At 35.3% G+C, this 236,527-nt stretch overlaps 1 protein-coding gene across 9 annotated transcripts; it reads left to right on the forward strand.

The window, feature by feature from the left end:
* The first annotated feature begins 4,750 nt into the window (after positions 1-4,750).
* FBXO25 (F-box protein 25) lies at positions 4,751-232,732 on the forward strand. 9 transcript variants are annotated; one of them, XR_008915523.1, is made up of 12 exons: positions 4,751-5,004; positions 73,781-73,921; positions 124,961-125,064; positions 126,558-126,607; positions 133,873-133,965; positions 152,340-152,433; positions 153,233-153,417; positions 185,256-185,438; positions 192,662-192,805; positions 208,666-208,751; positions 211,493-216,183; positions 232,569-232,732. XR_008915523.1 is itself a non-coding variant. In XM_007476212.3 (11 exons), exons 1-11 carry the CDS (start codon positions 4,985-4,987, stop codon positions 204,407-204,409), a joined length of 1,131 nt encoding a protein of 376 aa, XP_007476274.1. In that variant the 5' UTR covers positions 4,751-4,984; the 3' UTR covers positions 204,410-205,339. The 9 variants fall into 9 exon arrangements, 8 of the variants coding, with proteins under 8 accessions (XP_007476274.1, XP_056669365.1, XP_056669366.1 ...); XM_007476212.3 differs by lacking the exons at positions 208,666-208,751; positions 211,493-216,183; positions 232,569-232,732 and adding exons at positions 202,926-202,952; positions 204,320-205,339; XM_056813387.1 differs by lacking the exons at positions 208,666-208,751; positions 211,493-216,183.
* Positions 232,733-236,527: the final 3,795 nt, after the last annotated feature.

Consider the following 236,527-nt stretch of genomic DNA (forward strand, 5'->3'; position numbering starts at 1 on the left):
ATTTGATTGCTTCTTGCTCTAGTTTATCTAATCTGTTCCACTGATAGAATTTCTTAAACCAGTACCAAATGTTTTGGTGCTTGATACCTTGGAACATAGTTTGTGCTCTGATATTGCTATGTTCCCTTCGTTGCTACTTTTTGTTTTCATCATTTTTCTTGAAATTCTGAACTTTAGTGTATATGATAAAAGAACAATGGGAGTAGTACAAATAATAAATATCATTTGGGTTCAGTGAAGAGACAATTCAATAAGCACTTGAGTAATCAGGGAAGACTTTGTGATGAAGGTAGGACTTGAACATGAATCTTGAAAGATGGATAGGGCCTAACAGGAAGGTGAAGGGCAAGTACATTCCATGTATATTTTTAAGGAAAGTAAAGAAGTAAATCTGGTTAAATAAATGACCCAGAGAGGATCAATGACCTAAATACAGTCACAGCTTGTTAATTAATAAACCATTAGAACCTTTGAAAAATGGAATGGACTTCCTCTGGACAGAGGGAGTTCATGCTCAACAAAGATATTTAAGGAAAGGCTTTCTAACTTGTAAGGAAAGCCTGGTATCATTGAGAAACAATAGGTTCTATAGTGTAAAGGAAAGAACAACAGATTTAATACTGAGAACTTAAATTTTGAATCTAAATTCTGCTACATATTTATTATGATCTTGGACAAGGAACTTCCTCCATATGGCACATCTTTAAGCAAAGGCTATATGACCACTTATCATGTGTGTTATAAGCAAGCAAAGATGTGCTGGTAAATGTTTAACAACCATCACTCTTTATATATGTGTCTATACATGTATTTATACATACACACATATATAATATGCTTTAAGTTTAATCTACATTATTAACATTTTCTTCATTATTTTCTTAACTCTAAAAATTGAACAAAGCAATAAATTAAGTACTGCTTTGTAGCATTTGCCAATTTCCCAGATGTACATGCTTATCCTGAAAAATTTAACAATTGCCCCTCCCAAGCCAGTATGAGCAGCCTCTAGTACACCCTTGGTTTTAAATCTAATCATTTTAATTAAATACCTTCTGTGCTCCAGGTACCATGCTAAGTGTGGAGGATACAAAGAAAGACAAAATAGTTTCTTCTCTCAGGAATCTCACAATCTAATGGAGGATGTGACTTAGAAACAATTATGTACAAACAAAACATAAAAGACCCTTTGCCATTCTCTCTTAATGCTAGTATTTTCCTTCTAAGACTATCTCCAATTTATTAGGTAGGCATCTTATTGTACCTGGTTGTTTTCGTGTAATATCCCTCACTGGATTGTGAGTTCCTTGAGAACAGGAGCTCTTTTTTTTAACTTTCTTTGTTATCTGGAACTTTTAGCATCATGTCTAGTACATAATAGGTGCTGAATAAATTCTCATTAAATTCATTCAACTTCCTTCCTTCATATATTTCCCCAATATCTTCTTAAATGGAATCTCATAACCACTCCCTACATTTTCTCAGTTATCATTCCTTACTCCTGGTGATGACCTTAACTCAAATGTAACTCCAATCTTAAAACCCATTGCTATAGGGAGATCAATGCCCCACCTTACCATTAAGCTGCAGCAGTAAGCACATTAAGTGACACTAAGTAAAAGTTTGTTGTAGATGATCACAGAGTGAAGATACTAGTGCTAAAAGGGACTAAGAAAAAATTCTCATTCAAGGACAGGTTAAACTAAAATATTAAGGTCTTTTCAAACTTTAGCTTTCTGTGATTTTTTTTACATCACATTTTATTTTAATTCACTTTGTTAAATATTTCCCAATTGTATTCTTAAAATATTTTATAAATTTTATTGTTTAATGATTGCATGTCAATATAATTTCTTAATATTCATTTTATGATATTTTGCAATCTATGTTCTCTCTCTCCTACCCTCTACCTCAAGAACACAGGTAATATGATATGGGTTGTATATGTATTAATATGAAATACATATTTCCATGTTTGTAATGTTGTGAAGGAAGACACATTGCTTACACTAGAGAAAAATTCAGAGGAAATAAAGAATAGTATGGTTCAATTTGCAGTCAAACTGTCTGTTCCTTCTATTCTAGTGAACATCCTTTTTCTGTTATGTGTCTCTTGGAGTTGTCCTGGATCCTTCTCTTATTGACAACAGTTGTCATTCACAGTTGATCATCATAATACACTCTTGTTGTTATAACACAGGTGTCACTTGGGATTGCATGGTTGAGTTATGATGTATATGAATCAATTGGGAAGAGAAATTTAAAAAAATTAAAAAATCCAAATAAAAGAGAAAATAATTTGTGGATAAAATATAGATTATCAAAGTCTTATGTGTAAAAATTCTAATAAAAGGAAAAATAAACCTATAACAGGTCCTTGAATCAGAACTCAGTTAAAGTGATTTAAGCAATTATGCATTTACCGAATCAGCAACCAAGATTACAGAAAGTTTTGCCACACAATGAAAGACAGAAAAGGGACTAGATTATAAGAGCCAGGTAGGAACCAAATTTGAGATACTTTGTAGAATGTGGAACAAGGAAGACCTGCCTTTAACATGTTAAACAGCCATAACCTCTAACCCCAAACAAGTTCAAGTCCTCTTGTCTTGACTAAAAATTACATCAAATTGATTGGTTGGTGTCTTTGACCTTGTGCTCAATTGGCACTATGCAGTTTAGCTTTGTGCTTCTTTGGCACTGTGAAATGGCTCTTTTTGTATTCCCTTCTCCTGGAATCAGACAAAATCATTAAGCAAAGTCCCATTAAATGCTAGTTTCCCCAGCCTTGTTGCCTAAGGAAAAGATACCCAAATTTTTACCAGTTGCCCAGAGATCTGCTCCAAGTTTGTTAGTTCCAAAGACCCATCAGCAGCTACCAGCAGTCCAGCAGTCTGGTTGGAGCCAGAGATCAGGAGGAGGATTCAGGAGTAGGAGCAGGAGCAGGAACAGCAGCAACACCAGAGTTAGCAGCAAGGAACTGAGGCTCAAGCAGATGGGCAAGAGAAGCAGCTTATCTCCTCTTTGCCAAGAGTCCCTTGGTTAAAAATAGCCCTGCCAGTAGGGAGAGCAACTGGGCAAAAAGTAGGGAAAGAAAAAGAAGCAGCTCCAAAGAGAGTTCTGAGTTTGAGAGAATAGGTAGGGTGGGTAAAAAGCCTTGACAGGAGAAACATGACTTTAAAATTTTTTATCTAGGCTATCTTAAAAAATTGAGAGGTTCATCTCCAACTAGTGGTTGCCATCAATGTAAAAATTAAAATTTAATCTCAAATATTAAAATGCTATATTTTAAGGGATTTATTAATGACCATTAGAAATCAATGAATAAAGAGGATACAAAATAAAGGCCACATGCCCATGGCTGATCAACCAGTTCAAACACCTACCTTACCACCACCAAACTCAGAACAGGAAGTAAAGAGGCAGGACCCTCCAAGTCCCTGCCTAATATCCCCTGTCTACAGGAAGTACATAATGACAGGAAGTTGGTAGGCTCCCCAGAAATGTAGTTCTTTTTTACAGTAACAGATTTTCAATTATACATTGTACAATGTTCTCCTGGTTCTGCTCACTTCACTTTAAAACACTTCAAATAAGTCTTTCCAGGTTTTTTGTGTGATCATCTTGTTTGTCATTTCTTAAGGCATGATAATATTCCATTATAAGCATATACCATTACTTGTTCAGCCATTCCCCAATCAGTGGGCATTCCTTCTGTTTCCAGTTCTTTACTACCACGAAAAAAAAACTGTTATAAACATCTTTGTATAGGGAGATTATTTTCTCCTATCTTTAATCTCTTTGGAATACAGACCTAGTAATGGTATTGCTGGGTCAAAGGATATACATAGTTTTATGTTTCTTTGGGTATGATTCAAAATTTCTCTCCAGAATCGTTCTATTGGCTTGCAACTCCACCAGTGGTATATGAGTGTTCTGATTTTTTCCACATCCCCTCCAACATTTATCATTTTCCTTTTATTGTCATGTGAGCCAGTCTGATGTGTGTGAAGTGGTACCTCAGGATTGTGCTTTCTGTAATTCTTGAAAGTTTTTTTCTGTCACAGTAGCAACAATAGTGTATGACAACTGTGAATGATTTAACTGTTATCAGCAATGCGAGGATCCAGGACAAGTGCAGCGATCTCATGATGAAAAAGGCTCTTCACTGCTATAGAGGAAGTGACAGAGTCAGAAAGCAAATTGAAGTATATCATTTTTTATTCAATTTTTTCAATGAATTTTTCTCTAGTTTAAGCAACATGTGACTTCTATCGCATTATGATGAACATGAATTGAATGATAACATTTATAACCTATATCATAATACCTGCTATATTGAAGAGGGGGCAGGAACAAAAGGAAGTGAAATGAATCACAAAATGTCAAGAAAAAGTTTTTTGAAGCTATTCTATCAGAAATATAGGGGTAGATTAGTAGTCTAAAGCCAGTTTACCAAGTGCCTTAAATGCCAGGGAAAATATGCAGTAGGTAATGGGAAACCTCTGGAGGCTTTTGAACCTGGAAATGATGTGGGATAACATAGTATGGCCCTGAAGTGGGACTCAAGAGCCCTGGGTTCTATTTCTTTCTCTGACACTAACTGTGTAACTTTGGAAAGTCAACTAATTTTTCTAAGGCTCCGTTTCTTTACCCACAAAAACTAGAGGCTTGCATTCATTCAGCTTTAAGGTCCCTCCAGTTCTGACATTCTATGGTTCTATTATTGCCTCCCTGGTTACAGCTGTGTTTAGGAATGGTTTTGAGGGTGATGAGATTGAACATGAGGGCTAAGAAGGTGTACAAATCTCTTAGAGAACTAGAGAGCTCTTAGTGTACTATAAAGCTGAGCGTTCTTTCATGGCCTATGTCACCATGACATAGTGTTAGAAATCAATGGCACATTTCTTGGCTTGCCCGAAAAACTGATCAAAACAAGAAGTTCTCTTTACAAAGAAGCTCTGTGGGATTTCCAGAGCAGTTTATGTTCAGAGACTGCCTGTGGTGAGTGGCCTTCTTTTGGTAAACATGGTTGTTAAAATGTTTCCTAGTTTACATAGCACCAAGAAACAGAGCTTTACCTCAATGTTTGATAACGACTTGTTATTATTGTTTTTAAAGACATTTGTGTTTTTCTCCTTAGGTAGATAAGCAAGTCTAAACAGCTTTCCCAAATTAAGAGTCTTAAATAGCCAGTTTGGGGAAATGTTATTACAGCAAGCAGTAGAAGTGGGGGAAAGTGTTGGATTCACTTGAAATTCATAGCTAATGTGAGTAGCAGGAAGGTGAAGAAAAAACTTTCTATACAGGCTTGGCACTTGACAGGAAATAGATTTCTAAATCATGTTAGACTAGCCATGAAAGATAGTTCTGATACAATGGTCAATGAAGTAGGATAATAAATCTAGATCTGGACAGACCTTCAGAGGTCATCTAGTTTGATCCTCTCATTTTACAAGTAAGGAAACTGAGGTACAAGGAAATCAAATGACTTGCTCCATACAACATAAGTAGCAAGTGTGAGAGATGGAATTTGAACCCAGATTGTTATAAAATCAAGGCTCCTTCTATGCTACCCATAAATAAACAATGACCTAGAGCTACAAACATCTTCTCAAGAGGCCAATACAAAAAAATTCAAAAAATTAACCACTTTGAGTTATTGTTTACTCATCTGCAAATAATAGCATCACCACCACCAATAATAATAATAGCTGTCATTTATATAGCACTTTAAATCTATAAAACACTCTATATAGATTATTTTGTTTGATCTCCATAACACATGAATATGGAAGTTGGGATTGCTATTCATTTTACAGATGAGAAAACTGAGGGTAAGAGATTAAGTGATTCCCCTGGGTCACTAGCTACAAAATGTGTGAATAGATTCAAACACAGGTTTTTCTGATACCAAATCAAATGGTTAGACTAGATGAACTCTGGATTCACATAAATGAAAAGTGCAAGCTTATAGAAAATATAGGGGGTGGGGGGAAATTAAGTAGCTTAAACAAAAGATAAACATTAGTAGAAACCTGCAAGACACAAACTGAAAGTATGTAGGGCTTTTATCTTATCTGAATCAGATGTATCTTTCAGACAATGAATCACTTTTTTTTCCTGAAATTCTTTAAGTATATGTTAGAATTGTCCCCAAGAAACTTTTGGCATCAATTCAATTCAATTCAATGAACATTTAACTATCTGCTGTATGGGTGTCACTGGTGAAACAATTTTTGGCTTTCAAGATGTTATATTCCAGTGGAGTGATACAATATGCACATAAATAATTAATCTATCATGGTAATTCATGTAAAGTAATACAATGTAATTTCATGATGGAGAGACTTCTAAAAACTGGGAGAATCAAGAACGGTCTCATGTAGGAGGAGGTGGCACCTAGAGATCTTGGGAGGCAGATGTAAAGAGGAAGTGAATTCTAGATATGGGGACTGTTTGTACAAAGGCAGGAAGGTGTCAGTTTAGATTAAAATAAAGAACAAAAAGGGGAACATGACATCCTAGAAAAGTAGATGAGCGTTAAATAATGGGTGGTTTTAAATGCCAGACTGAAGGTTTTTGGATTTTATCCTAAAAGTTAGCTATTGAGGCATTTTGAGGAGGCAGAGAGAGAAAGGAGGACAAAGGAAGAGTTGGTGAAATGGTAAGAGCTCTGTTTTAGAAATATGAAGAAAAATCAATATAGTGTACTGGAAAGTGCACTGAGGAGTCAGAATATATATTTGAATTCTAGTTTTGCTTCTTTAAATGTTTATAAACTGAATCAAATCTGTAAGCATAAATTTCCTCCATAGTAAGATAAAAGAATTGGACTAGAAGATGTCTAAGTTATTTTCTGACTCCAAATCCCATGATTTATATAATTTCAAATGCATAAATCAAAAATAAATGATAACATAAAAGTTTCTCAGATTTAAGAAATCATTAAATAGAAGTTTATTGGACAATAATAGTTTGATGGTACTAGCCTTCACTCATGGTTTAGAAAGGAAAATCTATCTTGGCTTGAGAAAGTAAGACTGGCCGGACAAAGAACTTTTGTTCTACCTCCATGACACCTCAGAATGCTGCTCAGGAAGCAAGTAGATGGTGCAGGGAATAGAGTGTTGGTCTTGGAGTCAGAAAGTACTAAGTACAAATCCAGACACTTAGTAGCTGTGTTACTAGTTTCCTCCCCTGTAAAATGGAGATAATTATAACATTTACTTCTTTGGGTGTTGTGAGGATACTGTAAACCTTGAAGCACTACATAAATAAATGCTAGCTACTACTACCATTATTATTAATATCTCTTGCAAATGTTTCCTTCCATTTACTCACAGAGCCAATCCTTGGGATTATTTTACATTCATTACAAAATTTTGGACTTAAAGAACCAGCCTATGGAACAGTGCTGTAATCAAAGAATCAATCATGAATTTTAATGCCTATTTGAGAAGTTAGCAATGGGACTATGAAAATGAATAAAAACAATCAATTCACATGAATTTATTAAATACCTAGTACAGTCCCAAGAATTATGCTAGGGGTTGGGAATATGAAGACATAAGTGAAACATTCTTTGCCTTCTAATGGGGAAGACAATATGTATGCTTATAAGAACGTACAAAATATATATGAACTGTATGCAAGATAATTTTCTGAGGTTTAGAAGGGAAAGTGGATCTAAAACAATAATAATATTTATATAATATTAAGTTCCAGGCAATACTCTAAGCTATTTACAATTATCATTTCATTTAATCTCTACAATAACCTTGGGAGGTTTTTACACATGAGAAAACTGAGGCAAAAAGAGATTAAGTAACTTGCTCAGGGTCACCCAGATAGATTGGTACTCAGTTCTTGATTCTGGACTTGGAATTATATCCACTATTCAATTTAACTCCTCACATTGCTAGCACTTGGGAGGACCAAGAAAAGACTTAAGCTTAAGATACCATTTGTGCTAAACTTCAAAGAAAGCCAAGTATTCTGACAGGCTAGCATTAGATATAAACTCCTCCATTAGATTCTAAACTCCTTGAGATCAGAAACTATATCATGCCTGTTTTGGTGTCCCTTGTGTGCAGCCCAGTACCTGGCACATAGTAAATGTTTAATAAATGATGACTGGCTAGTAGGAAGCAGGAATACATTTGAAGTATGGGGAATAGTCTTGGAAAACTACAATGGTAGCAGATGGAATATTTTGGTTTGAGAAACATCAAGTTGGACAGAATGGCTCGAGCATTGAATGAGTGCAGGGTAGTACTATATTAATAATAAGCCTGAAAAGGGAGACTGAAGTCATATTATATAGGTCTTTAAATTACAAACAGAGAAGTTTTTACTCAATCCTACAGGCAAAGGGATCAGGGTCCCTGGAATTTTTAAAATAGGTATGGGCAGACCAGTGGCTTTGATAACTATATAAAAGACAGTTAAGAGAAGAGACATGATGTAGGAAAACTAATCAGGATACTATTACAATAATACAAGTATGAATTGAAGAGTGGGTATCTGTAAGAGATATTGTGGTGATAGAATTGACAATGAACTTGTCACCTGATTGGATACAGAGGGTGAATGAAGGGATCATGCTGGCAAATATATATATATATACATATCAGAGCCAAGCTTTGAATCCAGGATTTCTAATTCTAAAGGAGTTATCTGTGTGGTATGGAAACAAACAAACAAACAAAAAAACAACAACTAATATGACCTTGGGTTGAATTAAAAGAATAGGTTCTAGGAATTTAGTAGTAGTTCTGTTTTACCCTACACTGTAGTCATATTTCATCTGGAATTTAAAGGACATTGGTAAGCTGGTGAGTATTTAAGCCTAATGTCAATGTTCCACTCCCTCTGATGCTACTTCCTCAACTGTGGTTACTACTACTTTTGGGGTAGCGAACAGCTAAAGTGGCACAATAGAGAAAGAGTGAAGCCTGAAATCAGGAAGATGAGTTCAAATTTGACTTCAGAAACTTACTTATTGTGGGACCTTGAGAAAGTTAATTAACTTCTATTTGCCTCAGTTTCCTTAGCTTTAAATCATAGAGATAATAATAGCACCTACCTTCCAGGGTTCCTGTGAATATAAATGAGATAATAATTATAAAATTCTTAGTATATTGCCTAAGAGCTAGAAGTTCACAAGGCTGGTCAATTCTTGGGCACTTCTATCACTGAATACTCCCAACTTTTCTCAGGAGACCTTCTGTTGGTCCTTAATATATCTCTTTCTCCTGATAGCTCAATCAGTTTCATTAGTCACATGGGGAATGGGAAGAAAAAGAGAGAGGTTCTATGTACCTATATACTCAAAGTCAATTCTTTCTCAGGGATTCAGAATTCTCCTGAATTTGGACTCTGCTACCTACAATCATACCTCTGCCTACTGATCCTCAAATTTGGCTGAGTTCAAATTTAGTCTCAGATACTTACTAGCTATGTGACCCTGTGCAAGTCACTTAACCATTACCTGCCTCAGTTTCCTCATCTGTAAAATAGGCTTAAGATAGGTACCTACCTCCCAGAATTGTTTTGAAGATCAAATAAGATAATATTTATAAAATGTGTAGTGTAGTGTCTGACACATAGCAGGTGCTTAATAAATGCTGGTTTCCTTCCTTTCTTTTCCCAATGAATTGATTGATTCCAAATTAGATTGCTGTTTTTATATGTAACTCAAGAGACCTGACTTGATCTTATTTAGTAAATCAAAAGTTAGTTCCTATTTGGTACCATCTATCTTGATTGAATGACCCAAAAGTCCTATTAACCTTTCAAATTAAGAGTTTACTCAGAAAACCCCCAACGACTCTCACCCAGAGACTACACCAAGAGATCTTCTGTTAAAGCTCCAAGAGGGGAGACTGATAGAAGCCCCCAAAAAACAAAAAAATGAGAGGAAGAAGAGCACAGACAAATACAGGGAGTAAAGAAGGGGTGAATTTGAGCAAACAACAGAAAAAGAAGAAAGAAAGCACAATAGACAGCTACTACTCAGCTAATAGAAGAGAGGGGGAGAGATCAGCGAACGATAAACCAGAAATCCCACCGAATTGGATACAGGTTGTGGAAGAACTCAAAACACAACTAAGAGAGGCTGAAGACAATTGGGAAAAGAACTTAAAAATTAAGATAAGTTATCTGGAAACAGAGGCACTTGAACTAAAACGAGAAAATAGTGTCTTGAAAGCCAAAATCAACCAGCTGGAAGATGAGGCAAAAGAGATGAAAGATGAGGCAAAGGAGATGAAAGATGAGGTAAAGAGGATGAAAGACGATCTTCAAAGAAAATGAGACCAGAAGGAAAAAGATGACCAAAAAGCCAGAGATGAAATCCAATCTTTAAGAACCAGAATACAACAACTAGAATCAAGTGACCTCACAAGGCAGCAGGACACTATAAAACAAAACAAAAAGAATGAAAAAATTGAGGAAAATGTGAAGCATCTCATTCACAAAACAGATAATTTAGAAAATCATTCAAAAAGGGACAATTTAAGAATAATTGGACTACCAGAAGACCACGACAAAAGAAAAATCCTGGACATAATACTAGAAGAAATTATACAGGAAAACTGTCCCGAGATCCAAGAACAAGAAGGGAAAGTGGAGATTGAAAGAATCCACAGATCACCCCCTGTACTTAATCCCCAACTGACAACACCAAGAAATGTTATAGCCAAATTCAAAAACAATCAGATGAAAGAAAAGATATTACAAGCTGCCAAGAAGAAGCCATTCAGATACCATGGAAACATGGTGAGGTTAACACAGGATCTGGCTGCATCCACACTGAAGGACTGAAAGGCATGGAATACGATATTTCAGAAAGCAAGGGAATTAGGTCTACAACCAAAAATAAAATACCCATCAAAACTGACTATATTCTTACAGGGGAAAGTATGGTCATTCAACACAACAGAAGAGTTTCAGGCATTCATAAATAAAAGACCAGACAGACCTGAACAGAAAATTTGATGTCCAACCACAGAACTCAAGAGAATCATCTAAAGGTAATTTAAAAAGAGGGGGAAAAAAAACAAACAAAACAACAACAAAAAAATTTTTTAAGAGACTCAATAAGTTAAAATGATATGTATCCCTATAAGAAAAAAGGTCATTGGTAACTCTTAAAAACTGTTGCTATCACCTGGGCAGCTAGAAGAATTACATTTGGAGGGAACAGTGACAAACTGTATAGGACGAAAGGAAAAGACATAAATAGGTATATAGTTATATGCATGCGTAAATACATATACATATGTATGTATATATATAATATATATATATACACGACTAGAGCTAAAAAAAAGAGGTAATGACTAAAAAAATGGGAAAAGAAACAAATGGGGGTAAATTTATATGTCACAAAGAAGCTCATGGTGGGAGGGGGAAGAACATCGATACACTGGAAGGGTAAAGAGGTTGGAGATAGGAAATACATAACTCTTACGTACTTTGAAACTGACCCAAAGAGGGAATAACAATCCAAACCATTGGGGAAGAGAATAGATTGGTGCCCTATAGGGGAGTAGAAGGGTAAAAAACAGACTGGTGGGGAAGGAAGCAGTACAAAGGAGGGAGAGGGTGGGGGGGGAATTTTAAAAAGACTACAGGGGAAAATAAGGGAGGGAATAAGAAGAGAGGGGCTAGAAAGGGAAGTAAAATAAGGGGGGAACAGGGGGGACTGACTATAAACAAACATTGGTATAGAAGGAAACAGTGACAGAAGAAAAGGCAGGACCAGGAGTAGAAATCAAAATGCTGGGAAATACACAGCTAGTAATAATAACTCTGAATGTGAATGGAATGAACTCACCCATAAAACGCAAGAGAATAGCAGAGTGGATTAGAATCCAAAACCCTACCATATGCTGTTTGCAAGAAACACACATGAGGAAGGTAGATACACATAGGGTGAAAGTAAGAGGATGGAGCCAAATCTATTGGGCATCAAATGATAAAAAGAAGGCAGGAGTAGCAATCATCATATCTGACAAAGACAAAGTAAAAATAAATCTAGTTAAAAGAGATAGGGAAGGTAATTACATCCTGATAAAACGCAGTATAGACAACAAAGAAATATCTGTACTCAATATGTACACACCAAATGGCAGAGCATCCAAATTTCTAAAGGAGAAACTAGAGGAGCTCAAGGATGAAATAGATAGAAAAACTATACTAGTGGGAGATCTGAACCTTCCCCTCTCCAAACTAGATAAATCAAATAAAAAAATAAATAAGAGAGAATTGAGAGAAGCAAATGAAATCTTAGAAAAATTAGAGCTAGTAGACATATGGAGAAAAATAAATAGGGACAAAAAGGAATACACCTTCTTTTCAGCAGCACATGGTGCATTCACAAAAATTGACCATGTATCAGGACACAAAAGTATTGCAAACAAGTGCAAAAGGGCAGAAATAATAAATGCAACCTTCTCAGATCACAATGCAATAAAATAATAATTAGTAAGGGTACATGGAGAGATAAATCAAAAATTAATTGGAAATTAACCAATATGATTCTCCAAAATCAGCTAGTTAAAGAACAAATCATAGAAACAATTAATAACTTCATTGAGGAAAATGACATTGGTGAGACATCCTTTCTAAACCTATGGGATGCAGCCAAAGCAGTACTCAGGGGGGAATTTATATCCTTGAGTTCATATATAAACAAATTAAGAAGGGCAGAGGTCAATGAATTGGGAATGCAAATTAAAAAACTAGAAAGTGAACAAATTAAACCCTCAGATGAAGACTAAATTAGAGATCCTAAAAATCAAAGGAGAAATTAATAAAATTGAAAGTCAAAGAACTATTGATTTAATAAATAAGACTAGAAGCTGGTACTTTGAAAAAAAAATAAAATTGACAAAGTACTAGTCAGTCAATTAAAAAAAAGGAAAGAAAAAATCCAAATTGACAGTATCCAAGATGAAAAGGGAGACCTCACCTCGAATGAAGAGGAAATCAAGGCAATCATTAAAAACTACTATGCCCAATTATATGGCAAAAAATATGACAATCTAAGTGCTATGGATGAATACTTGCAAAAATATAAATTGCCTAGACTAAAAGAAGAAGAAATAAATTACCTAAACAACCCCATAATCAGAAAAAGAAATTGATCAAGCCATCAAGGAAAAAATCCTGAGGTCCAGACGGATTCACAAATGAATTCTATCAAACATTCAAAGAACAGCTAACCCCAATACTATACAAACTATTTGACAGAATAGACAAGAAGGGGTTCTACCAAATTATTTTTATGACATAAACATAGTACTGATCCCAAAGCCAGGCAGGTTAAAAACAGAGAAAGAAAACTATAGGCCAATCTCCCTAATGAATATAGATGCAAAAATCTTAAATAGGATATTAGCAAAAAGACTCCAGCAAGTCATCACAAGGGTTATCCACTACGATCAGGTAGCATTCATACCAGGAATGCAAGGATGGTTCAATATTAGGAAAACCATCCACATAATTGACCATATAAACAAGCAAACCTACAAAAATCACATGATTATCTCAATATACGCAGAAAAAGCCTTTGACAAAATACAACACACATTCCTATCAAAAACACTTGAAAGTATATGAATAGAAGGGCCTTTCCTAAAAATAATAAACAGTATATACCTAAAACCATCAGCAAACATCATCTGCAATGGGGGAAAACTCAAAACCTTCCCAATAAGATCAGGAGTCAAACAAGGATGCCCATTATCACCTTTATTATTTAATATTGTACTAAAAACACTAGCAGTAGCAATTGGAGAAGAAACAGAAATTGAAGGTATTAAAATTGGCAATGAGGAGATCAAGCTATCACTCTTTGTAGATGATATGATGATTTACTTAAAGAATCCTAGGGAATCAACCAAAAAGCTAATCGAAATAATCAACAACTTTAGCAAAGTTGCAGGATACAAAATAAACCCACATAAGTCATCAGCATTTCAAGATATCTCCAACTCAGTTCAGCAGCAAGAATTAGAAAGAGAAATTCCATTTAAAGTCACCCGAGACAATATAAAATACTTGGGAATCTATCTGCCGAGACAAACACAGGAACTATATGAACACAACTACAAAACACTCTCCACACAATTAAAACTAGATCTAAACAATTGGAAAAACATTGATTTATCATGGGTGGGATGAGCTAACATAATAAAAATGACTATCCTACCCAAACTTATATATCTATTTAGTGCCATACCCATTGAACTACCAAAAAATTATTTTACTGAATTAGAGAAAACCATAACAATGTTCATTTGGAAGAATAAAGGATCAAGGATATCCAGGGAAATAATGAAAAAAAAAATACAAAGGAAGGTGGCCTTGCAGTCCCAGATCTCAAACTATATTACAAAGCAGTGGTCATCAAAACAATTTGGTACTGGCTAAGAGACAGAAAGGTGGATCAGTGGAATAGACTTGTGGTAAGTGATCTCAGCAAGATAGTCTATGACAAACCCAAAGACCCCAGCTTTGGGGACAAAAATCCAGTATTTGATAAAAACTGCTGGGAAAATTGGAAGACAGTGTGGGAGAGATTAGGTTTAGATCAGCACCTCACACCCTACACCAAGATAAACAGAATGGGTGAATGACTTGAATATAAAGAAGGAAACTATAAGTAAATTAGGTGAACACAGAATAGTATACATGTCAGATCTTTGGGAAGGGAAAGATTTTAAAACCAAGCAAGACTCAGAAAGAGTCACAAAATGCAAAATAAATAATTTTGACTACATTAAATTAAAAAGGTTTTGTACAAACAAAACCAATGTAACTAAAATTAGAAGGAAAGCAACAAATTGGGAAACAATCTTCCTAACAAAAACCTCTGACAAAGGTCTAATTACTCAAATTTATAAAGAGTTAAACCAGTTGTACAAAAAATCAAGCCATTTTCCAATTGAAAAATGGGCAAGGGATATGAATAGGCAATTTTCAATTCAAGAAATCAAAAGTATTCATAAGCACATGAAAAAGTGTTCTAAATCTCTTATAACCAGAGAGATGCAAATCAAAACTACTCTGAGGTATCACCTCACACCTAGCAGATTGTTCAACATGACAGCAAAGGAAAGTAATGAATGCTGGAGGGGATGTGGCAAAGTAGGGACATTAATGCATTGCTGGTGGAGCTGTGAATTGATCCAACCATTCTGGAGGGCAATTTGGAACTATGCCCAAAGGGCGCTAAAAGACTGTCTGCCCTTTGATCCAGCCATAGCACCACTGGGTTTGTACCCCAAAGAGATAATAAGGAAAAAGGCTTGTACAAGAATATTCATAGCTGCGCTCTTTGTGGTGGCCAAAAATTGGGAAATGAGGGGATGCCCTTCAATTGGAGAATGGCTGAACAAATTGTGGTATATGTTGGTGATGGAATACTATTGTGCTAAAAGGAATAATAAAGTGGAGGAATTCCATGGAGACTGGAACAACCTCCAGGAAGTGATGCAGAGTGAGAGGAGCAGAACCAGGAGAACATTGTACACAGAGACTGACACATTGTGGTACAAGAGAATGTAATAGACTTCTCCAGTAATGGCTTTACAATGTCCCTGAACAACCTGCAGTGATCTACGAGAAAAAAGAAAACAAAAACAAAAACAAAAAAAACTATCCTCAAGCAGAGGACAAACTGAGGGAGTAAAAACAGGGTGGAAAAGCAACTGCTTGACTACAGAGGTTGAGGGGACATGATCGAGGAGAGATGCTAAATGAGCACCCTAATGCAAATACCAACAACAAGGAAATGGGTTCATAGCAAGGACACATGTGATACCGAGAAGAATATCATGTTGGCTAGGGAAGAGGTGGCGGGTGTGGGGGGGAGGAAAAGAAAATGATCTGTTTCCAATTAACAATGTATGAAAATGACCAAATAAAATAATGTTTTTAAAAAAAAAATTTTTTTAAATAATTTACTCATACCTAGTTTTCCTTTGATTAATTGATTGATTGATTAGTTGATAAATTCAGTCTTGATATTTGGAGTTTTGTGATTAATTAGAAAGGAGTAGGTCCTCACAATTTCATCAGAAAAAAATTTCCTAATAGTTAGGGCTCCGCAAAAATGAAATGGGCAAGAGCAGCTAGGTGACTCAGTGGATAGAGAGCCAGGCCTGAAGATGGGAGGTCTTGGGTTCAAATCTATCCTCAGATATTTCCTAGTTGTTTGACTCTGGGCAAGTGACTTGGTCCCAATTGCCTAGCCCTTAGTGCTCAACTGCTTTAGGACCCATACTTCATATCAATTTTAAGAAAACAGAAGGTAAGAGGTTTTTTTTTTTTTTTTTTTTTATGAAATGGGCTACCTCAAGAGATAATGGCTTCCTCAGCAAAAACTGAAAGATAACCTGACAAGTATCTTACATTGCCAATTCCTTTCAGGTATAGTTAGCCTAAATGATTCCCAACATTCCTTCCCATTCTAAAATTCTGAGATTCTCTAAAAATCTATCATTCTTTCTACTATAACATGTTGTTGATATAGTATCACAGAAATAAGACAACTAGCAATGATTGGCAACTTACTTATGTAGGGTATTCAAAGGCCATTTGGAGACATGACAGAGAAGAGAAATGTGCTGTGTCCCTGGGGCATTTATCTAGGACATAATGAAGGACTTTCCAACACTCATCAAAACAAAAATTCATGACCATTCCCATTTATTAATATGGAAGCAAATGATATCACCAGAAAGAACCTATAACGTGGTATTAAAGAATATGAAGTCAATTTAAAAAGCAAAAGATCTTAGGAATACAAAAGCCTTCTCATCAGTAAAAGATCAATTAATTGAATCTAATGAACTGACAGCAGGAAATTTAGAAGATAAAAGCATAAATAGTAAATGAGCAGCTAGTTTTAGTGAGCCTCCATGGATGGCCATGTGGTTCTTTTGCATTTATTCCAAGAGTTTCATGAATTTGGAATATTATACTTTGGCAATGGTGCATTTTGGCAGATTGTACACAGCAACTCATATTCTTAGAATGCTTTCTGTGAAAACAAGAATGCCAATTTATTAAGCATAAAAGATTAAAATAGACATTGATCAGTTCGAGTAGTGACTTCTGTGGAATAAAAAGCTCCAGGGATAAAAATACTTTTTTACCAAAGAAAATTGACAACTGTTCTGAAGCTTACCTTATAACCCCATTAATGCAAAGACCCCAGCAGTTTTAACAAGGATTCACTATTTGACAAAACTACTGGGGAAATTGGACAGCAATATGGAAGAAATGAGAGTTAGACCCACTTCCCACACTATAAAAGATAAGAACCAAATGGAAATATGACCTAGATATAAAAAGTCATATCATTAACAAATTAGAAATATGGGGGTAAAGGGGCAAGGAATTACTTGTCCTATTTCTAGATCGAAGAAAAATTCATAAACAAACAAGAAATAAAAAGAATAACAGAAGATAACATGAGTAACTTTGATTATATAAGTTTTTTAAGTTTTTGTATAACAAAACAGCTAATATTTAAAGGGAAACAAGTAAGAAAAATCTGCAAAATGTTTCTCTGATTAGGGCTTATTTCCAAGATATAATTAATTCAAATTTATAATAAAGTAATTCAAGTGTATAAGGAAAAGAATCATTCTTCAGTTGACAAATAGTCTGAAGATGCAAATAAATAATTCTTCAAGGGGAGAAACCAAGACTATTTAGAGCTATATGAAAAAAATCACTCCATAGCACTATTAATTAAAGAAATGAAAATGAAAACAGTTCTGAGAATCAATCTCACATGTTTCAGTCATAAATGTTTTTTAAAAATGGAAAATTTTAAGTGTTGGAGCTGCTATAAGAAAACAGATACATTGATGCCTTCTTAGTAGACCTGTAAATGAATACAAACCCTTCTGGAAAGCAATTTGGAATTATACACACAAAGTTACTAAACAGTGTGTGCCTGCCTATAAGGATGCTAGACTTACAACCAAAGAGAGCAAAGGGAGTGGAAAAGATCCTTTCAGTACAAAAATAGTTATAGTAGCATTCTTTTTTTTTTTGTGGTGCCTCGAACTGGAAACTAAAAGGATTTGCAGGAACTAAAGAATGCCTAAATAAATTATGGCATATGAATGTGATAAAATGCTAGTCTCTTTGCTATAATAAATGAGGAAATAGGTGACTTCAAAAAGACATTGAGAGGCATATAAATTTATGCAAAGTAAAGTGAGCAGAACCAGAAAAATTTCTACTATGAGATATTATAAAAATAAATAATTTTGAGCATTTTTATAAACCAACAAATAATGAAATGATCAGAACCAAGAGAACATTGTACGAAAATACTGTACAACCCACTTTGAAAGCTATAAAGACTAGAATAAAATGACAATTTTTTACTCCAGGAGATTAATGATTAAATGTGCTACCCATCATTGAGAGGTGATGAATTTAGAATGGAAAGAGAGAGAGAGAGAGTATACATATTTGTTAATAAGATATTTTTACTTTTTTCTCAGTGGGATAGGAAGGTAGGATGGAGGAAAAAATAGATTTCTCTTTAAAAGTAGATGAATTTAGATATAAAATGTCAAATGGAGGGTAGCTGGGTGGCTCAGTAGATTGAGAGCCAGGCCTAGAGATAGGAGATCCTGGATTCAAATCAGGCCCCAGACACTTCCTAGCTGTGTGACCCTGGGCAAGTTACTTAACCCTCATTGCCTTGCCCTTACCATTCTTCTGTCTTAGAACCAATACATAGTATTGTTTCTCAGATGGAAAGTAAGGGTTTTAAAAAAAAGTCAAAAAAAGTGAACTTTCAGATGCTCTCATTGTATTACTTACTTTACTTTATTGTTTTATTTTGTTATAAGAAACTTCCATTGAAGTGAATGTGATATGTAAATATTTACAATGTAAATAAAAACATCAATAAAGCTGAAAGTGTGAAAACAAATTTTTAAAGTCAGTGAAGTGGCTAGTTTGTACATGTTCCATTATCATTAAACTGGAAAATAAGGCCAATGGTTGAGGCCAAGGATCAGAGTTCCACAGAGGAGCTGACTAACATCCCCAAAGACTGGAGTGTGAATTCAAGAATACTCAGTTTGTAGGTCCAGGGCTCAGATATAGGGTGGAGGGAGCAGATCCAGTGGAAGAGTGCCTTGGAATTAAGATTCTGAACACATAAGATGATTTCCTTCATCACCATGATCTTGATAGTAAGTGAATTTATCACATTTCTAAGCCACTAGGTTGTAATCAGTCTCCTTTTTGAAAGAGGTAAACTACTGTGGAGAGCATATTGGAAGCTCACCACAAAACAGATGATCCCAAAGTAGGATTAAATGCCTCAGACAATAGCCCCATGTTGTACCATCTTCATCTTCTTTGTTAGTTTTTGAAGACCTGGTCTCCCTCTTACCCAAGCTAAAAGTGCAGCAGCTACTCACAGGGCCAATCCTATCACTGATTTATGTGGGAGCTTTGTCCTATTCTCTTTCCAACAGGCAACTCATCCCTTCTTAAGGCAATCTGATCACATCCAGAGGCTCAGGGTCTAACTGTTTTGGTGTTGGGCTTAGCCCAGAGGCCTGATTGGTTAGCCCACTACAGCGCAGATCTCTGGAACTGCATCTCTCAGCCTCAGACTCCCCATAGCAGGAATTATAGGCATACACCCTCCCTCATCATTTACAAGTGGTCATGTCAATTTTGTGTATCATTTCCTGCTGCCTATCCAGTAGAGCCCATTTTCAAACACATCCTCTCCTATGGATTAGGCAAGATACAGGAATCCTCTCACACTGTATGAATGACTAGAACCTGAGAGATCACTACTTTCATTTTGCCCAAGACATAAATCATTCCATAGCTTGCCCAAGTGGCTGTTAAGGGCCATTTATGTATGCAAACTCTACTTTAAATCACTTTCCATGTCAATCTGCTCCTTCTGCAACTGCTAAAATGCAGGTTTATGTTACTCCCTTACACGATAAACTCTAATGGTTCCCTTTACCTTTTAGGATCAAAATCTTCAAATAAGGCTATTTGTATAATGTAATGGATATCCTACTCATCTATTCCTCTAAGCAGCAGATTTATTTAAACTACCGAAAAAGAGTCCTCCTTTCTGTTCCATCCAAAGAAGTCTTCTGAGGTCTTTCTTTATAATAAAGTGAACATACCCTCTCTCTGTACTTGCCATGATGGCTCCAAGTTGGGCATGCTTTCTTTTGAATACCCCTCCAACAGATCTCCCTTCCAACCTTGATTGACATTAGTTCCATGATTGACATTAGTGATCTTATCATTTCAGTAGATGAAACAACTATAAATGTCAGTGCTAAAGTCATAAAGCTGCATGTCTAGGTTTTGATTGCGAACTCAGCTCAAAAATCATGATAAGACCCTTGTTATTCCTGAATATTTCTGCTCATGTTCTGTCAATCCAGTAAAGTTTTTTTTCTGAAGTGGGGGGTGGGGGGAGTGTCCAAGTCGAGGCTATGACATTCCACAGGTTATGAGTAGAGATGATTATTTGAGGATTTGGGGGTTCTAGTGCTCATCAATCACCACGTGGTTAAGGGCTGAACATCCACAAACAAAACTGCCAACTAGCATAGGCAAGCAGAGATGGGATCAGTGCCATTACTGGAAGCACCCTCATTCTATCCTGCTGCTGAGAGAAATAGAGGAGTAAGATTTCCATCACATAATCTAAATGGCCTTAATTATTTCAAGATTTTGATCCTAAAAGGTAAAGGGAACCATTAGAGTTTACTGTATAAGGGAGTAACATTAGCAGTTGTAGAAAGAGTTTATTGAGGGGGGGGGCTCAGCTGGGTAGCTCAGTGGATTGAATGCCAGGCCTAGAGACAGGAGATCCTAGGTTCAAATCTGGCCTCAGACACTTCCCAACTGTGTGACCCTGGGCAAGTCATTTGACCCCCATTGCTGAGCCCTTACCACTCTTCTGCCTTGGAACCAATACACAGTATTGATTCCAAAATGGAAGGTAAGGGTTTGAAAAAAGAAAAAAGGAAAGGAAAGGAAAGGAAAGGAAAGGAAAGGAAAGGAAAGGAAAGGAAAGGAAAGGAAAGGAAAGGAAAGGAAAGGAAAGGAAAGGAAAGGAAAGGAAAGGAAAGGAAAGGAAAGGAAAGGAAAGGAAAGGAAAGGAAAGGAAAGGAAAGGAAAGGAAAGGAAAGGAAAGGAAAGAAAAGAAAAAAGGAAAGGAAAGGAAAGGAAAGGAAAGGAAAGGAAAGGAAAGGAAGAAGGAAAGGAAAGGAAAGGAAAGGAAAGGAAAGGAAAGGAAAGGAAAGGAAAGGAAAGGAAAGGAAAGGAAAGGAAAGGAAAGGAAAGGAAAGGAAAGGAAAGGAAAGGAAAGGAAAGGAAAAGGAAAGGAAAGGAAAGGAAAGGAAAAGAAGTGTATTGGCATGGACAGTGATTTAAGGTAGAGAGAACAAATATGATGCTGCTTTAGTAATCCAGTTGAGAGTTGATGGTGCAGCTTTAACGACTGATTTTTTTTTTTTTGGCACATTCAATGTTGTCAGCAACCATCTACTCAGTAGAGGTAATGCTGGTACTAAGTCATGCCAAAAGGATGAGGTGAATCATTTGCTAGAAGTTCACCATTCAGGCTAACATATTCTATTAAGTTACCCTCCAGGTCTTCCCAGTAGATAATTCTTTTAACATAATCAATAGTTATGCCATTTGTGCTCCCCAAAATTGGAACCATTTTATCATCATTGATGGAAGCTCTGTCTTATAATTTTCACTTCATTCAGCCTAATATATAAACTTTCACAACTGTCTACTGCCAGGGTTCAATCTAGGTCCTTCCTCTCCAAAACCTGATCATGCTGCCCATACAGTTTTGATACTTCATTATAATTTTTTGCTAGGGCCTGTCCAGTAGAAATTCCTTCCTGTCCAGTTGACAGTCATGGCTTCTGTACAATGAAGTCAAACTTCACAATACTCCAAATGCACTCCTCTTCATAAAATCTCTGCTGATAGTATTCAAATAAAAATCAATCCACTAAATCAAAGACTAAAACAGAAGTTTCTTTGTCATCAGTGAATAGGCTTTGACTCACTGCTGTTTCCAAAGAGATTGATCTGATGTCTGCTCTCCTAGAAACCAGAAGAAAGCTGCAGGAACAATGGGTATCCATTTTACTAATAAGTTTAAAGTTGTTGGGACTTTGTCACCAAAAGCCATAAGGTCTGTGGAAGAAGAAATGGCTGCAACCTTGATTTTCATTAGCACATATCTTGAAACCAATTATTTGATATACATTTGTGGTTTTCAGGCCTACACTGTCAAGCACCTGATCTATGATGATTTTCCTTTCAACACTTTGCACCTTCATTGAAACAGGCAAGTGACACAATGGACAGAGCAATAGGCCTCAAATGAGGAAGAACTGAGTTTAATTCTAGTTTCAGACACTAATTAGCTGTGTGACCCTGGGAAAATCATTTAGCTATAGTTTGTCTCAATTTCCTCAACTGTGAAATGAGGATAAGAGCACCTATCTCTCAGTACTATTGTGAGGATCAATTAAAATCCTTTTTGTAAGGCTTAATACCTCCCTTCCATTCAAGTCTTGCTTCTGCCTTTCAGATCAGGTAATATACTCGTCCAGCAAAAGGAACTGAAACAAAATAAACACATTTTTCTTCCACAAATATTTATTTTCCAGTGCCATCTGCCTTCAGGACTTCAATCTTATCTCTTTTGGCATATGCCCAACATATTTGGGCTTTATCATAATCAAGCCAAACAATTTGGCCAATCAAGAGATTTATCTGCCAAAACTCAGACCCACCCAAGATGCTCACTCAATTCTAAGAACTTCTTCCTAATCCAAACATACATATATTCAATGTGGGAATACAGAATTGCCATTCAGGGTTCTTTTAAGATCTCTGAAATCACAAGAGGAAAAGATGCCCACAGAAAAAAAGCTTAATTGCCAACACGGCCTTACCTGAGTATATGCGTATGTGAATGTATGTATCTGTTCAACCTACCTTTTTCATTGCAGTTAAGAATGAAGTTCATATGGCTCCCCTTTCTCCATCCCTTCCTCTATGTTTATATATTTTTCTCACATACTCTAGTTACAAGAGAAAACAAGATCCTCCACCACCTTCTTCCTTTCTATCCTAAAGCATCACTTTTCCCCTCCATTTTCTGTTCTGCTGTAAAAACCTCAGTACCCGCAAAGAGATAATAAGGGAAAAGACATGTACAAGAATATTCATAGCTGCACTCTTTGTGGTGGCAAAAAATGGGAAAATGAGGGGATGCCCTTCAATTGGGGAATGGCTGAACAAATTGTGGTATATGTTGGTGATGGAATACTATTGTGCTAAAAGGAATAATAAAGTGGAGGAATTCCATGTGAACTGGAATGAACTCCAGGAATTGATGCTAGGTGAAAGAGCAGAAGCAGAACATTGTACACAGAGCCTGATACACTGTGGTACAATTGAATGTAATGGACTTCTCCATTAGTGGCAATGCAATGATCCAGGACATTTCTGAAGGGTTTATGAGAAAGAACACTATCCACATCCAGAGTAAAAACTGTGAGAGTAGAAACACAGAAGAAAAACAACTGTTTGATCACATGGGATGATGGGGATATGATTGGGAATACAGACTCTAAGTGATCACCCTAGTGCAAATATTAATAATAGGGAAATAGGTCTTGATCTGACACATGCAAAACCCAGTGGAATTGTGCATTAGCTAAAGGATGGAGTGGGGAGAGGGGAGGGAAAGAACATGAATCTTGTATCTATGGAAAATATTCTAAATTAACTAATGAAATAAAATTTTCCCAAAAAAAAAATAATACAGAAACCATCCACTTCCAGGTTTTTTGTTTTCCTTTTTAACACTCATTATTCTTTGAAAGCATTAAGATCAATAAGGGATACTTATTTCTTCTTTCCCAATTAGAATGATAGGATTTTTAAAAAATAACTATGTTATAAAGTTGTCCTTTCCAAATGTTCAAAAGATTTCTCTTGATTAGTGTTTTTTAAAGTTTAGTCAACTCTGGCCTTATCAAAAGAAATTCTTGAAAATCCTCTATTCCATTAAAAGACCATTCTGCAACCCTGCTCCCCAATCCCCAACAGAATTCTCATCTTGGCAAGGAAATTCTTGGTTGTAAGGCAATATCTTTTATTTTTTAGAATATTATATTCCTCTTATATGAAGTAGAAGTTGACACACCTTTGCGTGACCCTGATTCTGGTTTCTAACACTTGAACTATCTTTCTAGATGCTTGAAGTACTTTCTTCTTGGATGTGGAAGATCTGGATTTTGCATAATATTCTAGAGTTTTCCCTCTGGGGTTTCTTTCAGGAGTTGATTGGTCAATTTTATCTTCACTTCACCTTCTAGTTATGATTGATCTGGGTAGTTTTAGCAAATGATTTCTTGAAACACACTTATTTTTTATCATGTTTCTCACCTTGTCAAGTAAATACAAAAAAAAATCTAAATTTATCTCGTTGACCTATTTTCTAAGATATTAGATTTTTTATATCAGATGTCTTACTTTGTTTCATCTTTTAATTTTATTCTAATATTTATTGCTGATATTGTGATCATTTATTTATGTTTTATTTATTCAAATTTGCAAATTATGATATTTGGGTAAATATTGCCAGTGTTTGTTCTAAACTATTCACTTTTACAATTCTTTTCCTCTAAAGCATTTGTTAATTAGTTACCTGGGTTCTTGAGATGAGCTCTATCACCAGGTGTTGAACCTCTCAAGATCTATGAGGTTTACATTTGTGAATCTTCATCAACACCTGCAAGTACCTCAGGACAGAGTTACAGAGCCCTAGGTTGTCCTAGTCTAAACATTTCCCCAAATGAACTGGTTATTGATGCTCCTAGGTGGTTCTAAGGTCTATACTATGGATTTTTTACCCTTCTGGGTCTTTTTTTGGTGAAGCCCTAGCTAACTGTAGATACAGAACCTTGAAAGCTATATATTTCTTGCATCTATTTATGATCCCACTGGGAAGTATTTGGCTTGTTTATGCTAGTGTTGGCTTTGCCATTAGCCCCTTCTCCTTTCTTCTGTGAACTGTTGGATGACATGGGATAGAAAAAGTCACTGATGATTTCTTTTGGGATTTCTTCATCCAGTTTTAGATTTAATCTAATATTTAGGTCTTTTCTAGATTTGGGCCATCTTCCTCCTTTCAAAGAACCATCTTTTTCAGAAAAAAAGGCCATGATCCCACTGCTAGTGCCATCTCTCTGTGATTACAATTTTTTAGATTATCAATATCTTGTAAATACAATTTCTTTTTGCATGTTGTCTTCCTCATTAAAACATGAGCTACTTGAGTTTGGGGACTGCTTTTGCTTTTCTTTATATCCCAAATGTACCTCATTACCCTGGCATATAGTATACACTTATTAAATAGTTCTTGAATAACTGAATGACTTATCTCAAAACTATAGTCACATACATAGCCAAAAGATGGTTTTCCATCATGAATTTCCATAGGAAAAAATGCCCCTTGAGAGAAACAGTGAGAATGCTTTCACTTTTGGCTAAGAAAGTACATACTCTTCAAAATATCACAGCTGGATTTGATCTTTCAACTACAGGTTATACCATTATTCCAGGATACTCTTAAGTAGAGCTGTCCAAAGGGTCACTGGATTTAGTGCTATTGATCCCTAGCTTTACAGTTTGAGGGCCTTAAATTGTTGACCCTTGTGCAGTGATTTTAAAATACTGAAATTTGGTATATATAGTGTACCATAAGAACCCTAATTCATCCTCACAATGATGTATATAGCATAAAATTCTTCAAATATGCACACATGCCAAAATAAAAGCATGACTATTATGTAGCTATACAAACTTGTGTTTCCAAGTTAACGAAACAACAATGTATGCTATATAACCCTGAAACACTAAAGACAAATTAGAGGATTTTTGTGGTACCATATGGACAGTACCATGACAAATAATAATGAGATCATGCATTTTTGACCTGAGACTTCAGAAGAAAATAGATGCTAAGGATAAACTACACAGAACCTGACACAATATTACTTACAGGAAACCACAGACCAAGCTAATAAACTCTTGGTCTCATTCAACATATTGATACCTGTCACTTTCTAGACTATTGCTAGATAGTCATTTACTAAACTGTAGACTATATCTAGTCTTTCTTCTCATTAAGTCCTCTCTCCTCACACTTTGTTGTGATTCCTGATTTTGACCCTGCTTTTGCATTAAATAATGCTTCCTACATCTGAACCTTTCAGATGAATGATTCATCTGAATTCAGCTTGTTAATTGTATGATTCTGACATCTGTCTAGGTAGGATTAGAACATCTTGTCCAAACCAAACAAGACTTCCTCAGGAAATGGATATAAATCAGTCACTGCTCTTGATGGGAACCAACCCTGGTCCTGTGCCTTTATCAGCTATATGACCTTGGGCAACTTAACCTCTCTGAGTCTATTTCCTCATTTTAAAAATGAAGAGAGAAGATGCCTTACAGCTTTCAAAATCTGTGATTCTATACCTTTTTGTAAGGTCCCTTTCATCTCTAAAGCTAAGATTCTATAACCTGTCAAAGACCAGGAAAAACAGAAAGAGCCAGTGGTAACTCAAACATAGACAAATGCACCATGTTTCAAAAGTTTATCTGTTTATATGTTGGTTGTTTCAAATGTAGAAGGTTTTTTCTCATGGGAACATGATAAGTAGATTTCTAGCTAACCCACAAAAGCATATTTATCCCATAATGTAGCTAAAATTAACTTTGTTTATTTAGTTTCTTCCTTTCCATATGACTCACCTACTATGCATGATCTGTGTGATCTTCCTAACACTGTTTCTTTGCTTCTCTTCCTTCTCTATTTTTCTTATTTTTCCTCTTCCTGTTGTTCCTTCTCTTCTTCCTCTTCCATTCATCCAACATGTACAGGGATGATTTTTTCTTCCTACTTTTGTGCTACTCCTTTTCTTTCTGCAGTTCCTCTTCCTCCTCATTTTCTTCTTATTCTCTTGCCACAATATTTGGTTTAATAACACAAGTTGTTACATTTTTATTGGCTGCTAAAGGAATACAAATAATATATACACAAACATATGTAAAATATTGTTTCTATCAGAAAATATTTTTGCACTCAGAATTGCCTTTTCCTGCTCTGTTGGATCATAATTAAATTTAGTTCTCCTCACTTGGTGAGTTTGCTGCCTTTATACTAATTTTGACATTTAGCAGAAAGTATTATCCATGTTCACACAAAGAGAGAAAATGGAAACTACCTGCAAGACTATTATCCTCCTTGCCAAATTCAGTAGAGGAGGGTAAGAGATGGCTTATTGTTCACTGTACCAAAGAAGGTACTTAGCTAGTAATTACAGAAAACCACCTCTGGCATTCTAAATGGATGTTTTGTTCTTAGAGTTGTTCTTTCAAATTTTGATGGCAATAACAGATATTATAGATTGCTCACTTGTTCAGCAAAGCAGTCTAAAATATACTTATTCTATGTTCAAGGTTAATTTTTGAAGTAGTTGTCCTCTCTTGTGGCCTCAGAGCTTTCTGATTCACAAAACTAGCAGCATGCCTTCTGACTTAACTAATTGTTTTTCCTAATAACCTAAAAACTGGAGTTTCCATTTGAGAGGAAGTTTGTATTTTGCCTCTCAATTTCTTTGCCTTTCAAAATCAATGCAGAAAAGTGCACTCAGGGCAATTCACATTTTTATCCATATTAGTCTTCTTTCCATCTGTGTTTTGAATGGTCTTAAATGGTTTTTCAATTACTCCATCTTATTCTTTCACAGTTATCTTTAGTCCTAAGATTTATAACAGTGACCTGACAAATAGCTACATGGTTGAATAGAATGGGTATGTTTCTCCTCTCCTTACATGGAGCTCTCAGAAAAATTACATGTACACCAAAGTCTTAGAGAAGTTTTAAGCTTTAATACTTTAACTACACTAAGACTTTTTCTGCTATCTGTGTCCAAAGTATAAATTATCAAAAGGAAAAAAGGAAAATGAACCTAGAAATTTAAAACCAGAAATTTAAGCAGCAGGACGAAAGTAATGACAGCAACAACAACTAACCAAACAATCTTGATATAGCATTTTGCAGTTTATTAGTCTGCACATGGCCAGACTGCCTGCCATACAGAGATATGCATACTAAGAGCAGATAAAATACTCTTCATCATGTTTGGATGAGTTCCATTTGACTATTTGCAGATGAGATAGGCATATTAATGCATTGGACCAAAACAGCACTATAACCAAAACATCCCATGTTTTGCTATAATGGTAGAGAAAAATATTAAGAAAAGACTTGTAGTGAGAAACAGGAAAAAGGGTTACTTCTCTGAAGGATTGGTATTTGTAGAGAATTTGGACTTTTCTGCTTAGCCTAGAGCCAGAACTAGAAGCAATGGGTTGGAATTGTAGAGAGGAAGATTAAGATTCCATGAAAAGAAAAACTTGCTAATAATTAGAGCTATCCAAAAATGCAATAAGAGACCTCTGGGGGTTATTGTTCCCTCCCCCATTAGAAATCTTTCAAACTTAGATAACCATGTATTATATATGTCATAGAGGAGATTTTTTTTCAGAGATTGGTTGGATTAGCTGGCTTCTTTTTTTAAGTGTTTTTTAAAGTTTTAAAATGTTTTATTTTTACATCACACACATTTACAAATCACTATTCATGAGAACTTTCTTGTGACAAAAACAAGTAAAATGAATAATACAGTGACTTCTAGAAGTGTATACATTTCACATCTGTAGCCTTCAATCTTCTACTTTTAAAAAATAAAAAAATTCTATTCTCTCTCCATCTCTGACCCTTAAAAAACAAAAACAAAAACTTTGTTACAAATATAATCAAGTAAAACAAATTTCCTCAGTGACTGTATACATACATACACACTGTATGCACATATACACAAGAAAATAAGTATATATACATATAAGTGTGCATATAAATATATACATATGCATATACATATAAGTATCTTATTCTGGATCCTCAATCCATTAACTGTCTGTAATGAATAGAGAGTACATTTCATCATCAGTCCGCTGAAATTCTGAATGGTGGTTATATGGTTCACAGTTCCTACAGTTTTTAAAGTTGTTTGATTTTAAAGTGTTGTTACTATATCATTGTTCTGGATCTGCTTATTTCATTTTTTAGCAATCTATAGAAGCCCTCAAAAGGTTGATTATATAATATAAATTGTTTTGTCATTTTACTTACTTTCTTCTCCGTCATTTCATATAGGTCTTTCCATGACTTTGTGAAATCCTTATTCATTTCTTACAGCACAGTTGTCTGACCACATTCATCTACCATAGCTTATTCAGCCATGCCTCAATTGTTGGACAGCATCTTCATTACCATTTTTTTACCAACATAGAAAAAGTTTCCAAAGACCCCTACAAAATGGTTGGATCAATTTACAACTCCACCAACAGTGTATGAATGTCCCAACTTTGCCACATCCCCTCCAACACTCATTACTTTTCCATTGCTGTCATGATAGCCAATCTGCTAGGTGTGAGGTGATACCTCAGAGTTGTTTTTATTTGCATCTCTCTGATTATAAGAGATTTAGAACACTTTTTCATGTGCTTATTAATAGTCTTGATTTCTTGAACTGAAAATTGCCTATTCATGTCCCTTGCCCATTTATCAATTAGAGAATGGCTTGATTTTTTGTACAATTGATTTAACTCTTTATAAATTTGAGTAATTAGACCTTTGTCAGAGATTTTTGTTATGATAATTGTTTCCCAATTTGTTTCTTCCCTTCTAATTTTGGTTGCATCAGTTTTGTCTGTACAAAACCATTTTAATGTAATGTAGTCAAAATTATTTATTTTACAATTTGTGATTTTTTCTAACTCTTGCTTGGTCTTAAAGTCTTTTCTTCCCCAAAGATCTGACATGTATACTATTCTGTGTTCACCTAATTTACTAATAGTTTCCTTCTTTATATTCAAGTAATTGACCCATTCTGAGTTTATCTTGGTGGAGGGTGTGAGATGTGGTTTTAAACCTAATCTCTCCCAAACTGCCTTCCATTTTCCCAGCAGCTTTTATCAAATACTTGATTTTGGTCCCAAAGGTTGGGATCTTTGAGCTTATCATAGACTTCTTTTTTTTTTTAGTTTTTAAAACATTATTTTATTTGGTCATTTGCATATATTATTCATTGGAAACAGATCATTTTCTTATCCTTACCCCCCCTTTCCCCCCCACCAGCCTAGCCAACACGAGATACATCTGGGTATCACATGTGTCCTTGCTCTGAACCCATTTCCTTGTTGTTGGTATTTGCATTAGGGAGCTCATTTAGCTTCTCTCCTCGATCATGGCCCCTCGGCCTCTGTAGTCAATCAGTTGCTTTTCCTCCCTGTTTTTACTCCCTCAGCTTGTCCTCTGCTTGAGGATAGTTTTTATTTTTTCTCATAGAACCCTGCAGATTGTTCAGGGACATTGTAAAGCCATTAATGCAGAAGTCCATTATATTCTCTTGTACCAAAGTGTGTCAGTCTCTATGTACAATGTTCTCCTGGTTCTGCTCCTCTCACTCTGCATCACTTCCTGGAGGTTGTTCCAGTCTCCATGGAATTCCTCCACTTTATTATTCCTTTTAGCACAATAGTATTCCATCACCAACATATACCACAATTTGTTCATCCATTCTCCAATTGAAGGGCATCCCCTCATTTTCCAATTTTTGGCCACCACAAAGAGCACAGCTATGAATATTCTTGTACAAGTATTTTTCCTTATTATCTCTTTGGGGTACAAACCCAGTGGTGCTATGGCTGGATCAAAGGGCAGACAGTCTTTTAGCGCCCTTTGGGCATAGTTCCAAATTGCCCTCCAGAATGGTTGGATCAATTCACAGCTCCACCAGCAATGCATTAATGTCCCTACTTTGCCACATCCCCTCCAGCATTCATTATTTTCCTTTGCTGTCATGTTGAACAATCTGCTAGGTGTGAGGTGATACCTCAGAGTAGTTTTGATTTGCATCTCTCTGATTATAAGAGATTTAGAACACTTTTTCATGTGCTTATGAATACTTTTGATTTCTTGAATTGAAAATTGCCTATTCATATCCCTTGCCCATTTTTCAATTGGAAAATAGCTTGATTTTTTGTACAACTGGTTTAACTCTTTATAATTTTGAGTAATTAGACCTTTGTCAGAGGTTTTTGTTAGGAAGATTGTTTCCCAATTTGTTGCTTTCCTTCTAATTTTAGTTACATTGGTTTTGTTTGTACAAAACCTTTTTAATTTAATGTAGTCAAAATTATTTATTTTGCATTTTGTGACTCTTTCTAAGTCTTGCTTGGTTTTAAAATCTTTCCCTTCCCAAAGGTCTGACATGTATACTATTCTGTGTTCACCTAATTTACTTATAGTTTCCTTCTTTATATTCAAGTCATTCACCCATTCTGTTTATCTTGGTGTAGGGTGTGAGGTGTTGATCTAAACCTAATCTCTCCCACACTGTCTTCCAATTTTCCCAGCAGTTTTTATCAAATACTGGATTTTTGTCCCCAAAGCTGGGGTCTTTGGGTTTGTCATAGACTATCTTGCTGAGATCACTTACCACAAGTCTATTCCACTAATCCTCCTTTCTGTCTCTTAGCCAGTACCAAATTGTTTTGATGACCACTGCTTTGTAATATAGTTTGAGATCTGGGACTGCAAGGCCACCTTCCTTTGTATTTTTTTTTCATTATTTCCCTGGATATCCTTGATCCTTTATTCTTCCAAATGAACATTGTTATGGTTTTCTCTAATTCAGTAAAATAATTTTTTGGTAGTTCAATGGGTATGGCACTAAATAGATATATAAGTTTGGGTAGGATAGTCATTTTTATTATGTTAGCTCATCCCACCCATGATAAATCAATGTTTTTCCAATTGTTTTGATCTAGTTTTAATTGTGTGGAGAGTGTTTTGTAGTTATGTTCATACAGTTCCTGTCTTTGTCTCGGCAGATAGATTCCTAAGCATTTTATATTGTCTTGGGTGACTTTAAATAGAATTTCTCTTTCTAATTCTTGCTGCTGAACTGGGTTGGAGATATATAGAAATGCTGATGATTTATGTGGGTTTATTTTGTATCCTGCAACTTTGCTAAAGCTGTTGATTATTTCGATTAGCTTTTTGGTTGATTCCATTGGATTCTTTAAGTAAATCATCATATCATCCACAAAGAGTGACAGCTTGGTCTCCTCATTGCCAATTTTAATACCTTCAATTTGTTTTTTCTTCTCTAATTGCTACTGCTAGTGGTTCTAGTACAAAGGTGATGATGGGCATCCTTGTTTGACTCCTGATCTTATTGGGAAGGCTTCAAGGTTTTCCCCATTGCAGATGATGTTTGCTGATGGTTTTAGGTATATGCTGTTTATTATTTTTAGGAAAGGCCCTTCTATTCATATACTTTCAAGTGTTTTCAATAGGAATGGGTGTTGTATTTTGTCAAAGGCTTTTTCTGCATCTATTGAGATAATCATGGAATTTTTGTCAGTTTGCTTGTTTATATGGTCAATTATGTGTATGGTTTTCCTAATATTGAACCATCCTTGCATTCCTGGTATGAATCCTACCTGATCGTAGTGGATAACCCTTGTGATGACTTGCTGGAGTCTTTTTGCTAATATCCTATTTAAGATTTTTGCATCTATATTAGGGAGATTGGCCTCTAGTTTTCTTTCTCTGTTTTTAACCTGCCTGGCTTTGGGATCAGTACAATGTTTGTGTCATGAAAATAATTTGGTAGAACCCCTTCTTGGCTTATTCTGTCAAATAGTTTGTATAGTATTGGGGTTAGCTGTTCTTTGAATGTTTGATAGAATTCATTTGTGAATCCTTCTGGACCTCAGGATTTTTTCTTAGGGAGTTCTTTGATTGTTTGTTCAATTTCTTTTACTGATATGGGGTTAAGGTAATTTATTTCTTCTTCTTTTAGTCTAGGCAATTTACATTTTTGTAAGTATTCATCCATAGCACTTAGATTGTCATATTTTTTGCCATATAATTGGGCATAGTAGTTTTTAATGATTGCCTTGATTTCCTCTTCATTAGAGGTGAGGTCTCCCTTTTCATCTTGGATACTGTCCATTTGGTTTTTTTCTTTCCTTTTTTTAATTAGACTGACTAGTACTTTGTCTATTTTATTTGTTTTTTCAAAGTACCAGCTTCTAGTCTTATTTATTAATTCAGTAGTTCTTTGACTTTCAATTTTATTAATTTCTCCTTTGATTTTTAGGATCTCTAATTTAGTCTTGATCTCAGGATATTTAATTTGTTCACTTTCTAGTTTTTTAATTTGCATTCCCAATTCATTGACCTCTGCCCTTCTTAATTTGTTTATATATGAACTCAAGGATATAAATTTCCCCCTGAGTACTGCTTTGGCTGCATCCCATAGGTTTAGAAAGGATGTCTCACCAATGTCATTTTCTTCAATGAAGTTATTAATTGTTTCTATGATTTGTTCTTTAACTAGCTGGTTTTGGAGAATCATAATGTTTAATTTCCAATTAATTTTTGATTTATCTATCCATGTACCCTTACTAATTATTATTTTTATTGCATTGTGGTCTGAGAAGGTTGCATTTATTATTTCTGTCCTTTTGCACTTGTTTGCAATGATTTTGTGTCCTGATACATGGTCAATTTTTGTGAATGCACCATGTGCTGCTGAAAAGAAGGTGTATTCCTTTTTGTCCCTATTTATTTTTCTCCATGTCTACTAGCTCTAATTTTTCTAAGATTTCATTTGCTTCTCTCAATTCTCTCTTTTTTTATTTGATTTATCTAGTTTGGAGAGGGGAAGGTTCAGATCTCCCACTAGTATAGTTTTTCTATCTATTTCATCCTTGAGCTCCTCTAGTTTCTCCTTTAAAAATTTGGATGCTCTGCCATTTGGTGCATACATATTGAGTACAGATATTTCTTTGTTGTCTATACTGCCTTTTATCAGGATGTAATTACCTTCCTTATCTCTTTTAACTAGATTTATTTTTACTTTGTCTTTGTCCAATATCATGATTGCTACTCCTGCTTTCTTTTTATCATTTGATGCCCAATAGATTTGGCTCCATCCTCTTACTTTCACCCTATGCGTATCTACCTTCCTCATGTGTGTTTCTTGCAAACAGCATATGGTAGGGTTTGGGATTCTAATCTACCCTGCTATTCGCTTGCATTTTATGGGTGAGTTCATTCCATTCACATTCAGAGTTATGATAATAGCTGTTTATTTCCAACCATTTTGATTTCTACTTCTGGTCCTGCCTTTTCTTCTTTCACTATTTCCTTCTACACCAATGTTTGTTTATAGTCAGTCCCCCAAGTTCCCCCCTTATTTTACTTCCATTTCTACCCCTCTCTCTTCTTATTCCCTACCTTATTTTCCCCTGTAGTCTTTTTAAAATTCCCCCTCACCCTCTCCCTCCCTTGTACTGCTTCCCTCCCCACCAGTCTGTTTTTTACCCTTCTACTCCCCTATAGGATGCAAATCTATTCTCTTCCCCAATGGATTGGATTGTTCTTCCTTCTTTGGGTCAGTTTCAAAGTAAGTAAGATTTGAGTATTTCCTATCTCCAACCTCTTTACCCTTCCAGTGTATCACTGTTCTCCCCCCTCCTGCCATGAGCTTCTTTGTGACATATAAATTTACCCCCATTTGTTTCTTTTCCCATTTTTTTTAGTCATGACCTCTTTTTTTTTAGCTCTAGTCATGTGTATATATATATATATATATATACATACACATGTATATGTATTTATGCATGCATATAACTATATACCTATTTATGTCTTGTCCTTTTGTCCTATACAGTTTGTCACTGTTCCCTCCAAGTGTAATTCTTCTAGCTGCCCAAGTGATAGCAACAGTTTTTTTTTTTTTTAAACCCTTACCTTCTGTCTTGGAGTCAATACTGTGCATTGGCTCCAAGGCAGAAGAGTGGTAAGGGCTAGGCAATGGGGGTCAAGTGACTTGCCCAGGGTCACACAGCTAGGAAGTGACTGAGACCGGATTTGAACCTAGGACCTCCCGTCTCTAGGCCTAGTTCTCAATCCACTGAGCTACCCAGCTTCCCCCGATAGCAACAGTTTTTAAGAGTTACCAATGACCTCTTTTCTTATAGGCATACATATCATCCCAACTTATTGAGTCTCTTAAAAAATTTTTGTTTTGTTTGTTTCTTTTCCCTCTTTTTTAATTACCTTTTGATGATTCTCTTGAGTTCTGTGGTTGGACATCAAATTTTCTGTTCAGGTCTGGTCTTTTATTTATGAATGCTTGGAACTCTTCTGTTGTGTTCAATGACCATACTTTCCCCTGTAAGAATATAGTCAGTTTTGATGGGTATTTTATTTTTGGTTGTAGACCTAGTTCCCTTGCTTTCTGGAATGTCTTATTCCATGCCTTTCAGTCCTTCAGTGTAGATGCAGCCAGATCCTGTGTTAACCCCACCATGTTTCCATGGTATCTGAATGGCTTCTTTTTGGCAGCTTGCAATATCTTTTCTTTCATCTGATTGTTTTTGAATTTGGCTATAACATTTCTTGGTGTTGTCAGTTGGGGATTAAATACAGAGGGTGATCTATGGATTCTTTCAATCTCCACTTTCCCCTCTTATTCTAGGATATCTTCTGTTTTGTGAATGAGATGTTTCATATTTTCCTCAATTTTTTCATTCTTTTGGTTTTGTTTTATAGTTTCCTGTTGCCTTCTGAGGTCACTTGCTTCTAATTGTTGTATTCTAGTTTTTAAAGACTGAATTTCATCCCTGGCTTTTTGAGTATCCTTCTCCTTCTGGTCTGATTTTCTTTGGAGGTCATCTTTCATCTTCTTTGCCTCATTTTCAAGCTGATTAATTTTGGCTTTCAGGACACTATTTTCTTATTTTAGTTCAAGTACCTCTGTTTCCAGATGACTTATCTTGCTTTTAGCTCTTCTCCCAATTGTCTTCAGCCTCTCTTAATTGTGTTTTGAATTGTATTTTCAGTTCTTCCAAAGCCTGTGTCCAATTTGCTGGAGTTTCTGTGTTTTTGCTTAATGTTCCTTGATCCTTCTGTGTTACATTTGTTCTTTGTTCATTGCCTCAATAAAAGCTGTCGATTGTGATTTCTTTTTTCTTTTTCTGTTGTTTCCTCTTTTCTGCCTGTAGTTGCCTGCACTCTTGCTCCTCTCATTGTGTGCTAGATCTGTGGGTTTGGATTTTTGACCCTTGGAGTTTTGCAAGGTACTCAGAACAGTTTATGGAGGAGGGGTATTGGAGCTTGATCTTCCTCACCCTCAGAAGGCTTAATGAGATTAAGCCCAGCTGAATTGAACTTGTAGATCTGGATTTGCCCTGAGGCCACAAACTTGGGAGGGGGATGGGCAATATGGAGTGTCTCCACTGCTGAGAATAGGCTGTATCCTCTGTGCTTCTCCTAGAGCTGCCTCCCTGCCACCCATATTTGGAGCCCTGAGTCTGGAACAGCTTTGCCTGCAAGGTACTCCCTCCAGACTAGCACCCTTTCCCACCCTGAGATTCCAACCACTGCTGGAGGTTCAATACTGTGGATGGGTTAGGGGTCCTGGTACCTTCCTTCTTCCTTCCCCTTAACCCTGAGTGTTCTCTAATTCAGGCTTTTTGGGGGGTGTACCTTTTAAGTTGAGTCCAGTAGGAGGGTTCCTTAGCTCTGTCCTGTTGTCAGATTTGGTTTTCAGTCCCCTAGGAGCATTTGATTTTTAATTGGTGAGGAAGGGTTTTCAGAGGTCTGAAATTTTGCTGCCTCTACACTGTCATCTTGACTCTGCCTCCCTTGAGAAATGAACTCTAAATGCAAATTGAATTATATTTTCCACATTGTTTTTCTTGCTTTTTAAAAAATATGTCTAATATGAAAATATGGTCACATGGTTTCTTATGTAAAATTGCTATCATTTTGCTTGCCTTGAATGCGAAAGTGGGAGCGAGATCATTTAAAACTCAAAATTTAAAAAGAAGGCAATGCTAAAAAAGTATTTTAGTTATGGTGTCAAAAAAAGAATCAGTCCTTTTAACTCAATATCTGTGAACTATGATTCTATGGTCTTTAACTGGCAAGCACTGAGTTTCTATCCTCTTATCAGTAAAACTAAGTGGCATGCATTCTCCATCGTGGTCAAACTGGCTTTAGCTCTTTCCCTAGTATAACTTTCTATATCCTGTCTCAGTTACTCTGCAGAGATAGTACCCCACATCCAGAATGACCTCTTCCATCAACTTTGCCTTCTAAAATCCCTCTCTTCCTCAAAGCACAACCCAGATGCCTCTTTCTACATGAAGCCTTTCCTGATACTCCAGTAAGTGTTACATCCTTCTGGAAATTACTTCAATCTATTTGTTTATCTATTTGTATGAGAATCAGTGTGGCATTGTGGATAAAGAACTTTGGAGTAAGTTGGAGTCTGGCTTCTGACAGATTCTAACTAGGTTACCCCTTAACATGTCACTGAACTTCTCAGAGCTCCCAGAAAACTCTGGAAAACTCTTAGTTACATAAAGAGTACCAGTCTGCATTTGTAGGTGGAATCTACAGGAGTTCCCTGAATTGATGAAACCCCATATCCAAACTCACCCCTACATTCCTCCCAAAAGGTATAAATGTCACATCCCCCAGTAAAATGCAAACTCCTTCAGTGCAAAGGACCCTTTTATTTCTGACTTTGTGCCCAGAATGCCTTGCATAGTACCCTGCCCATAGTAGTACAAATAAATAGTTGCCAAATTATTGAATAGATCAGATTTGGAACTAATGTAAAGCTCTTTGAGGTAAATATATCTCATAGAGAAAAAGAGATCCTTTGAATGGCAAATGTATATTTACAACCAGTGTAAGTTTTTTAACAAGTAATATTTGGTGTCCTATATACTTTATACCCGAGAGACAAATATAGTTATTATTCCTACTCTATACTCTTAAGTCCCTGCTGAGTTTGACTATAATGAAATTGTGCTTCAAATTCTTTCCTTGGTAGACTTTGGAAAAAAATTCATTTTCCAGAAGGATTGGTTTGGGATTTTTTTCTACTTTTGGATCCACTGGACTTTTTTCATTTCAGTCCATTAACTCTATTGCCCTATATAAATCTAAAATAATGATCTCCATCATTGTGTTATCAACCCCTTCAGTTATCCAATGATAATTGTCACATTGCTCAGAAGTTACTTAGCTAAGCTATGCCTAATTAGCTTCTCTAATCTTTTGTTATAATTCAATCTGTCCAAGACCTTACTCTTTCTCGATTTCCACAGTGATTTTCAAGTCTTCAATCTATCAATAGAAGTTCACCATCATGGCTGACTTGGTTATGTACTTCCCAGTCTTCATTTTTTGTTCCCCACCTAACACAATGAATTCCTAAGAGAATAACTCAAAGAAAGTGCCTACTATTGAGAGGAATGTGGTTTTCTAACTATTATATACTACAATTATTTTAATGTATCCTGGTATTTTCAGGACAGGAAATATGAGTCAGGAAGATCAACAGAATCAGAACATTGAATCCAGTTTTTGCCACCTACTAACTTTGACCTTGGGTATATGTTTCTTCTTCCTTAGATATAATCCAGCAAAAGTTAAATGAGCACTTTGCATCTGTCGGGAAGGGAATTCTTATTCATACAAGCTGGAAGAGATAGCCTTTGAATACATAACAACTCTGAGATTCTGCGATTATGTGACTGTTTATTATTATTATTATGTAACTGCTCTAAGACTCAATTTTCTTTATATATAAAATGGGGATGATAATGATAATTCATAAGAAGTACTGTTACATAGTAGATGGAGTCCTTCCTTGAAACAAGGAAAACCCCTCCTGATACACACTAGCTATGTAACCAAGGACAAATTATTTAAACTTGTCACTGAGGTACTCGAGGGCATCTAGCCCTATTAGTTAGAGATAATTTATTGATCTGTCTTGGTAAAGGGTATTTCCAAAATGGAAGCTCTTCATAGTGATAAAAATCATAGTACTTCTTCAAATTATCTTACTGAGATACTTCAAAGTTCAAATGAAATTGTTTTTGTGAAAAGTTCTCATGAATATAAAGAAATATATAAATGTAACCTTTTAGTAACTTATATTCAAACTGCCCACCTATGATGACCTTTGTTTCATGAATTATTCCTGTGTTACCATTTTCATTTCTTTAAGAAGTTTATGTTATTTCCTACTGAAAGACTTCTCTGATTTCTTTTTCAGAAATGGCATTCTTTGATTCCCCTTTGCAAACCTTAGATAGCATTTCATATATGTTTTTCTATCTTGTTCCCCATACTAGGTCCTGTGATAATCTATGCATACCAGAATTTATCTAAACTTTTCATTGTATTTCCCTTTCATGCCATGTGGAAAGAAGTATATAAAGTAAATACCTAATAATTTTTGAATGTCTACAAAAAAGGAATGGGTAGATAGATGGATGCATCAAAAGATTAAAATAATGTTAGATTTTTTTTTCAGTTGAACTGTATATATTTCCTCTTAGTAAATGTTCTCACTAGTTTTTTTAAGATCTAACTCCATTCCTCCCTCTCCTAGAGAATTTCAGGGACCTTTGTCTATCTTTTCATATACAAAAATATTCTGTTTCTAATATACTCAATGTTGAAAAGAAAATCCAAAATCAACTTGAAGAATCAACAGAAATTCCATATTTCTCATTGGTATTCAGCTCATGAGCCAGATTGCATTCTTTATTTTTTATAATAATCATAATTGATTTTCTAAAATGATGAAAAGTATTACCATAATGAGTTATTAAAATTCAATAAACATTCTAACTAATGCTTTCCTATTGGTTATGAATTTTGTAATTCAATTTTAAAAAAATAATAAACTCCTATTGGCATGACATTTTAAATAAGCAATGCTGCTTATTTACTCACTGTTCAGTTGTCTTCCATTTTTAGAAATTCTATAGTTGTCAGGAGCAGGTGTGTGACTCAGTGGATTGAGAGTTAGATCTAGAGACAGAAGGTCCTCTGTTCAAATCTGGCCTCAATCACTTTATAGCTGTGTGACCTTGGGCAAGTCACATAACCCCCATTGCCTAGCCCTTTACCACACTTCTACCTTGGAACCAATATGCAGTATCAATTCTAAAATGGAAGGTAAAGGTTTAAAAAATTCTTAGGTTGTCACTTTGCTAAATTGTATAGAAATTAGAATTAGAGAATTAAATAATGGATAAGTGGAATTCTCCCTACTCTCTAAGTCTTTTTAACAATACTCTCTCCCCCACATGCTCTACAATTCAGTTATACTGACCTACTCAACTGTTCCACATACAATACTCCATCCTTCATCTATATCCCTTGGCTCTGGCTGAATCCCATGACTGAAATGCACTCCCTCCTTACAGCTCCCTCTTGGAATTCATGGTTTCCTTCAAAACTCAGGTCTATCTCCACCTTGTATATAAAGCCTTTCCTAATCTTTCTCAGCTGCTTCTGAACTCTTTCCCAAAACCACCTTATATTTATTTTGTATATATAAGGTTAGACATGTCTATCTCTATTCCATTTAAGTAATCTCACAGGACCCTTAGAGCACCACTGAATCAATCAAAAGTATAAAGTAGGTACAAACAAGCTTTTAATCAGTGTGAAAGGAATAAAATGCTTTTGCCATTATATAAACACAGATGATTCCACGCAGAAAATCCCTTGAATGGTTAAAACGAAAATCAGGGACAATTTTTGGGTCTGTGTACATGCTGCCTCTTCATTAAAATGTAAACATAGAAAAAAAAAGAGATTTTTTCACATTTACCTTTGTTTTCCCTATCACAGTATCTGTCATATACTTTGCTCTTAAAAGTCCTTGTTGGTTGTTACTTGATTTGAATGACCAAGGCACCAAACAACAATCAAATGGATCTTAAATGAATCATTTTCTCCTCCAATGGATTCATCTCTAATCTTAAACCTCCTAATAACATTCCGTTCCAAAGAGCACCATTACCACACCACCTACATAGTATTCTCCTTTACTTTCTGGTCCCAGATGCCCCTGAAAAGGGAGAAGAAAGGAGAGGGATAGGAAGTAAATTCAGCATCCATTGCAGGTTAAAGACAATTGCAAAGCAACCATGAACTTGAAAGTAAAGTTGCTATAATCATTTTGCTACATGTTTGAAAGTTTCCATGTAATGTGAGGCCAGCTATAGGTAGCACAGTGGATAAAGTGCCAGGCCTGAAGACAGGAAGACCTGAGTTCAAATTTGGCTTCAGAAACTTACTATCTGTGTGATCCTGGGCAAATCACTTAACCCCATTTGTTTCAGTTTCCTCATCTGTAAAATGAACTAGAAAGGGAAATGATAATCTACTCCAATATCTTTGCTAAGAAAATTCCGAATGGAGTCACAAAGGGTTAGATATGACTAAAACAAAAGAATAACAACAAATGTAAATATGAAATACAGAGGAAATAGAGAAGAAGGAATTCTAAATATGCAATTAGCCACCTCAGCAGGTACTGTGTTCGTCTTTACTATAGGTCTTTAAGCAAAGGCTGTATAAATCCTTGGGCCTGGTGTAGATCAATAGGGTCAAACAGAAACAGGAACCACTAAACCATGCATAAGAAACATTGTGGGGGGCATACTGACTTAGAAAATCATATATTAATATTATATATGTTTTGTTGTATTTTTATTTGTTTTGTTAGAAAATATTCCAATTACATTTAAACCCGCCACCCATGAGTGTTCCCAAACATGCAGCAGAGTGTGGAGTCTTCTATTTCACATATGGGTTGTACTAGCTGGCCTCTGGTTCTCTTCCAACTATGAGGTCCTGTGATTCTGTGAAGAAGAAAGAGCAAATTCTTTATCATGAAAGTTCATATCACTTAAAAAAGGATGTAATGTTATTGTTATTATAATTCTTTTTCAATAGTCTGTACTTTTTCACTTACAAAATGAAAAAAACCCTTTTTAATCCCAGAGTCAGAAATGCTAGCCAGAAACTCAATACAGTAGAGAAAAAAAATGAAAGTTAGTCAAGTATTAGATATTCAGGGCTAAATCAAATCATTCCTCTTTTTAGTGAGCATATATTAAAGATCTGCTCCATACAGAGCACTGCCTAGAAACTTGGCAGATACAAAGAACAGATAAAATAAAGTTTCTGCCCCAATGGACCTTGTAGCCTAGCTGGAGAAGAAGACATAAACACAGATAGTTAATTATGCTCTTGGTATTTTTAATGGGTTTCTTTTATCTTGGTATGTCTACTTTTCTCATCTTTGGAATTTTATAGTCTTGATCATATCTCCTCATTTATTCTTGTTTCCCTTTCCCTTCATCAATGTTAGGCTTCTGGATAGGTTTCTGAGTGGGGTCCTCCCTGGTGCAGGCTCTAATTTCTGAACTTTTCAGCTCCATCAGTCTTGTCATCTCCCTTCTCATCAATTGAGTTTTCCCTTTGCTAAAGATCTTAGAGATCTCTTAGCAAAGTTTTGTTCTGTACCCCTTACTTCAAATGACTTACCTCCCATATGCTCCATACTGCAGGGCAGCATAGGCCCCCTGATCAGGAACTGTACTGGAGAAAAATTGAGTCTATTTTTAAACCTGTCCAAGTGAGAAGCCTGGTTGGAAAATGAGATTAGGGCCACCTCTCCCACCTGACAAAGAGAGTGGGTATTACCAGATTTCCCAAAATCCTGATGAAAACAGTCCCAATACCTTCCTGTATCAAAAATCTCTTTTCATCTGGATTTTTGTCTTCAGGTGACAAGACTTGATTTGTGTAATAAAAGGGGTAAAAGGGGAGAGATTTATAACATTTGGAAATATGCTCTTAAGAGTTAGAATATGATTACATGATAAATACTTGAGCAATGAGAATAAGATGAGATACAATGGAGACAAATTAGAAAACTGAATTGGTTTTATGTGGGAATCAAGAGATCCAAACAGATTTAGTCTTATGAAAGTTGATTCCATCTTCTGCTGCCACATGTATTCTCTGACTTGTTGCTTTCTGTTTTTCATCCACGGGAAACTATATTCCATAAGCCATCTATTGTTTCATAAATACAGGTTGATGTAATTAATCACTGTTTTTCCATTTCATGAATAGAGGACCCCAAAACCTACTTGTCCCACTCTCAACACAACACAAGCTCATTCTTTCTCCCCTCCCAACTTGGAAAGTCCTAATCTTTCTTCTAGTTAGAAATCAGATTACCTAATTTAGTGTCCTTAGTTTGTATCACAGTTAATTATTTTTATTATAATTAATTGGTCCTATTTGATTAATTCATTGTATAAAAATCTAATTCTCTTCTTTATTCAGGGTCTTTGGATTGACTGGGGAGTCCACTGACCTATTAATTCTAATTGCCTAGCTAATAAATAACTTTTGCTCAAGATTGTTTCCTCGGTTATTATTAACTAACCACCACGTATGTGAACATAAGTTATTAATGGCACTGGAGGTCATGGAAAACTTCATGAAGGGAGTGATATTTGATGTTTTAAAGGTGGGGTAAGAAATGAGCAGCCAGATAAAGCAAAGATACAGAAGCAGGAAGGCACTGTATTTTCAGAGGGCAAAGAGTAACCCAGATTAGTCATTACATAGTGTGTGGAGCAAAGTGATATGAGAGAAGCAGAATGAAAAAGCAGGATGGTGATGAATCATATAGGACCTTGAATGTCAGGCAAAGAAATCTGAATGGAAGATGAAATTAGTTTCTTAGAAAAGCTAATCAGTACTTGGGTTTAAATTAAGAAATACACTCAGTGAATATATGAGAGTCTTACTAGTCAATAGAGTAAAGCAAAATTTGTCAGAAACATAAACAGATATTTCATGGCAGCCACAAAAGCAGTGAATATAATTCAGTACAGGTTCTACACTGGGATAGCAAAAACAAGTGGGTCACCCTAGGCTCCCAATTCCCAAATGCTGAGGACACTAGAGGCCCCAGTGATGAAAAAAAACAAACTAAATGGGAGTGTTTTGGGACAGGGAACTACTACCACTCAATGAGTAACTCAAAGATTCTTCTTCAGAGGATGTTTTTTTTTTTTTTTTTATACGTGGAAGAAGGGGGTAGTGGTGGGGAAAGTAGTTATATTGACACAACTTTGTTTCATTAAGGCTAGTTCTCACATAGTTGAAAAATACAGCAGAGTTGGAAATAAGTAGATAACAAAGAGATAGCCTGGGTGCTCTGCTGGTATCCACACAATGTTAATAGATCAAGAAGAAGGTTCATGTACATTAGACAGATGCTTTATGTAAGGTTTATGTGAGCATATGTTATACAAGACAAGAAAGTTAAGACAGACAGCAATCAGCACTGTTGTAGACACACCTGACTGTGGCCCCTCCCAGTGACTAGTACATTGTAGATTTTCCTTAATTTTTATTCCCTTCCCCTTCTTTTCCCTTGTGGGGGAGAAAGGTCATGAATCCCTTGAAGGATAAGGATAAGGGAAGTAAAATGATACACTTCTATTGTTACATGAGAAGTTACTTAAATATTGTATTGTTATCACATTCACATAGTGCCTTGAAAGTTTTCACAATGCTTTCATCACCTACCGCAATATGAAGTAATTACTGCAAGTATATTTATGCCCATTTTAGAGATAGGAAACAAGTCTGAGAGGTAAACTGACAAGCAGCTAGTGTCAAAGATGTAATTACCACCCAAGTCTCATGTGTGTTTGTCACTTCCACATGAAAGAGGTAGTATCGTATAATGAAAAGAGCATTGGACTTAAAGTATGGAGGGACTCACATTCAAATCTTGCCTCTCACACTAGTTATATGACCATAGGCAAGTCACTAAACCTCTCTGAGACTCGGTTTTTTCATCCATAAAAGGAGATAATAATATCCGTAGTAAATAATTTACAGGGTTATTGAGATAATGAATATAAAGCACTTTACAAATCTCAAGGTCCTAACATAACTATAAGCTGTAATATTGTTCTTTCTACCCAACTAAATAATAAATAACTCTGGCAGAAATCAGCCCTAGGGCCTGATATAGTGTTTTTGCTTAAAGCAGATATCTGGTTAATATTTATTGGTTTGGACAATTTTAATACTTCCTTTCAATAAGTTCTATCTCAAACACTTACTGGTTTGGACCTCTAACAATAAAGAGTTCAAGGTACTGTGCTAGCTAGCTCTTTCATTCCTATTAATATTAAGACCAACCAACCATTTGGAACATGCCCAGCCTCCTGAAGTCACTTCAGAACTCACAGTAAGTAAAGCATATTACTCCCCCTTAGTGCCTACATATGCTTCTTTATCATGCACACATTTGGTCAGACCACTCATATTCAAAATTCACTATGCCACTGGGATAGACAGCAGTTATATTACTGAATTACCTTGATAGACCCAAATCTTAGACTGACTCTTTAGCTTCTATGTGATAGTCACATATTGCAAGTCTAAAGAATGACTTTTCTACTCAGATTTATTTCTCAGTAATCAGCTTTCCTCAGCTCCTGGCTTTTCCACCAGATACAGTGAAAGCATGTAGTGCATAGCCTGAAATCCAGACTCCTTTTTAATTGTACTTTGGACAAACCCATCTAAGGAGGATTTCATCTTGAAATAGTGATAAAGGATCCATGCCTTCTGGTCACAGACTTTGATTTTCTCAACCACCTTGTGGGAATTAGACTGTAAGGGGGGAAATTAATAACAAGTGTTGTGTTAGTACTTTTCCATTTATTTCCTTATCTCTCCCAAGTATAAAAATCCATCCCCTGAAGAAGACACCTTTGAGTCACTCAGTAGGTGATAGCAATCTCTATCAACATATTCTCAGTGGGTTCTTTGTCAATTGAGACCATACTACTCTGAGCAGCTGAGAGGAAGGAGCCCAGTTCTGTTTGGACTCCCCATATGGGATCTATATTGAACTATATGAACAGCTAATGGGGGTGCCACTAAACATTTATTACCTCTTGCACTGCATGATCTGCCCACCTCCTTTACTAATCTATATTATCTTGATGACTTTCCTACTACTTCTTTTGCATAATCTTTCACTGTTAATATACAATATTCTATTTATACCCACATATATCTTCCCATTGTCCTCCAGATCACTTGACAATTTGATTCTAGGGATATCTCAGTGTTCCATGATTCACAGCAATACAGTGTCACCTGAGGAATCCAATTGTTGAAAAGATGAGTTTTTGTTTCAGGCAGCAAATAAATACTGTGCAGTTTTTCAAATGATCTCCAATTGTCTCTCTTCCTCCCCAGTACATTGTCCTATTGTAATGCCTATCCAAAAAAGAGGTGCTTGATAGCACTAAACTTCCAACCTAACTACATATTGCTAGCATATAATCCTGCTATATTAAACAAAACCCAAAAAGAGTATCCACAAAGTCACGTCCTATTGAACTAAGAGTTAAGGTTAAACAATCAACCAGGCCAAAGCCTGACACATCTGTCCCTTGAAGAGGATAGTAACCATAGTCAAGTAATCCAGACATGGGTTAGAAACTCAAGTAACAAAGCCAATCATCAAGCATTTGGTAAACATTTATTATGTTCTAGGTACTGTGCTAAGTGCTGGGGTTACATATAAGAATATATGTATGTATATAATTAAAGGGTAGTGAGAGGAAGGCACAAACATCAGGGAGAATGAGCAAAATCTCTATGTAGAAGGTGCTATTTGAGTTAATCCTTGAAGTAAAGTAGGGATTCTAAAGAATAGAAGTGAAGGATAGCATTCCATGGATGAAAACAAAAATACAGTATTTAGAGCTAAAAGGAAACTTAGTTTGACCCATTCATTTTATAGATGAAGTCGAGAAAAAAGAAAGGACTTTCCCACCTTCCTGCAGGTAATAAGCATGAGTGTTGAACATAACGTTTTCTCTTACTTTTATCTTGAGTGCATTCCTGTATCATGTTGTCTAAGGAAAGGAGATTACAACACTATGCCATGTGGTTCCCCACAGTTTCCTTTTAGGAGTAAGTATGCTTGCCAAGCTCTTGTAAAGTAAATCAAGGACTACCTTATACAATATAAAATTCTAATCTGACTCATTGCTAACCATTTTGAATATACACTAAACTTTGTTACCAGATAAATAAAAATCATTAAAATATTGCCAAACTAATTTGATTTCTAGATACATCCTGCAATTTTAATGTGTCCTTAGACCTACTCCTGCTTATGCCATTCATCTTCCTGATTTTGCTTAATCTGTTTCACTGATCTACTTTTCTATTATTTAAGCATTAACAAGTGGTTTTATTGACTGGGGCATTATAATACAATTAGAGATCTGGAAAGTAGTCTTCCTTTACTCCTGCTTTCTTCTATTATTTCTTTTGAAATTCTTAACCTTTAGTTCCTCTAGATGAATTTGATTATTATTATATAATTCTATAAAGTAACACCTAGGTAGTTTGATTGCTATAACACTATCATCCTAAATTTATTTGGATAACCTCAGAATCTTTATTTATTCATGCAGCTCAACCATGAGCAATGAATATTCTTCCAATCATGTAATCTTTATTCTTGTATAGAATATGCATTGTATAATAACACACATACAACCTATATCACATTATCTGCCATCTTGAGGAAAGGGGAGGAATAGGAGAGAACACAGATCACAAAATATCAGAAAAAATTTATTGAAAATTGTATTGACATGTAATCTGGAAAAAAAAATTTTTTGGGGGGGGGAAATATTTTTTAAAAGTGTTTTCCAATTGTGTTTACGCACATTTTGAGTGTTTCTTGGCAGAAAAAATATATTTTCCTCTAAACCAGATGTTCTAAAACTAGTCCATGAACTCAGATATATGTATAAAATATCCAGACATATAGATATCTAATACATATATATCATATGTATATTTATGCATATGTTCAGATGTACATTATAGTATTTCTTTCCTCTGTAATACTGTGTATTTTATTTTGTACATTTAAAAATGTTATTGAGAAATGGTTCATTGGTTTCATTTATCTGCCAAAAGTGTCCATAACACAACAAAGTTAAGTATACTAACACTAAATGTTGGTTTGCCCTTGAACTAGTTTACTAAGACTTACTTCTCCTGTAAAGTCTTTCTGTACCCAAGGGGAACCAACAAGAGGAACAACGGTCACTCTCCTAATAGTATGAGTAGCATGCCTCCAGCTTCTGCCTCTGAAAGAATGGATATTGTCTCACAGCTATTTTTTCAGCACTTTTGATAAAAACTCTGCTTTGTTTCCCTGTCTGTTAGATACTCAAGTTACTTCTGTTTAGGAATACCACATCATGTGCAACGAAAGAAAGTGATAAAGACGACCAGCTCACTGACTTCCTTTTTCTAGCATTAGCAACAGTTCTTTGAGCATTTTCATTTTTTAACTATCTTGGTTTTTTTGTCAGTTGATCTCTTGAGATCTTTATTGCAATTTACTCAGATAAACTCCCTTTTATCAGTGAATCTCAGAACACCATGATTAAAAGGGACCTCACAAACCAAAATCTAGCCCAACCTAATCCTAAAACAAGAATATTTTCTATAATGGCAATGTCAAACTGAAATACAAATGGGGCTACTAATCTGTACATGAAGATCCCTATATTATATTGACTCAGCCTAATCATTAGCCCCTCTCAGATATTTTATATAATTTTGTAGTTGTTTTGAATTAAATGTCTCTCTGTTATATTTCCTGGCTTTTATTAGTACAAATTATAAAAGCTAATGGGTTCTGTATTATTTTGAATTCTTGAATTTTTTCCTATCAAATTATAAATCATATGTAACAAGCACCATGCCATATACTGGGGATACAAAGCCAAAAGCAAAACAATCCCTGTCCTCAAGCAGTTCATCATAATCAGGAGACAACATAGACATACGTAGTCAAACAATGGATCTATGATCTCATAGATTTGTGGTCCTTCAACCACACAGATCAGCCTGTTTACAATGCATGCCTAATTATCCTATGAACCTCTTATCTATGTTCTATTAGTTTGCTTCAGGAGAGATACCTGGAATCCTTCCTTGCTTTCTCTTGGCATTTTCTAGGTGCTAATGGAACATTTTTACTGTCTACCTCTCAGTCCTAGCCTTTGGCACACTGCATCTTCTTCACCAATTGTACAATTCTGTGATGACATCTTGTGTTTCTGCTCTCTTTAGAGTTCTTCATTGGTTAAATGTTGCAACCTACTCATCCTTACCATATATCTTTCCATGGCCTTGTGTGTGTGTGGTTTTTTTTTTTCATTTTCAGAAACTGCTGAATTCTATGTTTCTTCCCTACTGCAGTAGAATATTTTATCTTTAAAACTGTTTTCCTGGTAAACTTTGTATTTTTTAAAGTTCTTTGCAATTTCCTGAAAATAATGTATCCAATTCTCTTCATTTTGTTCAGCTATGGTCCTTATTCACTGTTTAGATGGACAAGTTTTAGAAGTTGTCTATCCAAATGCATGTTGCAATCTGGATAATAATTTCTTCAAGTATAGATCCCAAGTACTTATTTTTAGGAAAGGTATTTTATTCAGTCCACCATTTATATTCACAGAACCATAACTGGCCTTCTCCTGAGTAGCCTTTTGAGTTATATAGATTAAAAAGAGGTAAAGTTTGAAAGTAGACAGTGAAGGTAATTATAATTAGACATCCATATTCTGAAATACATTCTGTTAGTTGGTTCATTTCTAGCATGGGTTTTAGCTATACATCCTAATATCTCATCTGTTATTATAAATGTTCCAAAAGTTAGACAGTGGCATATTCTAAAAGTTGGGAGATTTTTGCAATAAAAAAGGAATACAAAAAAATAAGTATTAGTTCTCTTCATTGTGGAGATGGGGGAGATAATTCCCAACAAAGCTGAATTTATATTATAAAAATAAATTTTATATTTTTCTTCTTAAAGTAAAACAATCTTGTAAATGATTAGTATCATAATACATTACAGTTAAGAAGAGTTTGGTATGGTTTACCATGAGTGATGATAAAGTAAGTTCATCCTCATCAGTCACAATCCATGCTTATACTGGAGAAGGCTCTGATGTAAAACCCTGTCAATAAGAGAATGCAGGGAATGTGAGATGACCTGCTCCTCAAGAAGTCATTTTAATACTATGATTTTTACATTCTCTTCTATTTGTTTTTAGATGTTTACTACCATTACTCTCATAAAAAGTTAAAAGACCTTTGATATCAAAGTCAAGTTTAAAGGCTAACTATACATTTTATATCAATCTCTTTTGTGAAAATCAAAATATTTGCCCTTCTCCAAGCCTGAAGTATTTCTCAGTGATGTTTCAAAGATCATTGACAATGAGACAGGAATTCTACCTGCCAGTTTCTTCAGGATCCTAAAATGTAGTAGACATGGGCCTGGAAACATGAATTCAAATATGCCTAAATGTTCTATGAAAAGTAAGAATTGAGTAGTTATAACTTTTCTTCTCCAACTCTAATCATTGATCCATCTACCATGAGTTAGTGATCCTAGACTTTCCTTAATTCTCCTCTTTTACCCAATGCTGTTGCTCATTCATTTCAGTCATGAATTTTGTTTATATTTTATTTATACATAACCCTATTTGGGGTTTTCATGGCAGCGATACTGGAGCAGTTTGCCATTTCCTTCTCCAGCTTATATTATTAGATGAGGAAACTGAGTGAAACAGTTAAGCAGCTTGCCCAATATCACACAGCTAACAAGTGTCTGAAGGTAGATTTGCACTCAGGATAAGATTTCCTTAATTCAGGCCCAGCATTCTATCCACTTTGTCATCTACCTGCCTCTTTTACTCAATAGAGTTTTATAAAAAAATTTTTTGTATATTATCTTTAGTTTTGCTCATCAACCTTAGTTTATTATGAGCCTTTGTAGTCTCCCAAATATTCTTAAAGGACTGCCACATTTTTGTTTTCATCTTCTTTTTCCTGCTAATTCTTTCATTGTCAATATAGCTTTAAAATCTAAGTTGATGAATTGTCTATGTATCCATATGATTCTTTTGATAACCTTCTCTATTGTTCCTCATAATTTTTTTTATTTTGTGTTTTCAAAATCTCACTCTAGAGAATTTCTCATTCAGGCATACACATCACCCTCTTGCCACCTGGATTGACATCTCTACAATTTTAGTTCGTGGGAAAGGACAAGAATAAACATTAATATAGTACCTACTATGTGACAGGCACTGTGCCACATTTACAAGTATTATTTCATTTGATTATCACAACAACATTTACAAGATAGGTGCTGTTATCTTCATTTTAAAGTTGAAAATGCTGAGGCAAATAGAAGTCGCACAACTAATGTTTCTCTGAAACTAGATTTGAACTTGTCTTCTTTTTCCAGACTCAGTGAACTATCTATTATAACATTTAGCTATTCTTCCTCTAAACCCTTTGAAATATGTTTTCCTAAGATCTTGGTTTTATGATATGCTTTATCCAGCTTTCTTCTCCTCTTTCACCAATTTTAACGGAAAGTGTTCACTTCTCCATTATGCTTCCCTCCATCCACTAATAAGCAAACAAGTCCTCCTTGCTAGTAAGAATAATATCCAGTAGTGAAGTCCCTCTCCTGACCCTATCTTTTTAAGGGATGATACACACTTAGGACAAAATAAGGAATTATCAGCTGCTCTGCTTTGAGGTGCAAGGGAGAGAGGAAGATAGGGGGAGAAAAGAGAGAGGGGAGGGAGAGCAAGAAGGAAAGGGAAGGAAGGAGAGAGAGAGAGAGAGAAAGAGATGGAGATCAAGATAGAGAAAGAGACAGAGAAAGAAAGAGAGAGAGAGAGAGAGCACTCTAGTAGTTATCAAAATAACAAAAATTTCTCATATCATCACTACTCTATCATGCCTCCATACCAGGCTTTCCCAAAATTCTCATCTATTTCTTCTTTCTGACTAGGTTCTCTACAATATATTCTGGCAACAAGATCACTTTTGTTTCTAATCCACCGATCTTTATCCAAATACTCCTCACTATGCTACACACACACACTTACACCATCACCACCACCACCACAACTACTACACACATTCCTTTTACCCATCCTGTTTGTTCATCCTACCAAAGAGGATTTCTTTCATGAGAATCTTTAGTTAATCTATGGCTATTAATTTTGTTGCTGCTGCCTTTCTTGGATTTTATCTCTTGTGAACTTCTGTGTCTATCATCTGATTTTCCTACTATTGTACCTACTCTCAGTGATATCTATAATAGTTAGATGGATGAACTTAGGCAGATTTATTACTCCCTCTTTTAACTTTAAAATACTTTTGTTTAGATTAGTAAAATCCCAGACAAATATTTTTTTTTTACCATTCTTTGTTAATTGTATTAAGATCCTCATTAAGAGATTGTGGTTTTTAAATCTTAAACCATTAAAGTCCAGAAATCCAAATACTTATTCTCCATCTTCATCTCATTTGGTTAATTCTGGGTGAAAAGTGTTTTTGTGTGTGTGCACACACACTATTAAAGAACCACAGACTAAGAATTAGCATGGACCTCAGTAGCTATCTAGTCAACCTATACATCAAAGGAATGATGATCACTATTAAATATTTGACATATAGCTATCTAGCCCTTACTTGAAATTTGCCAAAAAAAGGGAAACCACCGCCTAACAAAGCAGTACGCATTTAAATAGCTCTAATCCATAGAAAATGTTTTTGACATCAAAAGTAAATTTGGTTCTTTGAACCTCTTACTCATTTCTGATTCTGAACCCTGGGATACATCTAATACTCCTCTCCCATATGAAAGCCCTTCAAATGTTGGAAGATAGCTATCATTACCCCCTTGTTCAGATACTTCACCTGAAGTTCACCTGATATTCAAGGACTTTTATCATTTCAGTTGCCTTTCTCTGGATACTCCCCATTTTACTAAGGTACTGCTTAACCAATAATTGATCATAATAATCTGGATAATCTAAACTAGAGAAAAAGTAGCACTCTCACTTCTCTTTTCCTGGAAATACACCTGTATTAATTCAGTCCAAAATTATATTGTCTTTTTTACCACAATTTTGCCCTGTTGACTCATATTAGGTTCACAGTCCATTAAAATCTCTAATTTTTTTTTTCAGAACAGTTTCTGTCTAACATGCCCCTCGCTTCTTATGATGGTGAAGTTAAATTTTGTACCTGTGTAAGATTTATTTTTATCCCTATTGTATTTTATCATATTAAATTTATCCTGGTGTTTTAGCCTGTAAATAATCCTTTAGATCCTCACTCTATCTTCCATTCTCTTAGTTATTTCTCTAAGCTTTGTGTCATCTGAAATATTGATGAGCATGTAATTTCTGTCTTTATCCAGAAATAAAAAATGTTAAACAGGAAAGGGCCAAACATACATTTTTGGGATATTCTACTAAAAACATTCTATCACACTGACTTTGAACTATTAACAGCTACACTTTGAGACTAGTCACCCACCCATTCATAAATCCATCTAATTATATTAATAGTCTAATTCTTGATCTTCTTCATAAGAATAGCATGATTCAATTTATCAAAACCTTTCCTAAAATATAGGTAAACCATATTCACACATTAACTTCATCTCTAGATTTAGTAATCCTGTCAAAAAAGGGCATGAGATAATGACTTGTTCTTGATGCAGATATCCTTGTTTTTTGTAATCACTACTTCCTTTTCTAGATGTTTGTCATTTATTTCTCTAATGATCCATTCTAGAATTTTCGCAGGAGTTGAAGTCAAGTTTACTGTTTTATAACTTGAAGTCTTCATTCTCTTCCTGTTTTTGAAAATTAGAAAAACAAATTAGCCTTTCTCCAATACTATGGTGTCTCTCCAATTTTACACTCTTTTTTTTACACTCAAATATTACTCAAAGTGGCTTAGCAGTCATATCCACCAATTCTTTTATTCAACTTGGCTAAGTGTTTGGATTCCTCAAAGGCAATTTAGTGTCCTCTTACTCTATCCTTACTTATCTTGAGTATGTACTCTATCTTAGTTATATTTGTTCTATCATTTCTAGGGCAAAAGTCATTCTCCTTGACAGAAAGAAAAAAGAGAAACAATGTAAGAAATGAATGACCATATCTTCTTTCTGTTGTCAGTTGTCTTCATTCCACTCAGAATAGCTATATTATTACTTCTTTAATTCTCATTCCTCCCCACCAAATATATCTTTTCTGAAAAATCTTTTCCTTAACTTCTCTCACCACTATTTGCTCATTCTGGGCTTTTTAGCACCTTGGAAACAATTTTTATAGGATAATTCCATCCTCTTAGATTAATTCTTTGGTACCTTGCCTTGTACATTTCATTTTATATGTCTTTCCTTTTTAAATCTAAGTTAGCAGGTGTCTTCCCTGTGCATCAATATTGGTCATTTACATGTTTCCTCCTTATAGGTTTTCCCATGGTTTTCAGAGTTTTATTCTTGAACATTTCCCATCTTTCCTGGACTCACTTGCCCTATAACCTCCATGGTACTATACTTTTTCCAATAACCCTTTAAAATCTGCTTTCCAAAAATCTAGTTTGCATTTCGGTCTATACCCTGGTTTCCTTCCATCTCTGTCATAAGTTGTAAGAGAGAATGGTCACTTTCCACCCAAGGTTCCTGTCATTTTCATTTTAGCTCCCATTTCTTCTTTATAAATGGGAATTAGATTTAGACTAGAATTTTCCTTTGATGGTTCATTCAGTTTTTAAAAGATAAAATTATCACTAAAGTAAGAACCACAAAATTAGTACTAAAAGGGACTTTAACATAGTCATCTAGTCGAACAACTTTATTTCATAGCTGAAGAACTGAGGTCTAGAGAAGTGATCTGACTTGGGCAAATCTACCCAACTAGTAATGAACAGAGCTTAAATTTGAACTCAGAACTTCTGACTCCAAATCCTGCTTTCCACTAAATCACTACTCTCTCCAATGACCATCACTCAGATTTTCTGTCATATTTTCCACCTTCCATTCCTGAATTTCCCTACAAAAACATACCTTCTAAGTCCTCCTCCCACTTTACTTACCCTAATTCTTTTTTTTTCTAAACCTTTACTTCTGTCTTGAAGGCAATACTATGTATTGGCTCCAAGGCAGAAGAGTGGTAAGGGCTAGGCAATGGGGGTTAAGTGACTTGCTCAGGGTCATACAAGTGGGAAGTGTTTGAGGTCAGGTTTGAACCCAGGACCTCCCATCTCTAGGCCTGGCTCTCATTCCAATGAGCTACCCAGCTTCCCCCTACTTACCTTAATTCTTAATGAATAAAGTATAAACAGACATCCAGAGCCATGGTCTAAACATCTTTTATCCCATCAAATCTCAGTGAAATCCATAAAATATCAAAAAACTATAGACAGTGCTAGAAGCATCTCAGAAGATGTTTAATCTCAATTCCCTCATTCTACAGATAAGGAAATTAAGTCTTGAACATATGAATTAATATACAAATTACAGGACACTTAATTTAATTATTTCATCTCCCCTTGTTTATGTCTGTTTCTGAATATTTTTTCCTTTGTTGGTTTTTAAATATTTCATGGATGTTCCTTAGTGCTATTTGTTTGTTTCTTCCTTGCTTACTTCCTCCTTTCTTTCTCTATCACTACCCACTAAAGTCCAAAGAAATAATTCAAGATATTGGCCATGTCTGAAAATGTTTATCTAATTCTGTACCTCTAGTCAATTGATTATCTTTCTGTTGAGAGGGAATTGATACATTTTACCATCAGTTTTCTACATTGGAGTGACTTTACAGGCCACTTAATCTAATCTCATTTTATAGATGAGGAAACTGAAATTGATAAAGGATAAGAAACTTTTCCAGATTCATGCAGCTTAAAAGGATTTGAGGTTGGATTTGAAATCAAGTCTTCCTGACTTCCAAATCAGTACTCTATGTGTTGTGTCATACTACTGGTCACTGATTATTTTCAGAGTGCCGTAATCTGTCAAAATTGTCTACCTCTCTGCTACTGGTAGAATTTCAGAGTTGTTTTAGTTTGTATTTCCTTTTTATTATTGACTTGGAGTTTTTCTTTCATATGTTTATTAGTAATTTACCTTTAACTCTTTAAAAAAATTGCCTATTCATGTCTTTTGACTATTTAACTATTAGGAAATTACTTTTATTTTATGTATTTGAATCAATTCTCTATAAATCTTGGATATCAAAACCTTATCAGAGAAATTTTCTCCAAAGCTTTTCCCTATTAACCTTCTTTCTAATTCTGAATGTATTGATTTGATTATGAAAAAATTTTATATAATCAAAAAATTTTTATTCTATAATCACTTCTGCCTCCTCTTTAGTTAAGAACTTAGCTTCTGTTGTGAAAGGTATCTTTTTATCTTTCCTCCAAATTTATTTTACTGATTTGACCTTTTGGATCATAAATACATTGAGTTTACAATGTGAGATATTTATCTGGGACTAATTTTTACCAGAATATTTTTTAGTTTTCTTAGTAGTTTTTGTTATCTAGGGAATTTTATAAACATTTGATATTGCTATGTTCATATGCTTTTAGGTCTCTTTAACCTAATCTGTTCTGTTTATCAATGTTTTTATTTTTTTAAATCAGCACTTTGTAAGTATTTATATTTTAGTTAGAATTTATTTTTAAATAATCAGTAATTTAAAAAAAATACTTTTGATGATACCTCCTGTATAGTATAATATAGCATTGCTAGATCCTCTACAGATAAGTTTGGTAATTATTTTGTCTATATATAGTAATGTTCATAGTTTGCTTAGTATAGAACTAAATCTATAATTAGCTTGGGAAATAAAATATTTACTATATTGGCACTGCACATCCATTAACATTTAAAATCTCTCCAATTATTTGTCTTCTTTTATTTTTATAAAGAATATTTGGTAATTGTGAGCATAAAAGACCTGAATGTGCCTTGCTAGATTTAAACCTTTGCAACTTCTCTGAAATATGTTCCTTTCTCTACATGGACACGATCACCCTGGTGCAGGACCTCATCACCTCAAACCTGGTATATTGCAATAATATGCTGGTGGGTGTGCCTGCCTCAGGTCTATCCTCACTCCAATCCATCCTCCATTCAACCACCAAAGTGACTTTCCTGAAACCCAAGTCTGACCATCAGGACAACCAGGGTATTCCTCTCCTCAATAAACTGCAGTGGCTCCCTATCTCCTCTAGGATCAAGTATAAAATCTGTTTGACATTCAAAACTTGTCACAAACTAGGCCCCATCTACCTTTCTATTCTTCTAATACCTTACTTCCTGCTATGTACTCTTTCATCCAGTGACACAGGCCTCCTGGCTGTTCCTTGAACAAGACCCTTATCTCTTGCCTCAGATAATTTTCTTTGGCTATCCCTCATGTCTGGAACATTCTCATCTTTAGAGGAAGTTTTTTCCTAATCCTTATTATTAGTGCCTTCCTTCTTTTAATTATGTCCTATTTATTCTATAGGGCAGCTAAATGGTGCAGTGCATAAAGCACTGGGCTATGAATTAGGAACTCATCTTCACAAGTTCAAATCTGGCTTCAGACACTTAGCTGTGTAAGTCTGTGAAAGTCACTTTAACTCTGCCTCAGTTATTCATCTGTAAAATGAGCTGGAGAAGAAAATGACAAACCTCTCCAGTATCTTTGCTAAGAACATCCCAAACTGAGTCACAGAGTCAGACACTACCAAACCTATTTATAGCTTGTTTGTACATATTTGTTTGCTTGGTCCCCATTTGATCCTGAGTTCCTTGAGGGAATGAACTGTCTTTTGTCTCTTTGTATCCCCAGCACTTAGTACAGTGTCTGACAATGACTGAAAGAGGGCTGGATGTAGGATCAGAGGACCTAGTTTCAGATTCATATGCTGATATACTTTATTGTTGTGATTCTGGGCAAGTGCTTTCCCTTCTGAGTTTCAATTTCTTCCTCTATAAAAATGAAGGGGTTAGCTTAATAGGGGCCTTATCCTGGGGACTATGACATTTCTTTAAAATATCCTGGTAATAGGACAATTCGGAGGGATTTATGAAAAAAGAATGCTATCCACATCTAGAGAAAGAACTGTTGGAATAGAAATGCAGTTGAAAACATATGACATCACTTGTTTATTTGGGTATATGATTGGGGTTTTAGTTTTATAAGATTATTCTCTTACAAAAAAGAATAATATGGAAACATATATTAAGTGATAATACATATAGAATCCAGTGTAATTGCTTGTCAACTTAGAGAGGGAGTCGATATGAATCATGTAACTTTGGAAAACTTATGTGTTATTGGAATAAAATATTTGAATTCCTTGTTATCCTACATATTTTTTCTCATATAATTAAAAACATTATTTGAAAAAGGCTCCATAAACTTCGCTGGACTGCCAAAAGAATCCAAAACACAAAAATACTTCAGAACCTCAGACCTAGATAATTACCTATGTCTTTTCCAGCCCTGGTAGCCTAAGGCTAACATGATGCACCTTGAACTCGATGGCTCCTCCCATATTCTTCGTGGCTCCGCCCACTCCCGAATCAGTCTTGTCAGAGGAGGTATTCACCACTCCTGGTCTTATAGAACTCTAAATAAAGGCGGGGCGGGTGTGTGGGAGCAGAGGCATGAAGGGTCCTAGGGAGCACGCGCAAACAGTGAAGTCGTAGGGCATCCCTGAATCTACTGCCCAGGGTAGCAACATAGACACGCGGAGACGGCACCAGCCAATCAGCTCGAGGAAAGGGGGTGGGACCTTCCCCCTTCGACGTTCTGAGAAGAACGTTTGGTGACTTCCGGCAATAACCAAGCGCTGCTGTCCAGGGCTGCCGAGCTAGGCACTTCCACGGTATCGGGGCAGGAACCAGGTAAGAAGGAGGACACCCCTAGACAGGCTCCTGTCTGCGCTCAGGCCGCTCTTGACTTCTTTGAGGTCCGCTTTCCCCTTTCCCACACCCCCTCCATCCTCTGCCCCCACCTCTGTGGTCCTTTCCACCCCCCCACCACCCCATATCCAAGCTCCCCATCTCCTCGTCTCCTCCTTTTGTGTTCCCCGCCGCTTCGACAGTGATCGCTGTCCTCCCTTTTGATCCTTTTGCCCTTCCTCACTTTCTCTTGGCCTCCACTTCCCCTAGATCCCCTGCCTTTCCTTTGCTGTCTCCTTACATCTTTCCTTATCCTCATTTGCGACCCCTCACTATTCTCTCGCCTCCCTTCCTAGTCTGATTGGCTCCTCTGTCTCCCCACTACTTCCCTGAACATCTCTTCTGCCATGCATTTCCCATCCTCCCACCGTTCTTTGTTTTACCCTCCTTTTTGTTTCTTCTCTTTGGCGTTTAAAAAAAAATCATTTTTTTTCTGTCATTTGTGCTCCTTGGCCTCCTCCTCCTCCTTTCTGTGCTCACACCTCTCCAGACCTTCTCTCCTTGTTCTATCCTTCCTCTCCAAACCCTTGTCTTGTCTGGTCTTCCTTAGCTTACACCTTACACCTTTACTTTTCTGCTGTCTTCTTTGTTTCCACATTTCCCTAGACTCCTTCAAATTTCTACTAAAAATCCCACCTTTTGTAATACATTTTCACCATGCTGGTAATGCTTGTAATCTCACCTCTGAGATAATTTCCAGTTTATTTTATATATTTGTTTGAATGTGGTTGTTTGCATAATGCCTCCTGATTAGAATGTAAACTCCTTGAGGGCAGGGTTTTGTCTTTCTCCATATCTCAGTTCCTAGTTCTTGGTAGGTGCTTAATAAATGCTTCTTTTCTTAACTGGAGTCGCTTTTCCATGTATTCACCCAATTCACTTCTTGTTAAATAAAATCTTATAATTTCACTCCCTGTTTTCCATACCTCTGATCATTGTCTTCTTCCTACTGTTAGCTGTAATTCTAAACACCTTTCTCCATCAAATGCTGCCTCTTTCTCCATCCTGTTAAAAATCCAATCATAGAATCATCTCAAGATGCTGAGACTAGATAAGACCCTAGAAAAGTATCTGATCTGGAACCTAGGATCATTTATACATTATACCATGCTTCTCTCATTTGTTAAGACAGAAAGTACCTTAATCCAATCAATAGCAAACTTTCTTCCTGAACAAGACACCATCTCTTTCCTTCCTTTTTTGAGCAATTCTGCAACAAGCACAAAAAAACCCAAATCCTGACATATTTACATTCATATTCCTTTGGATTCTCTCCATTTTCAAAAGGTATCATTGATTATTCCCTTTGCTTTCTTTATTCTTAATATTCTGCCCTAAATTCAATACTAAAAAAATCTGTTCATTCTCTATTTCTTTCCTTACTGAAACTTCAGTGTTGATGTAAACAATCTGGAAATGGATAATTCTAAATTATTTGTATTAATTGATAGAAGAAAACTTGAATATCTAATGAGAAAATAGGGAATATTCATGGAATAGCATGACATTGAACAAATCACTTAACTTCTTGGAGCTCAGTTCCCTCATTTGTAAAATGGGAGAGTTGAAATGCAGGGCTTCTAATATTCTTTCCAGTTCTAGATCTATGATCCTATGTTCCATTCTTCCTCATTAGAAGACTATGAAGACCATGACCTTTGAAAAATATAGTGAGAAATAATAAACAATCAAAAATACATCCTTCTTTTGGAGATCCATTAACTACCTATAAAAACACCCTTGCCATTATAATCAGTTGTTAATGTTGTTTGTTGTGCTGTTGAACTTATACACTATTTATAGATCATACCTTATATTTATAGTTTTTATTATCTTGAAGAACAATTTAGTAACTAGCTTAATGATTTTTGGAGTGTTTAGTTGCTTACCTTCCACCTAACTGAGAAAGAAATGGCAAGACATAAAGAGTTCAGAAAACTTTTTTTAAGGATTAAAGTTAAATTTGTTTGAATCATATTTACCATAATTTACTGTAAAAGGCATTTCAGTGTCAGCTTAATGTAGCTAAAAGTCACTTTCAGACTGAATTTTCTCATCTGTAAAATGAAAGTAACATTTGTACTATTCAGATTCATAAGATTATTTTGAGGAACGTGCTTTGTAAACCGTCAAGTATTACATAAATGCCAGTTACTATTTTTAATGTACATAATTTTAGATATTAAGAATTACATGGGACCATGATAATGTAGGTGTTAAATTGTGTTATGATTCTAATTGATCTGACAAAAGGAAGTGAGAAGAAAACTGCCAACAAATGGTTGAGGAGTTAGCTATTTCTTTGCTACCCTTGCTTCTGAAATGGACAGATTTTCCTACCTATAATAAAGCTAATCACTTACTTAGCACAATAGCAATTGTAGTTTTTCTCCTACTTATATAAGAATATATTTTCATATTTTACTTGACATCATTTATGATGAAATATAGTGAGCCTCATTACAAGTAATCATATAAAATAATACATGAAAGGGCAGCTGGAAATTTACCCAGCTCTGATTTCTATATCCAACATACCAGAATTTATCCAATTTTCCCAATAGATATTGTGAGACAAAGATATTTTAATTCAAGTGCCAGATAAAAAAATTCTCATAGAGTGTCTTAATTCTAAAAAAAAAAATAAAAGATTTTTAATAATTACACCATAGTACTTTGCACACTATAGGCACTTTATAAATATTTGTTCGATTGAATTGTGAATATTCCAGTTTTGTTCCTAATATTTAGGCAGTTGGTAGCAATATCAAATCTTTATCTTTTTTTTCTTCAAGGAGCTGGATCTTTAGTTATGGGATTAAGGTAAAATAAGAATTTTATTTGAAATAGAATGAGGTATTCCTGAGGGAATGTTATCATTTCATTTTTCTCCTTCCTTTTGTGACTAAACTGTCTACATTCAAACTTCTGACCTTATCATTTGATTGAAACTGCTTTCTCCAAAGGCATTATTGATCTTGTAATTCCCAAATCTAATGGCCCTTTCTCATTCCTCTTTCTTCTTGACAATTTGATCACTCCCTTTTCCTTGGTATTTTTTTATCTATGTTTTCATGATACTGTTATCTTCTGGTTCTCCTCCTACCTGTCTTCTCAGTTTTCTTTGTTGGATCTTCATCCAGGTCAAGCCCGCTAGTCTCAGGTGTCCAATAGGTCTTTCTTTGTTATGAGCCTTGTTCCCTTCTCCCTCTATACTGTTTCACTTGGTTATATTATATCATTTCTCATGTATTCAATTATCATCTCTGTACTGATATATCTCAAATTACTTATCCTGCCTTAACTTCTCTGTTGACCTCTTAGATGCCTGTCTCCACTTTCCTGACAATCTTGAACTCTGTATCCTATGGACATCTTAAACTCAACCTATTAAAAACTGAATTCATTGTCCTTTCCCAAAAATCTTCCCCTCTTTTTAACTTCCCTGTTATTGATTTGGATACTACCATCCAGACACCCAGGATCACAACATAGGCAAATAGGGTTAACTGACTTGTTCAGTTCACATAGCTAGTAAGTATCTGGGCCTAGATTTGAACTTGTACATCTTCCTGATTACAGACCTCTCACTTTATCCACTGCACCATATAGCTGCCCATGTAGAAGTATTGCCTAATAGCAATGAGGGCTCAGATGAGACTATATAGCATTAATTTGTTATGTATATTTTCTCTCTATCTAGGTGGTATGTATTATATGCCAATAAAAATTACTTCTGTTTCTCTGAACACTGATCTTGACCCAAATTATCTCTGGCATTCTTCTCTTCCTCTCAGCCCTGGATTTCCTCACATGGAGTATAGCACTGCAAAGATCTGATGAACTTTAGAGCAAAATTGAAAAGTCCATGAGTACATTGTATTACAGGAAGTATTGAAGTCAGTTACTCCCTGATCATATAACTAATATGAGAAATTATACTCATGTGGTGAGGGTGGGGCTCTATCCACAACTAGAATGTGGGGAATGGGTCCAAAGGCCATAGTAGAACAGAATATGAATTCTCTACTGTAGAGAGGAGAATGGGGTACGTGTGAGAGAGTAGGCTTAGCATCTGTCCCCCATCCCACCATATCCAATCTGTTTCCATAATCTATCAATTTCAGCTTTACAACATCTCTCCCATACACCCTATTCTCTGCTCTGACCCTACTACCACTCTAATACAGTCCCTTCTATCCTCACTCTGACTACTGAAATAGCTTACTCCCTGGTCTGCAACTACAAGTTTCCCATAATCCAGGCTCTCTTCCACTAAACTGTCAGGGTAATCTTCCTAAAGCAAAGTTTCATGATGTTAAATGCTTACCCACATCCCCACTCAGTAAATTACATCTCTATCACCTCCATGTCAAAATATAAAAGCCTCTATTTGACATTCACAACTTTTTATAATCTGGCTCCCCCCAATTCCTTTTGCAATCATTTTACATTTACACTCGCCTACATATTTTGTGATCTAGTGACACTGCCTGCCTTACTATTTCTCTAATAGGATGCTGCAACAGTTAAAATTTAGGGAATATGGGGAGACTGAGGCAGGTAGAAATTTGTTTCTCTCTGCAAGGAGTATTATATTTTTTAGAGGTTTATTAAGGATTTAAGGATTAAAGAATATACAAGTAAGAAACATGTGCCTAGGCCAGAGGCCTAGACAAAATAACCTCACATCATGGAAGAGACGCCTCTGCTCCAAAATGGAAGTCCAAAAGAGAGCCCCCAAAAACCTTTGCTACCAGCTTAAATCCTTCCTCGATCTCGGCCCACCTCAGAATCCCCGTGAGATTACAAAGCATTTTGGGGAAGTGGAGCAAAGGCTTGTGGGGATTGTAGTCCTGTATTCGAGTCTATTTTTTACAATGCTCTTATCTTCTAACTGGCTATTTTCACTATCTGCCCCCCAAGCTTGGAATTGGTCCCTCTCCATCTGCCTCATGGCTTCAATGACTTCCTTCAAGGCTTGAGACAAGCTAAAATCCTACCTTCTACAGAAAGCCAATCCTATTTACCTTTAATTCTAGCCCCTTCCTTCTTTTGACTATTTCAATTTTATTTTGTATTGTTTGTTTGTACAAAATTGTTTTCAGGTTGTCTCTTTCATTAAACTGTGAGCTCATTGAGAGCAGGAACTATTTCTTTAACCTTTCTTTTTGTCTCCAGTGCTTAGCATAGTTCCTGGCACATAGTAGGTCCTTAATAAATAATAAATATTTATTAACCAACTGACTAGCTGAGAAGGATGCAATCAACCTCCATGGCAACTAAAGATTAAAAAATATTGGAGTTACATTTCTATTAAGGAACAAAGGTACCTTTGTCATTCCCAGTAATCACAGAATTTAAGAGTTGGGGGAGGGCATATATTCTGGGCATGAGAGATGGCTAATACAAAGACAGAAATGTGCAGCAAAAAAATCTGGCTATATAATGTGGACACAGTAAGGTATGAAGCAGTCTTGCTCTGAAGAGGCTTTCATTCAATTTGGTATAACATTATGTAAAGATCAATAACAATATAAGGTAGCAGGAGCTATTGTTTTTATTGTGTAAAAGTGCCTAATTAATGACTTAGACAGTAAATGCTACTGGAATTCGAAATATAGGGTTTTTGAAATCAAGAGACGCTGAGAAAGTTTTATGGAAGAATTATGACATAAGCAACAGTTTGAAGGAAGAATAAGCTTTGATATTTTGAAGTGTCCTTAGTAGCTAGCTATCTAGTCCAATCTAAATGCCTGACAAGTGGTTGTTCTACTTCAATACCCCTATTGAAATTTCCTTCTCAGCTGAAACACAATCTTCCAAGAAACTTTTCCTGCCTCTCTCTGGCATTTCATCTCCCTTGAAATTACTTTGTACTCATATTTTAAGTGCTCATCAATATACATATTGCATCCCCTTCTAAAATGTAACTTTCAGGAGAACTAATGTTTCATTTTTGTCTTTGCATCCTCAGCACCTAGCACAATACAAATGGTAGGTGATTCGTAAGTTGATTAATTAATGATTGATTAATTCTATTCTCAAATTTTAAACATTTCCATGCACCATTGATAAAGGAAATTCCTTACCATAATTTCTCGTTACTGAAAAAAACTGGTCTAATCAAATCCACAGCATTAACAAAAACTCTTCCTTTAGGTACAAATCTCCTCAATTCAATCTATCATCCACTCAGTTGCCAAGATGCTTACTCTAAAGACTTTGGTTTGACCACATCAGTCATCTTCTTAGAAAGCTCCATTGACTCTCTTTCACCTTCTCTATTTAGCACTTAATTTCATCATCTTATCCCTGCCTACTTTTCCTGTCTATTTATGCCTGTTTCCCCTCTATACACTGATTCAGCTACACTGACCTACTTGCAGATTTTTGAACACAACATTCCTTCTTCTGTCTCCAATGCCTTTGCCCTGGTTGTCCTTTCCCTACTCTACCCCAATCTTTGAAAAAGCTCTGTCTCAACTCTGGCTTCTTCACGATAGCCCAGACTCAAATTCTGTAGGAGGTCTTTCCCATTTCCCTCTTGCTGTTATATCTTCCCCTTTTATATTACCTTCTGAGATTTTGTATGTACTAGTTGTTTACATTTTATCTTCTCTTTGAAATTGTGAACTTCTTGAGGGCAGAGACTATGTTTATGTCTTTCTTTGTATCTCCAAATCTCAGCAGGGTGCCTGGCACATAATAAAAACTTAATAAATGTTTGTTAATTCACTGACATAATCTGTATACGTGTTTCTGCTGCATTGAACTGTAGATCTCTTCCCCCCTTTTCTTGATGACAGGTAATATGATATATAGATTGTACATGTGTTATCACACAATGCCTATTTCCTTATTTAACATGTTGTGAAAGAAGACACATTGTTTACATTAATGACAATTCATGAAGAAATAAAATGAAGATTGGTATGCTTCAATTTGCATTCATATTTTGTCAGTTGCTTCTTTGGGTTGGATAGCCTTTTTCACTATGAGTCCCTTGGGATTGTCCTAGATCTGGGGCAAACCTATGACACACATGCTGGAGTGTGCCAGCGGAGGCTGCTCCCTTCACCCTCTCCACGCAAGCCTGAGGACATTTATCACATGACCTGCCCATCTGCCCAGCAACCTAATGGGAGTACTTCTTCCCTCCCCTGTTTGGAGTAAGGTGGGACAAATCTTACCCTCATGCATGAAGAGAACACATGTAATCCTTACTTTCAGACATGAAGATTGGTAAATTCTGACAAACATTCACGAAGATTCCATCTTACTTCCATGCAAATGTAAATTTCACTCTTACCTGTATGCACATGTAAAAACCTAACTTGCAAAAATGTTCGTGTGTTCCCGGTTCTGGATTATTCCAGTGGATCCTGATTTGAAGAACACATCTTCAATCAAGACTGAAAGAAGACGACTGGCATGCTGACCAAAGGGAGGACCAGAGAAGTCTTGCAACACAAGAGTAAAGTACCTCAGTTGTCAATCAAGGTGAAGATTCCAAAACGGGATGTTCCCAGAAAACGGCAGTTGGAGCCTGGCCAGAGGAGAGACTTTTTCTCTGGAGTTACTGACCAAGGGAAAAACTTTTTCTCTGGGGTTACTGACTAAGGGAGAGACTTCTTCTCTGGGGTTTTCTGACCAAGGGAGTGACCTGGATGGCTCTGACAGAGTGGTGGAGAAGAAGCTGGGATTTCTAGCTTTGAACTATTTCTCTTGGTTTTGGAGAGATACTTCCTTGGCTTCTGGCTGAAGGGGGAAGAAGCTGAGAACCAATACCTGTTAGCTTCTGTCCCAGGCTGAAGGACCCTTGGTGGGCTTCTGGAATTAATCTGAGAAGAAATTTACTTTGTTGGTGGCTTTGTGTAATTGGAAGAAGAAAGAAGATTTAACAGTTGTCCTCCATCTCTCTGACTGTCCCTGAATCACAGTTGTGACAAGACTGACATTTTCCATAATCCTTCTAATTCTCCTTGTAGATTTGAGACAAATCTCATCCCTCTCACCTCAATCCCCATTCTGTTGTTCTCAATAACCCCCTTACTTGAGAAAGGAAGAGTGAATAATATTTCTCTGAAATCTCATAGTTCCCCTGAGTTACTTAGAAGGTGGCTGACTGGGGAAAGGGAAAGGGAGGCAGAAGGGCATGGGTGGAAACTGGGAGATGAAGGGTGATATTAGCCATCAGCAGTGATCAATAGGCAACCCCAGAGTAGCCCCTCTGGCAGCATCTCTATATCTCTCATTATCTCTCTGAAGAAATACCTTTATCTCTCTGATCTTTATCTCTGAAGAAATACTTCTATCTCCATTGTAACAAATAGGCATCCTGAAGGTTTCCCCAATTACCTCTCTAGCAACAGCCAGAGTATATCCAATTACCACAACTAGAAATATTCTCCACAGATTATCCATTTTATTCCAATGCTCACATGTGGTCTTATGCAGTTTGGGCATTTGCCATCACTATCCTAGATCCTTGTGTTGCTGATAATAGTTAATTTTCACTGTTGATCGTCATACATTATTGTTGTTACTGTGTACAATATTATTCTGGTTCTGTTCACTTCACTTTGCATCACTTCATATAAACCTTTCTAAGACTTTTTGTGATTATCTTGTTTATCATTTCTTATGGAACAATAAATTTCATTACAGACATACTACAACTTGTTCAGCCATTCTCCAGTTGATGAATATCCCTTCAGTGCCCAGTTCTTTACTGACACAAAAAGGGCTGCTATAAATATTTTTGTACAAATAGGTCCTTTTCTAGTATCATTGGTCACTTTGGGATACAGACCTAGTGGTATAGTATTGCTGGTTCAAAGGGTTTTGTGCACTCTTTTTCTGTCCTTATTCCTAGGCTCCATTCTCATTATAGTTCATGAGGTGACTGCTGATATAGGTGCCTTAAACAATTTAAGATATTCAGTACCTAGGAAGCAAACTTGATTTTGAAAATATTCTTTGCAAAACTCACAGGAATAAGTGAGGCTATTTCAAAATGTTCTTCTGTTCTGGTTTTTATTGTCCTTCTGATACTATTACTCTAGTGCCCAGATTTAGAAGCTTTCTTTTCTTATGTAAGATTCTATAGTTAAAATGTGCATTTTACCCAAGTGTGTGTTCTTTCCTCCTCTACTTCAATCCACTATGTGCCAGGGGACCAGCAAATTAGATTCTTTGGGAAACCCTTCCAAGTCTTCTTACTAATACTCCCTTCCCCTTTTCTCTTTCTTGACCAGATGCTAAGCCTACTCTCTCACACGTACCCCATTCTCCTCTCTACAGTAGAGAATTCATATTCTGTTCTACTATGGCCTTTGGACCCATTCCCCACATTCTAGTTGTGGATAGAGCCCCACCCTCACCACATGAGTATAATTTCTCATATTAGTTATATGATCAGGGAGTAACTGACTTCAATACTTCCTGTAATACAATGTACTCATGGACTTTTCAATTTTGCTCTAAAGTTCATCAGATCTTTGCAGTGCTATACTCCATGTGAGGAAATCCAGGGCTGAGAGGAAGAGAAGAATGCCAGAGATAATTTGGGTCAAGATCAGTGTTCAGAGAAACAGAAGTAATTTTTATTGGCATATAATACATACCACCTAGATAGAGAGAAAATATACATAACAAATTAATGCTATATAGTCTCATCTGAGCCCTCATTGCTATTAGGCAATACTTCTACATGGGCAGCTATATGGTGCAGTGGATAAAGTGAGAGGTCTGTAATCAGGAAGATGTACAAGTTCAAATCTAGGCCCAGATACTTACTAGCTATGTGAACTGAACAAGTCAGTTAACCCTATTTGCCTTGATTTTCTCATCTATAAAATGAGCTGGAGAAGGAAATGGCAAACCTCTGTGATATCTTTGTTAAGAAAACCCTAAATGGGATCACAAAGAATCAGATGAGACCGAAATGACTAAACAACAGTAACAATCCTTCTACATTTCTCCAAATAACTTTTTCTCCTACTCAACTTTTTGTTCCTCTTCAAACCTTCCATAGCTTTCCCTTTCCCTGTATCCATCCATGTCGTGCTCACTAAAATCAAGTATCCCAAAGGACTCTATCTTGGGTCCTTTTCTTGTCCTGTAAACATCATAAATTCAGCATGTCCAAAACTGAATCCCCTAAACACTTTCCTATTGCTCTTGAAGGAAAACATCCTATTTACCAGGATCACAACTCAAGGGTAATCCTTGACTCTTGACTTTCTTATGCCCATATCCAGTCTATTGATTTCACCTTTGCAATATCTCTTAAATATGCCTCTTCTCTTATGATACTGTCATAATCTTGATACAGGCACTTATCAGGTTATGCCCAGACAATTGCAATAGCCTGCTTGTTGGTCTGCCTGCCTTAAGTCTTTTGTCCATTCCAGACCATCCTCTATTCAATTAATAAAGTTATTTTCCTAAAGCACAGATCCAACAATGTTACTCCCCTACTCATTATACTCCAGTGGCTCCCACCTCCAGAATCAAATGCAAAATCTCTGTCACTCAATGTTCTTCATAATCTAGGCTCCACCTACATTTCCAATCTTCTTATAACTAAAGACTCCCCCCAACCCCATGGACCCTTTGATCCAATGACACTGTTGTCCTTGTTGATCCTCCAAAAAAAAAAAAAACATTTCTCAGTTCCAGGTATTTTCTCTAACTGTCCCTCATTCCTAGAATGTTCTCCCTCCTCATTATTGCCTTTGTCGAATCCATCATAAATCCCACCTTCTACAGAAAATCTTTCTTAACCCATATAGTTTTAGAGCCTTCTGTCTCTTGATTATTTCCTATTTATTTGGTATATAGCTTGTTTGTAGATAATTATTTGCATATTGTCATCCCCTCCCATTAGATTGTGAACTTCTAATGGGCAGGGACTGTCTTATGCCTTTCTTTGTACCTCCTCCTGCAGAACAACTAATAAATTCTTTTCTTGCCTTAGCAATAATCTCATCCTTCAAAAGGTGAAGATATGAAGAAGAGACGATCTATTCTGGATCTGTTTCTCATTAACCAGAAGGCTTCTGGGATAGAACTGATTGGAATCCTAAAACTGAAGTGAAGTGACCATTACCTCCTAGAGTTTTTGATAGAGAAAGAGAAAAAATCTGGACATTTTCTGACATGCATTTTAATTTTGGGGAAAGCAAATGTCCAAGGGTTCATAATAATAGAATAAAAGGCCTATAAGAGTAGTCATCTTAAGAGGGATGGGAAATGCTCAAGAATGAGATTCTAGAGGCCCAAAGAAAAATAATTACAACAAAAAATGAAAATAAAATTTATCTAAAGAGATCAGTATGGATTCACAAGAAATTTACTGAAAAATTCAGATTTTAAAAAGAAATATGCAGTAAAGTACGAGGTCAAGTGCCAGAGAATTAATAATGATGATGATGATGATGATATATAATATTTTATATAGCAATTTCTGTGTGCCAGACACTATATTAATAATTTTATAGTTATTATCTCATTTGATCTTCACAACAATCTTGGAAGGTAGGTACTATTATTATCCACATTTTTCAAATGAGGAAACTGATGCAGCAAAGTTGAAGTGCTTTACCCAGGGTCATACAGCTAGTATGTGCTAAGTCTGTTTTTGAACTCAGATCTCTATAACTCTAAGTTCAATGTTCTGTCTACTAGACAACCTATCGACATGAAAGCATGGCATGACTTTGCCAAAATAGTGTTAGAAGTGCTAAAGTTTAGAATGCATCAAGCCCAGTGAAGGAAACCAAGGACAACAAAATGCTTTGTACTTTTTTTTTTTTTGCGGGGGGGAGGGGAGGTTGTTGATTTAAAGCTATATGGGGTGGGGCAGCTGGGTAGCTCAGTGGACTGAGAGCCAGAACTATAAATGGGAGGTCCTAGGTTCAAATCTGGCCTCAGATGCTTCCTAGCTATGTGACACTTGCAGATATGATTTCTGAGCCACTATCAGGGAAATTTGAAAGATTATGGAAAATAAAAAGAATACTGTAAGATTGGAAAAAAGGCAAACATTTTCCTGGTTTTCAAAAATGCAAGGAGAAGAGAGTTTAACTTCAATTCCTAAAAAAATTCTGGAATAGATGGTAAAAGAGATGGTTGGCAGACATTGAAAAAAGAAAATGATTACAAAGATCCAGCATAGCTTCATTAAAAACAGATCATGCCAACCTAACTTATTACTTTTCTTGGCTTGATTACCCAACTAGGAGATCTTGATAGTGCTATGGGTATTGTTTATCTATGCTATGGGTATTGTTTATCTAGATTTTAACATAGCTGGTTTTTTTTAAACCCTTACCTACCATCTTAGGATCAATATGGTATATTGGTTCCAATTATACCGAAGTATTGGTATACTGGTTCCAAGTCAGAAAAGTGGTAAGGGCTAGGCAGTGGTGGTTAAGTAATTTGCCCATGGCCATGCAGCTAGCAAGTATCTGAGGTCAGATTTGAACCCAGAATCTTCAATCTCTATGGCTAGCTCTCTGTCTACTAAGCCACCTAGTTTCCTCTCAGCATAGCTTTTGATAAAATATACTATTCTTGTGGAGAATTTGGAGAAAAGAGGATTAGGAGATAACATTCCAACAGATTCAGAACTGCATGGATGGCCTGACTCAGAATAATTTTGTTAACTATTTAGATTCAATGTCCAAATGGCAGGTCACTGGTGGAATACCCCCAGGACTCTGTGCTCAGCCCTATACTGTTTAACATTTTTGTCACTGCCTTGGATAAAGATATATATCACATGCCCACCAATTTCGCAAATGATACAAAGCTGTGATATTCAGGTAACTAATTCAGGTACCAGTTAATAGAGTTAGAATCCAAAAAATTACAGCATTGAGATTAGTCTAGTAAAATGAAATTCAGTACAGAAAAATATAAAGATAATTCTTGAGCACAGAAAACCCTGAAATTTGTACAAGGTGGGAAAAGTATAGTTAGCATTTGTTCTAAAAGCATTTGAAGGTTTTAATGGACCATAGGCTCAATATGTCAGCAAATATAGCAGTTTTCCAAAAGCTAACTTCATTTTGTTCTAGCTTAAGAAAAACACTGGAGGGCAGCTGGGTAGCTCAGTGGATTGAGAGCCAGGCCTAGAGATGGGTGGTCTTAGGTTCAAATCTGGCCTCAGATACTTCCTAGCTGTGTGACCCTGGGCAAGTCACTTAACCCCCATTGTCCAGCCCTTACTGCTCTTCTGCCTTAGAACCATTACAGAGCATTGATTCTAAGACAGAAGGTAAAGGTTAAAAAAAATAAGATTGGCTAGTAGGACTAAGAAGGTGATATTCTCATTCTATTCTGTCTTCATCTGGAGTTATTGTGGTCAGTTCTGGATTACATAATTAAGAAATAGATAGACCAGGGAATGAGGAGAAGGAGGTCAGAATAATTATAGACCTAGCATCCATATGAGGATCATTTGAAGGAAGTTGAAAAGAGAAGATTCAAAGAGGACATGAGAACTGACTTCAAATATTTGAAGGATTGTTGTGTGGTGGAGAAGTTAGACTTGCTCTGTTTGGTCCAAAGAGCAGAACCAGGAGCAACTGGTGAAAGTTGAAAAGAAGAAAATATTGCCTGGATGTAAAGAACAACTTCCTAACAATTAGATAGAAGAAAATATTGCCTGGATGTAAAGAACAACTTCCTAACAATTAGATAGATATAGAATCAGATACCCTGATAGGGAATGGGTTTGCCTTCTTTATTGGTCTTCAAGGAGAAGCAAGATAACCACTTGTAAATGCCATAGTAGAGACTGTTTCTTATATGTGGATTAGACTAGATGGTCACTGAGTTCCATTCCAATTATTTTTCAGTCTTATTCTTTGAACTGTTGAAATTTAATCAACAAGCATTTACTAAGCCCGTATTTTATGCTAGGCAGCACCCTACATACTAAGAGTACCAAAAAAAAATAATAATCTAGTCTTTTTCTTCATAGACCTTACTTTATAATGGGGCAGAAGGGTAACAGAGAATGATATGGTGTGAAGATAAAATATATTTAACAACAAATGGATGAGAGTGGGAGTTGTGAAGAAATACATGGAACACTTTTAAGTTTAATCGGCATTAACACTTTCTTAAATCTAGACAATCTACAATAAAATTAAAGATAATAATGACAAAAAGCAATAAACTTAACCTTGATTTGTAGTATTTGCTGAAAATTCAACAGTCAGTAAACTTTCATGACTTGTTTGAGCTGGCTCTAATACACCCCTGTACTATATAAGATACATAAAACACATATGGAGTAGGAAAAAATAACCACTACCAAAGAGGAGAAAGTTTTATCAGTTGAATCAGCTTAATTATAAAGAGTTTTAAATCCCAAAGAGATTTTATATCTAATTCAAAAGGAAACCCCTGAAGTTTAGGGGAGTAGCCTGGCCAGACTTGAACTTTATGAAAAATTACTTTGGCAGCTATGTGAAGAATTTATTATAGCGGTGAGAGACTTGAGAGGAGGAAATCAGTTAAAAGGCTATTTCAATAATATGAGTGAACTAAGCTAACTTCATTCTACCAGCTCTGGTTTCTAGTACTCATAGTATTGTTATAGATAAAGAATTAATATAACTTATGAATATGAAGAGTTTTTAAATTATATATATATATATATTTATGATATAAATGAAACATTCTTATAGGGAAAATATGCCATTTTTGGGTCAAGACTGGAGGTCTCCTGGATGGAGTTGGATTAAAACAGAGGATGGCTGGAAAAGATGTGAATCCTGCAATCAGGAGATTGAAAGAGACAATAACCAATGTAACATCAGTCATAGCATGTAAGTTACAACTATTAATTTATTTGGTACTTTGAAATGGTATTTTTTCACTTTAAATGATAGATTCATGAAATATACATTTTGACTTGTTGACAACTATATTTTTGATGAAGACATACAATAACTTTAAACATGGTATAATACTTGCCACTTCATAATTTACACTCTAGGTTTCAAGTAGAATAAATCAATTAACATGTATGTTGAACTTGCCTTGCTTTTTGAGATTAATCACATAAATATTGATTTCATTTGTTAAAAAGACAAATTATTGAAGCAATAATTTGGTGACTTTGCAAGATCTGGGGTTTCATCAGAGTGGATGTCATGCCTATTAATAAAGATTATAGCCACTTTTTTGAGCCTTCTTGTTCAATGTAATTTCTGTCCTTGTTTTTTTCATTAATTCTCTATGAGAGAGATTCGCAACCTCCTAGAGCACCAGTATGATATTCTGGTTGTGATTCTATCTCTCATTTTTGAAAAAATGATTGTTCTATTTCTGTTCATACATATTCTTAATGTTGTTTTTTACATTAATTGTTCTACTTTTTGGTAAGATCTTGAAACTTATCTACGTTATAAGTCTGGATTACTTAAAACTCATTCTTCTGAGATTCTGATATTTCCTGTTTCACAAACATCTTGCATCCCTGGGGAGAATGTTCATGTAAGATAAGAGCTTTCCATAGTGTTGATGTTTAAGGTCATGATTTCCAAATGTGATTTGACCTAATTTCCCTCTTTTTAGTTTTGTACTGTTATGTGTATTTTTGTATATAATGTTCTTGCAAGGGTTTTTCATAGTATTATAAGGTGAATTTTAATTATTATCTTTTGGGGTTTTTTGTTTCTATAAGAGTATAATTATAAGTATGTTGTTTTATAACTGTAAATATTTGTATTTAATATGTGACTTGCATTTTGAAAGATGTTTTGATCGCCTTCTTTCTTCTTTCTCTTTATTTCACTCTGTCTCTAGCATAGAATTATGGAATAAGTTTAGTTTGAAAGATCCATTTGGGGAGAATGTTTCTCCCAAAAGATCTCAGGGTGAAATGTTGATTGTAAGGATTTTAAATTAGTTTATTCTGTCTCATTAAGAGCAGAAATGTTAGTCCATAGAAAGAGTTGTAATTTGGATACTGTCTCCTATAAGAGAGGGAACAGATAGAATCTTGCCATGGACTTTTTAAGAACAGAAGCCTTCTAAATAGGAGTGAGGCTCTTTTAAGAAGAAACCATAAAACCAGGGAGAAAAGGCAGTTAGAGGAACCATTTTACTTTGACTTGGAGCTGAGAGGAGGTGCTGGGCAAGTTTCCTTTACCTGAGAAGAATCTGACAGTTGAGTTTTGGGTTGATTGAAGATAGAGAACTAAGAAGAAATCATATTAAGAGGACTATTCTTTGAGAACAGACCTAGCTTGTTCCCTGGAAGTTGGCAGTTTTCCAGTGACAGGTGCTCTGACTTAGGAGAGAGGGCAGCTGGGGTCAGATTCTCTATTAAGAGAAACTGGCAGATACATCTGATACTTTAAGCTTATATATATATATATATATATATATATATATACATACATACATATATACATTTAAAGGGATAAAGAAGATTGTATAAATTAGAATAGGTTTTAGTTAGAGAATATTTTAAGATAGTTGAGAGTAAGTTAAGTCAGATCTGCTCTGCAGATAAGAAGCTCCATGAGGAGCAGTTTGTGGGGGACGGTGGTATTTAGATACTTAGAATAAGATTAATAGATTACCTACCTTATTCCTAAATCCTATCCCTATTCAACTTAGAATAAAGTTGTATTCAACCACTTCTTGGCTTTCTGTCCACCGCCAGTAAATAGTTTAACAACTGACAGCCATAGTAGTTATAATAGCTTGGTCCATACCAGTTTCAGTATACTTGCTACAGTTCAACATATCAGCTTTAGCTGTGTCAATAGCAGCTTCAGTTTGATCATAACAGTAGCCAAGCTTGATTTTCCCTTCTGTAGTTTCTATCCAGAATAAACAAAATGATAGAGTTCTTACCATCCTGAGATGTTATGGGCATTGAACACCTGGTTAGAAAGAGATTACAGGAAACCCCTGTGGGCACTGGTCATAGGACTAGGCTTCATTTGGCAACCTCATTGCCTTTTATCCAGGATCACAATTATAGGGTGGAGAGGAGCACTTGTGGTCAAAAAGCAGTAGGGGCCCTAGTTCCAAGTTTCAGTTCCAGGGTAGAAAGGGAACAAGGGCCCAGTTCCAGGACAGAGAATAGTACTAGTACTTGCAATGGCAAGGAAACAGGGACTATTCATGGATAAGGACCAAGGCATAGGTCATTGATCACCCCAGACCACAGTTGGAAGCACCAAAAACTTAAAGATCCACTCCCCAAGCCCCCAGAAATAGCTATGAAAAACAGTGGGGTAAAAAAGCCAGACTCTTAGGATAGCAAAACTGAATGTAATTTTGAAGAGAGTTGTTCCTGTTGAGGAGTAATGTCTGAATCCAGATTATTCATGTGTGAAAAGTGAGCTAGAGGAGAGGAAGTAGAGATAATAAAACTGTAAAGTTTTTTTTTTTTCCCTAGGAGTTTGACCATGAAAAGGAGTCACCCAGAATTGCAAAACTCAATGTTATGAGGTATATTTACATATTTCTGCCTTTATATTCTCTAATGACACAATTAACTCACCATCAGAAGTCAGTGGTTTGTATGAATTGCTTTTCTTTAAGGTAGTTGATTCAGTGGTAATAGAATCTAAGTGTTGCCTTAAGAGTCAGAAGACTGGATTCAAATTGTAACTGGGGTATTTTATGACCTTGAGCAAATCATTTAGTTTTTCTGGGCTTCAATTGCATTATTCATAAAATGGAGAAATTATACTTCTCTTACCTATATCACTCAAGGCTCTTGTATGTAAAGGGCTTAGTCAACCATATAACACTATAAATGGAAGTTGGTATTGTTATTTCTGATCTTACTTGGTCTTCCTTGGTGAGTTACTAAGCTAATCCACATACACTTGCCCCTAATCAGTTATAACTTTGGACAAGTCTGAAGTTCTCTGAGTCTCACTTCCCTTATCTCTAAAATATCAATGGATAGGTTTGGACTACATTGTCTCTAAGATTTCTTTTAGTACTAAACACTATAAAATATGAATCATGAATATGTTACATAATAAGAAGTCACTTTTCTCTAGCATATTCAAAGCAGTATCCCCAGTATAACACTATTAGATTAGTAGAATTCATATCATGTCTCCATTTTATAGAAAAAGAGGTTGGCTAAGTGAGTCACAGATTCATGGCTAGTTAGTCAGAGTCAGTAAACATTTATTAGATGCCTTTTATGTACCAAGCTCTATGCTAAGCAATAGGAATACAAAAAGAGACAAAAAAGACCAAAATAAAAAAAACCTGTCCTCAAGGAACTTACAATTTAATTGAAGAAAACAACCTACAAACAAATACACACACCTACTCACAAGCTATATAAAAGATAGCATGTGCACAATCTATATAGAGGATAAATAGTGAATAAGAAAGTGAAGTCACTTGATTTAAGGATTTTAGTTAAAACTTGAAGACAGTAGATAGAAATGAAGATAGAATTCCAGACATTGGGGACAACCAGAAAAAATACTCAGGGCAAAGAATAGTGTGTCTTGTTCCTAGAACAAAAGGAAGCCAGTGTCACTATATCAAGGGGTATGGAGAGTACGGTGCCAGAAGACTGGAAAGGTGGAGGTGGCTTGGTTATGAAAGGCTTTGAACACTAAACGGAGGATATCTATATTTGATCCCAGAAGTGGTAGGGAGCTAGTGGAATTTAGTGCATATGGAAATGCCATAATTATACCTGTACTTTAGGAAAAGAATATTGGAGACTAAATAGAGTTGTCGTGAGGATCAAATCAGATGATATTTATAAAGCATATAGCACAACGGAGGCTGAATAGGGGCTGGTTTGGAATGGGAAATTTCAATCAAGTAAGCAAGCATTTATTAAGCAAGAAAAAAAGTGATGGATTAGCTTGAGAGGTTCTCTGTATAGGTGCTTGTCATAATACATTTGTGAAATTGAATTAAATTAGGCAATTTGAATTTTTGATACAATTCATTTTTCCTCTCTGACTTGGATTCTACTAGCTATTCTTTAAGATAGTGATTAATGCCATTTAAAAGTATGCATCTCTGTTTTATTCCTTGATTAATATTAACAGTCAAAGTATAGTCAACCAATTTATCACTGTTTTAATATAATTTTAACATTTACATGGGAGCCATCTTGATGGAATATTTGCTATTTCTTGGCACCAATAATTTGTTCAAATCTATCAGGTTGTAATTGTAATTACTCGCAGTGTCATCTCATTTTTTGTCCTTCTAATTTGGTGTTCATTTTACCTTTTCTCTAACTGGTTAATGATGTGCTGGCTATGTAGAGATGATTCTGAAATGATGACTCCATCAAAACGCATTCTTTTTTAAGATGTAGTAAATTTCATGTTTATGATATTAGGTGCTCAGTATATTTCATACGTCTTCTGACTCTTCTTGAAGGTAATATTTATCACCTGTGAGAGAGCATAATTATACTTTTTTTTTCAATAACAAAAATCCCTCTCCTTTCCCACCTCTTCCCCTTTTTCCCATAATCAAGAAAAACAAATTCCCACATTGACCATGTCCACAAAAAATTTCTCAATCTCTATACTCTGAACCCAAGACATGTCTCTCAGTAGATGAATCACATATTTCATTATGAGTATTCTGGAAGCAGGGTTATTTTAAAGTTCTAAAGTCTTTCATAGTTGTTGGCTTTTACAGTACTATTATTTTATAAATTGTTCTCCTGGTTCTGCTCACTTCACATTGTGTTATTTCATACAAGTCTTACCCAATTTCTCTGAAATTGTCACCTTTATCATTTCATATAGCATAACAATATTCCATTACACTCATATACCTTAATTTGTTTAGTCATTCTCCAATTGATGGTTACTCCCTCAGTTTCCAATCCTAGTCTACCATAGAAAGAACTGCTATAAATATTTTTGTTTATGTGGAGCCTCTCCCTCTTTCTTTAATATTTTTGAAGTATAAACTTAATATTGGTATCACTAGAAGTAAGTTTCAGTACTTTGGGGGCATTGTTCCCAATTGCTTTCCAAAATGACCTCATTCACAGTTTCCAGCATTTGTATATCAGTGTACCTGTTTTTCCATATCCTCTCTAGCATATCATTTTTACTTTTTTTCTTCAGTTTTGCCATTCTGATCCTTATGAGTTAGATCCTCAGAGTTGTTTTAATTTACAATTTAATTATTAGTAATTTATATAATTTTTTTCACATGCCTGTTGATAGCTTGGCTTTCTTCCCATTACAAGAACCTGTTTATAGTTTTCTGTCCATTGGGAAATAACTCTTGTTCTTATAAATGAAAATCAATTCCTTATATATCTTTGAAATGACGTCTTCACCAAATAATATTAATACTAAGGCTTTTTAAAATTTTAAATTAATTTTATTATTATTTTAATTTACCTGCTTCTCCTCATTTTAGACATACTGGTTTTATTTGTACAAAAACATTTTATTTAATCATAATTATACATTTTGCCTTCTATAATCCTCTTTGTTTCTTATTTGGTTATGGACTTTCCCCAGACACAGATCTGAAAAGTAATTTCTTTCTTCCTCTTCTAATCTATAGTGTCATCTTTTCTTTCCAGTCATGAACCTATTTGCAGCTTATCCTGCAATGCAGTGTGAGGTTTTGATCTATGATTATTGTTCTTGTCAAACTGATTTCCAGTTTTCCCAATAATTTTTTAAATATTGAGTTCTTGCCCAAATAGCTGAGAGCTTTGGGTTTATCAAACAACTTGCTTGTTTGTTTCTGTACATTATGAATCTGATATGTTCTAATGACTAACTATTCTATTTCCTAACCAGAAATATATTACTTTGATAATTAGTGCTTTTTAGTGTACTTAGAGTTCTAATGCTGCTAACCCTTCTTTTCTATTTTTTATTATTTCCTTTGAAATTCAAGACTTTTTGTTTCTCTGCATACATTTTGTTATTTTCCCAACTTTATCAAGTAATCCTTTGGTTATTTGATTGATAGATCACTAATTCAAGGGAAAACAATGAAATTAGGAAGTCGAAATTTATGGTTTAAGGTTAAGAAATTAGATAGGTCAAAGGTTGATATATTGCTCAGAAATCCTATATCTATATGTCATGAATACTATCTGTAGAGTCCACATGTATTGGTTATGGTAAGAATCAAATATCACCACAAAATAAAAATCAAACTACAACTTAACAGGGAGAAAATGATCAATTATTGATGTTGGAATCATTTCAGAAGCAATGTATCTATCTATGTACAGACTTCAACTAAAGTAAAAGTCAAAATCAACACCAAAATAGAAAGATAAAGAGAAGATAACACCACCCCCAATTACAGTAGCTCCAAATCAAACATTAATCATCTATTGTCTCTGAAATATCCACAAAAGTCCTACTTTAATTATCTCAGCAAGAAAGTAACTCTGGTTTCTCAAAGGCTATACTAGTATAACATAGACTCAATTCTGGCAGATTTCATCAAACTAAAATGGTTTCAACTATATTCTGGAGATAGACTACCTATTGTCCAAGGAGCAGTCTAAGTAAGTACAGAGAGACATGTCACCATAAGGTTGACCACTGGGTAATTAATCCTTTTGTCATGGAAACTCAGGAAACAACTGAAAATATAAAATAGCCCCATACTATGTGTGGGTCACCCTCTCACTTCTTGGTTATTATGATACAGAAACGAAAGAATTATGTGTCTTTTTATATTGCCTACAAATATTCATTTGACTGTTGGTTCTCTCTATGTGAGATCTCTGTCCAGTATATAATCTGAGAAAATAAATCATAACAATAACAGAATTCTTGGTATAAAGAAAACCAGAAAATATAAAGGAAGTTTCAGCAAAATGGAAGAATACTTCAGTTTCTCAATGGAATATTAGTTGAAGACATTGATTTCATCTTGTTCCAAAAGAGGAATAAGAAATGAGACATATGTCCTACTTAACAACATTCATGATTAACATAAGCCAAAAGACCACCATGAAGATATCAACAATTTATGCACTAACATCTGTTACAAAAGATAAAGCAGAGAATTCTTGAGAGGATCATCCAAACCAAATTAACATATATTTTGGTATTTGGTAACTTTAATCCAAAAAAGAAGAAGCAGAGAAGGAAAGTGAAAAATGTCAGAAAACATGATTCAAATTTAAGAATTTAAAGAAGGTTATTCATACCCTAGACTGAGCCAATATTTTATTTGGGCCTCAAATTTTCTGATTAAGCCTGGTCTTTTTTTTAGGAATGCTTGTAAATCTTTATTTTATTAAATGACCATACTTTACCTCGCAAGAATATAGTTAATTTTGCTGGGTAGTTGATTTTTGGTTGTAGACCCAGTTCCCTTTTTCCAGAATATCATATTCCATGCCTTCTGATCCTTCAGTGTGGGTGCAGCCAGGTCCTGTGTAATCCTGACTATGGCTTCATGATATCTAAATTGTTTCTTTTTAGCAGCTTATAGTATCTTTTCTTTGGTCTGGAAGTTTTTGAATTTGGCTGTAAAATTCCTGGGAGTTGTCAATTGGGGGTTTAATGCATGAGGTGATCTGTGGATTCTTTCAATCTCTACTTTACCCTCTTGTTCAAGAATATCAGGACAGTTTTCTTGGATAATTTCCTGTAGAATGATGTCCAGGCTTTTTTTTGGTCATGATTTTTCAGATAGTCCAGTAATTCTTAAATTGTCTCTCCTGGATCTATTTTCCAGGTCTGTTGTTTTATCAATGACATGTTTCATATTTTCCTCGATTTTTTCATTCTTTTGATTTTGTTTTATAGATTCTTGCTGCTTTGTAAAGTCATTTGCTTCTAGTTGTTCAATTTTAATTTTTTAAAGACTGGATTTCATCCCTGGCTTTTGATCCTCCTTTTCCTTTTGATCTATTTTTCTTTATAGGTCATCTTTCACTTTCTTTGACTCATTTTCAAGCTGGTCAATTCTGGCTTTAAAGACACTATTTTCTTGTTTTAGTTCATGTGCCTCGGTTTTCAGATTACCTTTTACTTTTTAAATTGTTTTCTCTATTTTCTTCAGCCTCTCTTAATTGTTTTTTGAATTGTGTTTTTGAATTCTTCCAAAGTCTAAGTCATATTAGCTGGAGTCCCTGAGTTTTTCCTTGGTGTTCCTTGGTCCTCCTCTGTTCCATTTTTTCTTTGCTCATTACCTGAATAGAAGCTGTTGATTGTAATTTCTTTTTTCTTTTTCTGTTATTTACTCATATTTTTTTCCCTTTTTTCCCCCCTCCTTATTGGCTCTATTCTTACTCCTCAGCTTATTTGCTGGATCTGTTAGTTTGGGCTTTCTGCCCTGAAGGGGTTTCTTCTCTGCTCTGCTGATTAACTAGATTTGGCTGATGGAGCTGACCTATTGTATTAATGTGCCCTAAGGCCAGATCTTCTCCAGCTGCCAATAGAAACTGAAGGTGAAAAGTGAAGGTGTGAAGGTTGAAGGTAGTTACCCTTATCTTCTTCTCTTCCTTTCTGCCAGCCATCTCCCTGCCAGCTGCCCTGTCAGAGCCCTGAGCTTCCCATGGTGGTACCAAGGTACTATGTTGCAGTTGCAGCCTTCACCCTGGGATCCTAGATAGTCAGATTCTTGTCTCAGGTCTCAGTGCGGTAGGTGAGGGACAGGTGTTGGAGATTGAGCTTTTTGACTCTCTGGAGGCTTCTTTTCTGCACTATTGATAGACTGAATTAAGCCAATTGAGTTCATCTGCAGAGTCACAGGCTCAGGATGGAGGAGTAGTGGCTGAAGGCTGTGACCAGGCTAGCCTCTCTCTGCCCCTCTTCTCAAGCGGCCTCCCTGCCAGCTGTGGTCAGAGCCCTGTTCCTTGAGTAGCTGTGGTAGCAAGGCACTCCAGCCCTTGCCCCCACATCCTGCCAACTGCCCAAGTCTCAGCAGAGTAGGTGGGAGAGGGGTCCTGGGACCTTCTTTTTTTTCCTTAAACCCGAGAATTCAACCTTTCTGCATACCTTTTAAGTTGAATTGATAAGGAGGTTCCCCCAGCTCTGTCTATTGTTGTATCTGATTTTCTGTCCCCCCCTAGAAGCACTTTGTTTTTGATTGGGATGGAAGGGTTTTCACAGAGGAATTGACTTTTGCTGCTTCTAAGCCGCCATTTTGACTCTTCTCCTCTGAGCCAGTATTTTAAAAAGATAATGGTTTACATGGGAATAATAATACTTGATTAATAAGGGTCAGATAAGATTATGTATGTAATTTGTAAACTATAACATTCTGTAACAATATTAGCTTTAGTTGTTACTATTGATATTCTATGGAATCAGCATTTCAGAAATCTATAGTTTCATTAAGTGTAGGTTTTATAAGTTTATATTTGTGAGATCCTGTGGTTATTTTGGTCTAGACCTGTGCTTTCATTGGCATAGGTAAATCCTGGCTTGGGAATGCTTCCAACAAACACAAATTAGAAATTTAGGTTTTATGCATAGTCTTATAGCTGCTCAAGTTCCTAAGTACTAAGATTGCCTACCTGTTTTGTTATAACAAGTATGTATCAGAGGCCAGAAAAGTGTTTTTTTTTTTTTCAAACTGTAGAGTCACAGAAATACATTGTTACCAGGGACACAATTCACTTCGCATCTCTACCCATCAGCTTTCTCTGCTAAGGATGTATACATATATAAGGTGTTTAAAGAAGACTAGAACATCTGGTGTGAAAGTTTGTCAAACTTTTTCAGGGCTGCTTTCTTCCTTTGGTGTCTGCCTGACACCCAGCTCTTACCTGTGACTTCAAGAAGGTATGGTAGACACAGCAGCCACACCTTAGTAAACCATCTTGGCTAGGGGTCTAAACCAGATTGAGGCTTTTGGTGAGTGAGAGAGGTGTCTACCCAAAGCATTTGAAAACTTCACCTGGTAGAATAGATAGATGAGAACAATTTGTTCTACTGTTAATGGAGGCAGTGGAAACAGGTGCTGTGGAGAACTTAGAGTTTGGTTGGACATCAAAGAAGCCATTGCATCCCAAACTATCACCTCTCATCCTGACTTTCTGTCTTGCCTCTGGACTTCAGTGACTTTGGAAGAGAGAGTAAGGCAGATGACTTTGTTCAACTCTTCCTCCTTTAAATCCAATTTATTTATAGGTTAAAAGACATTACCAGTGATGTCATTTTGGTCCTCTTCAAATACAAAGGACAATAGCCAATCAACCAACAACCTATACTGAGGTCTTTTTGAGTTGCAAATTAGCACTCTACTATACCACACACCTCTCTGCTGCTATCATACATCAAGATAATAGAATCTCTCCAACTCAAAAATTAAAGTTTATTACATAATCTTTTAAAGTTAAAAATCATAACAAGCTATATAACTTTTTAAACATCATGGGGGAAGGAGGTTAATAAAGATTTTGAGATATATATATATATATATATATATATATATATATATATATATATATATATATATATATATATATATATATAAATATCAAGTTTCAGAATTTTCCCTTGCTGTATATGCCCAAGTGTTCCTAATGGTATAGGTTACAGAGATTATACTAGGATTTCAAAGTGTGTGTGTGTGTGTGTGTGTGTGTGTGTGTGTGTGTGTGTGTGATGTGCTTTAGTATTTCATAGATTTCATAGCTAATTCTACTGTGAGGTCTATTTTTCATATGATTTACTAGTTATTCAAGTATTCTTCCACCTCTGCCCCAAATCCATATCACATATCTTTAGTGGCTGAGATTTTATGTATTGTATAGTACCCACTTTTACTTAAGAAAAGAGGACAGAAGGGAAAAATTTTTTTTAAAAACTCCTTTTTCCCACTCTGAGCTTTTTTCTTCTTTGAAATAAGAACTGAAATTAGAGAACTTTTTCAAAGTATAATAAAACTTGGGCCTACTAAGGTAGCATTAAATTAATAAATCCAGCTTTTTGTGACACCAGATAAAAAGAAGAGAAAAAAGGAGAGGAGTTATCTACCTCTACTCAGTTTCTCTCCAAAACTTACCCTTTTTTACTGTTGTAAAGAAAGGAGCAGGATAGGAGGAAACAAAGTTCGCAGATTTAATCACTGTTCAAACCTATTTTGTCACTTGGAAATTCCTTTGTCTTTTATGTTGTGTGCTGATAATGAATTTTAACACTCCAAAAAGAATGTCTTTCACCTAACATTTTTTGGGGTGATATGCATTATGAAGCAATGATAAAGTATGGTTTAATTGAAAGAGTTGGACGAATGGGATGGGGCAGAGAAATAAGATACTAACTGACTTGTACTTACAGGCCATTTGAAGTCCCAGCTTATGTTCCAATAAAGCTCAGTATGTAGCAGACTATCTTTCTGCTGGGTGGCATTTGTTAAACATATTCTAATTTTTAAAGTGTTTTGTTCTTTGTAGATATTGGCATTCATTACTTAAATTGTCAGGATGACTTAAAAATGTGTCAGACACTTGAATAGTTTATGTTATATATTCAATGAGCTAACTTTTAAATCTCAGAGATAAAACTTTATTCCTAGTTAAGAAAGCATATGAACTTTGTTGTGATTATAAAAGAAATGTTCAGGTTAAGAACTTGGGTACCTTATTTGTTCTGTAACAGGTTAGTCTACTTCCTACCTTAAAACATAGATCTTATCACAAGCCATTAATGGTTCTTGGGATTTGGGGAAAATAGGCAAATATTTAAAGGATTCTTTCTTAGTATAAATATACTATAAAATATCCAGAAGTAGTGTCAGAGCCTGACCTGTATTACACAGTGAAAAGCACTACCTGTACAGAAACAGCCAAAAATTGTAAACCTAGATGAAGATTAATTTAATGATTCTGATTGCACTAATGAGGTTCATCATGACAAAGCAGGGGAAAAGAAAATAATATCCATTTAGGGTCATTGTTGTGTCCTCAGATCCTCATATAATAACTAAAAGACATTGTTTATAATCCTAATTTACTCAGCAATCAAGCTAAGCTCTTAGATTCTGGTATAAAATTGTGGAATCTTCTGTAAGGAGGTACCAACATATGTCTAAAACATGAAACTCCTCAAGAAGCATCAAATATAAAAATATTCTTGGTATATTGTTGGGCATCTGGAAGTGACTGCTCTTTTGCTGTGCTTATAATTTGAGCATATCAATAACTCTTACTTTATTTGTGAACAAACAGCAGAATTCAGAAAAAAGTCATAAAAAAAACTACAGGCCTCAAAGAAAAGTATTGATCCCAAGAAATAAAAATGTAGTAAGCCCACTGCTGGTTAGACCTGAAATTTTTTTTTTCCCTAATACCATATTATGGTTTAGATTTGATTTAGTGAAAAATGTAGTCAAGATGATGGGTTGAAATGTTAAAGGTTTTCTTTTTTCTGAAAAAAATAACTTTCCAAATCTGAGTGAGGCTAAAATCAAAGGAGTATTTATGTGTCCCCAAAAAGAAATGATAAAAAGATGAACCTCTTAGAAAGTAGTTAAATGAAGGTACTATATGAAAATCATTATAAGAAGAAAACAAAAACTGGGGGGAGGGGGCAACAAATCAGAAACATGCCAAAAAATTGTCATCACTCTTCTCAAAGTCAGTAAAGTTGCAAGGTACATAAAATGTTACTCAAGATCCATTTCTTGAATTTATATTTGGAATTCTTCCCAGAAAACCTAGGTGCCTATTACTCATGAGTATGAGAAATGCATCCATCAAGAAATTTCCACAATGGAAAAGCCATATTATGACAAGTAAAATCAAAACATGCTGGCTGAGGAGGGATATTGGATGTTGAGAAGATAATTTTCCATAGGTGAAATATAACAGGAAATCATCAGTAGCTACATCTTAGATCAGTTAAATGACCATAATTTTTTTAGTAAAAAAAATTTTAGAATATACAAACTGTGGTTCTCATGAAAAGAGTAGATGACAAAAACTGAAGCCTAGTTGAAATCAGTACCAAAAATAATAACAATATAATAAAGCTTACTTTTGATTGATTTGTGATAAGCAGCAAAATATTTTGTTGTTGGAGAAAAGAGGAGTTCTGAGAATGAATGACAATGAGAAGTAACAGTGATATAAGAAAGAAAAAGGATCAGTGACACATTTGTTTTTAAAATGAGGGGAAAAAATACAAGAGAGGATCCAGTGAGTTTACCAGGATTTGATTAATCACTAGCTAATATAGCCAGAGACCAAGTATTTCTAAAGGGCTCATAATTTCTTAAAAATAGGAAACTTGGTATGAATATGTGTTATATCTCTTTTCATAGCATCCTTAAAATGTGTACATTCACTTGTGATATATCATTTTTTTAATATTTAATCATATGTAGACATACATTCTAATTAATCTTATAATGTATTCTTGTAGAACAACTTCAAATTTTCATTTAATAAAGAGGAAATAGAAACTTCTTTCTGAAGTCCATTATCTTATACATCTGACTATAAATCAGCAGTTGCCCAAATAAAATTTTTTTTTAATTTACAGGTTGCCTACTGACAAAGGTAGATTCCTGAGATCATTGTTAGTTAGTTTGATCTGATTTTTACTATAGGTTGGGGCAAAAAAAAAAAAAGCTTCTTCAATGATTATAAAATCATTGAGAAAATGTAACACAAATAGAATAATATTTTGTCTGATTCACCAAAAACTGTATGCCTATTTTGTTCAAGCATAGGCATACTTTGAAGTATTAGAATAACTGAATTTTTAAAGATGTTTTAATTCAAAAGGATTAAATTTTTAAAAGTTATTTAATGATTTCACAATCCCTTAAGATAATTAGTGACAATTGCAGATTAGTGTATGTGATAACCAAAATATCCTTTTAATCTTTTATTTTTTAATGCCTGAAATAATTTAAAATAATTCTACATTGGGATTTTAAAAGAAATGCTTTACAATAATTACTATTTATGTTTATTGAACCCAACAATACAAATTAGCCACCCTGCTTTGTAAGCAGGATACCACTTCATTCTTTTTGTAATATTTAGAATTTCATCCAAAATTGAAGTGTCATTATTACAGGGCAATAGTGATAACACTCTGTTTTGAAATATTAATTCTAAAAGATACCACCACAAAATAACACACCCCTCCCCCCCAAAATGGAAAAAAAAACTGATTCAGGGAGATCATATAATGACAATGCTAGGAGATTTCTATTACATTGAATTTTATAGTGATTGTTGTGGAACTGAATTATCAGTTTCTCAAAAATAAGAAAATCTCAGGGGTTGATGATGAAGGAACCATAGGCCTCAGATTGTCCTGTGTAATATCTGTACTTATTGAAACAATTACTGTAGCTATGCTGCCATGTATGTTAGTTGCTTTGTGTTTTTCCACCTTTAAAACATTCCCTCAAAAAGCCTATGACTACACTTATAAGACAACTTGTAATTAACTTATTTCGATTTTGAAAGTTCACTTTAATTAGCTTGACATTTCATACATATGCATGTATGCATCCTTCAGTTTCAGATGCAAATTTAGTCCCCAAAATTAATGAACTAATGTTAAATGGCCTTATAGATAGGTGAAACCATCTCCTGAATTATCAGTGATAAGTTAGAAGTATATAAGTAGCATATCTAGAATCTTTATTGTTGTCTTAGACATGTAAGAATGAAGGTGCTTAAAATTTTGAGTTCCTCATGGGTGTGTATGTACTATTTTAGATAAACTATGTATAAGAAATCAATAAAAATTTTTAAAGTAATATTAAATATATAATGAATTATATAGGAGCAATGGAAACTTGCTATTCTTTTTATATGGAAATTGAGTTAACTCCCTGCCAATAAGGTATGAATTGTGTCTTTGTACTTTTTTCTAGTGGTGATAATAGATTTAACTAGTTTATCTACCATTTATTACTTGGTACTTTAGGGACCACTGCCATTCATTTTTTGTATACTATCCAAGCTTTTAGGAATTCCTTCTATAGTCATGGAACTGATTTCTTTGTGTCAAGTTACATTGTCATTGATAAATATGACATATCTGAATTAAAGACTAGATTATTTTCAAATCTAACATCACCTTGTTTTATTTTTAAATTTTATAACTTTCATGTACAGGAAACTTTAGTATTCTTTTAAAAATAAGCACCTCTCCCCTCCAAATCCCAGAAAAAAAAAAACATAATAAAACTGAGTACAAAGGTGAGACAATATGGTATAGTCGGTGCAATACTGGACTCAGAAGATAGAAGACCTGGGTTCGTATCTCACCTGAGACATTTAACTAGGAATATAACCTTAAGAATGTCAATTAACTTCCTTGAGCTTTCTCTTCCCTCTGTATTGTGAGGACCAAATAAGATAATGTATATTAAGCACCTTACAAACCTTTAAAGGGTTATATAAATATGAGCTATTACTTAAACATTGTATATATACATTTTTATACATATGTGTAAACATAGATTGTATGTATACAATGGTTTATATGTGTATAAATACATACATACACTTTTTATAATTTAAATTCAGTTTGCTTATGGTGATTTTTTTCTGGCTTCTCTTGATAATAACTTTAAAAGACTGGCAAGAATAAAAACAATTCCAAGGAAATTAACTCTTAATATTGCATAGTTAATGTTGGTAGCCATTGTTGACTTTGAAATTAGTATAATAAATATGCGAATGTTTTTAAAGAACATGGATATTCTTTACTACATATGTTTATGACTGAGAGCAATATTTTGAAATTTAATCAGATGTATATGTTTGATTTTATACAGTTACAAACCTTAGACCATATATTTCATGTTTCAAATTGTAAAAACAATGTTCTTGAGATAGTAATCTTTGAAAAATTAAATTTTCATCCATTTAAACTGATAGAAAATTATGGGGAAAGGGGACAGAAAAAATAAGTTTATCTAAAAAAAGCAATTAAATTTATACATTTTTCTTTGTGCTCTTAAAAGTGGGTTAATTGATAATAATTAGGCTTTTCTTGATTCAAGATATCAAGATACTATGTCTACTGTTATGATATATAAATGGAAAATTTATATAAATAGAAATAATAACATAAGTTTTATTGTAGCATTCAGACTTGCATTTCATTAACCAAGTAAATTCCCTGAATTGAGATGGTGAACTCAACTGTAATTTATAATCTAAGAGCATTCCTTGGAGCAGTAAGAGCTTAAGGGATTTGCTTATGGTCCCAGAGGCAGAACTTGAACTCAAATCATTCTGATTGAAAGGCTGGCTCTTAGATCTATCATTATTACTGTTGGTCTCTTAAAAAATGCATATCACCATAGATATACAATATATAATTCAAAGAAAAATAAAGCATAGTTCCTACCTCCATTGAACTTAGAAGGTGGTCTGTCAGCAAACATTTATGAAGTACTTATGTTCTAGGAACTGTTTTAAGTGCTGAGAATACAAAAAAAAAAAAGGCAAAGGCAATTTCTATTATCATGGATCTTACAGTCTAGTAGAAGAAACAGCATATATGCCAAAAGCTGTAATAAGAAGTAAGTTATGAAAGTTAAGATAAGTAAAAAATTCTTTGGGGAGTTTATATTAACATTTGCCCATTTCTACATTCTTTTCAGACTTCTGTTATTAATTTTAGATACTTCAAATAACATTCTAAATACACAGTATTGTGAATTTTAGATTTACTCCACCCTTCTTAGTCTAACAAAAGAGGAATGTCTACAACCCTACTTAAGGATAAAGTATTGAGAAGGATGGTCTATGACAGACATGTGCTAGCAAATGACAAGTCAGAAACAACTGATAGACCCTGGGCTGTCCTAAGTCAAGCTTAAGCTACCATTGGTATATGTGAGATGCAGGAAAGTGATGTAAAAACTGTCTATATATTTGGCATCACTTCCTCTTTCCGGCCTCTTTTTGTGGAGAGGTGGCTCAGGCAGCAGCGTGCTGAGCATCTTGGCATCTTGGTGTGGCGGAAGCTATTGTCTGGGTTTGGCAGTGAGAGTCCTTGATACACTACTGGGGAAGGTTAGTAACCTAGTTCAGGTGAAGCATCTTCTCTGAGCTCTCTCAGAGTTTAGGCTGATTCTTTTCTCCTTTACCTTCCAAAACAGTATCCTCTTAGGAAAGCCTCTAATCTTCTGAAAAGACCTCGTGGCAGAGGTCTTTGAACTCCCCCTGGCACAGGCCAGGTGGGAGAAATCCTATACCCTTTCCCTCTCTCTTCTCCTTAATTTCTTCCCTCTATATTAATTAAACCACCATAAAATTTCCAAACTGACTTGAGTATTTGGGATTCCTTCCCTGGTGACCAATTAAATTTGGATTAAGTAACAACCCTAAAATTTCCCCTTACAGTATGGCTTGTTTGTTAATGTATTTGACACATTTCATAAGTGTCACCCAGAAAATTTTTTGTTTCATTACATTCAAAAGAAAAACACTTATTGAATACTTAATTTAAAAAGCACAGTTTATTCAATAAACAAATGTGAGAAACTAAAACTTGAATAAATTTTAAATTTTATTATTACATTTAAAAATTCAAACAAAGAGACAGAGTCAAGATGTTGGTGTAGAGGCAGGGAAAGTTCAGATCACTGAAAATCCTTCCTCACCAGTTAAAAATCAAATGCTCCTAGGGGACTGAAAACCAAATCTAACAACAGAATAGAACTAAGGAACCCTCCTGCTGGACTCAAAAGGTATGCCTCCCAAAAAGTCTGAAATCGAAAATACTCAGGTTTAAGGGGAAGTAAGAAGGAAGGTCCTAGGAACCTTCTCCCACCTACAAGTACTGAGTCTCTAACAGTGGCTGGAATCTATGTGTGGGCAAGGGCCCTAATATTAAGGGAGTACCTTGCAGGCAAAGCTGTGCCAGGCTCAGGACTCTGAATATGGGTGGCTGGGAGGCAGCTCGAGGAGAAGCACAGAGGACACAGCCTAGTCTCAGCAATGGAGACACTCTATATTGCCCAACCCCCTCCCAAGGTTGTGGCCTCAGGGCACATCCAGCTCTACAAGCACAACTCAGCTGGGCTTAATCTCATCAAGCCTTCTGAGGACCAGGAAGCTCAAGTTCCAACACCCCTCCCCCACAGACTGCTTTGAGTGCCTTGCTAAGTTCTAAGGTTGAAGGCTGACAGAAAAACCCAAACCCCACAGATCCAGCACACAATGAGAGAAGCAAGAGTGCAGGCAACTACAGGCACTAAAGAAGGGGCAAATATGAGCAAGAGACAGAAAAAGAAAAAAGAAATTACAATCGACAGCTTCTATTGAGGCAATGAACAAAGAGCAAATGTAACAGAGGAGGATTAGTGAACATTAAGCAAAAACACAGAAAATCCAGCAACTTTGACATAGGTTTTGGAAGAACTCAAAATACAATCCAAAACACAATTAAAAGAGGCTGAATACAACTGGGAAAAGAACTTAAAAAGCAATATAAGTCATCTGGAAATAGAGGTACTAGAACTCAAATAAGAAAATAGTGTCTTGAAAGCCAAAATTAGTCAACTTGAAAATGAGACAAAGGAGAAGAAAGATGAGGCAAAGAAGATGAAAGATGACCTCCAAAGAAAAATAAGACCAGAAGGAGAAATATGACCAAAAAGCCAGGAATGAAATTCAGTCTTTAAAAACCAGAATACAACAATTAGAAGCAAGTGACCTCACAAGGCAGCAGAAAACTATAATATAAAACCAAAAGAATGAAAAAAATGATGAAAATATGAAACATCTCATTTACAAAACAGAGGATCTACAAAATTGTTCCAGGAGAGACAATTTAAGAATCATTTGTCTGCCAGAAGACATGACAAAAGAAAAACCCTGGATATCATCCTACAGGAAATTATCCAAGAAAATGGCTCCAACATTCTAGGACAAGAGGGAAAAGTGGAGTTTGACAGAATCCACAGATCTCCTCCTATACTTAATTCCCAAGTGACAATACCCAGGAATATTATAGCCAAATTCAAGAACTACCAGACCAAGGAAAAAAATAGTACAAGCTGCTAAGAAGAAGTCATTCAGATACCATGGAACTACAGTGAGGCTGACACACAATCTGGCTGGATCTACACTGAAGGACCAAAAGTCAGGGCATATGATATTTCAGAAAACAAGGGAACTAGGTCTACAACCAAGAATCAACTACCCAGCAAAACTGACTATATTCTTAAAGGGGAAAGTATGGTCATTTAATAAAATAGAAGAATTCCAACCATTTGTAAAGAAAAGACCAAACCTGAACAGAAAATCTGTTGCCCAGACACAGAACTCAAGAGAATCATCAAAAGGTAATTAAGAAAGGTGGGGGAAAAAAAACACTAGACAATAAACAAACTTTTTTTAAGTGACCCAATAAGTTAAAATGATATGTATCCCTACAAGAAAAGAGGATAGTGATAACTCTTAAAAATTGTTATTATCACCTTGGTAGCTAGAAGAATTATACTTAGAGGGAATAGTGACAAACTATAGGATGAAATGCCAAAACATAAATATGTATATAGATATATGTATGCATAAATATATGTATGTGTGTATGTATATATACACAACTAGAGTTTTTAAAAAAGAGATTAATGCCAAGAGAAATGGGAAAAGAAACAAAATAGGGGAAATTTATATATCACAAAGAAGTGACTGGCGGGAGGTGGGGAGAACATCAATACACTGGAAGGGTAAAGAGGTTGTAGATAGGATATTCAATACAGATGTGCACTGAAATTGACTCAAAGAGGGAAGAACAATCAAATACATTGGGGCAGAGAATTGATTTGCACCCTATAGTGAAGTAGAAGGGTAACAAATGGATTGGTGGGGTGGGAAGGAATACAAGGGAGGTAGAGGATGGGGGAGTAGTTTAAAAAGACTGTAAAGAAAACAAGAGGGGAACAAGAAGCAAGGGGGTTAGAAAGGGAAGTAAAATAAGGGTAGGAATTGGGGGAGCGATTAAACAAAAACACTAGTGTAGAAGGAAATAGTGAAAGAGGAAAGGGCAGGAATAGGAGTGGAAATCAAAATGCTGGGAAATACACAGTTGGTAATCATAACTCTGAATGTGAATGGAATGAATTCACCCATAAAACTCAAGTGAATAGCAGAGTAGATTAGAAACCAGAGCCCTACCATATGCTGTCTACAAGAAATACACATAAGGAAGGTAGACACACATAGGGTAAAAGTAAGAGGATGGAGCCAAATCTATTGGGCATCAACAGATAAAAAGAAGGCAGGAGTAGCAATCATGATATCTGACAAAGCCAAAGTAAAAATAGATCTACTCAAAAGAGATAGGGAAGGTAATTACATCCTGATAAAAGGCAGTATCGACAATGAGGAAATATCAGTACTCAACATGTATACTCCATATGGTATATAGCATCCAAATTTCTAAAGGAGAAGCTAGTGGAGCTCAAGGATGAAATAGATAGAAAAACTATACTAGTGGGAGACCTGAACCTTCCTCTATCAGAACTAGACAAATTGAATAAAAAAAAATAAATAAGAAAGAGGTAAGAGAAGTGAATGAAACCTTAGAAAAATTAGTTAGTAGATATGTGGAGCCACCACCTTTGAAGATGAACGACATCGACGTCTTGCCACTGTGCATGAACGCCAACACCAGGCCACAGCCGCACATCCCGTAACAACTGGAGTCCCATGCCCCATGTGCCACAAACTGCACCTCAGTCTTTGGACTTCAAAGCCACAAAGTACATCAATAGATGATAATGCACAAAGACAATAGTCATTCTCGGTCACCGAGAGACTACCACTATACTATAGATATGTGGAGAAAAATAAATAGGAACAAAAAGGGATACACCTTTTTTTCAGCAGCACATTACATTCACAAAGATTGACCATGTACTATAGCATAAAAACATTGCAAATGAGCAGAAATAATAAATACAACCTTCTCAGGCCACAATGCAATGAGAATAATTTGTAAGGGTACAAATTCCTACTATGTGCCAAGCATTGTGCTAAGTGCTTTACAAATATTATCTCATTTGATCCTCACAGCAACCTTGTGAGGTAAGTGCTGTTATTATCCCTATTTTAAAGTTTAAGAAACAGACTGATAGGTTAATTGACTTGTCCAGGGTCACACAGCTCATAAGTGTCTGAGACAAGATTTGAACTTGGGTCTTCGTGACTCCTGGCCCAGATGCCTATCTACTGTACCACTTAGCTGCTTCAATCCACACATTAGAGGTACATTTTGTAATGGAGGGAGAGAAATGGAGTCCCCCACCACTGAATTCAGGACCAGAGTGTGGTAGAGATGGAATGAAGCCAAGAGGTGGAGAGAGAGGGGATAGATTAGTTTCTCTCTCTCTTTCCCTGGTAAACCCCACACTGGTTGCCTTCAGATTCACAGGTTACTGTTCCCTCAGAGACTTGGTTGAAATAAAATACAAGACAGACAGCTCCCTCTCTGAGGAGAGAAATGTAACTTTCCTCAACCCCCAAACTCCAAGTCTCCCTTCTTGGATACTGTGAAGCAGGTACTTGATCTGGTAAATAACTATATTTATATAGTTATTTATATATATATATATATATATAGTTATTTATATATATATAAAGGATCACATGAAAGGTAGGGCAAGTTGTGGGATAAGGCAATAGGAAGGTGGGAAATAGCAATAATAATAACAATTGAACTTCTTGTCCCCAAATTCTGCAGGGTCAAACTTTGCCTGCCTCACCCTCTGGGGTCAGTTGTGAGAGCTGTCCTTATTCCTAGCTGTCCTAGCTATGATTTCAAATTCAAGATTGTTTAGAGGGATTGAGAGTAAATCTTGTGGTGAATGGCTTTCTGGCAAAGTCCTATTCACTCTCATTTGTCTTCCACTGGCTACTGGGGTCAGGCTTTACAGGAGAATGCTCCAGGAGCAAAGGTTCGCTCAGATCAACCTCTCCGTTGGGATTCCCAAAGAAAAGTGAATTCAACTGTTTGAACGATCTCAGTCCTCTGTTCCTTCTCAGGAATTCTCTCTCCTTTCTGCCTTTTCCTCGCTCAAGTTAGTCTTCCAGCATGATGAGTTGCTTTCCCTTCTTACAATTTGGATGCATCTCTAGTTAGTTGGCATAGCATGAATGATTGGAAACTTAAGATCAGTCAAACATTGGAAAGAGCAGAAACTTACTGAGAAAGAAATATCAAAGAGGAGAGAGTGATTAATTCTATCAAATGTAGCAGAGAGGTCAAAGAATCAGGGGATTTTTAAGAAGCAACTACATTGTTCAATTAGCGGATCTTAGTCTTGCTAACATTTATACAGTAACCTCTGAGAGAGCAATTTAAGTTCAGTGATAAACTCAGAAGCCAATTTGCCGAGACTTAAGAAGAAAATGAGAGGAGGGACAAAAGAACCAGCAGTGACTTGAGAATCAAGGAACCAGGAGACAGGAAGAGATTATGAATTAGAGAGAGGGGCTATGATAGTGCAGGCAGTCTCCTAGAGAAGAAGATCAGATAAAAGATGCCTGTAGAGAAGTAAGCTTTGTTTAGAAGGGCCACCTTTTCATCAGACCCTAAAGTAAAGAAGAAAAAAGGTAGGAGAATGAAGTCAAGGCGATGAGGAAGATTTTCTGGTAAATAAGAGAGAGTTCTTATAAATAACTTTAATTTGGAGGGTGGGATGGCAAACTGCAAAGGTGAAATTTGATTGAGTGAAAATATTGTCACCCTACCTCATATAAATTTAGTAATGAAATGCTATAGTCTAATACCTTGCCAAGGTGAGAACACATCTCAACTGAACTCAGTCAATCAAAGGCATTCTAAGTGTGAAAGGGTCATTTGTTCATTTTATGTCTTTGATATAATAGGAAGGTACAGTGATATTGTACACATATTGTACCGAAAACCTATTCCATTGGCTGAGTAAACTTGGTAAAACTTGTAGGGCATGCTGTAAACAAGGAATCTAGTTTAGAATCTGAGATTGCAAAACCCTGGAAATAGACCTCCGTGGTAGGGCATAAAGATTGTGGGAGAGGACATCACCTTGAACTTCACTTTTAAAATTCTAAGTCTAGCTGACTAATAGATAACGAGGCCATAAGCATGACTAGAAGCACACTTGTGAGGGCTTATAAACTATAGCACTAGGAAAAACAAATCCTAACTCTTACGCAGTACTCCTGCAATCCTGAGGGAGATAGAGCCAAACTCTGAAGAAGCTCTCTCTCTCTAATCTGTTAATGGAAGTGGGAATTAGGATAGTTGCCCTATAGTGTGTGCTATAAAGGGATGAGCAGGGGCATTTGGCTGAGAGAATGGGAGAAAAGTACTTTTGGACGGTTGAAGAGAAAGTTAAAAGATTGCAAGCACTTTCATGCAGAGAACGATAATCAGTTGAGTATATTACTTTGCTGTGGTCAAGGGCTGGTTAAAATTTAGATAACAATGTGAGTTGATCCATTCGGCATGATTGAGAGATCTCTCCAGCTCTATTCAATAGCATATGAGGAAAATCAGAAAAGGTGAATTGTAGGATAATCCAGTGCTGAAGTCCCTTTATTGAGTAGCAATAGAACGAAATATCTAATAGACAGAAAAGAGAAGAGAAGAAAGGGAAATAAGTGTGTTCATATAATGCCTGCCATGTAATAGGCACTGTGCTGAATACTTTATAAATATTATCTCATTTGATTCTTACCACAGCCCTGTAAAATGGGTGCAATTGTTATCATCCTTTTAAGGTTGAGGAAACTGAGGCCAACAAAAGTTAAGTGACTTTACAGTGTCACAAGAAAGTATGTCAGAGATCAAATTTAGTTTCAAGTCTTCCTTACCCCAGGCCAGTACTCTATCCACTGCTCCACCATCAGTGGATGAGTAATAAATATTTAATATAAAAATCACTTCAAAAGGCTGATGACCTATCTATGAGACTATCTTATATATATTTTCCAGAACCTCCAGAAAGGTTAAAATTTCCATAGTTTAGAGATACCTTAAGTTGTACAATTGGTAGAGTGCTGGGCTGGAGTCAGGAATACCTGAGTTCAAATCCAACCTTAGATTATTAGTTGTGTGACTGTAGGCAAGTCATTTAACATCTGCTTACCTTAATCTACCAAAGAAGGAAATGGCATACCAATTCAGTATCTTTTGCCAAGAAAATCCCATGGACAATATGGTCTGATTTAATTGAATGATTGAACAACAAACTCTGAAATCAGTAGAGTAATATTATTGGTCATAAGAGATTTATGTAATCAGGTGAGTTCAAATTAAGAAGTATGGAAAATGTAATTTAAACCTCAGTTATCTGTGTAGTAAAACATAAAGAACACTGGTTTTAAAGTCAGCTCGGCTATTTACTAAGTAAGACAATAGGCAAATCAGTTAATCTCTAGTTCTCATTTTCCTTAACTCTAAAATGAAGTGATTGAGTAGGAATCTAGGTGATCTCCAAAACCCCTTCCAGGTCCCCAATTCCTAAATCTTTTTTTCTAAAACATCCATGAGCTGTCTATTTTTTAGTATTTTTAGTGTTTTAAGTTCAGAATAAAATAAAATAAACTGTGTGCAAACAAAATGATACTTGAGGAAATAATTTGAAGAGCTTACACTTATATGTATAGGAGAAAGTATTAACTAGATAAGAAAGACTAGGAGGATAGTTAGCAGTCAACATGTCTTTCAAAGATTTTAGTAGAAGTAGCAGAAATAAGCATTTATTAAGTATCTGTTATGTGCCAGGCACCATGCTAAGCACTTTTACAAATTTTCTCATTTGATCCTCACAACTATCCTGTGAGATAAGTATCATTACTATCCCAATTGTATAATCAAGGAAACTGAGGTAGACTAAGGTTATATGACTTTTCTAGGGTCCCACAGCTAGTGTCCGAGACCAGTTTTGAATTGAGGTCTTCCTGACTCCAGACCAATGTATCTACTGTACTATCTAACTGTTGAAATTTTTAAAAAGTATTTGCCACTTTTTAATATCATTTTCTTTCTCTTAATTTAAATTGGTCCTGAAAAATTCAGTTTTCCAACTGATCTGGAGCTTGAACTTTCAAGAACCCAGAGTCATTTTAACACCACAGTGAGTAGGGGTAGACATTAGTGAAAGATAATATATGACATTTCTATGTATCATTTTATAGCTTAGTTAGGGATTTACAAACATTATTTCTTTTGATCTTTATAGCCTATTAAGGTAGGCACTACAGATATTGTTGTCCCATTTTAGTTGGGGAAAGTCTCAGTGAGGTTGGAATTTGTCAGAAAGTCACACAGCCAAAGAAATGGAAAGGACTAGGATTCAAATCCAGGTCTTGTGAATGACTACAAATGCAGGACTCAACATTATAGCTACCTCTGTACAGACATACAGATGGTACAGATATGAATAAATAGCAAATGGATTTTTAAAGTTTTTAAATTTTTAAAAATATTTAAAAATTTTTTTTAATTTTAAATTTAATTTTTTAATTTAAATTTTAAAATTTAATTTAAAAAATTTTAAATTTTTTTAATTTTAAAAATACATCTGGATTATTAGTATATGTGTTTTTGTATTGTGAAATGGTTGTTATTGGAAGAAGAAAAAACCTAGCATCTAAAATGTTATCTAAGCAAAACAGTTTGTGAGAAATGTCATAATATCTGCTCAATAATCATTTTCTTCACTTTTAAAAAATAAAACTATGCATATGGCTTAGTCTTTTGTTGATTGTGATCTTTCAGGAAAGTCATCAGTTACTATATTCAGACTGGTCTTGTATGTGTCCCTGAAATTTTCTTATGTGAATATCTATAAAATTGGCATCACATGTATGCTTTCTTAGAGTCTCAACCCACAATGTGGTAATTACCAATTCAGAACTTTTGAAGAAAAGGAATAATGGGAATAACTGACTTTATACAACTAGTTTTATTATTTGACAAAATGAAAACTTTTTTTGGTTAAAAAAATAGAAGTAAACTATTTTGTAGGCTCTGGAAAAAATTTAAGTAATAGATCTGAAAGCCAAGTGACAATACCTTTTTTAATCTTTTAAAAGTTGTATTAATTTTGTATCATTTCACTCAAACAGGAGTAAAAGAGAACACCAAGTGAGAAAATTATTGCATGTAACACTAACATACTATATTAGAATACTCAAATAGACAGCATAACAGTAAGCCCTGGCCATCAGGTAAAAGAGAATGTCTTAAAGATTCTATACCTAAAGTCCTTTACTTGAAAGTTTTGGTAAAAATAAATAAATGAATGAATAGACCTTGGAAAGCCTTTCAGGCATTCAAAACTCAACGATTGATTGTTCATCAAATTCTATAAGATAAGAAAGATTTTGGATGAAGAGTAGAGCAGAAGATACAATCTACACCAGTTTTCAGCAATGCTAATAACAAAGTGTCTATGAAGAAGAGAGCAAAAATTCCATAACATTACCTTTGATTGAAAATGCACAAGATGTTGGTTGATAACAAAGAGTAAAGAAGGGAGAAGTTTGTGGTTGCCTGGAGTAGAATGAAAATAATGATGTATGCAATCTCCCAGTGTGATTATGTAACAAATGAGGAACTCCTCTCAAAAAGATCAAAAATGACAGTTATATTAAAGGCAGTTTATCATGCAGAGAAATACTGAGTGGATCACGTAGCAAAGATAATAATAGGTAGATTGGATGCCTGGTGTATGGACCATAACCTACTGTTCTATGAATGGGTAATTGGAAGATGGAAAACTCAGTGGGATGTGCCCAGTGGTTTCCCCATTTGGACTGGCAATTCAAAATGATCAATTTTGCTATTCTGTGACTCTGCTTCAAGTCAAGCAATGAAGAATTTAAATGTAAATTAATTAGGGACCTTTATAAAGTAAAAGTTTAGTGCCAGCAGGTAGGCAGGTCTGATGAAGAGTAGGAATAATAAATTATTTTTTCTTTGTGCAGTGAAAGTTAGGTTAATTAAGAGTTATACCTAGAACTAGAATGCTTCAACATGTATGAATTAACATGGTACAATTGGAAAACATTTAGATAAAAAGTTTAGATTTATAAACATTTCTGCTGGGTCACTTACTTAGGGGGAAAATGAGCAGAGATCAGATTAGTATTGAGTCAGGAACTGAAAAAAAACCAAGAACTTTGTGTTCATCTACCTGTCATATTCTCTATCTCTGTTTCTGTTTGTCTGTCTGTCTGACTCTGTCTTTCTTTCTCTTTCCTATTCCCTCTCCCTCCCTTTCTCTCTTTGATCATATATTCCTTGGTATAGTTTTTTTCTCCAATAAAAAAGCCAGGAACAACTTAAATATTAATATTTTATTTTGTTTATTTTTTATTTTATTTATCTTTATTATTGCCATTGCCAATCCTTATTACCCTACTATTTTCCAGAACCACCATTTCTTTCCTACTTTTTTTTTGTTCAGTCATTTTTTTTGGTTGTGTCCAACTCTTTGTCACCCAATTTGGAATTTTTCTTGGCAAGATACTGGAGTGGTTTGCCATTTCCTTCTCTAGCTGATGAAAGCACTCAGGACAAAGTGCCTTGCTCAGGGTCACATAGCTAGTATGTGTCTGAGGCTAAATTCAAATTCAGAAATATGAGTCTTCCTGACTTCAGCTCTAGCACTATCCACTGTGCCACCTACCTTACCCCTTCTTACTGTTTTAAACCCTCATAATTTATCATAGACTTCTTTATGTGTGATGCTTTGAAGACTTTTTTTTGCTTTTTTGTGTGAATTTCATCTAGCTAAAGCAACTATCTGGTGATCATCAACTATAATTTTGTATTTTATGAAGGTTTTTGTAGGAGACAGTAAAGATCAGATCTGCCTAAATAAGACCGACAGAAATACTAGATAGTAGCAGAGAAATAAAAATCCATAAGCAACAAAATCCAAAAAAGAATCATTAATAAAACTGATGGAATCACATGTTTGTGCACTGATGAATAAAGTATTGCTAGCAATCAAGAACTAGGTGTTCTAAAGCAAAGAGGCACTTTTGACCTCTTACTCTTTTGACTGAGAATTGGATGAAAAGATTTAGAAATGGATATGGGTCCTTATTCACAAGGAACAGAATAGGTTATAAAGGTGAGGGTGAGTGTCTATCTGTATATTAAGAAGATATTTTCGTATGAGAAAATCTCGGTTTGTGGGTAGCATTGGGATGAGAATCAATGAAGACAAAAATAGAAGCAATATTTAATCATTGAAGTATATTGCAGACTACTTGGGCAGAAAGAGTAGATAAGGAAATAGTTCACAAAACTGACACAGAGGCATGATTTTAGTGTTTAGTATTTATATTTGTGAGATAACATATGTAAAAAGCTCTGCAAACCTTAAAATGGTATATACATACTAGCTATTATCATTATATTCAGATAATTATTGGAGTTTAATTTCTGGTCCTTTGTCAAGTGCACCCTCTCTTCATCTTGGCCTCTAAGAATCCCTAGGCTTCCTTCAACATTCACCTCAAATGCCACCTTCCATAGGAGTTGGTTTTTTTTTCTGGTTTCTCAAGGTGATTATCAGCCTTCCCTTGTAAGGTTCCCTTTTATCACCATAGTATGTGTCTTGTGTTTATTTATATATGTGTTTTCTCCTCTAATAGAATGAAAGGTCTTAGAGGAAACGAGATAAATCACACAAAATGCTATCACTGTAAAATGCTATTCTACTCACCTAAAAGATCCTTGGTCCCTTTGTGTTGCCAAATGTTGTAAGGTAAAAGTGGGTAAGAGAAAAAAAAAGGGGGTGCTAGGAGAGACAAGAGCCAGAGCCCCAGCAGCCTGCCTACTAGGGCCCCAGCAAAAGAACATGCCCCTTCCCAGCATAAGATCTACCCATTTATGCACAAATCCACACTAGGACATAAGAAAAGGAAACCCTGGGAAGAGCAGGAAATGCTGGGGGATGTCCCCACAGTACAATTTTTTTTTTTTTACAACACACAACTGCAATGATTATTATGGTTTTGTTCTTATTACAAGTGTGCTGGTTTGGGAGTGAATGTACAAAAAGTACAAAATGATTAGGAATAAATAGATTTTGCCTTTGGGAATCAAAACAACAATAACAAAGAATGTAAACTATCAGGCCAGAGGCTGTTTTCATCTTTTTCCTTTTTATTCCCAGTACTTAGTACAGTGTCTAACACATAATAACTAAACACTTGTTGATTGATTGATTCCTAATACAGGATAGTGGAAAATTTCTTGATTTGTCTTCATATCATGTTTCAAAAGGTAAAAGAAGCATTGAAGAATGAAAAGAAGGATTGCCATTTTGGATATGATTTCTACCTATAGACCTGGTTGGTGAATTAGAAATTATTTGTGATAGAGAATAAATAAGAGGAAGTGCAGACACAGTGTGACCTCTTTAGATTTAAGAATAATGGACTTAAGAAGTTTCAAAGGTAGAATAATTGGAGTTTCATCATCAAAAAATTTATTGGAAACTTTAGCCTTGGAGGAATGGGACCCTCTAAGGAATGAAATGCTAAAAAAATAATAATTGTGATGAGGAAAGAGGGAATTGTCTAAGGAAATCAATAGTGTTTCTCTCTCCATTCCCATAAACAATATAAGCTTATTAAAGGCACAGATTAATCTAAGTTATAAGCTTTTTTGAATAAATTAATTTTAGATCTTAAAAAAGATATAAAAGAAGTGAACAAGAGCAGATGAACTAAAACTTGACATAGACCTTTAAGAATAGGGTCAGGAAACTTAAAGCTTAAAATGAACTTTAACTTAGGAGCTACTGACAACAAAAGTCTCTTCCTTCCCAGCCCCCCAAAGAAGGACTGGTTGCGTTGAATGAATGATGATAATGGATGACAGAGAAAAGTTATACTCAACTCTTATTTTGCTTCTGTTTTCTCTGCCAAAGAGAATAATCCTCACACCAGAAAGGACAGAACAAATATGGCTCAGAGAACTAGAACTAAAGTAGGAAGATCATAGCATTAGCACTTAGTGCCCTTGATGCCAATAATGTGTAACATAAAATTCATAGGAATACAAAGGAGGCAAGATATTATTTATACAGAATATTATACAGAAATACAATTTTGGGGATTTTTTTTAGTTCGCAGACTCGAAGTATTGTAATAACTCCTTCCCTCATGAATTTTAGATGTCAGATCCAAACAAACTACATCCCAGAGTATCTCTTAACCACCAGGAACTCTTTGCTACTCAGTGATCCTTGAAAGAGATATTATAGCATTAAAGAATAATAAATGTTTTCCTGGTTTTCAAGAAGGAGAAGGTTCAATATAGTAGTGCATGCCTATTATCCCAACTATCAAGGATGTTGAGTCTGATTTCTTGAGCTTGGGCTTCAGAGAATCAAGTGTATACCCTAAGTTTGGTATTCATATGATGTGCCCTCCAGGTTGCCTAAGCAACTAGCAGACTAGCCCAAATTAAAAATAGGGGAGTTTAAAGGCCCCATACTTATCAGTAGTGGTGTTGGGCCATAAGTGGCCCCTGCAATTCTAGCCTGAGTGAGGTAGAGAGACCCAACCTTTTATTTTATTTTCTAGAAGGTGAGGAAGAGAGGAATTTGCAAATTACAAGGCTTCAATTCCTATAAAATTCTAGAATGTGTTATTAAAGGGATTGTTAGTAAACACCTAGAAAAGGAAGCCATAATCATAAACAGATAGAATGGTTTCATCGAGTGCCAGACTTTCAAGCCTAACTTCATTTCCTTTTTTTAAAGTGGATTATTAGACCGGTAGGCCAGGGGGATGCAAATATAGTTTACCTAATTCTTAGTAGTGTAGTTGGAAGAACTTTTCATGTTACCTCTGTGGATTAAATGAAGAGATGTAAGTAAGCTAATGACTCATTTAAGTGGATTTAGAACTAACTGAATGAATTGGACTTAAAGGATATATCATTGTGAGTGTGAAAAGAAATCTTTAATGGACTGACTGCATTAAAAATTTGTACTTGGATATGTGCTATTTTGACATTTTTGTCAGTGACATTTATCATAGCATAAATGGTATAATTATCAAGTTTGAGGCAACACAAAGCTAGGAGGAATAACTAATATGTTAGATAACAGTGTCAGGATATAAAAACAATCAATAAGCATTTCTTAAATACCTGCTGAATGTCAGGCATTGTGCTAGGCTTTGTGAATACAAAGAAAAAAATTAAACAGTCCCTACTCTTGAGAGTTTATAGAATATCTGAAAAGAACTTAATAAACTCAAACTGTGACCCAAAACAAGTAAGACAAAAATTAGAGATAAATCCAAGTTCTTATATTTTTAAATTATTAAAATATTTTTATCACATTAAAATAAAATATAGATATTTAAAATATTTATTTCATTAAAAAAAGTTTGGAGAAGCATAGCTAAACAATGACTTCTGAAAAACAAGTTGTAGAGGTTTTTCTGGACCACAAACTCAATTCAAGATAATAGTATATTATATAGCAAAAAAAAAAATGTGCACATAGTCTGTATATCATGGTCAGACTATCTGGAATGTTTTGTTCAATTCAGGGCAATATATTTTAGGAAAGACATTGATAAGCAAGAGAGTATCTGAAGAACAGAGACTAGTATGGTCAGTGATCTTAAGATCATAAGATATGTGGAGCAATTAAAGATACTGAAAATAGCTCTTAGAAAAGAGAAGAATTATAGGGGATAATTTGCTTGCTATCTATATTTTGCAAATATCTTCTTGTATTTGTTTAATATCATGTAGAAAAGGAAGGGATTAAACATTCATCTTGGTCTCAGAGAGCAAAACTAGAAGCAACAAGTAGAAGCTGTAAAAAGGCAGTATTTAATAATCATGTAAGGGAACTTTTTTTTTATCCAAAAGCATTATCACTACTCTCAGAAAGTAGTGGGTTCCCCTGCACTGGAAGCCTTAACACCAAGAATGAAGCCCCACTTTTGCTTACTATATTATAGAGTGAATTATTTTTTCAAGTTTAGATTGAGTTGCTTTTCAGTATTGAGGCTGTGATCCATATATTAATATTATAGTTAACATTCTAATTACTAGAACATAGAATCATACTTTTTTAGGGCTGAAAGCAACCTTAGAAATTATCAAAGTGTATAATTAGCAAAGGAATTGTGTTTTACAAACGTGTAATTTTATACCATATTTTAAAATGGAATTGGATTTTCATTGGTCAAGGGAAAAAGTTATCTGAAATGACAGGGGAGAAATTCAATCTTTGTCAAGGTTGAAGAAGAATGCCATAGTGGGGGAGGGGGGAGGGGAGACAAATAACAACACAGTTAGAGCTGTCAAAGAAATTGAGACACTTCCTGAAAAGAAGGAATTTGGAAATTCTGAGGAGGGAGCAGCTGCTTAAGTTTCATGGAATGATAAGTATAACTTAATCAGATGTGGAATCATCTAACAAAAGTCAGTCAAAAAGGGGGAAAGAACTTGTTTTTTTATTTGCTTAGCTACACTCAAGTGGCCTCCTCTAAGAGGGGAAGGCCTCTCTGGAACTAATCTCTCCAAAAGCCAGGAAAGGAAGGCCAGCTACTCACTCACCCAAAATGGACTCCAAAGGCGAAGATTCAGGGGAAGTCCTACCAGGAACAATCCAAGAGCCAAAATCCCAGTCCAAGCTAACTCACCAAGAGAAATCACAGCCGAAGATCAAAGGAGCAGTCCCAAAAGCCAAGGTCATCTCCAAGAGGCAATTCACCAACTGAAAGCTCTAAGCTGAAGATTCAAGCAGAAGACCCCTTGGTCAGGAAATTCGGGACTTTTTAGAGTCCTTTTTCCACATCACTTCCTACCCCTTCCTCTATGGAAACCAATTGCAGTCTTTAAATTTGCCTAACTCTGCCCAGGGGCAGGGCAATCACCTCTGGTGTTGTCACCTCTCATCCTCTGAGGGTATAAATGCTTATTAAAGGATTCACAAATTTCTGACTGAGTTAAAATGGTGGATCTCTCCAAGTAAGTGATTTGTGAACTCCCTTACTTAGTGTTAAGTAGGGGTATTTTAAGTTTTTTGTTGATTATTTCAAAATAGACACATCTACCAAGAAGAATTACTTTTGTACTGGAAATGACAAATCAGTAAGAAAATAATAAAGCACACTTTGTTGGCCTCGACTAATTTGAGTCACCAGACCCAAATGAATTCTATTTTTAGAAACTTAAATAAGTGTTATATGTGATTTCTGAGCAGAGTACTTAAATGATATTTCAAAAATTATAGAAAACAAGAGAGGTATCACAAGATTGTAGAAATGCAAATATTGTTCTATTTTTTTTAAATGGGGCAACCAGGTGGCCTGGTGGATTAAAAGCTAGGCCTAGACACTGGAGGTCCTGGGTTCAAATTTAACCTTACACACTTCCTAACTGTATGGCTCTAGGCAAGTCATTTAACCCCTATTGCCATTGTTCTTCTTCCCTGGAACCAATGCATAGTATTTATTCTAAAACAGATGGTAATGACTCTTTTAAAAAATTAATGAATTTTTTAAAATTAAATAAAAGATGGTCCACAAGCTATAGACTTGACTTAGACTTCTGGGAAAATTTTAGAATGTATTACTAAAGAGATTTAGGGTAAATGTCTAGAAAATGAAACAATGACTACAAAGAGCCAGCACAGTTCAAGAACACACCTCCCAGACTGAAAATGTTTCTTTTCTTAGCCGTTGTTAAACAAGCATATCAAGAGACTGCTGTAGATAGAATTTACCTAGATTATGCAAAACATTTGATAAAGTATCATATACTATACTATTGTATCTATTGGAGAGATATGAACTATAAGATAGTACAATGAGATTTATTCAGAACTGAATAAATGGCTGAATTTAAAAAGTAAATGTTAACATTTTCATATCAACTTGGCAGCATGTCTGCAGTGGAGTACCACTGTGCTGTTTAATATTTTTATCAGTCCAATCAATTTACCTGAAGGATAGATGACACAACTCAAAAGGATAGACAGCTACTGGACGATAGGACCCAAAAAGATCATAAGAAGTTATATCACTGGGCTGAAAGTTGTCCCAGACAAAGGATAAGAGGATATACTTCCCTTCATTCTTTGCAGAGATGGAAGTCTTTGAATGTAGAACACATTACTCAATTCATATATGGTTTAGTAGAAGTTCTTCTCTCTCCTTCCCTTTTATTCCTTGTTATAATGGATAGTTGTTTTTTTTTTTAATGGGGAAGGTGAGTAAAAGGATGTATCTGGAAATGAAAATAATTTTTAAATATATGTTCTATTAAAGTTGGACCAATATAAGAAACTTGCAGTGACACTGGCATTCAGTAAAGGGGGAAAAAAAGCACAGAGTCAGAGTCAGGTCCAGGGAAATCTCCAAATTCTCAGGGACTGGCTGAAAATACCATAGACACCACCACAACCACCACCACCCCCCACACTGGGTCATGCTAGGCCTTGGCAGTAAGATTCAAGGAGGCTTAATAGCATAAGCTCAGTCCCAGCAGTAGAGCAGCATCATGGTCACCAGTGGCAGCACAAGCTGGGAAGATAGCCTCAGGGCAAAATACAATACAGCATGCTATACCACAGAACCACCCTTGAATATACTAGCTACTGGAGAGAGGCTCAGAGCTCCAGCAGCACCAAATGAGAAAGATAGCCTCAGGGCAAAATGCTATGAAGCATGCTACACAATAAAACACAACAGTTCTACCTGCCCTCATTTAGGACTCTGACAGGAAAGTAAATATAGTCCCAAAGCAAAGCCCTGTGAGACAGAAGCTAAGATAGGATCCCAATCCTCCAGCAGAAAAAGTAGTAAAAAACAGCAATAAAAGCTCTTGTTCCTGGAAAATTTCCATGTAGGAAAAGAACAAAATACAGAAGCAACAGAAGAAAATGAGAAACAAAGAAACGTGCAAATCCCCCCCCCCCCAATTTAAGTTGGTCATAAGGTCTGGAGGAACTCAAAAAGGAGTTCAATAACCAATTAAGAAAGACAGAAGAGGGGGCAGCTGGGTAGCTCAGTGGATTGAGAGCCAGGCCTAGAGATGGGAGGTCCTAGGTTCAAATCTGACCTCAGACACTTCCCAGCTGAGTGACCCTGGGCAAGTCACTTAAGCCCCATTGCCTACTCTTCTGCCTTGGAACCAATACACAGTATTGATTCCAAGAGAGAAGGTAAGGGTTTTTTAAAAAAAGAAAGAAGAAAAATGGGAAGAAAGTGAAAAAAAGAAATGAAAGCAATACAAAAAGAAAATAACAGCTTAAAAGATAAAATTGCCCAAATGGAAAAAGAGGCACCAAGATCAAATGAAACAATTAGAAAATAGGAGACCAGAATTGACCTGTTGGAAGCCAGGAAAAAAGCAAGATAGACCAAATTGAAAAAGGAAAATAAAAAGACCATAATTGAAAATCAGCCTTTAAAGACTAGAACTGGGTGAGTGGAAGCTAATGATTTCATGAGAAAGCAAGAAATAATAAAGAAAAATCTAAAGAATGAAAAAATAGATGGAAACATGAAATATCTCATTGAAAAAACAATTGACCTGGAAAACATATCCAGGAGAGATAATCTGATAATTATTGGACTAGCTGAGAGCTATGGCCAAAATAAAAGTCTAGATATCATATTACAAGAAATTATCCAAGAAATCTGATATTCTTGAACAAGAAGGCAAAATAGACATTGAAAGAATCCACAGATCATGCCCTACATTAGATTTCCAAATGAAAACGCCTAGGTATATTATAGTCAAGTTCAAGAGCTTCTAGTCCAAAGAGAAAATACTGCAAGTGGCCAGAAAGAAATAATTTAGATATCATGGAGCCCCAGGCAGGATTACACCAGATCTGCCAGCCTCCACTCTAAAGGCTTAGAATCTGACATTTCCAGAGGCAAGAGAACTGGGTCTACAACCAAGAATCAACTACCCATCAACAGTGACTATATATTTTCAGGGGGAAGTATGAGCATTTAATAAAATAGAACATGTCTAAGCATTCCTGAAGAAAAGAGCAGAATTAAGCAGAAAATCTGATGTTTAAATACAAAATTCAAGAGAACCTTTAAAACGTAAACAAAAAAGAGAAAAAAATTAAGGGCTTCAATAAAGTCAAATTAATTATATTCCTAAAACTAAACAAGAGATAGAGAAAATTACAAAATGTAAAATAATTTTTATTATATTAAAAAGTTTCCATACAAACAAAACCAATGCAATCAAAATTAGAAGGGAACCAACAAATTGGGGCGGGGGGAGAGATGTATAACCAAAACCTCTGTCAAAGGTCTAATTTCTCAAATTTATAAGGAACTAAGTCAATTGTACAAAAAATCAAGCCATTGACAAATGACCAAGGGATATGAATAGGACATTTTCAGATGAAGAAATCAAAACTAACAATAATTACATGAAAAAGTGTTCTAAATCACTCCTAATTAGAGAAATGAAAATCAGAACAACTCTGAGGTACCACCTCATACCTAAGAGATTGGCCAACAAGACAGTAAAGGAAAATAATAAATGTTAGAGTGATTGTGGCAAAAATGGGACACTAATGCATTGCTGGTGGAGTTGTGAATGAATCCATCCATTCTGGATGGAGATTTAAAATTATTCCCAAAGTACTTAAAAGATTGCCCTTTGCTCCAGCAATACTACTACTGGGTTTGTACCCCAAAGAGGTAATAATGAAAAATATTTATACAAAAATATTCATAGCCTTGTTCTTTGTGGTGGCAAAAAATTGAAAATGAGGAAGTGTCCCTTGATTAGGGAATGCCTGAACAAATTGTCATATATGATGGTGATAGAATACTATTGCGCTGTAAAGAATAATGATCTGGAGGATTTCTATATAACTGAAAGAACCTCAGTGAACTGATGCAGAGTGAAATGAGTAGAACCAAGAGAACATTGTACACAGAAAATGAAACATTGTGAAACTATCCTATGTAATGAATTTCACTACTAGTAGCAGGGCAATAATCTGGGACACTCCTAAAGGACTTATGAGAAAGAATGATATCCACATTGAGAGAAAGAACTATGGGAGTAGAAATGCAAAAGAAAAACATATGACTTATCACTTATCACTTGTATATATGGGTATATGATTTGGGGGTTGGGCTTTAAAAGATTGCTCTATGGCAAAAATGAATAATATAGAAAAAGGTATCAAATGATAACATTTGTACAACCCAGTGGAATTGCTTGTCAGCTCTGGGAGGAGGGGAAGGGAAGAGGTGAGATGAAGAAAATAAATCATGTACAAATGGGGTAATGTTTTTAAAATGAATAAATGAAAAAAAATTTTTAGAAAAAAATAGGGCTCTACACACCAATGTAAGCCTTCATCACCTGATACCTGGACTCTTGGAATAGACTACTGGTTGATTTCTCTGCCTTATGTCTCTTCTCATCCCAGTCTGTCCTCCATTCAACTGTAAAAGTAATCCTGAAATGCACATCTGACCAGACCAGACCTCCTTCCCCCTACCTCCACCACCAGTAAATGCCACTGATTCCTTCTTGTTTTACTGCTAGCATCAAATATAAATTTCCCTGGTTTTCAAAGCCCACAATAACCTGTCTTCTTTCCAGTCTTCTTACACCCCCAATCCCAATGTATTTTGTGATTGAGTGATACTGATCTCATTGCTGTGATCATACACAATCCATCTTTCAATTCTGGGCATTTTCATTGGCTGTCCCACCTACCTAGAATGCTTTCCTTCCTAATCTCCACCTCTTGGCTTCCCTGACTTCCTTTAAGTCCCAACTAAAATTCCACCTTCTGCTGGAAGTCTTTCCTATTCCCCCTTAATGTTAGTGCCTTTCCCTTTTATGATTATCTCTACTTTCTCCTATAAATTCCATGTTTTATATAGTAATTTACATATTATTTTTCCTATTAGACTTTGAGTTCCTTGAGAAAAGGAACTATCTTTTGCCATTCTTTGAATCTCCAATGTATAGAGCTTGGCATATAGTACACACAATAAATTTTTATTGCTTGTCCTCTTTTTTTAAGGAATATATAATCATGGAAATATGCATCATTTTTTACTGCCAGGATAATATTAGAGTGCCAGTTGCCATTTAGGTTAATAATCACAATGGATAAAATTTGAGGCATATTTTTAGCCTTTAAAGTAAATTACCTTAAGAACTTAAATTTCTATGCCTTGGGATCACAAAATCCCAAGATTTAGATTTATTGCTAGAAGGGACCTCAGAACCCATATAGTTAAATCACTTCATTTCTAGATGAGAAAAGTTAGCCCTAGTAAGGTTAAATGTCTTACCTTTACCTGATTGCTTCTATTTAGAGTTTATTTAAAGATTCTTTCACATTTTAGCTTCTTTTTTGAATTGCAAATAATTATTTTTATAGGAGCATGCAGCACTGTTAGATGGTTTTATTCAAATGTGTCTGTAAAAGGATTCCATTGGTTTTAATTAAATTTTAGGCAATTTGCCTAAAAGAGAGTGACTTGAAGTGCTATTGGCATGGTTAACTTCTGATGAAGAGAATTTAAAATTCTGGTGATATATCAAATAAATTTTAGATTTATGGAGACCTTGCACTTGAAAATGTATCATTTTTTTCACTTAAAATTTGTCACATCATATAGGTGCCATTCTATTTAAAACATCATTTACCTATTGGTATAAGTGATGATTAGATTATTAGGCTTATGAAAGCAGGTCATAAAGTTTTCCTCTTAGATATGAGATAATTGTACAGTTTTTGGAGACATTAGATAAACTATGCTTTTGGGAAATACTATATGTGTTTACTATTATTTAAATTTAAATACCATTTTGCTTTAAGAATGCTATCTTTTCTAAGTATTTATTCTTCTCATTCCCTTTAGGTTTCTGATATTTTAACTTTTAAGAATTCTTCCATAGAATCTTTCTACTTTAAATTGTATTGACAGAGATTAAGGGAAAAAATTGAACTTAACCTTCTAATTCTTAATTTTTTTTTGGTAAAATCTAACTTTGCCTTTGCTTGCTCCCCCCCTTGACATCCTTAAACATCTCAGTGGCATTGTCATACGCCCAGTCACCTGTGCTTAAAGTCATAGAGTCACACTTAAATTCTCCATTTCTCTAGTCTCCGGCATCCAACTTTTCATCAGATCTTACTGATTTCATTTGCATGATATGTTTTGAATACATCTCATCTCCTCTTCTATATTACTCCTGCCAGTGTATTATTCTGAAGTCCTTCATGTGAACTATCATAACTTTCTTCATTCAAAAAACTTTATTGGGGGGAGTCAAGATGGTGGCTTAGAGACAGCAACAGTTCAGACCTCCTCAAACCCTTCCTCACTGATCAAAAACACAATGCTTCAAGGGGACTGAAAACTAAATCTAACAATAGCACAGAACTCTCCTCCTGGAGCCAACTTAAAAGGCATGCTCCTCAAAAAGCCTGAATTCTAGAACATGCGAGTTTAGGGGGCAGGAAGAAGGAAGGTCTCAGAACCCCTCCCCCACCCATAGTGCTGAGCCTCCAGTGGTAGCTGGAATCTCTGAATGGGCAAGAGCACTAGTCTGGAGGGAGTACCTTGCCAGCAAAGCTGTATCAGACTCAGGACATGAAATTCCTGTGGCGAAGAGGCAGCTAGAGAAGAAGCTCAGAGCAGGCAGCCTGGTCTCAGCCAAAAATCTCCATTCCCCCGCCCCCGAACCCTTTCTAGAGCTTTTGGCCTCAGGGCACAGCCAGCTTTGCAGATCAACTCTTCACTGGCTCAGTCTCATCACTAAGGGCAGATAAGAAGCCTTCAGAAGGCAGGGAAGCTCAAGCTCCAACACCCCTCCCCCACAGACTGATCTGAGAGCCTTGCTGACTGAGCTCCAAGGGGTAAAGGCTGCAACAAACTACAGGCAACAACCTTGACCACAGGGCAGAAAACCCAGCTCCTTCTCAGCTTCTGCTGTCAGCTGGGGAAGTTCAGACTACCTGATCAAACAGAAGAACAGAGAAGAAGCCCCTTCAGGTCAGAACAGCACAGACTCACAGTTTCAGCACAAAATGAGAGGAGCAAGACTACAGGCAGCTACAGGGGGTTAAGAAGGGGGGAAATATGAGTAAACAACAGAAAAAGAAAAAAGAAATTATAATCACAGCTTCTATCTAGGCAATGAACAAAGAGCTAGAGTTAAAAAAAAAGGTTAATGCTAAGAGAAATGGGAAAAGAAACAAAATGGGGGAAATGTATATGTCATAAAGAAGCACATGATGTGAGTTGGAGAGAACACCAATACACTGAAAGGGTAAAGAGGTTGGAGAGAAGAAATACTCAATTCTTATATGTATTAAAATTGACTCAAAGAGGGAAGAACAATCAGATCCATTGGGGCAGAGAATTGATTCTCACCCTATATAGAAGTAGAAGGGTAACAAATGTACTGGTGGGGAGGGAAGCAATACAAAGGAGGGGGAGTGGGGGGGAGCTAATATTAAAAAATCATAAGAAAATAAGAGAAGAATAAGAAAGTTATTGGGGTAGAAAGAGAAGTAAGATAAGGGTGGGAATTAGGGGGACTGATTAAAAAACAAAACACTGGTGTAGAAGGAAATTGTGAAGGAAGAAAGGGGAGGACTAGGAGAGGAAATCAAAATGTTAGAAAATACACAGCTGGTAATCATAACTCTGAATGTGAATGGAATGAACTCACCCATAAAACTCAAGCGAATAGCAGAATGGATTAGAAACCAAAATTCTGCCATATGTTGTCTACAAGAAACACACATGAAAATGATAGACACACACATGGTAAAGGTAAGTGGATGGAGCAAAATCTATTGGGCAGAGTTGCAATCATGATATCTGACAAAGCCAAAGTAAAAATAGATCTAGTTAAAAGAGATAGGGAAGGTAATTGCATCCTGATAAAAGGCAGTATAGACAATGAGAAAATATCAGTACTCAACATGTATGCAACAAATGGCATAGCATCCAAATTTCTAAAGGAGAAACAAATGGAGCTCAAGGATGAAATAGATAGAAAAACTATGTTAATGGGAGACTTGAACCTTCCTCTATCCTCTATCTATTATTATAGATAAATAAAAATTTTATCAAAATAATATCATTTATTATTTATATTTATCAAATTTATCAAAATTATCAAAAATATTTATCAAAATAAATTAAAAAAAAAACAAATAAGTAAGAGATAAGTGAATGAAACCTTAGAAAAATTAGAGTTAGTAGATATGTGGAGAAAAATAAATAGGAACAAAAAGGAATATATATACCTTCTTTTCGGCAGCACGTGGTACATTCACAAAGATTGACCATGTACTAGAGCATAAAAACATTGCAAATGAGCAAAAATAATAAATGTGACCTTTTCAGATCACAATGCAATAAAAATAATAATTAGGGTACGTGAAAAGGCACATCAAAAATTAATTGGAAATTAAATCATATAATTCTTCAAAAACCTTTATTAATTCTCCATTTTATATAACAAATTAAATCCACTTACAATTAATATTTTATTTTATTCTATTTTTGCATTACCTTAATTTCCCAAAGCTCTGCCCTCCTCCAGAGTCCTTTTTTATGTCAGAGAAGTTCAGATAGGCAAAATAAAACAAACAAACAAAAAATGTTGGCCTTGTCTGGAAGCTTATTTATTATTCCATAACTGAAATCCACTATCTGCTGAGAAATATAAGGCATACTTTACCAAATATCCTCTGAAATCATATCTGGTTACTGAATTGAATTGAGTTCTGAAGTCTTTCAATATTGTTTTGGTAATCATCTGAATTATGCTCCCAGGGCTGATTACTTTATTCTGTATCTACTCATACAAGTCTTTCTAAGTTTCTCTGACATTTATTTCTTATTGCACAGTAGTATTCTATTTCATTCCTGAACCATAATTTATTTATTTATTTCTCACCTTATAGGCACCCATTTTTCCTCTATCTCTTCCTTTGTTAATACAAAAAGGGCTGTTACAAATATTTTTGTAATGAAAGAACATTTTATTTTGTCTTTGGTTTTCTTGGAGAATATGTTTAGTAATAATTTCTCTTTAGCAAAGAGTATTTATAGTTTAATGATTTCTCTAGTCAAATTGTTTTTCAAAATTGTTGAATCAATTTATAGTTGTACCAGCATATATTAAGGTATTTGCCTTCTTATAGTTCTCAAAGATTTATCATTTTTATTTGTAAGATCAAACTCCAAAGTTGTTTTAGTTTGTTTTTCTCAAGTGATTTGTGGTATTCTTTCATATAACTGTTGATAACTTAGATCTTCTATAGAATTTTACAATACTGAAAACTATATATACTTTAATGATTTACCAATTAGGGAATAGTTTTGTGTATATGATGTTTGTATGTGCATGTATGTATTATATAGGTATGTATATTTTGGATGAGGGTAATGAGGATATATACATATTCATATAATTACATGTGTAGCAATGTAAGTAAATATATACATATATGTCAAGATCTATCCTTCTTATATATCTCCAACTTTTACATTTATTAGAGATATTTACTGTGAAGATTTTTTTAAGTTCTTACAATACCCTAAGGTTTAAGGAATGCAGTGTTTTAATCTTAAACATTTCTGGACTTAGCTTCCCCTACTCCTCTTCATGCATCCTGTATTCTAACTGAAGTCCTTATCATTCCCCATATCCATATAATGCTTTCTTCCTATATTCCTTTTCTAATACTATTGTCACCACATAGAATGATGTCATTCTCTTTTTTTCTGCTCATCTAAATCTGATATATCTTTCAGGGTCTAGTCCTAGTGCTATATATTCCATGAATCCTTTCCTTTTTCCCTCATGAAGAACTACTCTTTTCTCTGAATTTGTTTAGTAGGTTTTTTGTTTGTAATACTTTTAGGAATTTAACACATTATACTTTATGTGTTTTTTGGAAACAACACTGGTCCCCTATCAGACTGAAGTTCTTTTAAAGCAATAGCTCTTCCTTATCTTTTTATAAACCACAGTAGTGTTTTTTTTTCACATCTTTAGTATAGTTCTTTAAATAGTCCTTTAAATGTTCTGTGTCATATTTTGATTTTTGCCCCCAAAGGCTAGTCTGGTTACTGCTCAGTTTAAATAGATCTGTGTTTTCAGGGAACCCAAGGAAGTCACAGGCCATCCTCTGTTTGGGGAATGTGACAAGGAAATCACCTTAAAAGACTGATATATATTAATTTAAGGTCGCCAAGGAATTCAGCTATGTAATTCCTTAATGAAAACTCAAGTCAGCAGTCAACCTTTTATGGAGTTTTTAATTACAAACAGGAGGAAGAAAGGTATGAGAGAGAGAGAGAGAGAGAGAGAGAGAGAGAGAGAGAGAGAGAGAGAGAGAGAGAGAGAGAGAGAAGGGAATAGGGCTTAAATACCCCCTCTGTTTAGGCTGGGTCAAAAGGCCCAAGCCCTTAGATAGCTGAGGCAAAGAAAAGAGATCAGTCCCTATCACTCACATGACCAAAATGGAGAACAGTCTCAGGGGCCTCCACCTCCAGCTTCCTTCAGAGCAAGTTCCTCAGAGCACCGCCTCTCAGAGCAAAACCTCTCGAACCACCACTCAGTCCTCAGACCCCGCTATCTTTAAGGACACCATCTCAGTTCCCTCCCCTCAGTTCTCACATCTACCAATCACTGTCCATGTCTTCCCTGTGCCAATGGTGGCTCTACCTTAACCTAGGACCTCCCAGAGGTTTGTGGCTTTGCACATGTCTGTTGAAGGTCATATTCTCAAATAATTAAATCTTGATCCTTTGCTGCAGCCCTTCCTAAATCCTGTTACCCTGAGCAGGGTGGAGATTGGAAGTTCCAAGACGTGGTTCTGTCATTCCAAGTATCTCTACTGTATCAATTCTAAAATCAATCATGACTCAAAGAACTTCCTTTTCTATGCTTAAGCATAGGTCAAAGCCCTTTCCATTGTTCAGCAAAAGGTTTCTGTCCTAAAGTAATCTTAAGTAGGGAGGAGAAGGAACCTCTCATGCCAATGGGGTTCACATTCCAATAGAGTTCCCACTATCAGTAGGAAATTCTTCAAGTATGAAATTTCCCAATGGTGAAATTTCCAACATTTATAAGTCTAAGAAATTTTAAGGTTTACAGGAAGCCATAGGAAACTAGAACCAATACAAGAAATTGGTCTTTAGAAGCTAAGGAAATATCAGTAAGAAACATGTATTCACCAAATAGTTTAGCATTTAAATTTCTAAAGGAGAAACTACCAGAGCTGAAAGAGGAAATAGATAGTAAAACTATACTAGTGGGAGACCTGAACCTTCCTCTATCAGATGTAGATAAATCAAGCCAAAAAATAAATTATAAAGATGTAAGAGATGTGAATGAAATCTTAGAAAAATTACAGTTAATGGATATATGGAGAAAAATAATTCAGGACAAAAAGAAATACCCCTTCTTTTCAGCAGGACATGGTACATTCACAAAGATTGACCATGTGCCAGGGCACAAAAACATGACAAAAAGTACAAAAGAGCAGAAATAATAAATGCAACTTTTTCAGATCAGAATGCAATAAAAAGCATAATTAGCAAGCTTACATGGAGAGGCAAATCAAAAATTAATTGGAATTTAAATAATATGATTCTCCAAAATTAAAGAATAAATCATAAAAACAATAATTTCATTGAAGAAAATGGCAATAATAAAACATCCTTTCAAAATCTTTGGGATGCAGCCAAAGCAGTATTAAGGGGGAAATTCATATCCTTGAGTTCATATATTAACAAATTGGGGAGGGCAGAAATCAAAGAATTGGGCATGCAAATTAAAAAACTAGAAAGTGAACAAATTAAAAATCCCCAGATGAAAAGTAAATTAGAGATCCTAAATATTAGAGAAATTAATAAAATTGAATGTAAAAGAACTGTGGAATTAACAAGTCTAGAAGCTGGTACTTTGAAAAAACAAATAAAATAGACAAAGTATTGTTTAACCTAATAAAAAAAGGACAAAGATAACCAAATTGACAGTATCCAAGATGAAAAGGGAGACCTCACCTCTAATTAAGAGGAAATTAAAGCAATCATTAAAAACTATTTTGCTCAATTATATGGCAATAAATATGGCAATCTAGGTGACATGGATGAATATTTACAAAAATATGCATTGCCTAGATTAGCAGAAGAAGAAATAGAATACTTAAATAACTCCATATCATAAAATGAAATTGAACAAGCCATTAAAGAACTCCCTAAGAAAAAATTCCCAGGGCCTGATGGATTCACAAGTGAATTCTATCAAACATTCAAAGAACAACTAATCCCAATACAATATAAACTATATGACATAAGCAAAGGAGGAGTTCTACCAAATTCCTTTTATGACACAAATATGTTACTGATTCCAAAGCCAGGTAGATCAAAAACAGAGAAAGAAAATTACAGACCAATCCCCTTCATGCAAAAATCTTAAATAGAATATTGGCAAAAAGACTCCAGCAAGTGATCACAATGGTATCCATTATGAATAGATGGGATTTATACCAGGAATGCAAGGATGGTTCAACATTAGGAAAACAATTCACATAATTGACCATATCAACAAGCAAAACAACCAAAATTGCATGATTATCTAAATAGATGCAGAAAACGCCTTTGACAAAACACAACACTCATTCCTATTGAAAACACTTGGAAGTATAGGAATAGATGGACCTTTTCTAAAAATAATAAACAGTATCTATATAAAATCATCAACTTGCATCATCTGCAATAGGGATAAATTAGAAGCATTCCCAGTAAGATCAGGAGTGAAACAAGGATGCCCATTATCACCTATATTATTTAACATTGTACTAGAAACACTAACAGTAGCAATTAAAGAAGAAAAAGAAATTGAAGGTATTAAAATAGGTAATGAAGAGACCAAACTATCACTCTTTGCAGATTATATGATCGTCTACTTAAAAAATTCTAGAGAATCAACTAAAAAGCTAGTGGAAATAATAACTATAGCAAAGTTGCAGGTTACAAAATAAATACACATAAATCATCAGGATTTCTATATACTTCCAACTCATCCCAGGAACAAGAGTTAGAAAGAGAAATTCCCTTTAAAATCACCCTAGACAAAGACAGGAACTGTATGAACACAACTACAAAAAATCTCCACACAATTAAAACTAGATCTAAATATTTAGAAAAACATTAATTGCTCATGGGTAGGATGAGCTAACATAATAAAAAAAATGATCCTACCCAAACTAATTTACTTATTTAGTGCCATAACCATCAAACTACCAAAAAACTTTTTTACTGACTTAGAAAAAACAATAACATTGTTTATTTGGAAGAACAAAAGATCAAGAATATCAAGGGGAATGATGAAAAAAATTCAAAGGAACATGGCCTAGCAGTACCAGATCTTAAACTGTACTATAAAGCAGTGATTATAAAAAACCATATGGTCCTGGCTAAGATACAGAAGGGAGGATCAGTGGAATAGACTTGGGGTACGTGACCTCAGTAAGATCTTCTATGATAAACCCAAAGATCCCAGCTTTGGGGACAAAAATCCACTATTTGACAAAAACTGCTAGGAAAATTGGAAAACAGTATGGGAGAGATTAGGTTTAGATCAACATCTCACACCCTACACCAAGATAAACTCAGAATGGCTGAATGACTTGAATATAAAAGAAGGAAATTATAAATTAGATGAACACAATAGTATACCTGTCACATCTTTCTGAAAGGAAATATTTTAAGAGCAAGCAAGAGTTAGAAAAAAATATGAAATGCAAAATAGATCATTTTGATTACATTAAATTAAAAAGGTTTTGTACAAACAAAACCAATGAAGCAACAAATTGGGAAACAATCTTTATAACAAAAACCGCTGGCAAAGGTCTAAACACTCAAATTTATAAAGAGCTAAATCAATTGTACAAAAAAAATCAAGCAATTCCCCAATTGATAACTGGGCAAGGGATATGAATATGCAATTTTCAGATAAAGAAATCAAAACTATTAATAAGCACATGAAAAAATGTTCTAAATATCTTATAATTAGAGAAATGCAAAGTAAAACAATTGAGGTATCACCTCACACCTAGCAGACTGGCTAACATGACAGCAAAGGAAAGTAATGAATGCTAGAGGGCATGTGGCAAAACTGGGACATTAATGCATTGCTGGTGGAGTTGTGAATTGATCCAACCATTCTGGAAGGCAATTTGGAACTATGCCCAAAGGGTGCTAAAAGACTGTCTGCCCTTTGATCCAGCCATAGCACTGCTGGGTCTGTACCCCAAAGAGATAATAAGGAAAAAGACCTGTATGAAAATATTCATAGCTGCTCTCTTTCTGGTGGCAAAAAAATTGGAAAATGAGGGGTTGCCCTTCATTAGGGGAATGGCTGAACAAATCATGGTATATGTTGGTGATAGATTACTATTATGTTCAAAGGAATAATAAACTGGAGGAATTCCACGTGAACTGGAATGACCTCTAGGAACTGATACAGAGTGAAAGGAGCAGAACCAGGAGAACATTGTACATAGAGTCTGATACATTGTGGTAAAATTGAATGTAATGGACTTCTCTACTTGTAACAACGCAATGATACGGGACAATTCAGAGGGACTTATGAGAAAGAATGCTATCCACATCCAGAGGAAGAAGTATGGGAAAAGAAATACAGAAGAAAAACAACTGCTTGATCACATGGGTCCATGGGGATATAATTGGGGATATAGAGTCTAAAAGATCACCCTAGTGCAAATATTAATAATATCTAAATAGGTCTTGATCAATGACACATTTTAAACCCAGTGGAATTATGTGTCAGATATGGGAGGGGTTGGGGGAGGGGAAGGAAAGAACATAAGTCTTGTAACCATGGAAAAATATTCTAAATCATCTAATTAAATAAAATTTAAAAAAAAAAAAGCTAAGGGAACTAATTGTTTGGCACTTCAAAAAAATCAAAATCCTTCTTATCTCCAGCCAAATCAAAACAAAAAATTCACAAATGGAACAGTAGCTTACATGTCTCTAATTAGCACTAATTATAGTTTGTGAAACATTTTGTTATAGATGAGGCTATTTTAAAAGCCACTGGACCAGGGGGCAGCTGGTGGCTTACTTCCTCCCTGTGTGACCTGGTAAAAATCACTTAATCTCAGTTCCCTTGCCCTTATCACTATCCTGCCTTGGACCTGATACTTAGTATTAATTCTAAGACAAAAGGTATGAGTTTTTTAAAAATTAGGGGGTGGGGGGGCAGCTGGGTAGCTCAGTGGATTGAGAGCCAGGCCTAGAAACGGGAGGTCCTAGGTTCAAATCTGGCCTCAGACACTTCCCAGCTATGTGACCCTGGGCAAGTCACTTGAACTCCATTGCCTAGACCTTACTGCTCTTCTGCCTTGCAGCCAATACACAGTATTGACTCCAAGACAGAAGGTAAGGGTTTAAAAAAATTAAATAAATAATAAAAATAAAAAATAAAAAATAAATTGGACCCTGAACCATTAGCAAGTTCATTATGCATTCTGATATTTTCTCCATTTAATTTCTACTATATATTGGACTTAAATTTGAGGAGAAAAAAATAAAACTGAGTAAATTCCTTTTCTGTCCTTGCTTCTGCTCCTGTTACATCACCTTAGCACCTTTTAGTTGTATGTCATCTATCTTCTGTGCATTGCCCCTCTACTTGTGCGGTAAAAGACCCATCAGTCTTCACTTTTATCCCCATTATAAGGCCTATTTTCTGACACTATTGAAACAGTAGATCTAACTCTTTGATATAGTTAGGTTTTCAGTTAGGAAGGTTTCTGAGTCCAAAAACTGCTAGACTCAATATTTGGATAGCTTGACAGAAGATAGTTTAAGATTGAATATTATTCAATTTAACCTGGATCAACACATCATTGGGGATTGAAATTATTTAGTGTTTGCTATTGAATGCTAGATTTGTTTGTATGGGTTTTTTCCAAATGCACTTTTGCTTGTCTTGTTGATTTACAGTTATTGCTAGTTCTGCTTAAGACTCTTCTGACAATGATAAATAGATTCATTTGGCAAACTCAGCTGTTTTTATTAAAAGTGAATGTTGTTGAGTAGAAAGGGACCTGTATACAATTTTCTTGTCAAAGAATGATGATGGGGAAATAAAGCAATGTTACTTCCTTCTTGTTGAGCATCAGTTCCACATACCTTGAGCTATTCATAGCTTATCTTCAAAAAGCTCCTTTCTTACTTTCAAACTAAAGACAATTTTAGCTATCGATGTATATTGAGAAATGTGTATGATTTTTTTAAGTCTAGAACTGAGACATTTTTCCACATGCCTTGGAAATAAAAACGTTTTTAGTTTAAAAAAGACATAAATTAATGCAATACATGAGTGACTTCTGATTTTTTCTTTTCCCAAAGAAAAAAATATACTTTTTTAAAATCACAAAATCTGAGTTGACTATATTTATGGTATAAATATGTAATGTTTTCATATATAGTTTTTTGTTTTAGTTTATTTAACCCATCTAAAATGTGTATTTGCTTAAGAAACTATTACATTGCAATAATAATTCTTTTATTCAGCAAACATTTATTGAATGCCTATTGTGCTTGATGTGTCATATTTAAAATGATTGCTACATTAAGAGTATATCTATTAAACATTAAGGCAGAAAGTTGGCAAGTCATTTAAAAATAAATTAGGGCAATTAAATGTCCCAGTATATTGAGAGCCAGGCCTAGAAATGGGAGGTCCTAGGTTCAAATCTAGCCTCAGACACTCCCAAGTTGTTTAATACTGGGCAAGTCACTTAACTCCTATTGCCTAGGCCTCACCATTCTTCTGCCTTGGAACTAATATACAGTATTGATTCTAAGACAAAAGAAAAAGGTATTTTAAAATTTTAAATAAAATAAAATAAAAATAAATGCTTTCATCTAGAAAGTTAATATTAGTGGCTTATGAACCCATGAGAGCCCACAACTATGGTCAAAGCAGGAATCACACTAAAAATTGTTTAATGGTTTCTTAAGCAGGAAATAATTGCATAATATTATGAGTAGTATATTAAATTACCCCAGGGATTCATTAACTTGATGATGTTGCTTTTGAAAGGGATTTATGAAACAAAAAATATTGGAAAAAATATTCTATAATGTATAATTGCATTTATAATTATTTATTTATTCTATCACTGTCTAAAATTATTTGGTCTAATATGCCAGAATTCTCCTTAATATCTTATATAGAATGTTATTCTCTTCCTGACATAGTTGTTTGGATTAGTCATCTGTTGGCCTTCATTTTCGGAGGAAATGGTAAAATTTCAGATTTCCGTAAACGCAAGTTACTACCTAATAGATTCATGTATGTGATCTATTATTCTATAAATTCTTATTTTATTTTCAATGTGAAAATGTACTTATTGATATGTGATCCCATTGATTCATCAGTTTGTGTGTGGCTTCCACTTTTATGTCTTTCTATACACATCATCTCATCCTCTGTACTTCTTGTTCACGTTAACCCAAATATCCTTCAAAGAAAATATCCCATGTGCTGGAAGCTTTCTGTGGATCTTTCAATATTTCTATTTCACCTGAAACTGCCTTTCTTTATTATTCTTAACCCTTAAATCTTTCTTCCAATAAAAAAATTCCTCTATAACTTTTATGACACTTCTCGCATGTAAATCACACTTGAAAATGTTATAGTTTCTACTTATATCTATCAAATATGTCCTTTTGTCTTCAGGATAAAAATATATATGACTTTTTTACTTGGTTTCCTGAATTCTAAGTTCAGTTTTTTATATCCTCTTGTAATATTGTGTGGTAGAAGAAAAAGTGAATGAAGAGTCTACTAGATGATATTTTTAATAAAATATATCTGTTCTTTCAGTATTGTAAATAGTGAGGATGAAGATATATTCATCCCTGGAGACTGTGAATTTGCAGCCAAAAAAAGGAAAAAGGATCACTTCAGGAAAAGCACAAATACTCAATGTAAGATGAATTTTCCATAATACATAGTTTTATATATATATTTGGGTGTGGGTGTGGGTATCTGTCATTGATTCACTTACTAAAAGTACCATGGCACTTATTAGGTAAACAAGGGGTTTTTTGTTTGTTTCTTTTATTTTGGATTGATTCTAGTCTCCGCCTATGACTTTATTGTTACAAAGGAACATGTGTTATAAAAATCCCTCCTCATGTAGCCAGCTTATCTATAACTTAAATATAGTCTTAGAAAGACATTTTGGGCTCTAAGAGGTTAAGTGACTTGCCCACAGTCACATGGTTAATAAAATCAGAGACAGAGCTTGAACCAGGTCTCTAAGGCTCAGACCATATTTATCTAATATGCTATATTGTATCTGTATAAATAGAGTTCAGTATCTTTTGATGTCCAGTTTTCAAGTTGGGACAGTTGAGAGTTTGTCAGATTTCTGGTATGTAAAAAGGGAAATAAACAGAAACATGCTGTCAAAGTGACTGGCATAGCGATCACGAAGCCAAATCATTTTGCTTCTATAATAGAAACTCGGGCCTTCATTCAAAGCCAGTTTATTTAAACCAGTTACTTTGTAGTGCGTATAACTCTATAACAATTTTATTTAACTTATTTCCTAGCCTGAAGCAATTTCATTGTGAGGGGAGAGGGATAGAGATTGATGATAGCAAGAATTAACAGATGATCAGCCACCAACATTAAGAGGGAGATATAAGAACTATAAAATATAGGGGAAAATTGCAAAAGCACAGTGGTCTGGCACCTATATTAAGATAACCAGTTTCAGTAGCCTCTGAAGAAATCACTGTGTTCTAGAATAATGTATTAACTGCTGTTTGTGATAATGACCCCTTAAATCATCAAAAAGAGATTAAATTATATTTGTATAAGAATGAAAAAACACTTTGGAAATATTTTGGTCCAAAACAATTAAGATTAAGTTTTGGTGCTTTAAAGATGTAGCTTGGAAAACTATATAGACTACCATATTCCCTGATGAAAGAAGCTTTCTTTTTCGTTTTCTGAGGTTACTTGTAAAAAAATTCCTAATTATAAATTGGAAACCAGTCATTAAAAACATTTAAACTGTTTCTTAAAAAAATACTAGTAATGAATTAGAACAAAAAAAATTAATTAAACATTTTGTATATTTTAATTGTTTCTTTCCCATAACCTGTGCCTTGGATAGCTGTAGCTTCATGTATACCACTGCTTTTTAATTCTTCTAAATTTATAATACTTCACTGGTATTGCCTAAGGTGATTCCTTTTTTTCCCCATAAAAATAAGTATTAGAAACTATTTGAAAGGCTCTGAATGTCCAAAATAAAGGTAATTCTTTTTTCCCCTTTGCTAAGCAAATTAATATGGTTATGATACTCTAAATACAAAAGTTATATACAAAACTAATAATGTGAAAAGCATTTTAGAAAAACATTTAGAAAAACAATTCACTGATTTTTTAAAAATAATTTTCATTTCAGGTTTTTATCGTGAAAAATGGATTTATGTACATAAAGAAAGCACCAGAGAAGTAAGTATTTTATCTGTAGGAGAATGAAAGGTTTTGTATGTTGCATACTTTTTTCCAGTTTTACTAATGTAATTATCTTAGTTGTCATATGAGTTTTGATGAGCATACTTAAAACTGAAAAATTTGCCTTCATTTAATTTAGTAACTATTTCAGTACATTCTATATGCAAGGCCCTTTGATAAACAATACAGAAGATAGAGAGATGATATATAATGCCAGCCCTCAAGATGCTTACAATCTTTTTGGAGGAATAGAGAGAAGATAACAGTATAGAAATTACAAAGTTGAAGTGTTAAATACCTTAAGAATAATATAAAGTACTATGGGGATTCCAAGAAATAAAGGAAATAAACCCTACAGTGTAATCCAAGAAAACTTTATGGAAGAATGGCTTTTGAGCTGAGCCTTAATAGATGAGTTCATTTAACATTAGTCAGTGAGTCAGCCAACATTTGTTAAGCATGCTAATTATTGTGCTAGGTGCTGGAGAAACAATAAAAAATGAAAGAACCTCTGCCTTTAAAAAGCTTATTTTCTGTCATGGAAATGATACTTGCATACATAAGTACATGCAAAATATATATGCATGTGTACAAATACACATATTATAAGTAGCTAGGAGAGATCAGGGAAAGCCTCATGTAGGAATGATATTTTGTTCTCTATTCCTTTACCTTCCATCAGCCTTGGTTTCCTGATCTGAAATTGAAGAACTGGACTAGGGGGTCTCTCTAGTCCCTTTCTACTCTAGACCTATTATGTAAGGATGCTTGCATGAATTTTTAGCAGAAATGGGGATTCTATATAAGGTATCCAGTCTTAAAAGCCTACTCCAAGCATAGTAGGTTAAAACTTTTCCTTTCTTTGATGAGCCAGACTTGGAATTTTCATAATGCCTAATCTCTGGCAGAAATTAAGCATTTATTCTGTGTTTAACTTGGTGCAAAGCATTGTATTGCTTAATTTGTGTCCTTTAGTCCAAGGATCAAATATATTCATTCAGCATACTTTGTAGCACTCAAGGCAAATGGTTCAGGGAGCAAATTAAGTGTTCATTATGTACTAATTCTTCCAAGCTATGCTAAATGAGAACTTCCAGAAATGTTTATGGAAGAATTTATCCATTGAAAAGAGCCCAGCCCCCCAAAAAAAAATCTCTCTAAAAGTTAAAATACAAAAAATGAAGTTAACTTATTTGGTGGCTCGTCCTTAAAACTTCTGTCTAAACATTCTTTAGAATTTTTTAATTCAGATTTGACTTGCAAAAATAGAGATTTAGAAATAAATATATGAAAGTCTATGACATCTCATATTGTTTACCAACATCATAAATTCTGCACATCTTGGGAGAGCAAAGATTTAGAATACAACTTTGATCTGTATTCTGTTTCAATAGGCAGTATAGGATTTTGTCCCACAATTTTCAATTGCACTTTGGCACTGAACATGTCCTTGGGAGCCATTTATAGGAGTAGCCTGTCCCTTTATTATGCTTCTGGACCCCAGAAGGAGGAAATTAAAAAAAAAAACACCTTCCCTTCTTTGTTTTCACTTCTGAAACTAGTCTTTCTGTGCCCATTTTGAGAATTCTCAACTTCTGTAATACTCTACCTCTAGCCACTGGTATGCCTTTCATTTTTAATTTGAAAATGTTTTACCAATTTAAAGCTCTGTGTATTTTTAATATTGTGTTTAAATTGTAATTGATGGATATGGAATGGATGGATATGGAAATTATAAAATGGAATTTGGCTTGCAAATTGGTTCTAGAAGATATCTGATTTGTGTTGTCCTAAGAGGAAGATAAAGAGAATCTTACAATAAGGAACAGTATCCAAGGAAGGCAAAGAAAGAATCTTACAATAAAAAAGTATTCTATAAGAGAATAGAAGTATTGAAGATGTATCTCTGGAAGAAGAGTTATATTTTGAAAAGATAGACATGAAGAGATTTCAGGTAGCTTTTTATGTAGCTTAACATCAAAATAAGACTGAAGTAAGAATTGAGTGAACTATTCTTGGGTAAAGATGAGACTAGTATTAAAAAGAAATTTCCCTCATTAATCTACCATGAGAATTCCATTCTCTATGTATGAAAAAATGCTATTGGATAATACTTTGTTCATCTGAAGATAAAAATGTTTAAAATATGTCTACATTAATTTATTCTTAATTAGGTAATTTTTTTCTATTGGCTCATTTTTCTGTTAAGATTCCATTTGCCTTTTAGACTAATATCTGTCTTTTAACCCACACCTACAAATAGCTGCTCATTTACTATCATTTTGAAACTGTCCCACTCATCATTTCTTACAGCACAATAGTATGCTATCAAAGTCATATACCACAAATTATGCAGCCATTCCCCAGTAGATGAGCTGCCACCATCATGCATTCATAAAATATCACATGTTAAGAGGCTGCAATGTTTTCTCTTAATTGATGATTCCTACTGGTACTTATTCCCTTGTAGTAATGGCCTCTTTTACCTCCTTTTTTTGACAAGCAAATTTGGAATTTTCATGATACATGGCAGAACTTAAGCATTTATTTTGTGCTTAACTGTGTACAAAGCTTTTGCTCACTTACTTAGTCTGGCATATGAAGCCATTTCATCCTACCAAGCCTTCACAGGGTTTGGTTTTGTTTTGTTTTTTATCTTTTTCAGCCTCAAAAAAAAGGCAAAATATAAGTTTCCTATTTAATAAGGATATTCTTACACACACATTTTAAGAAGCAAAATTTATAGGCATTTGGTTAAATTTAATGATTGGACAATAATTTATAAAATTATATGGTTGCCAATATTTATTATATCTGGAGTCAGAAATTTAAATATAAATATTTACAAAATGGAGAGGAAACAATAAAGTAGAGAAATGTGAAGGGGGAAGCGAGGTTATCTATCCTATCAACCTAAATGTTTACTCTGGGTCTGCTTAATCCAGTCAGAGATTAATTAGCTCTCAACTAGGAAGGCTGGTGGTGAGTAACCACATGCCCTCGTCCAAGATGGACGCTAGTCTCTGAGAAAACTAGGAAAGGAGTCAGCCTTTCACTCACCCAAGGGTCAGAGTCTAAGTTGAAGCCAAGCTCCAAGTCCACAATCCAAGCCGCAGTCTCCAGCGAAGCTACCTCAAAGACTCTCCCAAGTCAGAAGACTATCTCCAGAAGACAATATCTTCAGACTATCTTCTCCAAGACAGTCTCCCTCAAGCCAAAAGATTTTATGGCTCCTTGTCCCTTCCCCTCTTCACAGAGGCCAATCACAGTTTCCAAATTGTCAAGTATTACCCAGGGGGAAGTGACTGTGGGATTCACACTTCTCATCCTCTGAATATTTCAACTCTTATCATAGGCCTCCAAAGGTGAAAACATCTTCACAAGTTTCTGATTGATTGGGTTAAAAGGGCGAGTCTCTCTAAGTAAGTGACTTATGAATTTTCTAAGTACCTTCCTAGCTCCTCCAACTAGTTCAAACTTTTGTTGATTCAAAGTTATTGTTAACCAAAGTGTTAACTCCAACTAGGCAAAGAGAATAAAGGATACCCTTTCACAAGTCTAAACTCAGAATAGACAAAGAGAACCAAGAATTTGACCTTCAAATAACCCAGAGTCAAACCAAAAATCTCTACATCAACTGATTTCAGATAAGCCAAAATTTGGTTTCAGAGTGAAAACTATAACTAACCTGCAGTTTTCTCATACAAAGACCAACATTTCTTCTGAAATTGAAAACTATATGCAGGTACTACCAGTTTAAATTTAGGTTTACTTGGTGAATAAGAAATCAGATAAAATGGTTATTACAAGACGTCAATATTTATTTTATAAGCTATGATAGAACCTGAAAATATTGCCTCCTTTTATGGTAAGAAATATATGTCTGTCAACATAAAATATTTAGGAATCTATCTGCTAAAACAAACATAGGAATTATATGAACACAACTATAAAGCACTTCTCACACAATTAAAACGAGAACTAAACAATTGGAAAAACATTAATTGCTCCTGGGAAGGATGAGCTAAGGTAATAAAAATGACAATCCTACCCAAATTAATCTACTTATTCAGTGCCATACCTATCAAACTACCAAAAAAAATTTTATAGAATTAGAAAAAATTATAACACAGTTCATTTGGAAGAACAAAATAGCAAGAATATCAAAGGAAATAATGAAAAAAATGTGAAGGATGGGGGCCTAGCAGTACCAGATCTTAAAATGTACTGTAAAGCAGTGGTCATCAAAACAATATGGTATTGGCTAAGAGACAGAAGGGAGGATTAGTGGAATAGACTTGGGGTAAGTGACCTCAGTAAGACCTTCTATGATAAACCCAAAGATCCCAGGTTTGGGGACAAAAATCCACTATTTGACAAAAACTGCTGGGAAAATTGGAAAACAGTATGGGAGAGATTAGGTCTAGATCCACATCTAACACCCCTACACCAAGATAAATTCAGAATGAGTAAATGATCTAAATACAAAGAAGGAAACTATAGGTAAATTAGGTGAACATAGAATAGTATACCTGTCAGTCCTATGGGAAAGAAAAGAATTTAAGACCAACCAAGAAATAGAGGATATCACAAAATATAAAATGAATAATTTTGATTACACTAAATTAAAAAGTTTCTGTACAAACAAAACCAATGCAATCAAAATTAGAAGGGAAGCAACAAATGGGTGGAGGTTTATAACAAAAACCTCTGACAAAGGTCTAATTTCTCAGACATATAAGGAACTAAAACCATTGTACAAAAAATCATGCCATTCCCCAATTGATAAATAGGCAAGGGACATGAATAGGCAGTTTTCAGATAAATAAATCAAAACAATCAATAAGCACATGAAAAAGTGTTCTAAATCTCTTATAATTAGAGAAATGCAAGTCAAAACAACTCTGAGATACCACCTTAGACTTAGCAGATTGGCTAATATGACAGCAAAGGAAACTTATGTGGCAAAATAGGGACACTAGTGCATTGCTGGTGGAGTTGTGAATTGATCCAACCATTCTGGAAGACAACTTGGAATTATGCCCAAAGGGCTTTAAATGACTGCCTGCCCTTTGATCCAGTCATACCACTGGCGAGTTTGCACCCCAAAGAGATAATAAGGACAAAAATATTCATAGCTACACTCTTTGTGATGGCAAAAAAATTGGAAAATGAGGGGGTGTCCATTGATTGGGGAATGACAGAACAAGTTGTGGTATCTGATGGTGATGGAATGCTATTGTGCTGAAAGGAATAATGAATTGGAGGAATTCCATGTGAACTGGAATGACCTCCAGGAATTGATGCAGAGTGAAAGGAACAGAACCAGGAGAACGTTGTACCCAGAGATAGATATACTGGGGCACAATCAAAAGCACTGGACTTCTCTACTAGCAGCAATGCAATAATACAGGACAATTCTGAGGGATTTATGTGAAAGAACATTATCCACATCCAGAGAAAGAGCTGTGGGAATAGAAACACAGAAGAAGAACATTTCCTTGATCACATGGTTCAATGGAGATATGACTGGGGATGTAGACTTTAAACTATCACTCTACTGCAAATAATAATTATATGGACATGGGTCTTGATCAATGATATATGTAAAACCCAATTGAATTGCTGATTGGCTATGAGAAGGGGGGAAGGAGGGGAGAAAAAGAATATGAATCATGTAACCCTGGAAAAATATTCTAAATTACATTTAATTAATTAATTCTTTAAAATAAATATATCTGTCTGTCCCATGGTATAATAACTGCTTGGCATACCTCCCTTTCCTGGTAGACAGTGCCAAGAATTTGCCATTCTGAGGACAGTAGCCCTTAGCCATTTTCAATTATCTTTTTCTACAGTTTGAATTATATTTCTGCATTTCGTATTATATAATTTTATTTAATTATTATTGCTATGTTAATCACAGTTAACCATTTAAAAAATTTGACTTCATATTCATTTAATCAAATGTCTGTCATAGTATGTACTCACATTGAAGTGTATTAGACAAATTATTAGACAAAATAGTAGACAAAAAAGAGACTTCTTCCATTTTTTTGGCTTCATTTCTTTTTTTCTCCTCTTTATCTTTCAGAGCTGTGTATCTAGTTTCTAACTGTACTGTTTCTTTAGGAGCCAAGAATACCTTTTCCCTAGCCTGGTCATAATAACTATGATTAATAGTCCTGGAAAGCACAAAAGTGCCATGACGCATAAATTCTTGTCACGAGACCCAGATGATGCACAAGTTTTAGTCCTACCTTTGCAATGTCCTTATTAGGAAGAAGTTTTATCAAATCAAGGTTATTGTGATTGATTTTCAAAGGAAGACATCCCTACCTACTTTGTAAAAACCATGAAGGCCACACTAGTGCTACTTATTTTCAAATACAGCCTCTTTGGAATATACAGCTGAAGGAGAAGTAAAGGAAGAAAGATGAGATAAAATTTCTGTGTTTAGCCTAGGCATATGAGATAAAGAGCAGAAAGTGTTGTCATCACCACTGTCCACTTGCCAGCTTCTAGATTATTTGTTGCTATTGATTCCACAAATAGGTAACCACACTAGGTGTTGATCAGTGAAAAAGCAATTAAATTAAATGCCTATTATGTTCCATGGACAGCCCTGGGGTTCTAATGGCAAAAATGGAACAGTCCTTACCTTTAAGGACTTTACATTATATTAAGGAAAAAGTAGATGTTTTGGTATGGATCTTCCCTCCCATATGTAGATTATAGCTCCTCTATTGCTTAGTTGTCTTCAGGATTTACTGTTACTGAAAAATTTACCAATCTGGAGTCAATTTTATTAGGAGTCTCTTCAAACTTAGCTCTACTGGTTCATTCAGTCCATTACCAATGAAGCCTTTCCAGCCTGATAGAACCTAACAAAGCATATTGGCATAGCCATGGAAAGTTCCAGGCACCACCTATATGCCTAGTAAAATATTCTAAAATACATATAACTTTTGATATTGTTGGACTTCTTCTGATCTCTTCTAGCTACCATGATAAAACAAAGATGTTGCTTACATTTCACATGAACTATTTTGAAAATTAACTCTACTATTCATTTTAAATGGCTAACTGCCTAAAATGATATAAAATCATTGTTTTCCTCTGTTTTCTTGTAAGTCTTGATTAGGCTTCCAGAATGTTTTAATGTTTTACTAAACCAACAATGCTTTTATTACTTTGTTTCTAAACTTGTATTTCACTGGGTACTTATTGTCTCTTAATTTTTTTTATTATTATTTTTAAAGAGGCATGGCTATTGTACCTTGGGAGAAGCCTTTAACCGCTTAGACTTTTCAAGTGCAATTCAAGACATCCGGAGGTTCAACTATGTTGTCAAAGTAAGGATGTGGAGCTTTAGAAATCTATTTTTGCATTGTACATAACTAATTTGCCTATGCTTTATATATTTGGCATCTTGCATGTTTTATATGATTAATTTATTTTTATTTTTCTTTTCAAGTGGAGAAATTTGTCTAGATTTCTTCATGGAAAAGCAGAGTTCAGGAAAAAAATAAGCTAGCCAATAGTAGAATTGTTAAGTTGAAAGGAGCCTCAAAAAAGCTTAAACTTGGGGGGTAGCTGGGTGGCTCAGTGGTTTGAGAGCCAGGTCTAGAGATGGGAGGTCCTGGGTTCAAATATGACCTCAGACACTTCCTAGCTGTGTGACCCTGGGCAAGTCACTTGACCCCCATTGCCTAGCCCTTACCACTCTTCTGCCTTAGAACCAATACGGAATGTTGATTTCAAGATGGAAGGAAAGGGTTTAAAAAAAAAAAAGCTTAAACTTTTCTCCTGCTTTTTTGTAGGATTATAGTTCAGCTCTCCTCATCAAAAAATAGTCATCATATAGAATAAAACTTCAATCCTAGTTCTGAGGAAATGCCACGTTTCTGAAAATTGATCATTGTAAACATATAGTCTTCTATAGAGACTGTGCCACACCCATACCATGCCAATGCCAATAACCTTGCTGTTTCAGATACATTGTCAGTTTCTCCTAAGCATAAAGATAAAATTAATTCTATAGTAATTTTGCTAATATTCTAAAATATAGGTTCCTGTTCAAGGCTTTCATAGACATAAAGTTTATTTTTTTTAAGGAACTCATTGATAAACCAGAAAGTACATATTTTTTAAAATTCGAAAATATTTTATTTTCCCAATTACATGTAATAACAATTTCCCACATATTTTCCCAAAATTATAAGATCCAAATTGTCTCCCTCCTTTTTTTTTCCTCCCCCCTCTCAGAAAGGGTAAGGAATTTGATCTGGATTATACAAATATTATCATGCAAAACATACTTCCCTATTGATCATTATTGTAAGAGAATACTAATGTAAAACCAAAACCATAAAATAAAACCATAAATAATGTGGAAGATAGTAGGCTTTGATCTGCTTTTGACTCCAACAGTTACTTCTTTGGAGGTGGATAGCATTCTTTGTCTTAAATCCTTCAGAATTGTCCTAGATCATTGTATAGCTAAGTCTTTCACAGTTGATCATTGTACAATATTGCCCTTATTGTATACAATGTTCTTCCAGTTCTGCTTATTTTAATTTGTATCAGTTCCTACAGATCTTTCCAGCTTTTTCTGAAATCACCTTGTTTATCATTTCGTATAGCATAATAGTATTTCGACACCATTATATACCACGGTTTTTTCAGCCATTCCCCAATTGATGAATAGCCCCTCAATTTCCAATTCTTTGCCACCACAAAAAGAACTACTAAAAATATTTTTGTACAGATAAAATCTTTCCCTTTTTTATGATCTCCTTGATACACAAACCTAGTAGTAGTATTACAGGTTCAAATGTATGCACAGTTGTATAGCCCTTTGGGTATAGTTTCAAATTAAGGCATATATTTTTCATAAAATGAAACAGCATTTTTGAAGAATATGATTTCTAGTAGATTTTATATTAAATGGCATAAAAAGGAAAGATCCTAAGCTATATATTCATAGTTATTGTTTTTTGTGAATGAGAGATTATCTCCATTCTAAGGAATAAAATTATCCCTAAACTGTAGGCTCTTATGTTTTCCTTTTCTCTGTTTTGGACAAAAGATAGCCTGATATTTATGAAAGTTATTATATGTTCTTAATGATAAAATGTCACTTCAAAAAGTACTTTGACCCTTAAAACATTGAAAAAGATTACTAGAGGAAGAAAAATAGAATTTGTAGATTATATTAGAGATCAAGATATTTTTAACTCTATAGGAGGGTTCTGGTATAGTTCTTAAAATAATAAGTTGACTTCATTAAATTATTCAGATCCTGTTGTGCTATTCACTTATTTCTAGCTAGAGTTGCATAAGAGAGAAATCTGATGGCAAGCAAGAGCTTTTAAGAATATTTCCCTTTAAGTGTATCCTCAAAGAGAGTATTTTGAAATTTGCATGAAGGAAGAGGACATATATGGACTTAGGGTCTATGTATTTGTCTACATTATTGCCTAGAGCAGCTAGAAATTTATTTGGAGCATATCCATTTTTAGACTTCTTGAGTATTATAGAAGGCAAACAAAATAATCTTCACTAACAACTATCCTTATTTTCTTTGGTTATGAGAGAAATGTGTGTTATTTTATGTTCTATTAAGCATTTGTACTAACTTTTCACTGATATTTCATTTAATTGCCATGACTTTATCAACATGATTAATATCAAATTATCTGTCTGCTTAGTATTATCAATACTGTTGGATTACTTTCATTAATTTAGAGGCAGTCTAGCTTACTTAGGAAAAGAGCTTTTGATGCCTAGAAAATAATATTTTTGCAGTTTTTCTAATTCAAGAATTTCTCTATTTAAAAACTTGCACATAAAAATGTTTCTATTAATCTTTTCAGATAACATTTTATATAGGAATCCCTAGTTGTGCCAAAATTACCATTATCAAATTCTGGAGGTTGTCCAGGTACATTACATTTCCTTTGAATATAACAATATGAGATTTAAAAGTTCAATTATAGGTCATTTCAGTAGTCAGATGAAAAGTTGTTCTAGTTGGCAGTTTTATTCTTTGGCTCTTGCTGAGGTATGTGGAACAAAGTTTGATACCCTCATCAGTCATAAATTAAAAAATGGAAACTAAACTTTAAAATCCCCAGCCCAGCTTCTAAGACGTTATGGTAACTAGAGATGTTTTTGTTAAAAATATTTGAGGCAATCTATGCCACTTTATAAGGAGACATTGTGTATAGTGTGCCAAACCTAAACCCAAGAAGAATCATCTTCCTGAGTTCAAATCTGGCCTCGGGCACTTATTAGCATTGTCATGTTAAGCAAATCATTTAACCCTATTTACATCAATTTCCTCATCTGTAAAATGAGGTAGAGAAGGAAATGGCAAACCACTCCAATATCTTTTCCCAGAAAACCCCAACCGGGGTCATAAAGAGTCAGATACAACTGAAACAAATGAATAAAAACACTATGCCATATAAAACCTAATTTGCCTATATAATTTAGCTTTCTTTTTAAAGATTATATATTTCTCCAAAGTTATTTTAAGAGGAATGAATAATTAATGATTCATTTAGTTTTAAGAAACATTAATTTGTTCAGTACCTCTTCTTATGCAACTAATTTCTGAGAATGAGAGAATTAGTGTAAGAAGCATATGTATTTGGAGTAATGAATAAGTAAGTTTAAGACTGTGATATGATTAATGAATAAACTGTCAGACTCTTCAGTGTGTGAATCTGATGAATTATTTTTTAGCTCTACAACACTTGAATATCTTTAATCATCAAGGCACTACATATAGCATTTGAAAAATATCTAATAAGTTGTTCATTATTATTTTTAAATTGATCATTTTGTTTTTACTCTTTTAAAAGTTTTTTACATCTTAGAAAAGAGCATGATAGAATATTTCACATTTCTATACTAATTCTTTCTTGGATTCATAAAATACTTTATATTTTATGTCTTAATAATGTGATTGTTAGGAGTAACACCATCTTTTTAACACACCATTAAAGACAATTTGATTGTTTTAATGACTCATTCACGTTATTAATATTGGTTCAGTAAATCATTATGTTGTATTGCTTTAAACAATGACTATAATTCACTGAATTATTGAAGTTCACTTAAACCCAAAGGTTTAATAAAAATGGAAGTATTTTTTCCTACAGTGGTAAACTATGTGAAGCTAGTCATTTCTCCGCTACTGATTACATTCAATTAGTGTTTCATGATATGCTTTGAAAAACTTCCTCATTAAAAAAACAAAAAGAAAGAAATAAAAATCCCTTTAATGAATCATGTATTGTTTTTAACTACTGGGGAATTATTAGCTTCTAGTAGTCTCTGGTACATAATTCGTCCTCATTTGCTTCTACCCCCATCCCCTCCATAATAAACTAAGTTGGTTTTTCTTTAGTAATTTTATTTTCTATTTTCTGTTCTTAGGCAAAACTAGCATGTAAAGCTATATTATTTTTAGTGAGCATTTTAAAATTCATTCAATTATCAAAGGACCTGAGATTGTTAGATGACTTTAAAATTTCCCTTCTTAAAGAGTATTGTATTACAAATTGTAGATCAAAACAGCTACAAGTTGGAATTTTAAAGGGTCTTTTTAATAACAGTTTTCAGCTGGTTTGAAGTCTGAGTAAAGTTAAGCATGGCTTGGTTATTGCTTTCAATAGATGACCTTTTTATTGAAGGTAGCATACTTTAACATCACTAAACATCTGTTTCATCAAAGTCCTTATTTTAATATGCACTCTAAGACTTTTTCCATTCAGAATAGTATGTATACCTATAAATCCTTAAAACCAAACCCTCCAGGAAAAAGCCAAAAAGATGCTAGCAGCTACTTTCTCCATGCACTCCTATGCTATTTAATGATGATAACAAATGACAATTTAGTCAGTTTCTGTACAGAATGAGAGTAGTTTAAAGGGAGAAAGACTCCACACTATGTATCAATCAAGAGTTAACTTATAATTTCTATACCTTTCTTAGTCAATACATTAGTATAATGTCTTTCATAAGTAGGTGGTGGGCTATAGAGCCTATGCCGACTTGTTTAAACCATAGCTGTATGTAATCTTATAGTAAATAAGAAATTACCAAAACATAGTTTTGTATCATTGGCTATAAAACTTTATGGCATGCCCAATCGTATAGAAAAATTGTGAGGCTAAAAGAAGGTAGAAATTTTCTGAGTGTATCCTCCCACTATACCTTTTCTCAAGCTATTCCAAAACTTAGCATTTTTTACTAGGACAGAAGTGAGAGCTTTTCATGGTATCTAGGGAGAGGATATTCGACTTGATTTTCACACATAACCCTTTTTTTACCTTACCTAATTTCCCTTGGAAAAAAATCTTTACAATTTAATATGCATATACTAAGAAGTTACTACAGGCAAAATTTTTAGCATTATGGATGCAAAAATAAAGAAAAATTCCTATTTTTTTATATTTTATATATATATATATTTATATATCCTATTTATAGAGAGAGAAAATAAAAAAAATACAAAGATTAATAGATGGTACATTGGGTGGCAGAGCACTTAGTACCAGAGGGGATTAGGAAAGGAAAGATTTATTGGAAAGGTGATGCTTCTGACAAACCTTGAAGGAAGAAGGTTATTCTCAAGATGGAGAACTTCAGAATCAGATTTGTGCTATGTTCTCTTCCAGAAAGTAAATCAGTGATTAGGTGAAGTTTCTGAACATTTTAGGGGTTAGGAGCAGAGAGAACAGAAACAAATCTATTTTCAATGAAGAGAAACAAGGAAAACAAGGTAGACACAGGGGAAAAGATAGAGAAAAATTCTACCAGTAGTAGCACTATAGTTTGGGAGTGGGTTGGGTAAAAGAATCAATTCAACAAATATTTATTAAGTTCTTATTTCTTACTACTATGAATAGTTAAGCAGTTTACTTTGCAAGATGCAAGAGGAGGAGGGGGGAGGGAAAGCACTTCTGCCCCCAGGGAACTTATATATTCATGGGATTCAATAAAAGGGTAAGCTAATCTATATATACTTTAATATCTTTCATAGGCTTCAATGTAGCAGCATAATATTGATGTTAATACTTAATGGGGTCTGTGACCTTACAGAAGTTGGTACTACCTCCAGCTACCTCCAACAGTACAGATAGCCACCAATCTGAAATCTGTCATGTAACCCTCTGTTTTATTCTGTCCATTTGCTCCCATAAATTCACCCAATGTGCTAGAGACCTTCCTTTATATTGGAATATAATCTTTAGGAGGTAAGGGATCATTTCCTTTTCTTATCCCCAGCACTGAACACATTATTTGGCACGTAGCAAGTGGTTAATAATTGCTTTGCCCCCTCCTTCATTAAATGAAATATTTGTGAATAATTTTTAATATCCCTTGTCCCCTTTTCACCCATTCTGTCATTATTACTACAGATTCAAGACTGAGGGCCATTTTGTATTTTTCTTATTTGATGATTTGCCATAGCTAAAGAAGTAGGAGCTAATCTACTGGTGATGTCTCCTCAGTCAGACCTATCCTCAGAAATCAGACAGCCTTTTCAGGACCATTCTTAAAGCCTTTCCAGCATAATGTAAACTACCTGAGTTTGTGTTCTATAGGCATAGCCTTCAAGAACCCAAGTTTACCTTCACAACATGATGAGAAATTATGATATAACTTTTGTGGTATTTTTGATGCTAATAATACTAATATGCTGCAATTTATGTAATAAGTTTGCAGGATATTTTCTTCCCAACATCTCCATATGGTAGTATAAAAATCACCTTATCCATCTAAGTTTAATTATATCCAAATTTCTTTTTTCTTAAGGCACAAATATATTGGTATGTGTCAGGAAATTTTTTGAGATAGTTGAAATTAAAAACATATTGGCAATATAATTTCCTTTATGACAAAGTAATATAAATATATCTAAAACTTGTCAAATGGTCATCTACTCTTGACATCTCCTAGCCTATTCAAAGAATAATTTATTTATATGGCTAGATATAATTCATATTCTTAGTTGACCACATAGCCAAGTCAATAAATATATTTCTCCATTTATAAATATGGCATAAATATTTGTACTGGGGCTATCTACAATGAATTAGTTTATTCCTTTAGGTTCTTAGAGGTTCTGACACTTCCATTGGATGTCATTTCACTGCTTTTTCCAGGTTCTCCCCTTACTCCTCTACTTTTTAAATCTTCTTTGCTAGACTACTCATTCCCTACCCATTATTTCCTGGAACTTTATTTCTTCTCTTTCTGGCAAGACTCTACCTCATATTTTTGGAAGTCACTGTACTGACATGATTCCTATCATACATTAATTTTTTAAATCTAGTATGAATTATTTCTTAATTTTAAAATGTAGAGATTCTATTTTGTTCATGACTGGAAGATTCATTTTCTAGTCAGCTTTAGTGACAGGAGATATCCCCCAACTCCTTGCCTCATTTTGGGGACCTACATTATTCCTAAGAAAATTTTCCCCTGCTCCATTGTAAATGATCTTGCAAAAACAAACAGAATACAAGCTATAGCAGGTCCTACCAACAAGAAAGGTTTTCATCATGAGTCTTTTCATCATGAGAAAGACTATAAACTAGTTCATTCGAGGAAGACTTCAGCTCTCCCTGCTACAACTCTTGAAATCATTAACTGAAGCTCTGGGAGGTTGCAATCTGCATCTATAAAAAGGATACTCACATAATAAAATTCCAAAACGCTTGTTCAGGTCCTTAGAAAGCAAGTATCCAGTATATTTTCATTAATTCAATCCCTTGATAACCATTCCAATATTTAATAGCCTTTATTGATGAAAATATGTTCTGATTTATTTCCTAACTTATTTCTGTTATGGATTAAATTATTTCTTATCTTCAGAGAGAGTAGTTGGTTCCTTTCTTCCTTGGAAAAAATATTTATAGGACTTTAGAGTTTTCTTTTTCATAGGATCAGTAAATTCTGCCCCTTTTACTAGCAGTTACTGGCTTTTAAAATTCATATTAGAAGATTACCACTTTACTCTTTTCCAAGTTTTCTATGAACTTTTTAAATTGAGGAGTTATGAATTATTAGGAAACTTTCATCATGATAACTTGACAGGCTAATTAACTTCAATAGAGTTGAAAAAAGTTTACCTCATAGTTCTAATATAGGAAAATAAAAATTAAGGAAATAAAACACATTAATTATTATGTTGTTAGATATTATATAATATATGTATATACATATCTGGATTCTGGAGAGAAGTCTTGTGGGAGATGGACCTGAAGGAGGTGAGAGGTGAGAAAAGTTTTAAGACGACTATCTTCTTTGTAATGAACAGGAGGGGAAAGTAAAAAGGAAACAAATATTGAGAAGTGTAAATGGAACCACTTATAAACCATATAGAAGTCTAATGTATGCATAGCTTGGATACAAAATATTGGTAAATCAGTTTCAAGAGTAACTTCAGAAGCATATTGGTCTTCCCTTAAGATGGTTTGTAGGTATTTATTGTAGGATGCAGAAGTCAAGTTCCAGAAAATTGAGACCAGGCTACTAGAAGGATGAAGTGATTATGATTAAGCCTAGCTCCTCTAGATCAACTCAAAGTAATGACAAATATTTCAGATAATTTTTTTAAAATAGTAACTATGAAAATTAGTAGAAAAGAAAGAACTAATACAAGAAAACCCTCAACTTTAAAAAAAAAGAAGCCTCAAAGATTAAATACTTTATGATAAATAAGACAAGAAAAGCTGTCCCTCTAGAAGAGAGAATGGACATACTCCAAGAACTTCTAGAATGTTTTAAAATCACAACAAAAGACATAAAGGAATATATGGCATCTATTAGATTGAAATTAGCTCACCAAAGTAAAAATTTTCAAAGAACAACTTTAAAAAGATAGTGGGGAAAATATTAATGAAAAAAGTAGATTCTCTAAAGAGTCAAGTGGGTCTTGATAGAATGAAAAAATGCAAAAATAGAAGATCCAACAATAAATAAAAATCAAAACTTTAAGAGACTTCATATGTCCACAAACCAAAGAATATGAAGTAGAGGCCAAAGACTGGCAAGCCAATCTAATAATTGCCAGTTTCCAGTGTAAAGATTAAAATTAATATCTGATACTCCAAGTATTATTTTAATACTGCTTATTAAAATCAACTTAGATCAAAGGGAAAGTGATGCCAGAGAAAGAAAGCTGCTTCCTTCCTCCACCCTGGTCCAAGCCAGAGAGAGCTTCCAAGGGGATAGAGCCAGCATGGAGGAAATCAGAATTGAATACCAAATTAACCAATGACACATGTACAGGAAAAAGAAAAGAGGATTGTGGGAAATGTAATTTGAGGTACACATTCTAAATAATATTCTCCCTGTGATCCTTTGGGAGACCAGTCTCCCCAGTGGATCATGAAAACAACTAACTTATAATTTGAACTAGAGGTATATACAAATATTACAGTTTTTAAAGGGAAATTACAATAATTTGGGGATAAGAGGAAAATAAAGGAGAAAAGGAACAAAACCAAAAATAGGTGCATTGACAAAAAGCCAATTAGGGAGCAGTCCCCTTTGGCATAAGAGTGTACATTCAAAACAAAAACATTTCAACCCCACCAGAGTTCACCATATCTCAAAGTTCAATCTGGATTTTCTGGTACAGCATGTGGTCTCTGCAGGCATTTTCACAGTACCTTCTAGGTTCTGGGAGGTAGTTTCTTGTTCTAAATTAGGTTCAAATTCAAGTCAGAGTTCACAACAATAACATAGTCCCCCTCCGTACACCCTGCCGAGGAGGATATAGGGATACCCGTAGAAATTACACAGGGATACATGATTGAGTCATAAGGCATATAAATCAAATATCAAAGAAGTCAAAGAAATTTTAAAAAATAATCTCTGAGTGAAATATAGAATATAAAAAGAAAACTTGAAAAAATTCTGGGAAGAAGGAAAAAAGGAAAAAATTTCATAAATCACAGCAGGTTCTTGTAGCAATCCATGTCCCATAAGCATGCAACAACACTCACTAACCCAATTTAGTAGTCTGGACTGCAGTAAGTTGCCACATCATGAGAGAAAATAGAAAAAGAGACTAGATCTCGAGACAAATGTGAAATAGAATTTCCCAATTCAAACTTTTTCCTCACTTTTTCAGGATAATGGAACCAGAACAATCGATGTTATGAGCTTGATATAGTGTGGTACAAGGAAGTCCTGGATTTAATACATGTTAAACAGCCACGACCTTGAGTCTCACATGTGACCAAGTCATTGATTTGAAAAATTATCAAAGAAACAACTTTAAAAAGATAGTGGGGAAAATGTTAATGAAATAAGTAGATTCTCTAAAGAGTCAAGTGGGTCTTGATAGAATGAAAAAATGCAAAAATAGAAGAACCAACAATATAGTAAAAATCAAAACTTTGAGAGACTTCATATGTCTACAAACCAAAGAATATAAAGTAGAGGCCATAAACTGGCAAGTCAATCTAACAATTGCCAGTTTCCAGGAAAATTTGAAGACACAGGGAGTATAAATACCATTTTTGAAGAAATAAGACAAAACTATACAGACATATAAGAAACAGAGGGCAGAGTAACAAAAGAATCCTTTGGGCACCAATACAGAAGAATTCTAAATTTAAGTTTTTTAATTCTTTGAAATACATTTACTAAAATTACTCTGATTACCAATGAACTGTTAAATATGATAGTAGTTCTTTAGTCCTCATCCTTTATCTCTGTAATTTTCGAACTATCAACAACTTTTTTTCTGCTATATAATCTTTCCTTGCTCAGCTTTCATAACAGTTCTCTCCTTTATAGTTTTCTGGCCGGTCCTTTGGGATTCTTTTGTTTTATTTATTATCTATCCCTACTACTAAGTATTAAAGTCCCTCAAAACTCTACCCCTGGACCCTCTTCTCCACAAGTCATCTTTAATGTCATTAGTTCCTAAAGGTTTAGTAATTAATGTACAGATGACTTGCAAATTTATATATCTTTGGGAAGCTAGAAGGCTCACTGGATTGAGAGGCCTAGAGATGGGAAGTCCTGGGTTCAGATCTGACCTCACACACTTCCTGGTTGTGGGACCATGAACAAATCATTTAAATCCCATTATCTAACTTTTACTGCTCTTCTGCTTTGGAATCAGTACAAAGGATTGATTCTAAGTTGGAAGGTAAGGGATTTTTAAAAATTATACATCTGTGCCTACTCTGTCCTTAGTCACCTAGTTTCCTGCTAAATATATGCACTTGGATATCTTAGAGGCACTCTCAAAGCCAACATATCTAAAATAGAACCACTACCTTTTCCCTTAAATCTATTCATCCTAACTGTCTTGTTTGCCATAAAAATAATACCACCCCTTCAACTCACTTAGTTTTACAGCCCTAGACTTGGCCTTGGATCTTTTCTTTACTCCACTTCTCATGTCTTAATTAATTGCCAGATGTGATCAACTCCCAAGATCACTATCATTTTCCCTATTTTTCCTCTAGAATAAGACTGACAACTTTGCTAACTCTGCCTTAAATCTAATTTATGAACAAGTCAAAATATCTCTGTGATGTCATTTCCATCCTCCTTGAGTAAGAAGGACAACCACCACCTCCATTTTTCCCTTTCTCAATACTCAAAAGGCCACCATCCTGGTTCAAGCCATCGTCATTTCTCACCTGAACCATTACATTAACCTCCTAATCAGCTTCTTTACTTCTAGTCTCTCTGAGTTCAGATTTTTTCCTCTCTCGTCTATTTTATACACAGTTGCCAATTTTATTCCCAAAGCACCGTTTAAACCATGTGACTCTTGAGAAATCTTAAGTGGCTTAACTTCTCAAATACTTAAATAACTCTCAGAAAAAGAAAAAGAACAAACCATGAGTAAACTCTGATAGAAAAAAATCCCTAGGATCAGATGGATTTGCAAACAAATTCTCCTAAACATTAAAAGAACAACTAATTCCAGTACTATATGAATTATATTGAAAGAAGGGGTAAAGAATCCTACCAAATTCATTCTGTGGTACAAATATGCACTTAATACCTAAGCCAAAGAGAACAGAAACAAAGAAAACTATAAGCCATTTCCCTAATGAATGTTGATGCAAATAAAACTGACAATCTAAGTTAAATGGAAAAATATTTACAAAGATACCTTATCTTAGAGAAATTAAACAAGCTATAAGTTATCAGATGTTTTAAAAATTAATATCACCCTATACTTAAAGAACAATTCTAATACTATGTAAATTTTTTGAAAAAATAGATAAAGAATTCCTACCAAATTCTATGACACAAATATGTTCTGATACCTAAACCAAGGAGAACAAAAATAGAAAGAAAACTATAGGCCATTTCCCTAATGAAAACTGATGAAATTTTTTTAAATAAAATGCTAGCAAGAAGATTACTTCTATAAAAATATGAGTAGGTGGAATTTATACTTCGAATCTAGAGCTAGTTCAATATTAGGAAAACTATAAGCATAATCAACTGTAATAACAAAAATAATAGAAAACATATGATCATACCAATAGATGCCGTCAAAACTTTTGACAAAATATATCATCTATTCCTATTAAAACCATTAAAACCATTGGAATAAGTGAAACTTTTATTAATATGATAAACAGTAACTAAAACCATTAGCAAGCATTTAGCTGAGATAGGGATAAAATAGAAGATCTTTACAGTAAGATCAAGGGTAAAGTTAGGATTCCCATTATTATGATTATTATTCAAAATTATACTACAAATGTTAGCTATAGCAAGAAGGTAAGAATAAGAAACTTGAAGAATAGAGATAAACAGTGAGGAAAAAATAATGGATTTTTTCACTTTTTGCAGATAATATAATGTTACAAATTTAGCATGTTAACATGATAAAAATAAAGCCACAGAAACCATCTGCATGTTTATATATTACCAATAAAACCCAGGAATAAAAGTAAGAAAGAGAAATTCCATTTAGAATAAATACAGTGTAAAATACTTGAGAGTCCACCTGCCAAGACACATATAGAAACTATATAACAAAACCACAAAAAACACTTTTCATACAAACTAAGACAGATCTAAAAAAGAGAAATACTAATTGTTCATGCATAGCCTAAGTTAATATAATAAAAACAACAATACCTAAATCAATTAAATAAGTGTTAGAGAAATTATTAAATAAATTGGAGAAATTGTTCCTAGGTATTCTTAGACAATATAATAAAAATAACAATATTACCTAAATCAATTTTTCTAGTTCCATAAAAACAAAACTACCAAAGAATTATTTATGGAAATAGAGAAAATAATAACACAATTCATATGGGAAAAGAAAATTTCAAGAATATAAAAGGAATCAAGGTAGAGGGAGGGGTAAAGGAAGTTGTCCTAGCAGTTTCAGATTTCAAACCATTTTATAAAGCAGTACCTGAGATTTTAGATAAGAAATAGAGTAGTTGATCAGTAGAATAGATTAGGCTGACAATAAATAGGAGTAAATGTCCATAATAACCTAGTGATAGTTCCAAACAATTGGGTCAAGAAATCACCATCTTATAGAAGCTGCTAAGAAAACTGAAAAGCAGTCTGACAAAAACTAGGCATTAACCAATATTTCACACTTATTTCCAATATAAGCTCAAAATGGTTACATGTTTTAAAGTATTATAAAGTGCTATATGCAAATTAAGGTAGAGCTCACAACCAAATAAAAGATAGAGTCATAGTATAAGTTTGATTACATTAATTTTAAAGTTGTACAAACATCTCCCAGAACGTTCTGATAAAAAAAAAAAGTTTAAACAACAGATCCTTAAACTCTCAGAAACAATCAAGTAAAACTTCTCAGAAATTCTAGAACTAAAGTGTAAAATGGAAAGTGGTAGAATCCCTCAATAACCACCACAAAGAGATGCCAAGATGAAAAGGAACATCTTTTCTAAATTCCAAAGCTCCCAGGTTAAGGAGAAAATACAATATCAAAAAAATTCTCTGAAGATATAGTCAGAATAGCACAAGACTTAACAGCTTCAACATTAAAAGAACAAAGACCATACAAAACCATCATAAGAAACATAGTAAGGTATGAATGATCAATTATAAATGACCCCAAAATTCAAACTGTTTATTTCCTATATGGGAAAATGTCATCTATAATACTTAAGAATAATATCATAATGTGGGTATTGAAAGAACACATATAGATAGAAAATTTGAGATTGAGTTAAATATAATGGAATGAGCTAAAAATAATAATAAAAGAGAGCTGGAAGGTGTAAAATTAAACAATTGTCTCATATAAGAGAAATGAGTGGAAAAATTGTCTCAGAGAAGGGGAGGAAGGATTAGAGGGCTGGTAGTACTAGAACCCTACTCTCATCAGATCTTGTTAAAGAGAGAACAATATACACAACTAAAAGGTTAAAAGTCTTTTTAATGTACAGAGACATAGGAGGGAAGAGAGAAAGGATAAGGGAGGACTAAGAATCTCCTTAAGGGAATAAGGCATTAATAGAAGGAAGGGTATATTCAGAGAAAAGAGGGCATGGGGATAAGAAAAGGAAGGGATATTTAGAAGGAGTACGTACTTAGAAATTGGTCGGGGGGTAAGGTGAAGAGATAGGGGATGAATTCAGAATAAGAGAGAAGAGGCTTTTTTTAAATCAAACTCATATCAAGAAATAGAAGGAGAGGGTTGGGGAGATAAGGAAGAGACTTTTGCTAGGCATATATAAGAGTACGGTAAGAGGGAAATGATGAGAGGGATATTTAGAAGAGTGGGCTGATTTAGAATTAGGATGGCAAAGGAAGATAATAAGGGAAGGGTTCTAAGAAGAGGAACAAATAGGTAGTGGATAGAAGAAATTGGATTCTGAGAAGAGAGATGGCAAAAAGAGAGGAAGAGAAGGACAAAAAGGAAAAATAGAATGGAGAGTACTACCCAACTAGTAATTACAACCTTGAATGTGAATGGGATGAATTCACCCATGAAAAGAAAATAGCAGAATGGATCAAAAACCAAAACCCAACAATATGTTGTTTTCAAGAAATGCACTTAGAAATGAGAGATGTACATAGAACAAAATTAAAGGACTGGAGCAGAATATACTCCCTCAGTTAATAAAAAGAAAGCAGGGATAGCAATTGTGATCACTGACAAAGTTAAAACAAAAATATAGTCAAAAGAAATAAACAGGGAAACTATATGATGTTAAAATACCATGGATAACAAAGCATTATTATTATTACACCTCTGTCCCAAATGTTATATAGCATTCAGATTTTTAAAAGAAAAGCCAAATTAGTTACAGATGGAAATAGATAACAAAAAGAAAAATGGTGAGGAACTTCAATTTTCCCCTGTTAGACCTAGATAAATCTAAGGAAAAAAAAATAAGTCAAAGAGATTAATAGAATCTTAGATAATTTAAATATGACAGTTATTTTAAAAGAATTAAATAGAAACAGAAACAAGTATACCTTCTTCTCTGGGGTACATGGTACCTTTACAAAAATTAACTTTGTATTAGGGCACAAAAAATTATAGTTAAATGTAGAAAAAATATCAAATGCATCCTTTTCAGACTGTAATTGAATGTGTTCTATATAGGAACTTGAAACAAAAAAATAAAATTAATTAGAGAATAAATAGCTTAATTTAAATTATGAGTGGGTAAAAGAAAAAAATCATAGAAATAATAAATAATTTCATTGAAGAGAATGATAAGGAGACAGCATACCAAAATCTATTGGATACAGCAAAAGCAGTAATTAGGGAAATATTTATATCTCTAAATTCTTATATTAATAAAATAGAAAAGCACAGTTTAATGAACTGGAAATGCAATTTTAGAAACTAGAAAAAGAACAAATAAAAACATCCTCCACTAAACACCAAATTAGAAGATTAAAAATCAGGGGTGAGGTCAATAAAATTGAATGTTAAAAAAACAAACGAACATTGAGTTACTAAATAAATCTAGAGATTTATTTTTGAAAAAAACCAACAAAATAGGTAAACTATAAATCAAAATATGATTTTTTAAGAAAAGAAAAAAACCAAATTACTAGCATTAAAGATGGAAAGGGTAAATATGCCACCAATGAAGATAAAATCAAAGCAATTATTAATAATATGCCAATAAATTTCACAATTTAAGTATAATATAATGTAAGGAAATACACTTACAAAAAATAACAATAAATTGACTAAATCATCAGAGGAGGAAAGAGAATATCTAAATAAACCTATTTTAGAAAAAGAAATTGAAATCCATAAATGAACTTACTAAGGAAAAAACATCAGGACCAGATGAATTTACAAGCAGTTCTACCAAACTTTGAAAGATCAATTAATTCCTCTATTAAATAAGTTCTTTGAAATAACAAAGAGATTCAACTATCAATTTTAGCTAAGTAATAGGATATAAAGTAAACCCACATATATCATCAATATTTTTATGTATTAGTAATGAAGTTAAATTGGGAAAAAAAATTTACATCAAGTTTCTTAGATAAAAGTCTCATTTCTAAAATATATAGGGAACTGAATTAAATTTATAAAATAAAAGCCATTCTGTAACTGATAACTGATCAAAGTATCTGTAAGCAGGTTTCTGAAGAAAGCAAAGCTATCAATCAATAGCCCAGCTCTGAAACAGGAGGTTCTGGGTTCAGATGTGGCCTCATACTTCACAACTGTGTGACCCTGGGCAAGTCTGTTAATCTCCATTGCCTAGCCCTTACTTCTCTTCTGCCTTGGAGCCATGTTGAACCTAAAGGAAGATAAGATTTGTATGTTTGGTTTTTGATGCTCTAAATCACTAATAGAGAAGAATAAAAGTTAAAAACGATTCTGAGGTAGCACTTCATATCCATCAAATTAGCATATATATACTGGCTTCTTCACATGGTTGTCAGGAAAAAAGTGTTTTGTAAGCAGTAAAGAGCTCTAGAATTATGAATTACTAATTAGGGACTTTGACTCCCACCCCCAATCAGTCAGCAAGATTAAATATTAAGGAACTTTCCTATAACCTTAGCAAAATGTATAGACAAGTTCTTGTTCAATTTTAAAGGACCATTAGATCTCAGACAATTGAATGAAAGTCATAAAATATGTGAGAGAGGAGAAAAAAGAACATAGTTTGATATTTGGTGTAAGTCTTTACAAAACAGGTTACAAATGATTCTCTGAAATTTTCTCTGTCTCTTGTGCCTGAGACATTTTCTGTCTTCTACTTTGTTTACTCCCTGGCTTCATTTTAGTCTCAACTAAAGTACTCTTTTTCTGGAAGCTTTCTCTAAATCCCTCTTAATTCTATTGCCTTCCTTCTATTAATTATTTGCTATTTATCCTGTACTACATATATCTTTCTTTAAATATATATTTTTGCATATTTTCTCTACCATTAGATTGTAAACTACTTGAAGGCAAAGACTATCATTGCCTTTTTTTTTATCTCCACCACTTAGTCCAGTACCTGGAACATAGTAAGCCCTTGATATATGTTTATTAGTTATTTCTTAAGAAAATTCTTCAGAAAAGTTGGGTAAGGTATGAGCTTAAGCTCTTTAAGTGGAAATTACCAAGCATGAAAAATGCAAAGTCCTTTTGGTAGATAACTCCAACTTTATAGAGAAGCTTAATTCAGTATTTTACATTTGTTTTCTGGGGGAAATGAAAAAAGATTTCATATCAAAGGGGCATTGATTGTCCAAGTAATGGGGTCAGGACTTTTAGCATATTCATTAATATAACAAGTACACTGAGGGCCAATTAGTCTAATAAACTTCCCATCTAGAGAGCAATCAATAGGAAGCACTATTCACTTCATTTCAAATAGGGAGGAACAATGGCATTTTGACTTTGCAAAAGTATAGTAACAATAATTCAGTTTTAGAAACTATGGTGTTAGCCAATTGGTAAGCAGTCATCAAGGGAGGGAAAGCTTGGAGTTTCAATGCTGTCTTTGCCTTCCACTTTATTTTAGATAGCTCTCCCTACTATTGAAAAGCTTCAAAGGCTAAGCCTCCCCACCTTTCTTAATTCATATTCTCATGATTGATAAGCTCACTGACTATCAAAATAGAATAATCTTTAAATACCACCTAACTTAGGAATACTTCACCTGAGGTTCACAGATATATTTCAGGAAGTCCATTAACTGGAATGAAGAAAAAAAACTACACTTTATTTTTAATGATTCTATAATTTAAATTTAGCATTTCCTTATATATCCTTATATATTCTACAAGGCTGCCAAATGGATCCATGACCAAAAATTACCAAAAAAAAAGTTAATAACCCAAGATCTATTAAACTCCTTCAGTTTTATATATGAGTCAATCTAGACTGAGATAGAGAAATTAACCTGCCAACAAGGTCACAAAGCTAGTAAGTAAGATTTTGAACATATGTCTTCTCAAATGATGTGGATTAGAAGCTTTTTGTTATTAAGAGATATTCTTTTTCATATTATACATCCCACTGACCAGTAAACATTATATACAAAGCTACTTTGTCATCAACTGTACAAAATATCCTTTACATTTTGAACTTTCATAAATTAATCATTTTGTTAACCTAACATTTAAATGCTATAGCAACATATTAGCATTTTATAAATGCATAATTCAGTGTTTTATACTTTGTATTTCTTTATTGAATAGTCTTATAGTGAATAGCTTTACATCTTGTTTTCTTTCTCTTTTAAAGCTCTTACAGCTAATTGCAAAATCCCAGTTAACTTCATTAAGTGGAGTAGCACAAAAAAATTACTTCAACATTTTGGACAAAATTGTTCAAAAGGGTAAGAATAATTAATATATTGGTGTTTGGAGTCATATTTAGAAGCTGTTTTCTGTGATACAATTTTTTAAACAGACATCTGGCTTATATCAGATGTTAAAATTGTAGTTGTATTAGACAGAAATTTTACACAAACTTTTTATGTTCTTCTATTTATAGCATTTGTATCAAACATGCAAAGTGTCATACTGTTAATCTGAAAGATAACTTCCTAAATTTTGGAGACATTTTACCTCTTTTGGATAGTTCCTTACTCTTACTTATCTAATGCCCTAATAAGAAAAATTATCAGCGCTCTGATTTTTCAATTTATGCATTAAAAAATCCAGAGATTTGTTGGTTTTGTTTAGGTAGCAGATACTTCTGGGATCAATTAGTAGTCATTAATTAGAGAAACTGATTTGCCTTTTAGAAATATTTTGAATTATGTGTCAGGTAACTAGTTTGTATATATGTATGTATGTCCATGTAAATGTATTTATAAGTGCATATATGCAGAAGCCTATGGATAAAAGTATACCTGACACTTAAATGTTATATCTCTATATTCATATTGTTAAAGTCACTATTAACTAGCATATTAACATAATTATTGCCTTCCTTTTTAAAAAAATCCCCCCTTAACTATCTATTAATCACCCTCAAAAATAGGTACTACTAAACAATCATGGAAACTATTACATTTTATTCCCCTGTGATATTAGAGATAATTCCTCTCCAAAATGGTAATATAACCTGATAAAATTTTAATTGGTGTCTAAGTTCAGCACCAAGTCTAATACTGCCTTTATTTTTTCTAGTTCTGGATGACCAACAAAATCCTCGCCTTATCAAAGATCTTCTTCAGGATCTAAGTTCTACACTTTGTATTCTTATTAGGGGAGTAGGAAAATCTGTTTTAGTTGGAAATATCAATATTTGGATTTGCAGGTTAGAAACTATCCTCGACTGGCAACAACAGCTTCAAAATCTTCAAATGAACAAGGTATTTATGTGTTTGGTTTTTTCTTTATAATATATACGTAATTATACAAGTAATTAACAGAATGCTCTATAAATACTTCAAAAGGCACCATGGTACAGTGAGAAGGCTGCTGGATTGAAAATCAAAGGGCCTAAATTCAAACTCCACTCACCTTTGTAATCTTGGGTAGGTTACTGAACCTCTTTAGACATCAGTTTCTTCCTTTTTAAAACAAGGTTGAACGTGATGGCATCTAAGGTGGCTTCTCGATTTAAATCTATGATTTTTGATCCTATAATTCTATAATTTGCTCTAATATTATAGTCACAGATTTATATTGCTAATGACTGCATGTATCTTAAAAATCAGTAAATGATAGTTCTCAGATTTTAACAATACTTGTTTTGTTCTCATCAGTAATAATTTAACAAGTTCAAGATAAATAAAAAAGAAACCTTTAATATTTTACTATTTCTTCCTGAAAATCAAGCAGGAATGGTAATAATCCATTGAGCCTGAGCCCTTAGTGAGTAGAAAGTAAATCAATTTACCTTATAAAGGAGGAGTAACTTTTTAAGACATTTCAGGAAGCTCAATGTACTACCAATAAACCTTTATTACTTAGTTTGTGACCCATCTAGCCCTTAAACTGTTTCTTTCCGCCTTCTATCTGGGAGTCAGTTTAGATCCATTATATTTGTTGCTTCTAAGCAATTGTGCTAACCTAGTTTTTTTGATGCAGAGTTGGCAAATAAGTTAACTTTGATGTTCTGTCCCTTTCTGTTCAGTTACCAAACATTTAGTACCTACTGTGGACCAGCTAACCTCTGAAATCCTTCCACTTTTGAGATTCAGTGATTCTGAAAAGTTCCCTGGAGTATTTTGGTCCTTTTCTTCTGTTGGCATTCTGCCCAATCGATGCTGCTAGCTTGCCTACCACCTTATTGATGGGTCTTCAGCATTTTACTGTTAAAGTACCTTCCTTCCCTAAGGCTCCATTATTCTCACTATTGCTCTAAAAGACACATTAAACATTTTCTCTTCTTCACATCTTGGAAGGGTCTCACACTCTAACCAAGAATCTCCCCTTAAAACATCCCCGATGAGGAGTCATTTAGCCTCCATTTGAAGACTTCCTGTGGTAGAAGACTTACCATGTCTGCAGCAGCCCATTTCCCTTTTGGAAATTTCTAGTTACGAGGAAGTTTTTCATTACATCGAGTCAAAATCTTCCTTTTTTTTTTTAACTTCATACTTCTGGGACCAAGCAAAACAAATCTAATCTCTATTTCCTATGACTGTCTGCAAATACTCATAAGAAAATCATCATGTTCTCATTGCCCTCAAGCTGTCTCCTCTTCCATTAAACATCTCTAGTTCCTTCAATTAATCCCCATATTGCTTGGCTTCTAGTCCTCAAATCATCATTTTCATTCTTCTCTGAATTTTTCTATTTTATCAGTTTTATTACTAGGATCATGAGATTATAAACTGACAAGTAGGAGCAACTTCAAAAGCCATGTAATCCTCTTCTTCATTTTAATGATGAAGAAATTTAAGACAAAGTAGTGAGTAGTGATTTAGATATGGGTCCTCACTTCAAATCCAGTGTTCTTTCCATTATTCCTCACATCTCTTTAAAATGTATCAAGAATTCAGCATATTCTGATTATGAAAAAAATAGCATTAAAACTTTGAACTTCTTCATTCTAGACCCATCCTTAAAATAATATAGACTAAGATGATGATGATAAGGTTTTTTATTTGTTTGCCACATCTCATTACTGACTTGTTGAATTCACAATTACTAAAACCCTATATTTCTGTAACATGAACTACAACTTAGCAGTCCTGTCCTTATCCTGTACTTGATCATTTGATTTTTTCTGGAACTAGAATCACAATTTTAGAGTTGAATAAGCCCTAGTCCATCCATGCCCACAGGGAATCTATGTTTAATGTGACCAACATACCCAGAGTTAACCTCTGTTTGCAGTCATCCAAAATCTTTACATTGTCTTCCCACAAATACCCAGGTACCTATGTCACTCTTAAGATAACTCTAACTGTTAGAAAGATTTTGATTTTTTTTAAACCTCAACCCTAAATTTGCCTTTTTTAAGTTTATATATGTTATTCTTTGTTTTGTCATCTGGGGCCAAAGAGAACAAGACTGATACCTTCTCCATTTGAAAGTCTTTTGTGTACTCGAATATATATAATTATCCTCAAAAACCTTTGCTTCCCAGTGCTAAAAGGGCATCCTTAATTATCAACCAATTTTTATAGTACATACTCATAAGCTTATCAGTGTCCTCCCTGAGCACAGTACTATAGATGTGGTCTGCCCAGACTAGTGTCCTGAGAGACTGTCACCTCCTTATTCCAGGAACTGAGATCTCTTTAATTGGAGCTCAAAATCAAATAAACATTTTGGGTTGCCATATCATATACTGCTAACATGCCAAACTGATAAGCCACTAAAATCTTTTTCAGAAAAACTGCTGTCTAAGCCATTTCTCCCACATCTTGAAATTCTGAAACTGATTTCTTTACCAAGTCTAAGACTTGCAGTATTCCCCAGCAGAAATCATCTTATTAGATTCAACCAGATGTTCTTTGAGTTTGGCCATTTGTTAAGTACCAGAGCCATCTTGGTATACCATTATATGGGCCTCATTTCCCCATAAGAATAGCATAAGATATTTGATCACTTTGCTAAAATCTAAGTAAACTAAATATTTCGCATTCCTCATGTACCCTGTTTAATAATCCTGTCAAAAAAGGAAATAAAGTTCCCTCTTCCTTCAATTCTTCTATTCTTTTACCACTAATTAGTCAGAAACTTTCCCCTTCCCTCTTTGTGGTCTCAACATCTTTTCGCTAGATCTTTGGTTTAGGATTCTAGCCTCACCCCAAGTGAGAGAATATGCATTTTACCAAACCCTTAAAGTCCCTATTTGACATAATTAATGCTGCAAATAGTTGTGATTTGGGTAAATTTGAAGATGTAAACCTCTGCTTATATGAATTAGTAAATTCATACCAGGAAAAAAAAAGGATATCAGAAAAAGAAAAAATTTTTATCTCAGATTTTGAAGTGACTTTGTGAAGTGACCTGGGAAAAGATGTTCCTAGATGAAATTCATAATACCAGATGATTATGAGTAAACCTTTGTTTACTTAAGCAAAAATTGAAGGTTTGAACTAAAAGAAGCAAAGTTGATCTCAATAGTTTTCATTAAAAAGTGGTGGGATTAGGCCCATAACTAAAATCTGGCTCTGTATTGCTTTCTCAGAAGAGATAGGATAGGGAAAATGAGGTCAAAAGTGGTATGGCATTATATTTTAAGATATATTCATCTATGAAAACCTATATGCCAAAGAAAGTATGTATGATGGAAAGTATTGGTATGAATATCAATGGAGGGAAAAACAGAAGCAGTTTCACACAAAGCACCTTCACACAAAGAGGAAATAGATGGAGTTCTGGAAATAGATCACTGATTCAGAGGCATAATAATAGAGTGGGACTTAAATTATCCATTTATCTCCTAGAGCTCTTTCTACTAACATAAAAGAGAAATAAAGCAAAACAAAATGCATGAAAAAATGTATATATACTAGCAGAATTTTTGAAATGATGAAGCTATAGCTGACCATGCCTAGGAAGAATAGGGAAAACTAAGAACATAGGTAGGTAGGTTTTCCTACATTTTTTTTCCAAAAGAATAAAATTTTCTTGTCTGGGCTCATAGACTGATTCTTATGACATTTATCAGCAGCTAAATGAAGGCTAGTGGCCTTGGATTTAGCTTGAAAAGATAGCTGTAAGAACTAATAACTTCTCAACTTTACTTAATGATAATCTCATCCTTTCAAAGGCGAAGGAACTGACAAGGGAAATTCAATTCTAAGTCTAATTCTCACCAATCGGGAAGAAAAAGTTGTGGAAATGATAGGAATTTGGGGGGGGGAACATTTTTATGTGATGGAAGAAAAACAGCTGACCATAGTTTCACATGTACTCTAGATTTTGTAGAGCAAATTGGAAACAGTTCAGAGGTCAGATAAATGGGAGCCCATGAACTAAAATTCTTTAGGTAAAGAATTACCAAGAGGTGAATGGGAGTGTTTGTATTTTACACATACATGTGTTTGTGTGTAGATTCATATATAGCTCAGATTCATATATATATATACATATATATATATATACACATATATATATACACATATATATCTCAAAAAAAGCCATGTCAAACTAATATTATTTCTCTTTTTGACAATTTTTAAACTAGTGAATAGAGTATTATTGTAGCAAAGCATTTGATAAAGTTTCACAGTGTTATTCTTTTGTTAAATAAGGAGAGATGTGGTTTAGACTAAAGTACAGTTAACCAGTTCAAAATGATCAGATGATCATTTTCAGTGCTATAGGAAGTTATTGCCCAGCTATATATTGTCTTATATTTTGAGGGATTTACCTTATCATGATTTAAACAAAGGCATCTTTACCTATGCTCATCTGATTCATAGATGACACAAAGGTTATACTGATAAGCTCAAACATTGAGCTAAATCTAATGAGCAATAATTCATTGGAGATAAATGTAGTCTTATTGGATTGAAGAAGTCGACTTCAACTAGTACAATATGGTTAGATAATAACTTGAAAAAAGATCTAGTGGCTTCAGAAAAGTTCATTTGACATTGGGCTGCATTAAAAGAACTTTAGATTTCCCGGTCAAGATGGCTACTGATTAGAAGCAGAGCTCTTCTTCTCCTCTCCACCGATTAAGACAGAGTGCCTCAAAATGACAAAACCCAAAATCAAATGAGCAAAAGGGTTCCATGGTAGGACACAGCATAGAAGGTAGGCAAAGTTAGGTCATTTCCACACTAAAAGGGGGTGAAATTTCCCCCACCAAGGGGCGAACTTATGACCCCTCCTCCACCTCACCTACCTTTTCAGAGTCCGAAGGAGCACAGAACAAACTTCTAAGGTCTAGGAGGGAATCTGGCTGAGTTCAACACAGACTTATCTCTAAGAGAAACAGTTCTGACCACTGGGAGGCAGAGGAAATGTGGAGATAGGGTGTTGTGGAGCATGGGGAGAGGGCATGGCTCATAGCAAATCAACACAGAGAACCAAAAAAATCCCTCAGGCTAAAACTTTTCCAGTGCTCAATACAGAGACCTCTCTACAGTCTACACCCAGACCTCTTCCGGGCAATCTCTAAGTTCTTAGGGCTAGACCTGATCTTAAGAACAGCAAGACTAGGGACCCCAGGAGGCTGAGGAAATGTGGAGATAGGGCACAGAGCTTGGGCAGAAAGGGGAGGCTTGTAGCAAAACACCACAGAGACCCAAAAAATAGCCTCTGGGCAAAAACCTCTCCTGGGCTCAATACAGAGACTTGCCTACAATCCACAATCAGACCTCTGAAAGACAATCTTTAAGTTCCTGGGGGCTGGGCCTACCACTAAGAGCAGCTGGACATTGCTGAGGACTGGGTAAAAATATCCTCAGGGCAAAAACCTCTCTAGACTCCAATACAAAGATCATCCACATTCTTCCCTTAGACATCTGACCAAGAAGGAAAAAGGCAATGGCCACCAACACCCAGGAACTAAAATCCACAAATACCAAAAAAAAAAACAAGAATAAAATGTTGAACCTTGATAATTTTTATGCAGAAAAACCCAGTCTAAAGAAGAGATAGCAGAAGTGTGAGATTTAAAATAGTGAAGCCCATAAACTGTAACATTTAAAAGAGTGATGTTGTAAACTGTAGTGAGTTAAAATGGTGGAAGATATAAATTGTGATACATATAAGAGATGGTGAGTAAATTTGACCACAGAAAATATGTTTCACTACAATGTCTTGGTTTTTAAATCAAATATAAGGTGGTCACCAGGGAAATATTCCCAATTATTCAAATACCCAAGTCAACTGGGTTTTATAGAGATTTTAATTAATACAATTGTGGAATTAAAGAAAAGAGAGAAAGAGAGAAAAAGGAAATAAGTATGAAGGGCCTTAAGCCAACATGGCCTAGACCTGAGTCTTAAGAGAGAGAGATCAGTCAGTCAGTCTTTTAACACTCACCACAAGGTCTGTCTAAGCAAGGATTCTAGTGACACCAGGCCAGCATCATCTCAGCTGCTTTCACCAGCTCCCTCCTCCATCTGAATGTTTCAGAATGAGTCCTTCCTCAATCTGAATGTTTCAGACTGAGTCCTCCTCAATCTGAATGTTTCAGAATGACTTCTAGCTCTTCTCTGAGCTCTTATTTTTAAGGGCAAAATCTCCTATGTCACCTCCCCTAAGTTCTTCCATCTACCAATCACTGTAGATGTTTTCCAAAAGACAGCCCATTTTGAATTCATAGCTGAGTAGATTAATGTCTTTAGTAAATCAGAAAAAAAATGCTGCTGTGTCGACTAATTTCATTAAGAGAAAACCTCTGAATAAGTTTTCACCTTTTAGGTCTAAATAGTTTACAAGTTGCTCCACCTTTATAGGCACCTAGCATCCCATTGTATCAATTCCAAAAACAGGCATGGCTCAAAGAACTCCTTTCCTTTATAAGTATGGTTTTCAAGTACTTTCATTGTTTAGCAAGGAGTTTTCTGCCCAAAAGCAGTCTTAAGTACAGGGTGGAATCGAGGTCCTCCCATAGCAAGGAGTTTTCTCCCCTAAAGCAGTCTTAAGTAGGGATGGAGTAGGGATACTCCCATAGCAAGGAGTTTTCACATTCAAGTAGAGTTCTCACTATCTGGTAGGGAATTATTTCAAGTAGGGAATTGGAGGATTCCTCAATGCGGAGTAAAATTTTTAACATTCATAAGTCTGTGAAATTTTAAGGTTTACAGAAGATGGCCAACAATTAAAGACACCCAAACCTTCAAAAAAATTGAAATTGGTCACAAGTTCATGAAGACTTTAAATCCGAGATTGTCAGAAAAATGGAAGAGATGTGGCAAGAAAAATGGGAAATAATCCAAAAAGAAAATAATAATTTAAAAGACAGGATCTCCCACTTAGAAATTGAAGTCTAGAAATCATATGAAATAATAAGCAAATTGAAGACCAGAAATGACCTTCTGGAAGCCATGAAAAGCAGGATGGATCAAACTGAAAAAGAAAATCAATAGATCTTAGCTGAAAACCAGTCATTAAAAACTAGATTTGGGCAAGTAGAAGCCAATGATATCACAAGACAGCAAGAATTAATAAAGCAAAACCAAAAAAAAAAATGACAGATTAGAAGGCAACACAAAATATCTCACTGAGGGGGTGTTGACCTTGAAAATAGAAGTTGGAGACACAATTTGAGAATCATAGGCCTACCTGAAAACCCGGAAGAAAAAACAGAAACCTTGTACTATTAGAAATTACCCAAGAAAACCAGCCTGAGGTTCTGCAACAAGAGGGCAAAATAGACATTGAAAGAGTCCATAAATCACCCACCTACACTAAATCCTCAAATGACAACCCCCAGGGATGTAATTGCCAAATTCAAGAACTTCCAAACTAAGAGTAAAATATTACAAGAAAGTAGAAACAGTTCAGATATCAAGGAACAACAACCAGGATTGCACAGGATCTGGCAGCCTCCACGCTAAAAGACCGAAAGGCTTGGAATACAATATTCAGAAAGGCAAGAGAATTGGATCTACAACCAAGGATCACTGACCCAACAAAATTAACTATATACTTCCAGGGGAAAGTATGGGCATTTAACAAAATATAAGACTTCCAAATATTTATAAAGAAAAGACCAGAACTAAACAGAAAATTTGACATCTAAATTCCAAAACCAAGAGAAACATGAAAAGGTTAATAAGAAAGAGAGGGGTCTTATTTTTTTTTGTTGTTGTTGTTCTCTAAGGGCCTCAAATAAGGCCAAATCATTTATATTCCTATATGGAAAAATGTTATTTGTAACTGTCAAAAATTGTACTTACTATTATAGTAGTTAGAAGAATTATCCATAGGTAGAGATTGGGGTGCTAAGTGGTTTAAAATCACATATAGGGGACAGCAGGGTAGCTCAGTGGATTGAGAGCCAGGCCAAGAGACTGGAGGTACTAGGTTAAAATCTGGCCTCAGACACTTCCCAGCTGTGTGACCCTGGGCAAGTCACTTGACCCCCATTGCCTAGCCTTTACCACTATTTTGCCTTGGAGCTAATACATAGTATTGACTCCAAGAAGGAAGGTAAGGGTTTTTTAAAAATCACATATAAAAAAAGAAGAAAGAAAGGGGGGGGGGGTGGCACCAAGAGAAACTTGAAGGAGTAAGAAAATTAGGATAACCTATACTACATAAAAAGGCACACGGGAGAGGGAGGGGAAGAATACAGCAATAAGAAGGAGAGGAAGAGAGTGCTAAAAGGTAATACTCAAACCTTATTCTCAGTGGAATCAATTCCCGAGAGGAAAAGGTATCTAGATCCATTGGGGTATTGAAATCTATCTTACCCTATAGGGAAGCTGAGAGGGGAAAACTAAGGGGGAAAGTGGCAAGGGAACTTAAGAAAAGGGAGGGAGGGAAAGAGGGGGAATAGAATAGCCTCTAACAAAACAAAAGGAGAATAAAAAGGGATGGGGCAAAAAGGGAGGATGGGGAGGGAAGTAATTCAATGGGGCAGAGGGTGTGGGGTAGCTTAAAAAGACCTCAAAAGAAAATTAAGAGAGGAATAAGAAGGAAGGCAGGGGAGAAAGGAAAGTAAAATAAAGGTGGGGATCAGGGGGACTGATTAAAAACAGAATACTGGTATAGAAGGAAACAATAAAAGAGGAAATGGCAGAACAAGGAGAGAAAAACAAAATGTTGGTAAAATACACAGGTAGTAATCATAACTTTGAATGTGAATGGGATGAACTCACCTATAAAGTGGGAGCAAATAACAGAGGAGATCAGAAACCAAACTTCTACCATATATTGTCTACAAGAAACACACATGAGGAAGGTAGATTTGCAAAGGGTAAAAGTAAATGGATGGCACAAAATCTATTGGACATCAAAAGGAAAAGAAGGCAGGAGTCTCAATCATGATACCTGACAAAACCAAAGTAAAAATAGATCGACTTAAAAGAGATAGGGAAGGTAATTACATGCTAATAAAAGGCAATATAGACAATGAGGAAATATCAGTACTCAACATGTATGCACCAAATGGCATGGCATCCATATTTTTAAAGAGAAACTAGTGGAGCTCAAGGATGAAATAGATAGAAAAACTATACTAGTGGGAGACCTGAACCTTCCTCCATCAGAACTAGATAAATCGAACCAAAAAAATGAATAAGAAAGAGGTAAGAGAAGTGAATGAAATCTTAGAAAAATTAGAGTTAGTAGATATGTGGAGGACAATAAACAGGGACAAAAAGGAATACACCTTCTTTTCAGCAGCACATGGTACATTCATAAAGATTGACCATGTACCAGGGCATAAAAACATTGCAAACAAGTGCAAAAGATTAGAAATAACAAATGCAACCTTTTCAGACTACAATGCAAAAAATAATAATTAGTAAGGGAATATGGAGAGGCAAATCAAAAATTAATTGGAAATTAAATAATATGACTCTCCAAAATCTGTTACATAGGAGAACAAATCATAGAAACAATAATTTCATTGAAGAAAATGACAATGAAAAGACATCCTTTCAAAATCTATGGAATGTAGCTAAGGCAGTAGTTAGAGGAAATTTATATCCTTGAGTTCATATATTAATAAATTAGAGAGGGCAGAGATCAACAAATTGGGCATGCAAATTAAAAAACTGGAAAGTGAACAAATTAAGAATCCCCAGATGAAAACAAAATTAGAGATCCTAAAAATTAAAGGAGAAATTAATAAAATTGAAAGTCAAAGAACTATTGATTTAATAAATAATTTAGATGCTGGTACTTTGAAAAAACAAATAAAATAGACAAAGTGCTGGTCAGTCTAATAAAAAAAAGGAAAGAAGAAAACCAAATTGACAGAATCCAAGATGAAAAGGGAGACCTCACCTCGAATGAAGAAGAAATTAAGGCAATCTGTAAAAACTATTTTGCTCAATTATATGACAATAAATATGGCAACCTAGGTAATATGGATGAATATTTACAAAAATATAAATTAGCAGAAGCAGAAATAAAATACTTAAATAACCTCTGTGATATTTATTGAGGAAGATGAGGGGATTAGAAAAATGGTTTGTAGCAGGGAATGGAGTAGTTTAAGGGAGAGATGCCCCCTGCTGAGAGGCAGCAGCAGAGGTCCAATAAGGAATGTTTGTAATTGGATGACTGAACTGAGGTTCAGCTCTCTCTATGCCCAGGAAAGATAGTCCACTCATCTGACCGTGATATTCTAATGAGAGCAATTTTAATAACCAATTTGTATTGGAGAGATATCAGGAGAAAAGGGAAGAGGGAGGTCCCTAAATAAGGTTGGAGTCTTTCTCAGCTTTGGAGCTGAGGCCAGGCCTCACAGGCTGGTGGAGGGTTTCTCCCACTCTTGTCTATGCTATATCTGTGCTAGTTTTGTCAATTTCAGAATCTTAGCAGTAGACAGAAAGCAACAAGAACTGTTCTGACCTTCAGAGATGGTTGGGCCTGTGTCTTCAGGCTGAACCAAGTAGAGGTATTCCTAATCCAGACTGGGAAGCCAACACTTCTCCCACCTCCAACACCAGGAAAGAAGAAAGCCAAGCAGGAAGGAAGTGCTAGTCACAAGATCCAACTACCACTCCCAGTTGCCCCTTCCCCCACCAACTGTCACTCTTGACAATTTCCACTGTATGGATATTCTCACTATTGCTTATTCCAACACAGTGACAGAAAGTTCAGAGTTTGTTCTTGTTTCCTTTCCACACCCCATATCAGAAAAAGAAATTGAACAAGCCATCAAAGAACTCCCTAAGAAAAAATCCCCAGGACCAGATGGATTCACAAGTGAATTCTATCAAACATTCAAAGAACAAACCCCAATACTAAACAAACTATTTGAAAGAATAAGCAAAGAAGTAGTTCTACCACATTCCTTTTATGACACAAATATGGTACTGATTCCAAAGCCAGGCAGGTCAAAAATAGAAAGAAAACTAAAGATCCATCTCCTTAATGAACATAGATGGAAAAATCTTAAATAGAATACTAGCAAAAAGACTTCCAGCGAGTGATCACAATGGTTATCCATTATGAGTAGATGGGATTTATACCAGGAATGCAAGGATTGTTCAATATTAGGAATACCACTCACATAATTGATCTTATCAACAAATAAACCAGCAAAAATCACATGATTGATTATCTCAATAGATGCAGAAAAAACCTTGGACAAAATACAACACTCATTCCTATTGAAAATATTAGAAAGTATAGGAATAAACGGACCTTTTCTAAATAGTATATATCTAAAACCATCAGCAAACATCATCTGCAATGGGGATTAATTAGAAGCATTCCCAATGAGATCAGGATTTAAACAAGGATGCCCATTATTACCTCTATTATTTATCATTGTACTAGAAACACTAGCAGTAGCAATTAGAAAAAAGAAATTGAAGGCATTAAAATAGGTAATGAGGAGACGAAGCTATCACTCTTTGCAGATGATATGATAGTCTACTTAAGGAATCTTAGAGAATCAACTAAAAAGCTTCAGGATACAAAATAAACTCACATAAATCATCAGCATTTCTATATTCTTCCAACTCATTCCAGCAGATAGAGTTAGAAAGTGAAATTCCATTTAAAATTATCCTAGACAATATAAAATACTTAAGAATTTATCTGCCAAGACAAACACAGGAACTATATGAACACAACTACAAAACACTTTCCACACAATTAAACTAGATCTCAATAACTAGAAAAACATTGATTGCTCATGGGTAGAACAGGTTAACATAATAAAAATGACAATCCTACCCAAACTAATTTACTTATTTAGTGCCATACCAAGAAACGTTTTTACTGAATTAGAAAAAAAAATAACAAAGTTTGTTTGGAAGACAAAAGATCAAGGATATCAAGGGAAATAATGAAAAAGAAAATGTGAAGGTGGGTGGCCTATCAGTACCAGATCTTAAACTGTACTATAAAGCAGTGATCATCAAAACCATACGGTACTGGCTAAGAGACAGAAGAGAGGATTAGTGGAATAGACTTGGGTTAAGTGACCTCAGTAAGACCTTCTCTGCTAAACCCAAAGATCCCAGCTTTGGGGACAAAAATCCACTATTTGACAAAAACTGCTGGGAAAATTAGAAAACAGTATGGGAGAGATTAGGTTTAGGTCAACATCTCACACCCTACACCAAGATAAACTCAGAATAGGTGAATGACTTGAACATAAAGAAGGAAACAATAAGTAAATAACGTGAACACAGAATAGTATGCTTGTCGGGTCTTTGGAAAAGGAAATATTTTAAGAGCAAGCAAGAGTTAGAAAAAAACATGAAATGCAAAATAGATCATTTTGATTACATTAAATTAAAAAGGTTTTGTACAAACAAAACCAATGCAGTCAAAATTAGAAGGGAAGCAACAAATTGGGAAACAATCTTTATGATAAAAACCTCTGACAAAGGTCTAATCACTCAAATTCATAAGGAACTAAATCAATTGTACAAAAAAATCAAGCCATTTCCCAGTTGATAAATGGGCAAGCAATATGAAATAGGCAATTTTCAGATAAAAAATCAAAGCCTATTAATAAGCACATGAAAAAATGTTCTAAATCTCTTATAATCAGAGAAATGCAAATTAAAACAACTCTGAGGTATCACCTCACACCTAGCAGATTGGCTAACATGACAGCAAAGGAAAGTAATGAATGCTGAAGGGGATGTGGCAAAATTGGGACTTTAATGCATTGCTGGTAGAGTTGTGAACTTATCCAACTATTCTGGAAGGCAATTTGGAACCATTGCCCAAAGGGCACTAAAAAATAGTCTGCCCTTTGGTCCAACCATAGCACTACTGGGTTTGTACACCAAAGAGATAATAAGGAAAAAGACTTGTACAAGAATATTCATAGCTGCAGTTTGTGGTGGCAAAAAATTGAAAAATGTGGGCATTGTGGAGAAGAAAGAAAGTACAAGAAAATGCAGCAAAACTGAAGATTGATCATCTGTCAGTCAAATGAAGATTCCATTTGGAATGTGAACAGGAAAAGCAGTTTGGAACCAAGCCAACTGCTGGGTTTTTTCTGGGTCTTTGGGGCATTCTGGTTGATGTGAAGGAAGAAGCTGAGTTTATCTCTGTGACTTGGGATAATCAAGTTGGAGGTAACCTGGCTGATTTGAAGGCAATTGGGGCATGGCTGAACAAATTATGGTATATGTTGGTGATGGAATACTATTGTGCTCAAAGGAATAATGAACTGAAGGAATTCCATGTGAACTGGAACAACATCCAGGAATTGATGCAGAATGAGAGGAGCAGAACCAGGAGAACATTGTACCCAGATACTAATACACTGTGGTAAAATCGAATGTAATGGACTTCCCTACTAGTAGCAATGTTATGATCCAGAACTATTTGGAGGGACATATGAGAAAAGAACACTATCCACGTCAGTCTCTCTCCACCCTGTTCTGGTCAAACCACACCTGGAGTATCATGTTCAGTTCTGAATAGTTTAGAGAGGACAGTGATAAGCTGGAGAGTATAAGAGCAGGCAACTGGATATTGAAAAGCCTTAAGTATAAAATATAAAGATTAATTAAAGCAGTTGAAAGTGTTTACCTCAGAGAATAACAGATTAAAGTGGAATATAGTAACTAAGTCTCTGAAGGACTATCAATGTGGGAGAGGCATTAGACTTGGGGGTTTTGGGGACCCAGAGGGCAGAACGATGAACAATGATTATGTAATGTCAGGAAAAACTACCTAGCTGTCCAGAAGTGAAACAGGCCACATTTGGTAATAGTAGACTTTCTCCCTTTTTTAAAAAAATGCTACCTTCAGTTTTAGAATAAAAACTGTGTATTGATTCCAAGACAAAAGAGTGGTAAGGGCTAACTAGGCAGTAAGGGTTAAGTGGCTTGTACAGGATCACACAGGAAATATCTGAGGCCAGATTTGAACCCAGGACCTCCCATCTCCAGACCTGGCTTTCAATCCACTGAGCCACCTAGAATTCCTTTTAGTGAGGGTCTTAAAACAGAAGGTGGATGGCTATGGCTACTTGTTCGGTATAGTGCTTTCTTTTATACTTGTTTTGTACTAGATAGCCATTGAATTCATAGAATCATAGTTTTAGAATTAGAAAGGACCTTAGAGGTCATCCAGACCAGCTTCCTCATTATTCAGTGAAGAATATGAGGCCAGAGAATTAAAATAAACTAACTCAGATCCCACCAACAGTAAGTAGCAAAGCTGAGATTCCAGCTCATGTCTTTTACCTCCAAGTCCAGCATTCTTTCAACTGTAGCCTCCTAACCTCCAAATTGCTCTTGTCATGTCTTTTTTTTAATTTCCTCTTATAACCTCCTTTTTAAAAATCTCATTATTTACATGGCATGGAGTGTGAGCTTTTAATGTCTTTATGATTGCTCTCCTCCAGTGCTCATGTTGTATTTTTCCTGTATCATATTATTCACAGTAGGAGAGAAAGTGGGTGAAAGTATATCTGGTTTTGGCATGTCTACATTGCTTTGTGATAGCTTGTCATTTCTGTACCCACTACTACCACTTTTCATGTTCTTTTTTCATACTCACATGATTTTATGAGTTACCCTGAGGAGTTTTACTTCCCTTATTATGAATGTTAGCTGAAACTAGTGATAAAAGCTCATTCACATTGTCAAAAGATTCAGCTGCACTATGTAGCTTCTAAAGTAAGTCAGCCAAATTAGCCTGAGACTGCTTAATATAATACGTCATGGTCTTTCAACCCACTGGTCTAATGGTGAATTGGTGCCTTATGTTTATTCATAGTCAATTTTAAGGTGACACCAGAAGTCAGAGAGTGGAATAATAATGGCCAAGGGCTTCCACAGATCACTGATACTCTGAAGTGCAGGACCATTTCTTGAAATTAAATTCAGCTTGGCCTCTGAGAGTCTGGTTACTTATTTCCAACTTCTAACACTTGTTTCTTTAATTTTGATGCATTATTCTAACAAAAGAGATCTTGATAACCTTACAGAAAAATCTTTTTCAGTTTTTAATTTATCAAAAATACATAGATTATATTTATAGATTGATAAGTCTCTGAAAGCAGTGACATAGTCCCTTCCAATTAACTTAATTAAACATTTTTTCCATCTGACAATTCTGTGAAATTTAGTCCTACCAGTTCACTTCCCTGACTTACAATTTAGTTGCCAGATTGGGGCAGGAGGTAGGAAATCTACTGCTTCTTGGTATGCATTTTTTTAAATGTATTTAGAATATTTTTCCATGGTTACATGATTCATGATTTTTCCCACCCCTCTCCCAGAGCTGACAAGCAATTCCACTGGGTTATACATATATCAATGACAAAAATCTATTTCCACATTATTCATATTTGTAGTAGAGTGATCTTTTAACATCATAACCCTAATCATATCCATATCGAACTATGTAATCAATCATATGTTTTTCTTCTGCATTTCTGTTCCCACAGTTCTTTCTCTAGATGTGATAGCTTTCTTTCTCCAAAGTTCCTTTGGATTGTCCTGGGTCATTGCTTTGCTGCTAGTAGAAAAGTCCATTACATTCAATTGTGCTACAGTGTATGTTCTCCTGGTTCTGCTTCTTTCCCTCTGCATCAATTCCTGGAGGTCATTCCAGTTCACATGGAATTTCTCCAGTTCATCATTCCTTTCAGCACAATAGTATTCCATCACCATCAGATACCACAATTTGCTCTGCCATTCCCCAATTGATGGACACTCCCTCATTTTCCACCTTTTTGTCACCAAATAGAGTACAGCTATAAATATTTTTATATAAGTATTTTTCCTTATTATCTCTTTGGGGTACAAACCCAGTAGTGGTATGGCTAGATCAAATTCATTTAAAACCCTTTGGGTATAATTCCAAATTTGCCTCCAGAATGGTTGGATCAATTCACAACTCCATCAGCAGTCTATTAGTGTCCCAATTTTGCCTCATCCCCAGCAACATTTATCACTTTCCTTTGCTACCATATTGGTCAGTCTGCTAGATGTGAGGTGTTACCTTAGTGCTGTTTTAATTTGCATTTCCCTAATCAGGCGAGATTTAGAACACTTTTTCTTGTGCTTATTGATAGTTTTGATTTCTTCATGTGAAAACTGCCTATTCATGTCCCTTGACCATTTGTCAACTGGGGAATGGCTTGATTTTTTTGTAAATTTGACTTAGTTCCTTATATATTTGCTAAATTAATTTGTCAGTTTTGTTATGAAATGTTTTCCCAGTTTATTGCTTTCCTTCTAATTTTGGTTGCATTTGGTTTTATTTGTACAAAACCTTTTTAATTTCATATGTAATCAAAGTCATTCATTTTACATTTTGTAATGTTCTCTATCTCTTGCTTGGTCTTAAATCCCTTCCTTTACAACAGATCTGACAGGTATATATTGTTCACCTAATTTATTTATGCTTACACTCTTTATATTTAAGTCATTTACTCATTTTGAATTTATCTTGATATAGGGTATAAGATATTTATATAAACCTAATTTTTCCCATCCTGTTTTCCAATTTTCCCAGAAGGTTTTGTCAGATAGTGAGTTCTTGTCCCCAAGACTGGAATATTTGGTTTTATTGAACACAAGCTTGCTAAGGTCATTAACCCTAGTCTATTCCATTGGTCCACCCTTCTGTATCTTAGCCAGTACCATATTGTTTTGATGACCACTGCTTCATAGTACATTTTAAAGTCTGATACTGATACTTAAGGAAGGATACCTCTATCCTTCACATTTTTTATTAGTTCCCTTGATATTCTTATTATTTTGTTCTTCCAGATGAACTTTGTTATAATTTTATCTAATTCTATTTAAAAAAAAAAAAAGTTTTTTTGGTAGTTTGATACTACCTATGTCTAGATGTGATTTTTAAATTGAATTTCTCTTTTTACCTCCTGTTGCTGAATTTTATTGGAAATATACAGAAACGCTGATGATTTATGTGGGTTTATCTTGTACCTGAAACTTTGTTAAAGTTGTTAATTATTTCCACTAGGCTTTCAGTTGATTTTCTAGGATTCTTTAAATATACCATCATATCATCTGCCAAGAATATTAGTTTAGTTTCCTTATTACCTACTTTAATCCCTCCAATTTCTTTTTCTTTTCTAATTGCTACTGGTAGCATTTGTAGTACAATATTAAATAATAGAGGTGATAATAGGCATCCTTGCTTCACTCCTGAGCTTATTGTAAAGGCTCCGAACTAGTTCCTATTGCAGATGATACCTGCTGATGGTTTTAAATATATAATACTGTTTATTATTTTGAAGAATGGCCCTTCTACTCCTATACTTTTGGGTGTTTTCAATAGGAGTGGGTGTTGTATTTTGTCAAAGGCCTTTTTTGCATTTATTGAGATAATCATGTGATTTTTGTTGGTTTGGCTATTGATATGATCAATTATGTGGATGGTTTTCTTAATATTAAACCATCCTTATATTCCTGGTATAAATCTAACTTGGTCATAGTGAACAATCCTTGTGATAATTTACTGTAGTCTTTTTGCTAGTATTTTATTTACTTAAGACTTTTGCATCCGTATTCATTAAGTAGGTTGGTCTGTAGTTTTCTTTCTCTGTTTTTGGTCTGCCTGGCTTTGGAATCAATACCATATTTGTGTCATAAAAAGAATTTGGTAAGACTCCTTCTTTGCTTATATTGTCAAATAGTTTGTAGAATATTGGGATTTTTCTTTAAATGTTTTATAGAATTCACATATGAATCCATCTGTCTATGGGGATTTTTTCTTAGGAAATGTCTTGATGACTTGTTCAATTTCTTTTTCTAAGATGAGATTATTTAAGTATTCTATTTCCTCTCATTTATCTAGGCAATTTATATTTTTGTAAATATTCACCCATTTCACCTAGTTTGTCATATTTATTGCCATATAATTGGGCAAAATAGTTCTTAATAATTACCTTAATTTCCTTTTCAATAGAAGTGAGATCACCCTTTTAATCTTTTATACTGTTAATTTGATTCTCTTCTTTCCCTTTTTTATTAAACAATACTTTGTTTTATTTGTGTTTTTTCAAAGTACCAGCTCCTAGTCTTATTTATTATTTCAATAGTTCTTTTACTTTCAATTTTATTATTCTCTTCTTTAATTTTTAGGATTTCCAATATAGTTTTTATATGGGAATTTTTAATGTGTTCTTTTTCTAATTTTTTAAAGTTCTAAGCCCAAGTCATTGATCTCCTCCCTCTATTTTGTTGCTATAGGCACTCAGAGATATAAATTTTCCCCTGAATACCACTTTGGGTATATCTCATAGGTTTTGATATATTGTCTCCTCATTGTCAGTCTCTTTAATGAAATTCATAATTGTTTCTATGACTTCTTTTTTGACACACCAGTTTTGAAGAATTAGATTATTTAGTTTTCAATGAATTTTAAGTTTGCCTTTCCATGGACCCTTGTTAATTATAACTTTTATCTCATTATGATCTGAAAATGTTACATTTATTATTTCTGTTTTTCTGCATTTGTTTCCAATATTTCTGTGCCCTAGTACATGAACGATCTTTGTATATGTTCGATGTATTATTGAGAAGAAGGTATATTCCTTTTTATCCCTGTTCAGTTTTCTCCAAGATATCTATTAACTCTAATTTTTTTTAGCATTTCATTCACTTCCCTTACTTCTTATGTATTTTTCAATTTGATTTATCTAATTTTGTAAGGGGAAGGATGAGATTCCCTACTAGTGTGGTCTTACTATTCATTTCCTCCTTAAGCTCCTTTAATTTTTCCTTAAGAAATCTAGATGCTATACCATTTGGTGCATAAATTTTTAGTAATAATATTACTTCATTGTTTATAGTACCCTTTAGCAAAATGTAATTTCCTTCCTTATCTCTTAATCAGATCAATTTCTACATAGACTTTGTCCGGCATCATTATTGCTACTCCTGCTTTTTTTACTTTGCATGATGCATAATAAATTATGCTCCAGCCTTTTGAATCTGTGTGCCGCCCTGCTTCAAATGTGTTTCTTGTAAACAACATATAGTAGGATTCTGGTTTTTAATCCATTCTGCTATCAGCTTCCATTTTATGAGTGAGTTCATCCTATTCACATTCAGCGTTATGATTACTAATTGTGTATTGCCCTCCATCATATTATCCCCTTTAGATCCTGCTCTATTCCCTTTCACTCAGTTCCTCCTTACCAGTATTTTGCTTTTTTTCATCACTTTACTTCCCCCCTCCCTTCAATTACCTCCCCCTTCCTTTGTCTTATTACCCTTCTGCTTCTCTGTAGGGTGATAGAATTCTCTACCCCATTGGGAATACTTGTTCTTCCTTCTCTGAACCAGTTAAAATTAGAGTAAAGTTCAAACATTGCCCGTCACCACCCTTATCCTCCCCTTTCTGTAATGATTTTTTACACCTCTTTATGTTATATAATTTGCCCCATTCTATCTCTCCCTTCCCTTTTCTCTCAGGGCAACTCTCTTTCAGCCCTTGATATTGTTCTATATCATCACATTTACTATATACATCTTCTCTACTACTAAGAGTAATTTTTGAGAATTACAGAAATCCTCCTTTCATGATGACATATCAACATTTTGACCCTAATGAGTCCCTTAAAATGTTCTATTTCTTATTTACCTTTTGGGGCTTCTCTTGTGTCTCATGTTTGAACTTCAGATTTTTTGTTTAGGTCTGGCTTATTCCTCAGGAATGCTAGGAAGTCTTCTATCTTATTGAATGACCATTTTTTCCTTTGAAGGAATATACTCAGTTTTGCTGGATAGGTCACTCTGGGTTGTAAACTCAAATCTTTTCCTTCCTGAATATCATATTTCATGTCTTTCAATTCTTTAATGAAGAATCCACATGGTTCTATGTGATCCTGATTGTATCTCTATGATGTTTGAATGGTTCCTTTCTGGATGATTGAAGCATTTTCACTTTGGCTTTGTGACTCTTGAATTTAGCTATTACATTCCTGGATGTTGTCATCTGAGGATTTGTTTCTGGAGACAATCTGTGAATTCTTTCAAGTTCAATTTTATTTTCTTGTTCAAGGATCTCTGCAGTTATCTTTGATACTTTCTTGTAAGAGGATGTCCATGGTTTTTTTCAATAATTTTCAATCTCCTGGATCGATTTTCTAGTTCAGTTGTTTTTGTTTTGTTTTTCAGTAAGATAGTTCACACTTTCCTCTATTTTTTCATTCCTTTGATTCTGCTTTATTGTTTCTTGATTTCTCATGAAAACATTAGTTTCTAGAGAGTTCCAATTTTATGACCTGATTTTCCTCTGTCAGTTTTTGGTTCTCCTTTTTCAATTGGCCCATTTCTTCTTGCATCACTTTCTTTTCTCTTCCCCACTTTTTCTCTCCTTTTCTTAATTGGTTTTTGAAGCCTTTTTTAAGCTCTCCTGACTCATGTCCAATCCATATTTTTCTTGTGGACTTTGGGTGTTTCCTTTGCTTTCACTGTCCTCTTCTGTGTCTGTACCTTGCTCTGTCTCCATAAAAATTCTTTAATTAGGTGCTTTTTTGTTGTTTGCTCATTTTTCCTATCCAATTTTAGGTAGGCTCTTTTTTCTGGGAAGTTGGGGTACCCTCTTAAACTTCAGTTCTTCCCTTGATGTTATTCTCAAATTATTTTCTGGGTTGTTACTAATTTTAACAGATGGTCTGTGGCCTGAGTGCTCTGAGAGCCCCCTCCTCCTACTGATTCAGATGACCTTTGCCATGCTGGTAGCTTAAAGATTTGCCTTAGGCTTTGGTATAAGCTTTTGATCTCACTCTGAACTTGATCAGGTCAGGGGCTGATCGAATTCTAGACCCAGGCTTAGGCTCAAGTTTTTGGTCTCACTGTATTCTTGATCCAATCAGGCACATCCTTGATTGCCCTGTCCTGGTGCTCCACCTTTAGTTTTCGGCAAAAAGATCCAGGGAGGAGGGGGGAGCTCCCCCTGAGAACTATGTCCTCACCCCAAACTATGGATTATGTCATCATCCTAAACTCAGACTAGGATTCCTGGCTTCACTCTGGGCCCACACACATCAGCCCCCTTCAGCCCAGATCGTCCTATACTGGGACTCCGGACTTCTTCATGGGTTTGAAATTTCAAGGGGTATGGGTTGGCTCAGATCATTATTTGCCCAGGCAGGATCTCAGGATCTGAATGTTATATTGGGCTTAAGTTTGGAACCTGGGGCAACAGATGTGATGTGGGAGTGAGTGTTGTGGTTTGCTCTTGGCTTGCTTTTTACCTCCTTGCTACGGCTTCTTGCTGGTTCTTCTCTCTCTCACCCCAGTGTTCCAGGTGTTCTCTGCCTACCTTTTAGGTTTTTCTTTTCTTGAAAGTGTTTCACTCTGTCTCCTTGTTGGTTCTTTCACTCCTATATTCGTTATGTGACAATATTTTAATCTTAGTTGGAGAGGATTCTCGTGGTGACACAGAGCTTTACTCCTCCATCTTAGCACCACCCCCAGGAACTTGTATCTTGGTATGCATTTTTAAGCCATAATTGAGCCGTTACTAGATTAACCATTTTAAAAGCCTTTATTACTATTGAAAGAAATACCCCTTACCTCTAGCCAGCTACCATTTTCTCCTTTAAAATTTCCCCCAAATACATTCATTTTGAATAGTTCATTACTTCTTAGTAATATCATTGTAGAAATAAAAAGCAGTTGCTTACCTTTATAACTCTGAGACTTAATCTCTTACATATCTGCCCTATTTTCTGTCAGTCACTCTAGTAATGTTTGTTCTTAGTCCATAAAGTCCATAAAGCAGCTATCTAACTTCCTCTGACTTTATCCATTATACTTTGAAGACAGAGAGTGATTGCCTTCTAAAATGAGCAATCTGGTTGTTAGTTCTGGGACCTCAGAAGTAAAAAAATGCCCCAAAGCCCCCTTAAGTCCTTTGGGAAGTAAATACGGCATAAATACCAAATAAATAAAGAAAAAAATGTTCCCTAGCAGCAATCATTTCTCCACTCTGCCTCAAACAGGTTTATTTTGCTTTAGAGATATCTTTGTTCTTTTTAGTAGATGAAAGTTTTGAAAATCCTTTAAAAAGAAGTTCTGGTACTTTATCATATTTCAAAAATCCAGAATGGTAGCTGTGTGGATAGTTAGTAGATTTGATTAGAATCCCTTAGTTCCTCCAAATGTTTGAAGTGATTCCTGTGAAAATATCCATGTGTATACACACTGACAAATGGAAGACACTCATGAGATTAACTATGGCTATTTGTCTGCTTGTTAAGTATTGTTTGTGAAATTAAGTAATATCATTCTATGAAAGTATGAAGCTGCAACCTCCCTTAAAACATTGTTTGTGGTTTTTTCCTTGACCGTGGAATTAGTGTGCTGCCACTTCACAATTCTACTGTTCTTTATGAATCATGTCCTGCATTTTAAAATAAAAGACTGCTTTTATTTTGAAGGGCATTTATTTAAATTGATGTTTGATTTTATCATTATAATAACATAAGAAAGGTTGAACCAGTATTGTTACTATGTCACTTATTGGCCATGAAGCTACTTACTGATAAAGGTAAATCAGAAACCCTGTTCTCTTTGCTTAGCCACATGTTCTTTCCATTTGACTTTCTAACCTGCCTTCAAGAAGTTTTCTCATTTTAGCAACTGAGTTTTTATAAAATCTTTTTGTAGAAATTCTCCTTTCTTGGTGTGGGGCAGAAGGGAGCACCTGTTAAAAATTATGTTTAATTCTGGTAATGGTGGAAAGGCTATTAGATGGGGATGAATTTCATATACACATGATCTTTTGTGTGCACATCATGCCTTGTGCATGCTGCTGCTACTCAGCAGCAAGCTAGCTACAACTTGAATAAAATATGCTTGATGTTTCTATCAACATAATCAGAAGATAGCCCATATGCCTAATGAATAACCTATGCAATCACTTTATATTCTGTGGAAACTGTGCAAGTGTATGCAAACTTTTCAGATTTTTATAAATTCACTAATTCACCAAGTACTTCTTAAGAAATTAAAAAGTACAAGGCAAGCACTGATAAGTACACTTTTGTAAAGTATAGATATTGTTTTAAAAATATGTGCCAATGTTAGTAGCTTTTGTATTGCTGTTTTTAGACAAAGTATCTTTGTTCTCATCATTTTCCCAGCATGCCTTCTAGTTATTTTACTATATATGTCATTTGTAGGCACCAGTAAGAAGAAACCAAGTGGTTGAGGAAGCTAGGTAGCACAATGCATAGAACATCAGGCCTGGAGTCAGAATGATCTGTGTACAAAAGTGGCCTCAGACATTTCCTAGTTTCGTGACCCTGAGCAAGTTATTTAACCCCAGGTTCTTAGACCTGGCTTCTCTTCTGCTCTTCTGTCTTAGAATTGATACCAAGACAAAAGTAAGGGTTTTTAAAAAATATGTGGTTAATTAACCAATTAAACTGCAGTTGGCTTCACTTGGCTCAGAAGTCAAGCCTTTGGGCTATGCTATAGTCCAAAAAACTACACAAGTTATTTCTTCTTAGGCCATATTCAGTGGTAGAGATTCATTTTAGTCAGCAATACTCACCAAATGATTCCTATGTACAGCATTGGCACAGAATTCTCAAGTAAAACAGAAGAGACACTCCTATCTTAAAAGTTGGAACTTTGGAAACATACAGTATTAAAAAGCACCATAAATAGGTACAGATTACTAATGCAGACACAATTTGAGAAAATGCAAAGTGGTGTTCTTTTTTTTTTGACATTTTAATTTGGTCAATTTCAAACATTATTCCTTGGTTACAAAAATCATTTTCTATTCCTCCCTCCCCTAACCCCACCCTACCCCCATAGCCAATGCACAATTCCACTGGGTACTGCATGGGTTCTTGATCAGAACCCATTTCCATGTTGTTGGTGTTTGCACTACTATGTTTATTTAGAGTCTACATCCCCAATCATATTCCCCTTGACCCATGTCATTAAGTAATTGTTTTTCCTTGGTGTTTTTATTCCCACATTTTTTCCTCTGAATGTGGATAGTGTTTTTTCTCCTATATCCCTCCAGGTTGTTCAGGATCAATGCATTATCACTAATGGAAGAGTCCATTACATTCAATTGTACCACAGTGTATCAGTCTCTGTGTACATTATTCTCCTGGTTCTGCTCCTCTCACTGCATCACTTCCTGGAGGTTGTTCCAGTTCCCAATGAATTCCTCCACTTTATTATTCCTTTGAGCACAATAGTATTCCATCACCAACATATACCAAAATTTGTTCAGCCATTCCCCAATTGAAGGGCATCCCCTCATTTCCCAATTTTTTACCACCAAAAAGAGAGCAAATATTCTTGTACATGTATTTTTCCTTATTATCTCTTTGGGGAACAAACCCAGCAGTACTATGTCTGGGTCAAAAGGCAGACAGTCTTTTAGCGCCCTTTGGGCATAGTTCCAAAATTGCCCTCCAGAATGGTTGGATCAATTCACAACTCCACCAGCAAGGCATTAATATCCTAACTTTGCCACATCCCCTCCAGCATTCATTACTTTCTATAGCTGTAATGTTAGCCAATCTGCTAGGTGTGAAGTGATACCTCAGAGTTGTTTTGATTTGCATCTCTCTGATTATCAGAGATTTAGAACACTTTTTCATGTGCTTATTAATAGTTTTGATTTCTTTGACTGAAAATTGCCTATTCATGTCTTTGCCCATTTATCAGTTGGAGAATGGCTTGATTTTTTGTATGATTGATTTAGCTCTTTGTAAATTTGAGTAATTAGACCTTTGCCAGAGGTTTTTTGTTATGAAGATTGTTTCCCAGTTTATTTCCCTCTGATTTTGGTTACATTGGTTTTGTTTGTACAAAACCTTTTTAATTTGATGTATTCCAAATTATTTATTTTGCATTTTGTGACTCTTTCTATGTCTTGCTTGGTTTTAAAGTCTTTCCCTTCCCAAAGGTCTGACATGTATACTATTCTGTGTTCACATAATTTACTTATAGTTTCCTTCTTTATGTTCGAGTCATTCACCCATTCTGAGTTTATCTTGGTGTAGGGTGTGAGGTGTTGAGCCAAGCCTAATCTCTCCCATACTGTCTTCCAATTTTCCCAGCAGTTTTTGTCGAATAGTGGATTTTTGTCCCAAAAGTTGGGATTTTTAGGCTTGTCATAGACTGTCTTGCTGAGGTCACTTACCCCAAGTCTATTCCACTGATCCTCCTTTCTATCTCTTAGCCAGTACCAAATTGTTTTCATGACCACTGTTTTATAATATTGTTTGAGATCTGGGACAGCAAGACCACCTTCCTTTGTATTTTTTTCTCATTTCCCTGGGTATACTTGATCTTTTGTTCTTCCAAATGAACTTTGTTATTTTTTTTCTAATTCAGTAAAAAAGTTTTTTGGAAGATCAATGAGTATGGCACTAAATAAATAGATAAGTTTGGGTAGGATGGTCATTTTTATTATGTTAGCTCATCCTACCCATGAGCAATTAATGTTTTTCCAATTGCTCAGATCTAGTTTTAGTTGTGTGGAAAGTATTTTGTAGTTGTGTTTATATAGTTCCTGTGTTTGTCTCGGCAGATAGATTCCTAAGTATTTTATATTGTCTAAGGTGATTTTTGAATGGAATTTCTCTTTCTAATTCTTGCTGCTAAGATGTGTTGGAAATATAAAGAAATGATGATGACTTATGTGGGTTTATTTTGCATCCTGCAACTTTGCTAAAGTTCTTGATTATTTCCACTAGATTTTTAGTTTTTGTTGGATTCTTTAAGTAAACCATCATATCATCTGCAAAGAGTGATAGCTTGGTCCCCTCATAGCCTATTTTGATACCTTCAGTTTCTTTTTCTTCTCTAATTGCTACTGCTAGTGTTTCTGGTACAATATTAAATAATATAGGTGATAACGGGCATCCTTGTTTCACTCCTGATCTTATTGGGAATGCATCTAGTTTATCCCCATTGCAGATGATGTTTGTATGTAGTTCAATAAGGGAGTTTATAAGACCAAAGGCTTAGGAGTTCCTCCCTTAGCATATACTCCATTTGAATGCATATCTAGGTTCTAGGTTCGTCTCCTAGCTGGCTTGCCAAAAAACTGTAATATTTTTTTGGGAAAAGATGGGGGGATTGGGAAACAGGGGATATGGGAGGTTTGTAGCAGGGTATGGAGGAGTTGAGGGGAGAGAGGAATAATGCTTCTGGTGAGGCAAAGGAGAGAGATGCCCCCTGCTAAGAGGCAGTAGCAGGGGTTCGATAAGGACTGTTTGCCGTTGAATGACTGAACTGATGTTCAGCTCCCTCTATGCCCCAGAAAATATAGTCCACTTATCTGACTGCGATTTCAAATAAGGTAAAGATTTAATAACCAGTTTGGATTTTAGAGGTATCAGGAAAGAGGGGCAAGGGATGTCCCTAAATAAGGTTGGAGTCTTCTCAGCTTTGGAGCTAAGGCCAGGCCTCACAGGCTGGTGGAGGGTTTCTCCCACTCCCGTCCTCTGCCCTAGTTTTGTCAATTTCAGAATCTTAGCAGTGGACAGAAAGCAACAAGAATGCCTGACCTTAAGAGCTTTTTGGGCCTGAATCTTCGAGCTGAACCAAGAAGAGGGACACCACTCCAGACTGGGCTGAACAAGGTCCTCCCACCTCCAACACCAGGAAGGAAGTCCAACTGGCAGGATGGAAGTGCTAGTCACAAGACCCAACTGCCACTCCCAGTTGGCCCTTCCCCCACATGCTGTCAGTCTTGGCAATTTCTCCTTCCTTGATGTTCCCACTGTTGCTTATTCCAACACAGTGGCAGAAAGTTCAGAACTTTTTCCTAGTTTCCTTTCCACATAGTGGCTGATGGTTTTAGATAGATATTGTGTATTATTTTTAGGAAAGACCCTTCTATTCCCATACTTTCTAGTGTTTTCATTAGGAATGAGTGTTGTATTTTGTCAAAGGTTTTTTTCTGTATCTGTTGAGATAATTAATCATGTGATTTTTGCTGGTTTGCTTGTTGATATGGTCAATTGTGAGTATGGTTTTCCTGATATTGAACCATCCTTGCATTCCTGGTATAAATCCTACCTGATTATACTGAATAACCCTCCTGATCACTTCCTGGAGTCTTTTTGCCAGTATCCTATTTAAGATTTTTGCAACTATGTTCAACATTAAGGAGATTGGTCTGTAGTTTTTTCTCCATGTTTGACCTGCCTGGCTTTGGAATCAATACCATATTTGTGTCATGAAAGGAACTTGGTAGAATTCCCTCTTTGCTTATTATGTCAAATAGTTTGTATAGTATTGAGATTAGCTGTTTTTGAATGTTTGATAAAATTCTCTTGAGAATCTATCAGGCCCTGGGGATTTTTTCTTAGGGAGTTCTTTGATGGCCTGTTGGATTTCTTTTTCTGATATGGGATTATTTAAGAATTCTATTTCTTCTTCTGTTAGTCTAGGCAATTTATATTTTTGTAAATATTCATCCATATCACCTAGATTGGTACATTTATTGCCATATAGTTGGGCAAAGTAGTTTTTAATGATTGCCTTAATTTCTTCTTCATTGGAGGTGAGTTTCCCCTTTTCATCTTTGATGCTGTTAATTTGCTTTTTTTCTTTCCTTTTTTTAATTAGATTGACCAGTACTTTGTCTATTTTGTTTGTTTTCTCATAGTACCAGCTTTTAGTCTTGTTTATTAGTTCAATAGTTCTATCACTTTCGATTTTATTAATTTCTCCCTTAATTTTTAGGATCTCTAATTTGGTTTTTTTCTGGGGGTTTTTAATTTGTTTGCTTTCAAGTTTTTTGATTTGCATGTCCAATTCATTGATCTCTGCCCTCCCTAATTTGTTAATATATGAACTCAAGAATATAAATTTTTCTGAGTACTGCTTTGGCTGCATCCCATAGAGTTTGAAAGGATGTCTCATCATTGTCATTTTCTTCAATGAAATTATTAATTGCTTCTATAATTTGTTCTCTGATTTTGGAGAATCATATTATTTAATTTCCAATTAATTTTTGATTTGGCTCTCCATGTGCCCTTACTGATCAATGTTTTTATTGCCTTATGATCTGAAAAGGTTGCATTTATTATATCTGCTTTTCTGCATTTGTATGCCATGTTTTTATGACCTAGTATATGGTCAATCTTTGTGAATGTACCATGTGCTGCTGAAAAGAAGGTGTATTCCTTTTTGTCCCCATTTATTTTTCTCCATATATCTATTAACTATTTTTTCTAAGATTTCATTCACCTCATTTACCTCTTTCTTATTTATTTTTTGATTTGATTTATCTAAATTTGATAGTGATAGGTTCAGGTCTCCCACTAGTATAGTTTTACTATCTATTTCCTCCTTCAATTCTCCTAGTTTCTCCATTAGAAATTTGGGTGCTATACCATTTGGTGCATACATGTTGATTAGTGATATTTCCTCATTGTCTATACTCCCTTTTATCAGGATGTATTTACCTTCACTATCTCTTTTAATCAGGTCAATTTTTACTTTGGCTCTGTCAGATATCATGATTGTAACTCCTGACTTCTTTCTATCAGTTAAGGCCCAATAGGTCTTGCTCCAACCTTTAATTCTGACCTTGTGAGTATCTACCCGGCTCAGGTGTGTTTCTTGTAGACAACATATGGTAAGATTTTTTATTGTAATCCACTCTCCTATTCGTCTACATTTTATGGTGGAGTTCATCCCATTCACATTCAAAGTTATGAATGTCACTTGTGAATTCCCTAGCATTTTGATAACCTCTCCTAGTTCTGTCCTTTCTTCTTTTGCTATATCCTTTTAAACCAGTGGTTTACTTTTAATCAATCCCCCTAATCCTCTCCCTTGATATGCTTCCCTTTCTAGTCCCTCCCTTTTTGTTCCCTTCTTGGTTTTTTTAGGGTCTGTTAAATTCCCTCCCCCCCTCTCCTTCCCTCCCTTTTTGTACTCCCTACCCCCTACCTCCCTTAGTTTCCCCTTCTCCCTTACCCTGTAGGATAAGATAGAGGATAGCCAGGTGGGACAGCAAGATGGGGAGCAGTTCCTTGGGAGGACAGCATGTATGGAAAGGCTGTTCCCCCATGGGAACAGCATGGATGGAAAGATAGAATTCAAGATCCCAATGGATCTAGATGCTCTTCCCTCTAGAGTTCATTTCACTGAGAGTAAGGTTTAAGTATTACCTATTAGCACTCTCTTCCTCTCCTTCTTATGAGAGTATTCTTCCCCTCCCCTTCCCATGTGTATCTTTGTGTGAAAAAGATTATTCTATTTATTTTATTTCTTCAAGTATCTCTTGGTACCATCATTGATTCCCCCCCACCCTTTTTCCTTTTTTTGCATATCATATTATAGCCCTTAATGCCCCAATCTTTTCCTATGAGTGATTCTTCTAATTACTATAATAATGAATACAATTTTTGAGAGTTACAAATAACATTTCTCCATATATTAATATATATAATTTGATCTAATTGTAGCCCTTAAAGAAGAGAGTTTAAAAAAAAACATTTTTCTCCTTTTACCTTTCGTTCATATTTACCTTTTCATGCTTCTCTTGATCTTTAACTTTGGATATCAAACTTTCCACTTATTTCTGGTCTTTTCTTTACACATACTTGGAAATCTATTTTGTTGAATGCCCATACTTTCCCCTGGAAGTATATAGTCAATTTTGATGGATAGGTGATTCTTGGTTGAAGATACAGTTCTCTTGCCTTTCTGAATATCGTGTTCCAGGCCTTGCAGTCTTTTAGTGTGGAAGCTTCCAGGTCTTGTATGATCCTGATTGCTGCTCCTTGGTATCCGAATTCTTTCTTTTTTGGCTTTTTGTAGAATTTTCTCCTTAGCTTGAAAGCTCTGAAATTTGGCAATTATATTCCTGGGAGTTGTCTTTTGGGGATTTAGTGTAGAGGGTGTCCTATGAACTCTTTCAATGTCTATTTTGCTCCCTTGATTCTGAAGAACATCAGGGAAGTTTTCTTGGATGATTTCTTATATTATGATGTCAAGATTTCTGTTTATTTCTGACTTTTCAAGTAGACCAATGATTCTCAAATTGTCTCTCCTTCCTCTGTTTTCCTGATCTGACACCTTGTCAGTGAGATATTTTATGTTTTCTTCTATTTTGGCAGTCTTTTGACTTTATTAATTCTTGCTGTTTTGCAAGGTCGTATTGTCTTCCAGTTGGCTAATTCTGGTCTTTAAAGACTGGTTTTCCTTTTCAGTTTGGTCTATCCTGCTTTTTGTGGCTTTCAGCTATTTCTCCAGTTGGGAGATCTTGCCCTTTAGACTGTTGTTTTCTCTTTGAATTATTTTCCACTTTTCTTGCCAGAAGGCTTCCATCTTTTTGATAAGCTCCAATTTAAATTCTTCCAGAGCTTATGGACAATTCCTATTTTTTTTTCTTGGAAATTTTTGACTTTGTTTGAATTTCTTCCTCTATTTCCTCTGTAGCCTGGGTTTTCCCTCCATAAATATTTTCCAGGGTCAATGCCTTCTTCCTGTTTTTCTTTGAGGGTGTTTGTTGGTCCAGGGCACAATTGGCCACCCCTGTGGTGGCTTTTCCTTCCCTTTATAGTCAAAAATCTTAGTGAGATGGGCAGGTTCTCTGTTTATGGAGTTAAGGAGCAAGGTTTTTGCCTAAGGCAAGCTCTCAAATCTCCGCAGCCTCCGCTATTCACGAGAGCACCCAGGGTCTGCACTCCCCAGCACACCAGGGTTTCTAGTATAACTGCTCTCAGGGGTAGGTCCCCAGCAGTCCAAAACAGCTCCCAAGGACCTAGAGGTGCCCCTTGCCCACCCAAGAGGTGCCCCTCGCTCACTCGCTGATTCTGGCGCACACTGGCTCTGACTCTGGCTCTTTAGGTGGAGTGGGAGAGGGTAGATCAGCTCACGTTTGGGTGGGAGCTTTTTCACCCTCTTATAGTGTGGAAATGCCCAAACCCCACGTACCTTCAATGCTGCGCCCTACTGTAGAGTTCCTCCTTTCTTCTGAAAATGGTTTTTTATGTTCTTTTGAGGTAGTCTATTTCGGTGGGTACTGGGGAGAGGAAGAGTCCCATGTCTAGCCTGCTGCCATGCTTACCCGGAAGAGTGGTGTTCTTTTTAACAGATCTTAGGTGATAAAATTCCCTGATTTACACTTTCTGAATTCGTAGACAAGTTCACATCTAGAAATACTATGATGGTGAGGAAAGGAAGTATTTGGTATAGTTCTTCCTCCAACTTAAGTAGAATTCTTCCCAATTGGGTATTATTCATAGCTACACATAGAATCATAGCTTTGTGTATGTGTGTGTATGTGTGTGTGTGTGTGTGTGTGTGTGTGTGTGTGTGTGTGTTTTAGAATCTGGAAGAGCTCGGATCTCCTAAACCCAATTCAGGGCTCTTTCTTACTAACCATCCTGCTCAGTAGAATAATGAAGTTTTCATTTACCAGCTTCTATATTCATACTCACTACTATAATTACTTAGAAGATTGTGGGCATTTTCTGTATTCTTATAGTATAGTATTTTCCACCTCTTTCCTCACCTACCTGTTCACAACCACACCTTATTTGAAGTGACCATTATTTCATATATAACTATTATATGTTAGCCATTTCAGGATAATGATAATATTTTTCTCTTGAAATGTTAAGTTTAAGTATAAATAAACTGTGAGTCCTTTTTTGCTTCTTTCAATGAAATGTTATCCCATTTTTTTCCAGCAAGTCAATAATGGCCTTACACTTAGTGATCTTCCTCTGCACATGCTGAATAATATATTATACAGATTCTCAGATGGATGGGATATCATTACGTTAGGTCAAGTGACCCCAACGTTATACATGCTCAGTGAAGACAGACAATTATGGAAGAAGCTTTGCCAGTACCATTTTGCGGAAAAACAGGTAAGATGTATATGCTGGTAGAAATGTGTTTCTCTGCCTTTTGAGAAGATTATATGTAAATATGCCCATTCACTCAACTGTGCTCTGCAAAGCATTCATATGACTACTATTTCAGCAAAACTAGCTAGTGACATTCAAAAGCAGACTGAACTGCCTCATATGGTAGTCCATCTTGATGGAGGTCTTCAATCAAAGGCAGGATGTTGTAGAAGGAATTTTTGTTATGGTAAGGTTTGAACTTGATGACCTCAGATGTCCCCTCCATATCTGAGAGTCTTTATATGACTTTCACATATTGTCTGCTTCAAGTACTTTTTGTAGATTGTAGAGAGATATTGTTTGTTATATGGGAGAAAAACTTAAATCTTGAGAATTACATAATCAAGTGATGTGAATTATTTTTTTTCCATTTCCTTTTTAGTGAAAGGTTATGGAAAAAAAAGATTTAATTTTTTTCTTAAATTGTTAGTGTACTTTTCTCTTAACTGATATGAATATTATTCATCCTCAAGTGAATATTTTTCTCTCAACTCTGTGCCTTCCTAAATCTCCTTTCATATTTCAAAAGAACTTCTTTTTAATTGAAAATTGGTCATAAAGATCTTATTATACTTAAGTTCTTAATGTGTAATTGAGTCATGAAAATAAAAACTAACTTGTGTTCAATAAACTTTATGTAGAATTTATCTAATATCAGTTCTTAAAATATCTGAGGAATTAAAGTTACATAAATAATTACATTATAGTTGTATCTAGTTTTTAACATGGCATAGCTTTATTATTACAAATTTAAAGGAATTTGGTAAGTGATAAATAGTAAAGGAAGAAGATTAAATTTTGAAGGTAAAAGGAGTGTGAGAATTTGTTGGAATTCAAAGGATGCAGGAGAATAGGATGAGAAAAGATTGGGAATAAGAGAAAAGTGGGGAAGTGTCTTGAGATGAAAATCCAATCCTAGAAAAATCCTTATTTCCCCATATATCCAAAAGGTGAATATTTTTGAAACACTTGGAAAACAGGCTTTCTCCTCTAAGGGTTTATTCATCCTTCAGCTTTAGCCATTGCACAGTCCTATCTTGGGAAGTGTACTTTGGGGGCATTTGCCCCAATTCTTCTCTGCATTCTAGTGTACATCCAAATAGTCTGTTAGATTTTATCTGTTACTGTTATTGATCAGAGCTGTTCACTTTTTTTGTCAAAGGATTTTCCCAAATATGTTGCCTTTGAAGAATAACCTTCTAAGCCTTTTGTGAAGTTCTTAGTCTTTTTGCTACAATTATAGCTAAAGTAATTTATAAGTGCCATTTAAAAAAAGAAAAAAGTCAAAATCTCTGTTCTTCCAAGGCATTGTTCAGCTTTTTAATACCCAGATTAGTTTAGTTTTAAGCAGCAATTAGCACTTGCAGATAGAATGCATTTATATACAGATTGTCATATCAAGAAGGGTAAAAAATGTTTTCAAAATTTATTCAAAAAATATTTATAGTTCATATATTTATAGGTTTACATAGTATATAGATTATAACAATATGAATATGGGCAATATGAGCATCATTTAGAAATTAACTTATGTAAACAGCATAGAATGGGAAGTGAATCCTTGAAGCTGAGGTGAATTAAATATAGTAGCTTTTACTTGCATCACATCTCATTTTTAATTTTATATGTATATAAACACACCTATATAAAACATGTAAAAATCTTAACAAAATTTTCAAGGTTAATAAGAGAACATGGATTTGTGCGTATATTCCCAATGTGGCATTAATGAGAGAAAAAAATAAAAACTATATATTTGTTTGAACTTTTTAAAAATAAATTTTTAAGTACATTTTTAAAATGCAGAAATTAATATTAGCTAGACACATCAGTAAATTGATGAATGATCCCTTTTGAAACTCATCTACCTATTCACTTCAGGATAATTTTTGACATTTAAATTGAGGAAAAATACTTTATACTATAATTTTCCAGGGTAAAATGAAAATTTATTTCCACTCAGGTAATATAGGTTTAAGATCCACAGTGGAGGAAGGGAGCTGAAGATCCTTTAAAATATAGATGTAGGTAACTGAGATTTTTTTAGGTGTAGTTCTAATTTGATATTTCTAAGTACTTGTTTATTTAATTTAATTTGAAGAACACCTAAGTTCAATGACTATATTATCACAAATGCACCATCAATTTACATTTTTGTATTATATTCCCAAGTTATCATCTATTCATTTATTCATCCAACCTATATTTAGTCAGTACCTACTTTGTACAAGGTACTATCTTCCAAATTCATAATAGACAATAAAATTGTCATCAGAGTGCAAGTAACATTATTCACATTTGGTGCTTGTTCTAAGAATTGAAGCACATTTTCAAAGGTCAGAAAAAATGTTTGGGAGAAAATAATAATCCTTTTTTTATTAGAAAACTGAATTACTCAATACCTCAAAGATCTCTGATTTCATCAGTGTGGGTGTTTCTTCCTTAAACAGCAGATTGGAAACAGCACTACCTTGGTTGACTCTTCCCTGAGTTGCTATGGGCAGAAATATTCATCTCCTGGTGGCCAATCCTTTCTGTCTTGCTAGGCTGAGACTTAGAGCTCAGAATTAGACTTTAATGTAGGAATGAAAATGCATTATGATTAAAGATTATAGCTTCTGAAGATTCAATGTATTCTAGCTTAACCTGGATCATCTGATCAGAATCAGTTTGACTAAAAAAAAGGAAAACTATCACCCCAGGAAGTTAAGCTGCTTTCAGTGCTGGCTCATACATACAAACCAGACTTGGATAAATTCCTTCCTTTTGATTTATCCTGAACATCAAAGTTTGGACTCCTGGAAGAATTTCACAAACCTTTCTGAATATGAAGTTTGGGCTATTTTGAAGCTAATGAAAATTTTCTACCCACATCCCATGAATTCATGTATCACCTCTATGCAAATTATTCTCACATCTATTTATGCAACCTTGCCCTCATTTCCAGACTTCCATTCTCACCCCTCCAACAGCCTATTGGACATCTTACACCATATCTTTCCCTCAGAACCAATCCCTTTTCTTAACTTCCCTATTACCAATTCTCACTATTCTTCCAATCACAAAAGCTCCCAAACTAGGTGTCATCCTATATTCTTTACTTTCTCCCACTCCTCTTATCTAATCAATTGCCAAGTCCTATAGATGCTACTTTCATATCATCTCTCACACACCCTTAGCCCCCTGGAACATTGCTACCATCCAGATGAAGGCCTTCATTAACTATTCCTGGACTGTTGTAAGAGCCTTCTGATGATTCTTTCTGCCTCACCTCTCCTCATCTTGGTCCATCGTATTCTTAGCTTGTCAAAGAGATATTCCTAAACCACAGGTCTGACTGTGTCACTATTTTAACAATCAACTTCAACAACTCTTTACTGTCAAATATAATACTTTGGTTTTTCAAGCCCTTCAGAATCTGGCCCTTTCCTACCTTTCCAGTGTCCTAATACCTTACTCTTCTTCACTACTCTATGATTCAGTGTCACTAATCCTTTGCTATTCCTAACATTGGACAATTCACATTTTCATTGGCTGCTCCTCATTCCTGAAATTTTCCCTCTTCGTTTCTGCCTTCTGCCTTCTTTCTTGTCAGCTAAAAAATAAACCTTCTGAAAGAAGCATTTCCCAGTCCTCCTTAATACTACAGCTTTCCTTTTGAGATGATCTCCAGTTTATACCTTTTTATATCTTGTCTGTATGTAATTAGTTTCCATGTTGTCTCCCCTCACTCCCCTTACCCCATTTTAGTTAGCTCATATGATTCTTGAGGATAGGGTCTTTGTGCTTTTCTTTGAATCTCCAGGGCTTACACAGTATCTGACAGGTAGGTGCTTAATAAATGCTTATTGACTTGAAAATCTGTTGCATTTTGTTAGATTTTAGGGTAATTTATGTACCACACCTCAAATTGTATTATAAATCTGTAATATCACAACAATCTGGTACTGGCTAAGAAACAGAGTAGTGGATCAATGAAATAGACCAGCCTCAGGGTGGCAAATCTATGACACACATGCCAGGATGGCACTCAGAGTCATCTCTGTAGGCACACATGCCATCACCCCAGCACAGAGTTTACCGGAATGTGTTACTAGAAAGCCAGAGGGCCTCAGGACTGGGCTGCTCCCTTCCCTCTCTCCACCCTCACCTGAAAAGGTTCAAGTAATCAATACACAGCAGTGTAACCTAGTATTCAGTAAACCCAAAGACCCAAGCCTTTAAAAGAACTATTTGGCAAAAACAACTGAGAAACTAAAAAAGTATGGCAGAAGCTGGGCATAGTCACACCACATCTCACAATAAAGTCAAAATGGATACATGATCTAGAAATAAAGGATGATACTTTAAACACATTTGGAGAACACAGAATAATTGACCTTTCAAATTTATGGAAATGGAAAGAATTTATGATCAAACAAGACATAAAGAACATGACAAGAAGTAAAATGGATAATTTTGATTAAATTAAACTAAAAGATTTTTGTACAAAACCCAGTGTAATCAAGATTAGAAGGAAAAGAAAAACACTGGGGGGAAAATTTTATAACAAGTAACTCCGACAAAGGTCTCATTTCTCAACTATGTAAAGAACTCAGATTTATAAGAATACAAGTCATTCCCCATTTGACAAATAGTCAAAAGATATGAGTGAATGAAGAAATCAAAACTATAGTCATGTGAAAAAGCTCCAAATCACTATTAATTAGAGAAATGCAAATTAAAACAATTATGAAATACTGCCTTATATCCATCAGATTGTCTAATATGACCAAAAGCAAAAAATGACAAATATTGTAGGGGGATGTTGGAAAATTGGGTCATTAATACACTGTTGGTGGAGCTGTGAACAAATAACCCATTCTAGGGAACAATCTGGAACTATGCCCAGAAGGCCATAAAACTATATATATTCTTTGATACCTAGCACTACCATTAGTAGATCTGTATCCCAAAGAAATCAAAGAAAAGTAAAAGAACATACATATATATACACACACACACAAATTGGAAACTGAAGGAATTTCTATCAAATGGAGAACAGATGAACAAGTTGTGCTTCATGATTGTAATGGAATACTATTGTGCCATAATAAATGACAAGCAGGACAATTTCAGAAAAATCTGGAAAGACATATGAACTGATGCAAAGTGAAATGAGCAGAACCAGGATTGCATACAGTTAGAAATATTGTAAAGCACTTAACTATTATCATTAATGTAAGCATCCAAGACAGCAGCCCAAAAGATATCAGGATCCTAAATGCTTCCACAGACTGTCAGAGTCTGAATGCACATTGAATCGTATTATTTTCCACTCCATTTTCTTTAGGAGGTTTATTATATATATATATGCTATCATGCAGTATAGATTTCCATATTCTCTATGTGGAAATCTATACTGCATGATAGCATTAGTATACCCATATCAAATTAATTACCATCTTGGGGATGGGAAAGAGAATAGAGAGGAGAGAATTTGAACAACAAAATGTTGTGGGGAGGGGGAGGAATAGAACTAAAAAAAGCAAAAGATTTCAGAGCAATTAGTCATCAAAAATGAACCAGAACAAAATCCCAAGGCAACATTTCTCCTACTATACTCACCACTAGAATAGTAACCAATGTAACACAAAATTATTTCTATTTTCAATTCTTCATTTACTCACTCATCAAAAATTTCTTGGGTCTGTAGTAATGCAAGTCTCCATTCAGCCTGAAATTGTTATCTAAAACACCCATGTAATAAATCCTATAGTAATTGTTTTAGAGATTTTAGGACATATGATTCATTGTTTAACATTAATACTTTTAAATTCCTATATTCTGTAGAGAGGACATTGAACCTATTTAGTTATTTTCTTGACTGTCTATCTATTAAGCAACATATATATCTAGTCCTGTAGTATATAAGGTAAAAGAAAAGGCAGTCTGTCAAAAATAATTTTATTAGGCTATTGCTATGTGCCCAAATACTAAAATGAGAATACAAAGAAAAGCCAAAAAATGATGAGCTCTGCCTTCAAGGACCTCATATTCCAATGGGGAAACACTACAAACACAAACCATGTTCATACAAGATATATGTAGAGTAACTGGGGTCCAGGCAGGGAATGATCTCAGAAAGAAGCCATTAAAAACAGTGGAGGGAGGTGGGCAGCTGGGTTGCTCAGTAGATTTAGAGCCAGGTCTAGAGACAGGAGGTTCTGGGTTCAAATGTGGCATCAGATATTTCCTAGCTATGTAACCCTGGGCTTACACTTCTGCCTTGGAACTAAAACACAGTATTGATTCTAAGATGGAAGGTAAGGGTTAAAAACAAACAAACATGGAGTGGGGAAGGCTTCTTGAAGAAGCAAGATTAGAGCATGGGAATAATTATGAAAAGGAACTGAATGAGGAAATAGAGTATCCTTTGCAAGGTATAGCATTGAAGGCCAGTGTTGCTAGATTATGAGAAAAAGTGTAAAATACAAGAAAACAGGAAAGATAAAACAGACTTGACCAAATTGGTAGAATTTTTAAATGAACCTTTAAAATTAGATTGACTTGAAAAAAGAAAAAAAATTGTCACACATTGCAAAATAACACCAATTATAGGCCACATTCAGATCTTCCTTAAGTCAGACTTTGTGACTTTTCAAACTGATGCAGTAAATACATTTCCAAATGTTATTTACAACATCATCAACTTGGGTTGGGGTGGGGTGGGGCAGCAAGGAGGCAGGGATCTTGAATCACAGGAGAGCTGTGAGCATCCATTCACAATGACAGGTTCTGGCTTTTGTTTTAAGAATTGTATACTTCTACAGCTAGAAAATCTATTACCAGTTTGTTTTAATAATTATGCCATCAGTTAGTTTTAAGGTAGCACTTTGGAAAGATCAACAGTTAGCAATAGACTTTTTTAAAAAGTATGAATGTATAGGTTTTTTAAGAGGAGAAGGAATGAGAATTTCTTAGATAGCAGAGGATTATAAGTAACTCTTCAAAACTTGAAAATTATGAATTCTTAAGTATGCAAAACCCCTAAGGGTTGCTATTTTATCCAAATGAATCCAGTTTTTTTTAAAGCAATTACTTTCATTTGCATTTTATGTGATTTTTAAAAATGAAATAATTGTTCCTAATGCTGTAATTTGAAAATTATCTTCTGATTCTAAAGAAATTGCTTTTTCTTCTAGTTCTGTAGACATTTGATACTCTCTGAAAAAGGTCATATTGAATGGAAACTGATGTACTTTGCACTGCAGAAATGTTATCCCATCAAGGAGCAATATGGAGACACTTTGCATTTTTGCAGGCACTGCAGCATTCTCTTTTGGAAGGTAACAGTTTTAAAAATATACTGGGATTTAAGGTATTAGAATTTAAAATTGGAAATTTAAAAAAATTATTAACTCTCCCAATACATTTTTAAGGATAAAGCATTATTAATAATTCTAATGTTGTAGCAATTATAGTTGTCCATAAAAATTAAATGGGCTGCCATTTACTCAGTGAGTTACCCACCACTAATAGTGTTTGAAGTTAGGGCTATCAGACAATCTGCAGAGATGATTCTAGAATGGAGTGGAAGGTTGTCTAGCTGACAGGGAGGAACTGGAGCCAGTTCACACTGCTGACAAGCTGATTGTTAAATTTTCAGTGTGAGCATTTACAACTCAAAAATCAACAAATATTGTAAGTTAGGGTTGTATTTGATATTTTGTTGATTATCTAAACTTGAGAAAGTAGTGGAGAAAATATTAATAATACAGATTACATTTGAAAATGTGTCATGCATACAGATTTTTAGGAGAGCCAGTTATTAAAAATTTACCAGCATATCTATGATGCTAGGAGGCCAGTAAAGGCATCCAACTCTAAGATTCTATATTCTTTATAATAATTTTTTAAGTATTTGAAAATTAAGATTCAACACTGATTTGAAATTTAATAAAAATTAAAATTATAAAAATTTTTCACACAATCTATTTGTAATATGTATTAAATTATGTATTAGGCATATTTGAAATTTTTTGGTGTTTAGCTATTTTTTCCCCTGGGCTACTTCAGGCTATAACTGTACAGTCTGCAAAATTGTCAAAGTGAAGTTTTGTTCCTGGTCCTCTCCCAGCTGTCTGGTTAGAACAGGTGCTTCACCCAGCTGTAATGAAGAATTGTTATTTTGAGTTAAAAGCCAACAAATAGCTCTAGAATTTCACTGCTGGGCTCCAACATATTTGAACTGAGCCTAGTCCCAGGGATCCATGTCTACCCCTGGAAAATGCCAGTGTTGAAAGATGGCTGTGAGAGTGCAGCAGATATATGGAGAGCTTTTTGACTAATGTAAACTAAGGCCTAAATTGGGTAGCTGTCCTGTAGGGCAGATAATCAGGCTCTTTGTGTCATGGAGTTATTAGCTTTCTCAGAGTGATAATGCATTTGTCTAGTTCTTATAAACTTTTTCTTCCCCTTCAATCAGTTTCATAGGCAATAAAAGAAGTTAACAAATAATTTAACATAAAAAAATGTGTTATGAAAGAAATCTCAGGAATATTGATTTCTAATCACAAATACAAGAATATTTAGTTATATATTTTTATGATCAAAGGTTAACAAGAAACTTGACTTTTTTTAGTAACTAAATCCTTACCTGATGTCTTAGAATCAATACTAATTATCAGTACCAAGGCAAAAGAGCCATAAGGACTGGGTAATTGGGGTTAAGTGACTTGCCTAGGATCACACAGCTAGGAAGTGTCTGAGGCCATATTTGAACCCAGGACCTCAATCTCTGAGCCTGGCTCCCTCTATCCACTGAACTACCTAGTTACTTGAGGAAGCTTGACTCTTAAAGAGATGATTTAGGGCCACTTTTAATAGTTCCTGGTATCTCAGAAAATATCAAAATAGTTGGAATTGGAATCATTCTTCATCATTTTTTTCATTATTTCTTTTGCAGTTTGTTAGTCATCAGAATGTTTCTAAAAAAAGTTATTTGTTTGATAAGTTTCTACATGCTATTTTTTCTATCCTGATCAATAACACAGTGATAAATAATCATTATTTGGTGCCTTGGAATGCATTCTTAATACTTGAATTTGAATGTGAATGTATCTAGTATTCAGGGAATTCACTCCAAACAAAATAATGAGTCTGTACAGGGAAGACTCAGCTCAGAGGAACTGTGAACCCTGCTGTGGGTTCACCATGCTGACCCTGGCTTTCATCAGTTGCTCCCTCCTTTTCAAGGGAAAGCATCACATCTCAAAGAATGAAGTGACCCTCAGCTGCTCAGTTCCTCTCTTTAACCTTGTATTTGTCTGCTTAACAGCTTCCTTGGGGTTAGAAGTAAATTTTATTTCTGCAGTTTCTGAACATCTTTGACAAGTGACAGATGAATCTGTTATCCTTTTGTTATTTGGAAATTTCTCTTTCATTTGCTCCAAGGTGATTTGTAATAACGAGATATAAATTATCAGGAGAGAGAATTTAAATGACTGTTGAAACTAGATTTTAAATTCTAGATTATAATTGTCATGACCTCATAAATCTAATTTTTTTATCCATTTGGTGACTGCAATGAATATGAAATAATATAACCAGTACATTTTAAATGATGTCATCAGTGGCTTTGTTTTGTTTTTTACTTGACCTGTAATTTCATTAGTACAAGGAACTCCCAATGAAGAAACTCACAGTCCCCATGCAGATCAGTGCAGCTGCTCTGTAACTTAAAAGTCTTAGAGAGTTAGCTGAGGCATGAGAGGTTCAGTGTGACTTGCCGAAGGAATCACAGGAAGTATATCAGAGATGGACCTGAAACCCAAGTCTGCCAGATTGCAGGCATCCTATATAGCTACTGGACTTTGCATATGTGTCTTCTGCCTCACTTCTTTTTATAATGATTTTTTTGCTTCCAAGAAAAGGGGGGATGGGGGAAGCATATAAGATTATAATAGCCAAGACATTAAGATTAGTATTTAAGAAGATTCAGTTTTTCTTTTTTTAACTAATGATATAGTCTTTAAAAAAAACAAAAACATTCTTACCTTCCATCTTAGACTCAATACTGTTGGTTCCAAAACAGAAGAACAGTAAAGGTTAGCCAGTGGGGGATTAACAGTCACAAGTCATGCCTAGGATCACACAGCTAGGAAGTGTCTAGACCTTATTGGAATGTCGGACCTCCTATCTCTAGGGCTGCCTCTCAATCTACTGTAGATGTCCCCTAATAATATAGTTTTAAAATATTTCCAGAAGAAGGAAATATTTTCCCTTAATTTCCAGAAGTGGAAAGTTTTTATTTTATCTTCGTTTCAGGGTACTTACAAATATTATCTTTAATTTTAAGTTTTCTGTAACATAAGAAATAAAAGCTGCTGAAAAGAGAAAAAGATTAAAATCTCTAAGTAGTATAGTTAATGGAAGAAAAGATCTAGGATCTAGTCACACTTCTGCAAACTACAAGCTCTATAACTGCTGTAGACAAATCCCTTTCCTTCTCTCAATCTCTGATTCCTCATTTGTAAAATAAGGGAATTCAATTAAATGATCTTTAAAACCACAAAGACTCTAACAATATATTTCAATTATATAAAAAGTCTTAACTCACATTGAAATTACATGGCCTTTAGTTGGACAACAACAAAAAAGAAAACACATGGCATAAATTGGCACAGATAGAAATACTCTATGCTGGAAGGTATAATGAAAGATGGACACTTAAATGCATCATTGGTAGAATTGTGAATTAATATAACCATTTGGAAAAGCAATCTGGTATTATGCAAACAAAATGACTAAAATTTCAATACCTTTTGATCCATGGATTCACCACTAGACATATATAATACTCCATGTATAATTTTTAAAAGGTTCCATAATCACTTGTCCTATAATACTTGCTTTGTAAAACTTCTAGCACTCAAAAAAATATGGATAGTTTTTAAGTAAATTGACAGTATAAAGAATTAGATTTACAGAAAGGATGTTAAGGGTATATCATTTCCTATAGAGTTTGGCCAGTAGCTGGATATAGATCTTGGACAGACAATAGTGATGGCCAATTAGTTGAGCCTGGAGTTGAATAGGAGAAGGAAGTACCAGATGACCTTCAAACTATTACTGAGCTTTTTAAACAATTCCAAGATTCCCATGGAAACATAGTCCCATTTTTTTAATACAGGAATTCCACCAGTGTTACTATATGACAATGAGACAAGACTGAAGAACTTTTTAAAAATGAATATAAAATATAGAGGGTATTAGCGAGGCAGATGATTATTGTGAGCTGCCTGCTATATGCAAACTTCAAAGAACAGGAGTAAAAAAATATCACCAAGGATTTGTAGTGGGAAGAAAAGATGCTACATCATGTGTTAAGGGCAGGGATGACAAGAAGATAGCCATAATGCCCTATATAGCATCCTTACAGCATTAGGAGAAGTTGGGGAAGAACATGAGCATGATGGACAGAGCTTCTATAGATAACTTACTAGAGGACTGACAGAGTTACAAAAGGTGGACCAGCATTAATGGATTATGATTTGCATCATTGGAGTAAACTCACACCCCCAACATGAGATCCCATATAAATTAGAGTCCATGAAGTCAGTATTTCCAGGATATAACATTATCAAAGAATTTACATCAATTCTAAAACAAGTCTAAAATGAAGTAAACATGTTAATAATGCTAATACTTTTTTGTTATCTTGTTCAAGGGGTTATAGAGCATGTTCCTGAAAGGATAATACTTTTTTAGTCAATGTAGTTATTGAAGCAGTGGCTTCTTTACAAAGGTACAGGTATCAAGAATATCAGCTCGCTACTTAGAGTCAGTTAGTCATCATGTTGCATCTGTCTAACCAAATGAGATCTTTGTAAAGGGCTTAACACAGTCCCTGACACATAGTAGGCTTATTCTTTATTCATATAAAAATGCTTATTCTCATCCCCCTCCCTGCCCCCTATCTATTTCTGTAGCAATATATCACATCCTTCCAAGTTATGCTTACTTAGAAATGTTTCGTTATTTATATTTATATAATAATGCAGAAAATTTGATCTCTGTATAATTGAAAGAACTTTTCTCAAATTTAGTTTCCATATGGGTTAATGATATTTTCTATTTTACCTCAAGATTTTCTTACAAAAATTTATCATTTTCTTTGACATCCCAATAAGCATTTCTCTCCAGAAAACTAAATATTGGGCTAAGAGGCATTGGATTTAAATCAATTGAAAACATTATCAGAGCTCTCAAAATTAATGAGGAGTTGGTACTGTTATTATCTGGTCACTTCTATCTTGTGTCAGACACTTTGTCCCAGTTTGAATGTAGATTTTGAGGTAAACAACTGCCAGGCATCATCTCTGTCTGTCCTCAAGCTGTCTCCCATCCCTTAATTACACTAAGGATAATATCTTTATTTTCCTATATCAGCAAATCTCCTAAGAAAAAAAATTAAGACATTATATTTATGCCATATTTTCTTCCTGGAAAAACCCAAATTGTTTTATTCAAGGTAGCTTAAACTCTCCAGGGGCAGGAAGAGAAACCCATCTCCCCAGAATTCTGTTACACTCTTGATCCTTCATTCACTGCCTACCATATAATCAGTCTCAAAAGCCCAGTTTACCCTGTTTGGGGGAAAGTCCGTAGTTTGATAAAGAATAAAATCTTATATCAGTTTAAAAGGCTATTTCATATATGTGTGTGCCACAGCAAATTAGGAAACATATTCTTAGTGACCAGATATTCTTCAGTTAATTGAAGTTTCATCAGTGCAGAAATAAGGGAAGGATACTAATCTCATAGCTAATACAACTCTGTATTGCTTATTCAGCTTTTCATTTACTTCCTTTTTGAGTGGTATTGGAAGGAAACAAGTAAAAACTTAAAGTAAATGGGCAAGTCCAAAAATGATTAATGGGAAGAAATGTTGGGGAATTGAAATTATCTATCCTGAGAAGGTTATAGAGCTGTAAGAACAAAATGAAATTCAAGTACCCTGACTCCATTGTAACAATTTTTTTTTTCTTAAACAAATAGGATATTGAAAAACCCAGATTTGCAAAAGGTAAACAGGGCTTCGGTGACTCATTTTGAGGATTTTTTTTAATTGCTTCAAAAAGAAAATTCCCATGTCACTTTTTAAAGTATGATTCATCTTCTAAAAATTTTGATTTTTTTCACAGTTAGAGATTTGGAACTAAAAGGGACCTTAAACAAAGGAAACTGAGGCCTAAAATGGTTAAATTACCTGAGATTACAGAGGTAGTAAGTGACAGAACTGGAATCTGAACTGAAATCCTTTGACTCCAAATCCAGTACTATTCACTTGCTACATCCTTAACACAACTATGGCATAAGGTATAACATACCTATTTGGTCAGTAATAGAATCCTCAGTTTAAAGCAGCTTCCACTGGATTTCTAGTGAGAAGGATCTAGGGACAGGAGGAAAATTGAGTGGGCACATAACTAGGGGAATAATGAACAGGTCATTTCTCACTGCTGACCTTTATTAAATAATTGAATTTACTGGAAGATAGTGATCATCTGCCACCTTTCTCTGTTGAGAAACAAGAAGAAAATGCATTTCATTTGCATGACTGTTATAAATTGAACCAGCTAAAAGCTCACTATTGGCCAAGCTGAACTTCTTTACTGCATAAATTAGTGATTTAATTTTTAAAATTTCATCTCATCTGCAGCCATTTTAGGCAAGAACAGTTTCTTTACATAAAATACAATTCTACATTTCAAGATCTGAAGAATTTTGAACCATTAGATGTGAGGTTTTAAGCACTGCCTTCCTCCCTACCCCCAAATGTAGGTGTTTGCTATATCATAAAAGTACCTCTGCCCAAGCATGGAGATTACTGGGACAAAATATTTTATACACTGTCAGATGTAGTCACCATATTGAATCTTGTAGCTTAATTGAAGGGGGGGTTGGTATTACAAGAGGAGGGTTCAGTATGAAGAGGGTATTTTTAAAAATAAATAATTTAGCCCTACTACCACCTGCTTTATATATCTGTGGTTATGTGGGTGTATGGCTCTTCTTGTTTTGATTTTTGACTCATGGTTACCTAGGGAATAAAAATTGTTATAAATAATTCAGTGAAATTAGTAATGGTCAGAACATGTTTTTATGTTGCAGCTAAGTAAAAAGCCAGCTTTTTATCTTTGTATGGATTGTCTTTCAGAGCCAAATTACTTTCCATTTTCATTCCCAATACTTTTGACATGTAGATAAAAAGAAAGGTTACAGTTATGCCCTCAAAAATTTACATAATCAGAAATACATCATTAGTCATAATAACATGGTGAGTAAATCAGAAAATAGCCTGTAGTGTTTATTAAAATATTTCAGATATGCATTACACCAAGATTTACAACATGTGTTATATATATATGTGTGTGTATATATAACACACTCATGAAAGAAACAAATGCTGATTGTATATTTAAGATTAATTAAAACAAAAATAATAAAGATATAGAACAGATTAACTATTACTTGTTAAAACATGTCTAATTAATATAGCAAAGTTCTTTTTAAATAATTATTGTGATTTGAGACACATAAAGTAGAAATATTGATATTTCTCTGTGTCCTTTTCTGGGAATATTTTTGAAGTTAACTTTGCTGCAGTGATAGTTTATCCATTTGAGAGCTTTGCCCTTTTCAGTGCCCATGATGGTTTCTTCAAGTCAATGAATTTTTAAGATACTTCTTTCTGTCTTGTGCATGTTTTATTTTTGCTAAGCTTCTATATGCCAGGATTTTATTAGTTTGACAATTTGGAATGGAGGAATTTGGCTTTCTGTCAATGCGCCTAGCAAAACATTGGTTTTTCTTTCTTTTCTTTTCTATTTCCTCCCTCGCTATTCTAATTCCTCTTAGAAATTTGAATATCATGTATATCTATAGTTAGAAATGCATTTAGGATTACAAACTGATTATGTTAAATGATCAATGGGGAGACTAGTCTCCCAATGATCATCAGGGGGTATTGTAAATCTTGAAATTTCTCAGACTTGTGAATGTTAAAAATTTCCACATTGAGGAATCCTCCATTGGAGCAAATTCCCTACTGGAAACATTCCCCATTTTGATGTGAGAACTCGCCAGGATATAAAAAACTGTTAGATTTTAAATGATTGAAGGCCTTAAACTGTAACAGTTAAAAGAGTGATGTTGTAAACTGTAGTGAGTTAAAATGGTGGAAGATATAAATTGTGATACATATAAGAGAGGGTGAGTAAATTTGACGGCAGAAAATATGTTTCACTACAGTGTCTTGGTTTTTAAATCAAATATAAGGTGGTCGCCAGGGAAATATTCCCAATTATTCAAATACCCAAGTCAACTGGGTTTTATAGAGATTTTAATTAATACAAATGTGGAATTAAAGAAAAGAGAGAAAAAGGAAATAAGTATGAAGGGCCTTAAGCCAACATGGCCTAGACCTGAGTCTTAAGAGAGAGAGATCAGTCAGTTAGTCTTTTAACACTCACCACAAGGTCTGTCTAAGCAAGGATTCTAGTGACACCAGGCCAGCTCCATCTCAGCTGACTTCACCAGAGAGTGAGCCAGAGTCCTCCTTAAAGAGCCTTCCAGCCAGAGACTGTTCCAAAGGGCCTCTCTCCAGAGCCTCTCTCAAGAGATTCTTCCCAAGAGATCCTCATCAGAGATCCTCCAAAAGGATTTTTTTCTCAAGAGATTCTGCTTTTTCTTATATAGGGGTTTTTCTCCTATGTCACCTCCCCTAAGTCCTTACATCTACCAATCACTGTCCAAAGGACTGCCCATCTGAATTCCTGCTAAGTCGACTAATCTCCTCAGTAAGTCTGAACCAGAAAAAATGCTGCTGTGTCGACTAATCTCCTCAGTAAATCTGAACCAGTGAAAACACAGCTGAGTCAACTAATCTCATTAAGAGAAAACTTGCCCGACCCATTTAGGTACCTAGCATCTCATTGTATCAATTCTAAAAAACAGGTATGGCTCAAAGAACTCCTTGCCTTATTATAAGCATAGGTCCAAGTACTTTCATTGTTTAGCAAGTTTTCTCCCCTAAAGTAGTCTTAAGTACAGGTGGAGTAGAGGTCCTCCCATTTCTGATCATGGTGAGTTCTCACATCAAAATGGGGAATGTTTCCAGTAGGGAATTTGTTCCAATGGAGGATTCCTCAATGTGGAAATTTTTAACATTCACAAGTCTGAGAAATTTCAAGATTTACAATCCCCCCTGATGATCATTGGGAGACTAGTCTCCCCATTGATCATTTAACATAATCAATTTGTAATCCTAAATGCATTTCTAACTATAGATATACACGATATTCAAATTTCTAAGAGGAATTAGAATAGTGAGGGAGGAAATAGAAAAGAAAAGAAAGAAAAACCAATGTTTTGCTAGGCGTATTGACAGAAAGCCAAATTAGGGGCAGTCCCTTTTGGCAAAAATGTGTACATTTACAATAAATGTTCAATCAGAGTTCAGTTCAATCAATCATATCCAAAGTTCACTCTTGATCTTCTTGATGAAGTGTAGGTTTTCTGGCATCTTTCTGCAACAGTTCATTCTCTGGATATAAAAGTTTCAAGCTTCTTTCTTGAAGATCTTTTCTCGAACAAAATCAAAATCTTGAATTTTTATAAAAGTACAATCTTAAACAAAAAAAAATTCAAAAATTCTTAGATTTTAAATTAAAATACAATCCCCCCTGAAGTAGGTGTTAAAAAACATCAAGTTCAACTCAGAATGCAATGTTGAGTTATGGGGGTGTATGAGTCAATTATCAAAAGAAGAGAAAAAACAATTAAAAACATAAGGGAAAAAATTCAAAATAGGCCCTTGTATTAGGTCCAATATAAAGTAATTTCTATCCCACCAGTATGTAGGACAGAATGCAGTAATATTTCACTTAGTCATTTGTAGCCAAGACTACAGGAAGTTGCCGTAATATAAGAAGAGAAGAATCTAGATTAACTACTACTTGTTAAAACATGTCTAATTAATATAGCAAAGTTCTTTTTAAATAATTATTGTGATTTGAGACACATAAAGTAGAAATATTGATATTTCTCTGTGTCCTTTTCTGGGAATATTTTTGAAGTTAACTTTGCTGCAGTGATAGTTTATCCATTTGAGAGCTTTGCCCTGTTCAGTGCCCATGATGGTTTCTTCAAGTCAATGAATTTTTAAGATACTTCTTTCTGTCTTGTGCATGCTTTATTTTTGCTAAGCTTCTATATGCCAGGATTTTATTAGTTTGACAATTTGGAATGGAAGAGAGAAAGTAGGTTTTTTTGTGATGAAAAAGAACTTTCTTTTTATAAGATGTTCCAGTGCTTAAATTCTGTCTGACCCTTTCCCAAACTTAACTTTTCCTTTTTTACTTTACTGCATTCCTTCCTGCTTCTGTCTTCATGATCTTCAAGGACTACCATGTTGCTTTATTATTTAAGGTACTTTCATGTTTTACCATATGCATTGTGTCTGTCCATTTGGAATGAACTAAACTGGGAGTAATGTTCCATTTTGTATCTGTCAATTGTGGCTTACTCTGTTGCAATAATTGCCTGTCTCTGTCTTGAACTCAGAGTTTTTCATACTCTATGGCATGTTTATATGAATGCCTTGTTAAGCATTTGTTTTTCAAGTTTAAAGGTCAATAAACAATTGCACCTAAATCTGCTTTATGTAACAGTAGAATGAAAATATGTCTACCTTTAGCCCTAAAATAATAACCAAATGCTTTTAACTGAAAGGATTTTGAAGTCCCATCTAACTGAAAGTTCACCCATGAGAGACAATGTAGAACTATTAATATGAATTTCTAATTCAAATAACAAATACATATACAGCACACTATTTCTCAGGTTCTCTCAGAAATTTGCCAGTAAGATTATTTTGAAAATCTGAAAGAATTGCATGTTTCCTTGTGTATTCTTTATTTCTGCCTATTATTCATATGCCTTAACATCTCTCTCCTAGCCTTTAGATGTTCTTATTACAAAGCTGCTAGACTTTTTCCTCAATATATGAAATAGGTGTCATGAGAAAGTATCAGTGTCTGTTCTAGATTTTTTGTCACTCGTATTACCCATTTTACCCTGTGTGAGGCATTACTGCCCAACTAAACTACTCTTACTCCCACCCCTAGCAGTACCACAGACTTTATGCATAACCTGATTCTTCCAAGAGCCTTTGTTCTGACTAATATAGCAAAACACAGTATAGTGGCATGGCAAACATCATTGTAAGATGCTTTCCCATACCTTTAAAAATGTGAATTTGTATTGTTAGCAGACAGAAGGAAAACTTGAAAAAGAGAATTAATCAAGGGGAAAAGTGCATCTGGAGCTAAGAAGATAGGAATGGGAATCAGTGCTAAAGTCAAAGGTAGGAAGGAAGAAGTAAAGGAAGGATAAGAGGAAATCAGATTGTCTGAACTAGGGCTGCGGAACATTCTAGAGATCTAATAGAAGAGAAGAGTCTCAGGCTGATACTCATATCATTATAACCTTAAGAATATGTTCTTTTTCTCAGGGACCCTCTCTGAAGGTGAAGTATATTTATTATTCTTGATTAATTTAAATAGCCATTCTCAGAGGAAATACCATAACTGGAAAGTATCATTGCTCTAGTTGTCTGAACAGTGCTAATAATAAATAATCAAACTTTCACAACAGACTCTCAAAATAGTGTCATGTCTTTGTACTTTTCAGTAAATAATTGGGCTTTAAAGAAGGAACTGCACTTTCAGACATTGCTCAGATTGTTGCCAGCTTATGGATGTAACCTCTACCTCCTGTTCTCTTGCCCTCTGCAGGATTCAGGACACCCCTGTACAGCTAACAATCCTGACAGCTGCTTCATGCCAGTGTCACCCCAGCACTTCATTGATCTCTTCAAATTTTAAATGCAGCCCTTGCACTTTGCCTTTTTGTTTTCAAAAATGATGTGTGGTATGCTTTCTGTGCAAGATCTAATGGTAAACGTGCCGTGTGGTAAAAAGGGATTGGGTGGGGGGTGGGACATCCCATGAAGCCTGGGTTTGCTGGAATGAATATTAAATCAATTTTGAAGTACTTGTTTATCAGAGAATGTGAGGTAGAAATGTATGTACTTTTGCCTATCGTCATATTTATTTGAGTAATGAGATAGAGTGATTAAGAAAAGAGGGACTCAAAACATTCATGTATTAGTTCCTTTTTAAAAAAAACTTTTCTACATATTAAATTTTGCACATTTATAAATATAATTCAACTATAATCTTTTGGACTTTCAAAGTCAAGTCATTTACTAATAAATACTAATGGCCAAGTACATGCAGATTTTAAGTTATGGTTTTCCTGGTGTGTGGTAAAGAATACAACTGACCCCTGTGTATATACATTATGCAGAATATTTATTTTTCTTAAAGTGTATTTTATTAACTAACTGTATTGGATATGTCCAAACCAATTATTGATGTGCAACTAAATAGGGAGACAGTAGCCATATTCTTTTGATTTGTATTTGTTGAATGGAGTAACATTTGTGCAAAAATGGCTTCTAGGCTAGGGAAAATGTTAACCTTCGACTGAACTGTCTTCAGAGCACCCAGTGGCCCCAGCTACTGGAAAGACTAATTTAGCACCTCTTACTGACAAAAGCACCAACTTTTTTGTAGAAACTGTACTTTATATCCTAAGAAGAAATACAGAAACAAATCTAATGCTGAAGAAATTCAGGAGTTAAACATTTGTCCAGAAATTAAGGCATGTACAGCCCAAAACATGTACTAAAATCTTGCTTGTTTTGAAACTAATTTTGTAGACAAATGTAATAAATCATGATTATCTGTTGATTTCTTTTTTGTCATTTTTTAAACTTTAATTTAAAAAATATTAAAATCATGAACTCTGATCTTAAGAGATACAACTTATCTAACTCCCTATATGATATATGAATGCTTCTTTGCAATGCCTCTAACATACAGTGAGCCAGCTCATACATCAGTGTCTTCAGGAATGGAGGGAACAGGCTACTTCAGAAAGCATCTCGGTGAAACAATGGATAGATCACTGTATCTGAAATCTGGAAAACATGAATTCAAATCCAGCCTCAAACAGTAGCTGTGGGAACTTAGGCAAGTCCTGTCTGCCTCAGTTTCCTTATCATAAAAGGAAAAATAATAATAGCACCTACTTCCCTGAGTTGTTGTTAGGATAAAATGAGATATGAAGTTCTTGACAGACATTAAAATTCTATATAAATGCTTGCAATTATTGCTTCTTAAAATTGCCTCTGGTGCTGCATGAATAAAAAAAGTATTTATTAAGCACTTACTATGTGTATTATATCTATGTGTGTATGATACATGGTGTATATATATAGACATTTAATAAATGCAGACAATCCCTGCCCTTAAGGAGCGTGCACCCTAATGAAGGAGACGCATTCACAGGGATGATGACTCAACTTTGGGAGCTGATGAGATCACTGAGCAACCCAGTAAACAGTGAGAGGAGGATTCGGGCCCAAACCCTGAGAAACAGCCAACTTGGCTATGACCTGGTGGAAGATCTAGCAAAGGAGACTAAGAAGGAAGTGTCAGACAAGCAGAAACAGGAGAGAACAATCTAAAGAGGAAAAAGTCTCCAGAAGAAAAGGGGGACCATTAATATCAGATGAAGCAGAAAGTCGAGAAGGATGAGGATTGAGGAAAAACCAATAGATTTATCAATCAAGAGATTACTGAGAGGCAGCTGGGTAACTAAGTTGATTTAGAGTCAATCCTAGTAACTGGAGGTCATGGGTTCAAACCTGGCCTCAGATATGTCCTAGCTGTGTGACCCTGGACAAGTCACTTAACCACTGCTTAGTCCTTACCACGCTTCTGCCTCGGAACCAATACTTGTATCTGTTCTAAGCCAGGAGGTAAGGGTTTAAAGAAGAGAAAGAGAGAGCATCAGTAACTTTGGAGAGGGTGATTTCAGTCAGATGGCACCTTGCAGAGAGTTATAAAAGCAGCAAGAGAAGTGGAGGCAGTGTGTGGACAGATTCTTGAAAAGGGAAGGAGAGGTACAGTACCAGGGATCAAAGGAGGGTTGGTTTTGTTTTTTAGTGGTGAGACAGAAGGCCTGGGCATACATGTAAACAACCCCAAAGCTTCCAGGAGACTAGGAGAATGGGAAGATTGGAGAGAATGGGGATGATGCTGGAGAAGCTGGCCTGGAAGGGGATGGAGGGAAAATGCAGACATAACCAGGAGGACGGGCACTGCCAGGGGGAATGGATAAAAAAGGAGCATGGATGGATATAGCAAAAGAGAAAAGGGAGCCACTGGTGCATGGCTGTATTGTCTTCCAGTGGCATTCTCCTCTAAACAGAGGGAATGGTGTCACAGGGCATTTGCAGAGAGGCTAATACTCAAGAATGCCTGATGTGGAGGGAATTGTCCGTACAGCTGTGTGTAGGACCAGACTAGGCACTGGAGGGACAAATAAGGTAGATGGTCGCACCTTCAGAGCTTGCCCTGGGAGGGGAAGGGGGGAAGGTGCCTCCTGGGGGACACAATGGGGTGCCCTGGGAGAGAAGCAGCCGGGGGGCCCCCTCAAACAGAGGTTGGAGGAGACAGAGGAAAGAACTGTGTTACTCCCAGGATGGCCCAGAGTCGTCTTCCCATCAGCTCCATTTCCTGTGCTTCATTCACGTGTACAGAAGCAAAGGAGAAAGGAACAGGAGACTGAGCTTTGGCAAGGTGTTCATGGCTCCAGGACAAAGAAACAGGATTCAAGGAAGGAAATAACCATCTATTTAGCACCTACTATATGCTCGCTTTACAACTACATCCTTTCATCCAGTGATAGATAATGTAGATGGAAACTGGTTCATCAAGAAGAAAAGAAGGAAAATTAAAGAATAACAGATACAGGGGTATGTTTTGGCAAGAGCAAAATTGACCCTCGCTGGATCACTGGAATTGAGTAGATTGATAAATTGGGTTGTTAGGGATTTGGAACTGTCCTGGATCTTTGTGTTGCTAAGAATCACTAAATCATTCAAATTTGTTCATCCTACAATTCAGGCTGAAGCATATTGGTTTTTACATTTCTTTATTTTTTCTTTGTTTTTTTTGGGGGGTGGAATCTTTGTTTTCTTTCACAACATCATTGATATGAAATTGTTTTGCATAACTGCACACATACAATCTATATCAAATTGTTAGAATTCAAAATCTTTAAAACAAATGTTAAGATTTGTTTTTACATATAATTGGAAAAAAATTAAAAAGAAAATGAGCAGGGCAGCTAGGTGGCTCAATGAATTAAGAGCCAGGCTCAGAGAATGGAGGTCCTGTGTTCAAATATAAGTCTCAGGCCCTTCCTAGCCATGTGACCCTGGACAGGTCACTTAACCCAAATTGCCTAGCGTTTGCTACTCCTCTGCCTTGAAACTGATATTTAGTATCAATTCTACGACAGAAAGCAAACTTTTTTTTAAAGTGATAATCCTAAAAAAAAGATCTGAATATGTCATCCCCTTATTCCGTCAACTCTAGTGGCTCCTTGTCATAACGTGAATCAAATAGAGAATGTTGTTTGGCTTTTTCAAGTCCTTTATAACCCAACCTCTTCCTCCCTCTCCAAAGTTCTTATACTTCATTCTACACATTTATTCTATAGTCCAGTGATACTGGCTTCCTTTCTATTGGGTCTTGGAAAAACCCTCCCTCCCTAGGCAGCTAGAGATCCTGGGTTCCAATCTGGCCTCAGACACTTCCTAGCTGGGTAGCCCTGGCAAGTCACTTAACCCTAATTGCCTAGCCCTTGCCACTCTTCTGTCTCAAAATCAATATAGAGTATTATTCTAAGACAGAAAAGAAGGGTGTTAGTGGGGGGGGAAGGAATGCTCCCAGCTCCTGATGGTACATTTTCACCAGCTATCTCCCAGCACTGGGACATTCTTCTCTGTTCCTGGCTTCCCCAGCTGCTGCTGCTGTTGCTTTCAATTTAATTTAATCTAAGCAAGTGAGCTGTTACACACTAGTTACTGGATTCCTACTCCCATGACCACTGTCCTCCTCCCTGACTTCTTTTTAGTGACTCCCTTCTGCGCCTGCTCCTCCTGTCTCTCCCCTCAGAATCATTTTCGGGAGGGCAGGGACCAGTGTTGCCTTTCTATTCCCAGTACTTAGCCAAGCCTGGAACATGGACAACACTTACCAGGGGCTCAGAGGCTTTACACACCTGCATGGCACGGCATCTTCCTTTGGGGTAAGTTCCTTGGGACCAACATATTTTTTGCCTTCTATTTCCCCAGGACTTAGCCCAGTGGCTAGCAGATGGCAGGTGCCCAATCAGTGCCCCTTGATGGCAGTTGGGATAGATGGCCTCAAAGGGCCCTTCCCATTCCAAGTTTGGGATTCTGAGATGATAAACTTAGCCACCAGCTTCATAGCTGATTCCCATGAAAGATCAATGGCAAACAACAGAAGGAAAATGAAGGACCAACTTTTTTTTAATCTATTCATGTTTTTTCCAATTAACAAACATTTTTTCTCCTCTCCCCTTGCCTCATTGGACCAAAAAAGAAAGCCCTCCTAATAATTATGTATAGTCGAGCCCAGCAAATTCCCACATTAGACATGAGCAATTCTGTAGGTTTCATTCTGCATCCTGAGGGACCTCGATTATTCAAGAATTGGATAACATGTGATGCTTGTCCCCAGCTACGAATATACCCATTTTGGATGATTGTTGTCCAGCAAGAATAAACTGCCTACCTCAAAGAACTATTGTACAGAATTCCTTTATAGGGTGGCAGCAACACATTTAATGTGAGATCTTATTTTTATTCTTTTTGCCATTACCACGGTAGCCATTAGCTCCCTTTCCTTCTGCACATTTTATGTCCAACTTGTGTGGCATTGCAATTACTACTTTTCCACCCATCTCCTTCTCCCCAGAAGGCTTAACAGAGTTGAGAGATAGAACCTTATCAACCATCTTGTCCAAAACCATCATTTTATGCATGTGAAGAAGTTCAGAGAGAAGGGAAGTGGTTCGGCCAAGGTCATGAGGTAATAAGTAGCAGAGTCAGAACCAGATCTTAGATCCTCTGACCTCAGATCCAATGATCTTTACTTTGTACTATTCTGCTTCAAAAGCATTGGCTCTGAGGTCTTGGAAAATATCTTTTTGTCCCCATCCCCCTTTGGGTCAGAAACAGGAAAAACAGAAACATGGGGACAGCCATCACCTATTGACAGAATCTGGTAGAGTAAATATAGTGCTGGCCTGAAGACAGAAAGATCTGAGTTTGAATTCTGACTCAGATATTTACTAGCTGTGAGACCCTGAACAAGTCACTTCTCCCTGTGCTCCAGAGGACTTATCAATGAAGCCATACACAACTCCAGTCTACTTTGATGGAGCAAGGATTCCTTATACTGAGAAATTATCCATAAACTCAAAAGCTACAAAATCGCTCTCAGCCACAAGCAAATGATGAGCAACTTAAACTTCTCTAGCAAACAATTTCCATCCAAATTAACTGTGTGTGATGAGATTATTATGTAAAGCCATAAAATATACACATAATTTAGCATAGAATAATGCCAATGTGTATAGACAATGTCTGTACAAAAGCATGTGATATGGTCAAATGTTATTATAAAAATTATTTGCTAGGATTTCTAGTATAAAATTCCATAGATTTTATAACATGTATATATATACTTTTGTTTGTATTTGTGCTTAGCACAATAAATTAAACTGAACTAATTAAATGTTTCTTGCAGAGGACATGGTCCTTAGCTATTAAAAAGAATGTTGGATAGAGAGAGAGTTAAGATCTGGGTTCAAAACCTATTTCTGTCACTTTACTAGCTGGGTAACTTTGGACTTCACTCAGCCCGTTTCCTCCGCTGATTAAATGAGGAAGTTGAATCGGATAATTCCTAAAGCTTCCTTTCATTCTGATATTCTAAAACTGGGTTTCAGTTTCCTCATCTATAAAAATTAGCATCAGCCTAGATGACCCTTAAAGTTCCTTCCACTCTAGATTTATGATCCTGTTAAATAATTGCATTCATGTTATAAAATACTATAAAATGTTAACTAATAGCATTGTTTCTAGAATGAACATTTAACTGGGCAACAAACTAAAAATCTAAATGGAAGTCAGATAAAAATGAGAATAGAACTCACTAACACATCAAAGCATCAGACATGGCTGCTTGAAACACTATTGATCCAGCCAAAGGATTTGCAAATATCTCCAATAGAAATTTTTGTTTGACCCCAAAGCACTGGACTTTCAGCGGTCCAGCTTCCAGTCATTTAGTTTTCAATAGATTCTGTAGATATGTAGCTCTATAGATCAATATCTATAGATTCTGTAGATCAGTAGATCTTTTATATGTTTCAGAGCGTCGAGCTTTTAGGGGCTTCTTACACAACATAAAATTCTTGGCATCTCCTGATTGCTTGTGGCCAAAATCCTAAAGTGGTCTCCAGGGAGATGAGTGTTTAGCCACTGGATTTCAGAGCTACCACTTTTTTAAAGAGAAAGCCTAAATAAAGCAGGAAGGTTTTTCCCCACCATGTTTGTTGTAATATCTTCCATATATAGCTAAATTAGCTCAAATCTGCTCTTTAAAGAGCCTATGTGAATATTGCCCTAAAAATTCCACATGCGACAAGACCAGTTCATAAAAGAGAACATGAAGCTGGGGATTCAGAACCCCTCAGTTTGGGACTGGATGCTGCAGCTTGCTCACTATAAATCCTGGGGCAGGTCAGTTCCTTATTTATAATATGAAGGAGCAGTGCTAAATGATTTCTGAAGTCATTTCCAGCTCTAACACTATATGATTCTGTTCTTTTACTGGTAAACGAAATTGCACAATACTCATAAACATGAAATCTGAAGCAAATCTGAAGTGTTTCATGTGTCAACTGTTTTTGAAAAGGGTGAAACATTCCCTGTCCCTAATTTTATTTTTATTTCTCAGTTTTACCCAGTAGACACTTCAGATACTTGTTAAGTCCCTGATAGGACTGGGGCCACAAAGATGAAAAATAACCCTGTTCCTGTTCTCCTGGAGCTTACAACCTACCGAGATAATGGAATATGCAGACTGACTTGGTACACTTCAATCTGACTTTTTCTTTTAAGCTATGTGATATTTGCTTTTATAAAGCTTTTCTCTTGTTTTTATGTTTTCTTTTTCTAAATATCCCCCACTGCTCCCCTTGAAATTGTGGTCTCTCTTGTGACAACAATAAATAAAGACACTATTTATTAGTCATATTGTAGACAGTGTTCTCCTTCCTGTAGTCATCCTCCTCACTGCTGAGATGACAGAATCATTGATTTAGAGATGGGAGGAATCTCATATGAAGTAACTTGCCCGGGTCTCCTAACTATTAAAATGTCCCAGGTAGAATTTGAACCTAGGTCTTCCTGCCTCCAAGTCTAATGTTCTTTTTACTATATTGATATCCCATCTCTTCATTAAATATTAGGAAACTGAGGTCTGGAGGATAGAAATGTTTCACAATCTGCTTTCTTGAGAATGATACTGGTATTTTAGTAGTTCAGTTGTTTTTCAGTCATGTTGTACTCCTCATGACCCTATTTGGGGTTTTCTTAGCAAAGATACCAGAGTGGTTTTCTATTTCATTTCCAGCTTATTTTACATATAAGGAAACTGAGGCAAACAGGACTAAGTGACTTGTCCACGGTCAAACAGCTTGTGAGTGTCTGAAGCCAGATTTGAATTCAGACAAGTGTCTTCCTGCCTCCACAACCAGTATTCCATCTATTGTGCCACATAGGTGCCTGATATTGGTGTTCAGTTATTACGATCAAATCAGTTCCTCAAGAGTTCATCTTCTTTTAACATCCTTTCCCTTCACAGTTTTGTAGCCATCATGCATAGGGTGTCCTGGTTCTGCTTACTTCCCTCTGCATTGGTCCATGCAAATCTCATTTAACAAACATTAAGCCCATAATGTATAAGGCACAAAAAAGCATGATGCAAGGTAATATGGTGGGGACAAATGATGCAAAAGGGCTTTAGAAAAATGTCATGAGGGAGAAAATATTTTTAGGAGGGGAAGATAGGGAAGGCTGCATGGAAGAGGTGATATCAAAGTTGGTCCTTGAAGGAAGAGAATGATTCTGGGGAAAGCAAGCTCCAGGCATGGGGTGTAGCTTGCATACAAGTGCAAAGGCATGAGACAAAAGGTTGAATTCCAGTGAAAAGAACTCACTGAAGTTACAGGGAATCAGATGGCACAGATAAAGGGCTAGGCTAGAGTCAGAAATATTCATCTTCCTGAGTTCAAATCTAGCTTCAGACACTAATTATGTGATCCTGGGCAAGTCACTTAGCCTTGTTTGCCTCGGTTTCCTCATCTGTAAAATGAGCTGGAGAAGGAAATGGCAAACACTTCAGTATCTTTGCAAAGAAAACCCCAACGGGATCATGAAGAGAGGAACACGCCTGGAAAAATGACTGAATAACAGCTTTCCAATTTAGATTTGCAATTTACAGGGGTCAGTTGAAGGGTTTCTAGGAAAGCTCTGGGGGCGCTAATGATGTGAATAATACTCACTGCTATATATTATCAATCTAGGACACACAATGCAGTTCATTGTTAAGAGCTACTGAAAGGGCACCCTCAGCAGACTTAAAAGAAAAAGCAAAATAACCACCTTAGTAGGTTTTGTAGTGGGGAATTCTTGTTCAAGGCATGGGTAGTACAAGATGGTCTCTGAGGTCCCTCCCGAATGCCGAGATCCTAGGAGGAACCTATAAGGTTCAGGTGACCTTATAATCCATCAGGTTAATATCTCCTTAGGATTCTTAGCATATTAGCCTGTGGAGACAACTGCAATGAGTTTATCTCTTGCACATAATTTTTATTTGGGGAAAGTCTGAGAGGTTGCCATAAGCCACTAAAGATTTAAAATTAGAACTCATCCAGATGGAGGTGATAGTTAAATATTTTTCACTCAATTATCAAGAAAAGAGCTTCAAGAGGAAATTGGACAACAGTGTCAACTATTAAAGAGATTTATATCAGGAAAAGGCTTTTGTGTTAAGAGGTCACTGGGAACCTTTGTTGGCACTTTTAGTCAAATAGTCGGGACAAAAGTCTGATTGAAAAAAAGATTAAAGTATTCATAGATGGTGAGAAGCTAGAAACCAAACACAGAGAAATTGTCAGTTTAGGGGATCAAGAGAGAGGAGATGAGAATCTAAAGAAACAGGATTTATAGAATAAGGATTTGTTTTATTTTAAGATAATGAAGGCCCAGCAATGTCTATGGGCAAGAGAGAGAGAGAGAGAGAGAGAGAGAGAGAGAGAGAGAGAGAGAGAGAGAGAGAGAAAGAGCCAGAGGCAGAGACAGAGACACAGAGACAGAGACAGAGACAGAGACAGAGCAGAAGAGAATGATTGAAGACATAAAGGAAGGAAGATGGCCAATAAAATCCTAGAAAAAAAGCTTCAGGGCACAGATTGAGAGATGAGATTAGCCTTGGCAGGGGGCTCTTCCTCAGAGACAAGAGGAAAGGAAAAGGAAGATGAAAGATAAACATATTTTGAGATGGATAAATGAGAAACTGAGGGACAGCTAGACAATTATCTTTGTAGATCAGGACAAAAAAAAGGTCATCGTCTGAGAAGGAAGAGGTGGTAAATTGTGAGGTTTGAGAAGGGTGAATAGAGTTTGAAAAAAAAACAAACAACTGAGGCTACATGTTAAGGAGTTAATAAAAGACAAAGAGATTATCCAGCATTAGGGAGGTTCAGTATAGAGGACAGGAAGTTGTAAAAGGTTCCATTGGAACTTGCTCATGACTTTTCCTAACAAGGTTCACCAAAATAGAGGAAGTGGAGATCAGGAAAGACACAGCCAGGTGGAAATGTTAGAGGGGAAAGAGAAATTCCAGGGCATTGGCAAATATTTTGTTGAAGGCTCATCACCCTCCATACTGAAATTGAGAAGTAAGATCATAAAGAATAGAATGAAAGAGGTAACTGATTCAGGTGTTCTTTGGTCTTTTAGAAAGAGTTCTGGAAGTAATTAAATTATTTCAATCATGCTTATGTGCTATCATCTCCATGTAAGACTTTCAAAGAAAAGGAGGAGCTGCAGAGAGATGAAAGAAGGTCCAGAAGTGGGGCCAGGGTTGACAAAGGATGGTTCATCATGCCTGGGAGGAAAGAGTCTCCTGTGGAAGTGGTTGTGAGGGATATGGGGTAGTCAGAAGATTGTTGGGTTTCAATTAACATCTCTTCTTTTCCTTTGTCTTCAATATTTGCTCCATACACTATAATGCCAATGTCCAATTAACAAGTTATACAGCTTTGCTATGTGACCCTGATCTCTTGTACCTGTCTTAGAGATGGCACTAAGAAAGGGTTTTTTAAAAAATAAACTATATAGCCTTTTACATTATAGCAACTAAAGGCTTGAACAATTTAGTCATTTTTCTGAGGCTCCTTTAAGAATTGGCATCTCTAGACAAGTGTCTACCCACAAAGATAGTTACCCAAATTCTATCGTTTGGGCCTTAGAGCATCTCATAGTTCTCATGACTAAGATCTTATTGCCATGCCTGGCATTTGCTCAATTCATCATGCTTAGCTAGTGACAACTTCAAATTTCTGTTTAATTAATTTACTTTTTTAAAATATTTTCAAAAATAACAAGATTTCACCTCCATGCATGTTAGCATGCGTCTAATTAAAAGGACACTACAGTTTTTAGCAGTGATCTAAAAGATGCTTTGTGTCTCACTATGCTCATTACTGCTACCTCTTCTTCAGTAACCAAAGTAATGAGAAGACAATGGTGGAACGTTATAATTTACATAGACATTGATCCATAGAGCTTGTTAATGTAATTATAGAAATTTAAGGGTTGATCAACTAATAACTTCCCTGGACCCTTCAACAATTAAAAGTGTGAAATTACTATTATTGGTTTGATTTGGTGACTGGCGACTGACCTGCAACTCAACCCAACAAACTCATTATTCCAGAAAAAAATCCCTTGTATTAAGTCTTCCTTACTTCCTTATGGTGAAATATCCAAGAGTTACCCAGAAAGGAATTATTGGAGAATTAGCTAATGTATCTTCACATTGCTGTGGCAAGATGCACTATTGGCACCTATCAGAGTAATTAACTCAGTGAGAATTCTGCTTTGGGACAGCTGGCAAACACCAGGGGGAGAGGCCTAAAGGGGTCATCAGATTGGCCTCTCCTATACTTTCTTTAAAAACTGAGAAGCAAATAAAAATCAATTGAAGAACTTAATTATGCAGATTAGCTCCCGCTTCAAACATTTCCTTTGGTTTAACTTCTTTTAACAGCATTTATTCTGACACAATTTCTTTCTCCATTTCTAAATAGCCCCATCTGTTGCTTCCCTCAGGAATGGAAATCTGCTTTAAAGGGAAAAGGCTACCAAGAGTGCTGAATATAAAGTTGTCCAATACTCTGAAGTCAGCCTCCGGGATGCAGAATGGCAACTTCTACCACTAGGCTGACTGAATGACTCCAAGCCACTTAAGCAGCAATAGATGCTCTTGGAGTTTTCAGTTCTGTACCTGTACTGGAGGCTTCTGTGAGCCAAGCTCTCAGGCTTTTCTGAAATCCTTCCCTAGTGCTCAAAGCCTTCCAGGTAACTACTTGTATGGATTGGGGGGGGGGGGGGGGAATTTGTGCAAAAAAGTACTTAAGAGTATTTTCTCCATGGAATTCTTGATCATTTTTCAGTCTGTTGTTGTTTTCATCCTTCCTGAAATAGTCCTCAGAGAACTGGGCCATTCTCCTTCCACTCTACCACCCTGAAAAAGAATCCCTACTCCAAGGTTTTTGATGGAGTTTCAGTTAAATGAATTCCCAGGCCTTGTAAAGCATGTTTAAAATTTCCATCTTTTAAATAATTGTTTCTCTTCTTTTACTTATCACTTTCATTTTATTTTTTAATATTCATCTTTTAAAATTTTGAGTTCTAAATTCTATCCCACCTTCTTTCTGTCTGTTTCCCCTCCCTGGGACAGTAAGCAAATTGATATACATTTTACACCAGCAATCATGTAAAACATTTTTCCATATTTGTTTTGAGGAAGAGATCTCAAACAAAAGAACTACAAAGTAAAATATGATATGTCTTAGTCTGCATTGACTCCATCAGTTCTTTCTTTGGAGGCAAGCAGCATTTTTCATGAGTCTCCAGGATTATCTTGGCTCACTGCAGTGCTGAGAATAATTAGGTCATTTGCAGTTGTTCATCAAAAAATATTGCTATTATTGCATACAGTGTTCTTCAGGTTCTGCTCACTTCACTTTGCATCAGTTCAAATGTTTTCAGGTTTTCCCAAAAGTATCCTGCTTGTCATTTCTTATAGGACAATGATATTCCATTACAATTATATATTGCAGCTTGCTCAGGCATTCCCCAGCTGATGGATAAAACCTTCAGGTTCCTATTTTTAGCAACCACAGAAAGAACAGGAACAAGTACTTTTGTACAAATAGGTCCTTTTCTTTTTTTTTTTTAATATCTTTGGTATACAGACCTAGTAGTGATGGCTAGATCAAAAGGCATACATAGTTTTAGAGCCCTTTGGGCATACTGTCCTCCAGAATGGAAGGATTTGTTCACAGCTCCATCAGTAGTACATCAGCGTCCTAATTTTCCCATATCCCCTCCAACGTTTGTAATTTTCCTTTTCCATTATTTTGACCAATCTAATAGGTGTGAGGTGGTATTTTAGAGTTGTTTTAATTTGCATTTCTTTAATTCAAGAGGGATTTGGAGGGGGCAGCTAGATATCTCAGGGAATTGAGAGCCAGACCTAGAGATAAGAGGTCCTAGGTTCAAATGTGACCTCAGACACTTCCTAGCTGTGTGACTTTGGGCAAATCACTTAAGTCGCTTAGCCCACATGGCCTAGCCCTTACTGCTCTTCTGCCTTGGAACCAATACTCAGTATTAAACTCAGTTTTGTTTTGTTTTTCAAGTGATTTGAAGAATATTTTTACATAACTATTGATAGCTTCAATTTCTCCTCCCAAAAATTTCCTCTTCATATCCTTTGACCATTTATTAATTAAGCAATGGCTCTTATTTTTCTAAATTTGGCTGTTTTCCTATATATTTGAAAAATTAGTCTTTTAAGCAATAAACTTGTTTCATCTGGTGACTCTCAGACATTCTGAGTCAGTCTAGTGTCAAAAGAAACATACATATATGACCACTGTTTTCACAAAATAAACCACATCAAAATTATTGCTTCTCCTAATTAATTCATACCTAACTCACTGTTCCTTCTCTGGTCTATTCTCCTACCCACTACTAGTGGGTATTCCCTCACTATTACACCCTCACAATTAGGTTGTCCTAATTTCTCTTTTTTTTCATCCTACATAGTTCCTTAGTGATCTCATTTGATCCCATGACTTTAATTATAACCTATATAGAGATAACTCCTAAATCTAAATACAGACCTGGGGCAGTTCGGTGGTTCAATGAATAGACTGGAGATGTGAGGTCCTGGGTTCAAATTTGACCTCTGACACTTCCTAGCTATGTGATCCCAGGGTGAGTCACTTAACCCCAATTGCCTAGCCCTTCCCACTCTTCTGCTTGGGAACTGATACTTAGTACCACTTCTAAGACAAAGGGGTCCTGCATATCCATATGCCTGATGAATATGATCAACAGGATAGATATTCTGTCAAGAGCTCAAATCATCAAACGTGCAAAATTTAACTCATAATCTCCCTTACACCTGCTCTCTATTACACTGGGATCCTGCCAGTGACCCATGTCCAAATCTTGGATTCATCTTTGTTTCCTTTTCTCACCTTCCCACAGCCAATCATTTGACACACCCTGTTGACACAACCTCCAAAACCCTTCCCTCATTCATTCATCACTATCACAACCCTAGTTTAGGTCTTCATCACCTAGATGACTTAAGTAGTGTACTCATTGGTTTCTATATTTTAACCTCATCAATCAATGATCCACACAATTGTCAAGCACAGCTGAGTTGAATTGCAGGTCAGTTGCCAGTCACCAAAGACTTTCAGTGGTTTCCAGTTGCCAATAAAAAAAATAATAAAAACTTAACTGGCATTTAAGATCTTAATCTGGCTCCAACTAAGTTTTCTAGCTTTATTTCATACCATTTTCTCTTAATATATTATGTATTGCAGACTAACTTACCTATTAAATATTCCCTGATCTTTTTCTGTTTTCCTTCACCTCAGTGCAAAGAATTCCTTGAAATAGACTTCATGCTTGGAATATACTTTCTTCTCATCACTGTCTTTCAGAATATTCCTCTTCTTTCAAAGCTCAGATCAGTTGTCACTTCTCTGTTAAGCCTTCCCTTATTCCTCTAACCAGAAGTAGTCTCTTCCTCTTCAAATTTTCCTACATTTTTGTCTGGCCTTATTCTTTGACCCTCATATCACACTTAACTATGCACATATTATTCCTTCAAAGAAGAAAATAAGCTCCTTAAGGGCAAGGACTGTCATTTTATTATTTTTTTGGTTAGTCCTTCTTTTTTTACATTTACATATATATTGAAAAAATAATTGACACAATTATCAAATAAATCTGGAATAAAAACGCATCCTAGTCTTGAAACCATACAAAAATCCAGAATTGTGCAATGAAGCTCAAAGATGGGAGTAGAAAATGAACTATGCACTTCCTTGTCTCTGGCAAAGAGAATCCAAAGAGACAGAGCTTATTGTGAATTAGTGACAGGGTGAACATTTTCTTCTCAATGTTTTAAAGGTTGATGGAAATACTGACCAAGACAATATTTTTGTTCCAATAATAACCCGGAATCTGTGACTAAAAGTTCTCTTTAAATTATTTGGATCATAAAGAAAATATGTGTAATTTGCCTTTTCCTTTTTAAAAAAGTTTTATTTTTTGTCATGCAGAACATACTTCCATATTGGTCATTATAAGAGCAAAGTCATACAAAACCAAAACCCCAAAATAAAACCAAAGATACACTAATGTGAAAGTCAACTCCAACACATCTTTGCTGGAGGTGGATAATATTCCCCATCATAAGTCTTTCAGGATTGTCCTAGATCGCCAAGTTTTCACAGACCATCATCATCCAATGTTGCTGTAACTGTGTACAATGTTCTCCCAGTTCTGCTTATTTCACTCTGCATCAGTTCATGCAGATTTTTCCAGCTTTTTCTGATATCACCTTATCATTTCTTATAGCATTAATAGTATTTCATCAACAACACATACCACAATTTGTTCAGCCATTTCCCAACTAATGGACATCCCCTCAATTTCCAATTCTTTGCCACAACAAAAAGAACTGCTCTAAATATGTTTGTACAAGTAGGTCCTTTCCCCTTTTTCATTATCTCTTTGGGATATAGACCCAGTAGGCATTACCAGATCAAAAGGTACATATAATTTTATAGCCCTTTGGGCATAGTTCCAAATTGCCCTCCAGAATGGTTGGATCCATTCATAGCTCCCCCAGAAGTGCATTAGTGTAGGGACTGTCATTTTAGAAGCCTGTATCTCAGACACTCAGCACTGCACATAATAGTTGCTTAGCCAATGTTTGCTGAATGAAAATGTTCCTCAAAACGTGTCTAGCAGTTTATATTTATGTAGCACTTCATTGTACAACATATTCTCCCACAACAGCCATATGAGGCAGGTAATACAAAATCATTATGCCCATTTTACAGATTTTTTTAAAAATAGGCTCAGAGAAAGCATGCTATCCTCATTCAGAGGAAGAACTGTGGGAGTAGAAACACAGAAGAAAAACAACTGCTTGATCACATGGGTTGATGGGGATATGATTGGGGATGTAGACTCTAAATGATCACCCTAATGCAAATATTAATAATATGGAAATAGGTCTTGATCAATGACACATGTAAAACCCAGTGGAATTGTGCATCAGCTATGGGAGGGCTTTGGGGGGAGGGGAGAGAAAGAACATGAATCATGTAACCATGGAAAAATATTCTAAATTAACTAATTAAATAAAATTTTCCAAAAAAATAAAATTAAATAGAAGTGGGAAAAAGTTCAGAAAAATTAAACATCTTATTAAACATGTTAGTTACACATTAAACATCTTGTCAATAATCAAACAGCCAGAAAGTGTCAGATTTGAACCCACATTTTCTGACCATAAATAAACCCAGTACTCTTCCTACTCTGCTATACTGACCACAATCCATGATGTGGTCACTATAATAGCTGATATTTAGAGAGCACTTTACTGTAGATTCCATTTGGCCAAGTGCTTTCACACATGATCACATTTGGAGCTTCCAATATCCCTCGCATAGTCTTTTAAGTAGTGAGAAAAGGGTTGGTTCTCTCTGTAGCCCCTCACAGCATAACTGAGGAAAGCCGGAGGGGAAGATGCTGCAATGGGGGTCTGGGAAGGTGACGATTTCTGTCTGCTTTAAGGCAGGGACCAATTTAGTTTATGATACCTGGAATGTGTCAGTTAGAAGACCCAAATCCACCACCCAATACTATGTATGCCCCACATGCCCATGTCTGGAACAAGATTTGTTGTCTGTTTTTCACCCACTGGATATGGACTCTTTTAGGAGTTTCCAGATAAATTCCATGAGACTGAAATGCACAGACATCATTCTAGTCACTGATTGCCTTTATGTAAGAAGCCTAAGTAAACAATTTTAATACCACTTTATTTAGTGCAAAATGCTATTTTGAATTCTCTTTCGCTCCTCTTCTGGAGACTGACAAAGTTCAGTTGAATTTTGAGGTAGAATTGTTTCTACTGGGGTTTCCTACTACAGGAAAAGTGAATATATGGTCAAAAAATAGTTTGCTTCCCCAAAGGAAGTAAACTGACTTGTTTTGCTTTTTTTTCTTCCTCTAACCCAATTGTGCCAAGTCATTGTCTAAGATTAAAAGATTCATGAGCTCCAGAAGTCAATTGACCTTAACCCTGGTGGAATGGAGCTGGATGGAAATAGAAAGGGTGAGGAAGTGGGAAGGACCACTGCTGTTGAGATAACAGGAAAAGTGAAAAAACAAGTTTTATGTAAACAAATGTTCTAAAATTGAGACCAAAAGGAAAAGAATGACAAATAATATTTATTACACATTATTTTCCTGTTTTCTTTCTTCTATGACCCAGTGGATAGATATAAAGTTCATCTTTAATAAGCAGAAGTTTAGCATGGATGAGGTTGTACCAGGGTTTTATTATATGACTGAATTTACACACTGTTTTGGAAGACCCAATTCAACACAAATTCCAAACATTAATGACCATAATTACAAAGCATTTTAAGGTTTAAAAAAGGTTTTCCTTATAACCTATTAGGGAAAATATTCCTATTCACATTTTACAAAAACGTAAAATAAATAAGAACTTCACTTAACAGAAGATGAATTTGACAAGATTAATATTATACAACTAGTACTATGTTAGAGACAGGATTTGACCCCAAGTCCCATGTGACTCCCAGTGAGTGCAAGTATCTTTCTACTGTACCATACTACTGTAAAATCACTTTGGGAAAGGTCTATAGTTACAAAAATTATAGTGACCTATAGTGGCTAAGGCCTAGACAGTAAGGGAGTATTCACTAAGAGGAATAGCTAAAGAAATGATGATGGGGGGCAGCTGGGTGGCTCAGTGGATTGTGAGCCAGGCCTAAAGATGGGAGGTCCTGGGTTCAAATCTGGACTCAAAAGACTTCCTAGCGGGGTGACCCTGTGCAAGTCACTTAACCCCCCTTATTGCTCTTTGGCCTTAGAATAAACACACAGTATTAATTCTAAGGTGGAAGGTAAGGGTTTAAAAAAAAAAAGAAAGAATGATGTATGAATGTAATAGAATACTACTGTTCCACCAAAAATTATAGATGGCACAAGAAACCCCATGGATGAACTGATACCAAGCAAAATGAACAAGACCAGAACAATTCACACACAGATTTTGAAAGACTGAAGAACTGAGATTAACAAGAGCAAGCTCAATTCCATATGACAGAGGATGAGCCATGCAAATTGTCTCCAAAAAGAGATGATTGACTCAAGAAAAAGAATGAAATATTCATTCTTGAATACATCCAAAGCAGGAATTTGTTTTGCTTGGCTGTACGTATTTATCATAAAGGTTTTGTTTTTGTTTTCAAAAAATTGTAGCATTGGGGGAACTTTTGGAAGAGAAAACATGCATATTGGTTTTTAAAAAGTCAAATAAAAGTTACATGTTTAAAATAAACTTAGAATAATTTGTATGACAAGAAAAATGTGGTACAGGGAGATAGAATAGCCATTAAGTTCACATTAGGGAAGGATTTCAAAGGCAATCCTTCATTCGTATCTTTAGCAAACTTACTGTTCTTCCTACTAGCCAGGTGCACTGTATCCCATTGCTGACTGTATCAAATGACAACACCACACTGAATAAGTACAAACTCCAAAGGATCGTAATCTTCCTTATGGGGACAGCACCCCTCCCCCCTTTCCCAACCGCATATCCTGGGACGGAATATCACGGCTCTTCCCCAAGACCTTAGATTTAGGCGTAGAAGAAACCTATAGGACCAAATGCCTTATTTTACAGATAAGGAAACTGAGCTTGGAGAGAACACGAGTATGGTGTAGAATTGGAACAGGTTCTTCCTGTCTCCGAATCTAGGCCTCTTTTCACGAATGCCTCACCATCTATTTGTAGATAATAGCAAACGGTTAGAAATGGAGAGTAAACATAAATCTTACGAGTCCAATCCATTCCTGACACGTGGTCGTTTTCCCGCTTCTAGTTCTGCTGACAGATCCCACGGAGGCCCGATTCTCCCAACGCGTCAGAAGGCAGTGTCACGAGATCCCTGCAGAGGGACTGGTGGAGGGGGCGGGGCTTACCCAGACCAATACTTCATACCCTTTGACTATTGGTGACCTAGGGAACTCTGGCTTTTTGAAAGCTCATCATAGCAGTGTTCTAGATCCTATGCCCAAATTGCACCCCCAAGCCGCCTGTGAGCAACCCACCGCCACCCCCAATCACCCCAGACAATGGAGTAAGTGCTCAAATTGGGTGGCTCGGCCAGGCCTGTGAAAAATGTCCTCGGGCACTGTGGAGAGGGGGAGGGGAGCAGCCCCCCAGCTGTCATGGGGATCCCGTTTTCCTTACCTGCCCACTCCCTTATTCTAGTTTTCCTCACCCAAGTCTCCCTAGGATTAAACTCTAGAGCTCCCTAACACTATGCTAGGCTCCCTCCGCTGGAATGTGCAATGACCTTCACATCAATCTTTTCCTTTCCCATGCCTCCCCATGGGCTCTCCCTGAGACCTTGCTCCCTCTTGGGGACACAGGCTCCCTCCCTGGTTGACCTTTCTTGCACTGGCTGAATTTTTACTCATTCCCCAACACAGTAGTCGAGCTGGGGGAGTTGAAATACTTCATGATGCTCAATTTTTAAAAAATCTCTCATCTCCCATCCTAGAATCAATACTATGTACTGGTACCAAGGCAGAAGAGCAGGAAGGGTTAGGCCTTAGGGACATGCCCAGGGTTTCACAGCTAGTATTTGAGGTCATATTTGAACCCAGGACCTCCCATGTCTAGTCCTATCTACTGAACCACCTGGCTGCCCCCTCCTCATTGCATTTCAAAGCTCAGTCTCTACCACCATCCCTCAGTAGGCTGAACTCTGGTTCCCTCAATACAGATCCATCGACTCAGCAAGAATTCTAGCAGACACTGGCCACAGAGCTCCAGGACACATTAGTGGCCTCAGTCTTCTGCTTCAAACTTCTGTACTCCTCTGTAAACAAGTGGTCAGCCTCTTGCTTCCTGCCCACCAGCTGACTTAGGAACACTTGTTAAACAATTTGGTCTCTGGAATGTTCACTACAGCCAAAGAAGGAACTACTGGAGTCTGAGAGCAGATCAGTGCATGCCGTCTTCCCCTTTATTTCCTTCATGAGATTTTTATTATATGTGTGACATGTGTCTTCTGTCATGACATAGGCAATATGGAAACCTGTACAGCATGAAATCACTGGTATAACCTACATCAGGCTATTTATTGCCTTAGAGAGGATAGGAGAGGGGAGGGAGGGAGAGAAAATCTGAATTCTAAGATGTCAGAAAATAATTGTCCAAAATTGCTTCTACATGTAACAAAAAATAAAATAGAAACTTAATGTATAATCAATATCAAATTGCTTGCCTTCTCAAGGAGGTGGAAGGGGTAAGGAAGGAGAATTTAGAACTCAAATTTTTAAATGTTTGTTAAAATTTTTGTATGTAATTGGGAAATACTTAATGAAATTATTTTAATTTTTAAAAATTGGTGTTTGTCATAATCCACTCTATTTTTAGTTTTTATTTTTTTATTTGAAAAAAATTAATTGATTTATAATATTTTTCCATGGTTACATAATTCATGTTCTTTCCTTTCCCCCCTCACACCCCCTTCCCATAGTCAATGAGCAGTTCCACTGGGTCTTACATATGTCATTGATCCAGACCTATTTCCATATTAATATTTGCACTAGGGCGATCTTTTAAGAGTCTGCATCCCCAATTAACCCATGTGATCAAGCAGTTATTTTTCTTTTGTGTTTCTACTCCCACAGTTCTTCTGAATGTGGATAGCTTTCTTTCTCATAAGTCCCTCAAAATTGCCCTGGATCATCATTGCATTGCTGCTAGTAGATAAGTCGATTATGTTTGATTGTGCCAATGTATCAGTCTCTGTGTACAATGTTCTCCTGGTTCTGCTCCTTTCACTCTGCATCAATTCCTGGAGGTCATTCCAGTTCACATGGAATTCCCAGTTCATTATTCCATTGAGCACAATAGTATTCCATCACCAACAGATACCCCAATTTGTTCAGCCATTCCCCAATCAAAGGGCATCCCCTCATTTTCCAAATTTTTGCCACCACAAAGTGCGGCTATAAATATTTTTTTGTACAAGTCTTTTTTCCTTATTATCTCTTTGGGGTATAAACCCAGCTCTACTCTATTTTAGAAAGTCAATGGCGGGGGGAAGAGGACTTGAGTGTGGTGCTAGATATTAGAAAACACTAGAAGTTATTAAATGTTACAATGGAGGTAACATAGACTTGCCCTTTGGAAAGATCAGCTTGACGAGTGGAGGACTGACTAGAATGGAGAAAAGCTTAAAGCTATGATGGTGAATCTATGGCACCCATGCCAAAAAGGGTACACAGAGCCCTCTCGGTGGACATGACTACAGTCATCTGCCAGTTTATTAGAAAACCGGAGAGACTAGGGGTGGAGCTGTTCCCCATGTGCATGAGGTCATTTCTCACCTGGAGGGGGTGGGGAATGAAAGAGAGGGCAGGATGGAGCACTCCATCTCTAAAACATTCGCTATTACTGACAAAGAGGACCTAATCACAAAATGCTACTTCAGTGATCTAAGAGAAAGGAAAGGACTTAGCATCGATTATATTCCAGGCACCATGGTAGATGTCTCACAAGACCCAGGGGAGGGAGGGAGGGAGATACAATTATCTTAATTGTACAGTTAAGAAACTGAGAAGTTAAGTGACTTGCTCAGGGTCACAAAACTAGTCCTGAGGGTGGATTTGAACTTAGGTCTTCTCGATTCTGGGTCCAGGACTCTGAGGACATACATCAAGGTGACAGCAATGTCAGAAGAGAGAAAAGGCACAGTGTAGATGAGATATTGCAAAAGGAGGATCTACAGGGCGAGCTTGAGCAACTGATTGGATGCAGTGGAGGAGAATAAAAAGTAGAGGGTCCTGGCTAGATTGAAAGCTTGAATGAGTAGGAAGATGAAGGAACCTTTAAGAGTGAAGGGGAGGTAGGAGAGGGCCAGGTGGTTTTAGACCTGCTACATTTAAGGTATGTACCAGGGAGAGGTGCCCAGGAAGCAGTTGGATAGGATCAGGAGAGGTTAGGGGTGAGAATCTTCTGAAAATAATGATCACTGAATGGATGGGAGATGCTAAGAACATTAAAAGAAACAGTACAGAAGAGAAGGAAGGGGGCACAAGCCAGGACTCTGCAGTGACACTCCAGATTCAGCAAGGACCATGAAGGATCAGTGAGACAAGCTGGAGAACCAGTCAACACATCAAAGAAGTTTGAATCAAGGGGACAGCTGGGTGGCTCAGTGGATTGAGAGCCAGGCCTGGAGATGGAAGGTCCTAAGTTCAAGTCTGGCCTCAGACACTTCCCAGCTGTGTGACCCTAGACAAGTCACTTAACCCCCATTGCCTAGCCCTTAATGGGAAGGTAGGGGTTTAAAAAAAAAAATCTGATACAGAAGGCATTATATAACAAAGATGACCACATCTGGAACAAGGGAGTGGAGGTGGGGAGTAGCTTCTTTGGCACCAAGTTTAGTGTTTATACTTTCACAATTCTTAGTTTCAATTTTGTTGTAAAGTGTTCATTTTCCCTGTTGCAGTCATTGTCTATATTGTTTTCCTGATTCTATTTACTTTCCCATGTTTCTGTATTGATCATATTAGTTTCTTAAGAGCATATTACATTGCAGTCATCCATTACAACTTGTTTAACCATTCCCTAATCAATGAACATCTTTGTTTACAATTCTTTGCCACTATGAGAAATGCTGCTATGAATATTTTGGTGGTTACAGAGCCTGTTATTATTACTGTCTCCTCCAAGACCAGCATGGTCTAGCATTCCTTCCTTCCTGGGTTTGGAGAGATTGGTTCCAGAGATTCCTTTCCTAGCATTTGGAGTGAGTGGCTGAGATCCCTGCCTTGGCTTGGAGACTTTTTTCCCTGGACCCTTTGTTGGCTTGCTGGGTGAGTGGTTGAGATTCCTGCCTTGGTTTTGGAGAAGGCTGTGTTGGTGGAACTCTGGCTGAGTAAGATTACTTACTCAGGGAAATCCATGGGGAGACAATGGGACTTAATACTATCTTCAAAGTTAGCTCAGCTGCTTGTTAAGAGTACTTCTCCCTATCTCTGCTCTCTGTCACTCTCTCCTCCCATCTCCTCTTTTTCTCTCCTCCCTCTCTTCTCTGATGTCTATGTCTCTTCCTCTCTGTCTCTTTCCTCTCCCTCTTCCTCTATCTCTGCTTCTGTATGTCTCTTTCTTTCCCTCATTTATTTTGCTATCTGATAATTATAAAATTAAGACACAGTCTCCAATCAAAATGGGATACATAATCTATAAAAGAAGACATAAGCAAATTAGAAGAGCAAAAAAATATCATCTATCAGTTTTATGGACAAGATAGAAATGTATGAGATTATGAGTTGTAAAATGGATAATTCTGAGTACGTTAAACTTAAAAGTTTTGATAAAAATAAAATAAATGTGAAGATTAGAAGGAAAGCAAAAAATTGGGGGAAATTTTCAGTCTTTCAAATAGAGGTCTCATATCAAAAATATATAGAGAACTTTGTCAAAATTTATAAGAGTAAGAGCTTTCCCCCAGTTGATAAATGGGCAAAAGATATGAATAGACAATTTTTGGATGAAGAAATTAAATCTACCAATAGGTACATTAAAAAAAAAACACTCTAAATCACTAGAGAAAAGTAAGCCAAAATAATTGAGTTATCTCTCACCCATCAGATTGTCATTTAAAATGACAAAAAGGCAAAATGACAAATGTTGGAGAAGATGTGGAGATGTGCAGGAACTAATACATTGTTGGTAGAAATGTGAACTGATAGAACTATTTTTGAGAGCAATTTGGAATTACAGCCAGAAAGTTATAAATTCATATCCTGAGACCCAGCAATAGGTATATTTCCCAAGAGATCAGAACAAAAGGAAAAGAACCTGTATCTTTCAAAATAATTATATCAGTTCTCTTTGTGGTGGCAAAGAACTGGAAATCAAGGAAATGTCTATCAGTTGCGGAATGGCTAAACAAATTGTGGTATATAATTGTGATGGAAATACTACTATGCCTGAAGAAATGATAAGCAGATTAATTTTTAAAAACTTGTCAAGAATGCTATGAGATAATGAAGTCAAATAAATACAATCAAGAGAATATTATATAAAGCCACAAATTTAATTTTGGAAGAAAAATTTGTGAACATTCACCTCCAAAAAATAAACTGAGAAATGGAAACACAAAAAAAACATAATCTATATATTTTGCCAGATGATACCTTCTAGTTTGGGGAAAGGATGAAGGGGCTGAATACAAAAAAATAAATTTAGAAATTAATTAAAAAAAAAACTTTATATGGTCTTCAGACAATTTTAATTGTTAGTCTATAGAATTCCAAAATGCATTCCAGAATAGTCAATTCACAGCTCTGCAATAATGTATCATTCTCTTCACATCCCCTCCATTTCCATTTTTGCTTTTTTTGTGTGCCAATTTTCTGGGTATCAAGTGAAATGAAGTTGTTTTTGATTTACATACATTTCTTTAATCATTAGTGATTCGGAACATTAAATAAACAATACTTTTAATTTGTCTAATAATGGCACAAAAAAAAACCTTTTAGTTCTTAAGTAATAATGTAATTGAATAATGCTTCATTATTTTCAAAAAGTCCTTCTATCCAAGGTGATAGGGATTTGTAAACAATAATTGTTAGTAATTAATTATTTAGTCATTTTGATCAATGTAGCCAGCCATGCAAAAGTGAATCTTCTCAGATTTCATTCACCACAGGAGCTTTTCAATTTAAATCCATTTTTTTTCTTTCTTTGGATGATTCTGTTTAGAGGATATCACACCTGAAACTTCCTATTTATGTGTGGATATCTTAGTTGTACTTTTGTATGAGTGTGAAGAACAAAAATGCCAACTTGACTAGACTAGGGCGTGGGAAAGGGAATAATAAAAAGGTTAAACATCAAAACAGCATACCTTTTCAGGTCCATGATGTAGTGATGATTAGAAAAGAAGAGCTCACTGGCTACCTAAACCATCTACCCACTAGGACACATTTTCCAGTAGCTAACACAGCTCAACAATTTCCACACATGAGCTATGGTTGCTTCTCCTTAGCCAAAAAAAAAAAAGCTATAAATGTTTAATACCATGAAATTGCAAAACAAATAAATTAAACTAATACAATTAAGGAAGGTCAAATATGGTTGATAAGAACTGAGCCTCTTTCAAAGAGGTTTCATTAACCTGGTGGAGCCTGTGATAACATCTCATGATAAAGGTTGGTTCAATATTGGTTCTGTTTCCAATGGAACATGGGAAGATCCAGGAAAGTGAGGATAAACCTGATAAGAAACTAGACATAAATAAGTCAACCCTCTTTCCTGGTCATTAAAGCTAAACAAGCCTCTTAATGACACTCAAGAAAACAATACAGTTTGAAACAGGGACCTAGTAGTTTTGTGAAGTTAAAAGCCAAGACAGAAAACTACTGAGACCAGCTACCGAGTGTCATCCTTTAAAAGGCAATTTTTTCCCAAAGCAGTTGGGAGGGTTTTACCCTGTGGCTCTAGGTCCACATTTCCAAATTATTACTTTCCCCTTAAGTCACACTAAAAAGTTTAAAAACAAAGTGTGTTTTCTGTTATTGGGATCAGTTTTCTTCCATGAAGAAACAGTATACCTTTTGTGTGCTTAAATTAGGCAAATTATCAAGTGAGTAGAGTGTTGCTGTTTAATACCTGATCTGGCCTTCTGTGTAGTGTGGCAAAAGCTGAAGTCTGTCTGCTTATCCAGGACTATGGATAGTAAATTCTCATTAAAAGTGAGAAATAGTTAAGCACTGAGGGAGAAGCATCTTTATTTAGGGTTATCTCTTCCTATTCTTATAATAATCATGACCTTTATAGAAACATGTTATGATTCAAAAGCACTTTACCTAAATTTTCATTTCATGCTTACAACTACCCTGTTACCTCTAGTTAAATTAAGAATCCTGAAGGAAGAGGCTGGTGTTTGAATCCCAGTTCTATTGTACCCTATAGGATCTTGGGCAAGTCACTTCATTTCTTTAAGCTCATTAGTAAAATGAAGGGGTTGTGCTAAGACCTTTGACACTTCTTCTAACTTTAAATCTATGAAAACTTCCAAGTCCCATTTTGAAATGAGGAAATGGAGGGATGGACAAGTATAGCAATTTACAGGACTTAGCTGCTACTACTGCCAGTGTGAAGCCTGTGGCTTGCTCTATTCCTCTGACACTTAAGTGCTTCCAATTTATATGTAAAATCAAAATGAGGGGGCTAGACTAGATTGTTTCTATGGATCCTCCAGCAATGGGTCAATATACTCTATGTAATGAATAAATTTAAAAAATAATATTAAGTCCTTACTATGTAGACTAGGAATACAAATGGAAAAGCAGTCCCTAAGCTCAAGGAGCTCACATTTGATGGAGAGACAAATACAAGTTCCAACTGCAAGTCAGAAGAGAAATCCAAATGGTTCTAAGAATGTGTAGCAAAGTGGATGCTAATGCGTCTTCTTTAATGTTATTCCCGCCAATAAAATTTTATCCATTTCTGAGTTCAAACCATTTGATGATGCCAAACTTCCTAAACTGCAGCTAGCTCCCATCTTCACAAGGATTGACTTCCGAAACGCTGACTGCAAAGACTGGCAGAGAAGTAGGGTTGCTGGTCTGGGTGGGCGCTGCCTCTCCCCTGGGGGCTTACAAACCTGGCCATGCTAGCTCCTGCCTCTTCAGAGTATCTTCCTGCTTGTTAGGCTGGCTTGTCCTGCGTTGAGCAGCAGTTATTGGTAACTAGTGGAAATGGCTAGCCCCAGCTCCACAATAACCGCTTCCGTATTCATAGTTGCAGGAGCTGGGATGAAGTAGTCAGTAGTCAGGGGCTGTTATTCCTGGGGCTTGGGGCATAACTGCCTCAATTACCACTTGGTGGTAGAAGAGTGATTCATTTATTCCCAAATAATAGATCTTGCTAATTTCTTTTTTTTTTTAGAGGCTGCCTTTATAGACCTTCTCCAGTAATAATATCCCTTATTTTCAAATTGAGAGTACATAGATATGTAGATGCATATACTATATATAGATGTGTGTATATATCATATCATATTATATATATTCTAGGGAATACATCTTTCTGATTTGAAATCAGGACTCAAGACACTTAACTAGCTGTGTGACCTTGGGCAAGTCACTTAATCACTTTGTCTTTCTTTCCTCATCTGTAAAGGCTAGAGATAGGAAACTCCAATTCCCCCATCAAAGATGTTTACTGAAATGGAATTTCCAGTTTCACACACACAAATCTGATTTCCTGTAACCCAAAGTATGCATATGATGTAATATTAAAAAAATGAGTTGGTCAAATAAAGGGCCAGTTTCCTTATCTTTAAAATGGCGTGCTTGACTAGATTAGATAGTTCCAGAGATCCTTTCTAATTTTAGTTCTCTGATTCTAACAAACAATCCTGAGGTCGAGGAGGAGCCACCTTGTAATAAGGTCTGGTCTAAGCTATGGGGCCAATAATTACTCTGCATGGACAGGAAACAGTCCAAAGATTTCAGGTCATAGATCCCCCTGGGGTGAGGGAAGGTATGGTCTGTAAAGGCACATCCTTATTTTCACTGACCTTTGGATTCCTTTGTAATCTTGTGTATTTCATTTTGTGCATTTAAAAACACTATTCAGAGAAAGGGGCCAAAGGTTTTATTAGATTACCACATAGGTCTACAGCAACAAAAGATTTAGAACCAAAGCAAAGTAAATAATTATCCATAAAGCACTTTTTTTAAACAAAAGAAAATCAATCTATTTAAAGGCCTACAAGCTAATAAGTAAACAAATTCAAAATAATTAAGTCCACTAGGTATGCCTGAGGGCAGATAAGTGGCACAGTGGATAGCTATATGAATGGACAAGTCACACTTAACCCTGTTAGCCGCAGTTCCTCGTCTGCAAAATGAGCTGTAAAAGAAATGGCAAACGATTCTAGTACTTTGATAAGAAAATCCTAAAGGGGATCATGATGATTTGGACGAGGCTGAAAAACAACTGAGGAAAAAAAGGCTGGCCTAACTAGTATTTTCATTCTTTTTTTCTTCTCTTTTTTTATATCACACAGTTAAGAATAAAAGTACATTTCAGGACAGATTCCCTCCACTGGACATAAACCTTGGATTGAGGAACAGGAAGCACAATTCTAATCTAAAGTATAGAGAATTGTAAGTGGTCTAAATTTATTACTTATTTGAGGATATATTTCAATAAATAATAATGATCAACCTATCTACTACTACTAAAAGCTTTCTTCAGTCTGGCTCTCTCACCAGTTTCATTTATGAAGTCCATATCACCAATCAGAACTGTTAGACAACTACTGATTAACAAACTAACAAAGGCTAATAAATCTGTCAACATTTGATGAGTTACTTGTTTTGTTAAGTACTCAGCAGGATAGGTAAATATCACCCAAGACTAAAGAGAGACCCAGGGAAAGGGAATGAACACTTTATATAGTGCCTACTATCCACCAGGCACTGGGCTAAGCACTTCACCAGTATTATCCCCAGCTCTCCTCTTTGACCTCTCCTCTAAACCATCATTCAGGGTTCAAAGATCACAGTATTTAGAGTCAAACAGAACTTTAGTGTTTTTCTCCTTCTAGCCTCTCCCTCTGAAGATGAAAAATGCAAAGCCTCCAGAGGTGTGGGGTGCCCACTATGACCTGAGTATAAAGAATCAGACCTAAGATTAAATCCTCAGTCTTCTACCTCTACATTAAGTGTTTTGTCCTCTATTCCATACAACTTGCACTTGCTTTAAAGAACATTATGCTTTGTGCCTGTGGTCCTTTTCACCTCTCCATCAATGATCCTATGATAAAAGGAGAAATGGTCTAACAAAGGCACATGATTTAAGAGAAAAGAGACTGAAGAAGTAAATGTCCTGACTGGCAACAGCAGCAAGGCACAATGTAAAAGAATTCCCTTTTTTGTTGTAAATCCAGATTTGAGTTCTGGCGCTCTCATTTCCTTGTCAAGGATCTTGAAGTTAAAGCTCTCTCTCTGAATTTCCATTCCTTTATCTCTAAAAACAGTAGTACCACTCAAAACTACAGACCTGAAAGCTGATTATTGAGGAGTCAGAGGGAAAAGAGACAAAAATGACTTGGAGGTTTCCAGTCTGAGTCATCAGGAGTATTTAGTATTATCTCAGAATTGGGGAAGCTGGAAAAGGCATGTTTAGAGATAGAAGAGGCTGAATAAGCAGAAGATTTGGGGGGAAAAAAAAAACTTGTGAGGAAAGCAGTAACCACACAGTAGCAGATCAGGCCAAGATGACAAAATAAGAAACACCTGAAGCCCACCAACAATGCTCCAGAAGGCCACAGAAGAACAAAAATGTGTCAAAACAAATACTGGAGCAGTAGAACCAAGAAAAGAAAGGAGTGAAGTGGTACGTGGACAGAACAACATCGAGACAGCAAGGAGGATTCATCTCCCATGGATGGGGGAAGTGGGGGGTTGGGGAACAAGGCTTGGCAGAATTCAGATCAATATAGGACAAAATGCAGGGGAAAGAGCACAAGCAGTTCAGCCCAGTCTTAACAGGGTACAGAACAAGTAGCAATGGCAGGAACAGAGGCCAAGCACACAGGCAGCAGTGGGAGGAACTCAGCCCAACAAGGTCAAATGAGCTGAACAGCTACAAACCTCCCCAAAGCAGGCTAATTCTGCAGAGCCCTCAATCTGAGACCAAGACAGCTGAGCCAGCTCCAGGCACAGTACAAGCACAGGACAGTACTCCCTCCCCTCCAGGAATGAAGTTAGCTAAGCTTCAACATACAGACAAAAATCAAGGGAAAAAATAACCCCAGAATGAACAACAGATAGAGGAAAAAGCCTGAAGCTAGAAAATATATCAACAAGAGAGATGACCAAAATACAAGCTGAGAAGAGGATAGCAATACAAAAATCAAAGTGTGTGGAGCCTCAAAGAAAAATGTGAAAGGATGTTAAGCCCAAAAAAGAACCCTTGGAAGAATTCCAAAAAAGGAAAGAAAAACAAATAACAAGAAATTTAGAATAAAATTAGGAAAGAAAATTACAGAAAAAATCAACAGCTTAGAACAAAAACTTACAGAGAAAACAGTTTCTCAAAAAGGGAAATACAATATCTTATACAGGAAAATAACTCCCTAAGAAATTACAAAACCTCAAAGAAGAAAATGGCTCCATAAAAATTAGAACTGGATGAAAGGAAGCTAATGACTTCATGACACATCAGGAAACAATAAAACAAATTCAAAAAATGAACAAAAATAGAAGAAAATTTGGAATTTCTCACTGAAAAAACAAATGACCTAGAAAAGAGATTCAGGAGAGATCATCTAAGAATCACTGAATTGCCTGAAAGTCATAATCAAAAAAAGAACCTAGACATAACATCAACTGCCCTGGTATTTATGAGCGAGAAGAGAAAATAGACAATGAAATAATTCACTGATCATTTCCTAAAAGAAATTCCAAATTTAAAAATCTCAGGACTATCATGGCAAAAATCCAGATATTCCATGTCAAGAAAAAATATTAAAAGCAGTCAGAATATAACAATTTAGATACTGTGAAAACACAGTTAGGATTACACAGGACACAGTAGTTTCTCCATTAAAGGATCAAAAGAGATATCTAAAGTACTTAATATACTTTAAGTAACCAAGGGAAACAATGGTGTTAAACAGATTACATTCTTTTGCATGGGAAAGTGAGAACTAGAATAGTTAAAATACTTATGGTACAAAAGAGATATTTAAGATACTTTAAGTTAATAAAAGGTTAATGGGTTAAATGGGGTTAAACTGATTAACTTTACTAGTAAGAAGATCATGACTAAGATGCTTACAATAGCTATGATACTTGAAGTACCTAAGATACCTAAAGTACTTAGTATGCTGAAAGGTACTCAAGTTACCTAAATATTGTATCACTATTACTGTAATATATATATATATACATATATATAGAGAGAGAGACATAAGCATATATAGACAAAAAGCAGGGAATAAGTTGAATGTGATGAAATTTTTTTTTAGTCAAGGAAAATAAAAAGTAATATATTGGGGAAAGACAAAAGGAAAGCAAGTTGGGGGTAAATTATGTCACATGAGGAGGTATGAAAGAATCCATACAGTGGAAGGAAAGATGAGAGGAAGGCGGGCAAGGCTTAAACTTTTATCAGAATTGGCATAAAATAGAAACAGCATCCATACTCAGGTATAGAAATCTATCTTACCCAATTAGAAAGATGAGAAAGGGTAAACAAAAAAAAAATAAAATGGAGGGGCTGGATAAAAGGGAGGGAGAACTTCAGGAGGTAAACCGAAGCAAAATATTTGGGAACAGAGAAAAGCTGCAAAGAAAGAAAAGGATAATTAACAGGAAAATAAGATGGAGGGAAACATTGTTAAGTAATCAAAACCCTGAATGTGAATGGGATGAACTCACCCATAAAATGAAAGAAGATAGCAGAGTGGATTAAAAGCCAGAATCCCACAATCTGCTGTCTATAAGAAACTTATTTTGTAAAACAGGGAGAAACAGCCACAGTAAAAGTGCAGGGCTAGAGCTAAATCTATTACACACCTGCTAACGTTAAAAAAGCAGGGGTAGCAATTATGATCTCAGACAAAACAAATGACAACTAAGACAAATTTATAAAAATAAATGATATTCTCCAATTAATAAATGGTCAAAAGGTATGAATAAGCAGTTTCCTGATGAAAAAAATCAAAGCCATCTGTAGTTATAAAAAATGCTCTAAATCACTCTTCATTAAAGAAATGAAAATGAAAATAACTCTGAGGTACCCTCTCATGCCTATCATTTTGACTAATATGAAAAAAAAAGGAAAATGATAAATGTTGGAGGGGGATACAGGAAAAATTGGGACACTTAAATACTGCTGGGTAGCTGTAATTTCATCCAACCATTCTGGAGTACAATTTAAAGCTACGCTCAAAGGGCCTTAAAACTGAGCAAACCCTTTGACCCATCAATACCATTACTAGGTCTATATCCCAAA

The sequence above is a fragment of the Monodelphis domestica genome, chromosome 1 (genome assembly GCF_027887165.1).
Source record: "Monodelphis domestica isolate mMonDom1 chromosome 1, mMonDom1.pri, whole genome shotgun sequence".
Taxonomy (NCBI): domain Eukaryota; kingdom Metazoa; phylum Chordata; class Mammalia; order Didelphimorphia; family Didelphidae; genus Monodelphis; species Monodelphis domestica.

Bases quoted from the DNA above. Each gene is read 5' to 3' on its own strand.
- FBXO25 (XM_007476212.3), top strand. From the start codon at position 4,985: ATGTTCAGAGACTGCCTGTG. The intron at 5,005-73,780 runs GTGAGTGGCCTT...ACATTCTTATAG, and splicing joins ATGTTCAGAGACTGCCTGTG to GGAAAATATGCCATTTTTGG. The intron at 192,806-202,925 runs GTAACAGTTTTA...ATGATCTTCAAG, and splicing joins GCAGCATTCTCTTTTGGAAG to GACTACCATGTTGCTTTATT.